This window comes from Eublepharis macularius, chromosome 10, assembly GCF_028583425.1.
Source record: "Eublepharis macularius isolate TG4126 chromosome 10, MPM_Emac_v1.0, whole genome shotgun sequence".
Classification (NCBI taxonomy): domain Eukaryota; kingdom Metazoa; phylum Chordata; class Lepidosauria; order Squamata; family Eublepharidae; genus Eublepharis; species Eublepharis macularius.
Genome location: NC_072799.1, coordinates 64151483 through 64439840, shown reverse-complemented (window position 1 = coordinate 64439840; position 288358 = coordinate 64151483). Strand labels below are relative to the sequence as shown.

The 288358-nt window shown below is 41.5% G+C and overlaps 2 protein-coding genes across 3 annotated transcripts; one reads left to right on the top strand and one right to left on the bottom strand.

Moving 5' to 3' along the window:
- The first annotated feature begins 48265 nt into the window (after positions 1-48265).
- Positions 48266-250221, top strand: MARCHF1 (membrane associated ring-CH-type finger 1). Of its 2 annotated transcripts, XM_054990186.1 has the most exons (8): positions 48266-48346; positions 110351-110490; positions 182360-182410; positions 200318-200397; positions 200669-201421; positions 210642-210822; positions 238190-238337; positions 246809-250221. In XM_054990186.1, exons 2-8 carry the CDS (start codon positions 110389-110391, stop codon positions 247108-247110), a joined length of 1617 nt encoding a protein of 538 aa, XP_054846161.1. In that variant the 5' UTR covers positions 48266-48346; positions 110351-110388; the 3' UTR covers positions 247111-250221. The 2 variants fall into 2 exon arrangements, with proteins under 2 accessions (XP_054846161.1, XP_054846162.1); XM_054990187.1 differs by lacking the exon at positions 200669-201421 and having other exon boundaries at positions 246809-250219.
- A 5414-nt stretch (positions 250222-255635) lies between these two features.
- TMA16 (translation machinery associated 16 homolog) lies at positions 255636-286948 on the bottom strand. Its single transcript, XM_054990654.1, has 7 exons — positions 286862-286948; positions 281940-282052; positions 277352-277389; positions 272720-272804; positions 271798-271946; positions 258726-258768; positions 255636-258164 (listed from the first exon to the last, which is right to left on the bottom strand). Exons 1-7 carry the CDS (start codon positions 286862-286864, stop codon positions 258026-258028), a joined length of 570 nt encoding a protein of 189 aa, XP_054846629.1. The 5' UTR covers positions 286865-286948; the 3' UTR covers positions 255636-258025.
- Between the last annotated feature and the right edge of the window lie 1410 nt (positions 286949-288358).

Below are 288358 nucleotides of genomic sequence, written 5' to 3'. Positions count from 1 at the left end.
GATATTAGAGCAGATTTTAAAGGGATCGATCTGTAAGCGTCTGAAAGACTGCTTAGTGATCCAGGGAAGTCAACATGGTTTTGTCCCCAAGAGATCTTGTCAGACCAACCTAGTTTCCTTCTTTGAGTGATGAGCTTACTGGATCATGGGAACGCTGTTGACGTGATTTACCTGGATTTCAGTAAAGCTTTTCATAAGGTTCCCCATGACATTCTAATGGGTAAACTGGAAGACTGTGGACTGGACTATAGGACCGGTGGACAGGGAACTGGTTAGAGGACCGCACCCAAAGAGTGGTGGTCAATGGCTTTTCATCAGATTGGAAGGAGGTGTACAGTGGGGTGCCGCAGGGCTCTGTTTTGGGCCCAGTACTTTTATCAATGATCTGGATGAAGGGGTAAATGGGCTACTAATTAAATTTGCTGATGATACCAAATTGGGAAGCGTACCAAACACCCAAGAAGGTAGAGTTAAAATTCAACAATACCTGAATACTCTGGAGAAGTGGGCAGTTGTGAACAGGATGCAATTCAACATAGATAAATGCACAGTATTACATCTGGGCCACAAAAATGTGAAGCACAAATACTGGATGGGGGATACACTTCTGGGTAGTACTGTATGCAAAAGAGATCTTGGGGTAAGAGTGGACTGTAAACTAAATATGAGCAGTCAGTGTGATACGGTGGCAAAAAAGGCAAACTCAGTCTTGAGTTGCATCAAAAGGGCCATTGCATCAAAATTGCAGGAGGTCATAGTCCCTCTCTATACAGCCCTAGTTATGCCACACTTGGAGTACTGTGTGCAGTTCTGGAGGACTCACTTCAAAAAAGGATGTGGACAAAATCAAGAGAGTGCAGAAGAGAGTGACAAAGATGATCAGGGGTCTGGAGACTGAGCCCTATGAGGAAAGGTTGAGGGCCTTGGGAATGTTTAGTTTGGAGAAGAGGAGATTGAAGGGGGGACATGATTGCTCTCTTTAAATATTTGAAAGACTGTAATTTGGAGGAGGGCAAGGAGCTGTTTGAGTTGGCAGCAGAGGATAGGACCTGAAACAACGGGCTTAAATTACACACAGAAAGGCACCAGCTGGATATTAGGAAAAACTTTTTCATGGTCAGAGTAGTTCAAAGGTGGAATCAGCTGCCTAGGGAGGTGGTGAGCTCCCCTTCACTGGCAGTTTTCAAGAAGAGGCTGGATGAATATTTGTCAGAGATGCTTTAGGCTGATCCTGCACTGGGCAGGGGGTTGGACTAGAAGGTCTGTATGGCCCCTTCCAGCTCTGTAATTCTGTGATTCTGTGATTTGGGAAGGCAAACACTAGGGCTGATTCCTCTCATACCAATTATTAATCAGGCTCATAATGTGCTTGCCCTGGTTGCAGCAGTGATACTGAGGCTGCACAATGAAGCCTCCATTGTGAAGTAACGGGCATTGCCACAGAGTCAAGAGTGCCTGGAAACATGGGGGATATTGCTTCCTTGTTTTCCTACATCCCTAGAGGCAGGAAAATTATTGGAGCTACACCTACATGGTTCCCAGTGTCCCTGGACATTCATGAGTTTGTACAGGATAAGGAAAAGGGTAAGCTAGATTCAAGGTAGCCTCTAGGCCTTGTCATGGAATTACTAGGAGTGCCATGATGCCAACATTTAATGAATCTTGTGATATGTTGGAGATCTCCATGTTTGCATGGTAGTGTAGCCTAGTACAGATACTAATATATTAACAGTGCAGTCCTAAACAGAGTTACACCCTAATCCTGTTCACAAGTTACAGTGAATGCACATACAATTTGTGTGCAGTGTACACTTGATCATGCACGTTGAGTAATTCTCATGTTACATTCACTGCACGTATAGATGAACCTGTGATTGAAACCACACATTTATCTATGTCCTGGTCCCAGGTTTCATTTGGAAAATGAGATTTTATTGGCTGTTCCTTATAAACGGGTGTATGCATGTACAAGTAGGAGGATGTCCAGGCATTCACTGTAACTCGGAAACAGGGTTCCTGTAACTCTGATTAAGATTGCTCTGTAAGTGTCCATTATTGTAGAGAGCCTCCTGAAATGAAATCCATTTTCTAATGTGGAATTTGAATGCTATATAATTTGGCCACACCCACAGTTTATAAGGTCCTGTGTTTGCGTTTCACTTTTCTATTGCGTTTTTCATTTCAAATAGGTAGCTAGTTCTTTATTTTTCCATGCTCATCATTTTATAAGTGAATCTGAAAATAGCAGCTCTCTCTCTTTCTTCATTTGCAGATCATTGCATCGTAACATTTTCCATGGCCTTTGTTACAAGTGCATAGGTTAGAATGACCAGCTTTATTAAATCCATAATCCTGTTGTTGATTGATTTAATTTGATTTTGATTTTTTACTGTTGTCAAGCTTTCGGTAACACTAAATTGGCTACTGAACCATCTTAATTGCTGTGCTATAATTAGTTATCATACCTTCAAAGATTTTTAGTGGAAACTTGGCAAATATGTTGTAAATGCACTCGAAAACAATATGCATATTGTCGGCACCTGAAAAGGGATAACATGTGAGCTTCTTCTGATAAAATGCCTTGCTCCTGGCAGTACTATTAGAACCATCTCATTGGTGTATAAATGCAAAAGATATCATGAGGGAAGTAGGAAGCTATGAGGATTTTTTTAAAGGCTGATTCCATAAGTTAAAGATGGCAGCAATTTAGGAAGCATACCTGGAAAATACTCATATTTTTGGATTTTTTCCCCCAAACATTGTCTATTGATTTATTTAAAGCATTTATATACCACCTGTTCAGAGACCTGCTCAAGGTGGTTCAGATAATAAAATGAGATAAAATCATAAAAACATAAAATCAAACCATAAAAAACCCAGCCAGTGAAACCCAGAACATAAAACTCAGATAAAACCCTGGGGCATAAACCATCTAGCAAGACTCACCGCAGATTGTAAAAACAAATCATCAAGCCCCTAGTTAAATGCCTGAGTAAAAAGAAATATTTGGCCTGGCACATAAGACAGTAGAGTAGGTGCCAGGTAAACCTCAAGGAGAAGAACATTCTGCAGGCAAAGTCCTGCTGCTGAGAAAAAGGCTCTGCTTCCCACAGCCTCACCTTTACAGACAGGGGCATAGAGACCAGGGTTTATAAGGAGGATCTCAGCTGGTAGACTAGATATTAGTAATCAGTTACTCTGTTGGACTGGAAATAACCTGTCCATGGGTCATTTTGTAGAAAAAGAGCTGCAGGAACTCATTAGCATAACTCATTAGCATGTGTCACACCCCTTGCCATTACCGGAAGTGTGTCATTAGCATAACTGATTTGTGTATGCCACACCCCCTGACATCACCTATCCTGGCTGTTTTGGACCCAATCCTGGCCATTCAGGGCTGAAATTGGGCCCAAAATGGCAAAAAGGGGCTGAAAACGGACAAAAAGGGGCCCAAAATGGTCAGAACTGGGCCGCTGCTGAGCGGGATCCACTACCCATCAGAGGCCTGATCCTGTAGGGTCGCGGCTTCAGCGGAAGAGGAAGTAGGCCATCTTGGATTACAATAACATAGAGAAACCATAGAGAAAAGACGCCCGACATTTTGGATACAAAAAAATTAATTTTGGCAAAGATTGGGATATTTGAAAAAAAGGAAAACGTTTAAATATACGCCACGGAGCTAAGGAAGAGAGCAGATTCGTGGGAGCGAGCTAAAGCAAGCCCCACGATGTCGAAAAAAGAGTGGCAATCGGCGATAGAAAATTTGGACAAAAAACTTATAGACATGATGAAAGAACTTAAGGACACGAAACTGGAGCTTATTAAAGAGGTCAAAGAAGTTACACAGACAGTAAAGTCGGAGCTGTCAGAAGTGAAAAAAGGTGTGGAAACGATTAGTAGTGAATTACAAGGAACGCAGCAGAGAGTTAAAACAGTAGAAGACGCGATGGAGAATTTAATAGACACGCAACAAACAGAGATGAGACTGGTGAAGGGGAGGATGTCAGTTGCAGAAACTAAACACATGGAGAAGCAGCTTCGTTTTCGTGGTCTGCCGGAAGTGGAAGGGAAGTCAGCGCAAGAACAGATGACTGAGGTGTTGGCTGATTACCTGGGGAAGGAGGAGGAGGAAATTGTGGCTATCCTAGATGTGGCGTACCGTGTGAACTCGAGAATTGCAACCCAGAGGAAACTACCAAGGGATGTGATTGTGCAGTTTACAACTAGAAACATGAAAGAGAGGATTGTGACAAAACAATTTCAAGATCCATTGGAGATTGATGGCAAGACGATTATCATAATGAAGGAACTGCCCAGATCAGTGTTACTGGACAGGAAAAAATATAGAGTGCTAATTCAGACTTTGAAGGACATGAATATCAGGTACAGATGGGAGTTACCGGAAGGAGTGTCCTTTGAGTTTGGAGGGGCAAAAAAACGCATCAGATCTGAGCGGGAGATGGAGAGATTTATCAAGGACAATGAAAAAGACTTACCAACAAAACCATGAATATGGAGTGTAAAGTATTATCTTGGAATATAAATGGACTAAACTCACCGAATAAGAGGAAAAATATTTTTCATTGGCTACTAAAACAAAAATGTGATATTGTTTGTTTGCAGGAGACCCATATTAGAAAACAGGATGTAAAATATTTAAAATCTGGAAAATTGGGCAAAGAATTTGTAGCGGCCTCTAACAAGAAAAAAAGAGGAGTGGTGTTGTACATAAAAGAGGAGCTGCAGCCAAAATTTGTTATGAGAGATGTGGAAGCTAGATTTGTAGCAGTGGAATGTAATTGGAATTTAAAGAGAGTGTTGGTAGTCGGACTTTATGCACCTAACGGTGCAAAGGAAAGCTTCTTTGAGGATTTAAGGAAGCATTTAGACGATCTTGTATATGACCAGATAATTCTTGCTGGAGATTTCAATGGAGTGACAGATTTGGAACTAGACAAAAAGACTACAACAGCACAAAAGAAAAGAGGACTATTGCCAAAGCTTTTTTTTGAGTTGATTCAACAAGAGACTCTCGAAGACGTATGGAGGAGAGAATATCCTAAAACCAAACAGTTTACTTTTTATTCTGCAAGGCATCTTACATTATCAAGAATTGATATGATCTGGGCCTCAAAGGACTTAGCGTTATGGACTAAGGAGGTAGAAATAATGCCGATGGTAGGCTCAGATCACAATCCAATTATGTGGAAATTTGGAAAAAGGAGGAAAAGGAAAGCCTGGAGAATAAATGAGGACTTGCTACAGGAAAGTGAGAATATGGAAATATTGAGAAGAGAGACAAAGTTTTTTATACAATACAACGTGAATAAAGAAGTACCAACCAATAAAGTTTGGGATGCTTACAAGGCGGTTGTAAGGGGCATACTAATGGACTTAAATGGCAGAGCAAGGAAAAAGAAAGAGGAGAAAAGACAAGAGATTGAGGAGAAAATAAAGGCCAAAGAAGCACAGTTAAAAAAGAGACCAGGGAAAAAGAAAATATATCAGGAAATCAAAATTCTTCAAGAACAGTTAACAGCAATGAGTAATAAAGAATTGGAGTGGAACCTTAAAAGACTGAATCAAAAAGTTTTTGAGGGTGCTAATAAACCTGGGAAATACTTGGCATGGCAATTGAAGAAGAAAAGGGAAAAGAAAATAATAAATAAAATCTGTGAAGAAAACAAAACGTATCTGGAACAGACTACCATTAGTAGAGCCTTTTATAAATTTTATGCTAAGCTGTATAATAAAAAAGAAGTAACCAAAGAATCAATAGCATCATATTTGGAGAAAACTAAACTTCCAGAGATCTCGGAAGCTTGGAGAAATAAGTTGAATAGTGAAGTAACCGATGAGGAAATAAGTAAGGCAATACAATCTGCAAATCTAGGAAAGGCGCCAGGGCCAGATGGACTTACGGCTAAATTTTATAAGACAATGGCCAATGAACTGGCACCATTCCTAAAAGAGGTGATGAATGGAGTTTTTAGGGATCAAAGAATTCCAGACACTTGGAGCGAAGCGAATATATCATTGATCCCTAAAGAGGGCCAAGATTTGACTAACGTGAAAAATTACAGACCTATATCACTACTTAACAATGATTATAAAATTTTTGCGAAGATATTGGCGGAGAGACTGAAGGGGTGGCTCTCGGAAGTCATAGAGGAGGAACAAGCAGGCTTTTTGCCAGACAGACAAATAAGAGACAATTTAAGGACAGTGATCAATGCTATTGAATACTATGATAAGCGTTGTGATAAAGAGGTTGGTTTCTTCTTTGTAGATGCTGAAAAAGCGTTTGACAATTTAAACTGGGACTTTTTGTTTGCCACTATGGAAAAGCTACAATTGGGAGAAAGATTCATCAGAGCAATTAAAGAAATCTATAGAGACCAGACTGCAGCAATTGTAGTGAATGATGAATTGACCAAGAAATTGACGATTAGTAAAGGAACAAGACAAGGTTGCCCGTTATCTCCATTGTTGTTCATTTTAGTATTGGAGATTCTGATGATACAAATACGACAAGATGAGGAAATACGAGGAATGAAAATAAAGGACTATTCATACAAGGTTAGAGCATTTGCTGATGACATAATGTTAATTGTAGAAGATCCATTGGAGAACATGCCAAAAGTGATAGATAAGATCAAGGAGTTTGGTGACTTGGCAGGTTTCTTCATTAACAAAAAGAAGTCAAAGATATTATGCAAAAACATGACTAAGCAGAAACAACAATTGTTAATGGAAACAACGGACTGTGAAGTAACTAGTAAGGTGAAATATTTGGGAGTTGAGCTGACTGCAAAAATATAGATTTGTTCAAGAATAACTATGAAAAATTATGGACTCAGATAGAGAGAGACTTGATCAAATGGAATAGACTGAATCTGTCATGGTTGGGCAGGATTGCAGCAGTTAAGATGAATGTGTTACCAAGAGTAATGTTTTTGCTACAGACAATACCAATCATCAGAGACTCTAAACAATTTGAAAAATGGCAGAGGAAAATATCAGATTTTGTTTGGGCAGGCAAGAAGCCTCGAGTGAAAGTAAAAGTTCTACAAGATGCAAAGGAAAGAGGCGGAATGCAACTGCCCAACTTGAGACTTTATCATGATGCAATCTGCCTAGTTTGGTTAAAAGAGTGGATGACGTTAAAGAATAAGAAACTATTAGCCCTAGAGGGATATAAAAAAATTTTTGGATGGCACGCATACCTATGGCACGACAAAGTAAAGGTCAACTCGATGTTCCTACATCATTTTGTAAGGAGAAGTTTATATACAATCTGGAAGAAGTACAGAATTTACTTACAAGAAGGAACCCCCTTGTGGGTGGTTCCATATGAGGTGATAGATCCGAGAGCTGTTGATAATGAACAACAATGTTTAACATACAAAGAAATAACTAAAATTGAAGTATCTAAACTTAGAATAAAGACGCAAGAGGAACTATCACCTAACTACGATTGGTTCCAGTACAGACAGATTAGAGATTTATACAATTCGGACTCTGTAAAAGGGGGCATACGAACAGAGAACTCGGAACTAGAGCAGACCCTTCTTAAAGAAGACAAGAAAAGAATATCCAAGGTATACCAAGTACTGTTGAAATGGTATACTGAGGATGAGATAGTTAAAACACAGATGGTGAAATGGGCTATAAATTTCAATAAAGAAATAACAATGGAGGCATGGGAATACTTGTGGAAAACTACAATGAAGACAACGACATGTATCAATATTAAAGAGAACATTTTCAAAATGATCTATCGTTGGTACATGACACCAAAGAAGATTGCGCTAGGGAACTTGAATACTTCTAATAAATGCTGGAAATGTAAGAAACATGAGGGCTCCCTCTATCATATGTGGTGGTCGTGTGAGGTAGCTAGGCAGTTCTGGGGGGAAATAATAAGAGAAATGAGTGAAATTTTACAGTTTCAAATAAATAAGAACCCAGAACTCCTGCTGCTAAACTTAGGTATGGAGGGAATTCCAGCTCATCATAGGACGTTGATTTTTTATATGACTGCAGCAGCTAGACTTTTGTATGCGCAGAAATGGAAAGTACAAGAAGTGCCAACTATTGAAGATTGGATCTACAAATTGCTGTATATGGCTGAAATGGACAAGATGACAAGAAAACTGAGAGATCTGGACTCAGGGCAGTTTAACACAGACTGGGAGAAGCTGAAACAATATCTGGAGAAGAAATGGGAGGTGGGAGGAAAACTGTGGCAGTTTGAGAACTACTGAAGTATAATAAAAGTATAAAAGAGAGGGGTGACTTTACCGGGGGAGGAAGAGAAATGTGAATTTATAAGCAGTTAGATTAATTGATTGAGATATATATAGATATGTATAGGTTAACTGATAGAGAATAATTAATGATAAGGTTTAAACATGAGGATTGACTAACTAACAATATTTTCTTTCTTTGACAAGACTTATATGCACCAAACTGTATAGAAGAGTTAAATTGATTGAGTATCTGAGGAGTTATATAGAATTACCATAAAAAGATGAAATGAGTAATATATAGAGAACAAATCAAATTGTTTGATTTAAATGTGGGAAATTTTTATGGTTTATGATATATAGGTTTATATAGAAATATTCAAAACTGGAAAATGGGATAAATTGTTTATCTAAAGACGTATAGTTTGGGTGTATAATAAGTAAGGGAGTTAAAGATGTACTGCTTAATATAATGGAGAATGTATATCTGTTTTAGATAGAGGAATTTAATAGAAGTAAGGGAAAAGGGACAGAGGGTGGGAAAGCTGTTGGAAGTCAACAAAAGGGGGGGAAAGGGAGGGGGTTAGAAACGAAAAATTAGGGGAAAATTGATTGTAATGCAAAAATAATAATGTTCTAACCCAATAAAAAACTTTTCAAGAAACCCCCGTTGAAACTGATTGATTGGTGCCATGTTGTCTGCAGTTACAAACAAAAAAAGAAAACAAACGAATCAAAGTTTATGGCAGTTCATCAGAAACGGGCTCTGGCAAACCGCTGGTTCATGAACCACGAACTGGCCCAGCCCAGTTTATGATGAATTTTGGTTTGTATTTCAGTTCATGCCCACCTCTGATAGAGATATATACAACTTCTTTTTTTTACTTTGCTGAGTCTTCTATGCAAATGGTATATTATTTACAACTTCCTGTTTCTCAAGTATATAATGGGGAAATTTTTTGATAGTGTTTTTTTTTCCAAATAGAGACCTTCACAAGATGAGAGAAGAGATTATGGTTTTCAAAACAAATAAACAGTAGTTATAAATGAAAAATGGCCATAAATATCTGACCAATCATTCATACCTCAATATGGCATGAATCTGATGTAAAATCAAGGTTATTATTTATGGTTCTATCTTTTACACTGCAGAATTAGAAGGCAATGTGTATTTTAGATTCCTGACTGGCCCCATTTTCAGACTAAGCTAAGTTAAATCCAGAGAGAAAGTGAGAGACTGTTCAGAAAGAATGTCGCTACATTATGCAGAGTCTCAGTGGAGTCTTAGCGATAAGTACCATTACACACTCCCTATTTCCCTACATAGCAAGAAGATAATTTCAGGATTTTGTTTTCCTTGGATGACAGAGCAGCAGAAACATTCTTTCTTTGTATTACTTGTTTTATTTACAAATAAAATACAGTGTAATAAAAGCAAATGGCGCATCTACTGAAGGCAGCACATTCCAAAGCTCAGAATCTGATTACCAAAGCAAGCACTCTCACCTGAAAGTGCTTCACCAACGCACAGCTCCAAACACCCTCTCTGTCTCTTTTCTTGCTTGGTTCAGACATAACATGACTCTGTGGTTTGTTTTAACTGTGATTGTGAAACCAAGATCCTACTTGCAAATGATCATTCAAATCCTGATTTAATTTGACAACTGCTGGCAAACGCTCTCTTCCCCTGCCTTCCCCAAAGAAAACCAATTAGTATCCTCTCTTACATTGCCAAGTATGTCACTGAGGGACAAGTCAGGATTGAAGCAGGATGCCAGGGAAAGACCTTGGCCTGTATGTCCTGTTCCTCCAGGGCAACTGGTTGGTTGTTGTGAGGAAAAGGATACTGAACAAGATGGGCCAGTGGTCTTACCCAGCAGAGCTTTTCTTGCGTTCTTGTGCTGTGACTCAAAACCATAGTTAAAAATACCTGTGCTTAATAAACTAACTTTAAACTGTGGTTTCATTTTGTGGTTATAGCCCCAATGAAGATGTGTGAATGTGTTTGCATGTGAGAGAGCAAGACCCCGTGCTTTCACGCCTCTTGCCTATATATCCCTTGGATCTGCCGCCACCAAACTGATTTTCAGGCTTCCCTTTCACCAGCAGTTTGGCATTGGTGGACTTCTGAGCACATACAGATTCTTAGCAAATGGCTAAGAATGTAGGGAAGAGCTTTGACACAGCCTTCTTCTTAAGCAGATAACTGTACTGCATTAATAACGAAAGCCTAAGCAGAGTTGCCGCTTAGGATCTCACTGTTAACATGTTACAGAAAAAAGAAATGCAAGGGAGGTAATTTTATGGCATAAAGGCCAAACAGAACTAAGGACAGAAAAATCACATTTTAACTTAAAAAGTACTCTGAAGTTACCTTGGAGTAACAGAGTAAAAATTACTCTGATTTTACCAATCTAGCCATAAGATGGATATTTGATTTGATTTTCCAAAGCCTATTAGACAGAGGAAAAATCCCCCTCCCAAATCTTTGCTCTGTCCAGAACAAACACAAAGGAGTCACAGATCTTTTTTGATTCTCTGTTCTGAGGAGTGTTATGTTCTGAAGGCCAATTTCCTGATCAGTGGAAAAGATCAGTCATTAAGAACTATTACGGTCCTTTGATTAATTCCTTGACTGTTCACTCACAATACAGAAATACCTACAACCATAAATCTTTTCGCATTGCAGGCCATTGCATCATCCAGACCATACCTCCTAAGACTGTGAAAGAGACACAACATTCTAATCTGTTTTGTGTAATCCTTGTGCAAACAGGAACATTGGCTTTGCACCAACATGAGTGCATCCTCCATTGCATTCCGAAGCCCAGTCCTCTTGTTCAGATTGTGAAACACTTTATTCCCAAATGCAGCTACTTGCCTGAGCTTGACAGAATCACTTCCAATACTGTGGCGCTTCTGAGAGCCAAGCTACAAGTGATGTCTGATACAGGTTGGACACTTGTCAGCTTCCCTCAAGTTTTGATGGGAAATGTAGGCAACCTGGTTTTGCAGCTGTAATGGAGAGCCAAGCTGTAGAACCAGGATGCCTACATTTCCCATCAAAACTTGAGGTAAGCTGACAAGTGTCCAAACTGTATAAGGCTGTATAAGGCTGTATGTAGCTTGGCTCTTAGTTCAGTCAGCTGCCAGGATTGCCTGGCTGTGAGTAGCTGTTCTTCATTATTTTCTGTCTTCTGGCCAAGGTTCTTTTTGGTACCATTATACAGATAAAGCAGGAACTCATGTGCTGGATCAAGTATGTGCATAATTCCCCATCTAGTGCTAGGGCACCTTTGCAACTACCTTCTTCATTCATACTGTCTGCAGCTGATCTGCCCATGATTGCGGTTGCGGATTTAAACAAATGGACTTGATTAACATGACTGCTTCAACCATTTTATTATTGATGATGGATCTGTTTCACAGAACACTTACAGATTTACAGCTCTTCTTAGGTTTCAAAATGTTCTCTTTTGTGTCACTGGCACATGTCTTTTAACAAAGATTAAGCTGCAAAGCACAATCCACTGCAGAAGACTCACACAATGCCCATTCATTTCAGTAGGATGTGTGCAGAAGTTCTCAGATAATTGTGTCCATAAGCTACTTTACACATTTGAAACAGAGACCATTTTCACATGCCTGTAACCCTCTGGAAAATCACACAAAACTCATGGCACGATGGTGTCTTCATAGCACGATTTCCCATCATGATCCCGTTTAATGGCGTGATTTCTGATGTCATCACTAGAGATGAGCACGAACAGAAAAAAAACCCGAACATGATGTTCATTGCCATCCACGAACAGGGACTTATGAACAATCACGAACATGGCCCTGTTCATGAACATGTTCGTGGTTGGCTGTTCGTGGGGGCCAGCAGGTTCTCCTTCAGCCATCATCCAAGTCAAGATCCCTACTGCACCACTCCCAGAAACCTGACCTGAGCAGACACCAGGAAAGAAACCAATAATAAATAATAGCTTGGCCCCAGAGCCTGGCAGCAGCCCTGGAACTTGAAGGGGTAGATCCCTATCCCACCACACACAAAGAAAATTCAAGCTCCAGTGCACGCTATCAAAATGCCAACAGCAGCTGTCTTTCCCTCTCCAAAGCCAAAGCTGGGAGACCCCCTCCCCCTGGTCTTTGTTACCTTGTAACAAATTTGGAGCGCCATACTTGAAAGGAAGACCTGCCTATCAAGCTAAATTGGCCTTAGATTGGGGTTTCCAGGGCAACAGCAGGAGTTCAGACAGAGTTCAGACAATCCCTACCTATGTTGCCAAGGGAATTGATTGCAGGTGCCAGACTGTCTGGCTTGATGAACAGCAATGAACAGCAATGAATGAGGCTTGCAATGACCACCTGTTTTTTTACAATGGGGCCTCATGAACAGCTTGTTCACAAACAGCAGATTGGGCTGTTTGTAGCTTTTTTTGGTTTGTATTGCTGTTTGTGCCCATCTCTAGTCATCACACTATTACATGGGATCATGATGGGAAATAGCACTATGAAGATGCTGTTGTGCCATGAGTTTTGCATGATTTTCCGGAGGGTTACAGGCATGTAAAAATGGCCAGATTCTTATGAGGCTATCAATATAATTTCTACATTAAACTAAATATGCTGAAACTTATTCCATTCCCCTTTGTTTAACAAATGGCATTTTTGTCTTTAGTATGCACTTTTCATTGAGGCAATCTACAATTAGATCTCAGGAAATATTTAGTGTAACAAAGAAGCAATATATTGTTTACTTGCTTCACTCAGGATAATCATAGATGAGCTACTTGATCCTTAGTTTATGATGAAGTGATGTAGTGTATCATGAAATGTTTGTACACTGCATTAATAGGTAAACTAACACACACTTATTTATTCATTTAAAATATATATACCCTGAGTTTTGGATAATACATCCCCAAGACAGCTAGCAAAGGAGAAAACGTTAAACCAACAATTAAACCAACAAAGTCAAAACAAACAGATGAGCTTAATAAATGATCTTTAAAATAGCAGCAAGCAATTTAACAGACAATTAATTCAATAGCAGGATAGACCACCAATCAAACATTATAGTAAGTGCCATTTACTTGAAGGACCCAAATTCTCTCCTAAAGGGAACCATTTTTACCTGATGACAAATGCCCATCGGGAAGGTGAAAGATAGATTTTCTGGGGAAGTGTAAATAAATTATATATAGACACACACACACACAAGTGACACTCTTGCAAAAATTACATGGGGGGGTTGCATTTCAGAGCGCTGTGCTGGGTTTCTGGTCCCTTCCCTCGCAGAGAGCCTTCCTCTTTGCCACTGCCCTTCCAAATACTGTTTTCTTTTGCGCGCGCACACACACACACACACACACACAAAGGAGAAGGGTCTGGGGGGCAGAGGGGAAGGGGATTGGGGAGAAGGAGGGCAAAGAGGAAAGGTGTTTGGAAGGGAGGAGGAAAGAGGGGAAGATGTTTAGAAGAAGGTGGAAAACCTCACCCACCACCTTTTGTTATTAATCTTTTCATTCCCACATTTCTCTGTTAAAACTTCTACCATCTTCCCAGCCACCTTTCCTTGTTTATCTTTCCATGCCCCACCCCCCCAACCACCTGTCCTGGTGCTTGAGGTGCTGCCTCCTAGCACACTGTGGCATTGGAAGGGTAGTTGACAAGCGAGGCCAGCTCCCAGCTTCTTGTAGCTGCTTGGCCTGTGGAAACTTCTTAGCCAATCATTTTTAGTCTGGCCAGGTTGTTTGGAGTACCCATACCTCTTCCCTCCATCCGTTCTCCCCCACTCCCTCAGAGCTCACCTGTTGGTGGCTGCCACTGCTCTTCTGTAAACTGCCAGTTTACAGGAATTTTTAACCACTTAAAAATTACCACAAGGTCCTGATCTGGACCAGATAGGATGGACAGTGATCTGGATTGGGTCCTAGCAGCAATTATTAAAACAACAAAAATGTTGGATGGTCCAGGAGAATCATGGAAGGGGGGATTCCAGGGAGCCTCCCCTTCCCCTCTCCTCACTATTAACTGCTTCTGATGCCCCGCTGCTGACAATGATGGAGGAAGAGAGAAGTGTGCTTTCTGCAAATGAGCAAAAAATGCTTGTGTTTGGGGAGGTTTAACTCCCCCCACCATGTCCTCTTTCCCTTCTCTGCCCTCCATAGTCTCTCCCCCTTTTCCTGTTTCCTTCTCTCCTTCCCACCCACCTTTGTCTGCCCCCCCATCTTCACCTTTCCCCTTTCCCTCCCAGCAGCCTCTCCCCTATGACCCAGGTGTGCAGTGCCAGCTGAGCCAGGCCCAGTTGCATGGTGGGGAACCTGCAAGGACTTGGTAGAGGAACTTCAATTTTCCCTGTATCTCCTTCATGTAACATAGCAGTTAAGTAGTTAGGAAGCAAATCAGAATTCTGCTGGGTTGACTCCGACTACTGCCATGAGCGCTGTAGGTAGCCTTGGGTAAGCTACTCCTCTCAGCTGTATTGTGGAGATAATAATAACACTGACTTTGTTCACTGCTCTGACTGGGCACTAATCTGTCCAGAAGAGCACATATGAGCATATGTTTATTATTATTTCCTTTTTGCTCTTCCTGGGAACCTCCATATGTTCACTTTTCTGTACATCCTTCTCTTCTTCACACCCACTACACAACTTACTCCCATCTTCACAACTGCCCCCCATCTTCACTTATATTTCTTAATTTACTTCATTTATATACTGCCTTTTTCTACAACTGGGGCCCAAGCATCTTACATCATTATCCTTGCCTCCGTATTATCTGCACAACAACCTAGAGAGGCAGGTTAGGCTGAGAGTGTGTGACTGGATCAAAATCACCAAGTGAGCTTCCACAGCAGAGTGGTGATTGAAACCTGGGTCCCCTGGATCCTACTCTGAAACTCTAACCACTACACTACACTGGTGTGTGTGTGTGTGTGTGTGTGTGTGTGTGTGTGTGTGTGTGATGTTGAACAGTAGCAATCAGCCAGGTCTGGGTGAGTCATGCAAGTCAGGTGGTATCAAGTCATCCAGTGGTTGCTTCTGGACCTAGCCCCACTGAGTCTTCTCTCAAAGTCTGAAACAGCCAAGAAAGAGCCCTACCTACTTTTTACTGACAGCAATCAAGGCTGGAATACTGGCTAAACTGTTATGGTTGCCTAGCAACAGCCACTGAGGGCATCTGGTCAAAGCTACAGGCATTCCTTTTATCTCATTGGAGTTTTTTGTTTTTGTTTTTTTAGATTTTAGATTTTTCAGCAAACCTGGGACATTTTTGAGGTGTGTAGGAAGATCTGTCTTGTTCGTTCATGGCTCCAATCTCTGGATTTAAATATCTTCAGATCAAGGCCACTTGGCTATTAATATATAAGATGAGACAGACAGACAAATTTAAAATTATTTGCATCTATTTCTAATAGCCAAGATCTAGTCCTTCTGCTGATAGGTAAATCCACAGAAGGCCAACTATAATTTAGTATTCTATAAACTCAGGGGAACTGGGTTTGGTAGATGTAGCAAAAAAGAAAAGGTTGGTGAACATGCCCAGAAGTCCAGACAGTGTGCAAGTGCCACCATCCATCAATTGTTCCTACAACTCTAACTTTGGTGCCAGATGGGAAGGTTTAGACTGGATCGTAAGTGGACTTAGTGTTTTGTTGTTAATGGGTTAGGTTTGTTTATAGCCTATGATGGAGGAAGGTGCTGTTAAGTTGTAGCTGACTTGAAACTGTTAGTCTCTTGCTGGGTTTTCAAGGCAAGAGACTAACAGAGGTGGTTTGCCATTGCCTGCCTCTGCATAGTGACCCTGCTTACCGTCTGAGATCTGATGAGATTGGACTTGCCCCTGAGAAATTTCATTTGCATGGGCTCTCGAAAGCTTAATTCTGCCACATTTTTCAGTATCAGAACTTGTCAATGGGACATATTAATAGATTACATCACTTGGAGCTCACAAACAGGGATGGGGACCAGGAAGACACTCTTAGCTCAGATGGCGTAATTTATCAGTTTTTGAGATTATACTTATATTCCTACTGCATGACCATCTTCATTGAATAATTGTATAAAATAGATTGGGAAGTAGCAAAACTATGAACTGAAGAAATGCAGGCTGTGGCTGAAATCCCTTACTTGTTTAGGCATAAGTGGTGTGAATGAATCTGCCTGTTTAAGCATAAATAATAATGTACAAGAAAGCAAACAACATTTTCACAAGTGGAAAATAATGAAGTGATCAGGGCTTTTTTCTGGGGAAAGAGGTGGTGGAACTCAGTGGTGGAACTCAGGACTGCACAATGACATCAGTTTGGGACAGCTGGAACAAGGGGGGAGTTTTTTAAAGTTTAAATTGCCCTTGGTGAAAATGGTCACATGGCCGGTGGCCCTGCCCCCTGATCTCCAGACAAAGGGGAGTTTAGATTGCCTGAGGGTGATCTAAACTCCCCTCTGTCTGGAGATCCGGGGGCAGGGCCACCGGCAATGTGACTATTTTTAAGAGGTGCTGAAACACTGTTCCACCACATTCCCACTGAAAAAAAGCCCTGAAAATGATTAAGAACATAAACCAATGAGATGCCTTGGAAGATCTACAATGCAGGCCATGGAGGCCAATGCCTCCTTCTATCATTGTTCCCCTGCACTAATTTTTCAGAGAGGTATACTACCTTTGAAAATGGGGATTACATTTATTACATTCTATGAGATCCTTATCATTGATAATATATATATACACACACACAAATGGGAATCTGCAAGAACTTTTGGGGTGTATCTCATTTCCCTCTCCCACATTATTTCTTCTTTCCCTTCACTGAACTGCTTTTTGCCGTCTTTGTAACATTGCAGCTGATGCATATAGGCTCTCCTAAAGTCACGATGACCCAAGAAACAATTTTCTTGGATCTGGAAAGTCCCTGGCTGGTTTAGTCTGGTTAGAGTAGTAAAGAAGTCAATTGGAACCAGAAACATAGAAGGCAGAACTATCTCCCAAATAAGCAGATTATAATGATTACACTGGGGGTTTCCAACCAATGGAAGTGATAATAGAAGTGGTGTGAACTGGATTTTGAGAGCAGGATTTTCATCTAGTGGCTCCTTAGAGACCAAAAAGATTTTCAGAGTGTAAACTTTTGAGAACCAGAGCTCCCTGATTCTTGGGAGGGAAGAGTTTCAGACCATACAGGAGATTCTACAGGAAAGAACAAGCCAGAGAAGATCTACTCTGCCAACTCCTTCCACAAGGTGTTGCAGTTGGATCCAACCCTCGCTCAAGCTATTAGAAGCCACAAAAAGAATGGATTGCATTGGAACAATGACATTTGGAAGTTCTGTGTTGGTATACAGCTACAGATGCTGTCTTCTTGGCACTCAAATGGTTATCATACAGGTCCTTTCTCCTGTTAATCAGCCTGTGAAAATTATAAAAGCAATGATTATATCACAGCATAATAATAACAACAATAACTGTTGTAATGATAAATAAATAATATTTTGCATTTAAGAATGTTCAAACACTTTACATAATATTATTTCAGCAGTTTTTACAAGAACTTGGTAGCAAAGGTTAACATATTGGGGAGGCCTGCAAGAAATTATACAGGATAAACCACTGGGAGTTTCCCTAGCCCTATCAGCATTCTTCCCTCCCCCATGAACTGATGGTCAGCTGTAATCAACATTCCATTTACAAAGTCTTATTTTCCACATGCTTGGAGAGTTGATCAAGTCTATTAACCCCGTAGCTTGTAGGTGGGGGCTGTTTCTATGATTTGTACCAGCCACACAATTTACTATTAGATGTAGCACTAATAACAATGATGCTATGTCTGATGGAAGACAGAGAAAGGCTTGCCCAAAGCCCCTTAGAGATTTCATGAGAAAGATGAGATTTGAAATGTCTTTGAACGTGACCATAACTAATCAAGCATTTTCACAGAAAGCCTTGATAAACAAGTTTATTAACACTACAGCTGCATCCACGTGATTGTTTTAGAGTTATTCATCTACCTATTGCCCTGAAAATTCTGTCACAACGTCTTTTGTAATAACTTGCAAACATTTATATGTTAAGAAACCCGTGACTGAGGACAAATTCCAAAATGCATTCGAGAACTATTGAGCAGTGCCAACTAGCTTGTGGAATTTTCATATTATGATAATCTCTGCCATGAATTCTTTATTTGACAAAGTCAAAGGTTCCAGAAAATTATAGAGTTGCATTTGCGTCTGTGATCATAATTACCATCATTTTGTAAAAATGTTTAAAATTTCCCTTTGGCATCTGAACTAGCAATTTTGTAAACTTTCAAGATAAAAGCGCTTGACTTCTGGTGGCACGTTATCATTCTCATGTAGCCAAGGTATACGTTTAATTTAGATTTTCAATAATGTAGGTGTAATTTTGTATCTCTGCCACACTCTTTATATGAAAGATGTTCCTAATTATGAAAAGATTTCAATAGATATGTTAATAGTAGCTTCATTTTCTGAGGATCTGTATAAACATAGTGCTAGACTCTGCAATTCACATTTACTTCAGCGTGTCTCTGTATTCAAGTATGTTGGTCAACATGCTGATAATAAAATTCAGATCTTAAACATAGAGAATCTTTTTGCCAAATTGGGGGGATAAGCAGGGCTTTTTTTCTGGTCATATGTGCCAGTACATAGTACTGACTCCTCTTTCCGCAGTACTCATACCTCATTTTGCAGTACCAGCACCTTTTTTAAAAAAAGAAAAAAAGGTACTGGAAATAAGAAATAATGTGGGAGCACAAGAAAATGTCAGTGTTTGGATATGTTTAAGCTTTATTATTTTGGGACACAATTCTTGTGCTGAATGTGCAAGAAAATAATAGTGCTCTTGTTTTGGGGAGCTGAAACAAAGTTGATTGTCACCTATGTGCTATGCTCAGTCTGGGTTCTGGTAAATGATACACAGACACATCTCTTTGGTTGGAATGGCCACAACTTTATTGATTACAGCCAGATTGGAGCATTGGCCAGGCATATGGGCACGGATCCCCATTGGCATCAGAAGGCCTTTTGTTATCCAATGCATCACTCTCCAGCCCCACGCTGGCCACATGGATGGCAAGTGTCATTCCACCCCCAGCCATGCTGGCCAGCCCTTGCCTCTCAGTCCTCAGGATGAGCCGCCCAAATGCGTTACTCACCCCCCCCTCTGGATCTGGCCCAATGCCTCAAAAATGCCGCAGGAGGAAGGCCAGAGGCCCAACTCCCACCAATGCTCCAACTGTTATGATAAAGTTGGAGCCACCCTCTCCAAGTGGTTCCAACTTTGATGCTCAGAGGAAAGTGGGGGGGAAACTCAAGAGGCCCAGGCCAATCTGACCCTTGTGGGAAAAAATTCCTTCTTGGCCCCTATAGACAACCAGCCCGAGGCCCTGGGGATCTCTGCCATGACCACCTAGGGGCCCAGCAGCATCCTCTTTCTCTTCCTCCATACATCTCCATGCCACAGCCTCATGCCAGCTCGGCCGTCTCCCATGGGGGGACCATTGCACCTGTAACTAGAGCAGAGAAACAATTTAAGCCACAGAGGCCCATTGCCATGGAGGCCCATCGCCCACTGGCTCGTACATGGTGTGGAGGCAGCCCTGCCTCTGCTGCTGTGGCAGCTGATCCGGTCCTTAGTAACCGGGATCCATCCTCCCCAGCCAGCTGGAGGCCCTGGAGATTGTATAACATTAAAAAAAACCACTTTATTTAACAGTCAGGGATTGAGTAAATGTAGTTGACTAGATGATAAAAATCAAAGTGTTTGGGTATAAGAAGGCCAAACAAGTAAGTTATAAAGAAATTAAATCTTTATTACATTGCCTGATAACTACTGCACTCTGCAACTAGACTTATCATTCTTATAAAATGTATGAAAGTGTGCTGGTTGATGGATTCAGCTGAGAACTGGGCAGTCATCATTATAATCCCAGCTCAGTACTGGATTTATGAGGTGGTGGAATTCTAAGGTGGTAAAGAGAATGTTCCATTTCAGGCTGTAGGTGGAGGATGCTACTTTTGACAGCCCCCCCCCACTTAAAATCTTCCCTTCTCTGCAGTCAGAGAATGGAAATATGGATGTAAAATTTTGTTGGTGTTACAGAATACACCTCATGTAACAGGCAACGTTTCTTCAGGAAGTTACCTATGACAGTTCAGGTTTTCTGGAGTTCATCACTTTCTTTGTGCACCTAACTCACTCCTTTCTTGAAACTAGAGGGTATTTCTATCTCCTGAGTAGGCTAAAATAGTTTCCTTTCACAACAGACCGGGGTCTTCCCCAGAGCCAAACCTCCTTCAAAAACTGGGCTGGAATTAATCTTCTCCTAAGAAGATATAACCCCTCTTCTTTTTGGCTTGAAAGGGCATCTCAACCCACTACCCAATCACTCTAGACAAAATACACCCTCCATTCTCTGGTGTCTGTGTAAAGCGTACTTCAGCTTATGCTGACACTTAGACTTTGAATTCTTAGAATTCTTCCTCAAGACAGTAATACTATAGTTAAGGCAAAGGCGTCTTTTCCCTTCGCTCTAAAGGTGAACCTGACTTTTCTTGTCAGACTCCCTGACTCCAAATCCTGTCAGAAAACCAACTGATTGCCTTCTAACTGAACAATCAGAGAAGAAGGAGCAGCCTCTCCATTCTAGGGAATAGTTAACCCTTCCCTTCCCAGATCTCTGATTTTGCTGCACTTCAGAAACCTGCTGTTAAGAGCATTCTGACACAGCTGTGACCAGAGCCCTCTGGAAGCATAGGTTTAAGGTAATGTAAGGAGGAGCTGAAATTAAAACCCAAAGCCAAAGGTTTTTAAAGGTTTTAGAAACAAACAGCAAATCATTACAGGGTGGTATCAAAAATAAGCAAATAATGGACGTTTCTACATGCTCCATTTTTTTCAGGTTTTCCCTGTCCCAAAGCCACATCTTCACAATCTACTTTGAGAACTCACCTTCATGCATAAACAAACACCTTGCGGGTGTTTGTGGTGAAAAAAGGTCCCAAAACAGAAAACACGTTCTTTATCTGCGCCTCAACACACAAGTGACATTGGCGCATTCCCACCCAACTTTCCTTTTTTTTTCTGAGCGCATGCAGGATTGTGCTATACCATTGTCCCATCTTTCAGCTTCTGTAGAAACTGGGCATGCGTAGTACAGCATTCTCTACCGTTGATTTCCCACTCAAAGTTTTAAATGCAAAAGTGTTTCATAAATATGCAAACAGAGTAGTGCGATCGCATGATTCCGTATCCTACTATATAAAAGGAAAACTGTGTAATTGACCACTCACTCCTTATCCCCATGCAGGCATAGTACACAGGGATAAGAAGCGACTTGGGGGCAAAACGGTTTGCCTCCCTGCTGCCTCCTCAGGCTTCCAGAGACACAGAAAGGGACAGTGTGGCAGTAAGGCCCTCCCAAAGCCCTGCAGCAGCCAGGGGCAGGGCTCCCTGCTGCCTCTGTGGGGCATTGAGAGGGCCATGCACAAACCGAACAGCGGCCAAGGGGCCAGAGGAAGAGGAGCCCCTGATCTCTTCCCCGATCCTCCCTTCGACTGATGCTGCCAAGGGAGGCACAGGGGGCGGGGAGTGCTGCTAGGGCCCGTTGTAATTGACAGTCCGATTTCTAAGTGATCCAATGTAGCAAGCACTGCAGTATGATTCTCTTTATTGTAATAGTGCAAGAACTGTTTTAAAAAATTTAAAAGGGGGGAGGGGTAATACAATTGCACATAGGAGCCAGATGCTCACATGCATCTGGGAGTAGGAGGGGTAATGGCGATAGGAGGGGTTGGAGATTTGTGGGAGGGCTCTTCTGAAGTGAAAAAAGCCTCCAGATGCATTGATACGGTAGATAATGTATGAAAAAGCGGCATCAAAAATGAAAACAGAACAAAACAAGTTTCACAAAAAACGCTTAAAAACCAGGATCATCATGACCTGCTCGCACATGGGAAATGATGACGTATGTAATGAGTGAAATAACCCACCAAAGTTCCATTAGCAGGCCGTCCTATTAAGGTCGTCTCCATTCATTTTTGCTTTAGGCAGCATGGCATTACCCATTTCTGAGTTATAGCCACAAAACTGGAACTCCAGTGCAGTTCCAATAACATGTAAATAAGTCTGAAAGAATAATACATTTAAAACATATCTGGAACATATTTGTCACTGGAAATTACTTTAATTGTGCGTGCCTCCTTTTGTTTTCTCAACCAGATATTGTCTTTTGTGAGTTATTAACATTTAGAATGTTGATATGATTGTGCATCTTTTTTAGGGTAGTCTCTCAACCGTGTGACTCAGCTGTTTCAAAAGATAAGGGCTCTCTCACTGTTACTCATAAACAAATAATTTCCTTGAAATTATTATACTTTAGAACAAGCTAATAGTTGTATTGTTATTATAGTGTGTTATCTTTTTCATCCAGGAAAGAATAATTCCTATTATCTTAATGGAAATAAATGAATGAGAAACAAAATGACTCCGTTCTGTCTTTCCCCACAGTTTAAATCAGGGCTGAATTGCAGAACAATGTGTTAAATGTGTGTTTTCTGACATTTTCCTTCTATTACTAACAAACAAAAGCATGTCCCGTGACATTAGGCAACAAGAAGCAGTGCAAGGAAAGGTAAGAAGAACATCTTAATAAGAAATTCGCCAAATGATAGCATTGTTACCAAGTGGTATTTAAACATATTGACCTGCTATTGTAGGGGTGGGTAATTCAAGAATGTGAAGAAAAAATCTCCAAGATTAGGGATGGAGTAGAGAAAGGTTCATTAGAAGTAGAGAGAATATTACTTATTGTCACTGCTACTTAAGAATGGAACAGAAAACTACAGTCAGTTTGACCTTGTATCTTCGGGGGCCACTCAGCTAATATAAAGTTACATATTCACCTTCTATCTAATTATCAGCAGACACACTCACACCCTTCTATAAGCCAATTGACTTAACTTGACTTAGAAGGATGTAACTCTTCTTAAAATGGCACCATAACTGGCCAAAGATCAGCCAGTGCATTCAGGGCTGACTGGGGACTGAGCCCAGGTCTCCCCAGTGAGCACTTGATACTCTAATCACTACCCAACCCTGGCGCTCAATTAATGCGCAACACTATTTTATGTGCCACTCTATGGTCTCACCTAGTTTTGCTGCTATTTTTAATCTTGCTGTTGCTAGTCTTATTAATGTTAATTGTTTCATTGCTGTGTTACATTTTCTTGTATTTTTATGTTTTGTCCTGTGAACTACCTTGAGGATTTTATGCCAAGAGGTATGATATAAATATCTGAAAGAAACAACTAAAGAATAGATGTGAATAACCTGCATTTTAGTGTGAACTGATAAGAGAGAATTCTACTCGTACATAGACAGTTTATGCTTTATTGTCTTTTCTGTATTTTAATCATTGTAATGTGCAGGGCCAGCGCCACCATTGAGGTGGTGAGGCGGGTGCCACAGGCGCTGCGGGGCCAGAGGGGGCGCCGAAGGGGGTGCTGGGTGTGGAGACATGCACCACAGAGCTGGTGTGCCTGGCCCGCAGCAGCTGCTGCATCCGGCCAGCCCCATGCCGCCACTGCTGCTAACCCCCCCCCAGCTGGGCGCAGTAGCCATGGGCCAGGCACGGCAGGTGGCCGGGGCGGTGTGCAGAGCACGGGCAGCCTCCTTGCGCCGCCCCAGCCACCCGCCGGCCAATGGGCCCGGCTTTGCTGCGTGATGACATCATCACGCAGTCTGGGGGGGGCATGCAAGTGGGGAAGGGTGGCCACCGGTGCCAGAAACCCTGGCGCTGGTGGTGGTAATGTGCCTTATGTTCTATTTGAAACAGATATGGGACATATAAGTTTTAAAAGTAAAATGTAATAAATCAACAAAAAAACTCATGTGAAACAGGGCTAGTTTGAATAAAATTCCACCTAATAATTTTAAGTAGCCAGGGCCTCAGAGGACAGATCAACTCTGAAATACTTTATTCGAGATAAAAAAATGTAAGATTATGAGAATCCATCTTTATACTTCGGCCCCAGTTTGTAGCCATGTCTAAATCGCATTGACAACTACAGATCTTGTTTCCTATGACAAATGTTCCATTAGTTTTAATGTGACAGGCAGTGCAATCCTAACCTCTGCTGAGGTGTGGGCGAGTGGCTGCTTGTCCAATTTCAGTGCTGCTAATCAGATCCCTAAGGACTTTAAGGAGGGAGATGAGCTTGCAGGACAGCAGAAGTTTATAAAGTTAAATCTAAGCATATTGCTTCACCTAATTGCTGAATGTTTATTAATTTTATTATTAACTGTTACTAATTGCTTGTTTATGCTTATGCTTCTGCCTTATTATTTATTAGACTTTGGTCTTTATCTCCAATTGTAGACTATTGTTATTTCTAATGCCAATAAAGGTGACTGACTGACTGACTGACTGACTGACTGACTGACTGACTGACTGACTGATTGATCGATCGATCGATCCTTGCAACCTGCAGCCAGCAGAGCATGCTTCCTGGTTTCCCTGGAAACTCTGGCACCATCTGCCAGTTGCATGAGAGCTGCTGTGGAGCTAATCCATGGCAATTGCCACTCCCCTCCCTTGGGATCAAAGATCCCATGATTATGTTGCACCCAACAGAATCAGGTGCCTTGCAAGGTGCCCTCTCCTGCTCAGGGGACACACATTCAAGGTATAGACAGGGTGCCCGCCCAGCCCCCATTCTGGCAATGGCCAGGCTAACAGCCAAGGCACCATTCACTTACCAATGCACCTTGCCTCCCACAACTCCCAGGCACAGACCTGTCCTGGAAAAGTAACATAAAAAAGGCAAGATATCCAAGAAGTCCTTGGCCAGGGTGTAAGAGGAAGGCAAATACCCCAGATTGGATCCCTGCCCCTCCCCACATCTCTAAACAGCAAAAGGGGGAGCAGGTTGGCCTAGACGATGAGGCTCCCCAGAGATCCATCAGTTTGACCGGCACATTGCTCCACAATCCCCCTACCACATCCTTGCATCAACCTCATACCACCAACACCCCCATGTGCAAACCATCTGCTTGGCTTATCTCATCTACAGGCAAGCAAACAGACAGGGAGTGAGTTGTGGTACAATACATACTGCCAAATGTGAAATGGGTATCTGGACACAACAACTCCCATCACCCAGGAACATGGTGTACGTGAGCATGGTGCTCCCTGGAGACTTTTGGCAGTGGATCAAGCCAGCCCTTGAGCTACTTCCAAATGACCAAGGCAGAGTTGCAGGTCAGGGAGAGCCATGCTGGGAACTGCAGTCTGGGAGGTTTGCCAGGGTCTGTGATAGCCACATACCCCTTAGGAGACAGCTGAGTGTTACAACTAACTTTAACTAGATCAGGGCCTTAATGTCTGGACAAATATTTTTAATGCTGCCAGATTTTCACTGGTAGATCGTCCTTTCTGAATAAAAGCAGAGCAGAGCAAAAGTGGAGAGGAAAAGGACTTACCAGATAAAATCGTTATCAAGAAAACATCCCATCTCGGAAATTCCTGTGCTCATGCGATTTTAAATTGAATATGGATTTAAACAATACTTGACTCTGATCTTCCATGTGGGCTTCTAAAAATCTATTCAAGGAGAATCAAGTTTTAATTTTGCCCTTTTTAGCAGTCAATAAGCATCTTCCAGATCATAAGCTACTATAAAACTGTCTAGCATGTCAAGAAAAAAATGAATTATTGTAAAGGTCTTCCATCTATTGCTTCATTATGTATTATGTAGATTTTTATATAGGATATAATGGAAAATATAAATTAATATATCTAAGCCAATGACAGTAGGAAATGCAACATCTGTCCCTGGTGTTCCTTAGGATAATTTACTTCACTCAGGCATAATTTCATGCTTTGTTAAAAGAAGAGGGAACTGTGGCTTGCTGAAGGTGAAAGTGGACAGGCTCCAATGAAGAAAGCTAAATTTTTATGTACTCAGGCTTTTCATTTTAGTTTTGAACAATGAATGGTAAAAAGGACAGAAAGCTTTCTCATTTTTAAGCTCTTAATATATATTTTTTGTCTTATGTTTCAGCTGCAAAATTGTCCTGATTGAATTTTGGACACGTGTGTGTGTGTGTGTGTGTGTGTTTAAAAAAACTCACAGTGCCTTAAAAAGTGGCACAGTTTGAAAGGGACATAAATGTTTCTAATACAGTTCATAAATGGGTGTTAACGCTGTTTTAAACCTCCATCCCCACATCACTTAATAGAGAGTCGGGGCAGCATGGATAAAAACCAGGTAAAAATGAACATTTGAAAGGGCCTTTAATGTCTACAAAGGTAAGATTCAGTGAGGCTCAATAGCCCGGGTTTTGCAAACATTTAAGGTTAAAATGTGGGGAAACGTATTCCAAAAGCATTTTTGTCATTAATGTCTATCTTCTTTATATCTCAATAATCATAACAATGCTAACACCAAAGAACAAAAAGGATAGTATTTTAAAATAAAGGGACATTTGCCTTTGTTGTGACTACTATATAGGTCCTGTTCAGTAATGTAGGGGCTCCTGTGTATGGTCTGAAATACATAGGGAAGTGATTCCCTGCTATTCCCTGCAAAGCAAACTATGCAAAACTGAATTATTCAGGAGGGCTTTCTATCCAGGCTGTGTCATAAGAAGTAGTTCAGAGAGATGCCTTGGTAGGGGCAGGGACGATACACTACTCTGGTGGGTACTGTTGCTGATGTAGACATGCACCTACTAGGGAGTTTCATCTCTGTGCTTTGGCCTTATGCTTGTTTTCAAATTTTCTGCTACCATCTCCTGTTGTATCTCTTTCACTCAATGTCCTAACTGATGTTCATTATTGTACTTTGTTTGCTGATTATTCTAACTGTTGATTATATGGTATTTTCACTTGCACTGTGTAATCCACCTTGGATCTCAGTGAGAAAGGAGGAGGAGGAGGAGGAGGAGGAGGAGTATACCAAGAGTCTAACTGGGCTGAGCACATAGATTGTTGACTGAGAACTAAGCAAAACAATGTCTTTCTAAGTAGGACTTCTGGCCTAGCTGGCCTACCTAGGTAGGACTGCTGGCCATTTGTAAAATGGTGAAAGAGGGGGAAGAGTACCAAGTCAGGGTCACAGTATGATGAAGCACTCCCTTACTAGTAACTGCCACATATTCTTGTTAAAGAACTACTATGCTTCTTTGAGTCTCTCTACATGAGACGCCTCAGTGCATGTTTGTCAAGGGTAGTTTAAAAAGACAGAGCCAGCAGAGATCACTCCTCAGAGGGTTCGTTAATTTCATCTTCACCTCTTCAAAGGCTCTGTCAATTTTACCTCTCCAGTCTAAAACTTTGTGAGATCGCAAGCAGAAGACAGCAAGGAATGGAAATGGGCTTCCAGAGCCAGGCTTGGACCTGGAGAAGTTATAATGGGCTGAAGTTTCCCTTCTGGCATTTCACAGCCCCTTCACACAGCTCCAGTGTATAGCAAAGTGCTTGCCCTGCCACCGGCTCTGTCTTTTTAAACTACCCTTCCCAGCTAATATTGCATCTTCTTCTGACACGTGTTCTTCATGTGTCAGATGTCTTGTGTAGAGAGACTCTCTGATACATTGTGAGAACACTTAGGATTGGATCCAACAAACTTTTCCACAGTTCAAGAGGGGAGGATGGGGTCCCCTTTGACCACCAAAGAAGACTATGGTGGAGGTCATGGGATCAGCATGGACAAAAGCAATACAGGACAGAGGCTGTAGTAAAGTGTACAATTGAGTAAGTGAGTGAAAAAGCTGGCAGGATCCAACTCTTAGTTTCTAAAGACTGGTGTTTTGGTTTTTTTAAGTCAACAGAACAAACTTCACAGATTTAACAATATGAACAGGAAGGGCCTTCTGTTAATATGATGGCTGACATTTTATAGGAGATGCTTATTGGTACTCTGGTTTTAAATTGTTTATTGTTTTGATTTGTTGTTATCTGTTTTATTGCTGATTTTATGGGGCCTTGGGCCCCTTTGTGGAGGAGGAAAAGAGAATTATAAATGGCCTAATAAACAAACTAGCTAGCTAGCTAGCTAGCTGGGGGACAGATTGCACATTACCAGCAACATTATATTGTATTTTGAATGTTGATAAAATCCTTGCAATAGCGAACTTTCTAGAAAGAATAGGATATTTTCTAAAGATGTATAGATTCCTGACAGCAACTAACTGCATTAGGACAAAGTATGCATGGAATAGCAAGAACTAATGAGTAATGGGGAAAAAATCACAGAGGAGAAAGGGTGCTAAAATGTATAAGATATATGCACATTTATTGTAGGGAAAATACATTGAATAAGTATATCTGTCTACAATACACCGAATTGATCTTCAGGGTTCCCCCCCCCCTCCTGTAATCCCCCACTGCTGGTTCAGAAAATAGGGAGAGAATTTGTGAAAATGCATTTTAGTCCTATCCTCTAAAGGTCAAACGTAGCTTATTGAGTGCATCCTTTTGTATCTCCTCCCTATCAATAAATACCACAAAGCAATTAATCAGGGTGTCAGATGAAGCCAATTAACAGCCATAAGAGGTGCCATCTTTGGACATGACTGGCTGAATCTGCATACTATTAATTTAAAAGTATGACCAAGAGAAATCAGGGAATGGAAAGCAAATCTTACTCTTATGCTATTCTTAGAGCACATTGCACAATGACAAATAAGATCCTGCAGTGACTTCAGTGATGCACACAATGGGTCTAAATCAGTGTATTTGTTAGATAAGAAAGATGTCTGCAGAATATGAATTTGGTTGCTCCTCTGATATTTTAATAGTGCATATGATTTCCAACCTCTGGGTTTTAACTTAGTACATTCCAAGGCTAAATAACTACCAAGGCAAGGCGCATAAAAGAAGTCAAAGATGCAGCTCAGTTATGATTTAAAACATTTCTGTGCCTCATTTCTATTTACAAAGTAGCATAAACAGTCAAAATACAAAGGAATATAAAAACATCAGACAAGCTACAAGCGCAAGAACTAACCAAAGCGCTGACTCTTGTAGATCTCAGCTGTGCACCACATTAACAGAGTGCTCACTTGAGAATAGGCCCAGAGTCCCTTACAATTGGCATGGCATGAAGGCCAGTCAGTGTGGAAAGTGTTACTAAAGGGAGAAACTTTGGAAACCACTTGGTACACTCAAACACTAAATCCAGTATCAAATATTGTGAAATGTCAGAGATCAAATACTATAAATGAAGGATCACAAGTAGAAAATAGTTTAATGATGTCCAGCCATTCCACAGAATACCTGAAGATTATTCTGTATCAAAATTTGCAAAGGAGCATTTTGAAGACCCAGCCAACCAGCCAGCCCATGATGCCAGGAGACTTTTAAAGGTTTTTTTTTTTAAAAAAAAATCAGTGATCAGTATTTCGATGCATTGTTATATTGCCATTGCATTACTCTTTTTTAAAAAGGAAAAAGCCGCCGCCACGCCACTCATAGCATGGAGTGAGGAGGACAGCTGCCATTGGGCTCAGAGCAGGGAAAATGTGGAGGCCCTGTTGCTACAGTGCTACATTGGCAGCTGCACTGACACCAGAATTTCCATTCCCTTGGGGACACTTACTCCATTAGTGGTTCTTTAGGATTCAGACCATGGTGCTCTACAGCACAGAGACGACTTCCTTGCCCCTGGCACCACAATTTTGAAACTCCCTACTGGAAGAGGCATGGCAAAGCCTCATTTCCGTATTTAGACAAGCAGTTGTGAAAATGTCATCTGTGAATAATGACATTGCAATTGTTTGCTATTTGTTTGTCTATCTCTGTTATCAACTTTCTGATGATCTTGGGGAATTAAGACATAAAACGAAAACAGAGCTCATACAATGGAAGTATCTGGCTATAGAGTTCGATCCTGGCTAGGGTGAAAGTTTCTTTTTAAGCACTTCCAGAGTGGTCTCATTGCTCTTAACATCTTATAGATTCCATCCTAATCCTGATTTGTGCAGAAAACATGGCATGAGCAAGGACTTCTCTATTTACTCCAGTGTCAGGAGCAGTCTTTACGTATGCAGTGCCCTCCCCCACCAAGACCATTACATTTCGAGTTCCCAGAATTTTAGCCCCATCACTCGAATACGCACTCTGATCTACACATGGAACACAATTAACACACATGAGTCTGCCTTATAGTGAATTAGACCATTGGTCCTTAAAGGTCAGTATTGTCTATTAACATTGGCAGCAGCTTTCCAGAGTGTTAGACTGAGGTCTTTCACATCAGAGCCAGTTTTGTGTAGTGGTTAAAATCTGGAGAGCCGAGTTTGATTCCCCACTCCTTCGCTTGAAGCCTGCTGGGTGACCTTGGGTCAGTCACAGCTCTTCCAGAGTTCTCTCAACCCCATCCACCTCACAGGGTGAGGATAATAATAACACACTTTGTAAACCACTCTGAGTGGATGTTAAGTTGTCCTGAAGGGTGGTATAGAAATCGAATATTATTATACTGCCTGGCAGGGCTTTTTTTCTGGGAAAAGAGGTGGTGGAACTCAGTGGGTTGCCCTTGGAGAAAATGGCCACATGGCCGGTGGCCCCGCCCCCTGATCTCCAGACAGAGGGGAGTTTAGATTGCCCTCTGCACCGCTCGGCAGCGTGGAGGGCAATCTAAACTCCCCTCTGTCTGGAGATCAGAGGGCGGGACCACCAGCCATGTGACCATTTTCAAGAGGTTCCGGAACTCCGTTCCACTGCGTTCCAGCTGAAAAAAAGCCCTGGTGCCTGGTCTTTTTAACTGGAGAAGGTTGAGATTGAACCTGGGATCTTTCTGCATACAAAGCATAGGCTCTTCGACTGAGCCATAGTCCCTCTCGAAAAAGAGACTCTTTACATGGACTCCAGGGAATCCATGAAATTTCATAAGTGAGGTTACCATCCCCCATCAAGGCTAGGGAATGCTTAGCACACACCATATTGATTGCATAGGTAGATCCTCTCCTGATATTGAAGTGATGAAACAGGCTTATGTGGAATTGGCCTTTAGAACTCTGAGAATTTCTTTCACATTGAAGTTAGGAAATTGTGAATAAAATATAGTATAAAAGTAAAAGACACTGCAGACTTGGACAACCTGAAAAATCAGCAATGGCTGAACATAGCCTAACTCAAACAGGGCACAGTATCTTATTCCAGGACACCAAAAGACTGGACAACACTTCCAACTACTTTGTCAGACTGCACAGGGAAGCCATTGAAATTCACAAGCATAAGCAAAACTTCAACAGGAAAGAAGAAACCTTAAGAATGAACAGAGCATGTTTTCCAGTTCTGAAAAACACCAGGCTAACAAAACACTCTATACTCGACAATAGCCCTGCAGAGAAGATTAGCACATCAAGCACCAATCCATATGCAAAAGAACCTCCTCAGGATACAGTGAGGCCTCCTGCCATTAGCATTCCACACCCTGGGAAACTCTTACAGGATGACTCAGCTCAACCCCACCTCTCCTGAGTAGATATAAATGACCTGCCAACATCTTTTCCACACTGTGACACTGAGAGATCTCTGTCTTTTGGTGCTACACCTCTGAAGATGCCAGCCACAGCTGCTGGCGAAACGTCAGGAACTACAATGCCAAGACCACGGCAATATAGCCCGGAAAACCCACAACAACCATCATTCTCCGGCCGTGAAAGCCTTCGACAATACATTGATAATCTTTATTGTTGAAGAAGGTATACATACCAAGGATTTTTTAAAGATTCTTTCGTAGTTTAGCTCTTATCTGTTTGGGGGGGGGGTGGAGAAAATGTGTAGAAAGAACAGATTTCATGATTAAGTGGCAATGTGTTGTGATTTAAAATCTGTACAATTCTGCATGCAACTCACAGGCACCCATACTGCTGATTGAATCAGACCAGTTAGAGATTTTAGTGTAAAGGACGACAATTCTCAACAGTACTAATTTAGCTCAGCAGTATTGTCCCAGGAAAGGAGTCTCTTGCCAGATAAAGAAGGAATGAAAATTTCTCCTCTGAACCAAACAGGATCAGCAAATGCATCATTGGAACAAGGGACATACTTGGCAGCTGCAAGACATTTACCAAACAACCAACTACTTGCACCTCAGCCATTAATTGGATTCACAGCAAAGAAGTATCAAAATACTTCTTCCTTGCAACCATAATGAAACATTTTGGTCTGGCGTCTAAAATAGCGTTGTGTTTGTCGTGACTTTTGGCAGTGTTTTCTAACCCAGTAACTTTTCTTTTTAAAAGCTACTGCTTTTTTGTGGACACAGAAGATTTATAACAGAAACCAAAGTTACACTACTTATTTCTCTGTGAGGTTGTGCTATGTGAAACTTGGACTCAACAGAATAGTTTGGGATTTTAGTGTCTAAGTTTGTATTTCTCATTTGCAATTTAGTAATACTTAGTGATTTGCCCAAAGGCATAGATGAATCAACAAAACCAATAGATATTGGATTTTTAATCTTCTTCATCAGCATATATGTAGGTCTGGTTGTCATTACTCTAATTTTCTTCTGTATCATTTCTAATCTTTCTTATGTAGGTGTTTTAAAAATAACAGCCTTGAGACATTATCTGCTAGATGAGAGAATTCCAGCATGATAAGAAAAAGGGCCTATTTTCCTTTCTGTTGCTTTGTGTCTATGGATCAGTCTGGAAAAGAGTAAGAATTTCCAGTTGCAAAATTTATCACTGCAAACTGAGAACTACAAGGAATGCAGTGAACCAAAAATTACATCAAAAACAGGATCAGTTTTGCTGAAAGATGTATCTAGTCTTCTAAGGAAATTGCATGTCGACTGGAAATATACAAAATTAATTTCATAAGGTGTTTATTGTAGAGTTCAAGGGATTATGCAGTCTAATTAGTTATGTTTGACAGATCTGATATATTGAAAAAAAGCCATCAAAATAAAGTTATTTGACTGTCTTCTACTAGGCATTTATTTTAGCTACAATTTTCTTTAGAAGTTCTGTTCTTTAATTGCTTATGTCATGTTTTGGTTGTTTATCAGTAATTAACCACCAAACATTTGAATTGTTTTATTTAACCATGTATTTTTTCTCATGTGTGATGAATATTTATCTGTCGAGAGACCTTCTATGTTGAGTCAGGATTTACTGGCAATTATTCTCTTTCCTGCTGTTATATTTTCTACTGCCATCTTGCTTGTGACTCAAAATGTCCCCAAACTCCATTAGCACATCTTCTACCTCATATAGCATCCAGGTGATTCCCCATTTTTCTCCTCAGACAAATGCTCTTAATGAGTGCCTCTTCTAGTCCAGTGGCCTTCAACCATTCCAGGCCTGAGACCTCTGAGCTGTGAGCACATGATAAGAAGTCATGTGATATCAAAGTCTGATTGGAAGAGGGGACACAAAGTTGTGACATGATTGTAATCAAGGCCATCAGACCAAGCATCAGACCAAGTGAGATCAGGGCAGAATACACAAGCCAAGCAGCAAGAGGCATACCTGAGAGCTAAACGACAAGAGACGAATTACACAAGGATGCGCCTGTGAAGGGAGTCACAATGTTAGCCGGGAAGTGGAGTTTTAAAAGACAGATCGGCTCTGTCAATTTCCCCTCTCCACAGAGCCAGCAAAGATGGCTCCTCAGAGGGTTGTTAATTTCCTCTTCGCCTCCCAAAGGCTCTGTCAGTTTCACCTCCCCTTTTAGGACGTGAAGAAGAAATAAACAAACCCTCTGAAGAGCAATCTTTGCAGCTCTGTAGAAAGGGGAAATTGACAGAGCCGATCTGTCTTTTAAAACTCAGATTCCTGGCTAACATTGCAACTCCCTTCACATGAGTGTTCTCATATCATTCGTCTCTTGTAGATTAGCTCATAGTGAGGAACAAGACAAGGGCCAAAGACATAGAGGAATATTCTCCATCGCTACAAGATCGTACCTCACTATGCTGCTGTTCCTCTGAGCATGCTTGAAAAGGGAGGCAGGAGACACAGGTGAAGTGGCAGCATGGACCGGCCAAAAAGCATCAACAGAAATGGAAGATCTAAGGGACTCGCCAGTGACTTAATGGTCCCAACCACTGAGTTAAAGATTTCTGCTCTCTTGACAATGGGATAATTAATTAATTGACTTCCTGAACCAGATGCAGCTGGTTTAGGCCAACACCTTGGCACATCTTCCCAATCATTGCTGAATACCCCAAGGGCTGTATCCTGGAGGAAAATGTTGCCTTTGTTTGTTCTCATTGGCTAGTCAAAACTATTTTCCTACCTTTCCCTGAAATACCTGTAAAATGTCAGAAAAATAATATAATTTGTCAGCAAACAAAAACCAAAACCTTCTGGTCCATCTACTAGAAAATAAGAATACATAGCAATAATGATAATACATTGATTAGAATTCTTGCTAAGTATTAAGCTAGAAAGTCAATTTCATATACTTTTTGAAGGCAGATTATCCATCTTTCTCTTTTTTTCTATAATTGCTCTGTATTTAAACACACACTAAAATTTGACTGAACACCCTGTGATAAATCACTGCTGACCCCCATGAGCCTAGGCAGTTCTAATCTTATGCTACTAGAAATCAAGCTGACAAGCAGTGGGCAGTGGTGACAAAAAGCGTGGTGTTCTCCTCCCTGGGAAAGCATCACTACATATATTTTCCTCTTCTTGATGCAAGCTGCTCTCTAGAAGTCCAGGGAAATTGAACTGTATGCTAGAATAGTGGGAATCCCTAGCACAGCTATAATCCTGCAATACCTAATTACCAACCATTAGAAAAGGCTTGACTCTAATTCTAAACATATTTTCTCCGCAGGCAAGGGGGGCAGCAGCGGAGCCCGCCTGCCCCTCAGCTGGGCACGGAGAAGGTGGGCCAACCTGTTCTCCCTGCCCAACTGATCCTTGGGCAAGGGAGGGCCACTACTAGAGCCCATTGTATTAAATCACAATAGGCTCTACCCTGATATCCCCAGAACAAGCGTACTTGATCTTGATAGGGTTCCCAGGTGCCTGCCAGTGGCAGGGAAACTCCTATCCATTTGCCCTATTGCCTGCCAATTGCCGACAGTTGGCTGGAGGGTACAGGAAGCAATGACATCACTTCCTGAAATGACATCCCATGCTTCACAGGGGCTTATTTTGGCCCCAATTGGGTTGATTATTTAGAGTAATGATATCATTTCCAAAGTGATGTCATTGTGCTTCTCTGGGAGTGGGCGTGTACTTTGTGCATATGCAAAGATCATGCCACCTATAAGTACCAGGTGCCTCCCCTATGGCTATCTGGCAACCCTACGGTATCAGACTTGTTTAAGGGAAAGGGCCTTGTTTCATCTCTATATTCCAACTTGTGCTTTTTTCCAAATTTCTGTAATCCATACCCTATTGCATTGTATTGATTGTCCCAGTGGTTGGTTGTATTAACTCACACTGTGTAATTGGCCTTGAGTCTCAGTGGAGAAGTGGCCTTATAAATAACATAAAAAAATAAATAACTCAAGTATTTAATCTGCATAATGATTTGCTTGTTTGTTTGTTTTTGTAACTGTTTTACATCTTAAACATTTGCCTTTGGACCTTTAGTTCAGCTCCTCCTAACATTACCTTAAATTATTACCTCAGGAGGTCCCATTCAACACTCCTAACATATGCAAATGCAATGTGGGTGTTTTCTACTCAGGCCTTAACCTCCAGAACAAATTCCCTTTTTTGTTTGTGTCACCCATATATTTAGGGTTCCCAGGTGCCCTATGATGGCGGGCAAACTCCCAGAGCTTTGCCTCCTTGCCTTGCCCAGTGATTGGCAAGAGATGGCAAGCCCCCCGGCGGTTGCCTGCCACCGGCAGGCACTGCAGAAACACAAGCAGTCTGCATGGGCTGAATTGGCCCCGCACAAAGTGAGGGAGCACTCAGGCATTCGGAGTGATTAAATCACCCCTGGAAGTGCCATTATCACACATGCACTAGGAGCACACATGCACTTTGTGTGTACGCAACAGCATGAGTGTGTACACGACTGGCATGAGGTAAGTGCCAGGTCCCCTCACCCCTCCCCACTGGGAGGATAGAGAGACTTGGCAACTCTACACATATTGCTTCCTCCTCAAAAAGTTTTCACTGCCATCAAAGGCTTTCATCTTAGATCTCTTCTGCTTAACTGGTACTATAGGAAGGCTTTCTTATAAATGGTAGTCTGATAGAACTGTCAGCACAAGAGGGCGGTTGCAAGGGCAGAAAAGGATCTTTCTTGCTTAAACAAAAGTAGAATTTATTTATAAGAACATAAGTGTGATGGTTACAGAGTTTTGATAAGCACATTGGTTTCAAAATAGTTCTTAAGCTTGGTGGTTTCAAAAGTAATTACATCTTCAGGGCTTTTTTTCTGGGAAAAGAGGTGGTGGAACTCAGGACCGCACAATGATGTCACTTTGGGTCAGCTGGAATGGGGGGGGGAGTTTTTTAAAGTTTAAATCACCCTTGGCGAAAATGGTCACGTGGCCGGTGGGCCCGCCTCCTGATCTCCAGACAGAGGGGAGTTTAGATTGCCCTCTGAGGTGCACGGTGTGGAGGGCAAGCTAAACTCCTCTCTGTCTGGAGATCGGGGGGGGGGGGCACCGGCCATGTGACCATTTTCAAGAGGTGCCGGAACTCTGTTCTACCGTGTTCCTGCTGAAAAAAAGCCCTGATCTTCTTAAAGGTATAATCACAGACTCAGTCACACCGTCTAATTTTACACATAGATCTTCACAAGCAGACTAAACTCTCTTCTCATCCATACAGACATAGATTCATTCAGGCTTTTCCACACAGCCTGCCTGACCTAGGTATAATAATCTCTCACTCAGGTATACACAGGCTGACCCAGGCACACACAGGTTGCCTGATTTAGACAAAATTAGGCTCTCAAGTCTTCCACACAGTTTCCCTGATTTAGCCAGCATAAAACCCCTTTCGACCTTTTTAAAACCCCACATTAGCAAGCAGAAATAAAATTCAAAACATTACACCCTGCCTTATTTAGATTTTTTTTAAATGGTAATTTATGTCACTTTAATTAGTAACTTCACCCATTAAAACAGAGGAATTGGGGGGGGAGTGCAAGAAGAGAGAATTAAACTTTTGTTCTTGAAAATTAGTTGAAAACAAGGAGGGCTTTCATTGCTGTTTCTGTCTGGAGCCACTGACAGCATTGCTAGCAGTTCATTATTTGGTGGTGGACAGTGCCCTCAAGTCATAGCTGATGTGTGGCAACTCCTGGTACCATCTACTAATTCTGATGCTGTGATGCAGAAATCAAGGCAATTAGCTCCACGAGGAGGGTGGGCTTTTATCATAGTTTTTTATTATTCCCAAAGCTGAGTTGAAAGTTTCATGCAAAAGTCTCAGAACCTCAGCTCATTAATATGAGAAGGCTTCACCGTATAAATAAATAATCATCTACATCATATATAAAACAACACTAAGATCAGCCCTCTGTGGAAGGTCAGCAAGGGGTGTATATATCCATGACACTCTATTTTAAAACCTTAAAGTGTTACTAAGTAGCTTTCTATCTAGTTCTAAAAGGACCTAATAAGCAATCCACGAAAAGTTCTTAAACAGACCTCTTCCAGCAATTCCTTCCAGTTACCTGCGTCTGTGTGAATTTGCTTTAGTTTGTAATCTTATAGGATGCAGCTTGTGATTTAACATATTTTAAAATACTGTAATAAAAACATATGCAAATGCAATAAATGGGAGAGCTTTTCAAAACCCCTTACCTTATAGAATTTGGACAGTGATGTTGCGATCCCCCAGCCTGATCCAGAATGAGCCTGATTAAAATGCTTATTTTGAAGATCAGTTGAACTTGTAAAAAGAATCCCAGGCTATTTAGAGCTTTACACATCAGAACCAGCACTTTAAACTGTTAAGATTAAAAGCCAATAAAGAATATAATAAATAACAGCTTTGTATTGAACTAAACCACTGGTCCACCTAGCTCAGAATTGTATACTATAACTAGGGTTACCACCAGGTCCCTATACCCTCCTGGCAGGGGAAGGGAGGAACCTGTTACTTACTTCATACTTTGTTGATTGTTGTTTCTGCATGCATGTGCTCCTGGCACTTGAGTGATGACATCACTTCCAGGAAGTGACATCATCACGCCAGCCACAAGCGTACTTCCATGCTTTGCACAGGGCAAATTCACCCCATTTGGGGCCCAAATTGGTCCCAGCAAAGCACAAGAGCATGCCTGTGGCTGGCATGACATCACTTTAGGAAGTGACATCATAACACCCTAGCAGGAGTGCGCCCAGTGTGTGTTTTCCCAGGTTGCCTGCCACTGGCAGGCAATCTCCAGGAGAGCTTTCCATCTCCCACTGATCAGCAGTGATCGATAGGCAACAGGGCAAGCCCCTAGGAGATTGCCTGACTGCAGTAGCATTCCAGGGTCAGGCAGCAGTGAACGTTTTTTTCCCTTATCATCTGCTTCAAGTTCTTTTAATGGGAAATGTCAGGGAGTGAACCAGGAACCAGTGTGATGACAACACTGAGAGCATAACTGGTCCAAGAGGTTCACAGCCACCACCAACAAAAGCCTGCAACTTCTGGTTGAGAATATTATTCAAACTTTTTTTGTGTGTTGTTAAGGAAAAAACAAACATAAGCCTTTATTGCTGGACTTTCCATCATTACGTTTTTAGGTTTCGAGGAAAGAAATCTCCTTTTTAAATGCAGCCACTGGCTTTTATATGTTATGTTTAGTTAAATGGATGATTCTCAATATGTTTGTACTCTGTTGGTGTAAATGAGCCACCAGAGGGCTTTGTGGATGTAGAGGTCAGTTTATCTTTGCTGTTTTCATACATCTGTGTGCCTAGTTGAATATGCTACTTAGTGGATATGGTATTTAGTTTATTTCTGTAAAGAACGGTAGAATTAAATACTGATGAACTTTTATTTTCATTGGCACATTTCTTCATGATCTTTATTGCAAGATTTCTAATGTGGTGGCACCATATAGAACAAGATCACACAATTAAAATAGTGAATATATAAAGCAGCCTTATTGTTCCATCAAGTTCAGAAATGTCTACTGTGACTGGCAGTAGGTCTCCAGGATCACAAAGGCATATGGTTATTTCCAGGGCTTTTTTTCTTGGAAAAGAGGTGGTGGAACTCAGTGGATTGCCCTCGGAGAAAATGGTCACATGGCTGGTGGCCCTGCCCCTTGATCTCCAGACAGAGGGGAGTTTAGATTGCCCTCCACTCCCCTCTGTCTGGAGATCAGGGGGCGGGGCCACCAGCCATGTGACCATTTTCAAGAGGTTCCGGAACTCCGTTCCACTGCGTTCCAGCTGAAAAAAAGCCCTGGTTATTTCCTATGGCTGTTCACAGTGGTCCTTTAACTAGAGATGCTAGTGAGAGAACCGGGCGCTTCTGCCTACAACAAAACATATGTATATATGCACATTCTGACTACTGTAAAATCTCACAAAATTAAACGCCATTGTAATTCCCTTGGAACAGTTTGAATAATACTATATATTAATTCTTCCACAATTCAGAAATAGCTTTCAATAAAAATAAGCATAAACATTTTGATAGGGTGCGATCTCATGCAGAAGGGGTAATTGGCTGGAGTGAATTGACTTAAATTTTCATTTGAATTTTTCAAAAGAATTTCCATAGGTTAAATACCAGCTATAAATGCATTTAGTGTTCTCACTTTTGATTCTTATTATTCAGAGAAACAATTAGACTCCAATTTTGGATGATACTTAGAAGCAGTAGCTTGAAAATATAACATGGTTACCTTTATTCTGGTCTACGGAAATCAACCCTCCTTTTCAGACCACATAAATATGCCTTCTGATTTTGAACATGTAATGAGCTGTCCTTGAACAGTTTTTGTCTATTTTTGTCTGGGGACAGAAATAGTTCTCTGATGAATAATCAAACTGTAATGAATGCTGTCCACAATAGGTGAGTCAGTGAAAACTGTCTTCCTACTATTCAGGGTTTTATAGCCGTATCCATCACTTCAGCAATGAGAATTTTAACACTCCAGTTTTCTAATTTGTTAGAGTCAGCCTTTAATTCCCTCTATAGTAATTGATTATTTAGCACATCTCTTTGATATAGCCTGTATATGCCTCCTCTCACTTTCTTTGTTGATTTTATTGTTCACTGAGGCTAAACTAACGTGGAATTAAAGTAAAACATGTTGTGGTTGTCATTTGAAAATATATGTGCCATTTCCTATTTGTTCTAATCTCATTGAGAAAATACCTAGTGCAGTGCAGTACAGTCCGAATAACATTTAGACAGAAGTAAACCTCACTCGGTTCATTGGAGTTTACTCTTTAATAAATATGTTCAGCATTTCTGGCTAAGAAATCTAATCCTTCATTTTAATTATTTTGAGATCTAACATTTGGGACACATTTTTCTTGCTTTGGCAGCAACTCTGAGATTCCTTAACCACAGTAGACTGATTTCCTTTACAATGTAGGTTCCTTTTCAACAGACTTTCAGCATCAGTATCAAAATGTTCACCAGTGGATGGTCTGATAACTGCATGAAAGAAAAATAATGTTGAGATCTAGTTGACTCCATTGTAACAAATCAGATGAACTGTAGCTTTAACTAACTTTTGCTTGCTTTTATAGTTTGTGTGTTATGAGCCATCAAGCCACTTCTGACTTATGGCAACTTGATGAATTAACGGCTTCCAAAATGTCCTACAGTTAACTGCCTTGCTCAGTTCTTGCAAATTGGAGGTTATGGCTTCCTTTATTGAGTCAAGCCAAGTTTTGGTCTTCCTCTTTTCCTACTACCTTCCACTTTTCCTAACACTATTGTCTTTTCCGGTGAGTCTTGTCTTCTCATAATGTGACCAAAGTACAGCAGCCTCAGTTTTGTCATTTTAGCTTTTAGAAGGAATCCAGGCTTTAATTTGATCTAGAACTCACTTTTTTGTCTTTTTGGCCATTATTGGTATCCATAAAATTCTCCCCCAGCACCACATTTCAAATGAATCAACTTTTCTCCATTGTCCAACTTTCCCATCCATACATAGTAATGGGGAATACCATAGTATGAATGATCATGCTCTTTGTCCCCTGCAATACATCCTTATCTTTAAGAATCTTTTCTAGTTCCTTCATGGCTTCCCTTCCAAGTTTCACTCTCCTTCTGATTACTTGGTTGCAGACACCCTTCAGTCGATGATTGAGCTGAACAGAAAATTTTTATTAGCATGCTTCTGTTTTTCAACTTGAAATGTTAGTCACATATAAGGTTCAAGGCCTGTGTTGACGAATAGCCAAAAATATAAACTCAACTGCTTAAATTTCCCCCCCATCCCTAATCATGGAGCATGCCTCACTTACACAAATATAAATACATATTTTGCTATTTATTTATAGGTATACACAGTGCATGTCATATTCCCTATTCATATATGGGAGTTTCCTTTCTAAAGCTATTTGTAGGTGAAGTTGTTTATTACAGAGGTGAAGATTTACGAAGTTTAGTTTGTACAACATCCCCCCCCCAAGTTAGTAAAATAAATAAGGAACTTTAATATGAGTTATTAACTTCTTATAGCTATGCTTTCTGGATACTTCAACTGGAGGAGAAGGTAGTTTTTCATGTCTTTCTAAAGAATTCTAAGTCAATTGAAGATGATTGGCACTGTTTGTATCTTAAAGTATTTCTGGTTATTAGGATATTTGTATCTATGTACACACTCAAATGCTATACATTTAAATGAAAATGTCATAAGTAAATCACCACATAAAACATGTATGCTTTTTATTTTTGTAGCTGGCAACTAGCATAACTTCATAATGTGATAAACAGCATTAAAATTCAAACCTTTATTTAATGATTTCTTGAGCAAAATGGTACATTGAAGAGATAAATACATCCTTGATATTTAGATGGTATTTACAACAGTGCATTCTACATCAGGTAAGCCAAAGAGGGAATTCAGTCTAGAGACCAAATTTAGTACTTTTACCAAATTGCATGTGTCCATCATCATTTGGAAGAGTGAACATTCGTGAGTGAATATGAAAGGTGTTGTTAACTTTTTTGCTAAATGTTTTGATCTTATTGCTTTAAAAACCTGGCAGGCAGGCAGGCAGCCAATTTAAACACCTACTGCTTATGTACTATGCAGTTCTAGCTCTGTTTTGTCATTTGCATAACTACCCCATAGAATCACAGCTCACTGAAGGAAAATGTTGATGAGACTTTTTCAATTTGATATTTTTATTGAATAATGATATGGTTATGCTTTCTTAAATCACCTGTTAGAAGATAGCACAAGACATAGAATATATTGCAAAATACATATTTAATTATATGTTCATTTAAAAATACAGTTAGCTATTTTTGGAATAACTTTCATTCTGCCCCCCACCCCCACCCCCAAATCCCATGAGCATAGTTTTTAAAAGATGCGTCTAACTTTATTTTAAAAACAATCATCCTATTTTTGTGCCTCTATCTGCTGGACAAACCAAGGGAAAATATAACTTAACCAGTGTGGAGAAGGGAACAGAAACTATCTGTTCTTAATGTAACCTGTTAAGTAGATTGTTTTTAAGTAAAGTATTCTCTCAAAAAACATAACCAGAGCCACCATCTCACGGTATATTCTTTATTCCATAAAGACAGACAGATGTTCCACATATTTATTTTAACACCTGAAGACAGATGTATCAGGATGCAATCAATATGTGTTCAAACTCTTTCCACCACACTTCAGATCTGTTGAACTCCATCCAGATGGCTGAAGGGGGTAAAATGAATCAGCACTGGGGAGCAGTATTATGCTGTTGTTCCTCCAGCAGCCTATGCACATTTATCTGAATATATGCTAAGTCCTGACTCCTGACTCCTTATTATGTATACACGAATGTATTTATGGTCCTCTCCTCTCTATGCTACCCAAACCCTTGAAAAAGCAGGATTCCGAATAGCACAGGGAAAGAGTCGAAAATCCATTCATCTGTAAAGTGTTTTTTGCATATGTGCAAATGAACGTGTGTAGGTTGGGTGTGCAGCTTACCTCCATGATTCTGCTGCTCATGCCAGTGCATTCATTCTGTCTCCTCCAGCATTCTGATGCTCCCCAAAGTTCTGCCAATTGGAAGTCATCAGAAAGAAAAATTGCAAGGTTGATGCCGCCAATGTGTGGCAATGGGGAACCATTTTCACCTCCAGAACTTTATATAGTGTAAAATGCAACCTCAGATAGGCACCTCCTTCATTTTTAATAGCATTTTATATCTTTGTTATTTCCTTGTTTCTCAGGACCCCCCATTTCCCTTAGTTGGATTGAAAGAAATACATACATTGCCTGCTGACCAACAATGGCAATGTTCCCAGGTGTGGCTCTGTCCTCTGTCACATATCTGGGCCATGTATGCAGTCAAACTCAGCCATCAGAAGTGGGGGAGGATTCTGAGGATATGCAGTACTGCCCCATCCTATGGACATACCTTGACTTCTTGCTACTGTCTCATATACTAGAAGGCATTACTTGCTACCACAGCAAATTCTTCTGCTGATATCCAGCTTCAGCAAAAGATACTATTGATGTTCCACAACGCTGTCTAACCTGAACCATGTTAGAGATGTATAGGTTATGCTTGTCTTTGGAATGATACATGTTAGCAGTGCAGGTTTAATGCTCAGTTGCTGGTATCTCTAAGCGCATAAACTTACTTCTAGGCATGGTATGTACGTTATATATATATTTGACATTTGGTTATCTGCTTTCTGCATGGGTTACCTAAATATTTATAAGCAGCCTTAGTTGTGGCTATGACACAGATTTTGAGGGCGTGGAAAATATATTATGGACATGTGGGTAGTAAATTCAGCATTCAAAGTAACCCAATCTACAACTGATCCATTCAGTCCTGTATGTCCCTTCCTGGACTATTTTAATTATGCTGTCCATCCCTTCTCATCTATAACAACAACAACTGATTTATATACTGCCCTTCAAGATGACTTAACACCCATTCAGAGCAGTTTACAAACTGTGTTATTATTATCAGCCCCACAACAACAAACACCCTGTGAGGTGGGTGGGGCTGAGAAAGCTCTGAGAAGCTATGACTGGCCCAAGGTCACCCAGTTGGCTTCAAGTGGAGGACTGGGGAATCAAACCCGGTTCTCCAGATTAGAGTCCAGTGCTCTTAACCACTACCACTACACCAAACTGGCTCTCAAATATTTTTCTAATCTAACCAAATCTAAAATCTAATATCTTTCTCTTTTTCTTCTTCTGCTTTTCATTCACTCCAGGACACTGAGGAGCTGGAAGACTGTAGGTGGGTAATCTCTGTAACGTCTATAATAATATGAGTAATTATACTTTAAAATACTTGTATTAAATAAGGCAAGAGCAGCAGCAAATCATTTTTTTCATTAAATATTTAATATTTCAGAGAAGTACAGCTTTAAAACTATACAATGTTCATTAGTCTAGGAATTTTTTTATTGTGACACTGAAAAAGAGAATTTAGAATAAAAAGCCAGGAGGATAGAAATATATTGGGAAGCATTATGCTGCTCTATAGTTCTGTTTAGTGAATGAATGTAGATGCACTAATTTGGCTTCTATTGTTTTTCTTCTAGGAGAAATCCAACAGATACTATTATTGTGCATAATAATAATAAAATGTATTATTTATAAAGTGCCTCAAGAACTAGGTATTATTCAGTAACTCAGTTAAAATGGAACAAACTCTGCCTGCAGGCGCATGATACAAGAAGACGAGACTATAAGGCAACAGAACAGCAAGGAAAGGAGAGAAAGAAACCATACTTTGCATTGTCATGTTAGTCTGTAGTTGCAAAGTAGAAAAAAGTCCAGTAGCACCTTTAAGACTAACCAACTTTAAGACTTTTTAATACTTTGTATTGGTTTAAAGAGAACAAATATTTGTTAACTGTTCTGAGAATTTTCCAGAAAAAGACCACAAAGAACAAAACTGTGTTATTTCATGCAAAAGGGCAGGGAGCAGGAGAACCCTGATCCAATTGATGAAATTAGATTCGATACCTTTCTATAAACTGCTACTTAAGGCTAAAGGGGAATGAATAGCTTTACTTTTCTTGTTTAATACATAAAATAGTTTTGTTTCATTAAAAATCAACGTCTTATTTGCAGCCTGGCACTATTTTTGTTTTACTCAGGCAAACATCACACTGCACTAAGTGGAACTTTTTTCCAAACCTGTACGCATTGCCTTAGACACTAACACAGGAAACGGGAATTCTATTAATCTGAATCGGATGCTGTCCTAGTGCTGAGCAGAAGAAAGCAGGTCAGGCATAGAGTAGGATCTTGTCTTACCTTTTAAGCTCCTTCTCTTCCACTATGAGAGACATAGATGGATTAAATTGATTAGTGCTTAAGCCTGTTGGGAACTCTAACTGGTATGGAGGGTTATAACTATTGGCATTGTTCTGAGAGTGAAGGCAATACATTTATCTTTAAAATCAGATAAAAGGATGATGCTATATGTGATAACATTCAAGTTCCAGCTGCATAAAGAATGAACTTCTTTAATTACATTAAAGAAATAAGAATGAACAGTGATGGAATATTTCTGGTGGGTTGGATCCAGCCAGTTTTCACCCAGTTCTCCATCTCGCTATAGCTTCCATGCCACATGACTTTTTGTGCATGCAGGCCTTATGATCCCCACCACAGCCATTTTTGGTAGTCAAAGAGGATTCCTTTCATCTCTTTTTCACCAGTGGAAAAGCTGGTTGTAGCCAATCCATTATTTAAAGGTTCCACAGTCAAGCAAATATTGTCCAGGCAATGCTCTTGAATCAGCCCATCTACCCCGATTCCCTAATTCAAGCTCAGAACATTTATAACAAAGAATACTTCTGTTTTAAAAATGTATATGCTGCCTTTCTGTCCAAGGGGCATTCAAGGGAGCCTAAAAGTCTCAAGCAAAATAAGTTGTTCAAGAAAAGTGACTCAGGTAAACTTTGCCAAATAATACATGCGCTTCCTTCCATGTGCACTGTTTACATTTTAAAAGAAATGGTATCGGAGTTCATTATGGCTGTTTAACACATTATGCTGAGGTATATCCAACCTTCTCAGAACCAGCTTGCCCTGTTCTTCCTCCTGGCCTTGCAACCCGGTTTTTGTGTCCCAACCCACTGTTGAGAGCCTTGGTAATAGGCAATATAAACAGCAGTTTGGAGATGTAGTTTCAGGGGCTTCAGGCTAGAAAATCCTTTAAGGGGAGAGGTAATTTCCTCCATTGCAGACCTAATATAATCTGAGCTATGGGTGGGGGGCAGCTGTACTCTCCCCTCCCAATTTCCTATTAACAACAGCCCATTTTCGTGTCCCATATAAAGGACCAAAGTGGAAGGCTTTCTCCTTGCAAAGAACAAGGGGCAACAGTTGTAGAAAATTCTTGAGGAAGAAACACACACCCTGCATATTAACAAGCAGTGCAATCATGGATTTTAAAAGATGAGTCTTTGTTTAGGATTGCTTTTCCCACATACGGTTGGAAAGTGGAGATCAAGTCAGAGTACACAGGATTTTCAAGAATCCCATCTCCTCTCCAGCATCAACTTGACTTCAGCAAGTATGCTGCACCACGTGTCTTCCAAGCATCCCTTGGACACCAGATGTGCCTGAAGACGGTCCGACCAGGATGTCCCTTTCTAGGTCCGGAGGGGGAGGGATAAAGGGGGCTAAATTTAATACCGGGCCATGTTCGCTACTCTCAGCTTTGTAGGGACTGGTTGCAAAGATTCACCGGTAAGGGCCTCATCTTTGGCATATGCTCCCATACACTCCTCTTTCGTAGCGTTTCAAACGATCCGTGCTGAAGTCCGCCAGGGCAGTCTTATTTACAATTCGTTCATCTATCCCGCCCGGGGAGGGCCAGACAGATAAGAGAGCAGCTTGCCCCGCGCAGAGCCGGCCCGAATCCGTATGCTTTGCTCCCTCTTGCCGAGATTTCCAGAAGACGCAGCAGCGACGGGTTAAAGTTTCTATGAGGCCCGCTTGCTCCCTCCTCGGGCAATCCTGTGCAGAGTTATGCCACTCTCTAAGCCCGTTGATTTTAATGGTCTTAGCCCGGCGTAACTCGACACAGGACTGCACCGGTCGCCTCCCCCCCCCCCCCCCGGGTGTTATTTTTAAACGGCCGCTCTTCCCTTGGAAGCAACTCCTTTCCACCTAAGCCGATTAGGGGAAGCGCGTGAAGGACACCGCCAGCTCGCCGCGCTTTTCGAGGGAGGAGATTTGGGCTCCCAAAGAGGACGCTAAACCGCCTTTCAGCCTCACGCGCTGACTTATTCGCCTCGCCAGCGCCGGGCAGGGTGGCCGCAGCCGCCTCCCGCTTGGCGCTCCCGCGGGAAGGAAGCGGCAGCGGCTGGGAGACAAAAAGAGGAGGCGGAGGAGCCGCGGCGGCGATGGGAGCGCCTGAGGAGCCGTGAAAGGAGGCGCCTTTTTGTTTGGCTTCTTCGCACCAGGCCCCGCTTTCCTTCGGTTTCCATGACAGTTATTAGGTAACCGAGAAATGGAATTGTCTCCCACAATGCTCTGGAGGAAGGGGGAGCGGCTCCGGTGACAAAGCGGCGGAGTTGTGACTTGCAGGAACTCGCCTCGGAGAGCCTTTCCAACTCCCCGTTTTAGTGTCTCGCTCGGCCGCCGCGCTCAGTTGAGGCTCGCCGGCGGGAGGTGGGATTTTACATCGGGGGTGGGTGGGGGAGAGAGAGCTCGGGCCTTTCCCTCTCTTGCCTCAACTGCTTCCTCAAGCCACGCAGTCGTACACGCGCGCGCCCGCCCGCCCGCCGGCGCGCACTTTTCGAGCCATGTAGCGGCCCGCGGATATGCGCGGCAGTTCTCCAGGTGGGCTACTCGGAGGGGGCGCCGCTCGAAGGCGTCCAATCAGGCGGTGGCAACCTGCAGCCCTGTCAAAATGCCTCTCCAACAGATCTCGGTAGTCCCGGCGCGGGAGACGGCCAGCAATGGGAGAAGTTCGATGGGCAGAAACAAAGAGAAGAGCAAGGGAGTCGAGGTAAGAGGAGGGAGGCTCGGCTGGGCTGGGCGGAACAGCGGGGGGAGCGAGGTTGGGGGTAGCACGCTCCCTCCCCCGGAAAAAGGGGTGGCAGTCCCGATTTGCTCAGCGGGAGGAATTCGGGGGGAGAACAGCTGCACGCGTGGTTGCCGCATGCAGAAATGCAGTCTTTGGCGAATGCCTTAAATGCCAAGACGAGTCCCTGTATTACGAGGAGAATCAAACCCGTGCAAATCTCCGGGGACGGCGCTCAAAGGGGATATGCACATCTTCTGTGCTGTTTGTGGCTCACCTACTGTAGCCTGGGTGGGTGTTTATGGAGGGAGGTATACCGGCCACTGACTTTGACAGACAATGGGCATTGCTGCTTCTGTACTTGGAGATAGCGTGTTAGAAGAGGACAGCTAATTTTGTTCAGGGGTGATTGCAAAGAAGGGGACTAGCTTAAATTTAAAAAAATAGAATAATAGTAGTGCTCCATTAAATGTGGATACGTAATCTGCCTGAAACGTGGCCACACTCTGTATTGCTTAGTTTCTATTTCCATGTGAAATTCATTTACTTGTTTTGTTCTCATCCCATTGTCTTTCAGAGGAAGGAACAATGTTATTCAAAAGAAACTATTCTGTTACTATTGAATAGGAATTTGTAGGCTCCTCTGTGTGTATGCCTATGTAATTCACACAAATAATATAAATGTCGACATCATTGTTCTTAAGCCCTCAAAAGTGTTTTGTAGCAGAAAACCTGGCTTGCCTCAGAAAGGTAAAATTTATGCAGATGACTTTTTGTTTAAAGGCTTTTTGGGTGGTGTGTAGGAAATTAACCCTTTGAGCGCTGAAGCCACTTGGCTTCTTTAAAAAGATTGCTTAGTTAATGTGCCTAATTAACATTTAACACACAAATTTTGAGTTGTGGATAATTTGTGTCTTGGGAGAAAACAAACAGAAATTTTTAAAGGTATACATACCTAAGGAAAATTTACTGTGTTTTCCCAAAGCACAATACTGTTTTCCAATAACTCCTCCTCCATAGTTTTTACATGACCTCCTTTTTCAGTTATCAACTGTTCATGTGCCTGCAATTTGTTTATAGTAGTGTGCAATATCAGTAGATTTGTTAGCACTTGGCAAAGTCCCTCCTTCAGCCTTGCAATAGGAATTTAGTGATTATTGCCTCCTTATTTTCAGCTTATGAACATGCTCAGATGTTATCCTCAAATGTATTTTCCTCATGTGGTTTACCAGTGTCAAACACAGTACTGAAGACTGTAAAGTATCAGTTTAAAGTAAAGCCTCAACAAAGAAAAGTCTGAAGTGAATTCAAGTGAAACAAAAGAATTAATTAATTTATTTTATTTATATCATATTTGTATTCTGCCCTCTCTGCAAGTGGACTCAGGGCGGGTAACAACCTTAAAATCATTTAAAAACGTTCCATATTAAAACATCATATAAAAATAGCAGCACTTTTCAAAGAAGGAAGTTGTGCATATGAAAATGGATATTATGTTTGAAGAGTGGTAAGACTCTATAATTCTCACTTTATGAAAGCTATACTTTACACAGGTATCTATAAAAATGCATTAGGATGAGGGAGCCATTTATCAACAGCTCATTACGTAAAATAGGAAACCTTTTATGTATTTTTATTTTTGCATCTACTCTGTCTTGGGAGGTTTTGTCACATGGAGTGCTGAGACAGATTTAATTTGAGAAGCCTGAATTGCATGTTCATTGTGTTATATTTCAGGACTTTGTGACAGGCTAAAGGTAGCAGCACCCAAGATGGTTCAGAAACAGTATTTCAATGTAAACCTTTTTTTAAAAAAAGAAAGGTTAATTAGTTTTCCCTACAGAAATGAGCTATTTTAATCAAAAAATTAATTTAAAAATGTATGGCAAGCTTGCCCTTTGGTGCATAGAATTTTGCTTATTCATTTGTGTACTTGGTTTTCTTCACTTGCAAGCTGCATCCCAGTGCAACACTATTAACAGATAATTTTGATCATCTAGTAGGACCATGCATGCTTTGTCTAGCTCTTCATGAATAGGTCTATAGTTCTGAGAAGATACTAGTCTATGAATGTGTGGCGTAGACTGGCACATACCCTAGTGAGTTGCTTCTGAAGGGTAAGTTGGGTAGGCCATACAGTTTTTTGTAACATCCAGTTATTTTATGCACTTAATAAATAGTTCTATATTTTGAGAGGGATCAAAGTTGTTTCTCTTTCTCCACTATCTCTTCACCTTGTAAAAATGGGGTTTTGTAAGTATCTCCGAGAAAAGTGTGGATTTAGGTTATTAACCGTACCATTCCCGAGCAGAGTTATAGCCTTCAAAGTCCATTGAAGACTACTGTAAGGATGGCACTGTTAGGGGTTATTTCCACTTTTATGTTTTCTAAACTGAGGGTCATTTTAACAGACATGAAGAGTAACACCATCTTTTGTCCTTTAGCTGTTTCTTCTGTGTACACTTATGGGTTGGTTACATCTTTAAGGTTAATTTTGTTTTCTGGAATGCTCAGAAATACTTGCTATTAGTATATCATCAGCGTGCCATACTTCTCTACTCTTTTTAATATGGGTTGGTGGTGATGGTGAGGTTGGGACATCAAGCCTCCTAAATTCATTGCAAAACTAGGAATGAGGGTAATTTCTTCTTGCTCCATGTCCTCCATTCTTTTATTTTGGACTACATCCAATTTAGACCTGAGCTTGTCCAACAGCATAGTTAAGGATAGACAGATCACAAGAATTTTATTTCCGCTTTGAGAGTGATGTCATAGTCACTGATACTGTTCATATTTTTAGTTTGCTCTGTGTTAAAGGGAAGAGAATTACAGTGTTCCTGTTCTGACTAGTGAAAGTAAGATACTTCATTGGGTAAATTATTCTACAAGCTCACTGTTTTTTAGACTGTCTACCTCCAGGGAATTCATTCCAATATCAACTTATCTTTTGAGGAATCTGTGTGCATTGTAGACCATTCTGGGTAGTGCTGCACACATAAAATAAGACGCTGACCAGACCTATTAAGTCTCTGTCTTGCCCTGTGTGACCTAGATCTTCCTGAAGGCTGCATAATACTGGGAAATATTGGGAAGGGCAGACAGGCTGTCTTTCAGGAAAGCTTGTTTGCCCTATCTGGTTTGGACACTAAGGAACACAATACAGTGATTCTGAAACTCTGGGAGAGGCCCAATTTTGGGTCATATCCCTCTTGTAGGTTGAATGCAAGACCAGGAGGGAGGAGTGTGGCACAGGATGAGCTAAGTGCAGAAGGGCTGGGGAGGCTTTATGACACATTTGGGTTCACCAGTGCATAATGGCTACGTAATATGCCTTACTGCTTAGTAATGCTGCATACTTATATATGCTAAAATGAAAAAAAATTGTTTGAGTCAACCAATGTAGATACTTGTGTTTTATGTTGTGGAGTGGGAAAGTAGGGAGGACTTACTTTAAATGAGGGTCCTGAAAAGTGAAATAAGCTTAGAAGTGGGTCCCACTTCAAAAGGTTTGAGAACTGTCTTAATTTTTATTTTATTTATTTTATTATATCTTGCTTTTCTCCCCAATGGGGAACCAAAGCCGCTTACATCATTCTCCTCTCCTCCATTTTTTCCTCACACCAACCTTGTGAGAAGAGTTGGGCTGAGAGTATATGACTGGCCCAAGGTCACCTGGCAAACTTCCATGGCACAGTGGAGAATCAAATTTAGGTTGCCCAGATCCTAGTCCACCATTCTAGCTATTACACCACACTGGCTTTCTCTTTAATAAGCTTTCAGGGTACTCAAGAACACAGTCTGAAAGCTTCTGGTTTAACTTCCATATAAACAAGATTTGCATCGTTTGAAGCTGCCTTAGACTGAGTCAGACTGCCTATCAAGATTGGTCTTATCTACGTTGTCCGTAGAAATTTCACATCACCTTCTATTTGATCTTTTAAACTGGAGACGTGGGGGACTGAATCTGGGATGTTTCACGCGCAAATCGGGTGCCCTGCCACTGAGCCATGGTGCCTCCTAACATTTCACTTGTTAAGATAGATAATTATATAGTTCAGCTTTTTAGGATGTCCACAAGATACTAGCCCATGGAATAATTATTAGTTTTGTGACTTAAAAACCCCATCAAACTTTGAGTAGATTATTTTTACCACTGCCATTATAGCTTAGAAAATTATAGTCTTTGCATGTCTGAACAGAAGTTGAGGATGAAAGAAAACATCTGTAACAAATATGTGGAAGCATTTGGCAATGTGAATAAGCCCTTGTCTTGTTCAGTTCTTGTACATGAGGAATAATTAGGTAGCTGTAATGTTTCATACTAGCAACGGCTTTAATGATAGCTAGCTGAACATAATATTTTGTCGTAAAGTTTATGTCTAGTAGATAAAAGTCTGAACTGTGAGAAGTATATAGTTTGAATCTGGTCTCTACCATGAGCTAGCTACATCGTTACTAAACAAGCTATTCCCTATCAGCCTCCCAGCTATATTGTCAAGGGTTTCAGCAAGGTAATACGTAGTGCTCTGTAATGCTAAGTATTATTATTTGTAATGGGCACATTTCACTAGGGTATGCTTACATTGTTAAAATACTTTATGCCAGATTTACCACCCGAGTCCAGACTCACTGTTGAATTTGGACTGTTTTCATTATATGTTATTTTTCCGTGTCTAGTAGAAGTGGATTTGGAGGTGTGTGTCAATTATACCCCTAGTGGAAAACTTTGGTTACTGGTCGATTTAGATGCATGTTGTTTACAGGGCAATTAAGCCTGTCATAGTGTTAGGCTTCAGTGTTATTTGAAGAATAAAACCTATTTAGTATTTCAATCCCCCCAGTTTGCTAGTTACTGACATGTAGCTAGTGAACACTTGGGACTATGAGTTAAGTTTCAAGTCTTTCAAACTGAATTGGCCATGAGAGGTGTTAACAGACCGCCAGTGTTTTGGAGTATGCCCCATCTCATACAATGACATGTGCAGATAGAACTATATGCATTTTGCAAGCTCTGTGGAAAATGCCTACTTTAGTTGCTTTCTGTTGCTTTGCCCTTGCATTCCAGCCCAGGGCCAGCTCCTTCCTAAGCTGAGTCCACTGGTGTGTTCCTAAGAGTTAAATGCTCTTTTGCAATCTTGTGGGATGGGCTTGTTTGCAGTCACCTGCTCTTCCCCTGGGTGCAGGGAAAGCATCTTTCTTCTGGCTTATTGAGTGAAAGGGAGAGGCCAGTTTTCTCAAAAGGTTTAGAATATAGAGTATAATGACCACAATAGCCTTCATATTTTTTTCTGTAAAAGGAGCATTGATGCTTAATTTATGTTAAACTGAAGTAATAATCATTGCTATCAAATTAATTTTCCTCCAAATGTGACTTAATTGGAGTATGTTACGCCCCAGTAGCCAATTAATTCCATAATTTTTAAAAAATCAGACGAGTGTTAGAGTACAGAAATAAACAGCTTTGTTCTAAACATTTTTATGAGTGAACCACGAAACATTTGCACAAAAGCAGTTATCCTATGCCTTGTTGTTGCGTCCTACAATTCCTTTAAATGTAGCATATTGCTTCCATGGAGTTTTATGAACTATTGTTTCAATTTAATGTTAGGCTGCAGCGCTTTCTTGCCGATTTGCTTGCTTGAAATGGCAGAAGTTGTAGAGTACCCACAGATTTCTTCCTGGCCAACGTGGTGATGATCACTTGAACAAGAATACTGGGTTGGATCCAACCAGCTTTTCTGCTGACAAAAAATAAGGGATCCCCTGTGATCTGGATATCATGGGACCTGCTTGGACAAAAGTAATGTGAGATGGAGGAATTGGGGAACTGGGCAAGATTGAAAGAAAAAGCTGTCCGAATCCAACCCATTGATTGTAAATTTGCTACTGTTACTTGGTAAAAGTTCAAATGTCTTACCAGTTTCTAGTTAGCCTTCCCCCTCAAAATTGAAGTTTTCTTCTCTCGAATCTGGGGAGTCATTTTTAAATGTATGTGGGAAGTTTTACAACAACCCCACTTTTGAACTCAGTAACATGAAATGGGGTTTAGCAACGCTACTGCATTTGGAAACCAGAACTTGGAATCAAGACAAAGCCTAACATAAGGTTGTACTTCATACCGAAGCAGAAGGTAAAGGGAATATTAAACAAAGTATAAATAAGAGCACTAAGGGAGCCCAGCTGGTATTCAAAACAAAATGGCTTGGGTGCCTACTTAGCTATACTCATGTCTGCATTATTTTATATGCATGGGGGTTCTCACTGTGCGTGCCATGAAGTCACAAACCTACAATAACGAAAAATGATAGTCTGCAATCTTATGCATGTATACCTAAGAACATGGCTTATTAAACTCAGTGGGAAGTTAATATTGAATTATTACATAACTTAAACCCAACAAAATGCTCAATGTATTGCAAAATAAAGTTGTCAGATGGACAAATGGAAGCTGTGTACAGGTTTGTTGAAAACAAGCTATGTATTTCACTGGGTGGGCAGCATCAGGCAAGTCACTGCCTGTCAGCCTAATCAAACTGATTGTACTGTCGTGTATAACTGGTATACACAGCATGAGTTCCTTGGAGAAGGTGTGACGCACAAAAATGTAAATGGTGTTTTATTGGAGAAGCAGTTGGAAGTGTCTGGTCCCCAACTAAATATACTAAACACATGTTTCTGTATTGAGAACCTTGGTTTTTCAAGTTAGAAGTATGAAAACACTGGTGCTTGCTATCTCTACATTTTTATTGTAGCCTAACACTTTTCTCATTCTTTGTGATATCATTGATTTTTTTGGAGTTGCCAGCTTTATGCACACAAATATTTGTTGCAACATTAATAACTTCAGCACATTGGACAGCAATCAAGTTTTACTGTAAATGTTTATTGACATTTGTCTTTAATATTTAAAATTTCTGAATGGAATTCACATTTTCTTCTCCTTTTATGAAAACAAGGGAACCTGAATGAAAAGCTGTTTTGATGGAGATAATTTGCTACTTCATAATGTTAATAACAATAATTTGCATAGAGTAATTCATGGAAATGGCTTTATAACAAGTAGAATTTGAAGAGAGGTTTGGGGACAAGGAAGGGCAGGAAGCAGTTAGCTGCCTTGTTCCATGTCAAGTGGAACTCACCCAGCCCTGTCTAATAATTTTGACAAGGGTTGTCAATGCTATGTAGCTTCTTAGATTTCTGAAGGATTCTCCCTTTCATGTTTGTTTGTTTATTTATTTACCCTGCCTTTCTCCCCAATGGGACCTAGAGCAGCTTACGTCATTTTCTTCTTCTCCATTTTATCCTCACAACATCCTGTGAGGTAGATTAGGCTGAGTGTGTGTACCTGACCCAAGGTCACCTAGCAAGCGTCCATGTGTGTATCCCTGGCCCAAAGTTACCCAGGAAAATTCCATGGCAGAATTGGTATTTGGATCTGGACTCCGATCCTAGTCTATACCACATTGGCTGTCTCATGGAGGGGTCGCAAAGGCTTTGGATAATTTAAATGGAGTTGGTGGTCAGGCTGTCCACTGATCAGGTTATATTGTTTCTCTAAGGTGCTAGGGCTGCCAGCGCCTTTCTCTTCCTCCAAGCTTCTTTGTTCTAGATAACCTAGAATCACCAGCTCCATGCTTCTGCTTTCTGACGTGTCAGATGTCATGCCTTCACAGTGCATCGATGAATTTGATCTCAGGCTTCCAGTAATAGTATAAGAATGATCTTTATCCATTTTCCCCTGAAAAAACAGAGCCAAAGTCTGTGGTACAGCAGCCATTGGTTGGATGCATGGCCACAATGCTGTTTTAGCGACTGCAGCCATTCAAAAATTCCCATGCGGGTCATAGAATCATAGAGTTGGAAGGAGCCTCACAGACCATCTAGTGCAGCCTGCTGCCCAATGCAGGAACAGCCTAAAGCATCCCTGACAAGAATATGTCCAGCCACTCCTTGAAGACTGCCAGTGAGGGGGAACCCATCGCATCCTTTGGCAGCTAATTCCACTGTTGAATTACTCTTAATGTAAAGAATTTTTTCCTAGAATCCAGCTTTTACCTTCTCTCCTGTAGTTTAACCCATTGATTAGAGTCTTATCCTCTGTTGCCAACAGGAACAGCTCCCTTCCCTTTTCTAAGTGACAGCTCTTTAAATACTTAAAGAGAGCAATCATGGCTCCCATCGACCTCATCTTTTCCAAGATGAACATTCCCAGGTCCCTCAGTCTGTCCTCATGGGTCTTGATCTCCAGGCTCTTGATCATCCTGGTTACTTTCCTCTGCACCTGTTCTGATTTGTCCACATTCTTTTTGAAGCGAGGCTTCCAGAACTGCACACAATACTCCAGGTGGGACCTGACCAACATGGTATATAGTGGGACAATGACATCCTGTGATTTGGATGTTATGCCTTTGTTGATTCATCTTTTTTGCTGCTGCATCACACTGACTGCTCATATTTAGCTTCCCATCTACCTGTATGCCAAGAAGTATATCCCTCATCCAGTATGCATGCTTTGCATTTTTGTTACCCAGTTGGAGAACCTGGTGCTTACCCATGTTAATTTGCACCTTATTCAAATCTGCTCTCTTTCCCAGGGTGTTCAGATGTCATCTGATGTTTATTAGGCCAGCAGCACAATGACACCATGCAATCTTTTTCCCCACCCCATGCCTTTTAAAGTGCTGGAACAGTCCCCATGCATGTTTTAGCACTTGAAAAGGTATGGGAGGTGGGAACACGCACAAGATCACATGGTGTGCTGCAGGCCCAGTCAGGATCATGCCCTTGTGACAACTTTTAAATGGCTAAACTCTTCTCTAAAATGGCATTGGTGGCCATGGGTTTGATCCATGGCCACCATAATTTGTTGTTTGGCCCAAAGATGTGAAATGGCTGAGAGCTGTTTCAAAGTGCTATAGTGGCAACTTAGAAAGTTTACTCAGTCTGGGACTTGGCTGGGTGAAGACCTTTTTATTTCCCCAGACCTTTAGATGATTGACTTCTACTTCTGTGCTGTTTTCTGTTTCTCATTATTATCTTATTTCTTCTAGATTTGTGTTGCTACTAGTTGTTTATGTTTGTATTTTAAGGTTTTATGAACTATAATATGCTTTTGGCATATTAAAATGGAGAGGCAAAGTATAACTAAATACTTTATTTGTTAAAGTCTTTATAATTACAATTTAAAACATACAAAAGAAAGTCCCCAATAAACCTCCTTTTACCCCTATTTATGTCCCTCATTATCTTGTTAGACTTAATGCTGTAGTCCTCGTCTTCTTCATCCCTCTCTCCCAGCATTTTTCAGTCTCTAATACCCCATGCCTAAACAATAAAATTGCTTGAGAACTAATACGAAAGGGCCTGATGCATTTACAGGTCCAGGTAAAGCTGTAACTGAAGTACAGCCTTTTTGTGGCTCCCTGAGTATCCTGCAGTACCATAGTAGTTTCAGGGAATGCCAGTGGGCCAAAGTTTCTGCACTTCAAATACTGGTTTCAGGACATAATGTTTGTGATATTAACTTTTTTTAAAAAAATGTGCATACATGCGAGATGCTTCTGTTCTTATTTTCTGTCGGAGGAGAAGCCTTGCAGCACAGCAGTGTTGCAGCTTCAGTGGTAGCATGTACTAGATCAGTATTCCTTTATTAGGAATACACACAATATTAGGAATGCACACACAAGAATACATCAGTATTTCTTTATTAGGAACACACACAAGATCTCACAATAAGTAGCAAGTACACACAAGAGCATCCTGACCAATTGTTTTAATGTCCTTGCATCAATCTGCCCATGGCTTGTGCTTGGATTCTTGGCAGATGTTCACCTTTATCACTTCTCTTTCTGTTAAGTGTTGAAAAATATTTGACTGCTGTTCTTATTTGTTAGTCGAGCTCTCCAAAATACATTAACTTAAAGATTTCACTTTCTTTAGACTCCTGTTTGGTTCCATACTGAGCCAGATTTGCCTCTGAAGGCTTAAGTTGCACCTTGAATTAGGAACTATTGACATGTTATATTCCCATTGTTTAAATTTGTTTACCCCTAATGTGTTAACTGTGACCTGAATCACTTAATATGTTTGGATATGAAAGAAAAACAGGTGTAAGACTGTAATGAGCCATGGTTTTTAAGAAACCTGGTTCTCAAGCAAAAATGTACTGGGAAATCCATTGTTTCTGTGGCATTCCCATCATTTTTATAAATGTGCAATCAGCAATTGGTACCAGCAGGTTCTGCATATCACATCCAAATGTTCTGTGTGGGAAGTGCCTGTTTCTGTCTCAAGATAAAACAGTTATACACCCACCTAAAATAACAAAACAATAAATCATAAAACCATCAAAGAATGACAATCCAAATAGCCATCAATAACAAATATAAAATATGAAGGTGAGGAGTTTGAGAAACTTTATTTTACTTGGCAACACTGAAGAAAAATGTAATATTTTGCCCAGGAAAATCAGAAGGAAAACCCCATGAGGATAGATTCAAAAAAGTAAGAATTCTCCTGGCAGAATCTTGATGGGGGAAAAAAACTTACTCTATTATGTGACAGGGATTTTGTGACTGATAACATCACAATGCCATTTCCCCCAGATCTCTAAGTGGAACTGATTTTATAATAGCTTTATATAGGTATTGATAATAGGAAAAATTGATGTAAATATAATTTTTGGAATGATTTTAAGTAGAGATTAGAACTTGTGTTTGTTTTATGTGCAAACCAATGATTGGAAGAAAGTTGAACGATTCTTGATTAGTACAGTATTGATAGTTTATTGTTTACTTTTGGCTATATTCGTTGTGTTAATTTGTATTTTTTGTTTTTATTGGGTTTGAACATCAAATTAGTGCAATTTAATGGAAAGGTAGGGTAGAAATTTTAAAAATAAAGAGCTTAAAGTATATACTATTTTTCACTTGACTGCATGGAATAGATGAATAGCATCTCTAAATGTCACATCATTATATTTTCCTCCTTCTGATTATGTATTTTAATAGCTTCACAATTACCACATACAAGAGCCTTTACCACATACAAGAAGAGGAGCTTAAAAATAACCTTTGCCATTTCAGATTTAGAATGGAGGATCATGGGGAAAATGAACTAATTTACAATTATTTAAAAACTAGGTACTAATAAAATAGTTGGCTGCATGTTGCTGGTTTTAGTGTGGCAAATATTTCAATCATAATGGATCATTTACACTGAATTAAGAGCTCAGTGGAGGTGACCGTATACTCATAAATGGCATCAAAGAATAAGGGAAGAATCACTACAGACTCAGAGTAATATAGGTTACTTGTATGTGAGAGCTGGAACAGGTAGCTTAACATTTATTTATTTGAGCTTCTTGAACTCAGTGGGGACTGCAAAATGTATCTCTCCCTGAGGGTCCATTTAAAGAAAAAGTCACAGGTGTTTGTAAAGACTTTGAAGTTCTCAAATAGAAGTGCAAAACGTTGTTATAAGGTGAAATATCTTTGTTAGTTTAAGGTGAGAATGAGTCTGTACAGAAAAGGCAAGGTCCCTGTAAAAAGAGGAAAGTTCTCTCTCAGAAAAGCTTGATACTGCACAGAGGAAGACAATGGTCCTTGTTTGAATAGACATTTGTTATATAGGTTCATTTTTAGCAAGTAGTTTTATTTAGCTTCACCCTGAGAAGGATCATAAAAGGAAAGTTAAAGTAGGTTTCAAAAAAGTATTTTATCATAACCTCTAGAATATATAGCAAGATAAGAACTTAAGTAATCAAAATATTATTTCCAGTTCATTGCTAAATACATAAGCAACTTTCGGTATGGCCTTAAGGCTTCATCATACATTGTTTTGTATTCAAGGACACTGCAGAAATGCACCTAAATAGCCACATGTGCAAACTCTGGCATGTATAGCCACAATTTTAACATAGTTGTGCTTCCTACTGTGTATGAACACTTACTGTCTTCTCTAAAGTATCCCTTAGCATACATCCCTGGAGATTCTTGCACCTTGGAAAGTTCATTACTTTTACAGTGTTTCAGTCTCATGAAGAGAGATATATAAATGAGATATATGCTATGTGGAATACTGTTTACCTGTAGCAATGGGGTGGACTGTAAAAGCAATTTAGACTGCATCCACAATGCATATTTATACATACTCTGCAAAAAATAAATCCTTTTCATTTTATGTTTCCATTGGCTTAAAGTTAAAAACAAGACAGATAATTATGCTAAAGATGTTCGTTAGCCGCAGTGGCATAACATTATGCGCAGCACACAAGCTGAGACCTTCCAAATTATAGCTCCCTCATAAAATGTAAGAGTCACAGTGTGTATTTATATATTAAGAGTTCTGTCACTGCTGTATGATTTGCTATTAACGACTTAAATATATCATTAATCATAATGCTTTGGATGTTGTCACTGTTTATAGTTTAAGCATATAGATGTCGTCTTGTGAAATGCTGTAAACAGTCCCTTCAACATGTATTCTAAACGATGTGTTTTATACTAAATCCTACAACATAATCCCTTCCACAGATGGTCTTAGCAGTGAATATTCTCAGTGATATCACAGTGGTAACTAGGAATCAGTCTGTCAATCAATCAATCAATCAATTTAATACAGTCAAAGACCAAACAAGTAATGACATACAATCTAATTATTAGTCAAGGTAAATCATATTGTTTACAAATCAATCCATCTGGTAAGCACTGAATTTTCAGAATCCAAATATTTAAAACTTTAAAATTAATAAAATATTTAAATATTTTCCCCTATAAAATACTTCCAGAGCCGTATGGCCTGCACAGCAAATTTTGCCGCCTTTAAGGTGGTTTCTTGATCCCTGTTGGCTAAAAACTTACCTAGATAAAATCTATTATTTCTTCCTGGGAACTGATTGCAAATCGGAGTTATATAGGTCGCTCTAATATTTGGTAAAGTTTACACTCAAGAAGAACATGTCTCCTCGTTTCTGTCTTCCCAGCCTCACATACGTGCACTCTTTCCTAGTATGTTTGCTTTGTATATTTACCCTCTGTGACTGCTGATGGCAACATAACCATTCTAAGAATGGTAACTGCTCTCCTGTAGTCAGCTTTGTCCACATTTTGTAAATATGGCATCATTGTCACTTTAAGTTTTCTATTCCCAGAAGATAACCTTTAACCTGACTCAGGTCATGCTGTCTTTCAATGTCCAGGATTCTTTGTTTAAGAAAGGGTGTGATAGAGCCATGTTCCATATTCAGCAAAAACTGTTTAGAGAGACCATAATAACCCAATTTAAGCTCAGATTTTTAACTAGGAGTCACTAGAAGTAACAGGACCATCTGTTAGTCTCCTAGTAGTGATGTAGGGTAAGTTCAGATGGAATGCAACACCATAATTTGTAGTTTCATGAATAAGTTCAGGATTGTCATTAAGCAGACCATAGTCTGCAATTCTGGTTTGGAGGTCCACCGCAAACCACAATTTGGAGGACTAACCATGATTTTCTCTCAAGCAGAAAGGGAGGGTGGATGAGGGACAAGGCACTAACTTGAACCTGAGGTTTGCTCACATACCATGAAATTGTGATTTGTTGTTACAGCTCAACCCGTTCCCTAGAGATAATGGGTTTGCTGTAAAGCACAGTTAGTGGATGGAATGCAACACTCAGAGATGCTCTGCAAATGGATGATACTAGTGAAAGTTTACAAGGGAACTGTAGCAGGACTTGAAATAATGAGAAGTTAGTGCCTCTAGCAGAGTGTCCCATTGAGACAGGTATGTATGTAAGTGGCCAGGAGAAACCCTTGATTCTTACTGGCAAGATTGGCGTACGTATTGGCTAAGTACTCCCCTCCCACTGCATTTTTGTGGTTTCCTCGTATTTTCTGAGGCTGATAAGAAGGGGTGACTTGGCTTTGAACTGTGGCTTGTGTGGAGGGGATCTTGAAGGAAGGGTTTGGTTTGCCAAGACTCGGGCAGGTTTGGGACTCTGGCAGCTACATTTTTGTCTGCCAACATGATAATTGGGGCCTGGCTCAGAACAATTTCCTGTGTATTGTGTGTTGCATATGATGAAGCTTCCTTAGTGCAGCTCTTTTCCAGTAGTGGAAATATATTGTTGCACTAGCAGAAGATTAACTTTGGATGAAACTGCGTAGTTTTAAGATGGGGAAAGGAATATGGTAAAATTCATTAGAAGTTCATAAGCAGTCCAACTAAGAACACTCTGCTTATTGTCTCTTATGACTCTGATCTCTGTTAATTATGAAGGTGAATGTAACACCTTGAGGCTCTAAATCAGAGCTGTTCCACTTGTTTTTGTCTTGAATTGATTGAAATTTTTGCACACCTCATGCAAAGTTAAAGTTTTCATTTTTATTTACAAGAAAGTGATCAAATACTAATCTCGTGGCTCACTTAAGTTGCAGAGCTGACTGACAAGTCTTTATTATGTGAAAACATGCAAGACACTTTAATCTGTACAGTAAGTTTCTTATCGTTAATTAACAATTCAGCAACTGATTGGCAGATGCTGTTTTCACAGTCTTGATTGTGTTAATATGCTAAAGATGTAACAGTGTGCAAGAAAATGTAATGGTTTTTTTTCAGTAGAAAAAGAAATCCCTGCACTTATTTGTTAGTGTTGTGTTCTGGAAAGCGTAAATGTGTACTGTTACCATATAATGTTTAGGCTTACTTAAACAAGCTGGAATTTCATCAAGTCATGCACTTTCCGGCTTCTGCTCCAAATTATAGACTGCTGATGTAAGGGGGGCAAAAAGGCATGTGTAACTAAGCTAAAAAATTATCGGAAGAACAGGAGAGCTCAATGGTCTGAAAATATTGCCAAAACTTTTAGCTATGTCCTCTGTAGCCAGTTCCCCATGTAAAATTCCTGAACTTCTACTTCATGGGGTGTTGTAAAGATGAATGAAAAGGACTGTAAATTACTCTGCACATCATAAGTCATAAAAAGGTTTTATATCAACTATCTCCAGAATGGGAACTATCTTGTGGGATTCCGCAGGGTGCAATCTTATCTCCCTTGTTATTCAACCTCTACATAGGAGAACTCATTCACAGCTATGATGTCACCAATATGCAGATGACACCCAACTCTATATCTCAGTATCCAGGTCCCCACAGGATTCAGTAGAAATCTTAGAACGCTGCCTGACAGCCGTGGTGAGATGGCTGAAAAATAAAATGAAATTGAACCCAGACAAGACTGAAGTGATGCTTGTTGGGAAGGGAGAGATCTTGAAGGACATTGTACTCCCTACTTTTGATGGACTTGTATTTACTTACCCTATGGCATTGTTTATGGAAATGTCTTTAATACTAGATGGAAATATCTTTGATACTGATTGTACTAATCTTACTGTGTATGTAATCTTCCTTGAGTCTCAGTGAGAAAGGCGTACTATAAATGACATAAATTAATAAAAAATAAATAGTAATGTAAATAATTTAAGAAAAATATAGAATAATTTCTAAAAATGTGTGTGGAGAGTACCCTCAAGTCATAGCTGACTTATGGTGACCCTTGCTGGGGTTTTCATGGCAAGAGACTAACAAAGGTGATTTGCCTTTGCCTGTCTTTGCAGCCCTGGTCTTCACTGAAAGTCTCCCATCCAATGAGAGACCTCCAGCGTCTGTTCTGAGATATGATGAGATCAGGCTCACCTGAGCCATCCAGGTCAGGGTCTAAAAACATAGAATAAATTTAAAAATGGAATATAAAGATGTGCAAACCGAATCTCCAACACTGAAACAAGACTTCCTTTCAAAGGCTCAGTACAAAATATAATGTCCAAGATGTGACCTCTTTCATGCATAGGGCCTGTCACTATTTGAGAGAGACCCAGGGTTGCTAAGGAAGCTACTAATTCCTGGGCCAGACTTGACTTGAAACACTCAGCACGGATGGTGAAATCCTCCAGAACAATAAATCTAGGTTGTCTCCAATACTGTTTCTGCTAGCAGTTCTGCCAACTCAGAAAGGGTGCTTACTGGGGAGCTGGGCCATCTGTAAACAAGCAGAATACCCAATACCAGGGCTCATTTGGGTAGATCTGAAAAGAGGTCATGTGGGTTTTGGCCCCGCCCATATGATTCCTTTTCCTCCTGGCTGTCCTTGTCTTTAGCAGCAGGCAGCAGAGTGAGTGCAAACCAAGTGGGGCTGGGCTCCAAAGGAACGTAAGCTGCTTTGAATTCATTCTGCTCTGCTGCTTTATTTTCATTTGTGACTCGTGAGAGAGAGGGGGGAGAGAGAGAGAGAGAGAGAGAGAGAGAGAAAATGAGTGAATGAGTGCAAGCCAAGTCAGGCTGGGCTCCAAAGGAACATAAGCTGCTTTGAATTCATTCTGCTCTGCTGTTTTATTTTCATTTGTGACTTGTGAGAGAGAGGGGGGGAGAGAGAGAGAAAATGAGTGAGTGAGTGCAAGCCAAGTGGGGCTGGGCTCCAAAGGAGCATAAGCTGCTTGGAATTCATTCTGCTCTGCTGCTTTATTTTCATTTGTGACTTGTGAATTAGAGAGAGAGAGAAAATGAGTGAGTGAGTGCAAGCCAAGTGGGGCTGGACTCCAAAGGAGGGCAAGCTGCTTTGAATTCGATCTGCTGCTTTATTTTCATTTGTGACTTGTGAGAGAAAGTGCGTGCGTGCGTGAGTGCAAGCAAGGCTGGCTCTCCAGAGGAGGGTAAGCTGCTTTGAGTTCATTCTGCTTTAAGGAAATACCTGGAAATGGGCCTGAGGGGTGGATGTTGCCTTCTGACACACTTCCGGTGATGTCAGGGTGTGTGGCATATGCTAGTGAGATATGCTAATGAGTTATGCTAATGAGTTCCTGCAGTTCTTTTTCTAGGAAATGACCCCTGCCCAATACCCTCCTTCCTAGGCATCCAGGCATTGTGAGGGAAGCAGAGTGAGATGCCTTATAAGGCAGATCTGCCCCTTGGCAGTCTCATGAGAGTGTGCTGGTGAGCACCCTTGGCATCTCTCCATTGGTGAGGAATTGAAGTCTGTTGGGAGCAGCTGTGACTTCATGGCTGCCAGCTGTGAGGGCAATCTGCCTGATGGAATCTCTGGACAAGTCCTTCCCTCAGGCTCCATGGCATGGAGTGTTTGAAGCTTTAAGGGGGGAACCATGTGCCTGGCTGGCTGGGCCCAAGCCATGCCTCATGGATAGCTCATGCCCAGCACAGTGGGGCTCGCCCAGACAGGTTCAAGGAGGAGGTCCCAGAGTGACCACTGGCTTGACCTGTACCGCTAGTTAGGCACCCTTTGCCATGTTAACTGTTTGTTGTTGCTTTAATAAAGTGGCTCTTTAGAACCCAAGCCTTACGTCTGCCTCTTAATTCTGACTAGAGTGGCAAATGATGCTTGTTGGGAAGGGAGAGATCTTGAATGACATTGTACTTCTGACTTTCAATTGAGTTCATCTGACCCTTGCAGGCTCAGTTAAGAGCCTAGGGGTTATACTGGATCCAGCACTACTACTAGAAAAGAAAGTTAAGGCATCCACAAACAATACTGTGAGGCAGCCTGCTTTCCGGGCCGGGTCGGCGCAAGTCTGTCGTGGCCTGATGGTGGGACTGGCCAGCCGGCAGGTCCTGGAGAGGGCTGGCCCTGCAGGGCTGTGCCTGCGGCCCGTCAGCTGGTCAGGGCCCTGGCCCCCTTTGTGGTCTCAGAAGGGAGAGAGCCCTGATAGGGTTGCCTCACCGCTGTATTTAGCTCCTCCCTCCTCCTGGTGCTACTATCCTTACAGCTGGACTAACCACCTGGTGCTACTTCCTCCTTGTCTGGGGGCCTGTGAGGCCTTTTATCCCTCCCTCTAAAGGAAGGCCCTCCCCGCTCCCCATTGTCCCACCCCCATGGCTAGCCCAATCACCTGTGCCAGTGATGGCACTGGTACCCGGCCCCACCTACGCCCAGGTGTGGGCTTTGGAGCGGTCTCCTGGCCCCACCTCCCTTCCCGTGCCAGCCCGTGTCCCGTCTGCGGGCGTCTGCTGGCATCGGCTGGAGGGGCCACCTCTCGAGCCTATCCCTGTCGAGTGCTAGCCGTGGGTCCCGCCGCTGGCGATCTTCCCTTGGCATCTGCCACCCGGGGCCCGCCCTTCCTCTCTGTTCCGGTGGGCTGTAACTGCCCCGGAGGCCTTGCTCCTGCCCAGGCAGCCTCCCTGTGTGCTGGGCCCACTGGCGCCGGCGCCGGGATGTTCGTGGCCTTTCTTCTATCCTTCTGTGCTGCCTCCTGCCCCGCAGGTCTTCTCCCTTGGTGGCCGTGGGCATTCAGTCGATGGCTTCGTTGCCCCTGCTGCAGGGCCTGGAGCGACGGGCGTCCTGGCCTCCCGGCCCACAGGCAGCCCGCGGGCGCCCCGCCTCCCAGGTGAGCAGGAGCGCCGTGGCCTTCTTCTCGGGGTGCTGGGGATGGCTCGCAGGGCGAGGCGGGGACGTCTCGGATGGTGGGGTAGCCGGCCCCCAGACAAATACTGTATGCAACGTCACTCTGACCTGGAAGATGACTTCCTACCTTGACCTCCTACCTTGACATAACCAATCTAGCCACCTAGATCTGTGCTATGGTAACATCAAAACTTGACTATTGTAATGCACTGTACATAGGTCTCTAATCTAAGTTAACTAGGGGACTCCAGTTGGTGCAAAACGCTGTGGCTCAGCTGTTATCAGGAGTGAGCAGGAACATGAATATCACTCCCATCTTGGAGTCACTCCATTGGCTATCATGCTCAGTTCAAGGTATTGGCTGTCACATACAAACCTCTTCATGACCAGCATACCTACGAGACCGACTCCCTCTCTATGTTCCTCCATAGCAGCTTTGCTCATCCGAACAGGGTCTCCTGCAGGTACCAATCTGCACATGAGTGAAATAAACAGCAGTTTGTACGCGTCGTTCACTGTTGTGGCCCTGCCCTTTGGAACAGCCTGCCTGAGGAGGTCAGGAGAACCCCCACTCTCCTGGCGTTTTGCAAATGATGTAAAACTGAATTATTCAAAAGGACTTTTTACTCAGATAGAAGGGCTGTATAGCAGGGAAGGGGTCCTAAAGAAATGCTTCACTAATGAATTAGGGACCATAGACTTCACAACTATGTTGCCTTATGTACTACCTGTTGCCTTAAGTATGACTCTACTTGGAAGTTCTTTATTGTCCAATGTCCTGGAATTGTTTATACACTGTTTCAATATTTCTTCAATTCTATATTGGATTTTTGCTAATGTTATGTCTTTGTAAACTTGCATTTATTTACCCTATGGCATTGAAATATCCTTGAAATGGACTGTACTAATCTCACACTATATAATCAAACTTGAGTCTCAGTGAGAAAGGCGGACTATAAATGACAAATATATAAATAAGTTACTTTGCATACTGCATTTCTTTGCATCATCTGTGTAACTCTTTCAAGCCTCCCCCTTATTTGGCAGCCTGTGGGTTGAATCCTAGGGCAGGGTTGCCAGGTCCCCTTATCCTCCTAGAGGGATTTAACTTTTTGATATCTTTGCACATGCATAAAGCATGCGGGTGCTCGTGGCACAATGATATCACTTCCAGGAGTGATGTTATCATGCAGGGCTCAGGATTTGGAGTGTTTCTGGGCTTTGTGCCAGGTTGATTGGGCTCCCAATCGGGCCGAATTGGCTGGCATGAAGCCCAGGAGCACTCCTGGGGCCTGTGCACTGACATCACTTATGGGAGTGATGTCGTCACACTGTGTCGAGAACTTGCCCCAGGAGGCCTGTTCCCCCCCTTTTTTTCTTCATGGGTCAGGCAATTGGTACAAGGGGGAACAGGCTGGGAGTGGGGTTTTCCCTGCCCCCACTGGTGGAACTGCAATCCTGTCCTATGGATTTTTCCACTAACTTTTTTTTTCTTGTGCAAACTTTCTTGTGCCACAGGAGAACAGTACCATTGTATAAATGTTCCACTGGATCTAATCTGTAGTCAGGGATTGCACCTTAGGCTTCCAGTATGCTAAACCTGTGCTATGTGCCCGGATGGGGCCACTTTCACACTGAGCAATATGACTGGGAGCCCTCCAGTGCAGGTGATTTGGCTCTGAGTGATTGCAAAGGCTTCAATATAGATCTTTCTAGTGTCTGGTCTTATGGTGATGCGGCTGCTTTATGGAGTGAAAAATCAGATTCTGAATGGTCCTGCTGCCTCCGTTTGTATCTGAAGTTACTTTTTGTTAAGGTAGATGAGGGCCACATTTATGTTGGTGCAACCCAGTGTCCAGATTTCCTCTACATTGAAATATCATACAAAGTTATCAAGACAATTCACGTTGCCACTTGCTAGTCTAACTACTCTGTGGAGGTGCCATGCTCTCTCTGGCTGCCTAGGGATGGGTAGTGGAATGGATGTTGTTGTTGTTCATTGGTATGAATCCATAGTTGGATATTTATAGGAAGCCAAAACATAACAAGATTCATGATTCAAGTTTTGCTGCTTGAAAGCATTTCAATTTTAAGTAGACTACAGAGAATATAAATCCCCATGAATTAATGGCAGAAGCATTTATGATCACTCAAAGGAAGGCCACACTTGTTTTACGTAAGCATTTGGCTTCCTATAAACATCCAGCTATGGAAGAGTGCTCTGCAAAAGCTAGAGCATGTTTTTATACCTGTAAAACAAGAATTTGATACTACATGGAAAATGGATGGCCCCAATACACCAGGCAGCTATTATACTAGAACTAACACTACCATATTCTACAGCATAATAGCTCATAGCAACACAACAGATACTCCCACAGTAACCCTGGAAATTCTGACACTATCTAAAAGGCTGTACACCAGTAATCTCAAAATTGAAAATCTAAAACTGCTGCCTCTTGAAGTAGAAATCAACTGACTAATTTATAAGAATAGTGATGCCATAAAGTTCAAATGGTGCTTTTAAATAAAAGAATTCAGTGATGAATGAACCCTCATGGGTCAACTTGTAACTGGGTCACTAGTAGTGATGGGCACGAACAGGAAAAAAAACCCGAACACAATGTTGTTCATTGCCATCCACAAACAGGGATTCATGAACATCGACGGACATGACATGTTCACGAACATGTTTGTAGTTGGAGGTTCGTAGGAGCCAGAACAGCCCCCTTGGGACTTAGCTGAACTTGAGCCAGGGAAAGGAGAGTCCATGGTTCTTCCCCTTTCATGTCATTTTCTCTTCACAGTGGCAAAAACTGGACTGTCGGCTGGAAGCTAATTGAGGAGTTACAAACTGACCTTCCCAATGTCCACTACCCACCAAATTTGCTGGGGAAATAGTCCTCACTGTCCTCTGAAGACCCCCCAAGTTTCAGAGAGATTGCACCCCGGGAAAGGCATGATCCATGGTTCTTCCCCTTTCATGTCATTTTCTCTTCACAGTGGCAAAAACTGGACTGTCGGCTGGAAGCTAATTGAGGAGTTACAAACTGACCTTCCCAATGTCCACTGCCCACCAAATTTGCTGGGCAAATAGTCCTCACTGTCCTCTGAAGACCCCCCAAGTTTCAGAGAGATTGCACCCTGGGAAAGGCATGATCCATGGGCCTCCCCCTTTCATGTCATTTTCTTTTCACAGTGGCAAAAACTGGACTGTCTGCTGGAAGCTACTTTGAGGGGTTACAAGCCAGAAGGAAAGCCAGAAGGAGTTCAGACAGAGTTCAGACAGTCCATGCCTATGTTGCCAGGGGAATTGATTGAAAGGTGCCTCACGAACAGCTTGCTCACTAACAGTGGATTGGGCTGTTCGTGGCTTTTTTTTGTTCGTATTGCTGTTCGTGCCCACCTCTAGTCACTAGCGAAGAGTGTTGTTGAGTGTTCTAAATATGCTTGTGTGTCTTTTTAAATTTTGGGCAGATACATGTTCTAACACTGCCCCTTGAGATTGCAGGGGGGTTCAGTGGAAGTCAGCATCTTGCCTAGGCAAATGTTTGATACTCTCTTTTTCTGAATGTGTGTGTCATGATGGTGTACTCTATGATAGGTATGTGCTTCATAGTAGCATGGCTTTCAACTGTGAAAGAGGCAGCAGCAATATTTATAATTACATACAAAAAGTTCAAATCAATTATAGCAATTGGAATACTTTCTTTACCACTTAATGGGTTATTTTTTTTAAAATAATTATTTTTTATTCATTTTTTTACAAAGTTTTTCTACTAACAACAGTACTTAAATATATAATATATTAAACAGATATATTCATTAACACAGAAATAACGTTCAACATTAACCATAAACTTAAAACATAATAATGATAGGATTTTTTTTAACTTGTAAACAACACATCACAAATCCTGTAAAGTGGTAGCCTATTTATCTTATGAAGATAAAACATGAATTTCTTATAAGCAGAATAGAATATTAATAATTATGGATAAGCCATGGAATAGTAGAGGTCTTGTTTTGTTGTATTTTTATATCCATTATCTTCTTTAGTCAGGTAGTCTAAGACTGGAAGCCATTTTTCAAGAAAATTTGATTTATAGTTCGGGTTTTCTCTCTGAGCCATCTGGTCTGTGATTTTTTGCTTAATAAAGTGGTCCCAAATGCGTTTTTTCCAACTATTCAAGGAGGGAGCAGTTCTTTGGCTCCAGCTTGAAGCTATTGTTAGTTTAGCTATAGCTGGAAGTGAGTTAAATGAGGTCTATTCTGGCAGTAGTAATCTCAAGATTTTCCCAATAGTTTAATAAAATTACTTCTGAGGATTTTGGGACCTGATAGGCTATGTGTTTAGTTTCCTTAATTATTGCATCCAAAAAAGAACTAATAAATTTGCAACCCCACCAGCAGTGAATATAAGTACCCTGTTCCCCACATTGCTTGCAACAATTTGCAGATAAAGAAGGGTTTATATAATGCAATTTAACTGGGGTCAAGTACCAATGAGAAATTAATTTTAAGAATTGCATCTTTATGTTGTCTGTTTTTGACCTGAAGATTTGAGATTGCCAAATAATACTCCATTTGTCATTGGAAGGATCAAGATTACATTCTTTATGCCACATTTTTTGGTAGGACAAAATTTTAGTCTTCTGTTTTTCTTCTAAAAGAATAGAGTAAATTCTGGAAAATAGGCCCTTTTGCATTTTTGGTCTTTCTTTTAGAATTTTTTCAAAATTTGTAAGAGGCTTTTTTAGTAAAACTTTGATATTGAGAGACTCAATAAGATGCTTAATTTGTAAATATTCAAACCAGGAGATTTGAAAGGCTGTGTTTCTTTCGAGTCTTGCTTTTTCTGGCAGTGAGCCTTTATCTAATACATCCGTTAGTCTTGTTTTATTTTTAAGTCTCCACCATTTGAATGAGTTCATGTTATAGGCTAGGGGAAACCAATACTGTCCTACAAAAGGAGAGACCAGTGAGTATGACTGTATTAGCTTATTTCTGAGATTGTCCCAAATCTTTAAGTCACTTCTTATAAAGTGATTATTTTTTAATTTGGTAGGGCGCTCAGAATTTTTATTCCATATACATTCATTTATAATTTTTCCTTGCATATAACTTTGTTCAATGCTTTTCCAGCCGAGTGATATGGATTCATTTATTATCACTGCTATGTTTTTAAGGTGGGCAGCCTCATAGTAAGTTTTTAAATCTGGGAAGTCAAGACCACCTCTGCTAGTGGTTCTTTTCATTGTTTCTAACGATATTCTTGGTTTTTTCCCATTCCAAATGAACTTGCTAATTCTTGATTGCCAGATGTTGAAGGTTTTGTCAGCTATGGTAATGGAAATTGCCCGAAACATAAAAAGAACTTTGGGGAAAATGATTTAATAAGATTTATTCTTTCAATTAATGACAGTTGATTTCCCTCCCCATTCATCTAATAATGAATTAACAGAATGATTGATTTTAGAGAAATTTATATTTAACAGGTCACCTAGGTTAATTGGTATTTTGATTCCTAAATATTGCCAGCTCTTTTTAACCCACTTGTACTTATAACTACCTTTAATATCGGTAATTAGATCTGTTGATAGATATATAGGGTATATTTCACTTTTATTAATATTGATAGACAGGCCTGAAGCTTTTGAGAATTCAGTTGAAATGTCATCTAATTTTTCCAATGATGGCATAGGATCTGAGAGATATAAAGCTGTATCGTCTGCAAATAGGGAGAGTTTGTATTCTTTTTTGCCTATGTTAATGCCTCTTATTGTAGGACAGTTTCTGATATGGTTTGCAAATGGCTCTATTGCAAGCGCAAAAAGAAGTGGGGAGAGCGGGCGTCCCTGTCTGGTGCCTTGAGAGAGGTTAATTTTTCCTGATTTGTAACCATTGATTTTGATTTGAGTAGTAGGGCTGGCATAAATTGTATAAATAGCCCTTAGAAAGTTGTCTTCGAAATTCATTTTTCTTAGCAGTTCTTTAAGGTAAGGAATTTCCACATGGTCAAAAGCTTTTTCAATATCTAAGTCCTAGAATGAGTGAGTATAGCTTGGCCTGCTTCCTATAGTTAATAATATTTAATGCTTTTCTAATATTATCTGTAAGTTGTCGATTTGGTATGAATCCAGACTGATCTTTATTGATACAGTTTGGAATAATTTTATTGTGCCTAGCCGTTAAGATAGCTGTAAAGATTTTTGTATCCTGATTCAATGGGCATATTGGGCGGTATGATGTTGGATTGGTGGCATCTTTTCCAGGTTTTAAAAGAACTACCATACTTGAATCAGCCCAGGAGGGGGGCATTTCCCCCTGATCTAAGGTTAAGTTACAGACGTTAGTAAGGTGGGGGGGCCAACAAATGCGATGATTTTTTGTAATACTCTGCCGGAAAGCCATCGTTTCCAGGGGATTTATTGTTTTTCAAATTTTTGATTATTTCTTGGGTCTCTTTAATTGTTATTGGTTGGTCAATAAGTTTTTTATGAGCTTCTGTTAGTTTGTTTTTGTCATCTAGATTGCTCAGATAGTTATGAATTGTTGTTAAATTTGGATTATCTGAACTATATAATTTTTGATAGAATTTTTGGAAGATTTTAATAATTGTTTCTGATTTAGTTTGAAGTTGACCTTCCTCGTCTCTTATATGGTTTATTAGTCTCACAGCTCTTTTTTTCCTACTTTCCAAGCAAGAATCTTCAGATTTTTAGTTTTTTTGCCAAAACTTACATTTTAAAAATAAGTTTTTCTGAATAGATAAAAGTTTTGAGAGTTTCTAGTTTTTTTCTTTCAACTAATAGTTTTTTAAAAATATTTTCTTGCTACAGGTTTTCTTATGAGTTTGGGAAATTTTATTTAATAGTTCCAATTTAACCTTTTCCTTTTTTCTCTTATAGGTCGAGGCAATAGCAATATATCTGCCTCTGACAACAGCTTTCATTGCATCCCAGATTAATTCTAATGAGACACCACAGTTGGAATTATATTTAAAATAATTTTGTATTTCTTGTGTTATGTCTTTTTGGGCTGCAGAGTCAAATAAAAGGAATTTATTTAAACTCCAGTTTAGTGGTTTGATTTTTTGTTCTGACAGTTGTAGCGAGCTTTCTACCCATGAATGGTCAGACCATAGTTTTGGGCCTATTTTTGAATTAGAAACATGTCATAGAAGGTTTGGTGATGCCAAAATATAATCAATTCTAGTATAAGAATCAAATCTAGGAGAATAGTAAGTATCTCTTTCAATAGGAAATTGTGTCCTCCACGTAACCATTAGATCAAATTGTTTTAGGATGCTTGCTAGCTGGCCTATCTTAGAAGGGTTTAGATTAATAGAGTTGTGATTTTTTTGTTTTGAGTGGTCTAATTTGGGATTGACAATTAGATTTAATTCTCCCCCTAATAAAATGTCTCCCTCCTGGAATAGTTTTAGTTTAGCAAAGGTTTTTTTTTTAAAATTCACTTTGGTTGCTATTTGGAGCATAGATGGATGCTAATGTCAATTTTTTTTAATCGAATGTGCCTTTTATAAATACGTATCTTCCTTTCTGATCTATTTCTGTAATAATTTCCTCAATTCTAATATTTTTTTATATTAATATCGCCACTCCACTAGATTTTGAGTTGCCATGTGCTAAGTTTTGGAGTTCCCACCACTTGGACAAATACCTGCTTCACTTTTTCAGACAGACGTGTTTCCTGTAATAGTAGAATATCATTAATGAGTTAAATTAATTGATTTTGGAGCCTGCACCACCACCACCAGCTGCTGGTTTTAATAACAATAACAACAACATTTGATTTATATACCACCCATCAGGACAACTTAGCATCCATTCAGAGTGGTTTACAAAGTATGTTTTTATTATCCCCACAATAATCACCCTGTGAGGTGGCTGAGAGAGCTCCAGAGACCTGTGAGTGACCCAAGGTCACCCAGCTGCCTTCAAGTGGAGGAGTGGGAAATCAAACCCAGCTCTCCATATTAGAGTGCCATCACTCTTAACCAGTACACCAAACTGGTTGCATGTACATCTTCTGTTTAGATGTAAATAGAATAATAATTTCAGGGTGAAGAGGTTTGACTAGTAATAAAAACTAATACTGAGACCAACCAACATTCATATTATGAGTGTTGTTTTTGAACTTTGCGGCATCACTAAAATAATTAAACCTGATTTTTAGAAGCAGTGTGCCCAGTAAATCCCAGTGCTGGACAACAGTGACTATAAATATATCTAGGCTTATATGCAGTTTCCAGTTTAGTTGTAGGAGCCAAAAAGTCATCCAGTTGCAATTCCATATAATATCAAATCCTTGTTTCGATAGGTATAACGTGCTGTAACTATTGCAAATGTAAAGTGCTTTTCTACTTGCAGAAAAAAACTCAAAACCCTTTGCATTTGTACAATTTTTGGAATATGTGCATGCTGTTGCCTCCTGGGGATCATGGCCTATGTTCTAGAAAAGTTGAGATTTGTTTTACTTTATTTTAGGGGGAAAGCCTTCTATTAATTTAAGAGATTAATAGAAGTTGATACAGACAGTATGACTCCATGAAGATGGTTAACATTTCAGAAACTACAAGTTAAAATGTAACTGAAATAAACTGTTTGCATATTAACTTAATCATGAAGAGCACTGAATGTTTCAATTTCAGTTAGTATCCTTTACACATCTGTAGAACCTAATCTCTTTAATCTGTTATTAATTTACATTTGCCAATTTGGGTCTCACTTTATTTACCCCACTGTCAGCCAAAAAAGGTTGAGGGAAAAGTGTAAATGCAAGAAAAACAAATCTGCTATTGGAAAATCAATGCAATAGAAACAATATAAACATCCTTTAATAAATGAACAAAATGCATCACCAAATAGTTATACTATGTACAGTACTCAAGTTTTCAAGCACAAAAAAGACCAAACACATTTTTACGTGGTGTCTTCTTCAGTTATTAATAGGGCTGTAGGCAGGAGGTTGAGGACAAAGAAAGAGGGGGGTGAGTATGTCTGCTGTGTTGCAATGTCACTAGTTCTAGGCATTGATGAAAACTCTGTGGTTAAAACCTAGAGCTTCCCTATGTCACTTACAGGTTTTATCCAGAAGTGAAGTTGGACGTCATTGAGATCACTTGTTTTTTTTCCCTTGCCGCCACTCCAAGTAACACTGGGCAAGCAGGGCTTCCATAGTGGGAGGCCTGATAGCGCTAGGGTCAGATATGCAATTTTTTCCCATAACATAACTTCTAAATTGCATGGTATTCCTTCTGTACAGGAGACCATTCAGGAAAGCTAGATTGTGCACCTCTAGATATTTTGCCAGTTTTGTTGCTTCACATGGAGAATATGTGCAAAATTTGCAAAATAAACCTGCCCCCCAATGGTTTTCAGCAAGAAAAATGCATGGGGGAACAGGAGCCTTACCTCCCCCTTGGTGCAGCTCACAATCTGCTTGGGTTCTCCTTTTATTTTAAATTAAGCAGTTCCCTTCAGCTTTTGCATGTTGAAACAAATTCATACCCATGCCAAAAAGTATTGTCTAGAGAGGGAGGGAAGGCTTGAAATTGAATAAAATAATAATAATAAAAAGATGCCCTAATGACAAAGAATGAGCATGTTTTGAATCCCAATCCAATGCATATATCTATTTGGAAGAAAATCCCACTGAATGTGCTGGGATTTATTTGCAGGTAAGTATGCATACAATTGCAGTTTTCATGTAGTCTGAGCAAGCAGCTCTTCAAAATATATAAGGATATTGTTTTTGCATCAGTAGGTCTCACAAGCATTAAAAGAATGCTGTACTAAAAACCATTCTAACACAATATTCTAACCCTCTCTTCTACAGCAATAACTATCTGAACCTCTTGCATTTCGTTGCCTTTTGGTTCCATTGTGTGTGTTTTGTCCTTTATGCCTCTGTATGTTGTTGGATATATAGTCTGTCAGTTGAGAGAACATTTAATGTCTGAAGAGGATTTGACAGTTTAGAAACATAAAGCTGGAAGAGATCCCAAGGGTCATCTAGTCCAATCCGTGTATAATGCAGGAAATTCACAGCTACCTCCCACCCTCACTCCTCCAATGGCTTCTGCTGTATGCCCAGAGGAAGGCAAAAACTCTCCAGGATCCCTGGCCAATCTGGCCTGGAGGAAAATTCCTTCTTGACCCCAGAGTGGTGATTGACATTATCCTGGTCATGTAAAAAAGGACCACGAGAGCCTAGCACCAGCTAAGCCCTGCAGGCCCTCCCTCTCCCCGTCTGCCTAAATTCATACTGAGTCACAGAATCATCATTGCTGTCGGGTGGCCAATCTAGCCTCCTCTTAAAAACCTCCAAAGAAGGAGAGTTTGTGCCAATAAGGTGTCACAGGATTTTTTTTTACTGTCTTTTTTGTTACACTCTTTCATTGGGAAAATTAGGTTAAAATACCTTTAATGAAAAGACTGACCACAAAACAACAACATAGTGCATGAGCTTTTACAGAAAATGATTGGCTAAGACTTGTAGGTTGCCAATGAGATGTTGCTGTCAAATGTGGGATGTTGCTTACAGCAAGAGGCACTTGAGATGTGTGTTACTTTTAAAGAAGCTAGTCCTAAAATAGGAATGCAATAATAAAAAAAATTCTGGGGATGAGTGAGGGCAGAACTTTAATCAACAAACAGTGGAAAGCAAAGACTACAAAACTAATTAGCTCATTACAATGTAAGAAAAAAATTATACATTTTTCTGGGTTCCCCACTGATCACATATGTTGCTTTGGTAACAGTAAGTTAACATTTAATTTTCAGCATTTCATCGGTTATGAAAGAAGTCATTGGAGTAGCACACACAAGGTTGCCTTTATTTTATTATTGTACTTGCCTGTGTAATTTTATTCCCTGCTTAAGACATACATTAAAGCAGCTTCTACTTAAAGTAATAGCATGCACATTCCAGAATGCACATTTTCCCCCCTGCCGCGTGCACGCACGCGCGCACACACACACACACTATCTTCTTTCATTTTTTAAAAAATACTCAGAAATAAGTTTGCTTGGACATCTTTTTAAAAATAACTCTCTCTATAAAATGTAAACTATGATAGAGCACATGCTTTGACTCCTAGGCTCAATGCTCAATCCCTAGACTCTTCAGTCAAAGAATTTTAAATGATAGTCTAAAAACTAGCATTTGGAATTCCAATAAGATGCTTCCTTGCAGCAGTGGATAGGTCATTGATCTGAGGAGGAGTTGATACTCAGTGCTAGAGCATCTCCATGGCACACAAAAGGTCCCAAGTTCAATCCCTGGCATCTTCTGCTAAAAGGAACAGGTGGTAGGTTCTGGGAAAGACCTCCACCTGAGACCCTGGAAGACTGCTGCCAGAGTGACCTTGATGGGCCAGGTACTTAATGTATGGACATGTCTGTAGCAGGCCAGATTTTACAGCAGTCTCTATGAGAATCAAAAGTGATAACAAATACCCCCAAACCCATGCAAATCAAATTCACACAAAAATAAACGTACGGGGTGCACTGCATCTCAAGGCACGGGCAATACTTTGCAATCAGGGAGCATTTTTTAAAAATTGAAGACATGCCTATGCAAGGGAATAAAAGCCCCTTCTTGGTGGAGTGGGGCATATCAAGAGAACAAAGCACCAAGGCAAAGAGTGAAAGCTGAGTGGAGGAAAGAGCAACGAGTGCTCCTCTGCCTTTTAAACATCCAAACAAGCAAATGGCCAATTTTGTTTTGCAGGCCATAGGAGAAAAAGATAGCAATTGCTGCAAGCACGCCAGAAAAGCAATGATCGTTCCCATGCCTTCTGATACTAGTATAAAGAGGATATCACTGTCAGGTGACTGATTTTTAAAAAAAATAGTACATGAAAATGTGCAGACTCAAGGGATAAAAATTCCTCTTTACCAAGGTGGAGGAAAGAGAGCACAGGGCCCAGCTGTCCGTCAGCAAGTCAGCAGAAAGTGGATGGAAAGTGGGAGAAACCAACAGAAGCAAAGGAAACATTACACGTGTGGACAAACACAACTCAAATCTGACTGCTAGAAAAAGATAAGGGTAAAGGTGGTCCCAAAAGAACCAGAAAAAAACCCAGAAAAAATGTTGAGGCAAAAATTAATGGCTCAAGAGAAGACAGGATAAACTGGAACAGTGTGAGGCCTAAACTGTTACAATAACAGTATATGGAAAACCTCCTTGAAGCTAGTGGTGGGGGGTGGGGGGAGGGAGGATTGTTCCTCAATGAAAAGATCAGTAATTTCAGATAAGCTTCCTTGAAAGACAGTTTGGTATCTGCCATTGATGGCTATGCTTTAGTTTGTGGTCCTGGGGGAATTCTTACTATATTCTGGATTGTTGTATGTGCTCACGTTATGTAAGAGGACAGTGAGAATCACTGGCCTGGCCCCTACTTGATTCTCCCTAGGGGTTTCATGGGAGATGAATCACTGTGGAAGGGGTTCTTCATGGTTTGGGATCAATATAACTGAAGGACTGTCTACACTTTTATGAATCTACCCAACCACTATGATAATATTTGGAGGTAGGGTTGCCAGGTCTGTGCTCACCAACAGGAGGGAGGAGGTACTTTTACTCCCCTTACCTTCCTCCCTCGTGTTCCTGACCTCTGCACAATGACATCACTTCCAGAAGTGATGTCATTGCAGTGCCCACAGGAGTAAAGCAGGTAATGGGAGCAAAGTATGGGAGCCCTCCCACAGCTGGCATGATGACATCACTTCTGGAAGTGATGTGTCCAGGGTGCCTGCCATTGACAGGCAATTGCTGGGTGGCTTGCAACCTCCTGTTGATTGTTGGTGGGCAAACGGGCAAACCGCTGGGATGTTGCCTGTCCTGGGCAAGCACCTGGGAACCCTAATTGGAGGCCCTGCTTTGAGTGTCCCTATCTTTAGAGTGGCAATTTGGGAGAGGGCACTAAAACTCTGGAACTCTCTCCTCAGTGAACTTAGAGCCAGGCTACAAGTGATGCCTGACACAGGTTGGACACTTGTCAGCTTCCCTCAAGTTTTGATGGGAAATGTAGGCGTCCTGGTCTTGCAGCTTGGCTCTCCATTTAATTGAAGTTTACAGAGAGGCAGTCTATGGGAGAGAGAACATGTGGTCGGGAGGGGAGTGGAGGTGTCGGGCTCTCGCCAGGTGCCCCCCTTCCTCTCCACTGGGTGTGTGTGTGGGGAGGGGGGGTCTGTAAACTTCAATTAAATGGAGAGCCAAGCTGCAAGACCAGGACGCCTACATTTCTCATCAAAACTTGAGGGAAGCTGACAAGTGTCCTACTTGTGTCAGGCGTCACTTGTAGCTTGGCTCTTAGTCTGTTTTAGAGTTACCAGGTTCCCTGGGGCCTAATCCGGGGGGCAGGGAGTCTTGGGAGTCACACATGGGGAACTAGCATCATTCCCAGCATGGCAAGGAAGTCCCCTGGAGCATGCAAGAGTGTGTTCCGGATTTCCGAGGCCCGTTCCCCACCCTTTTTTTCCTCTTACCAGTTAGGTAAGCAGCGGTTGGGAGGCAGGGAGCAGAGGATCCCCTGCCCACACTGGGGAAATGGGATCCCTAGTCTGTCCCCCTTCTGTTACCATCTTTTCATATTTTAGTTGTATTTTACCTCCAGTATTAATCTCTTAATGGCAGTTTTGGCTGGTTTTAGTGGTTTGCAAATATCATTTTGTTGTGTATGTTTTAATTAGTTAGCTACCTTGGTGGCCCTCATAAGGGTAGAAAGATAAGAGAGAAATTTTGATAGATAAATAAATAACATTAAATTAAAATAGGAAATCTAAAAAACTGCTGTGGGGACCATCAAATATCTTTTAGCATCTGTTGTTACTATTAATGAAATTATGGCTTCTTTCATTATCTTCCTACTTGCAACCAATTCTCATTGCTTTGTGCAGTGCTTAACAGTTCAGTACTTATTGGTATAGCTATAGGTGTTCCATGATAAAATGCAGATTAGATTTCCGTTCTGCTTTAATAACAGAGAAGGCAAAATGTTGTAATGAACAACAATTCTGCAAAATTAAATGGAAATGGAACACTGTATAACACACCAATGTGCTAATTTCAGACCACTATTTTTAATGTTGCCATGTTTATCCCAACAAAAATTATAAGGGGGTACATTGCTCAGGGTTGTTTTTTTCCAAGCAAACTGATGTGTAAATATGTTCTGCAAGGTGTTTGAGGAAGAATTTATTCTTTAAAAGGAAATTATAATTGGTTTGCACTAACCTATTTCCAGGAAATTAGATTACATATAATTATCTTGGGAGGTGAAGCATCTATTTATCCCCATTAGTATACTTATATAATACACATTTTAATATCATTGCACAGTAGGACTAGTTTTGTACCCTTTGAGACATCCAGACACCTGGTATTGCTTATGCCTATTAAAATACCCTGAGGAGATGCAGCTTGCTGTGGTGACAGGGAATGGAATTGATGTTGCTTCTGTGCTGTTGAGCTTTTTATGAGCAATTATAATTACCTATTGGTTTGTGACATTGATGTGCATTTGAGGAATAGCATATTATGACGCTCTTGGGGTTTTATGAAAAATAATAGAAGGTAGCAAAATTACTAGTGAAACTTGAGCTTCTCTTTGTTCTTTGAATGCGGGGGCAAGGGGACTGTGGACAGGCCAATTGGAGTGGGTGGGGTATTCCAATGTCACAAACCTGGTCACCAGAGATGGTGTGTCCATTCCCTTTTTAACTTGATTCTTTTTTTATCCTTGAGATTTACTATTAAAGTTCTCTTGCCAATGGATTTCTGTAAACAATTTTAAGGTTGTATTTTAGGCTCCTGACTGCAAACTGTGAATCAACCATCTCCCTTTTAGAAGCAGTCATTAGGAAGGTCTGTGACACGTACGAACTTTGTGTTTCTGGCCATAATGGATCCTTTGGTGTTTATGTGCAGTACACATTATTTGTTGTAGTCCTATGGGCTGCTAGGAAACTTGCATTCCAGACTTTTTTTGGAGGAGGAGGAGGAGGAGGAGGAGGAGGAGGAATGTGAATTCAATGGAAATTTGTTGTTGTGTTCTATCATTGGAGATGGTGGGAGGAGACGAATAGTTACAAAATAAATTTTACTGACTAAACAACCGCCCTGCTGCAGTTCAAGTCACCAAAAAACTCCTCAGGAAACTAATATGTAACAATATATATATTTTAAATGTTATGTAAACAGTAGTTTTTCTAAACTTTATGTAAATCACAGAAACAAGTAGTGTATAAAATGTGTTGAAAACTATATACTGTAACTAATTGGTTATATTTTATTGATTCTGTAATTGCTTTACATCTGCATACTATTTTCAGTTTGTCAATTAGGCATATAATTTGAGCTTCAATTAATCATGTATTACTGTGGTTTTCCTTTTCATTGTGCTATCTGCTCTTGTCATATTTCTTTCCACTGTTTTGTGATGGGTATTTAGTTGGATTTATCATCCGTTTCCCATGTTTTCAGTGTCCATTCATCTTAAGAACAATTAACAATTAAGAACAATACATATTGTATCATATTCAGAGTTCAGCAGATTCTGAGAATGGAGCAAATACTCTGCAGGGGTGAAGGATCTATTAAAATGATATGCCCCAGGAGCCAGATGGATCCGAATGGCCTTCTGATGGCTCTAGGGGATTTTCCTGTTGATGTGGTTAGTGCTCCTGTTGATGTTCTGGTTGACTTTTGGGATGATGGCATGTCCTGGATGGTTCACATGATCACTGCCAAGCACCTTTTCTCAAGCAGCAGAGCCCAGGTAGCCCTTTGGTTTATTGAGGGGCTGTGGACGGTAAAAAGACAAGGGAGACAGCTAGAGCGACAGTGTAGGAAGGCTCAAGATGAATCTGATAAGACAGGCAAAAGTTCAAGTGTATTCCATGATGGCAACACCCCCCCCCCCAACTTTCCTGCCACCACTGCAAATGCACAGTGTAGGCCAGCAGAGTTGTTCCAAGTGCTCAGAAGCCTGCTGGCATCTGGCCTGAAGGAGGAATTGGAGTGCTTGGCGGCCCACAGTTTTGCTCAGCACTTTGGAGATAACATCTCTTGCATCTGTTCTGACTCGGATGCTACATTAGCAGTGACAGGGTCGGATAGTGCTAGGGTGCCAACTTGTCCAATTGTTTGAGATACTTTTTAGTTTATTCAGTCTGAAGATGTGGACAGGATCCTCGGAGGTTGGAGGCTTACCACCACCTCCTTGTATGACCTTTGCCCTTCCTGGCTAATTACATCTGCTAGAGGGTAGTTTACTGGGTCTGAGAGGTAGTTAATACTTCCTTGAAAGAGGGGGTGGTTAGCCCAGCCTTGAAACAGACTGTGGTGCGTCCACTTTTAAAGAAGCTTACTCTGGACCAAGGAGATCTTAATTATTGAGATTGGGAGGCACCATTCTGTAGTGGTTCTGGTTCTACCTCAAGGGTTTCAGAAGGTGGTGTTTGGGACTGCTGCTCAGCCCTTTGGCCTGTGGGGTCTGACATGGCTCCATCTTGTCCCCTGTGCTTTTTAACATCTACATGAAACTGCAGGGTGAGGTCATCTGGAGTATTGGACTGGGTTGTCACCAATATGCAGATGACATTCAGCTCTATTTTGTGCTCCCAGACTGATCCCAGGGAGGCTGTAGAAACCTGGAATCAGAAGGCTGTTTGGGGGTAGATGTGGGCCAATAAGCTGAAGCTTAATCCCAACAAGATGGAAGTGCTAATGGTAAGCGGAAGATCTGACCCAGAGTTTAAGGTGTCTCCATTCTGGATGTGGTTGCACTCCTCTTGAGGGACAGCTCTGTAATTTGGGGGTGCTCTTGGACTTGGATGAGCTGTTGTGACCAGGGGTGCCTTTCAACAGTTTTCACTGGTTAGCTAGCTGCAACTTCTGTTGGGCCAGAAAGATCTAGCCACTGTGGTACATGCCCTAGTTACATCTAGATGAGATCACTGCAATGCACTGTATATGGGGCTGCCCTTGAGAAATATTGGGAAACTTTAATTGATGCAGAATGCTAACTGAAGTGGATCATAGGAAACATATCACTCCCATCCTGACTCATCTACACTTGATTTCCAATTTGTTTCCAGGCACAATTCAAGGTGCTGGTGCTAAAATTTAAAGCCCTATATAGGTTGGGACCAGCATATGTGAAGGACCCCCTACTCCCTTATGAACCTATCTGACAACTGTGACATGTTTGGAGACCCTGCTTTGGGTGTCTCCACCTTCTGAGATTAGATAGGTATCATCCTGAGAGAGGGTCTTCTCATTTGAGGACAGGAGGACATCCTGATGGTTGGGTACTCTGGCTCAGTCACATGGATCAAGGGAAGTGGTCCCTGTCCCAGTCTCTGTTTGAACAAATGACTCATCAGTTTGGCCAGGCCTATGTAAAATCTCTTCGTCTCTTCTCTCAATGTGAAGACAAAGCACTTCCATTGCAACTGTTGACAAGCAGAGAAGACAGATGTGCTTCTCTCCAGGTGGCCGCCCAGACTGATCTATGCCTTTCCTCTGATCCCACTCATCTCCAGATTGCTGCACAAATTCAAGCAGGAGATGATGAAAGTGATCTTACTGGCTCCACATTGACCAGGGAGATGATGATTTTTGGACCTGATCAAGCTGTCAATCCATCCTCCCTGGACCCTTCCAATCCTGCCAGACACTTGGTGATTGAATGGCAAGGCCTTCCGGATCTAGGGTTCTCTGAACAGGTTGTGAAAACTATGATGGCAAGCAGGCAACTGTCAGCAAAAAGCATATATTGCTGCACCTGGAAGGCATTCGTCAGATGGTGCCGAAGGAAACACAAGACTCTGATGGAGGCAGATGTCATTAACATCCTGTCCTTCATACGAGATGGACTCAAGCAGGGGCATAGAGCTAACACACCCTGTCAAACAGGGGCATAGAGCTAACACACCCTGTCAACAGGCACTGGCTGCTGTTCTATGTTTGGTTGAAGGCGGTCCTCTTTCATGCCACCTAGCTGTCAAGTGTTTCCTCAGAGGAGCAGTGCTTTCCAACCCATCAATGGTTCACAAATTGTTGCGCCCGGAAGGAGCATGCGCACCACACATTTGCACATGTTGCCTACCGGGGATAGGCAATCGGCAGGGGGGTGGGGCAAACCACCGGAAGTTTGCCTGCCATTGGCAGGCACCTGGGAACCCTATCTATATATGCTTGTCAACTTTTGCTGAATGACAATATTTACAACAAAAACATTTGTTGGTATTCAAATACAGCCCTGTAGCATTGAGTGCATACCATTCTCCCCTGCTTCTGGATATTCTCATTAAATCAATGCCGAAAACAAAACTACAATACTTGTTTATAAATATTTGATGTTGGTTAATAAATAAGATATGCAGAGCCTAAGGAATGAATGGAATAAGATCATTCATTCTTGCCAAAACAATAAAGTCCTCAATGCTGTATCTGTTGCTTCTATGGATCTTAAGCTGCAACTTACTCAGCAAAAATTATGTTTAGGACATTTTAGATACCACAGCACCTTTTTAGTAAGACTAAATACTGTGTCTAATTGCAGGTGTTGTAACTTATAGGACACATCTCTTAAGCATATGCTTTGGGCATGTCCAGTTATTTGATCTTTTGGGGAGAAAGTTATTACTCATATTTATTTTGTATTAAAATACCCATTGATGTTTGAGGATGCTTATGTACTTTTAAATTTTCTGCGTGTATCCTGGAACCTAACTGGTGGTCAACAAAAATGGACCCTCTGTGTCCTTACTGTAGCTAAAAGACTTAGAGTACATCATTAAAGAGACAAATACCTACTTCCCATAATTTTTATTTGTATGAGATTTGTTTTCATTTTCCTCCTTTTTTCAAATAATTTTTTAAAAATTAATTTTAAAAAAGAAGAAGAAACATGACCCTTCCTTACCAAGGAATCTGAAACTAACTTTTAGTTCATCAACTGTAGAAAAATTGAAAGTGGGAAGATCTACTGACAGAATAAATTCCTTTCTTATAAAATCATATAAGACCTAAATACTGAAGTTCAATTTTGCATAAAACAGTATGTTCAGAGAGATGGTTTTTAAATTACACATAGCATTTAATGATAATGTTTTGGGGTGGGGGTTACTTATATTTTACAACTGGTATGCAAAATGTAAGAGCTTCACAGGTTTTTTAAAATCACCTGGAGGCTCATCAAAACAGCTTCTGTGTGCTACTTCAGCTCTATAAAATGTAATAATGTTCTCCAAGCATTTCTTCTACTTGGCATGGAGAGTTCCTTCGCCAGTTTGCCCTGTTCTTGATGGCACCATACACTGGTCTCTTATGGCCATTCCTCTGTACAAGAGGACCCCATACAATGCCTGCAGGGATAATCTATATATATAAATACAAGTGTCCTGACTGACTCATCAACGCCCATCCCAAACCCCTGGGCCTAGAAACATGAAATTTAGGGAGAACATTTCTTTCATGATGTAAACACTCATTAAGAAGAGATTTTAAGAAAAGTGCCCCCTAAGGGGGTAAAAGGGTAAAATGTGTTTTCCCAAAAGGATACAGCTTCCCTGTGTGGCAGGCAGGCTGCTGCCTGCTTGTGCCCCCCACTCACTGCCAGCTCAGCTCCTCTTCCTTGATTGGGCCAGCCTTTCAAGGTCATTTGCATATGTGGGCCGATTGGGGCTCACAACATTCCACACCTCATCCCCCTCTCCAGAAACAGTAGGAACACAGAGGTCATTTGCGTATGCAGCCTGATTGGTCCTCACCCCTCACATTCTAAACAGAACACAGTTGCTATTAGGAGTCACTGAATGTGTCCTGAGGTCAAATGCACCTCCCAGTCTTCCTTTCAAAATTCACTTGGGTTGCCAATCTCCCTGTGGGGCCTGGCTTTCCTGTGTGGCTGGCAGGCTCCTGCCTGCTTGCACTCCCCTCTCTCTGATTGGTCAGCTGTGGAACTCTGTATTCTGAGGTAAAAATCAAGTAAAGGAAACTGCAGACAGTTGAAGAAAGACGGTACAAGACTCCTGAATAGGGATAACGCTTTATCAGACACCTTTGTGAAGCTTGGGTACCATGCTATTATACTACAAAACAACCCCCCCCCCCCGCAAAACACACACCAAAAATGTTACATACCCATAAGTATTATAACTAGATTGAAGTAGTTAAATACTATAGCGAAGCACAGATATCAAGCTAGTATAGTATATGAAGGAAACTTATTGAGTAAATAATTTAGTTAAATACACAGTCTCAACTTTTCTCATATTCTTATCTAAAACCACATCCTCCTTTCTCCTTCCATATTCTTCAAGGATGAGCAAAGAGTACCATCTTGATTACCATCATACTCAAGATACTGAAGTAGTGTCAGATGGGTAGCCATGTTGAACTGTAGTAGAAGAGCAAGATTCGGGTCCAGTAGTACCTCATAGCACTCCAGTATACAATACCCTTCCCCGCTCTGCCTGGATTATAAAGACCCCTTCGTTTTCCCATTCCTCTGATGAAGGGAGCTCTGACTTTTGACAGTTCATATGCTAAGGTAGTTTAGGATGCAAATTCGATATAAAACAAGAGCTCATGGCTCTGTAAATTAGCTACCAGTCCCATTTATATCCCTGCTATTCCAGGGTATTACTCTCCAATATGCCAGACTGTTCCTTTGCTTCTCACATGCCTGACCCATCACTATTGCTGTCACCTTTTCCTCTTTCTCCTCTTCCTGCTGACAAACAAAGCATTCTGTGGCTGGTGTCTGAGACAGGAAGAAGTTGCACCTCTGCCATTTCCAGCACCTTGGAAATATTGGCCCTAGAAGAGTTTGCAGCTGTACCATCTGAGCAGGCAAGTAAAGGCAAGAATGATATGCGAGCATAATTTATCACTGGTAGACTTGAGACATATGTTAATGTAGAAATGCATTGACACAGATGCATTTGTAAGTGACTTCATCCCTAGAGAAGCTTTCTTTGTGTCTTTTTCACCTTTCTTAATTTGTAAACCCAGTCCAATTTTCTTCTTGGACTGACTTTTTTCTCCCAAGGAGAAAATAGCCACACAGAGTAATATTTATTTTATTTATTTATTTATAGTTACTTAAGCATATTTTTAAAAGATTTATGTTCTGTTTTCTCTTTTTATTGCTGTCTAATCTATTGACTGGTCTACACATGAAGCAGAATGTGTGTGTTGAATCTTGAGGTTTCAGAATTGGTTGTATCAATTCAGTCAGTCAGTATACAATCAGATTTAAAAAAATGCTTCTCCATGTAAAAACTCCCTGCAAAAAAGAAAGAAAAAGCACACCTAATGCAATCATAAAGGTGTATCTGTTGTAGTGTAAAGAATAAGAGAATGAGCTGTGATTCTAGGTGGCCCTGATTAAAACCTCACTCCTGCCTGGGACCCATTTCCTGAGAATACTTCCCTGGGAATGCTTCCCCACTGAATAGATCTGAGTAGGATTTTGAGTAGACCAGTTTAGACACTTAGCTATCAGAGAAGTGTCTACTAAGTGAGACGCTTAGCTCTCCTAAGTGTTTTTAGGCAAGCCGCAAGCCACTCTCTCACCCCTCGGTCCAGTCTAGGAGAATAATTCCAGTTTGTGTAATAGGGATATTCTAAGGATTACTACAAAATACTGTGGATTAAGCATTTTGAATGCCCACGACACTTGATAAATTACTATAACTTTAAAAACATTATTTTAAAACTCTTAGTATTTTATAAATACACTTTTAAATTTAGACACAAATCATAAAGACTAGGGTTGCCAGCCTCCAGGTGGTGGCTGGAGATCTGGAATGACAACTGATCTCCTGGCCATAGAGATCAGTTCCCCTGAAGAAAATAGTGGGTTTGGAGGGTGGCATTATTCCCTAATAAGGCCCCTCCCCTTCCCAAACCCCACCCTCTCCAGGCTCCACCTCCAAAATCTCCAGGAACTTTCCAACCTGGAGCTGGCAACCCTAAACACTGTAGTTGTTTTCAATTAAATCATATTAGGAGTTTCAGGTGGATGTTTTCTCAGAATCTGTAGCATAAATTAGATGAATCCTAAACAGAAAGTTGTATGAAGCTTAAAAACAAAACAAACAAGAAATAGGTAGTGAATTTGTTGACCATATCTCCTAAACTCAAAGTTCTTGTTAAACACATTTCTTATTTCTAGAAGCAGATGTCTCCAGTTGTCTATGGGGAAATGTTGGCATTAACATGTAGGATATACCAGAAGAGGTGAAATCTACAGCTTGTAAAAATGGACCTAAAATTACCAGCTGAATTTTTGTAGGTGTGCTAGTCAAATACCTCATTCTGCTGTATATGGCTGTCAGAATTCTTGAGTGGAAGATTTTATTTTTGAGTAGCTACTCATGTTGTACTACAGATTCTTCTAATCATACAAAAAATGAGATACTTTTTTTACTTCTTTCAGATACCCATTTAAACAGTCCATTATATCCCTGCTAGTGGGGAAGTAAATCCCACTTAAATGAAAATAGCTTATTACTAAGTCAGGACTAATACCACCATAGGAGTTCCTAAATTATCAAGTCTAATAGTTGGTTAGAAGTTGTAACCATGTATGATGTCCACATTGATCAGTTTTCATCTCACGATGTTAAAATATGAAAATATCATAAATTTCTTTGGTGATCAAAGTGGATATGTTTAAAAACTAGGGGATTTAAAAATGATCTGTTTCAGATGTTTGTCCAGTTTGTGCAAGCAGCAGAAGCAATGCTAACTTGTTTCTTAATTGAAACTCCTCATTTTGCTATAGACTCCTTAATCGAGATAGGCACAAAACAAACCACAGAACAAAATTCTGTACGGAATGGCTGGTTTGTTTGCACTAAAACAGAACAAATGAATTTTTCCAGCCATTCCATGGCCGGATTCAGAGTTTCACAGACCCCACACCAGTTTCAGCCCATCAGCTGAACCCAGCACAGGGTCTGTGAAACTGACAGCCCCTGTGCAGGAGAAAGGGGCTGTCAGTTTCACAGACCCTGCGTGGGGTTCAGTCGATGGGCTGAAACTAGCACGGGGTCTGTGAAACGGACAGCCCTGGCAGCAGGAGAAAGAAGCTGTCATTTCACAGACCCCCCCCCCGCCCGCCCGCCCGCCGGTTCCAGTGCGGGGTCTATAAAACTGACAGCCCCGGCAGCAGGAGAAAGAAGCTGTCATTTCACAGACCCCCCCACCCCACCCACCGGTTCCAGTGAAGCTGCCAGGCAGCAGAAGAAAGGGGCTGTCTGTTTCAAACGCCCCATGCTGGCTTCAGCAGCCGGTGCAGGGCGATTAAAATGCCACGGAACAACGAACCACGAACTGGGAAAAGGTCAGAAGTTTGTGGTTCGATGTTCCGTGGAATGCTACGAACCACGACTTACGTGGTTTGTTTGTTTTTTGTTCTGTTCCCATCTCTACTCCTTAAGTTCTACAATACCCTAAAATTGTTTCAGTAACTTTGCTTTAAAGTACATTGTTTAGCGTGGGCCATTAACCATGCCATTCTAAGCATAACTGTCTTTAGGATTTCATTGTACGTTGCTGAATTTGGCTCAGTTTGTGTTGGCTACCTTGAAGCAACAGTTAACATGGCAAAAAGTTTAATCAGCAGTTGCTGAAAAAGGTAAATAAGCTATGTACTGAGGAAAGTTTGTAGTTAAATTTGCACTAAAAATTGTCTATCCCATTTCCAATATTTGTAACATCATTTGATAAAGTATCTAGATAATTCTGGTTTGTCACAAAAAGAATAAGGCCTGAGATTTTGTATTTAAAAATGAAGCCAAAAAAGGAAATGGCTGGTTAGTTCTACATTCTACTAAATTAGAGCAATTGTTTGATAAAGTGGCCTAGTTTGACTGTATTTAAGATATCTTCTATTTTTATGTATGTTGAATATTGGAAGGCCAAAGAAAATCCCTAGTGATACAGGTTGCCCTTCAATAATATTGGCTTTTCTCACTTTTGAGATTTAACAAAGGAATTCAAATAAGAAAGGAATTACAAATAAAATTACATGATAATCAGCCCATAGGCCGAGCAGGGGGTACATGAGAATAGCCTGAAGATGGGTCACCTAGGATTAGTTTATCTCCTGAGGCAAGTTCTTGTAATTAAAGGGCTGCTTTTTAAATACATTCAAAATTGCTTTATGATGGAAATGATTTCAAAAATGTTCTCATTAAGTACAAGGCCAGTAATTAGCAGGCATTTTAAGCCCTTGCCAAAACATTTAAACTCTTGTGTTACATTCGTGTACTGTTTGTGCATCCCTAACCCCATGTCTCCACTCTTATTATACTGGCCTCTTAAATCAGCCAGGATCTTGAATCCTGACTCCACCCCAGAAAAAAAACCCTCAATATCTGATTTATTGGTTGTTATAGCAGTTTTGTACCCTGAATCTAATTTCATTAATTGTGGGACCTAAGGCTGCAGTGGACTTCGGATATCCAGCAGCATATGAAGATGGCAAATAGATAATTTGGAAGGTTCTTTGCAGTGAGATTTGAGGTACTTATATGGTCAAAGGCAGATAGTTATGATACAAAACAATCCATATATGTTTGTACAATATAGATCTTGGGTTTAATCTGAAATTCTAGAAGAAATTCTCACTGTTTCAGGATCCCTATCCCCCAAACTTTCCCATCCTTAATCTGCCAATTCCAGCAGTTAATCCACCCCACTCCGTTCTGTGATGGTGCAATGCCAGTACCTATTATGTGTTAGGTTGTCTGTAGAAAGTTGTTTGTGTGTATATGAGTGCACAGAAAGGTGATTGGAGTGATATTTGTGTGTAAAATGATGTGAACGATGTATTTAAAGTTGTACAGAATATCTGCAATGATGCAGTGATGAACGGTATTGTAGCAGTTACAGCATTGGACTAGGATCCGGGACACCTATGTTGGAATCCCCACTCTGCCACAGAAGCTTGCTTGGTGACCCTGGAGCAGGTTCGCTGAGAGACAGGGACAAGGGGGACAACATTCTCCCAGCCCAAGGTCAGTTGAGGGCCCTGAGTTGGGGCTCAGCTGACCTGCAGCCTCACACTGGATTAGTGGATGTCGCTGCATAAGGGATGACCTTATAAATCAAGTGTCTGGTTTTTTAGTGTCAGCAGCAAATCTGCTGGGGCCTGAAGGCTCTGCCTGCAGAAGCAGAGGAGAGCGGGCCTTCCCTCTCCCTCCCATGCTTGTAACTAAGCTAACAGCCTGGTAACCTCAGACTACTCTTGCTCCTGTGTGCCAGGTGGGATTGGAAAGCACATGCATGGGGAACTAAAGCATCTTACTATATAAAAGGCTAAGCGTATTCAAAACAACTTACTTCCTACCCTGGTGCACCACCAAAGGGCGCTGCTGTGGAGGGAAGACCAGATGAGGCAGCGCAACCTCCAGAGAGCATGCCATGGTGGGAAACCCCGGCTGGGAGCAGGCGTGGAGCAGGCAGCAATGCCTGCCCCCTCCGCCTTCACCCACCCAGCCAGGAGCAGGAGAGGAGCAGGTGGCAATGCCTGTCTCTTGCCTTTACATGATTGGGATCAGAAGTGGAGCAGGTGGCAATGCCTGCCCACTGCCCTCAACCAGTTGGGATCTGGTGCAGAGCAGGTGGCTATGCCCGTGTGGCAATGGCCGCCCGCCCTTTACTCAGCTGAGATCAGGCGTGGAGTAAGGGTAATACCCACCCTCCTCCTTCACCCAGCTGGGATCAGGAGTGGAGTAGGTAGAAATGCCAGTTGGGATCTGGTGCAGAGCAGGTGGCAATGCCCACGTGGCAATGCCCACCCGCCCTTTACTCAGCTGAGATCAGGCGTGGAGTAAGGGGTAATATCCCCCCTCCTCCTTCACCCAGCTGGGATCAGGAGTGGAGTAGGTGGAAATGCCCATCCCATCTTCACCCAGCTCGGATCAGGAGCAAAGCAGGTGGCAATGCCCGCTCCCGCCTTCACCCAGCCGAGATCAGGTGGAGCAGGTGGCAAAGCCCGCATCTGGCCATCACTCAGGTGGGATCAGGAGTGGAGCAGGTGGCAATGCCCACCCCCCCTCACCTGGCCGGTATCAGGTGAGGAGAAGGTGACAATGCCCACCTTCTTCACCCTGCCTGGATCAGGCCCAGAGTATTAGGTAATACCTGTCCCATCTTCACTAGGCAGGGATCAGGAGTGGACCAGGTGGCAATGACCACCCCCCTTCGCCTGGCCAAGATCATGCGAGGAGAAGGTGACAATGCCCATCTCCTTCACCCATCTGGGATCAGGAGTGGAGCAGGAGGCAATGCCCATCCCCCATTCAACCTGCCAGAATCAGGTGCAGAGCAGGTGGCAATGCCTGCCCCCCCTTCACCCAGTAGGGATCAGGTGCAGAGCAGGAGGCAATGCCCGCCCCTTTCACCTAGCTGGGATCAGGCACAGAGGAGGTGGCCCTGCCCGCTCCCCTGCTTTCCTCTGGCCGGGATCAGTGATGGAGGAGGAGGGAATGCGTGCCTGCCTACCCTCCCCTTTCTAGAGCCTGTTGTATTTTTCCCCACAACGGGCTTTGTTGCTAGTAAGTGAATTACATTTTCTCAAGCATATTTATATATACATTTTACATTTTCTCAAGCATATTTATGCAGATTCAGATCTCTGGTATCCAAGTCCAAGATTCTCTAACACTGGAACCATACTAATTAATATAACATTCTTATGCATTCATTTAAATCTTGAAGCGTCATGTGATTTGTTTTTCAAGAAGATGCAGTGGGTAAATGGGCAGATACACAAAGAAAAACATTAGACTTCATTATGAATAAATGCTGGATGATACTACAATTATCAGAACAAGAGATTCAGGTAGGCACGTTCTCTTGCCTCATCTAGTGAAGGTCAATATAATTACCTGACTTTAATATGGTAATAGTCATAGTCTCAGCTGCCACAGTATGAATCTGAAGGCCTTCATAATCATAGACACAACCATGAACTTGTTAAACAATTCGCAGACTTACTCCCCTTTTTGGAGCCTTTTACCCTCTCTTTCTTTGAATACTTTTAAAAATGTCTGCATGTTTCTCTGCAGTTATAGAGAGTATCCTTATTTTCTGAAATGCTCTTTCTCTTAGTTATAAACGATAAATCTAACACTCTTAAAAAATAAACATTATGTTTGGAAAGTTTGATCTGCATTTTCAAAGGCATCTGAACTTTGCAGGGAAAAGGTATCATGTTGGTTAGTTTCTTGGTTTTAATGTTTTAAAGAGAGTGAGAAAATGTAGCTGTTTTATAAAACTGTTATGGAATCCAGCTCTGGGTGGAAATACTTGTTGGGTAATTCTATTTTAGTCACATATTCATATGTGCTCTCTTCCTTCAGTCTCTAAGGCAGTCCCCAATCAGGGTATGGATGTATCACTTCATCGTAATTAAAATAAGTAGATTTTCCCCCCATTCTTCTAGAATATTTTAATATAAGAATTCAGATAACAATATATTGACCTTTAGGAGTTTGTATACTCTGTATTAATTAACAGTGAACGTCCTCACAATCATATTTCAGTAGAATAGGATTATCACTCTTCTGAATGTTCTAATCATCTTCTGTGAGAGCAAATAAGTGATGCATTATGTACCACTTACAGTAAAATGGTAAAAGGTACTCAGGCCGTTATTGTAGATTACATTTTTTTCATTTTTCTTAGATTGCCCTTTATGCATATATCGTGCCACACACAGTCTAAAGATCACCACTCAAAATCCTTTCACTGATTACAGAATATTGTGGCAGATGGAGGCTTCTAAAATTTTCAGGATAAATGGATTTTAGTTATTTACCTCTTACAGGTGCTTACTGTGTCAGGCAGGTAAGGCAGTAATTACCGCTGACAGCCTAAATAACTGAGAATCACTACGTAAGTAAACTATATATTTACTTGCATAAAATATTTTCTGTATTATAAATAACAATACTATGACTATTCTCAACATACCATTGTCAAGAATATATTCTAACAACATCTTTGAGGAAAGGGGATTATTAGGGGAGAAAACAGGCCCTTTAATAAAATAGTGTGGAGAAGGGTCTTAATGAAATTATAATGGTTGAGGTTTTCCAATAGTTATTTTAAATTGAACTTTAATTGAGGGGAAAAAACAAAACAGCATGGACAATTTGAATGTAATTAAAGTCTTGTGACTTTGGTTCTTTCAGAGCACGTGTATATGGCAAGGTTTATGCAATGAAGAAATATTTCTTGGGTATGCTAGTAGTTGAAGGTGCTTGTAATGGTTCTGTGCATCGTTTTTTAACAGCTGTACAAAGAAGTGGAGAGCTAGAAAAAACAAGTGTGATACAGCTGTGGTCTTTACAGTTATTGAAATGTATTAAAATTTGAATAGTAACATTTTAAATACATGTGCGCTCAAAAACTGGAATGGGCTCTATTTTTGAATTTTTAAAAATTTAGACTATGGTGATCACTTGGACTGCTTGCAGTCTTAGTGAGATGGGAAATACAACTAGCATCCATGAGGAATTGGTCTTGCCAGTTAACCAGATATACTGGTTAATAAAGTTTTTACCAGCCTGCACCCAAGAGATTCAGCCCTGAGGTAAGTGACTTGGATGGCTCCTGCCTGAGTCACTTAGCTGGAATACCACTTAACCAAGCTTTTTACCGTAACTCTCTAATTTATGCCTCTTAGGACAAAGAAATATTATTATTATTATTATTTTCTGTAATTGTTGTATTATTCAGTATGAAAAGGATATTACAATAAAGTGTTTCTTTAAGTTCCTTTCAAACAGGCTCTTCAATCTGCTTTGTCTTCTGAAGGCAAAGAGATTTTTTTAAAGGTTTCACACTCCTTACGAGTAAAGTGCAGAACCAAAAACAACAAGAATCAGATGAAAACAGGTTAACCTCAGTTGAAGCTTCATTAATTCTGGAATGATGTAACCCTATAGGTTTCATATTGTGGATTTGTTCTGGATGACTCTGGTCAGGCCTGATTCAGATACAGGTATGCACTTAAGAAACCCTCAACATCTAGTTAGTTTTCCTATGTCAAATCATTTAACTCCTGGCAAGAGGGTACACCACAGATAACACCTTAGGTTAATTACTGGGTATAGTACATAAGTAATACTATTACAGAATCTCTGCTTCCATTCTAAGCCCTTATTAATAAAGAATGAGACAGTTTGGTGTAGTGGTTAAGAGCAGCGGGACTCTAATTGGAGAACCGGATTTGATTCCCCATTCTTCCGCTTGAAGCCAGCTGGGTGACCTTGGGTCAGTCACAGCTCTCTGGAACTCTCTCAGGCCCACCCACCTCACAGGGTGAATGTTGTGGGGATAATAATAACATTGTAAACTGCTCTGAGTGTGTGTTAAGTTGTCCTGAAGGGCAGTATATAAATTGAATGTGGTTATGATTACTCAGCATTCTGAGTCCAATTGTGGGGAGGGCAGAGTATAAATCAAATAAATAAATTATTAATATCAGCTCAATCATCATAAAATCATACCATTCATTATAATTACATAAATCATTAAAGGAGACCAATTATATAAGTCCATGATTTTCTAAGGAACATGATTTTCTCAGTTTCTGAGTATGTGGCTGTGGTAGGCAAAATTCCAGCTAGAAATTGAATTCTAGGTGCATTATATAGCAGGCAGTAGATAATGAGGAAGGTTCTCCACTGCAGAGAGTCCACAAATACAAACACAATTTTCCTTGGGCGTCTGAGAGTAACGGCTGTCCAAGTAGGCTATTTGCATGGACTGAAAGCGCAGGGCAGTGAAAGAGGCTCTAAGATGGTAGTTAGCTCAAGCCTCTAGTAGCCAATAACAGACCTCTGAAACCATTAATACGCATACAAAGTGGCTGGTTTGATCATGAATGCAAGGTGTTTAAAAAAGATCTGCTGTATGCTATGAAACACGCCAGGCATAGCAGAGACGGTACTCAGATGGTCATTTTAACTAACCTTAGGTCCAGGTACAAATCCCTAATCAAACACAAGAAGTCTGAACATGCCAAATCTCTCTGAAGTAAGCTAGAGTGTGCAGTTATTGAAAGAAATGATTTGTGTTTCTGGGAATTGGCTGCATTTAAAAGAAGCACCTTCCATTCCCAGATTGAGCCATTTATCTCAGGTCACAACTGGTCCTCTTATTTCTGTAATGTCTTCGGGTCACAATCCCCTTCATCTGAGGAGCCTATGATCTGCCAGCAGGATGCATATCTTTACCTCTCAGAACACCCAGAATGGGACTCAATTTCTGAAGCTGAAATCAGGGAACTAATTGCTTCACTACCCACCGGAAAGTCCTCGGGTGAGGATATGATGCCACCGGAGCTGTACAAAGCATTCCCGGAGTGGTGGGCCCCAGTATTGGCTAGAGTGTTCACACACAGGCTCGATCCCCCTATGATGGAAGTTGAGTATCGTGGTTCCCATCTACAAAAAGGGGGATGAATCTGACCCGCAAAATTATAGACCAATAAACTTACTTGACATAGCAGCAAAACTATATAGCAAATATTTGCTGACAGAATTAGCAGATTGGGTGGCCGAAGAACAAATTATTTACCCCTCACAAGCAGGATTTCAGAAGGGTCTTAGCGCTGTAGATCATTGCCAAATGCTCCATCAATTGGCTTATTCCAGCATTAACTGGCCAACAATGGCACTTTATGTAGCATTTGTAGACCTGGCTGCTGCTTTCAATTCAATAGATAGATCTCGTTTATGGGCAAAACTGGCCAAATTGAATATAGATAAGAGGCTGCTATTTCTACTGTGTGAGCTCCATAAAGACACCTCTGCTCTAATTAGGGTGGGAACTTCTGGATCCCTAACCGTCAGTATCCCCATTAGTAAGGGTGTGAAGCAGGGTTGTATTTTTGCCCTTCTGTTCTTCTTCTTCTTCTTTTTTTGGGGGGGGGGGGGAAAGAGACCTAAAAGCAATGGAAACATTGACAGATAGCCATGAGATATGGGTTATCTTGCCTTCTTTGTTTGTCCAATTATTGATCTACTAGCAACAAAGACCGTTGTGGGAAAATATACAATGGGCTCTAGAAAGGGGAGGGCGGGCAGGCAGGCATCCACTCCTCCATCACTGATTCCAGCTGGTGAAGAAGAGGGTGGGTGGGCATTGTCATCTGCTCCACGCCTGATGTGCCTGATCTCAGCCATGTGAAGGGGTGCTGGGCTTTGCTACCTGCTCCATGCCTGATACATGCCAGGTAAAGGGGGGCATTGCCTCCTGTTCTGTGCCTGACTACACTTGGATGAAGGGGGGCAGGCATTGCTGCCTGCTCTGAGCCTGATCCCAGCTGGGTGAAGGGGGGTGGGCATTGCCACCTACTCCCTGCTGGGTGAAGGGAGGAACAGGCATTGCCTCCTGCTCTGTGCCTGATCCTGACAGGTGAAGGTGGGTGCTGGGCTTTACCACCTGCTCTGCTCCTGATCCCAGATGTGTGAAGAGGGTGTGGGCATTACCACATGTTCTGCTCCTGATTCTGGCAGGTTGAAGTGGGGGCAAACATTGCTGCATGCTTGGCGCCTGACTCTGGCAGAGTGAAGACAGGGTGGGCATTGCTACCTGCTCAGTGGCTTATTCCAGTAGGTTGAAGGGGGTGGGCATTACCACCTGCTTCGCTCCTTATCCTGGCTGGGTGAAGGGAAGAAGAGCATTGCCTCCTGCTCTGTGCCTAATTCCAGCCAGGTGAAGGTGTGAGGTGGGCATTGCCACCTTCTTCACTCCTGATCCCAAATGCATGATGGAGGGGGGTGGGCATTGCCACCTGCTCCACCACTAATACCAACTTGGTTAAGGCAGGGGAGGGCATTGCCACCTGCTCCACTCCTAATACCAGCTGGGTTAAGGTGGGGGATGGGCATTGCCATTTGCTCCGCTCCTAATACCAGCTGGGTTAAGGCAGGGGACAGGCATTGCCACCTGCTCCACTCCTGATCCCAGCTGGCTGAAGGGGTGGGTGGGCATTGCCACCTTCTCCGCTCCTAATACCAGTTGGGTTAAGGCGAGGGGCAGGCATTGCCAACTGCTCCGATCCTGATCCCAACTGGTTCAAAGGGGGGGGGGAGGCATTGCCACCTGCTCCGCTACTGATTCCAGCTGGGTTAAGGAGGGGGTTAGGTATTGCCACCTGCTCCGCTCCTAATACCAGCTGGGTTAAGGTGGGGGTGGGCATTGCCAAGTGCTCTGATCCTGATCCCAACTGGTTTAAAGGGGGAGGCCATTGCCACCTGATCTGCTGCTGATACCAGCTGGGTTAAGGCAAGTGTTAGGCATTGCCACCTGCTCCGCTCCTAATACCAACTTGGTGAAAGCAGGGAGTGGACATTGCCATCTGCCTCACTCCTAATACCAGCTGGGTGAAAGCAGGAGGCGGGCATTGCCACCTGCTCCCATCCCGCTCCCGGCCTGGGCTTCCCACCATGACACATTTTCTGGAGTGACATAGTGCCTTGCCTAGGCTTCCCTCCATGGCAGCACCCTCTGGTGGTGCACCAGGGTATAAAGTGAGTTGTCTGAAATACTCTTACTCAATTATATAGTAAGATGCCCGTGTGCTGGGTAGGAGATCCAGCCCAGATCTCCTTAAATTGTTCTCGAATCCAGCAAATTAATTGGGGAACTGTTCTCAAAGGTATTCCTTTTCTTGGGTTTCCTGCTCTGTTGAAACAAATTATGCAACCAACATCAAAGCAGACTGAACCTTTGAAGGATCTAACTGATTTAATTTGCCAAAGGATACTTCTTTGATGAACATTCTAACCTTTCAGCATTGCAGTAATGTCTAAGATATCCAACAGCCTGAGATTTCCAACTCTCTGGTCAATCCATCTACAATCTTGGACTTTTCCCAGTCATCTGAGGCTATACAAGCAAGCGCATGATATTCGGTCACCTCAGAAGTCCTGCAAGATTCTAGAAGGAGGGCACATTGTTGATCCAATCCCTACCAATCAGGAAGATATGATTCTGGACCCAATAGAGCAACAGAGCCCTTCTATTATTCACTCTATACATAAATGACATAAGTGAGCATCTCTCTGGCCCTCAATTCATGTCGCCATTGCCGGGACAACAGAAAATCTCAATCCTGCTTTATGTGGACTATGTGGCTTTAATTTTCTTGAGGGGAACAAAATTTTCTTGACCAAGATTGATTGAGGGGATTATTGCATCAACTAGGCCACTACTGTAGTGAAGAAGCTTTAAAAGTCAACAATACAAAGATAAAAGTAGTGGTCTTTAGGAGAAAGCCAAAAAATTTCCCGCTGGAGCATCCTTGGTAACCCAGTCATCCAATGCAGCTCTTTTAAATACCTGGGGGTAACTTTCAACGAGACTCTGAGCTGGAAGGTCCATCTAGTAACGGTTAGATCCTCAGCACTGAAGATCATAGGAACAATCCTACATTTTTTCTACACAAAAGGGGGCCATCTGATATATCCAGTATTGAAACTATTTAGGTACAAGGTTGTCCTGCATCTCCTATATGGAGTGAAAGTATGGGGCTGGAAGGAAGATCTATTACATAGCATTGAAGTAATCCAAAGCCAGTTTCTAAGACGGATTTTGGTCCTTCCCAAATCTTCTCCTGCTGCCCTGATGAGAGCTGAAGTAGGCCTTTCATCAATAAGGGCGCGGGTACATCCGGCAGTTTTAAAGTATTGGAGAAGGTTTGAATGAATGAATTTATTTGCGGTCAGAGACCATAACAATGGCAATGGAGAAGGTTTAAATCATCCAGTTTTGATTCTCTAAGCCATCAATCTGTAAATGACCTTTTAGCCAAAGATCTTACGCACTCAGGCTTTTTTTACTCCATTCGCATAAGGTATACTATGGACAACTCACAACTTAGGGAATGGATCTACAATTCGGATGCAGTGATTGACTGAGTAGCAATATCCAAATCTAGGGCAGCCCCCTGGTATAAATTAATAAAGCTAATCTTATATACTAATAGCCAGTTGGGCTTGATCTGAGGACACATACATTAGTAGATTGGCGCTATGAACAGACAAGACAGATCTCTCTACATACCTGAAAAATGCCCCAGGTTTGCAGAAAAATCTGAAATTAAAAAAAAAAACGGGAGGGGGTTAAAAAGCACCCCAAAATGATAAAAGAAGCACCTGTAGCTTTGACCAGATGTTCTCGGTGGTTGTTCCTAGGCAACCATAACAGTTTACCCACTATTCCAGGTTTGGTTTCTGTCAGGAAAAGATAGGGAGGGGCAGAGCCCTTTTTATGGCCGTTTTGGTCTTTGAGAAAGGAGTAATTGGGGTTAGGGCTAGAAAAACCATTGGGTGGCTTGATACTACATGACTTGCATGACTCACTCAGGCCCAGCTGCTTGCTATGGTATGACAGCAGACCTCACTCCAAAGTCAGTGTAGAGTCGTGGTTAAGAGTTTCAGAGTAGGATCCACTTTGCTGTGGAAGCTCACTGGGTGACTGATCCAGTCACGCATTCTCAGTCTAACCTACCTCTTAAGAGTTGTGAGGATAATAGGGAGGCAATGAGAAGGATGTAAGCTGCTTTTGAGTCCTCAGTGTGGAGAAAGGCAGTATATAAACAATAATATAGATGAAAGTGGGCGACAGATAAAAGATAAGTTGTTTAGTGGGTTTGAAGGAGAGAAGGCTGTAGAGAAGAGTGAGCATATCGAGGCTTCCAAGAGGTGGGAAAGGGGAAATAGTGTGGGGAAGGGGATACAGGGAAAAGTGAAGTACCTCCTGAAAGTCCTTGTAGATTCCCTACCATGCTCAGCCGGCACCACACAATTGAGTCATAGGGGAGAGGCTGCTGGAGGGTGGAAAGGTGAAGACATGGGGCAGAAAAAGGTGGGTGGAAAGGAGAGAAGGGAGCAGGAAAGGGGGGAAATGTTGGGGGCAGGGAAGGAGGATATAGTGGGACGGGAAAATGGGATGCCCTCTGCAAGTCCTTGCAATTCCCCACTTGTTATCTTATAAATTCAAACACCAAACAAGGTTATTTATATTTGGAACATCTTAAAGTATGTAAAAATTGTTAGGTCATTCTTGTAAGTTTCGTATAGGGATTAAGAGCAGTGGGACTCTAATCTGGAGAACCAGGTTTGATTCTCCAGTTCTCCACTTGTAGCCAGCTGGGTGACCTTGGGTCAGTCACAGCTCTTCCAGAGCTCTCTAGTCCCACCCTCCTCACAGGGTGATTGTTATGGGGATAATAACAACATACTTTGTAAACTGCTCTGAGTGGGTGTTAAGTTATCTTGAAGGGTGGTCTATAAATCGAATGTTGTTCTTGTTATTATTATTATTGCGACATTTTATCTCAACAAAGTATGGAAAATAAGTGATTACATCTCATACATATTAATATCTTTTGGCATCCACCAATACTTGAATAATATTTCCACTTTTATGAAGTTAGCCATTCCTGTCATTCTCAGACACTCTCTACACCTGGGTCTCAACATACTGTATCTATTGATAAGGGTTAGACAGCTCTTCTAATCTACACAAGGATGTGTTATTCCTCTATTTCATACCCCTCTCCAAAGTTGTTCTGTTCTAGGTCTCTAGACTCCCTTTGTATCATGTCTAGCTATGTGGCTGGCCCGGTTTCAATGTACAAAGACATCTTCTGTGGTTTTCTTTGTCGAATCCAGCAACACTTCTCCTATAGTTCCAAATTCCAACTATATCCGTTACAAGTTGTGCCCCCAAAGTGGATCACAACTTTTTTGCAGTTTCTGCAAAAGGGGGAGAGGGGAGGAGTAGAAAACAGGTGAGCTGTGAGAGAATGTATGGGCCCACTTCTTCCTGGCAGTGGGAAAAGGAGAAGGGGCAGAGCTGCTGCATCCCCTCCTTTGTCTTTCTGTGTGCTGCCACCCTGTCCATTCCCTCAGAGGAAGCAAGAGAGCCTAAGCCTATCAGCTACCTCTTGCAAGGTGAGTGTTCTACACAAGTTCTCTGATTATGGCAAGCCCCGGCAAGGTAAGGAGTAATAGCCTCCCAGGCCAATGTTGTAAATTGTTCATGTTTAAGTATTCACTGTATTCAAAAGTGGGATAACTTTCTATCATCCCTTGCTTGCTGGCAGCAGCAGTGTAATTTCTCTGCTTGCTCATCAATGACTTCCTGGTGTGGGGGTGGGACTTGCCTGGTGTAAGGATAAAACTATCTGTCAAATTGGACAAGCGATCAAAATGTCTGCTTTGTTAAATCACATTCAAGGCCTAGTTCTTCTTTATACCCTGAACAACTGAAATTAAAGGATCTTTTGTCGTCTTTTAGAACAGGAAATTTAACAAGACATGTCCTTTTCTGTCACTGTAGCGTTATGATGTGAAAAGCTGTTGAAATTTCTGTTATCAGTGTAGCTCTTGAAGGCACAGTAGCTGAGCTGATTCATATGCAAGAACTAGCAATCCTAGATTTTGGGTTACAAGAACTATTTCCTGCTGTTAGACATAGGGTCTTTTTTCACTGTTTGCTCTTCATCAAGTAGTTTAATTCTGCGCGCAGGTTTCATACGTTTGTAGTTTCAACAAACAGAGCATCATAATGGAAATATGATGTTCTTTGTTGTTTCAGTTCAGTCCTGCATATCACTGTGTACCAGTGCAGAAGGTAACTCTGAAAAGTTCCGGCTACTCAGGGGAGGATACTGTTCCTCTTTGCATACGTCAAGCGGAGGTACTTACTCAGTTGTCTTCTGACCTCTAAATAGTAAGCAGTTCTGTGACAGTTCTGAGAATTTTTCCATTTAGTGCTAGGGTTTTTTTCTTTTCTTGTAAAATAGCTGGCTGCCAATCAACATCCCAGCTAGAGGGATTGAACCGACCCCAGCAGCAGCTAATCTGCATAAGAGAAGCAGAAGCATAATGAATGTGGAAAATCACCACACATTGTGGAGGTTTCTGTACATTCTGGTCGTTCTTGTGGCTAGCACAAGGACTTGGATCATATCCTGTGCTTTCTAGTCACATGGAGGTCCAGTTTGGATTGAGATCATGGTGCGCATGGAGAAGGGGCTTCAGCTTTCCCACCCACATAATTTTCCCAAATGGAAATGGCCCCAGGGAGCAGTTATTTGTTCTATTTCAGAAACTTGCATGTAGCCATCATTACATGTAAGTTTCCCAACTAAGCAAATAGTGCATTCTTGGGGTTGTGTACCCTAGAATTTTCATTGTTAAATCTTTGGCCCTCTTCTGCTGTCACTAAACAGCAAATAGTGCATTCTTGGGGTTGTGTACCCTAGAATTTTCATTGTTAAATCTTTGGCCCTCTTCTGCTGTCTCTAAACAGCAGAAAAATCTGATCACTGCTGTAGCACAGTGGTTACGTGGTTCATCTGTGAATCAGCACTCTACTGGTTCGAATCCCACTACTGCCATGAGCTCAGTAGGTGGCCTTGGGTAAGCCACTCCTCTCAGCCCCAGCTCCCCAGCAGTATTGTGGGGATAATAATAACACTGACTTTGTTCACTGTTCTTGGTGAGGCTCTAATCTGACTAGAAGAGTGGTATGTAAGCGCAGTTATTACTATTATTACTTATTGGTAGCTACTGACAGATTCACTATAGCTGCTAGATGGAAATCACCTTTTCCCCTCTCCATCTCTCTGTGGCAAGTGAAACTTTGGTACAACTATATTATGGGTAGAATTACAAATAATTCTTTTTTTGAGACTAAGATAAATTTCTCCCCTCAAGAGTATGAAGATATATGGGCTCCTGTGGGATGGTATTTAAATGACCAAAAAGTTATATCTTCAAGTTGAGAATGACTTCTGATAATATAATGGGGGATTTGGTTATTAGGATGTTAGGATGTTATATTAAAAAAATTAAAAACTTTTACCGCATGTGCCTGTTTCTGTACTCATTATACTGTATGTGATAAAATATTTTAATAATAAAAAAATGAAGAAACTGCACAAGGAAGCTCCTTTTCTACATGCACTAGGGTCCCAATCTGAATTGTGTTCCCATGCTCCTAGGCAGCACACAATTCCCAACGTGTGACCCAAAGTCAATGAGGATTTTCTATGGGTGAATCAGCCTTCAGTGTGTCAAAACTCATTATTTCAGATCAGTCAGTGTGATCAGCTTTTCTCGGAGGTGTTCTTCTGTATGATGTCTGCAATGTTGCATTTATTGACATCCTCAGTATTTCTTGTTATATCACTGATGTTGGCACCCAACAAGATGCTTCATTTGGCCAGACTGCTATCTGTATCTTATAACTAGATACCTTTCACCATTTCTCATGAAGCATTTACAGATAGATAGTATCTTGCTTTGGGTAGAGGATTTGAGAGACAGTTGTTTGGCTTGAGCTCTAGAACTTTCTGAAGGCGCTTTCTGCACCTGCACACAATTTGTTTTGTTCTCCACTGACTGTATCAGTGACAAGTCAGCAATTTTTATTGTTTGTTTTGATGATATTCATGAGACATTGAAGTATAGTAATTAAATTCGAGAATGTTTAATGTTAGTTTGGCCTCAGGTTAATAGCATGTTCCAGCATTTATTTAAATTTGATTTCACCATCTAAAATTTATATAACAATAAACAAAATAATATTCACGATCTTGTCTTTCATTCCTTTCTTTTGAAGAAGTATCACTAAATAGTCTTCTTTGTTACTGCAGTTTTAAATTCCTTAATGACAAGTTTTAATAACAAATATTTAGCCTGTAGTGGATAGCCCAAGTGAGCCTGAGAAGCTAAGCAGGAACATCCTTAGTTAGTAATTGGATGGGAGACCTCCAATGAAGACCAGGGCTGTAGAGGCAAGCAATGGCAAACCACTTCTGTTAGTCTCTTGCCAGGGGTCATCATAAGTCAGCTATTACTTGAGGGCACTCTCCACCATCAATGATGAAATACAATTATTTTAGGGTCCTGCAAATCAGAGAATTGTATGAATTCTCTTCTATGAAACTGAAATAAATTCATTTGTTAGTAATTCTGTAAAATTAGAAGTTGTTTAATAAAGAAATAGTGTTACCAAAACTGCTACAGAGAATAAATATCAAAAGAATAATCTTCTCTTGCAGTAAATACAGCAAGAATTAATAACAAACAAGACCCAAAAACAGTGTTTTAGAGGTTAAGTTATATATTGAGCTCATACTGAGTATTATAAGAGTCTACATTCACTTCCCTCTTCTATCAAACCATTTATTGGGAAACATACAGAGCACCCAGGGTTGCTGAAAAGAAGAGGTGAAAGCCTTCAAAAACTGCTTTATTTTTTTCTGTCTTCTGTCTTTGTTTTCTCCAAAGGGAAAGATGGAAATTGTAGGAGGGAACAAGAAAATGCTCATGATTTTTTTTCCTTTTTAGAATGGTGAGTAGGCAAAGTAAGTGAAGTACTTACTTTTGTGTGTCCTGAATCTGCTCATTAACATTATTGGGTGACCTCCCAGTTCTAATGTTATAAGAAAGAGAAAATGTTCTTTATATCCACTGTCTCTACCATATGATGGGTATGATGAGTCCTAGACTTTTCCCCGTGGGAAAAGTACCCCAACTCTTAATTATTTTAGTTGCCTTCTTCTGCACTTCGTCCTTACATTTGGCTACTACATTGCTTGCTTCCAATTCAGGATTATTTATGAAAAATTAAATAGCACCAGTCCCAGTACTAACCCCTATAGGACGCCACTGTTTTCTTTTTGACATTTAATGGCTCACTTACTACACAGTATGTGAGAACTAGAAAATGCTTTTACTATGTTGCTGATAGCAGTCTCACTAGGAAAAACGACAAAGCTGTTTAATTCATGTATAGAACAGTGCTTTATGCTTCATTTCTGTTTTATGCCATTCATAGTTTCTCAGTAAGGAATAAGATTGCTTTAACATCTAACTTAATTTGTCTTGAATCAGGTTTCCGTTATAGATGTTACATGCAATTTTTCTAAATGAGAAAAACAGTAATTTGATTAATTACACTTTAATTCATTTTAATTTGGTTTAAATGCCACCTTTATATTGAGTTGTTTAAAATATTACTAAGAACACCGTTGTGCTTTCCAGGGGCAAAAGACTCATGTGGCAGACCTCAAAACATTCCAGTAGAGCTCAAGCCAAGATTTGCCCTCTAGAAGCTTGGAAAATAATAAGAATATCATGATGTTGCTTGATAATAATATAGTTTTTCTGGATGATATATTCATAGATAAATGACGATGGATACCGAGATAGTACCATTATTAATATTATTGATACACTAACATCAATATGCATGGTGCTTAGCACAGAATGATTTAATTGAGAAATTGTTCACTGTTAAGAGTTGCTGAATTGCAACTGTTTATGTGTATGTGGAGCAATTATTGCTATATAAAAGTCAGTCCCATTGTATTTGAGGTAACTGAGTACAGTTGATCCTGTTTCATTTAGATATAAAATAAAAATGCAGCCTGTTGTTTTATTCTTGTTTTGTATTCTATCAATCCTGACAGTCCAAATATAATAATAATATTTGATTTGTATACTGCCCTTCAGGACAACTTAATGCCCACTCAGAGCAGTTTGCAAAGTGTGTTGTTATTATTCTCATGACAATCACCCTGTGAAGTAGCTTGAGCTGAGAGAGCTCTGAGAAGCTGTGACTGACCCAAAGTTACCCAACTGGCTTCAAGTGGAGGAGTGAGGAATCAAACCAGGTTCTCCAGATTAGAGTCCTGCCACTCTTAATCACTATACCATGTGCTATTAGTTTAATAAATGTTGCCCAATGTGGCTGTCTTTGAGCATCATCTGTGTCCAGACTCTAAATCAGCAGTATAACAACTGGTGTGTGTAAATGATGTGAAATTTGTATTCTTAGTTTGAATTGGCACCATATTATCTAGCAAGATGATGAGTCTTGAGTTTCTATAAGAGTCTGATTTTTGGATGGATTTGTTACATTAAAAAGTAAAAGAAATCAGCAAAGCTTTTCAGCTGTTGAACAGCATTTCCACTCTAAAAAAATTCACAAAGGATAAAAAGTTCTTCATCTGAAGTGAATGTCAGAATAATGTCTTATGTAAAATATGATACTTGTACTATGTAAAAACTGATGCGAATATATTTAGAGAAACCAGTCCATAGCCCCATGCGGTGAACTTCCAGATCTTTATTTTAACAGAAATATCTGGAATTGCCTAATAAACCATTCATTAAATTTTGGGCCACAGTATAGTGTTCAGCCTTCACATCTGAAAAAAGGGGTTGTTTAAATTGCAGCCATTAACTTTTCATTTTCTGAAAATCAGAAAATGAAATCAGATTTACTCAAAATCTGTAGTAACTTTATTGTGTTCTTATTTTGTGATGGTTACTAACAAATGATTTCTATCAAATATTTTAGGTCTATGATAACTAATTTAAATGTGCCACAATGTGAATTGAACTTGGTGAGAGAATAACATAAGTCTCTATACATTTTTATACATTCTGAGACTATGCATTACATACAAGTGTGCATTGACCTCCTGTCCTCCTGAGGGCCCACTGCGACTGAAAGATAGGAGATACAGAATCCATGCTCTAAAATGGCTCTACATCCCTGTAGTTGACTGAGGGATGCAATATCATGTAGATATTCTAGATGATAAGCACAGAATGCTTTCAGCTGTAACACTGCCGTGACAGAGGCTCAGACAGGAACAAAAGCTTCGTTTTAGTGATAATCATTGTTATTTTTATAATCCATTATAAATCATAATTATGTATGTAATCTTCATACTTTACAAAATTTGCATAAGTTTGCAAATTTTGGTGATATCACCCTCAGAAAACTACAACGAACACATGATATAACCGAAGCCTATTTATCATCTTAGTAGAAGATACTACTTAGGGTTGCCTGGCAACAGCAGGAGAATTGGGGACATGGACATGAGATGTGCATGTGAACATGGTCAACATCGCTACATCATTACCAAGTACAATCTTGAAATGACAATGGGTGCAGTTTACCATGTAGTTTCAGGCAATTGCTAGCGCTGCCCATTGTCACTTCCAGGTACAACCTGGAAGTGACATATAAAGGCACCAGAGGCTAGCAAATTTTTTTCTTAATTTTTCTCCCGCCACTGCTTTGAGTTGCAGTGAGCAATGGAGAAAACTGCAGGGAGATTACCCACCATAAGTGGCCACATGGTAAGCCTAAAGCTACTTCTTTCAGTATCATTGTTGTAAACTAGCGTAACTGACACTGATTCCAAATTGTAGAAGTGAACCTCTAACAGTGTATTTTAACTGTACTCAGAGCAGGGAAATGGTGAACTGAAAGTAGACTTCTGCAGTTGCCCTTGCTCACTGTAACACTTTTTGAATATATTGTTACATCTCCAAATACAAAACAAATTATATAAGTTATTGTGGTGATGGAAAGTGCCCTGAAGTCATAGCTGACTTATAGTGACCCCTAGTGGGGTTTTCATGGCAAGAGATTAACAGAGGTGGTTTGCCATTGCCTGCTTGTGAAACCCTGGTCATCGTTGGAGGTCTGCCGTCCAATTACTAACCAAGGCTGACCCAGACTTAGCTTCTGAGATCTAATGAGATCAGGCTCACCCAGGCTATCCAGGTCAGGTCATATAAAGTACTAGGAAATGTACTAGTATTAGTATTACATAAATATATATAGCCAATTATAACATTTTGAAATGGAACTTGTTTTCAGTTCATGATTTACTAATGAAGTATTTTAAATTCTTTTCACTTATGTTCCCCAATATTAAGCAGGAAATAAGAATGAGCATGCAATCCTACGGAGAGTTACTCTACTCGGAAACCATTGATTTCAGTGGGTTTTGGTTGGATTAACTCTCCATTGTATTGTACTATTATTGTTTCAAAGGAGCAGTATTTCATAAGGGTAGGCTTAGGTTTGCAACAGATGTCTTTAATTTTTTAGCACATTTTTGAAAAACATATGTTTAGAGATATTCTTGTAGAGTAGTACCATTGTCAGTGGAACTAGAGTATACCATGGAAATTTAATGTTTTATGTGTGGATTTTAAAGACATTTGGAATTTAGGAAAAAAAGTTTCTTGAACAATGTTTTCCTAACAAACTTCTATTACTAGACCGTAGTAATCTTGCATGAAGCCTATCATCCATTGATGCTATACTTTAAAAAGGCATACTTTGAATTTGGGAAATCTTGCATTAAAATGCTAGTGCATTTTAAATGTTTTGTAATGGTCCTTTATTGACACTTGAATCCTAAATGTGTGGGGTTTATTTGTCAAAATAAAGTAGCATTCATTTCAACTTTGTAAATATGCTGGAAGCTGTTATCAGTATCACAAACACATTTACTGTTGAGACTTATTCTAGGAAGTCATGTGATTAGGATCGAGGTCCGAATTATTGATGTTTCCTCCCACTGAACACAGTTTGATTATTTGTGCAGAGGTCAAACATAAAGGTGCATGCACAGAAACATACATGCAAGAAAATAAAAATATAATTGTTTCAGGGAATGTAAATTATTTTCAGAATTTCAGAAATTGAAAAGGGATAAGTGGAAGGAGAAAATGTTGGGCTGGTGCCAAGCGATAGCTCGTAATCCTCACAGACTCCCAAACAGCACAAGAACCCCCGAGGTCTCAGGTGATGCTTCACATATCTCTGCCTTGGTGAGTGAAAGTTCTATTTCATGATGATGGCATGCAACCCTCCAAAATCTGTGAAAGCTGCTAAAATAAACATGCATAAAACAATCGCGCTTGTACCTTTCTGTATCTTAATTTGAATCCACTTTGGCTTTCTGTGCTTCTTTTGCATTTATTTTTAATTTACTATTTAAGTTTTCCAGTTCCTATTGCCCCTTCTTTTGGTTTTGCATGCTGCAGCTGTTCAAATTACTTTTGCTGTTCTGTAAATGGAAAAATATATGACTGCACTCCTAACCTCTAAACAGAATATTTCCTTTCTAACAGCCTCAACAATACAGTCAAGGTAAAAATGTCTTCTCCTATGAACATATATAACCTTCTGGTTAATGTTGCTGATTCTTCATGCATGACATTAACAGTGGGGTCCTATTTAAGAGTGCAGTTCTGTTTTGTAAAGTTGACTATAGTAAGAACAAAAAACTAAAAGGCATTATAGAGAGATGATTTTTTTAAAAAATCTTCAATATGGTGGATGGATAGTTGGATTTGAAAGCCTAATCATACACATGGTAAGTTGCATTAAATTCTCCATTTTTTAAAAACAAGAATTTAGAATCATTTTCCACAGCAAATTTTTGTTCTTAAAAGAATTAAACTAAGGTTGCCAGGTCCCTTTACCCTACTGGTGGGGATCTAGCACTCACCTTATTTTCCCTCTTTGCACATGCGCTCTGGGGAGAGGGGGAGCAGCGGCGCTGCACGATGACATCATTTCCTGAAGTGATGTCATCATGCAGGCCTGGGAGTGCATACGCTTTGCTCTGGGCAGATTTGGGCCCCAAATAGGCATGATTTGGCCCGTTTGTGATCCAAATCACCCCCGTAGAAAGCTCACAAACATTTCCAATGCAGCGTGATGGTGTCATTCCTGGGAGTGATATCATTGTGCCACCTTGGGAGCATGCTCTGAAGGTCTATTCCCCTGTCTTTCCCCCTTTCCTCCAGGTGAGTTGTGGCAGTGGGTGGGAGCGCAAGATCCCCCACCCCCACCAGGTGAACAGCAACCCTAAATTAAACAGATATAATCAAGAAACTGAATAAATATTCCCTGCATTTTATTGTTCTAAATGGTTTCGCTAAATAAAAAAAATAAGTACAGTTAAGTGTCAGCTCTCTACTATGAAGTTCTCAATAACTTGTTTACTTGACGGATTCTGATATCACCAGACTCTTTAACAGCTGTGCATATGCGTATGTGGGTTGGGGTAGGGTAGGAGTGGTCCTTTCATTTAAATGCGATTTCCATGTGACCTTGCATTAAAATATTCATTTTATTCTTATCAAAGATAGTCTTTAAATGTCCTAGTACAATTATCAGAATCCTACACTAATCTTGCAGCCGTTTCAGCAAATCACCCCTAATTTTTGATAACAGAAACTGGGTTGGATCCAGCCAGCTTTTCCTACTCAGTCTTGTCCAATTCTCCTCCTTACTATAGGCCCCATGCCTCGTGGCTTTTGTGTATTTGGATCTCATGAGAGCTCCAGTATAATTTTTTCTTTTGTGGTCAGATGAGACCCTTCCTTCCTTTTTCACAAGATGGTTTTATCTATCCCACTGATTGCGAATTTATATTGCTGTAATTCTGAATCCCACAGAAGTCCATGATGATTGATTATTTTGCATATGATTTCATGAGTTTATTCCAAAGAGGCAATTTCAGCTTTCTTCTGCCTCCTTGATATAGGAGGTGTTTCTGAAGAGCGCAGGAGGCTTTGCCTGCAAATTAACAGGGAGCATTCATTTGGAAGTAGCTGCCTCCACTGTAGGAGGACGCTTGGCTGATGCTGAAAGGTTCCAAGCCAAGCCTTCCAAGATTTCGAGGACCCTTACTACATTTTATGATAGGGCCCTCCCCCGCGGCTGGCATTCTTGTGGGGTTTTCAGAAAAATATGAATCAGAAAACTTTCCAGTTCCTTAAATAAATCAGATCATGCTCTATTTGATTGAAACCTAAGAATTTAAGCCAGCTGATGGCCCAAACAAGTAAGCTGTTGCACCATCATGAGGCCTTACTCTGGTGTGTTTATACCCCAAAAAGAATTACGTAACTCTCGAAACTAGGCAATACTTTCATAAGTCAGAGGACCTATTGGTAAATGAATATTCTAGAAATCTCTGATATTTCCTCCCAGTTTAGTAGAAATCTTTCAATGTACATATTCCCATATACTGGACAGTAAAGCCCATACATTTGGCTTTGTCACATTTAACTCTCCTTAGAGTGATCTTACATTCTCAGTAAAATATCCAGTGAAGATATCATACTTTACAATGTTTTGGCCTGGATTAGTATGTAGCACAACTTAAATTAAGCAATACTGAAGTTTCAGCCTGTAGTAATAGCCGCAGAAGTAGCTCGATGCCCTGACCTGGATAGCCCAGGTAAGCCTGATTTTGTCAGATCTCAGAAACTAAGCATGGTCAGCCTTGGTCAGTAATTGGATGGGAGACCTCCAAAGAAGACCAAGGTTGCAGAGGCAAGCAATGGCCAACCACCTCTGTCAGTCTCTTGCAAGGAAAATCCCACTAGGAGTTGCTATAAGTCAACTCTGACTTGAGGGCACTCTCTACCACCATATATATCGATGCCACTCAAATCATAGCTGACTTATGGCAACCCCTACTTAGCTTCTGAGATCTGGCAAGATCAGGCTCACTAGGACAGGGCATATCTGAGTATATGACCATATTATCCAATTTCTGGAAGGGAAGAGGGGCTGAATTGTATGCAAAATGTCCTAGGATTGTTTAACAAGAGATAATGGAAGTTTAATTTTAAAAAAACAAACACACGATGTAACCCTGTTGCTACTCTTACATCTCAGCCATTGTAAGTAGTAACTTCAAGAAAAAGCAGTGTAAGGCACTGGGTCAGCTAATGTCCCAAACAAATGCTTTCATACCTTCCTAATCCATTAAACTCTTTCAAACTAGGGGGGAAAGTCTTTCTGCAGCTGGGGCTGCTTCTGTATGTTCCAGTGGTCATTTTCTTGATGACTATTTTCCTTAGAGAAGGCTTACCTCAGCTGCTACTCAGCCATTCATTACTTCCCATGATTTAGACACAAAATAAAATGTGGGCATTAACACCTCACAACTTTATTACTGTACAACAGATTTAACAAGATCACAAGGGCATGACCTTCTTTAAATTACAGAACTAATTAAAACTAGAAGAGGGAGAGGTGTTAGGCATGTGCAAAAGCAAAATGTTGGAAGCCGCAAAGAGCCCTTATTTAGAAGACTGGTTTTTAACATGTTGCAATTTTACTATTTTCAACACCAGGTAGACACTCTGTGCAAACTTTCAACCTAATTGGAGATCTTTCCTAGATTTTATGAGGAATAGTAATAGCATGGGGCTGAGATAACGGAGTAACTCCCACTGCTTTATTTTCTAAAAGGTTGTTTATATTTCTATCATTCTTGTTATTTCTTGTTGTTTCAAATGGCGTGTAATGGATGTTTTAAGAAATGTAACAGGCAGTATTGTAGTACATGGTATGCCAGAGATGTATTACAATATATATTTGAGTATATTAAGACATATTTATTTCATTGCCTTCTCAGTATTTTTGTCTAGGGCATTTTATTTATCTGTGAAGAGAGCCATTTTTTATCTGTGAAGAGAGCCATTTTTTTCTAAGTGAAATTCTTAGCTGAACTCCTATGTTAAAGTGATAGAGAATTGCTGTTTCAGTCAAAACAAATGAGATGTCAGTTTTCACACGTTGCTTTCCTTTACCTTCAGAAATATTTAACATTTTCAGTGTTTTACATGAGGCAGGCATATCAAGTCAAGCATTACTAAAGAGCTGTCAAGAAGAAACATTGGAACCTGAAATGGGGGCGGGGGAGGAACAGGCCTTCCATTGTTGAAACATGAATCTGACAAAGTTTGCTGTTTTGCTAAAATCATAGTGGAGTTGTGTTGAACATCAAGGAACAGTAGTCTAGTTTGGAACTATGGCAGCTACCACAATGATGGATACATAGCTCCTAGTGAGATTAAGACGCTTTTTAACATATTGCAGTTAGTGTTCCATTCTGTGGCTTCCTAGTACACATCACACTCAAAACACAGTGCTCGTTTTTAACTTAGAAATCCTTATTTTAAAAGCAGTTTCCTACATCTCTCTTTGTAGCTTAGGTTAGATCAGTTGCATTCTAAAAGCTTTCCCCTCAGATATGAACTTTAGGGGTTTATCAAAAGAAGTGGCTTTTCCCCTGCTTTAGCATTTTCTATTCCAGAATATGTCACCAGTAGAGCAAGGGAGCGGCAGATTGTCAAATCCACCCACTAGACTTCTTCAAATCCAGATTATTTTACCCTGTTTTGATAGTAAAACTCCAGGAGCAAGAGCAAGGTATATGCAGAGTTTGTGTTCCCTCTCACGCACCAACCCATAGAATCACTAGCAAATAGGAAAACAGTTTTCCTGATGGCAAAGGTAGTAAACAGCTGAAGCCTGAAACATAGCATTCTCACATCTCACCAAAAGAAAGTTTTATTTTAGTTCACTTTACTTACCATCTTGTGTGACTGGCCTTCATTCTTCAGAAAGAGGCTGAATTCCCAGAGCTCAGGGGAAAATATAGGGTAAAATAAGTTAGCTTAGTGACTAATTGAATGTACTTAATGAGTTGTACATCCAGTATTTGTTAATTTATTTATAAAGGGCTGGATTCAGTATTTCAGTTCCATTAATGGTGGAGACTTCATCTTGCCCAAGGTGCCTTGTGTCAGCAGAATTTTTTTCTTTTCTGCTGGAGCAAGGTTCCTTGCACTGGTGGAAGGTTCCTGGCATTGGAGAAAAAGCTCCATCATTAAAAGATGGATTGGATTCAATCCATTATTTAGAAACTGTTTTCCTGTTCAGTAACATCCAGGCATACCTAACATACAATTATAAATCAACCTTAGATTGTTCATTGGTAAGGGACATTCTTAATGAAATATGAAAGCCACCATTCCACGATACGTTCATCCATTGTTAATAATAGGGTATTAGTTCTAAGGGTGTACGAAAAAGTGCACTCTTGATTAAACTCAACTTGTCAGTTAACCATTTGTAATATGAAGCATGGCCTTGAGAATGAGAGGCAGACTTCCTTCCATAACCTGAATTTTCTCATAAGTGTACACACAGGTTAGTTTTGGGAAGTATACTAGTGTCATGCAGGTGTCATGAAAAACCATAGTTAGATCCAACCCCAGTTAGTGACATGATTTATTTATTTATTTTATATCCCGCCATCCCTGTGAACGGGCTCAGAGCATCTTACAACAGTAAAATACAAATTTTAAACATGATAAAAATTCAAAAATAAATCACAAACATGGTTGTTGTGGGTTTTCCGGGCAAGCCGGGCAAGCCAAGACCGGGCAAGCCAAGACCACGGCAATACAGCCCGGAAAACCCACAACAACCATCGTTCTCCGGCCGTGAAAGCCTTCGACAATACAAATCACAAACAATCCGAAATTCAGGTTTTGTCAACAGATATAAAGACTACTATAAAAGATACAGGCACAGCCATGATACAGTGCTCAAGGCACTGTAGGGAATGGGGCGTAGCAGTCAGAAAGAGGACAGATTGCTGACATTCACCCAAAGGCCTGGTGGAACATCTCCCATCTTGCAAGCCCTGTGGAACTGTAACAATCCCACAGGGCCCGGATTTCCATCAGGAGTGTGTTCCACCAAGCTGGAGCCAGAGCCAAAAAGGCCCTGGCCCTGGCCGAGGCCAAACAAACATCCCTCAGGCTGGGGATCACCTATAGCTGCTTGTCTGCAGAGCTCAAGGCCCTGCAGGGGACATAATAGGAGAGGCGGTTCTTGTGTTCAGCTGTCTATGAAGATAGCAGAAGAGTGAGAATGTTCTCCATGCTGACAAGACAAAAGCTTATGACGCTTTCAGAAATATTTGTTTACTACTAGCAACAAAGCCCGCTGTGGGGAAAAAATACAATGGGCTCTAGAAAGGGGAGGGTGGGAAAACAGGCATTCCCTCCTACTTTGTCACCGATTCCAGCCAGATGAAGGCGGGGGGGGGTATTGTCACCTTCTCTGCACCTGATCCCGACTGGGTGAATGGGGGGGGCGGTCATTGCTTCCTGCTCTGCACCTGAACCCAGCTGGGTGAAGGGGGGCGGGCAGCCACCTGCTCCATGCCCGATCCCAACCGGGTGAAGGGGTGGACCTTGCCGCCTGCTCTGCGTCTGATCCTGGCTGGATGAAGGGAAGGATGGGCATCGCCATCTGCTCAACTCCTGATCTCGGCTGGTGAAGTGGGATTGGCATTGCCGCTTGCTCTGCTCCTGATCCCAGCTGGGTGAAGAAGGGATGGGCATTGCCTCCTACTTTGCAGCTGATTCCGGCTAGGTGAAGTGTGGCGGGGGACAATGCCGCTTGCACCACACCTGATTCCAGCTGGTTGAATGGGGAGTGGGAATTACCTCTTGCTCTGCACCTGATCCAGGACAGGTGAAGGGGGCAGGCATTATCACCTTCTCCCTGCCTGATATTGGCTGGTGAAGGGGAGTGGGCATACCTGCTCCACTGCTGATCCTGGCTAGGTGAAGGGGAGGTGGGCATTGCCACCTGCTCTGCTCCTGATACCAGCTAGGTGAAGGCAAGAAACGGGCATTGCCATCTGATCTGTCTGATCCCAGCTGGGTACAGGCGGGGATGGGCATTGCCACCTTCTCCGCTCCTGATCCCACCTGGGTGATGGCAGGGTGCGGGCATTGCTACCTTCTCCACTCCTGATCTTGGCCAGGTGAAGAGGGGAGCGGGCATTGCCACCTGCTTTGCTCCTGATCCTAGCTGAGTGAAGGTGGAGGGCGAGTATTTGCACCCTGCTGCATGCCTGATCCTAGCTGAGTAAAGGGTGGGCGGACATTGCCGCCTGATCGCAGCTTGGTGAGGGCAGTCAGCAGGCATTGTCACCCACTCCACTCCTGATCCCAAGTGTGTGAAAGCGGAGGCCAGGCATTGCCACCTGCTCAGCTCCTGATCCCGGATGGGTGAAGGTGGTGGATTGATATTGCCACCTGCTCCACTCCAGATCCCAGCTGTGTGAAGGTGGGAGCGGGCCTTGCCACCTGCTCCGCTCCTGATCCCAATTAGGTGAAGGCGGAGGATGGGCATTGTCACCTACTCCACTCCTGATCCCAGCTTGATGAAGGTGGTGGGTGGGCATTGCCATCTGCTCTGCTCCTGATGCCAGCTGGGTGAAGGCAGGGGGCAGGCATTGCCACCTGTTTCGCTCCTGATCCCAGCTGGGTGAAGGCTGGGGGCGAGCATTGCTGCCTGCTCCACACCTGATCCGAGCCTGGGCTTCCTTCCATGGCCTGCTCTCTGGAGGTCTGGCTGCCTCATCTGGGCTTCCCTCCACAGCAGCGCTCTCTGGATGTGCACCAGGGTAGGAAGTGAGTTGTCTTGAATATGCTTAGCCTTTTATATGGCAAGATTTAATATCAGGGTAAAGTATGGGCCATTAACATTAAACCCTGCTTTAAGGCAGGGTTTAGTTCTTTAAAATATTTATAGCATAACTCTTTATTATTTATTTAGAAAATAATAGTACTGCCTCTTCAATGACCTTCTTGAGGTCATGACAGTATAAGGTAATGACAGTACAATAAAAACAAACAAAAATCACAAGCTTAAAAATTATCAATATTAACAGTCCTTAGGCTAGAGGCAGGTCATAAAAACCACAACTAAAATAGGAAACCCCTCAGTTAAAGACCTGGGTAAAACATGGTAATGCTGGGGCTTAAAAGATGCTAGAGCAGGATCCAGATGAACCTTAATAGGAGAGAGCAGTTCCAGTGTGAAAAAAGTCTGGTTGCCTCCCACCTCATTTTTGCAAGCAAGGGTACAGAGAACAGCCCTTGAAAAGAGGATCTTAATGGGCATGCTGGGCAGTATATGAGGAGGTGGCCTTTCAAGTACCCCAGCTCCAAGCCATTTAGGGCTTTGAAGACATGAACCAGCCCTCTGAATTGTGGCCAGAAGCAAACAGGCAGCCTGTTCTCTCTGTTCAGCGCAGGGGTGATATGATCCCCATAACCAGTCCCTGCAAATACATTGGCTGCTGCATATCGGACCAGTAGAAGTTTCCAGCCATTTTCCAAAAGCAACCCAGGTAAAATGATTTACTATTATCTGTCTTGTATGTGATCAAGGCATGGGTCACCATGTCCCGATCATGCTTTTTGATGAACAGCTGCAGCTGGCATATCAGCCAAAACTGACAAAAGATGCTACGTGCTATGAAGGAGACTTGAGTCCCGACAGGCCAACTTCTCATTGACCAACAGCACCTCAGTGTCATCTGGACTGAGCTTCATTTGACTCTTGAACAAGTGTTTAAGCGCAGCATCTGCCCTCTGTAATGAAGGCCATGTCATTACATGTAAAAATAAATATTTTTGGTGCTGCACTAATTATTCTCTCATTTACTTAAATGACTGTGAAGAGTAATTATGTTAAGTGGGTTAGAGAACAAGCTTGTGACTTTTTCTTGGTAAGAGATCCACGAAATGCCATGAAGGGGAAAAGAGAAAACCCTTTGGAAAGCTAATGCCTTCCAGTTTTGTGCAAGTATTTAGGTATATGTGTAACACTTTTGAATTTAACAATTCATTAGTTCTATAACAGAACAAATGCTTTTTGAACCCATTTCATCAACTTCCCATGTGCCTTGCTATTCATTCTGAACCAAATTTTCACAGTTTCAGCAGGTAAGAAAATAAGAATCTGTGACTATTCTGGAAATCAAACTAAACAGTCATTTTAATGTCAGTACACAGTTTACCAGTTTAGTTCTTTTTCTTCTTTTCTAATGTGTGTGTCTGTGCAGTCAGGCATACTATGTATGCATAAATACATTTTGCTGCCTTGAGAACCACATTATTCAAGACAGCTACATGGTGGCCTTACATTTTTAAACACTATTGTTTACTGAACCTATCGAGACCAATTTACATCTCGCCTTGCTGGCTTATTCTCTGTAGAAGTGGCTACATTTCAAGTTGGCGTCCAGGTATGACCTGGATTTTTCCTGTAATTACAGCTGGTCTCCAGACTACAGAGATCAGTTCTTCTGGAGGAAATCGCAGCTTTGGATCTGACATCATATCCTTATTGGGTTCCCTGACTTTCCCAAACTCCGCCAACCCCAGACACTGCTCCATATCTCCAGGAGTTTTTTAAACCAAGGCTGACAATCTTATTTCAAGTGTTATTGGAATACTTGTATAGATGAGGAAGCTCTGTTCTTCCTTGTTTATACTTTGTCCATGTCTGTGTGCAGGATATTCTTGTACTATTTTACATGTACTTTTGTTCTAGTAGCTAAATGAACTGCTTAATCTACTTCTAGTAGATTGAAGCATTCTCTAATTGAACTCTGCCAACCATTATGAGCAATGAGATAATATTGAGGCCACTGTCTTCCATTTCTGGCCCAAGACATCATTCTCTCTATCTCTAACATGTCTGTTTTCAGTAAGCCAGATCAGGAACAAAGAGAAATGTCCTCTTGGCTTTTCTGTTTCATCCCCAGAATAGAACATCAGCACCTCAGGGAACAAAAATGATGGAGCAGGGTTTTGTCTCCATTTTTAACTATGGAACTCTGTGAAGGCCTCTCATTTTTACAATGCCTGATCTCAGATATTTTTACACAGAAAAATGTGTTGATAGATGCAATCTATAGAGCTCAAGTATGTAGAAGCTTACATATTTGTATGAAATGTATGTTTCATTTTAAACCAAGGAAATTTGGTTTTAAAAGTAACTTCATTAAAAATTAATTAATTAAAAAGTCATCTCCCTCCCCACCCCATGTTTCTTGTTGTTTGTAGACAACTACAGTTAGCTATCTTATTTCTAGAAAATACTAGTGCTAGGATTAGGGGCGGCGCCAGGGTTTTCGATGCTTGCAGCTGGCTGGCCAGGCGCCCCCCACGCACACGCACACACTGGCCTGTGTGATGACATCACGTGTGACATCATCACAGGAGTGCACGTGCCGCCGCCGGCCTGATTGCTGCGGCGGGCGGCTGTGGCGGTATGCGGGTGGCCTCCGAGCTTTCCCGCTAGGTTGCCTGCGCCGCCACAGATGCCTGCCTGCAGCTACTGCGCCTGGCCGGGGGCGTGTGCTGGTGGCAGCGGCGGCACAGGGCGGGAGGGATAGGAGGCTGCAGCTCTGTGGCACACGCTCCCGCCCCCCACGCCTCCTCCGGCGCTCCCTCCGGCACCCCGCACCTGAGACCACTGCCTACCTGGCCTCGATGGGCGCGCCGGCCCTGGCTAGGATCAAAAGCATTTAAGATGAACCGGAAAAGAATACCTGGGAATTGCAGTTCTTTATGACCAGTCATCTTTGAAATGGGACCCTTGGCTTAATGATTTCTTGTAGATATGGGGCATACCCTCTTTCCTTTGAGGACTCCTTTAGTCAGACTGGTCTTAGCATGTACACTGGAGACTATTTTAATGGAACAATTATGCACACTTTCAAAGCCACAGGTTCAAAAAAACTTCCCAGAGCCATCAGCACAAATTTATTTCAATAAGAAAATAATAAAGAAGGGATACAGTATTCAAAGGCATATTAGAGATGTTACCCCTCCCGTTATCTTAGTGCCATACTGTTCTGATGATGAGAGAATCCAGGCATAGTGATATAAAGGGTACTGCTTGAATTTTAGTTCATCTGTTATTCCATCAGAGACTTTAGTCTTTGTAAAGAAGCATTCAAATCCGAAACTATGTAGGAGGTAAATTCTGCTTTAGATAGGAAGCCTTGACGGTGGGGGAGGACCCAGTACAGTAGATATCTACATGTAAGAATGCTTAATATGTGTCAAACTGTCCCAGAATTATGTTGTTTATATAGACATCAGTTTATCAAGCTATTTCATAGTGTGTTTGGTAAAATAATTTCTATTGAGACATACCTAGTCATTGGTGTAGGTTTCTCTCTACTATTACAGATGGATAACAGATCACAATCTTTCTTTTATTTGTGAAAATCAGTTCTAGAAAATTAGTAGGACAGGCAGGGTCAAGCAATTAACCTGCCTGTTGGAAAAGGTGAAAAGAGTTATTTTCATCATAGCTCACTGGAACCTTTCTCTCTCATTGTACATGCATTTAATTTGAACAAATGCGTAGTCATCTAGTGTTCCTACACCAAAGTATAGTTTTGCTTTTACAATACTCTTAGCATGTTAATCTAGCATGTTAATCTATGCATCAGTCTAGCAGTGAGGGAATTTTTGTGTGTGTACATAATCTTAAAAAATATTGTAACATAATAATCCAGGATATTAGTTATTGGCTTGGATCCTTCAGAACATTTGTGGAAATGTTCTGGTGGATCCAAGCTGATAATATGACTTTCTCACATCCCCCTTTCTTGATATGGCACAAAAGGGCATTTTCAGTGGATCCAAACCAGTGACCAGTCATCTAGTTAAATGTGTTCTTGAGAAGTAGGCTAAGAAAATGGCCCCTTCCCATTATAATTTAGCAGGATGCATATGTGTTATTTAGTTATGCAGTATATAATAGTATTTTGGGTGCTGTACGATAATAATGATTAAATTTGACATATAACAAAAAAGCTACAAAGATTTGTATAAAGGAAAATGGAAATCGAAGCTCTCCAGTGGCCATTAACAACCGTTCTCTTACTTTTGAGATTACCAAAGAAATTCAGGTAGTTTAAAACTCTTTTAATGTCACAGACATAAACAAAACACTGAAAAAATAAATTGTAAACCTGATCTCATTTAGCAACCCATTTTTGACAGTTTGAATTGGTTGCTGTCAGTTACATATGAGAGCTTGGAAGCCTGCATGTGGCTTAGGGAGTAATTTTTGCCTGTACCTATCACAGAATAAGTAAAAGAATGAAATTTAGGTAGGTGAAAGATGTTTAAATGTTATTTGATATACCCCTGCTGTTTCTCTTTACCAAGGAAACGTAAGTTGATTTGTTTCTTAAAGTTATGCCATGAACAAAATGTGGTTCTTCCATGAAGACCAATGTAATTTAGAAAAATGGTCCCAAAGAACTTTTTCTGGTACCACAGGGGGGTAGTTTCAAACCTATTGATTGTCCTTCGCTTTTATTCTCAATTGTATTGTGAGGGGCTTCTCTCCACCTTGTTTTTGTTCCCTGCCTTTCTAATAGCTTAGATGTAATTACTAACATCTGGTCCCACTGATTTTTACATTTCTACTTCTTGGTTTTTACATTGTTATCTATCAAGTTCCAGACATTCTGTTTTGAACATGACTTTTATTACTCATTTAGCAGAGATGAGACAAACCTGAATGCAATTTGCTACCTGAGAACAAAGGGTACCTGCCAACTGCCTGCAGGCAAAATGAGCATGGCAAGGATTTTGTCACAACTTTATAATTATTTTTGGGATTTGGGGAAAACTTAGATTAAAACTTTTTAGGATAAAGGAGAAGGCTTGTAAAGAGGCGACTGAATTTATGGCTCTTTAAAATAATACTGTAAAAGATTGATTTTCTTTTAAAAGTTCTTTCATCTATGCTTCAGAGTCCATTCCTCAGCAATACATAGTAATAAGATGATTTGCGGAAAAACCATTCCCAGTCTGTTTCAAACTTTATACATGGTTTCTGTACAGAATATACTTCCACTCAAGGAACAGTGGTGCCAAAAATTTGCAATTGATGCTCCACTCATGGAATAGATCTTCTGCAGCCTCCCATCCATCCTGCCACCAAAAAAGCTGTTTCTGTTGTTTGGGGAACTTTGGGGAACAGTGTAAAATGCAACATGGCTGTAGCTCAGCAGAAGAGCCTCTGCTTTGCATGCAGAAGGTCCCAGGTTCAATCCCCAGTATCTCCCACTTAGAAAGGACTGAGCACTAGATAATGTGAAAAGACCTCCTACTTGAGAAGCTGGAGAGCTGCTGCCAGTCTAAATAGAGAATGCTGACCTTGATGGAATGATGGTCTGAGTCAGTAGAAAGCAGCTTCATGTGTGATCGTGTGTGTGTTTCAGCTTAATCTGTGAATCTGTGAAAACTGTGGAACCCCCACCCTCCTTTATATGTGCAAAGTGCCCAGGCTTTACTTTGGGGGCATTGCAGTGTGTCAGTGAAGACTGGACTTACTGAGGCAGGGTGCTTTAGATAGGCGATATGGGAGTACCATTAAAGAGTCACAAACTTGATTATTTGGATTATTACCATTATATTTTTATTACCATTTTTTCTATGTCAAAACAGTAGAATATTAGGTCATCTCTAGAGTAGATCATCATAGAAGGATTTGTTTCATACTGTGAACATACAGTATACGGGTGCTAGGAAGCTGCAGCTTCTTAGAGTGAACACAAGAAATACTTTACATGTAGGAAAAGCAAAACATTTTGATGCAGACTCAACAGTTTATTAGTAAAACTGTTAGTAAAAAAGAGGTGATTTCTGGGATGTGGATAGTTCCCCTGTGGTTCTCTGTTAATGGTATGTGTTACAATCACAGAGAGCATCATCTAGCTCTTCTCATGAGCCTTCCAAGCTGCCAGAAAATTCTGGGAAACAGCAATAAGAAAAATCAATCAATCAATCAATCAATCAGTCAATCAATACTTTATTGCTTCAGCACAGCCATAGTAAATAACAAAAAAAGTACAATATTATTAATACAAATTACTACATCATAAAATTTAAACCGAAATTAACAAAACTCCATCAAGATCTTTAAATCCATAAAATCCATAACAGCATGTAGTATAATATAATACTACTAAAGGGAACTTATTAATACCCTCAAGTAAATTAAAACTTACTTCCATAGTCTTAACTGTATTTTGTTTACCGATGTTACAAACTTTGCCACTTGCATTGTAATCCGTTTATCCTTATCTGCCAGCAGCACCACCAATTTATCTTGCTCTGATCTCCCTGGCACCCGTTGCAGAATATTTCTAAGATATTTCTCCTGAATAGTTACAAATCTCAGTCATCGAAACATAACATGGGACATATCTTCAATGGATTTATGATCACAGGAGCACACACAATCAGCAAGTGGGATCTTGTTATAACAGCCTTTCAGAACGACCAAATGAAGTACATTCATCCGAGCCCTAGTAAACGACGTCCTATATTCTGTGACCATTAGGTCATCAAAATAAGCTGGCCAAGTTATAGGATGGGATATAAGATGATTATATAGAGTTGCTGAACTCATAATATCTAGCACCCCTGATCTTGTTGTGCACTTATGTCCAATAATCTTTGTTTAATTAGACATCTAGCAGCTATATAATCATAACTCCTTAAATATTCTTCAGATAATCCTAATTTAGCCAATAGGGACAGTACCTATTTCCATGATGTATCTTTCATCTCTTCGTATGCCATTGTTACCAAAAGTGATGCTTGGGAGAAAAAAAATAGTGAATGAAGCATTCTCAGAAATAAAATATAAATAGCAGCTAAAACAGTTAAATACTGCTTCAAACAGTAATTTTGGATGCATTTTTGAAAAAATGTAGTTATTAGGGGCCTGCATCTAGAAAATTTTCATTGTAGTTTTGTGTCCATGGCTATTGAGCAAAATGTTTAATGTGATTGGGTAGTTTTCCAGTGGGGCATTGCCAGATTGGGGTCAAAATTTGTTAGCTTTTTTCGATTCTCATGATCTTTGCAGCTGTTCTTTTCAATGTAGAAGAGGAGGGGAGACCAATTGGATCTTTTGGGACAGCTGTTTTTGCACTTAATGGCGCCAAAATTGCATGGAACATAGTCCTTCCTCTAATCTAAAGAACCTGTAAGTTTCAAGCACATGGAGGAGGTGTAATTTATCAGACCATCAAATTAGGTCCCTCCCTGCAACTGCACTGTCTACTGATTTTCAAAATGACCATCAAGCAGCAGCCAGCAGGAGCACTTAAACCAGCCACTAGCATTTAAAAAAACAAAGCCTGTCTGCGTTCATTTCATTTCCCTCCTCTTACAGTGAACTGCAATTTAAACAATTTACTTGTCCACTGAAAACTCTGCACTTGCCTTCCTTCCTTGTTGTGGTTTGTGATTTATTTCCATTCAGAAAGTGAGAAGGGCTTCTGTTGCAGCCCTCTGCTGCAGCCATTATTGCACTTTCATTATTTCCTATGGGAGGACTTTTGGGGTATGGGTTAAAGTTGTTTTTCAACCAGTTGTAACCAAAATTGCAGCAGTGTGTGTTCTGCCTGTTTTTCAAAGAATCCCCAAGCAAAGTTTCAAGCAAATTGCACAAAGCATTTGAATTCTATTGGCCCCTGAGCAAGCCAAGGCTTTTTTTAAACTTTCACAAGAAAAAAGCCTCTCCAGCCCATAAGGAGAGGTGAAGGGGGGAAAAGGATGGCTGCTGCCAGTAATTTGGGATCGACTGGGAGTGTTCCTTCTCCCTTGCAATGATCTAATTGGAAGGGAGAAAGCTCTAGGAAATCAGTAAAGATTCAGAAAGAAATACGAGCTAATACTACATGGCTGGTAAATGCAGGAATATATATATATATTTTCAGGGAAGAGTTTTGTGACTACCAAGCAGCCAGGACTAGCTTTTTTGGAAACAGTTATTTTCATGATTTTTATGTCATATGATTTTCATTACTTCTTTGCTTCTTAAGTTTGACATTAGATTTTTGACTATTACAATTAAATTTAGAATGATGTGAACTTTCTGAGATGCCCTATTGTGGCAAGACTATTTAGATTGAAAGCAATTTAGCAATTGAAAGCAAACTTTCAATTAGGTCACAAGGTCTACAGGAGACCAACTCACACGGATCAGTACTTACACAAAAACTCCAATCACCACCCATGACAGAAAAGAGGCATAATAATAACATTAGTAGACAGTGCAGGACCGATATGTGAACTGCACTTTCTCAACGAGGAAATTAATAATCTAAACAATGCACTTCAAGCAAGTGGCTACTCCAGAAATGAAATCAGAAGAGCAATTAAACCAAGGATAAATCAAATAACTAAGGAAAAACAGTCCCCCACAGGAAAAGTGTTTTTGCCATATATCAAAGGAATCACTGATCAGATGTGAAAACTTATAAAAAAGCACAACCTGCATACAGTATTCAGACCCACCAGAAAAATACAACAAAAGCTACGATCAGCAAAAGGCAGTAGAGACCCCCTCACCTCTGCAGGAGTATACCGCATACCCTGCAGCTGTGGACAAGTTTACATCGGGACCACACAGCATAGCAAGAATAAAGGAACATGAAAGACACTGCAGATTTGGTCAACCTGAAAAATCAGCAGTGGCTGAATCTAGCCTAACTCAATCAGGACACAGTATCTTATTCCATGACACTAAAATACTGGACACCACATCCAACTACTTTGTCAGATTGCACAGGGAAGCCATGCAATAGCCCTGCAGATAAGATTAGCATATCAACCACCAATCCATATGCAAAAGAACCTCCTCAGGATACCCCCATTAGCATTCCACACCCTAGGAAACTCTTACAGGATGACTCAGCACAAACCCACCTTCCTGAATAGATATAAATTACCTGCTAACATCTTCTCCACACATTGACACTGAGAGATCGCTGTCTTTCAGTGCTACACCTCTGAAGATGCCAGTCACAGCTGCTGGCAAAACGTCAGGAACGACAATGCCACGACCACGGCCATACAGCCCGGAAAATCTACAACAACTAACTATTTAGATTGATTCATAATGAGTTTGTGGATCAGTTGTATTCCAAAACTCTCTGAGAGTAATTTTTTCTTTGGGTTTTGATGGTTTTTCCTTCTGCAGCGTTGTCAATTTGTAGAGAAGACAATGGACTTTGGCTTGGGCCTTAGCTGTTTATTTGGCAGTAATTTAATTTCCTCTTTGAAGAAGAGAAAGAGCGTCCATATGTAGGGATACCCACAAATCTTTAAGACCTAACCTGTTTTGTTTTACCTGTGCTCAGAAGCAACAAGTATTCCAATTTCTCATTTTATTTTTATTGCCAATAAACATAATGGGTAACCATTATGGTTTCAGGCAACAAAAAAACAAAATGGGAAAATATCTATATTCTTTGCCTTAACCGTTATAATTATAAACAAAGTATCAAGAATAGATAATTTTCAGGGTCAGCACACAAATTCCTGTTTGGTTTGCATAGCAAGCGGAGATGGAAGTGACAGTGGCATTTAAATGGTGTGAATTCTTAAATGCTGAGCCAGTGTAAACCTGTTGTGCAGAAATACAGTACTGTTCTTAAATGATGCCACAGTTAACATTACCTATGCTTTCTTAGAAATGCGTTGCTTATTAACTCCTGAAATATGTCAAGTTTGCAAATAGTTCAGTCATTTTCTAGAGGTGGTTTTCAATCTGAAGTGTTCAATAGAGTAATGAGATTCTTGTAGATTAAAACATTAAGTAGATTAAAAGCAATTTAACCTTTCATACATGAGAAAATTCAATACAGTTTTCCATTCTATTTGTTTATTGCTGGAATATAATTAAATATAGAAGATGCAGGAAGTGGCATTGCATGTATTGGTTCATCCACATTCTGGCTAATGAATGTGTGTACCTGGCAAACCTGTGAAACTTAGTCTCTTAAAAGTGGACTGTAGTTTTGGATTAGTTCTTCAGGTCAATGTTCAGTCATCATGAGTCAGAGATACTTTCTTTTTCTCTTATCATTAAACCATACTCTCTGATTTTTTTCATTTTTATTTTAAGGAAATAACACTCTGAAAAACAACTTCCTGGTTAGGTACATCTTAATAGATACTTCTGAGTGGTTTCTTTCTTCCAAGGATTTGCATGCTAGATGTCTATTGTAAAAGCTGAACAGTAGCAGACTTGTGTATTTATGTTTCAGATTTCTTGAAGCCAGCTGGGTGACCCTGGGTCAATCTCTCTCACCCCCACCAACCTCACAGGGCGATTGTTGTGAGGATAACAATAACACACTTTGTAAACCGCTCTGAGCATGGCATTTTGTCATGAAGGGCAGTATATAAATCAAATGTTGTTATATATTTTTATACATCGTTTTAATAATCAGCATTTGCTTTCTCTTCTCTGTAATGTCATATTGAGCTTGTTTTGGTTTTGCTATAGGTCTGCAACAAAATAAACACTGGTTTCTTTTACTTTCTGAAAGCAGAGATTCTTTGCAAATTGAGTGAGATGCTGCTTGAGAAGCCAAAGCAGAAATTGGCAGTAATACCCGCAATGTAGATATAATGAGAAGGAGAAAAGCAACAAACATCCATTTTGTCAACATGGTGCATTCATTGTTGATTAGATGCATTAGCATTGTCAGTAATTGTATAAAGTACAACTGGGAAACCCGTGAGACTTGCAGGGTGGAATTCCATCCTTTCCTACCCCCTGCTTTCTTGCCCACTGAGCCAGCAACTCACTGGCCTGTCTGCCTGCAGTGCTGCTTCCTCCATCTTCCTGGCTCATGCACGGGGGGCGGAGGGGCAGCGGTTGCTCAACTGCCTGCCTACTTGCAATGCTGCTGCCTTCGGTGGTGGGAGAAGCATCAGTGGAGCACTCTCTCTCTTGCTTGCCCACCTGCAGCACTGGCAGTGGTGGGGTGGCAGCAGTGTTAGCTCCTAGCCCACTTGCCTGGCTTTCAGCAGTGTCAGACAGGGAGAAATGGTGGTATTGACTCCAACTCTTCCTCCATGCTCACGTTTTCTCCTCCCCCACCTGTCTGACCCATGTGGTGTCAGGTAGTTGCTCTTCCCTTTTCTTTGAGATTTTTTTGGAAACCTGGGGTTTCCCAAGCTCTGTACAAAAAATGTCTAATGTGTGTATCTGGCCCTGTTTTCTGCCCTCCCATCTGTACAGGGATCAGGCTCAAAATTAGATATATGGTGAGCAGGTGACCTGCAAGGACTAGCAAGGGCATCTCATGTTCCCCTCCTCCACTATTTCCTCTTTTCCCTGAAAGCCCCCATAGCCTCTACCCTTGTCCTGCTTCCATTTCTCCTTTCAACCCACCAGCCATCTTTAGCTTCCCCTCCCTTCCTCTACCTGATAGTTTCTACCTGGAAAACTCTGGGCAAGTTGTGCAGTGCCAGCTACCAAGCTGCGTCCAGTTGTGTAGTGCGGACCCTCAAGGACTTGTGGAGGGGGCTTATTTTTCCCTTGTATCCCCTTCCTCACAGTATTTCCTTTTCCCCTTCTCCTGGCAACTCCCCTAGCCTCTTCTTTCCCTGCTTCCTTTTCTCCTTCACACCCACCAACCAATCTCACCTTTTATTGCCACCCCAACTATTTATTATTTCATGTCTATTCGGCTGTTCTTCATAAAGGGGACCCAAAGTAGCTGCTCTCCTGAATCTTATTCTTACAACAACTTCATCAGGTAAATTAGGCTGAGAATATGTGACAGGCCCAAGGTCACCCACTGAGCTTTCATGGCAGAGTAGGGATTCCAATGTAGGTCTGCCAGATCCTAGTCAGATACTATAACTAATATTACACTGGAACTATAACCATTACACAACACTGACTATCATGGGATGATTGCTGTTGAATAGTAGCAAGCAGCTGGATCTGGGAGAGTCATACATGGTATGAAGTTGTCAGGTGATTGCTGGTGGGATAGCTCCAACAAGTCCTCCCTCAAAGGCCAAAGCAGCCTTGGAAAGGGTCCTTCCTCTTCCCCCTTATCTGTTATTAACAGAAACCAAAGCTTGAAGGCTGGCAATACTGTGTTGTTGCCTAGCAACGGCCACTGCCATTCATTTCTTAAAGATACAGGTGCTGCTTATGTTATTTATGAGTTTTTAATCCTTTTATTTATTTAGGTATCAGATATTTTCTGGGATATTTTTCAGGTCTGCCTTGTCGGTTCTTGGCTCTAATCTCTTGATTTAAATATCCACAGATTTGGTTATGTTGAGGATTAGATATATTGATGCTGTTTTATGTTTCCCATATAGCATTGTTTTGCAAATTGAATCAACTTAATTAATCACTTGAGAAAAAATAATTGGCTGAGAGACCTAACAAAGCAGAGCACTTTTGTGAGCTAATAGATTTCTAAACCCATTAGCATCACATGCAGAAATTGGCAGTTGTACCTGAGCTACTTTACCATTAGCCAACTCATGACACATTCTAGCTCTCTCAGTTAACCAGCAATAAGACATTTTTGTCCGCATGGCAGAATAAAGAGGTTTTTCAGCTATGAAAAATCATTTATCCTTTTTTTTAAAAAGTCCCATAAGACAATGCTTTAGACAAAACCATAGTGATGGATCCAGTCACTGAGGCAGACTATCACATAACATTTGTAACAAGTTTACAAATCTGAATTGTGTAATGCTGCAACTCCTTCACTTCCAGAAATATTCTCAAACTTTTCTGCGTGAAGCATAGATGAAAAGATAATGCTTGTTTTTTTATGCACCTTACCTGTTGAATATATTGAAGATATTCCAGCAATATAGAGTTTAATAACATCTTTCTGGGCTATTGAAAGTTAATAGATAAATCAGGAAAATGCAGTACCTTTGTTCCAATCAGTTTTTGATTCTTGATTTACAACCACTTTCTGTTCCTAAGCATATTTGAAGCCCTGGTGAAGTTATTACGGTTTGTCTGGATTAAAGATTACATATTTAATTGCCATTTGACTACAGAATCATATATGAGTGCAGCAACAGTAACAACAGTAAAAATAAATATTCCTGTATCTCTCTGAAACACAAAGTTATTCATTGTTTTCTCTAGCTGAAAGGTCTTGTGATGCTGCTTTTTGCTACTCTTCATAGTCAATGAAAGGAGGAGAGTGCCTGCACAGAATTTGTTTCAGGGCTTTGATGCACTGATTTAATATAGCTGATGCCTATGATACCAGACCATGCAATACCTGTTCAAAGACCGGTGATGTAGTGGTAGTCAGCATAGCAAATCAGGGAAATCACATGGTCAGTACAAATAGTGATAGGGGGAAGCAAGAGCAAAACCCTGTACAACAACACCTACTTTTTTGTGATGCAGCTTCCTTTACTTTTAGTTATTTATTAAACAGAGGCATGGAGATCGCTGTATCCATGTTATGCTTAGCTACATGAAAGATTCCCATACAAGTGATGTAAATATCCGTTTTCTTTGGGCAGAGGGATTCGCACCAGCAGAACTCAACTCTCTTGCCTTACCTCTTTTGTAGCCATCTAAAATGCCTCCTGGAACTATGTTCCTGGGGGTCCCTTGTCCTTCAGGCAGGGCTTTTTTTCTAGAAAAAGAGGTGGTGGGACTCAGTGGGTCGCCCTAGAAGAAAATGGTCACATGGGTGGTGGCCCCTCCCCCTGATCTCTAGACAGAGGAGAGTTTAGATTGCCCTTCGCGCCGCTCAGCGGTGCGGAGAACAATCTCAACTCCTCTGTCTGGAGATCAGGGGGCGGGGCCACCACCCATGTGACCATTTTCAAGAGGTTCCGGAACTCTGTTCCACCGCATTCCTGCTGAAAAAAAGCCCTGCCTTCAGGAACAACATTTCTGACGCCATTTCAGGCTGCTACAAGAGGAGGAAGGTGAGAAAGTTGCAGTCCACAAATGCAAGTTCCTCTGCCCATGAAAAACCTCCAGGAATCTAAACTAGCAGTCCCTCCACCCCACCCACCCCCAGTAGCTTTTATTTTCACACACACACACACACAAACCAGAATGGAAGTAATAGAAACCAGAATGAAACTAATCTTGACCAACAATGTTTAGAGTTGTTGAGCTGTATTCTGCTAATAAACAGAGAGAAGCATCTTATATTTTAAACATACTTATTCTTACGTAAACTTTGTTATGCATTGTAGTTGAGACCACAGCTAGAAATGAGTCTTTCCCATTAGTAATGTATTCTATCTGGATTCTACTGACAGCCATTTAACTTACATACTGTCCTAGAAGAGCAACCTGGAATGAAATAAATTCTAGAATTTGATGAGTGAACACAAGAAATCCATATAATAAAGCAACAAGCTAATTTTATTTTGTCATAAGACATCCATGCTGTAAATACTGTATAGTCTACTTCAGAACTAGACTCGTTCTCACTGAAATGGTATATACCAAATCAGACTGCTAGTAAATGGCTCACGTGGTTAAATCTAATGCCATACTTGTCAAAGTCCCCCATACATAGATAATGTGTTAGGTTCTAATCTAGCCTTCTGCTTCCCCTCACCTCATTAGGACCAACTAAAACGTTACAATGTAGTGACCAAGTTTTCCAGTTGTCCTTCAGACTAAATGTTTAGTGCAAATAAAAAATGGGTGGAGGGAGTGGTGGTTCTGGGCATGATAGAAAAGCTTCAAGGTCTGTAAGGCTTCCCTAAGCCTTCAAATGGAATACAGGAGATATTGCAGACCTAATAAGATTAGTTGGTTTGGGGTGCAAAGAAGATTTCAAGGTATACAAAGAGCTATGAGGAAAGAGAAACAAATAGCTGTACTTCCTTTGAAAACTTAAAATTCTTTACTTGTCTCCTGCACTAAATTAGTGTCTCTCTTTCCTTCCAGTCTCTTAATTAATTATTAAAATCTTTACTGAAACCACCTTGAAGACACTATGGAGGGTAGCAAAGCTATTGAATAAATATTTCAATAAATAAACAGAAGTGCCTCGTACTGTTATTCCTGTATGACATCTTCAGTATTGCTTATAGCTGCCTGAATCTGGGTTGCTCCTCACTTGGCAGTGTGGCAGTACATATTGCTGCCCCCAAATAATGGATTCACGTAGTTGTCTGAAAGCAGCCCTGAGTACAATAATACACTCTTTTCAAAGTGAAAAATGGTCTCCAATTTCAGAGTTGAGTATACTAGTTTGTCATGGAGGACAGTAAAATGCACTGAAAAATAGTCGTTTTTCTCACTGTACCTTCCTTGATCTTATAACAATGCAAATGACTGTGCTTCTTTCAGTATACTGGAATAATAAAAATGTCATTGCAGTCGTTTGCCCCAAGATCAATATCTCCTTCTTCTGAATAATCATGAGTGAATCACCAGTTCGCTTTGGTTTTTAACCAGCAGCAGGAGACCATTATGCAGCAAAAATGACCTATTCTACTTATATTATCACTTTTAGTTCTTCCTCAGCTCATGTAAGCGTCATAAATGATGACTGGGCATCTTACGATGGGTTCCATGACATTCCTTCTAACAATGACATTAAATATCCACTTGAAAAGTCTCTGCAGAGAGAGTTTAGAATTCTGTTTTCTGGTATTTGTTAGATGTGTCTTAGCATTTGGATAAAACCACAACTTTACCAACTGTGCCTTTCCTGGAATACTGCCACAATTTACAAAATATTTCTCCTTTGCCCGCCCCCTTGCTTTGCAGTATGCAGAGATCTGTAAAAACTGAGAATGTTGATGAGTTCACTTATAGTGGAATTCCATGCATAGCTGATATCAGTAGGTTTCTCAGCACAGGACTGTTAGTGTGTGCTTGATTATCTTTGCTCTTCATGGCAACTGAGAAAAGTATTGATTAGGGGCAATAAATATTTAATAGTGCAGACTGCAACCTCTTATCTGCAACCTGAGATTTTTGGTAATAGGATTTGCATTGTGAGAACTTCTGATATAAGGGTGGTATGAAGGATTTTAATACAAATGTTAATAGGTCAGGTGGGAAAGGCGGATCACCAGTTGCATACATAGGATGGTCTCACTCTCAACTGGGGGAGGGGGAAGATAAGAGGTCACTTGTTGCAGAATTTGTCTAGTGATGAGACAACACAGCACTTGACATCAGAGAGTATACCAGTGTTAATTATTTTATTCCATTAAGTGTACAGTCATAAGACCACTTTCCAGAGAGCAAGCCCCATTGTGCGGACCTGAATAGGAGACTCAGTAGACCTGCTTAGGATTGGCTTTTATTTTCTTACCTAAGAATACTAGAGTTTAGGGGTGTGCACTAGAAAAACATCTGGTATTATTCGTATCTGAACATTCAGAATAACTTCTGTTTGGTATTTCTGATATTTGGGTCCAAAAATGCCTGTATAGTATTCAGATCTGAATTTTATTCAGGAATCTGAATATATTTGACTCCATTATCCTCTATTTATTTCTGTCCACTACAGAACTAGTCTCTCACAGAAGCCAGACAGAATCCATGGCCGATGTGATAACTCGACAGAACAGAACCAAGTACCAGATACGTCAACCACACAGCAGCAGAACCACCAATCTAGCATAAGTAAACAACTGCAGTGCAGAACAACAGCTCCTAATAACTCCTTAGTACAAGCAAAAAGCAGTCCCCCTCAACAACATCAACTCTTTAAATATCAAACCATAGCAAAAAGCAGAAAAACAATGTCTCCCCACAACAGCAAAAGTAATTAAAGTTTTTAAAATGTTTAAAAGGAAAGAAAAATCTTTCCCCTTACCTTACCCCTCCCAAATCCAATACCAAGCCAACATCCCCTCAAAACAGGAAAAAAATAAGTCTATTAGTCTCAAACCAGGCAGAAGTTCCTTAGCTGGTCCTCAACTCACATTGCTCTCCAGGCGGGCAGCAGCATTAATCCCAAAAGCAGACGGACTTCCAGAGCAGCCAGTGGCTAAGAGCACTCATAGCTAGGGGTGTGCAGGAGGAGGTTGATTTTGGAAAAAGTGTCGGAAATACCTTAATTCCGAAGCAGTAAGCCACTTTGGAATTAAGGCACTTTACTCACTTCGGTATGCTCTGTAAATATTCGGAGCATACTGAAGCGAGGCGGGCAGGGCCCTTTAAACTCAGCCCTGAAGCTTTCTGTAAGGGAAAGCTTCGGAAAGCTTTGATTCTGGATTTCCGAATCAGAGCCAGCATTACCCGAAGCGAATACCGAAGTGAATACCCGAAGCGAATACTGAAGCGCACAGCCCTACTCATAGCATGGTCTCCAGAAATTTCACTCAAAATGGAGGTTACTCTGAGTCAGGCCTTTTTTTTTTTTGCCCTTGCAATAATTTGAAAAAGGTTCTCCCATCAAAGAATCCCTGTGAGAGTTCCTCCACCGATGGGTCACTCACTCCCCCTCACTCCTGCTTCAAACCTCCCCCCTCCACCCAGTTTCTGAGGTGGAAAGTGTGGGAAAGAACAGAAGGGAGAAATCAGCCAGTTTTAAAATAGCTGGTATGGTGATTCGCAGATGAACCTGAATCCAGTATTTGCTATACCCAAATATATCCAAAATTGTATGGGTATGCCGAATATACCCAAATAATACCAATAAGATGTTATATGGGTATATTTTCTTTTCGGGAATTTTGAATTGCACACCCCTACTGGGATTGCAATTGCATAGAATGTGCTCACAGGCTTCCGTATAAACTAAAGTCCCTGAAAACAGTGAGGAAAGAAAGGCTCTAGAAGGTGATAATAATAAGTAATAAGCAGAGCTACAGTTTTCTAATCCAATGAATCTAAAAGCTTATGGTCTTAAAATACTCCTTAGCATTGTATCTTTTCTTTCCCCTTTTCCCCTTGTAATGTCTGGTTTTATTATAGTCATTAATCTCTACCTCGCTGATTATATATAGCACCCAATTCCCATTTCCTTCAACCCTTATCCCATATAGTTCTTTTACATGAAGGTCTCATGATCCCAAGCATAGCCCTTTTTTGTGCTTAGATGAGGCCCCGTGTTCCTTTTTCATTAGTGCAATAGTTGGTTGAAACTAGCCCTGTATGTTTCAAGATATTTCTGTATGTTTATAATGTTAATAGTTCACACTGTAAATATTAAAAATATCCTATTGGGTCTAGAGATATTTTGCTTGGGAAAAACCACCATTTTTTCCTGTTTTTTTTCTAATGGAAGATTTGAGGGGATACTGGGAGGGGGTGAGGGAGAGGTCAATATTGATGTATTGACCTACCAATGTAAAATAGGTTTAGCAGGATCTCTGAATTTCCAGCTTTCATTATTTTAAAAAAAGTAAGCCTGTAGCTGTTCTATTGGAGATATACCTCTACAAGGGAAGGAGCTAGAAACTTACTTTTTTAAAAAATGCAAGCTGGGAATTAAGAGAATCTGCTGTACTTGTTATTAAAATGGTAGGTTGATTCAGCAATATAAAATTGATGTTTTTTTTTAAAAAAAATGAAAAAGCCCTAGTGGCCCAGGGGTGGCAAGATGGCTGCTTCTGGTATCAGAAAAAGCAGCACTGTTTGAAAAGCACATCGCTGCTGCTGCTGCTGCTGCTGCTGATCTGGGCTCCATCCCAACATTGGTTAGTTTTCCCTGCCAGTGCCAGCCTCTGCCTCCTGGCTCTGAGTCAACCCATGCAGGGCTCTCCAGTTTGGACTATGTGGGGGGATTTGGGTATAGATGGTGGAGCTGCTCCCCTTTTAGGTTTCTCCATGCAAAGGCTGGCCAATGTATTCATTTTCTATCTTAAAAAAAAATTCAATCCTTATATTGAAACAGCTGTATAAGCATGTGCAAAAAAAATGTTTTGAGAGGGGGTGGCATGCTGTGACCATTGATACCACCAATGACAACAGCACCCTAGTTTGAAAATCCTGATTATTTAAGGCCAAGAGGAAGAAAATGAACCACCTCCACAATGGTAAAAATGGAGAGGGAGATTTTCTTACCAGTTGTTTATTCAACTTTTAGCCCGTCCTCCCCACAACCACACCCAAGGTAGGTTACAACAGTATTAAAATGTAAAGCTAAAGAATAATAAATAGCATAAATAATAAGAAGTTGATTTCAGTGCTTATTATTTCCCACCTCTCAGATGACCAGTATTAAAGATACATGTGCTGTGCTGGCCTAGGGTGCAACAGTTTGCAACTGTTTCTCAAGTATTGAGTATTTTTCTAAACTAAAAAGCCCCTAATGCTTTTGCTGTTCTTCAGGGGGAAGATGCTGAAGCTCCATGGTCCTTTCTGCTCCTTAGCTCTTTGTATTTTGGAGGTGAGGCTGTTAGAACAATACACATTATTCGAAATGTAGCAGCACCACACACTGGTATAGTTATTAAAATAATCCTTAACACACAACTTGCCTTTTCGCTGCTGTTGGCCAGAGTGTTGATATATTTCATCATCTCTAAGGTCTCTTGCACTTTGGGTGGTGGAAATTGCCAACAAGTCATAGCTGTCTTATAGTGATCCCTGCTGGGATTTTCAAGTCAAGAGCCTAACAGAGGTGGTTTGCCATTGCCTGTTTCTGCAACCCTGGGGTCTCCCATCCAATTACTAATGAAAGCCAGCCCTGCTTAATTTCTGAGATCTGACAAGGTCAGGACCCCTCTTATAATTTTCAATTACTTATATTGAATCTGATTTGCGATCTATTGAGTATTTTCTTATGCCTCTCACTTTCTTATGTGCCTCAACCTGTATATGACAACTGGTATTTCTGCAGTTCAATAAACAATATGGAAAATGAAGACAAACTAAGGAAACAATCCTAAGCAGATCTACTAAGAAGTAAGTTTCATGTTAATCAGTAGTGCTCACTCCCAGGAAAGTGCCCTTCGGATTGCATCCTAAGCTATTTAGTCGTTCAGATGTACAGACCTACGGACTATTTATGTTTATAGTGGCAATCTAAGCAGTGATGTAACTTCATAGATTAAATTCTGTGCCCTGGTTCTTTCTTTCTGTTTTCCTGTATTCATCATAAAGTTGGAAGGGGCCTTACAGACCATCTAGTCCAACCCCCTGTCCAATGCATGAACATCCTAAAGCATCCCCAACAAGTATTCGCCTAGCCGCTCCTTGAAGACTACCAATGAGGGGAAACCCATCACATCCCTGGAGAGCCAATTCCACTGCTGAATTACTCTTAACATGAAGAAGGTTTTCCGAATGTCCAGCCAGTACCTTCCCTCCTGCAGTTTAAACCCATTGTTTCAAGTCCTATTCTCTGTTGCCAACAGGAAGAGCTCCCTTCCCTCCTCTACGTGACAGCCTTTCAAATATTTAAAGAGAGTAAATGAATGAATTTTTATTCACAGTCAATGACCAACACTTAAAAACACCAATGAGAAGGTACCGGAGAAATAAATAGAAACATCAGTAAAATAATTCAGAATACAATAGGTTAAAATTTAAAATGCTTGATAGTACCGTAAAATTTTAATACTCATTTACCTGAGCAGTTAAGATTTTCCTAATGCTTGAAGCAAGTCAACCAAATCTGGCTACTGTTGAGTGACCTCAGGATGCCTATCTGAGAGAAAACTTCTCAAAAGGCATAATCTTTGTCTACAGGTAAGGGGTAAAGTAGCAGAGAAAGGGAGAGGTTTGCAAAGATTATTATACTCCTTGGAACCAAATATAATGTTCTACAGATTCCGTCCCTTCCTCACAGCAGGGGCAGATCCTTTCCTCATAAGAGATTTTTAAAAACTTCCCTTCAAGAACAGCTGAGGGAAGTACATCCCATTGCATTAGTGTAAACATTCTCCTATGCTCTTGATTTGATAAATTGAAGAAGTAAGGCATAGGAGTTACCTTATTAATGGGATCTAAAGGCACTCGCCATTTCTCTGTACTGTTTAGATCATATTTTCGCGCAATATCTAGTATCCTCTGTTTTACTATGTCCTTAGCTTTCTCATAGCCCATAGAGCACAGATATTGTTTTGAAAGACCATATAAAGGTAATTCCTTATCCAATACCCTAAGCCATGGAGGGACAAAGGAATCCAGAATTATTAAACTTATCAGCCCTTTGGGTAGGAATACTAGTTTTAGCCAATACAAAATCACTGAGATCCACAGCCTTGCCTCTACCGTGATCATACCGGTTTCAATTTGGATGAGTGTGTTTGGGACGACATGGGGCACTTGTAAGATCGTTCTCAAAAATTTAAATTGAACTGGTTCCAGTTTCCTTAGATTTGAGGTAATATTTATAGGGGCTCCATAAATAAGCTGAGTGAGGGATTTGGCCTTGAATAATATGAGGATAATATGGCCTTGAATACGCTATCAGGCATTTACCCCCTTTATGCCAATAGAATTTTTAAATTGCCTCTGTCGGTTGAGTGTTTTTGTTAACATGGATGTAATGCCAATAAAGGTTGCTGAATTGAATTGCCCCTGAACTCCTTTTGGCATCTGAAGCAACAGAGTTTATATTAACACCTCTTGAGCCATTTGCCAGGAAATAGACACCCAGATACTTAAAACATGAAACTTGTTCAATAGGAATGGAATTTAAAGACCAATAATAAGTTTGGGGTTTTTTGCGAAGGCCATCACTTTCATTTTAGAGTAACTGACCTCTAGATTGTTTCCTTGGCAGTACTGGGCAAAAGAACTCATAGCTTTCCTAAGTCCAATTGGAGCCCTTGAGAATAAATAGCATCATCTGCATATAAAAGTACCCTTATATATTTATCACCTAGCCTTGGGGGTAGAACTCAGGCTTATTTATGTGTGTTACAAAACCATTAATATAAAAGTTAAAAAGAAGAAGCACAAGAAGACATCCTTGTTTGACACCCCCCCGTAAGTTCTGATAGGGTCTGTGAAATGATCTTGGGAGGTACACCTGACCCATATAGATGTATGGTTATATAGTGCCTGAATTAAGAAAAGTAAACGTCTATTAATACTTGTAGCCCTTAGTTTATCCTGTAACATAACTCTGGAGACTGAGTCAAAGGCTGATTTCAGATCCAGAAAGACAGCAAAAAGTGACACACTTGAATTGGAGGAATATTTTGCGATCAAATGATCTAACAACATAATACTGATCTAGAGTGGAACAACCCTCCCTAAAGCACGCCTGTTCTTCTGCTAAGTAAGATTAGTTTTCTAACCAATCCCTAAATTTCCGTAAGAGGTGTTTAGCATAGAGAGTAATCATATCTCACCTCAACTTTCTCTTCTCCAGACTGAACGTTCCCAGGCCCCTCAATCTTTCCTCATAGAGCTTGGTCTCCAGGCTCCTGATCATCCTGGTTGCTTTCCTCTGCACCCGTTCCAATTTGTCCGCATCCCTTTTGAAGTTTGAGGCCTCCAAAACTGCACACAGTACTCCAGGTGGGGCTTGACCAACGTAGTATATAGTGAGATAATGATATCCTGTGATTTAGATGTTACGCCTTTGTTGATAAGCCCCAAGATTGTGTTTGCCTTTTTTTTGCTGCTGTGTCACACTGACTGCTCATATTTAGCTTCCTATCCACCCATATCCCAAGACCTTGTTCACACATACAGCTATCCAGAAGTGTATCCTTTATCCAGGGTGCATGCTTTGCATTTTTGTTACCCAGGTGGAGAACCTGGCACTTACCCATGTTAAACCGCATCTTATTCAAATCTGCCCACTTTTCCAGTGTGTTCAGATCTCGTTGAATTCTATCCCTGTCTTCAAGGGTATTTGCTACTCCTGCCAGTTTGGTGTCATGTGCAAATTTAATGAGTAATCCCTTCACACCCTTGTCCAAATCATTTATAAAAATATTGAAAAGCACGAGACCCTGGACTGAGCCCTGTAGCACTCCACTAGACACCTCCCTCCAATCAGGCATTAACAACAACTCTTTGAGTGCAGTGATCCAGCCAGTTCCCTATCCATCTCACCATCCTAGAGTCCAGTCCACAGTCCACCAGTTTACCACTCAGAACATCATGAGGAAACTTCTCAAAAGCTTTACTGAAATCCAGTTAAACTACATCAACAGCATGCCCATGATCCAGTAAGCCAGTCACTCAGTCACAGAAGGAGATGAGGTTGGTCTGGCAGGACCTGTTGGGGACAAATCCATGTTGACTTCCCCGTATCCCCATGTTGTCAGATTCATGCCTTTAATATCTGTTCCAGTATCGTCTTTAGGATAGAAGTCAGGCTGACTGGACTGTAGTTCCCAGGATCATCCTTTTCCCCTTTCTTGAATGTCCATGTGTAGCTCATACAAGATACAGCCATGATGCAATTCATAGTTTATTAAAGTATATGATAATTTTTCATTGATTGCGGATTGTGCATTGTTGAACCAGAGTAGTCTTTAGACAGCCTATCCGTTCAAAGCAATGTGGTGAAATGTGCTCGGTTTATTAAAGGGATAATAATAGTTTAGAGGAAGTATGTTCTTCCTTTGAATGAGCAAAAAACACCTAATATTGTTTTGTTTAGATTCTTTGTGTTGCATGTTTTCATACTGAAAATTAAGTTTGAAAAATACTGAAGATATTCCAAATGCAAATAATTCATGTTAAATTTGAACAGCAGAGAAAGCTACTGCAGTTAAATGGGTTCTACAGAGCGCTAAAAGTAATAACCTCAAAGCGTTTAGGAAATAAATTACTCAGATGTTTGGGAAATGCACTATAGATGACAAAAAAACCCAAACCCTAACAGAAAAGCAAACCATAACTAGCTGAGATAAAATCAGAAATATTTCAGCTGTTGATCAGTCTTGTTTTGCTGAAATTTGTACAGTTTGTACAATAAATTATACTTATTGTGCTGCTTTCGTTATAGAAAGGAAAGCTGCCAAGCAATGCACATCTTTGCATATGGACATAGAAAATAGACATCATAAAGAGGTCGTAAGAAAGACCCAGATTGAAAATAAGTCTTGTGGATTCTTAGAACTTGCATGTTTGTTTCTCAGATGTTAGTGATTACTTAGAAGAAATCAGTATACTGTAGTACTGTCTATGAAAATGGTCAATTGTACACGCTCATCCTGGCTCATCAGTGAATGGCCAGTTAAGTGCTCCTTGGTTGCTACCTGGAACTAATAGTGGAAACAGTAAAGTTTTAGATGCTGAGAAGTAAAGTATTCCATTTCTGACAGCTGTCTATTAGCGGTGATCTGTTGGCTGAAACCTAGACATACAGTAATATCAAAAAAGGAGTTCCAAACCCTTATGCTTTGATGACAACCCCCTTTGGAACTCAAAGGAAAAGTTAGAGTTACATAAACATGCTGCTGCTAATGTTGTTATAAGTACAATAAAACAACACACTGTATTCTAACTCACTTTGCAGGTTATTGGATATATTACTGGTTCTTCATTCAAGGTACCAGCTCACAAGATTCTATGTTGTTCAGTGACCTTTTTAGAACAGTAGTTTGCCCTTTGGAGCATAGAGAATAATTATCCTCAAGAGTCATAGTGCACATAGTCTGCACTGATGCTGCATAAATCACATCTTTAATTTGCTCCTCTGATGGCAGTCTGCAAAATTATATTCCTACACCACCATTCAGCATCTGGTCTCATTTCCCAAAGAGCATATAGTTATGCCCCAATCTTTCCTATCCATGTTCTCTTATATTTCAGCAAAATTCTCCATTAAATTGAAATAGTTGGCTATAGAAAACCATGCAAAAAAGAAGCAAGCAAGAATGCCTACAGGTTGGAGAAGTGGCCGAAGTTCTCTTGTTCAGATTACAAACCTCAGATATTCCTAATGCTTGCCTGCAGTACAAGCAAGTACTATACCTAACTTTTTCTCTTGGTTGGGTTTCATGGCCAAGTTTGAGAAGAATATCCTCCCAGCCTCTCTTAACTGGTTCTTGTTACTGCTGAGGTTGGCATCAGATGGATGACCAGCATCCTTCGTTTCTCCCCTGGACTTGGAATGCTATTTGACAGTATCTGAGGTGTTGGGTGACAGCCTCCCCATTAATGCCATACACCATGAGGAGCTATGTTTCGTAATGTGTATCTGGTGCCTTGGATTCTGCTAAAAGTGAAGGACCAAGGGTGAAGGTAGGAGAGGGAGAAAGAGAGAAAACTCTCCTTCTGCCAGCTGACTGTGGCCACTTACTGCATCTAGTTAAGTGGAGCTGGGTAGAAGATGGAGGACTTGTGAGGAATATATTCGGAAAATCCATGACATTACATATGGTGTCATCAGGAATACCACAGGATTTCTGAAACTAGGAATTAAGCTGGGGGGGGGGGAGACAAGATACTTGGCAAAGAGGTCAGTTGATTGAGCCCAGTTCTGCATCAATCCCAGTGGGGTCAATCCCAGTAGAGGCCATCACCATGCTTCCTTACCATCAGGCTTCGTCCTCGCTGCATATTTAAGAGCACATCCATACCTATAATTAATGTGTAAGAGGTAAAAAAAACTACTGTAATTCCAAAGTGCGGTTCATAAATGTGTTGAATTTTCCAGATTGCATATGTTTTTACTCAGAACTCTTTCCTGCCAATCCAGTAATTGAAACTAATTTTGTAATTGAGTCCTTAGTAAATTATTTGGAATTGTCTGAGTTATGAGATGCATTGGAGACTCCTAAATAAAAGCCCTGAGATTAGATATCTGCCCATGTATGTATTGCCACTCAACTTGCTTTTAGTGGCATGTTCATGATTTCTGTAGTTGACAATTGCATGGTTTTGTTGTCTATTACTGCTCAGATGAACTCAGTACTCCTGAACTTGAGGTCTTGTTTGAACCAAAGTTTCCAGACCTGTATATTCATTTCCTTAATCCCAGGATGCCTTAAGCCTACTTTTAAAATTTTACTTATTAAAATATCACCAGAAAACTAATAGAGGCCATCACCATGCGTCCTTACCATCAGGCTTCGTCCTTGCTGCATATTTCAGAGCACATCCATACCTATAATTAGAGCATGTGTAAGAGGTAAAAAAAAAAAACTACTTTAACTCCAAAATGCTATTCATAAATGTGTTGAATTTTCCAGATTACATATGCTTTACTCGGAACACTCTCCTGCCAATCCAATAATTGAAACTAATTTTGTAATTGAGTACTTAGTAAAGTATTTGGAATTGTATGGCAAAACATCTAAATCTCTGCAGATCCATGTAATCCATGGTTAATGGAAAAGAAAAAAAAATAAGATGATAGCTTTCTAAAAGCTTTTATCGGTAAAACTTGAATAAATGGAAGAATCTGTCATTTAAATGACAGCAGATTACTGATTTCATCTTCAACTTGATGTCTTATTGCATTAGCAGGAATTACTTGGTTTCAAGTACCTTAAAATGCAGTGCAGCGAAGGCAAATTTGTGAATGATGCTCAGATTTTTTTTTTGCATACATCTTTTTTCTCCTAACAATGCCACTTAATAATTATCAGATTTAATTTCAGATAGAAATGCTTTCTTTGAAAAACAAACAAAATAAAGCCTTATCTGTATATCTCTCAACACGGATCATTTGTGGATATTTGGGGCCATGAATATGGGTGTGCACGCCGAAAATATTCGGATTTCCTGCTTCGGGTTTACCCAAATCAGTAAAAACATTCTGAAATACCCAAAACTCGAAGTGGCAAGCCGCTTCGGATTTGGGTATTTGAATCGCTTCGGAATGCTCCATAAAGATTCGGAGCATTCCAAAGTGATTCGGGGGGCTGGGTTTTCTCCCAGCACCCCCACCCACTCCCACCTCAAATCCTGCACTTACCCCTCCCCTCCCCTCCACTTACCTGGCCCTTTAAAGGTCCCTTTAAACTATCAGCTGGCAGATGGCAGGGGGGATTCCCCCTGCCGCCTGCCAGCTGATAGTTTAAAGGGCGGGCTCTGCAGGGCTGCTCCCTCTGACACCCAGCAGAAGAAGCCTGGTGGTGACTTGGCCTTCCTGGTGCGAAAGGGAGGGGAAATTTCCTCTCTCTTTCTCACCGGGAGGGCCAGCGCGCTGGGCTGTTTCTCACTGGTGTCAAAGAGACAGGGAAAAACTCCCTGTCTCTTTGACATGGAGGAGAAGCAGCCTGGCGGTGCAGACCTTCCCAGTGAGAGAGAGAGGGGAGATTTCCTTTCTCTCACGGGGAGGGCCAGTGCGCTGGGCTGTTTCTTCCCGGTGTCAAAGAGGCAGGGAAAAACTCCCTGTCAATTTGACATCCAGGGGAAGCAGCCTGGAGGTGCAGACCTTCTCAGTGAGAGAGAGAGAGGGGAGATTTCCTCTCTCACACCGGGAGGGCCAGCGCACTGGGCTGTTTCTCCCCGGTATCAAAGAGACAGGAAAAAACTCCCTGTCTCTTTGACATCGGGGAGAAGCAGCCTGGCAGCACAGACCTTCCCAGTGAGAGAGAGGGAGGGGAAATTTCCTCTCTCTCTCACTGAAAGGGACAGCGCTCTGGGTTGGTTCTCCTGAATCCGGCGGGGAGGTGCAGGCTTATGCTTTCTTCCTCACCACCCCTTTCACCCGCCGCTGATGGGACCAGGGATTTCCCTGGCCCCATCAGCAGCAGGTGAACTGAGCGCCCAGCGGGGGCTTGCAGGCATTTGCCTGCATTCCCACTGCCACTGTCATCCGCCACACACTGGGCTGAGGAAGTCTCCAGCTCCATCCACTGCTGCTGACAGCGAGCACCCGGCATGGGCTCGCAGGCCTGCATTCCCCCCCACCACTGTCATCCCCCGCAGATGGGGCCGGGGAAGTTTCTGCTCTCTGGCCCCATCTGCGGTGGCTGACAGTGAGCTCTGGCCCTGTCTGCGGCTGCTGTCAGCAAGCGCCTGGAGGCAGTGGCTCGCAGGCATTTGTCTGGGGCACCCGGCAGACAGCAGGCAACGGAGGGCGAACGGAGCACACGGTGGGGGGTTGCAGGCTTATGCCTGCATCCCTGCTGCCTCCTTCGCCCACCAGTGTTGGGGCCGAGGAGTTTACTGGCCTCAAAAGCAGCGCTGGCACTCAGCCACTCCTTGGGGAAGCCCCCAACGAGCAGCTGATTCCGGGATTTAAATGCCCCTTTCCCTGCTGCTCGCAGTCGCAGGGAAACAGGCATTTAAACCCGAAGCTTCCCAAAGCATTATGAATGCTTTGGGAAGCTTTGCTTCAGGATTTCCAAATCCCTCAGCTTTCTGGATCGGGTCCAATTTGGGTATTTTACCTGAATCAGATTCCCAAAGCCCACACCCCTAGCCATGAACAGAGAAGACAGATCTTTCTACAAACTTGAAAAACACCCAGGTTTCCAAAAAAATTGAAATCTTAAGAAACAAGCACTGATGTGTTAAAATGCCCCTTAATAGTAGAAGCAGAATCTGTATCATTAAAAAGGAGATCTCAGCAGCTATTGTGAGTGTTGCTACGTAACCACAAAAGTATCCCAGCCTTCACACCTAGGTTTCATTTAGTGCAATGCAGGGGGAGGGGGACAGGATCATTTGTTTTGGCCTTTGAATGACAAATCATCCAGACTAGCAACCACAGGGTGACTTGGTACCATGTGACTTGCATGACTCGCCCAGACTCAGTCATTTGCTACCGTTCAACAGCAGCCACCCCACGAAAGCCAGAGTGGTGTAGTGGCTAGTATTTCAGACTAGGATTTGGGAGTTGGATCCCTGCAATTCTGTGGCAGCTCACTGATTGACTTGAGCCAGTCGCACACACTTAGCTTAACCTGCCTCATGGGGTAGGTTAAAATGGAGACAAGGAGAATGATGCAAGCTGCTTTGGGCCTGCACTGTGGGGAAAGGCAGAGTATAAATGAAATACATAAATAATAAATTCAGTAAAGATGGGGGCGACAGATAAACGGTTAGTTGGTGGGAAGGACAGAAGGAAGCAGAGAAGCATGAGCATGGGAGGGGGGGTTGCTAGGAGGAGGAAAAGAGGAATAGTATGGGAAGGGGGATACAGAGGAAAACGAGGTGCTCTCTGCAAGACCTTGTGGGCTCCTCACCTCGCAACTGGCCCCAGCCCAGCCAGCACCACACAGCTTGGCCTGGTCAAAGACTGGCCAGCACTGCAAAACTGGGACCAGCCCGCCACGTCTGCACAACTCAGCCAGTGTTACTAGGGAGAGGCTGCCAAGGAGGGATAGAAAGCTGAAGAAAAGAGGGTAGGTTGGGTAGGAGGGTGGAAAAGGGGTCAGGAAATAGTAAAAGGGGAAAGACTACACCGGCTTTTAGAGAAAAGGAAGAGGAGATAATGGGGAAAGTACACAGCCTTTGCATATGAAGGCTACATTCCAGCCTTTGACCACCCTCTCCTCCACTGCTGCATCTACTGTTTAAAGTGTTGGACAAGAATCTCAAATCCCCATTCTGCCGTGGAAACTCACTGGGTGACCCTGGGGTAGTCACACTCTCTCAATCTAACCTATCTCCCAGGGTTATTATGAGGATAAAATGGAGGAGAGGACAATGAAGTGTGCTACTTTGGGTCTACATTTGGGAGAAAGGCAATGAATGAATGAATGAATGAATGAATGAATGAATGAATGAATGAATGAATGAATGAATGAATGAATGAATGAAAGTCTGAGCCACTCACTCTAGTAACCAGAAGGACACATTTTATTTTACTTATTCTTTATTCTCAACACGCATATGCAGTGAATAAAAAATAACACATTACTGGCCATGATCTAAATGGCCCAAGCTAGCCCAAACTCGTCAGATCTCAGAAGCTGATTAGTTCTTAGATGGGAGACCACCAAGGAAGTCCTTGGTTGCTATGCAGAGGCAGGCAATAACAAACCACCTCTAAAGTCTCTTGCCTGGAAAACTCCAGCAGAGGTCACCATAAGTCAGCTATGACTTGACGGCACTTGTGGTTAAGAGCGCGCGACTGTAATCTGGAGAGCCGGGTTTGATTCCCCACTCCTCCACTTGAAGCCAGCTGGGTGACCTTGGGCTAGTCACAGTTCTCTGGAGCTCTCTCAGCCCCACCCACCTCACAGGGGCCAATTCCACACGGCTTACCTGAAGCCAGGACGTTGCGGGACATTACGGTTCATGCCGGAAAAAACGCGAAAGATCGCATTTTCTCGCGTGACTTTTGCGCGAGAAAACACGATCTTATGCGTTTTTTCCGGCATGATCCGCAATGTTCCGCAATGTCCTGGCTTCAGGTAAGCCGTGTGGAATCGGCCTGGGTGTTTTGTTGTGGGGATAATAATGACATACTTTGTAAACCGCTCTGAGTGGGCATTAAGTTGTCCTAAAGGGCGGCATATAAATTGAATGTTGTTGTTGTTATTACTACTACTACTTTCCATTTAAACTTAGAAGATAGACATGGTTCTTTTACAGCTGGTAAGAACCACTGTGTAAGGAAGAGTAAATGCTACTCCACAGCTTTTTGTTCAAAACTGTTTAGCACTGAGCAGTATACCAACTTTAAGCACCTTCAGAGTGGTTAAAGTGTAGACTTTTATCAGTGCCTGCTTTATGGTTAGAGGAAAGGTTTAACCCACACATTACTGATGGGATATTAAGAGGTCTCAATTACAGTGACCAAGTCCACTCATAAAGCACGCCACACATTGGCAAGATGGGATTATTACAAAGAGTATTCTCTTCTTCCAAGTGGAGAGTTCACAGAGCTCCACCTGAGGTCAAGTACCTGAGACTGGGGGCTTCCCTCTGTTGTCTCCTCCTCTGCCAGTCAGGCTGAAGCTGGAGTTTGAACAGGCATGCTCAGGGGGGCATCAGATTGAGGCGATATGTGAAGATGGCAGATAGCAGCAGGGAGCTTGCTGTGGTATGTCTCCCACATTTTGTAGAGCAGTGAAATGCTGTCGTGGGCTGGGAAAGAGGTTAGGCTGCTGAAGGAGCAGCACCAATGTTATGCCTGAAAAAAGCTGTCTCCTCCAGTGCCCACCCAATAAGACACTGGAGTCCAGGAGTAAGAAGAGTGTTAGATTTATTTCATTGTTGCAACAGCGGGAGGGAAACCAGGGCCGTTTCCAGATGGCTCACCTTCTGCCGCTCCATGCTGCAATGTCGCGGCTCGTGCCGGGGAAAACGCGAAATATCGCGTTTTCTCGCACGAGTTTTGCACAATGTCGCACAAAACTCACACAATATTTTGCGTTCGCCCCAGGACGAGCCGCAACGTTGCAGCATGGAGCGGCAGAAGGTGAGCCATCTGGAAACGGCCCTGGCCTTACAAGCCCCCCAAATTGTTTCTCTCTGGCTCCTCCCTTGAACAGCAGAGTTTTTATAGCATTTTTGACATCACAATATCTGTACTTAATTACAATATGATTGGTTCATACATGTCACCTTTTTAGCGCAGTCAGCTCATACCACATTTGTACATGTGTCACACTACAGAATAAGCCATTGTCTTGAGTATGTTACCTTTTAAGAATTCCTTTCTGACTGAATGTATTTGGCAAAAAAACAATGCTATTATACCGTTATCTTCTGAGACAAAGCTCTGAATTCTTGCTTTCAGTACTCAATGTAACTAAACATAGTTTCTCAAAGTTACTAAGCAATTGTGAACTGCTTATTACAAACACATAAGAAATCACTGCTTGTATTACATCAGCATACAATTAATTGTTATTATAGGTGAGCTTGGCTGTAGTATCACCAAGACAGAGCCCACAAATGCACACACCTCTTTCTCGCCTCCTCTGTTTTTGTATGCCCTGAACAGCTTCCCACCCTCTATTCAGCCCTTCTTCTAGTTACTACCATAAAGATACTAGTTGCTGGACGGCCCCCCTCCCCCATTATTGTCACAAAGGAAGGGGAAGGCAAGAACGTGAGAAGTTGATGAGAAGGAAGAGGAGAGAAAGAAATCAAGGCAAAGGGCAGGGGCAGCCATTGGGAAGGGAGGGAGGGCTTGCTTGTGGCCCACTTTCAGAGTCTTCATGATGCATTTTTGAGTCCCAGTCCACAGGATGGGAAACACTGTCCCATGCTGTACAAACTTAGAGCCAAAACACACGTTAAGAAATACCTAGGTTCAGCACGTGTTCTCTTACCTCAAGGTTTGCCGGGATCTGTAGGCGTCCTGGAAGCTTAAAGTTTAGCATTTACAGAGCACCTGTATTTTAAGCTTTAAGCTTCCAGGACACCTTTAAGCTTCCAGGATGCCTACAGATCCTTTAAGCTTCCAGGACTTTAAGCTTCCAGGACGCCTACAGATCTTTAAGCTTCCAGGACGCCTACAGATCCCGGCAAACCTTGAGGTAAGAGAACACGTGCTGAACCTAGGTATTTCTTAACGTGTGTTTTGGCTCTGAAAGAGTGAAATACTTTGTAAGATAATGTTTTTCTTACTAAAAAAAAATAAAATATTTCATAGGAGGGTTTTCCCCCCAGCACTCCCTGAATTTCCCTATTTTTCCATAGGAAAAACTAAGAAAATTCTCAAGTTTTTTTTTCATGCTACACAATTTGTGTGGGAAAAACTTTGCCTTATGAAACATTTTACTCATTCTAAAAAGGAAAGTATTTTGTAGGAGTCTCTTCTCAGTTCATCCTCCCAATTTTTCCAGTTTTCCTGATGGAAAAATTGAAAACGAGGCCTTGAAAAGAAATGAGTAAAAAACCGTTTTTCCCTCCTGAATTTTCCAGGCCTTCACTTCTCTAGGCTTAGTCACGGAGGATCTGCAGCAAGCTCGGAAGGGTGGAGTATCCCCACTCAGGCAGTGTGTGAGAGCAGAGTTTATGGAGAGGAGGAGGAATCGAGTGGTTCCATCTGAAGCCTTGTGGGTCCACTTCTGCAGGGGAGGTCATGGCAGAACAAGGGCAATGAGATCTCATTGAGGGGGAGCATCATAAACAGAGTCTTCTTGCTGTCTTGTCTTGACTATCCTTTTTTTATTTAAACAAGTCTCTGAAAATCTGCTGATATATATAGATACCACACATCTTTAAATCAGTCAGAGAAGTCAAAAGAAAGCATGGCTTCACCTAATCCATGTGATTTGGCCTGCCAAGCTATAGAGTTGAGTCTTCCTTTTTCTCTGAACTTAATGGAATGCTAACTGGGTTTCTCCTTGTCCTGACTGATCTATTGTCAGTGCTGTACAGGCAGAAGAGTTCTCTCCTGTCTCCTCCCAGATTACTTCTGCTCCTACTGAAGGAAGACGGTGTGAGACAAGATAAATCGCATGCTTAAGAATATGAAGTAGAAACTTGCTTTTATTCCTTCAGTCATTGATGTGTCTAATCTGGCATTCTAGCTCTGAATAAACATGGAAAAAGCAGCAAATGTTTTTACTAAGTTGCCCTTATTAGAAGGCTGCGAAATAGGTCTATGAAATTCACACTGTGTGTGTTATCCTGAGCCTGGGATATTGACTCTAGGATAGTATGACTGCCATTGCAGTTGAAGTACTCTAGTCTGTGCACTGCCTTGAGGGTGTCTTCATATATGCCATACATGATTTGCTTTTAGTATGACGTTACTTCTAGACCAGCCCACCTGCTTCTTATGGTATCATAGCAAAAAGCTGCAAGATGGCCTTAAAGAATATATGTGAGAATTCACTGACAGACATAAAATAGACTAGTCCTGTTTCTTATTTCCAGTGATGGTTGGGCCAAGGGCCATTCCATAGCTTTAAATGGCAGCAGATGATAATTCATCATGATAACCAGAGAATATTGCTATGGAACAGTGAGACAAAATTAGAGGGTGCTTGTGCCACTGTCTGACTGCTGATGAAAAATTTACTCACAGCCACCCAGACTATCTGGATGCTACACAATGAAGTATTTTAGATGGATTCCACAGTATTCTTCAGATACTGCAGAGAATGGCTTCTGTCTGTGGAATAATGATATCTCCTAAAATATCTATCTATCTCTCTGTTTGTCAGTCTGTCAGTCTGTCTGTCTCTGTGTGTTTATACATACATACATATGTATCTATAAATGCATTTATGCACATACCTGTCTGTCTGTACATACACACACACACACATACTCACTCACTCCACAATGGGGACACAAAGCAGCTCATGTAATTCTCCTCTCCTCCATTTACCCTCACAACAGCCCTGAGAGGTAGGTTAGGCTGAGAGAGTGTGACTTTCTCAAGGTAGCAAAGAGTCTGGACTCTTTACTACTTTGCAACTACCAACTAACATGGCTAACTCTTCTGGATCTACTCTCTCAAGGATCACTCAGCAAGTGTCCATGGCCAAATGGGGATTTGAACCTGGGTCTCCCAGATCCTATTCCTACTCTCTAACTTGGCTTTTCAATGAAAATTTGCCCTAGCTGTAAGTCATAGATCCATAGGAGTTAGCCATGTTAGTCTGTAGTTGCAAAATAGTAAAAAGTCCAGTAGCACCTTTAAGACTAACCAACTTTATTGAGGCATAAGCTTTCGAGAACCACAGCTCTCTTTGTCAGATCTGATGAAGAGAGCTGTGGTTCTCGAAAGCTTATGCCTCAATAAAGTTGGTTAATCTTAAAGGTGCTACTGGGCTTTTTACTAGCCCTAAGTGTAGTCAATCAAGGGGACCATCTGATAGTAATACCATTTTAAATCTGCATATTTGCTGAGCATTTCACACAGGATATTTACAAGACAAGACCTTCAGACATCTACCATCCCCCCACCCCCCTTTCCCCATGTTTTTTAATAGCCATCCTGATGAAGCATTATGGAGAACTTGAAAGCTTGCACATCATTTTGTGTTATTTTGAGTGGTCCTAATAAAGCTATTACATGGCTTTTTAATCCATATTTCATTTTTACCTAATGCAGGCGGCTACATGGAGCCTCTTTTTGTTGAAAAAGATAAGAATTCATGAGCTGTAATGGCTTTATGACAAAAGGATCCCAGTAGCGGTATAGGCTGCATCTAGTTGACCAGCAAGATGAAAACCACCATAATGAACACAACTAAAATACCAGAATTAATAGAAATGAAGTGTTCTAATATTTAATTTGCACCCATGTTTTTTCGGTTGCAGCTGTCTTGTTCTTAATGCTAGCACACAATAAATAACTAATCATTTCAGTTTTAAATCTCTCTTTATGTTGTGCCAATTGCACAGGGGGAGAATTAACCTTGGACTTGGGTAGTTTTTATTTTGTAGAGTGTATAACCTCGTTGCCATGGAAATCAGCATGCAGGCTGTCGTAGCTTGGTAAAAGCAGCACCTTAATGGAGAGTCAGGTCAATGTTTGATTATAATAAATAGTTTTTGTAGGCCATGGAGGGGGAGGAGGGAATCCTTTTCTTTGCATAATCAAAAAGAGTCCAGTAGCACCTTTAAGACTAACCAATTTTATTGTAGCATAAGCTTTCGAGAATCAAGTTCTCTTTGCATTTATCCTTCATACATATACTGCAGAAAAGAGAGAGGGAAATATTTTAAAACAACTTTTCAAATTTCACAGGAAAACAAAAAAAAGATGTGTTGTATAACTTCATTGGGTTGTGTTTTTTTTTTTTTGCTTTCTTGTTCTTTCCATTTTTAAGGAGTTTTTATAAGAGTGCATATAATGTTAATAATAACCTAAGCTCTGGATAGGCCAGACATACAACAGGTCCGCCATTGAGGAAGTATTACAGAATATAAACTATAAAGATAGATTTATTGTTACGGTCCAAGACCAGCAAACAGTACAATAAAAATCAATATAAGGCCTTGATATAAACTATAAAGCATTTTATAATGGGATGTAAATGACAAGGTACTGGCTAAAAAGTTATTCCATAAAATATCACTCATTGAGGACATGGATCAGTAATGTTTAAACATGCATGGTTGTTTGGTAGCTAGAAGGACTGGGAGCCAGAATCATTGTGAAGGTAAACTTGCAGCTTGAATGCTCATCTGTTCTGATGTAAGGCCTTGATTAAACACCCAGAAAAATACACCTTTAGTAGTTGTTTGAAACTCACCATATGTTCATGTGCAGTTTGACTGAAGTTGTTTTTTTTAATATATATATATATATATATTTATTCTTTTTAACATCTAAAAACAATAGACTACAAAAAACTACAATAATACAAGGAAAGGAAAAGAAGGGAGAATAAGAAAGGGGGGAAGGAGGGGGTGGAAAAAAGGGGAAGGCAACTTACAAACACTAAACACTACACTTCAATGCTTTCCCTTCATACTGCCATAATTAAAAAAATAGCTTAATAAAGTAATGATGGAATGGTTGATCTTACAAAATACAAATTACAATTCAAATTAAATCTTTTTCCCCCCTCTGGGCCTTGGACGCAGTTCTCTCTGAGCAGCTAGAGCCGCAGCGCTCGTTTCCTCCCCCCTCCCTTCAGGCTTCGAATCTTCTTCTTTTTGCTTGATGTCTGGCCCAAATTCTGGATTTTTGTCCACAAAATCCCTTAGCTGATCTTCTGAATTAATCTTGTAAGCTTGATCTTTGTAACTAAACCCGATTCCTTCCGGAAGTAGCCATTTGTACTTTATGTCACGTTCCCTCAAAAGAGCGGCCAGCTTTTTATATTTAAATCTTCTCTTCCGAACTAAAAATGGAACGTCCTTCAGTATCTTGACTTTATTTCCCAGAAAGTCCAACTCCGCATTATATGAGTTATATAGGATATTGTCCCGGACCCTCCTGGATGAGAACTCAATAACGATTTCGCGAGGCAGCTGCCGCTTCATTGCATATTTTGAAGATGCCCGACGGACTCCCAAAATGGTGCTTCTTACTTCTTCTTTAGTTGCCCTCGCGGGTGACGCTAAAAGTTCCGAGGCAAGATCCCACAAATCCTCGTTTTCCTCCTCTTTAACATTCTGGAGACGCAAAATGGTCTCTGTTCGTTCCACTTGCACCCCAATCAGCTGATTTTCCACCAACTTTAGCTCCTTGTTCGTTGCTCTCGTAAGTGACGCATTTTCCTGAGCAGACTTCTCTGCCCCCCCACTACTTCCTTAATGGCTTTCACATCGCTTTCAATTAAGCCCACCCTTTGATCTGTTTCATTCAGCTTGTCAACAAAGGGTTTTATGGCCTCAGTAACCAATCTTTTCACCAGTTCCTCGAGCGACTCGGCTCTTCCCTGCAGGGCAGCCGAAACTGACTTGCCCAAAGCAGGACTCTGTTTTTTTGCTGCCATTTTAGGGGGGGGGGCGCAAATCTTCCAAGACTCTGCGAGGGGGGAAAAATCCAAATCTTCTAAGCTTCAGATCCCACCACTCCTTCACATGCGCTTGTAGTAACAGAAGGGATTCGCTTACTTACAGGCTTCCGCCTAATCCTGTTCTTTGCCATTTTCCATAGCCCGGCAGCACACAAGGTGCTGCGCACGTCTGCCGGCCTCCATAGGGACAAACGGGCAATTTACCCTCTGCCTCGATCTGCCAGAGGGCTCTTCCCGTCGCGTCCCGGACCCAAACTCCCTCCCTGGGAGCCCTGGGGGCTAACCTTTGCAGATCAGCCGCCCAGTCAGGGTGCTCGGCCGCTTCTTCTCAGACCTGCCGAGAGGAGCGTCCGACATGGCTGCGAAAACGAAACCGAATCCAGTTTGACTGAAGTTGTGAGCTTCCTCTTTTGATTTTAAATATATAATTGACCTACTTGCCTGCTAATCTGTAATTATGAATAGAAGAAAAATTGCATCCTTAGAAAATACTTTCCTGGAAAATTATGATTTATTCAAATGTGAGACATTCTGACATCAGACATATCATGTCTGTGCTGCTTTTGATATAAAACATGACATCAGAATTGGATTTAAGAGTTTTAAATTTTTAAAGTTGCTGCTTATATTGAGCTACTTGTTTGCAAAAACAAATTACAGCAAGATGAAAATAATTCTCACTTTGTTTGAAAGTACCCATGTTTGTTTGTTTACTTACAGCTTACATCATTCTCTTCTCCTCCATTTTATGCTCACAACCAGGGCCGGATAGACGGGGGGCAGGGGGGGTAGTCTGCCCCCAGCGCCGCCAAAGAGGGGACGCCGGGCACAGCTGCCACCCCGGGAGTGCGCGAGCTGCAAGACAGGGGAGTGCTTGTCGTGCCCCCCCCGTCCTGAGGAGCTGGTGGCAGCAGTGTGGGTGGCTGGGAGGCTGCCCGCGCTATTCGCTTGCCCTGCATGACGAGGGCGGCCAGCTTGCCGCGTGCCCCTTGTCCTGCTGGGCAGGCAAAAGGCAGCACAGGTGGCTGGGAGGCTGCCCGCGCTATTTGCCTGCCCCGCAGGACAAGGGGCGGCCGGCTTGCCACGCACCCCTTGTCCTGCGGGGCAGGTGAATGGCGCGGGCGGCATCCCAGCCACTCGCACTGCTGCCACCAGCTCCATGGCACACCGGGACAGCCGGCTTGCCGCGGGGCAGCACATGCTGCCTGCGTGATGACATCATGGAACGACGTCATCACGCAGCACCAGGAGGGGCTGGACTTCGGTTGCCCTGCATGCCAGCAACCGTAGATCCGGCCCTGCTCACAACAACCCTGTTCAGTAGATTAGGCTGAAAGAGTGTAACTGGCCCAAGATCATCCAGAAGCTTCCATGGCACACTGGGGATTCAAGCATAGGTTTCTAGATCTTAATCCAGCTAGAGATAAGAACTTGAAATGCCTTCAAATACCTCTAAAGGTCTGCTGTAATACACAGCAGACAGGCAGCTGCAGATTAAGGAATCTAGCAAGTTTTATAAAACACATCAGGCAAACAGGACATGGATCTCAGCTACCATCTTGGTCTCCATTGAGCTTAATCCAAGAAAAACCACTATACTATTGGGTTTTAGTTAAGGCACGTTAACTAAACAATGCATGCAGAAAGCTCTCATCCAAGTTAGAGAACCAATAATTGTTTATTTGTCTAAAGAAATATATTTACATAAGTTTAGTGGAGAGAAAGCACTAGTAACTGATCTAACTAGCTAGGATGGCTTTAGATTGAAAGTAAGCCATGTCTCTCAGGAGGAAACACCACACTGCCTCTCCTGGTGCATGCAGGGAAGAAGAGAGAGGAGGGGGAGAGAAGGGAAGGAAGAAGTTCCCCTGGAAGGAAGGAGACTGATCGCAGCCTAGCTATCTAACTGTCTCTATGGTTGATGCCTTCCTTCTTGTCTGGTGGCTGACCTAAAGGCCTGAGCAAGAGACATCGTCAGTCCCTTCTTCTAACATATACCACACGGGCTCTCCATATGTTAAAAATAGGGAAACAATACTGAGGATTCACTTAGGGTTATTGGGACAATACCATTTTAAGTAGCATGATTCTGAGTAGCATCCTTTCTAAAACAAATACCTCCCTCAAGATCAAAACCCCTGCCCCTAAAGGCGTATTGGGGTCCACTCAAGAGTCAAGTCCTTGTTTTTGCCAGCAGGATAAACATCTGAGCTAGGAGAAGACCTAAGCAGGTCTGCTCAGAAGTAAGTACTGTTTTGTTCAGTGGGAGATACTTCCAGGAAAGTGTTCTTCTGATTATAGCCCAAGGGTGTGATTCATCTGCCCAAGGGATGTGATGCATTTACAATCAAAACACCAGGGCAAGATTCTGTCGAAGGCAGAATAGGGCAGGACATACTGGACAGACAAGTGGGTGGGGATGAGGAACAGGATGGTTGCAGGCTGCCAAGGAGATGTTTCATTGCATAGATGAAATCAGATGGCTGGAAGGTGAAGTTACAGAGGACTAAAGAAAGGCAGCAACTTTGGGTGTGTGAATGTGAACAGAAGCAAGAAAAATGGGTGAGGAAGCTGTTTAAGGTCCATGGAGCCAGGATTGTAAGGGGTATTGCGGTAGTTCAGACAGTAAGACTGTGTGAACTCATTCCAGCAGAAGTCCTGACAGTATCTGAGCAGCCCTGTGCTCAAAATGGGAAGCCAGCCACAAAGACTACTCAGCCTTCCCCAGTGCTTCAACAAGTGAACCAAAGGGTAAAAGAAGGAAGATGGACTGGAAACCTTGGCCTATGTATGCTACAGGACCTACTTGCACTGCAACAGGTAGTTTCCACAAAAGGATGCTGCACAGCTTCTGCACATTGCTGGTTATGGCACTATAACAATAATTTTCCTGTATGGACAAGACGATTTTGTTGTGAACTATTGCTATAGTGCAATGACAGGACAATAACCAGGAATATGTAGCTGCAGCCCTGGATAATAATCCCTGCCATGATAAATTTCCTGTTAGGTTTAGTTGGTAATGTGGTTCTATAAACCATATCAGAACTGTCTTCTTCTCCCAAGCAAATTTTGTATCTGTTAGTTTAGTAGGGAAAAGATGGACTTTTTATGGACTATAAATAAAATAATCAAGTGAAGTTGTTTTCCAGCTCTACATTAATTGAAGCACTTTTTGTTCTACGTATTTAATTAATGCTCCTACCTTTTTGAAATGTTTTTGGCTGTTAGTCAAGTACTTGGCTGGTCTTTCATCCTGTATGTTAATTGATTGTTGTCTGCCAATTAGTATGACCTGATGGATTTCATTGTGAGTTATTCTAGTTCCCCAAATAATTAAATTTGTCATCCAAATCAAGGAATCTAAACATTGATAATTCCAAGAGAATAGATAAATGTGCAATCCTACTGAGAATAGAGAGCTGGGTGTCGCCCTGAATGAGAAAAAATGCATAAAGGGAATAAACTTTGTTCTCTGTCATGCCATATTTTGCAGTGCAGTTCACTGTAAATAATTCAGAATGGAAAGGGGGAAATCTACCAATTTTACCTTATTTGAACATGAGCCTTTTTTAATTTAAAGAAAGCGTGATCGTCAAAGCTGATGGCTGCAGAAGTTCTGTATGACTTCCTGTAATTACTATTGCACAAATAGTATTTATTTTATTTATGTCAATTGTAGTCCACCTTTCTCACTGAGACTCAAGGTAGATTACATAGTATGAGATTAGTATTGTCAATAGCAAGGACATTTCCATAAAATAATACCATAGGTGGAAGTAAGTGCAAGTTTACAAAGATATAACATTAGCAAAAAATTCAATACACAGTTGAAATTTAAAATATTTATGCCCACCTTATCTCCTTAAAGGCAGCTAACAAAAAACGAGTTGCAAGCATAATATAACAGTCAATTAACAGGATAAAAATAAACATTTCTGCATCTCTTTTGTTCTGTGTTTCACAGAAAATATTTTTAAGCCAGTAGGACAGGTGATGTTGAATAGGGCTTTGTTTTAATATGCACTGGTAGAAGCCTGAACTGCATGACACTTTAGCAGCTTTTATAAACCAGCTTTTTGTCTCAACTGTTCATTTCTCTGGTAGCAATGAAGCAGTTTTATGTTACCTTTCACCATATAAGGGGTTTTTGGAGTGGAACCATGTGCTATGTAGTATACTACAGTATTGTTAAATGGAGACAGAGGACATATATTGGCTTTTGTCACCAATAATGGGTGAAAATATCCCATATCCAGAGGTGCAATATTTCTATCCAAGTAAGGACAGAATCCAGCAATCCTCCATAATGGGGAGGGGGGGAGGAAAACCAGAAGTGATGGTGTGTTGCTCTAGTATTTACCCAAAACTCTGTGGTTAGGTGTGATGATGTAACTTCTGGTTTTACACTCAAAGCAGAAGATGATTGTGGCAAGCAAAAATATGTAATAAATTAGATTGCTACTTATTGTAACAAAGATGCAATGATTAATTGGATAGGATGCCATAGAGAAATTGAAGTATGGAATAAGATACATATTTAATGATAAAAAGAATTGTATCTATAATTTCAATTTTTCCTAAAGATGTACACATACTCATATTGCATGTGCTTCCTTTCATCTTTTCTTCTGATATTTGAGAGCAATAGCTCTTACAATATTAGGAATAACTGCTATGCAGGACTACTTTGTAGAGTTTTATAAGAAGAGAATAAATGGTTGAGTAATTTAAAAAAGAGATGTGTACTGGTGTTTTATGATTTGCTACCTGTTTTGTTAGGTTAGGTTCCAAAAGATTAATATTTTAATGTGGAGGTTGTGAGGGTTGGCACATCCTGCCCCTTTTTATCAGTCACTGATCCCTTATATGCCTCCATAGTGTGTGTGCAGAACAGCTAGTAACCAGTCAGAGCCCATGGATGGTTGAGGAAGCCAGCTGGGAAGGGGGAGGTGAGAGGGAAAAAGCTGTTACACTAGCCCTGTTCACATGTTATAGTGAATGCACTATACAGTGCACACACTTTATTTTTTTTTATATATGTGTTGAGTAATTCTCACATTTATCAGGGTACCGGTCCCTGATTTCATTTGTAAAATGGAAATTCATCGGCTGTTTCTTATAAATGGGTGTACAGACATGCATGCAGGCTGTACATGTGTTTACCAAGGCTGCTGTCAGTTTAGTCCAGATAGGGTCTGAGAACCATCAAAGAGAGAGAAGTGGGAAGGATCTTGGTTCAGAGGCTGCCTCATGTATAAGCAGGCTAAACTAGTGAATGCTTGAGGAAGAGACATAGTATAGTCTCAAAGTAACTGTATCAAAGCCCAATTGCTGTGGGAAACTAATGAAAGATTTCTGGTTCCTGAGAAGAGTTCACGTTTGCACAGTGAGAATCCTGAAAGTGAGAAAAGTCCTATCTTCATTCCAAGAATAAAAACTTGTCTGTTAACTGTTCTGTGCACCCAAGTGTTAAAATCAGAAATGTACTTGTCAGGGCTTGCCGCGACTGCCGCTGGGCGTGGCACTGGGCGGTCTGCACCTGACGTCACAGGGGGGCCAGGGATTCTGCAGGACCCTGCTCTGTGGAAGGAGGGGCGGTATACCTCACCCAGACTCCCTCTCAGTCCACTCGCTGGCCTGCTCAACCTGGCCTGCTTACCCCCTGCATCCTCCTTCATCTCCTCCTTCCAGCACTCTCCTCCAAGCCTCCACCCTTGCATCCTACTGCTCTCACTCCACATCATCACTCCTCACTCACACCCACCACCCCAGAGCTCTTCCCAGCCACCCTTTATAGGGTTTCCTTTCTCCACCCCGCCCTCCTTCCAGGCTTGTTCCCTCTCCTGACTGGGCCCAGCTGGGCATTCCTCCAGGTGTTTCCCTCCAACCACTAATCCCTCCTGGGCCCTTTTGCCATGCTGGCAGGGTGGGGTTGAGTGCGAGCCATCCCCAGCTGAGGGCTCCTTGGCCTTGCTCACGAGGAGCTGCCCCAGCCAGCCCTTGTGCTATTGAGCTTGCCTGGCCTTGCTCACGAGGAGCTGCCCCGGCCAGCCTCTGTGCTATTGGGCTTGCCTGGCCTTGCTCCCGAGGAGCTGCCCCAGCCAGCCTCTGAGCTACTGAGCTTGCCTGGCCTTGCTCACGAGGAGCTGCCCCAGCCAGCCTCTGTGCTATTGGGCTTGCCTGGCCCTGCTCACGAGGAGCTGCCTTAGCCAGCTTCTGCGCTGCCTGCTCAGCAATGCTGGGCGGGGTTACCCATCTCCTCCCCCAGAATGCCTGTGGCAGCCCCCCCTGGAGAGGCTTGGCTTCTAGCAACTCCTGAGCCAGGCTGCTGTCTTCTAGCCATGGTGTGGCTCTGGGCTGCAGCGGCGGCGTCCTCTCCCTGCCAGGTAAGGGCTCTGCTTGGGTTGCTGCTGCTGCTGCTGGACCCACCTTCTCCCTGCTGTGTCCCTTTCCCTCCAGCCTGCTTAGCCCCCTCTCTTCCCCCTGGAGGGTGGGGCTGGCTGGTTTCTCCTTGCCCCCTCCACCCCTCTGAGGTACTGGCCTTTTGCCCCTTCCCCATGGAGTAGGTAGGTTCTGGCCCTGGTTGCCGGCTTGGGGGGTGGAGTTGCTGCCACCCTTTTGTCCCCTGCTGTTCCCTCTTGTCAAGTCTGGGGGCTGGGGCTCAGACCCCGGACACACACCCCCGCTTGGCTTTGAGTTGTGGGGGTCTGGCTCAGTCTCAAACATGCGGGACATATAGTCCGCGTCCACATGCCGTGCCCCCCGGCGGTATTTGATGGTAAATTGGAAGGGCAGAAGGGAGAGGTACCAGCGTAGCACCCTGGGGTTGTGCGCCTTCATGCGATGGAGCCACTGCAGGGGTGCATGGTCCGTCAGCAGTATAAAGGGGTTGTTGGCCAGGTAGTACTGCAGGGCCCCCACCGCCCACTTGACCGCTAGGGCCTCCCGCTCCACCGTGGCATAGCGCTTCTCGGCGGGCTGTAGCTTCCGACTCAGGAAGAGAATCGGGACGTCTGCTCCGTCACGTTCCTGGGTCAGCACAGCCCCGAGGCCGGTGTCCGAAGCGTCTGTGGCCAGTGTGAAGGGCCGGTCAAAGTCCGGGTTCCACAGGGCAGTGGCGTTAGAGAGGGCGGAACGCAGGTCTTTGAAAGCTGCCTCTAGTTCTGGGGTCCACCGGACTTGGTTGGGCAGCCCCTTCCTTAAGCTGTCCGTCAGGGGCGCCGCTCGGGAGGCAAAGTGGGGGATGAACCGCCCATAATACCCCAGCAGTCCTAGGAATCTCCGAACCTGCTTCTTGGTCTTGGGCTGTGGGGCGTCGGCTATTGAGGCCACCTTGTCCGGTGGTGGCCTGACTTGTCCTCCCCCGACCACGAAGCCCAGGTATTGGAGTTCCTGGAACCCCAGGTGGCTCTTTTTTGGGTTCGCCCTTAGCCCAGCTCGTTGGAGGGCCCTTAAGACGGCTTCCAGGTGTTGGAGGTGGGTGGGCCAGTCGGGGCTGAAGATAATAATATCATCAATGTATGCCATGGCGTACGCCCGGCACTCTCCCAGCACCTGGTCCACCAGCCGCTGAAAGGTGGCCGCCGCCCCATGCAGGCCAAACGGCATCTTCTTGAATTGGAAGAGGCCTTGGGGGGTGGCAAAGGCCGTCTTCTCCCGGTCCTCTAGCCGTACGGGCACCTGCCAGTAGCCCTTTGTTAAGTCCAGGGCCGACAGGTAGCGGGCGGACCCCAGGTGGTCCACCAGCACGTCTGCTCGGAGCATGGGGTAGGCGTCGAACTGGGCCACCTTATTCAGTTCGCGATAGTCAATGCAAAACCGGGTGGTCCCGTCTGGCTTGGGAACCAGGACTATCGGGCTCCTCCAGGCACTCCGTGAGGGTTCGATTACACCCAGCCGGAGCATCTCATTTGTCTCCTTCTCCACTGCCTCCCACCGCTTCCTGGGGATGGGGCGCCAGGTAGCCCGAGCTGTCTGCCCCGGGCTGGTTGGGATGGCATGTTGAATCAGGCTGGTGCTGCCTGGCCTGCGGGAGAAGACCCCGGGAACCCGTGCGCAGAGGTCTCGTAGCTGGGCCCGTTGAGCTGGATCAAGCTGGGGGTCCACCTTGGGCGCCTCAAACTCCGGGGCTTCAGAGGTCCACGGCAGCTCACTGTCAGGAAGCTCCAATGGGTCCTCAGCCATGCCACACTCCTCTTCGGGGCGCTCGTGCCACTGCTTCAGGAGGTTCACATGCAGGGTCTTCCGCCGACGTCGGCCGACCCCGCACTGGACTTCATAGGTAGTGGGGCCCAGCACCCTTCGAATCGGGTAGGGGCCCCTCCAAGCGTCCCCTCCCTCTCTGGGAAATACCGAGTGGTGCACCAGGACCTTCTCTCCAGCCTGGAAAGTCCTCATCCGTGCACCCCGGTCGTAGGCGGCTTTCTGCTTCGCCTGGGTGCGAGTCAGTCTGCGGTTCGCCTCGGCTTGGGACTGTTGCACCCGATCACGGAGCTGGCTCACGTACTCCTGTGGGGTGGGCGCAGGGTTGCTGGCCTGGGGCCCCCAGCGTTCTGTCAGCCGGGAGAGCATCCCTCGTGGCTTGCGCCCATATAGCAGCTCGAATGGGCTGAAGCCAGTGGAGGCCTGCGGGGTCTCCCTGAGGGCGAACATGAGCGGGTCGATGTACAGGTCCCACTGGTGAGGCTTGTCCCGTGTCATCTTCTTCAGGGCCTCCTTGACAGTCTGGTTCAGCCGCTCTGCCAAACCATCTGTTTGAGGGTGGTAAGCCGAGGTGAACACCTGCCGGATCCCCAAATTCCGGCAGAGTTGGCGCATGGCTGTGGCACGGAACGGGCCCCCTCGATCCGTCAGGATTTCATCTGGCAGCCCCACCATCGCAAAAAACTTGGACAGGGCCCGGACCACCCCCGGGGTCTGCATGGTTTTCAGCGGGATGACCTCGGGGAACCGCGTGGCATAGTCCACAATCACCAGGGCAAAGCGATGGCCCCGGGGTGTGCGTGGCAGCGGTCCAATGAAGTCCATCGCGATCCGTTGGAAGGGTGTCTCCATGACGGGTAGCGGGGAGAGGGGGGCCTTCGGTGGGCGGCGGGCTGCCACCCGCTGGCAGGTGGGACATGAGCGGCAGTGGGCCTTCACATCTGCATTCACGGAGGGCCAGAAGAACTGTTCAAGGATCTTCTTCAGGGTCTTGTGGTGCCCCAGATGCCCGGCCCACGCATGCTCATGGGCCGTGCGGAGGACTTCGGCCCGGTAGGCCGCCGGCACCAATAGCTGGCGGACCTCCCCCTGGCCACTTGGGGCACGAGCTAGGCGAACCCAAACCCCTCCTTGCTTCTCGATGCGAGGGAGCCGCTGGGACCTCCGTTCATCCCGCACCTGCTCCTCCTCACGAGCGGCTGTCTCTCGCAAGCGCTGCAAGGACTCATCTGCCCCTTGGGCATCGCGGAATGGGCGGTCTGCCGGGGGTCCCGCTGGGTCTTCAACCTGTGGTTCTGCCCCTGGTCTGACAGAGGGACCCTCGCCCGGGTCGTTGGCCTCCTCCACTTGCAGAGCAGTGGCAACTTGAGGGCCTGCCAATTCCCCTGCCGCCTCCAGCAGCAGCCCGGCATTCCCGGGGGCGTCTCTTCCCAATTTCTCCGTTGCCTGCTTGAGGAGCCTGAAGAACCCTGGGGCGTCTCTTCCCAGCAGCACTGGCACGGGTAGGTGGGCTACCCGGGCCACTTCCATTTGGTGGCAGACCCCTAGGTACTCTATTGTGATTAGGGCCGTAGGGTACGGCTGGGTGCGGCCCATCACGTCTGTCACCGGGATCCAGCGGTGCACTGGGGTGGCAGCTGGGAGAAGCTGGGGTTGAATTGCTGAGACTGCACTCCCGGAGTCCAATAGGGCTTGTAGGATCAGCCGGCCTATCCTCACGGTGGCGCATAGACTCTGCACCTGCTTGCCAGGCGGTGGGTTATTTTCCCAAACGAAGGCGCAAACCCTTGGCAAGGCCTCTGTGAGCGCGCCGGCTTGCATCTGCGGCTCTGCCGTCAGTGTTAGTTCCGCTGGAGCAGCTGGGTAGGCTGCCTCCAGCCTTCCCCACATCCTATCCTGGCGTTCCTCCAGCCACAGTCCGAGCTCCACTGGGGTGGCGGCCTTGGGAGGCCGCCCCTTGACTGGCGCCTGCGTCGGAACGTCTCTCCCCGTACGGGCCACCAACTTGTCAGGGCTTGCCGCGACTGCCGCTGGGCGTGGCACTGGGCGGTCTGCACCTGACGTCACAGGGGGGCCAGGGATTCTGCAGGACCCTGCTCTGTGGAAGGAGGGGCGGTATACCTCACCCAGACTCCCTCTCAGTCCACTCGCTGGCCTGCTCAACCTGGCCTGCTTACCCCCTGCATCCTCCTTCATCTCCTCCTTCCAGCACTCTCCTCCAAGCCTCCACCCTTGCATCCTACTGCTCTCACTCCACATCATCACTCCTCACTCACACCCACCACCCCAGAGCTCTTCCCAGCCACCCTTTATAGGGTTTCCTTTCTCCACCCCGCCCTCCTTCCAGGCTTGTTCCCTCTCCTGACTAGGCCCAGCTGGGCATTCCTCCAGGTGTTTCCCTCCAACCACTAATCCCTCCTGGGCCCTTTTGCCATGCTGGCAGGGTGGGGTTGAGTGCGAGCCATCCCCAGCTGAGGGCTCCTTGGCCTTGCTCACGAGGAGCTGCCCCAGCCAGCCCTTGTGCTATTGAGCTTGCCTGGCCTTGCTCACGAGGAGCTGCCCCGGCCAGCCTCTGTGCTATTGGGCTTGCCTGGCCTTGCTCCCGAGGAGCTGCCCCAGCCAGCCTCTGAGCTACTGAGCTTGCCTGGCCTTGCTCACGAGGAGCTGCCCCAGCCAGCCTCTGTGCTATTGGGCTTGCCTGGCCCTGCTCACGAGGAGCTGCCTTAGCCAGCTTCTGCGCTGCCTGCTCAGCAATGCTGGGCGGGGTTACCCATCTCCTCCCCCAGAATGCCTGTGGCAGCCCCCCCTGGAGAGGCTTGGCTTCTAGCAACTCCTGAGCCAGGCTGCTGTCTTCTAGCCATGGTGTGGCTCTGGGCTGCAGCGGCGGCGTCCTCTCCCTGCCAGGTAAGGGCTCTGCTTGGGTTGCTGCTGCTGCTGCTGGACCCACCTTCTCCCTGCTGTGTCCCTTTCCCTCCAGCCTGCTTAGCCCCCTCTCTTCCCCCTGGAGGGTGGGGCTGGCTGGTTTCTCCTTGCCCCCTCCACCCCTCTGAGGTACTGGCCTTTTGCCCCTTCCCCATGGAGTAGGTAGGTTCTGGCCCTGGTTGCCGGCTTGGGGGGTGGAGTTGCTGCCACCCTTTTGTCCCCTGCTGTTCCCTCTTGTCAAGTCTGGGGGCTGGGGCTCAGACCCCGGACAGTACTAACTTAATGTGCTCAGCAAAAGTTGTGCATTATCTTTAAATAGTTTTAAGTCTCATTACTGGACCTCTTTCTACCTATCTCGGGTAGAGAAAAATTATTGAAAATCTCTTAGGATTAGAGCTGATCACCAGATTACAGAAAAAATGGCCACTTTGGAAGGTGGGCTCTGTCATCACATCCCTGTTGAGGTCCTTTCCCAAACCCCACCCTCCTCAGGTGCCACCCCTAAATCTCCAAGAATTTCCAAACACAAGAAGCTGAGAAGCATTCAACAAGTTCTGAACAATAGAAAGTATTACAACTCCCCCTACAGTTAGAATGGATGAGATACATCTGTTTCAGTGTATACGCTGATCAAATGTTGGAGTGCTGTTGTCTTTTAAACAATAGGTGCCCTGTACATCTTTGTGTAAAAAAAATTTCTTGGGCATCCAGCCAATTACAAGACACACAGAGATATCAGATGAGTAAGTCTCAACACAAAATGTCAAATGGTACTTCTTTCTTTCTTTCAACAATGAGCCTTTTAAGTTGGAGGCAGCACCAGTGCCAGACACAGGAGTGAGAGAACAGCCACTGTGAAAAAGCAGCACGCAGTCATACATACAGAGTCGTCTTTTTCCTGCGATCAGACACGTTCAAGCTGTTCAAATGGGGATGAATGTTCGGCTCCCACGATCACTTCCAGGGAATAGGATGGTAGCCAAACCAGCAGGTAATTGTGCATCCCTGCTTAGCACATGGTTTGCTCATTGGGTCTTCTCAATAAAAACATTATATCCTGCTGTCAGGTGTTACAATGTGAAAGACTGCTGCTGCTGTGTATATCAGAGAATATTGTTCCATTAAATGCTCTGACAAACTTTTATCTTTTGATTAATTAATTTTTTCTCACATGACATAATTAATATAGTTTACATGTGTCAAATAATACTGTGAGCAAGCTTTGTTCTTGGTTTCATTTTATACTTGCAAATTACTATCCAATTTGTAGTTTCAAGAAGTACAGACTCAGAATTCATAGGCAACCCCATATGTAGTAAAAAAGAAAGAGAAGTTTAACTAGCTGAAGTTTTCTCTTTAGCTGTTGAAAATAAATACACAGCCTTTTCAGAGGGATGCTTTCCCTAAAAACACTCCAGTTTTCAGTGTGATCATCTTGAGTTGGCCAGAGCAGATTTCTGTTCACTGATCTTGACTAGGGGATTTGCAAGGGATGAACACATTGGATTCTTCTGACTTTTTAAAAAGCAATAGCCCAGAGGTAGTCTGGAAGTTACTGTGGGCCATTGATCTAAGAAGTTCCTCAAGTATCATTCACTTTCCAATTTCTTTCTAAAGAAATTAGGCAGTGTTCTCCTCTTTTCCTCACTCTCCTCTATACTTCCCATCACTATCTAGTTCAAGCTCCACTGCAGTTACTTAATTTTAAGCAGAGGCTAGATGGCCATCTGACAGCAATGCTGATTCTGTGAATCTAGGCAGATCATGAGAGGGAGGGCAGGAAGGGTTACGTCAGCGCTTAGTTCTTGTGGCCCCTTCTTACATGCCCAGGGCTATGCCAATCACGATTTTGGAGTCAAGAAGTGATTTCCCCCAAGCCAGTTTGGCTAGGGATCCTGACGGTGCTTTGCATTCTTCTGGGCATGGAGTAAGGATCACTGTGTGTATGCGGGGCAGGGGGGGGGAGGTAGTTGTGAATTTCCTGCATTGTACAGGAGATTGGACTAGATGTCCCTTCCAACCCTGTGATTCTATAATTCTAATTAATGTAGCAGAGCCATGGATCACAACAATTATTGCTGGGCAAAACCCACAAATATTTGAAGATTCCAAGGGTCCGTGGTGAAAGATGGCAAGAATTGTAGAATCATTATACCTGCACTGATCTCTGAGCTTTGAATGGTTTTTTTTGTGTGTGATCTCTGTGTAGTATCATATTTGAGTTGTGTATCTGGCTTGCTCAGAGCCAACTCTGGGAATTCTAAACCTTTTGCCTGAGAGTACTGCTTATAACCCTTCACCTCAAGAGCAAATCCCACCTATATCTTCCCATTTGCCATAATAGCATCCTCAGCTCAGGGAAATTCCTTGGGAGAGCTTTTCCTCAATGAGTGTTTATTGTCTTTCTCCCTATTTTTATGCAGGGTCCCTGTCCCCATTTTCCACAAATAGTTAGTTTTGTTGTATAGTCTTTTGTTTACCTCTATGTGGGTATCCTTTCAAGCTGCTTGCATTGTAGTGGCTATCTTAAGAATTGCCAGAGTTACCGCAGTAAGGTGTCTACCATTGATGGGTGGGACTGTTGTTTTAGTTTAATTTAGAGGAGAATGTAGGGCAGACTTATAAGTACATTACTTAAAATTCATAAAACATGTCATAGTAGCTCACCCAGACTGGCCAAAATATATCCTTACGGGCAGGAGTCATTTCGAAGAAAAAGAGCTGGAGGAACTCATTAGCATAACTCATTAGAATATGTCACACCCCTTGATATCACTGGAAATGTGTCATTAGCATAACTGATTTGCATGTGCCACACCCCCTGGCATCACCTATCCTGGCTGTTTTGGACCCAATCCTGGCCATTCAGGACCGAAATTGGGCCCAAAAAGGGGCTGAAAATGGCCGAAAAGGGCCCCAAAATGGTCAGGATCAGGATGCAGCTGAACAGGAGAGTGATCCACCACCTGTCTAAAGGCCCAATCTGGGCCATTTCAGCCCCAATCCAGGACGAAACGGGCCTAAAATGGCCGAGAGTCAGGTGGGCAGGGCCACCTGCCATGTGACTTCTTTGGGGAACTGCCGGAACTGTGTTCCGGCGCGTTCCCCCTCAAAATGAGCCCTGCTTATGGGAAATGTGCAAGTGGGTCCAGAGCTTAGAGCTCCATTCTGTAAATACCAACAGCTACACTAGTTCAGTTTGGTTTTTTAAAATTTATTTATTTATTTGTGTTACTTATAGTCTGCCTTTCTCACTGAGACTCAAGGCAGATTACACAGCATGAAAACAGTACAGTCAATTTCAAAGACATTTCAATAAATATATAATAAGGTATATAAATGCAAATTTGCAAAGATTTAAAACCAGTAGAAATCCAATACAGAGCTGAAGAAAAGCTGAAACAGAGCATAGGCAATTCTAAAACTGACATATTAAACAACATAGGAACTACCCAGTAGGATCATACTTCTAGCAATAGTAGGAGAGTCAATGGTCTGTCGTACTTACAGCAATAGTAGTAGAATCTGTGGTCCTGTCCTACCCTTTACTGATGGATCGCTTTGAGACTACTTCCTTCCAGTACGGCCGTCCTATCTAAGTAAAAAGCCCTCTTGAATAATTCAGTTTTGCATCATGTGTGGAAAGCCAGGAGAGTGGGAGCTTTTCTGACCTTTTCAGGTAGGCCATTCGATAGGGCAGGCGGCACCACAGAGAATGCACATGTAAAGGCAGCTGTTGACTTTGCCCATGTGCAAGGTGGCACCTGCAGAAGGCCCTGTTCAGATGAGCGAAGCTGCCATGGTGGAACATAAAGGAGAGGCATGCCTAGCAACATTACAGAAACTGTGTGTGTACGTGTGGACATTGACAACTTTAAACCAAAAAGCCACAGCAGCTTAAAATGTAACAAGCTCTAAATTTCATTCTCTTGTCTCTCTCCCCTTACAAACCTCTTTCTTCCACCTCACTCCTCCTCCAACTTCTAGTACAAAATCCCCCAGTGGATTTGGTGTTTGGAAGGTGCAAGAAAAAAATAGGCAAAAAGTCAATGGTTCAATGAAAGAGAGCAGATATTTCTTAGATTAATAATTCCCTGGAGTAAATGTGCTCTTTCGTTTGTACTTTGATACATGTATGAGTGATTGATTGGCTTTAGCAAATTAAATATATTTTGAAGTATGTTTATAGACCTAATACAATGCCTAACATGTATCCCCTGATGAACCTAACATGAAACACTTCGAGATTAATTTAATAATTACCTGCTCTCTTTTATTGCACCATTGGCTTTTGCCTGCCTTTTTCTTGGCAACTGATGTAACCCTCTTTTTTTTTTCAGCAACGTTGGTTATGGAAAGTGCAGCCAAAGAGGATGAAAGATCAGGACAGCAAACTGGCTTCTATCCTAACAGGCTCTGCAAACACTCTTAAAAAATCTAAGGGGAAAAAAGCACCTCTGCATTTCCCATGACTAATAAGAACATAAGAGCCCTGCGGGATCAGATCAGTGCTCCATTTCTGTTTTAATAGTAGTTTGTTTCACTGTTGATGTTTACAGGTTTGTCCAATTAAAGACCGTAGTCGCTGGGAAGACTAGACCCCTCTATACTGAAAGAGAAAAGCAGGAAAAAAGGAGAAAAAAGAAATACGGAGGCAAAAATAGAACAGGGCTTGTAAGAATGAAAGAAAAATAAAGCCTTGTGTTGTTGTGCCTTGGCTCTCCGCAATGATGTATAGCTCTCCTTTTCTGATGGCTGTCCTCTGCTCATCTAGATTCACCTTCTACAGCAGCACTGTTTACAGTTCTACTAAAGCTGTTGGCAGTGGTTCTTAATATCTGCAGTGGTTGCTGGAGTATCAGCAGCTGCAAACACCTTAGGGCCTCTTCCCTTACATTTTACTGCAATACCATTTTCTTCTCAATAGTGATGGAGCTTCCTGCAGCTGCTTTGTTAGTATTGAACTGTAACGCTGACAATTCCCTACTTAGCCAACTTAGTTTTCTGTACTCCTATTAACAAGACTAGCCATCATACAATTGCCACCACAGTTGGAATGAAGAGGCAGACACCTAAGTTGGGAACTAAAGGACCACTTTATTAACATAACAGCAAACATATTATCAAACACAGCAAGTGCCTAAACTAGCAGTACAGGTCGGGCCCAGGGGTCACTCCTGGACATCCGCCCTGACCTGTCTGGGCAAGTCACCCGCTGCCCCGGGTGTAAGCCATCCATCGTATGGCTGGGACCCGGCCTGGCCAGGCTAAGTGGTTCACCCCTTTAAAGCTCCCCCACTCAACCATAAAGCTGCAGGGGGTGACTGGCTTGTCCAGGGATTCCCCACCAGGGTATCTGTCCTCGCAACTGGGCTGTAAAGCAGCCAGCCGCTCCTGACAGACTCCGGTTTCCTCACCAATGGGTATATGGCAAGGGTGCTCACCGGCCTGCTCCTTTTCCCCTAGCTTCTCACCTGCCACTGCCGAGGCCAAGCCTCAGCTTAGGCTGAAGCACCCCACAAATGGCTTAAGGCCAACCTGAGCCCTTGGCGCAAGTTGTCTAGAAATATGCTGCTACCCTTATGAGAAAGGTGCACACCATCCCCTCGGCAGAGGTCTGCAAAGTTGGCCCTAATTTGCAGATGGGGCAAATAAATTCCCAACCCAGCTAACATAACCTTGAACAGGGCTCTGTTGGCCTTACACCTAGCCCATTCTAACACCTTGGGGTCCAGTGCCTCCCGCCACACCCGGCGTGGAAGCATTGCCTACCAGAAAATCAGGCTGTCAGGCCAGCGCTTGCTGATCTCCTGGAAGTTTGCCTGCATCTGCAAGGAAAGGGCCTTACCCTTCATCAATCCGAGGTCGTTCCCTCCCAAGTGAACAACCAATATATGTGGCAGAGGACCACTCAATATATTATCCCTTGAGAATTTTCTCCCTCGTTGCAGGTGGTCACCAAAGTGGGCATTGCCATATCTCCGAACGGTAGAGCCCTAAAAGGCACAGCCCCTTAGTTAGCCCAAGGGGACCCATAATAAGAACACCATGGCGCCATGGCTGGTGGCCAAACCCCCGAAACCGACACCTGACTAGGAATGGCCGACTGGCCCCACTGTGACCACCCACCCACAGCCACATCAGGTGGAATAACAGTCAACTGAGCGTAGGTAGATTGCGGTGCGCCTGGGGGCACAGAGGCAGCAGGCTGACCCCGGGGCCCCCAAGGCCATGTACATCCCTGTTGGGACCAGGCCTACTTACCTTCCATCTTGGGTGGTTGGACTGCCAGGGCCAGCTGGCCAGACTCAGATGACCACCCCCCATCACTGAAAAACGTGCCAGCCCCTTCTGAAGGTCCTCCAACTTGAGAAGTGTTTGCTCCTTCACTCTCAGGCATGGTGGTTGCCTCAGGCGCAATGGTTGCTTCTCCTACACCTGCTGAACCCTCGAGGGCAGATAAAACAAGATAAAATATCATTCAGAGCTGCAGCCTTTGAAGCCGCCCTCACCGGTCTCGCTATTTTAGCCCCACCACCCGCCCCAGAAAGGCCTGCCACCTTCTCCAAGGCCGCAATCCTTTCAAAAATGTGTTCCCGCACCGGGCCCACATCCTTATCATCAGAGGATGACAGAGCCACGGTAGGCCTCCTCAGGACAGGGCGTTTAGCTGGTTGTTTCCCCTTTGATACACCTGTACCCTTCTTGAGCGGCATTTTAGAAGATGTGGCACACTACTAAAACTTCTCAGAGCTGTCAGTACAGCAAGATAGCACTCAACTGGCGGCCCAGACGAGCCAAACTAGGTGGCTTCTTAAGCTGGCCTATTCTGTTTATTTATATTTAATTATTTCTTTTTTAAAAAATAGAAATTTTATTGAATGGGTTAACATATTACATAATACACAATACATACTCATTTACCCTTATAATTACAGTATATGCCCCCCATCCCTTCCCCCTCCCCCTTTTCCCTTTTTGACTTTCAACAGCACTAAAACCCCTTAATTTCTTATTGTTATCTCTAATTACTACGTAGTCCCTATTATCTAAGGTAAAGTTCATGTTCATTCTCATGGCTCATATTACTTAATAACTATCTAAAGTCCACAGTTGTCCTCTCACATCCCATTTATTTTCCACATAGTCCTTAAACTTCTTCCAGTCAGTTAAAACTTCATTCGGATTCTGCTCTCTCAATTTCCTTGTCAATTTGTCCATTTCCGCCATGTGCAACAGCTTTTGGATCCATTCCTCAACTTCTGGTATGTCTTCTTGTTTCCAGTATTGTGCATACAAGATTCTTGCTGCCACAGTCATATAATATAACAAAGTTCTGTCCCTCATGTTAACTTCTTGCATATTCAATCCTAGCAACAGCATTTCCAAGCTCTTCAACAAATTACATTTCATAATTAACAGCATTTCTCCATAAATCTTAGACCAAAACGTTTTGGCCTTTTCACAGGTCCACCACGTATGGTAAAAGGAGCCCTCATGTATTTTACATTTCCAACATTTATTTGACATTGCACTATTTGCATTTGCTAATTTTTTCGGTGTTAAATACCATCTATAAATCATCTTATATCCATTCTCTTTCAAATTGTTACATATGGATATCTTCAAAGTATTCTTCCATAGAAATTCCCAGCTTTCCATTGTCACTTCTTTGTTAAAATTTATTGCTCATTTCACCATCTGTATTTTAACAGCCTCATCCTGTGTATACCATGTCAGCAAAATTTTATATATTTTAGAAATCATTTTCACTTCTTCACCAAACAAAATCTCTTCTAGTTCTGTATTTTTTATTCTAAAACCTACATTTCTTTTGACAGTTTCAAATATATCCTTAATTTGCCTATATTGTAACCAACCATACTCAAATGGTAATTCATCTTTACCTTTTATCTTGAGGGTGTCTTTCTCTCCACTCAATAATTCCTTATAGGTTAACCAATCTTCCCCTCTATAATACATATTTGGGTTCACCACTTCCGCTGGTACAATCCACATAGGTCTTTTTTCACCCAGAAACTTCTTATATTTTTGCCAAATCATGAAGATATTCCTTCTCACAAAATGATGCTGAAACATACCATCCATTTTATATTTCTCATACCATAAATACGCATGCCAACCAAACAAGTTATCGAACCCTTCCAAAGCTAATAATTTTAGATTAGATAATTTCACCCATTCTTTCAGCCAGACCAAGCAAATTGCTTCATAATACAATCTCAAATTTGGCAATTGCAAGCCTCCTCTTTCTTTTGCGTCACATAGTACCTTCATCCTAATTCTCAGTTTTCTCCCAGCCCAAATAAAATCTAAGATTCCTTTTCGCCATTTATCAAAACGCTTCATTTCTTTAACAATTGGAATCGTTTGGAGCAGAAACATCATTCTCGGTAATACATTCATTTTAACAACTGAGATACGTCCTAACAATGACAGATTCAATTTGTTCCATTTCAACAGATCTCTATCTGCAACCACAATTTTTCATAATTATTTTTAAATAGATCTGTATTCTTAGCTGATACTTCTATCCCCAGGTATTTTGTTTTCTGAACCACTTCACACTTTGAAACATTCATTAATTGTTCTTTTTTCTTTTTTGTCATATTTTTACAGAGCAATTTCGACTTTGATCTATTAATAAAAAATCCTGCCAGATCTCCAAACTCTTTAATTTTATCTAACAATATTGGTAATGTCTGGATTGGATTTTCTACTATAAACATTACATTGTCTGCCTGAACTTATAAGAAAACCCTTTGAGTTTTATACCTTTGATATTGTCATTATCTCTTATTTGCCTCAAAAGTATTTCCAACACCATAACAAATAGTAACGGTGAAAGTGGACATCCTTGTCTTGTACCTTTTCTTACCTCAAATTTTTCTGTCAAATCACCGTTTACCACTAATGACGCATTTTGTTCAAAATATATAGCTTTCACTGCATTAATGAAATCTTGCCCCATATCCATCTTTTCCATCGTCAAAAACATAAAATCCCAGTTCAAATTGTCAAAGGCTTTCTCAGCATCCGCAAAAACAGGCCTACTTCCTTTTCTGGATGCTTATCATAATATTCAATGGTGTCCAACACCACTCTCAAATTATCCCTAATTTGTCTATACGGTAAAAATCCGGCCTGCTCTTCCCCTACAAATTCTATCAAAAATTTCTTAAGCCTTTCCACTATAAGTCTTGCAAAAATTTTGTAATCATTGTTTAATAAAGAAATCGGCCTATAACTTTTAACATTTAGTAAATCTTGTGACTCTTTTGGGATCAGTGAAATATTTGCTTCATTCCAAGTCTTTGGGAGATTTTTCTTCTTAATAATTTCATTCATCAACTTTTGTAGAGGCTGCACCAAGTCGGTAAAAATCCGGCCTGCTCTTCCCCTACAAATTCTATCAAAAATTTCTTAAGCCTTTCCACTATAAGTCTTGCAAAAATTTTGTAATCATTGTTTAATAAAGAAATCGGCCTATAACTTTTAACATTTAGTAAATCTTGTGACTCTTTTGGGATCAGTGAAATATTTGCTTCATTCCAAGTCTTTGGGAGATTTTTCTTCTTAATAATTTCATTCATCAACTTTTGTAGAGGCTGCACCAAGTCTTTTTTCATTACTTTATAAAATTTTGCTGTAATTCCATCTGGACCCGGTGCTTTCCCTATTTTAGTTGATTCTATAGCATCTAAAATTTCTCCTTCTGTTACTGGAACATTCAAAATCTCTTTCATTGTCATTGAAATCTTTGGTATTTTTGCTGTTTCCAAATATGCTTCTATTTTGTCTAAATTATCATTTTCTTTTGGAATAATTTTGCATAATATTTGTAAAAAGCTCTTTTTATCCCTTGATGGTCCATTATTTCTGTTCCTTCTATTATCTTCCCTATAACTTTCTTTTCCCTTTTCTTTTTCAATTGCCAGGCTAAATATTTCCCTGTCTTGTTGGCCCCCTCAAAGGATTTTTGCTGCAGAGATTTTAAATGCCATTTTAACTCTTTATTTGCAGAAGCTCTTAGTTGTTCTTGTAATATCTTAATTTCCTGGATTATTGATTTCTTCCCCGGTCTTTTCTGTAAGTCTTTCTCTTTTTTGAAAATTTTCTCTTGTATCTCCTGAAGTTGCTTTTCTTTTCTTTTCCCTACTGTTCAGTGTGATCAAGATCCCTCTGATCACAGTTTTATAGGTGTCCCACACCATATGTGTTGGGACTTCTTGATCAGCATTCAGCTGAAAAAAGTCCTTTGTCTCTTTTTGAATTATTTCAACATTCTCTTGGGTCTGTAGAAGATCTTCATTTAATCTCCATCTAAACTTCCTGACTCCTGTCGTAATTGTCCACATCATTGGATTATGATCTGAACTCACCCTTGGCATAATTTCTATTTTCTTTGTAATCAAATTTAGATCCTTTGTTGCCCAGATCATGTCAATTCTTGAGAACAACTGGTGTCTTGTCGAATAAAAAGTAAAATCTTTTATTTTAGGATTCCAGCTCCTCCAAATATCTTCCAAATTTTCCTGTCCAACCAATTCAAAAAATGATTTTGGTAACTTCCCAGCCTTTTTGTTCTATATTTTGGATTTCCTATCTAATTGCAAATTAGCCACCCCATTAAAATCCCCAGTCATTATAATTTGCTCATATGCATACTTATCCATTTTCTGAATTAGTTCCTTGTAGAAATCATCTTTAGCTCCATTTGGTGCATATATACCTAAAACCAGGGTCTTCTTAAAATTCACAATAATCTCTACTGCCAAATACCTTCCCTCTTTGTCTTTAAAAATTAATTTAGGGTCCAATTCTTGTTTTATATAAATCACAATCCCTCTTTTCTTCTGTTTAGCAGATGTCCAAAACTCTTGTCCTAATTGTCCATTTTTTAAATACTTATAATCTTGTTCTTTAATGTGGGTTTCTTGTAAACCTATTATATTATAATTTTGCCACTTGACCCAATGAAAAATCATTTTACGTTTTTGGGGTGAATTCAAACCATTAACATTCCAAGATATTAGTTTGTACTCCATATTTCTACTCTTTTATTACTCCTGGAAAGTCTTTTTCGTTATCCACCAAAAACACAATCATCTCATGCTTAGACTTAATGGTCACTCTTGCTGAGTTAAACGTAAAGCTCAAGCCTTCAGGTATTTCCCACCTATACCTGATCTTTTTTTCTCTCAATTTCCCAGTTAATTCTCGGTATTTTTTGCGCTCTTGTAAAATTTTCTTTGGCAACTCCTTCATAATTCTGACTCTGCTTCCTTCCAATATCAGAGGGTTTTGAAAGTGCCTACTTAAAATCTCTTCCTTCATTCTTTTGGTTGTGAGGTGTAAAATTCTATTCCTAGGTAAATTTTTATGCTGTGCAAAGTTGGAATTTATTCTGTAGGCCAAATCCATATTGCCTTGAATTTCTTCTGGCTGTTTTTCCAAATAATCTGACAATATTTCAGTCATTTGTTACCGTGTATTTTGAGTCAAGGACTCCAAGACTCCTTGAAAACGTAATTGACCCATCCGCTCCTTTAACACTTGGTTTTCTGTTTTTAAACCAGAGGTCGTCTGCTCCACCTCCTTTACTGTTTGATTCGTTGTTTGAAGCTCCGTTTTAACATCTTCTATACTCTTTGCCAATTCAGATACCTCTGCTTTTATTAGGTCTTTTAAATTTTTTACCAAGCTCTCCTCCATTCATTGTATTGATTGAGACTGTCTCTCCTCCATTCATTATATTGTTTGAAACAACTCCTTGTTGCCATCAATCACGTTTTTCTCCAGCGCCTCCATCGCGGCTTGCACTTCTTTCTCAGCTTTCTTTGTCATGCCTGGGCTAGTTTTCACACCACCCCAAGTGTCTGCTCTCTTTCTGAGCTCCGTTTTTAATATTCACATCTGCTTCCTTTAATTTCCAGATCTTTACTTTAAAAATTAACTTTTTTTTCTCAGCTTAATATTTTGACCTCAGCAAGATGTCAGGCGGAATTTCTCTATGGTGTTTTGTCCAATTTGTTCCTCTTTACCTTCTTAAAATGGCCGACTTCCGCTTCCTGCTGACCTTCTAGTCTCAACTCCTCTCAATGGTGCCTTTGTTTTGCTTCCGGAGTCCTTTTCCACTCTCCTCCTCCATTTCCTCTTCCACTTGTTCCCTCTCTAGGAAGGAAGGTCGTCTATTCTCAATGTCCCTTTTGTTCTCACACCATTCTCGCAATGCTCCAACTGATTCTTGCTCCTTCCTCCCTTTCCCAGCATCGTTATCTCTTGCAAAACCACAGGTATGTATAAACAAAACTTATTTTCTCTCTTTTAACGCTATTTTTTTCTTTTAAATTCGCCAAATTTCTCAAAATTGCCTTAATCCTTTACTCATCTAGCAGTCTTGTATTTTTATTTTGTTGCTCTTATCCTTTTTCTTTCACTTTTAATTCCGGAAAGTGAGATAGCAATCTTTACTTTTTCTTGATAAATTTGGGCTGATCGTGCTGTTTCTTCCGTCTAAAGATGTTCAATTTTGGTACGGATGCTTGGGTTCAGGCGATCTTATGTCAGCATTCGACTCCAAAGAGCTCTGTAGAGATCTTAGCTCATCCTTCTCCGCCCCCGACAGACACCCGAATGCCTGGGAAAGCGCCTGTCTGCCTCCCTCCTTCCGTGGAGGCAAATCATGGCATCTGGCTGAAGGGCAGCTATTGCCACCTGCCGAGAGTGCCATATAATCAAAGTATTGATAGCAACAGTTCACCATTCTTTTGTTGATTCCACCAACACGCCTGCTGTTGAGGACACATGGCATATGACAGCTAGATGGTGATAGAGTGGCTAGAGTGTTGGACTAGAACTGGAGCCACCCAGGTCGAAATCACCACTTAGTCATGATTTTCACAGGGTGACAATGGGCCAGTCACAATGTAGCTCACAGGGTGGTTGTGAGATTAAAATGAAAATGAAAACCATTTACCTAGCTGTGAGCTCCTTGGAGAAAGGACAGGAGAAAAATATTACACAAAGAGAAATGATAGTGTCATTTCACCCATCTTAGCTTAGTGAGTAAGGGAATTGCTTCTCCTATGATGTTTCCAACTCTGATTCAGGGTCTAAACCTGACACTTTGTCATCTGTAATCTCAAACAGGGCCTCTTGAACCCATACCTGACCAAGAGAAGAATCTTGCATACCTGTAACTGGCATTCATTGAGTGGTCATCCCTGCAGTTACACAACTTGCTCTCCTTTCCCACTGCAGGTGGTTTGCTCAGCTTAAATTTAAAAAAAAGTGAAGGAACAAAGTGGGAAGATGAGGCATGCACAGATAACATTATAATCCTTTCAAGGCAAGATATTTCCTTTAGTATGCTAGCCTCTTGGCTAGAGCTTGAGAAAATTAGTAGAGTAACCTCTAACGCAGGCCCAGAACAGTGCGTACAGAGACCTGACTGTCTCTTCTATTAGGAAAACAATTGGGGGGGGGGCTGTTTGGCATAGGACACTTGTCTGTTGCAACTCCTCCCATCCATGGTGCTTCTCCCCCCACAAGGTTGCTGCTATGTGTTTGTAAAGATAATTATGCTTATGGAAATAGCGGGGGGGGGACATCTTAAAGGTCAGTTACTGAGGAAGAGGGGAGGTGTTAAACACTTCTTTCCTGCTCTAAATTTTCCCCTTTCCGATGTTTCTTTTCCATAATGGAACCTGCCACTGGAATTTTGTTACCTGTTTGTTTATATGTGTTTAGTTTCACCCTTGTAGTACTAGCAAGCCTTATCAGATTTCTGGAAGAGTAATACTTTTTCACCACTGATTGTATTTATGTGGGCGTGTGCACACATCAGTGACCTCCCCTTTGCTGACACACACACACACATACCTGCTTAGGGCCAGGCTATAGTTGTGTGAGGAAAATCTGGCATATGGGGTACTGTAGCTTGATTGTATTGTGCAAAGAACTTGACTGATGTTCTAAGGATCATTTTAATTATATTGAATAATCTGTTCAGAATAAAGTATGTAACCTTGTATGCCAGTTTACTGAAGAAATTGCAGCTACGTTTCTTTAACATGGGAATAGTGCTTGTAGTAGGTGAAGATTGCCCTGGCCTGATGGCCCAGGCTAGCCCTATCTCATCAGATCTCAGGAGCAAGCAGGGTCAGCCCAGGCTAGTACGTGGGTGGAAGACCACCAAGGAAGTCCAGAGTTGCTACGCAGAGGCAGGCAATGGCAAACCATCTCTACGGGGCCACCATAAGTTGACTGGAACTTCAGCACTTTGCACCACCAGTTTTCCAACACAGTGGGAAGGGTTCTTTTGATTTACCTTTGCCAGGAATGTAAATTTTTCTAAACCTCCTTTAATTAATAATTAAAAATCAAGAAGATACTTGATCAGAATTTGCTGATATAATTGTGGTAGATTAATGTTCAATTCTGCAGGTAAATTGAAATAACTACTGTTTGAGGAGTATATATTATTCAGTCTTGGTACTCAGGGTATTCTGTTCTTTGGTGCTCACAGTATTATATTGTCATTTGCTATACGAGCAAATATGTGATAAAGTTATGTAAAACAACTAGCGGGATAAATCAGAATCATCAGTTGTGCTGGAATTAAAGCCCACATAGGAATTTCCACCATTGCAGCATGATAAGTGGGTTCCACAGCTCAGTGGCAGCACATACATCATCATAGTTTCCTAGGTTCAATTCATGGCATCTCTGGACAGGATCTTTGTTATCAGATAGGAGGAAGATCCTTGTCCAAAATGGGACAATGGAAAATGGGTTGTTTGCAGAAGGGTAGGTAGTAGGGGGCTAGGTGGACTGGTGGTCTAACACAATGCAGAATTTTAAGTCTTCTGTCACTCTGTTTAACATACTGTCAGTAGATGTATTCAAACTTTTATTACTTAGAGACCTCTTTCAGAAGTAATAATAATTTCAAAAAAGACAATTAAGTAGAATTCAGAGGTCAGACTCATGTATTTCTCTGGTTCCAGTAATGTCAATCAAGAATTAATTTTTATCTATGTCTGGAATTTAGAAAAAAATTATCTTCCTCTAAGCACTTCAACATAAAGGTTTTTTGAGAGTGCAGTTTTAGCCCCTGTGTGCACTAAATTAATTCCTATTATTTTATTTATATATGTACCTTTATGTAAAATATTTTTTTTTAAAGAATTTTATTGGATGGGTTTACAAACATAAACATAATAATCATTATCATTTTCCATCCCATTGCATTCCCCCCTCCCTTTTCTAGTGACTCCCCACAGTTTTCCATACCCAACTTAACCTAAAGAGTATATACTATAAATTCTTAAAGTCTATAATAGTATATATAATATATAACTATATAATATATACTAATCTAATCTATATAGTTGTATTAACTATCTTAATATAATACTTATCTAAATTAAGAGTATAAAAATATATAAGTGTAAAATATGTAAAATAATTTTGAACAATGACAATATAATTCAAAGAACAATAATCCAAGGAATTTAAAGAACAAGAAATTCAGAGAACATTCCAAAGACCTGCATGTTTAATTCTGTGTACCCAAAAAGGCTCCCGGCTTGCATTTCTTGAACAGCTTTGCTCCATGACTTACAGCAAGCTGCTTTTGAAACTCTTAATAAGTTCCAAAACCAGTTTATGATTTTGCATGACTATCTGTTGTTCAGAGGAAAGAAACTATGCACTGAAGCCCTTCAGTGTGGCTTTCACACAAGACAATAATTCTTCACTACCATTAACTTTGTAAGCTTTAGGCAACTGAAAGAACAAGCAAGAAGCAATGTATGTAAATTCCATTACGTCCTAGCTAAACGAAACTGAGCAACCCTTGCAATTCTCTTTGCAGAATGATAAATCTCCAGGTCGCTCAACAAGTCGGTCAAGTAACATTTCAAAGGTAAGTTATAAGTAATTCATAAAAGACCAATTGTGATATCTCTGTTTATATTGTATTCTGATGCACACTTACTGAAGATATTTGGATATATATCTGGATAAAACTTGGATAAGAATGGTGCAATTGCATTAATTATATTTTGAAATTCAGTATTATTTTTTTCTTTTAAAAAGAATAGTGTATGTGATCTCATTAGACTTTATATCAACAAGGAGGTAGTTCTAAATGCATATACCCCCCAGTGGCTGCAAGGTGGCTATCAACAATGGAACCAAAGACTTAAAAACACAATGGAATAAAAGTTCCCCTTCTCCCAAGAAATCAAAATTTATTTATTTCATTGCATTTGATGGCCCTGATTCAGATGGCCCTGAGTCGTTTTGTATGATGGCCCTGATTTGGAAATACTGAATCAAAGCTTCCTGAAGCAATTCGGATTGCTTCGGGAAGCTTCTGGGCTTTTTTAAAGGGTGCCCTCCCTCCCACCACCACCTCACTTACCTGGGGCATCCTTTTGGTGGCGCAGGCGCTGGCATTCGCTGCCACCATGCCAGCCACCACAGAGACCGAAGCGGCGGCGCTGGCAGCATTTGCTGCCGTATGCCAGCCGCTGCAGAGGCGGTGCAGGCGCTGGTGTTCACTGCCGCCCTGCCGGCCACTGTAGATGCCAAAGTGGCGGCACGGGCGGAGGAGGCACCAGCTGCTGCCTTCCTCGCCACCCTGCCGGCAGCGGCAGCAGAAGGCCTACTCCGGCCTTCAGAAGGTAAGTGGGGTTGGGGAAAGGGGGGCTCAAGGGGGAGGTGGGAATCTCACTTCGGTATGCTCCAAATCATTACGAAGCATACCAAAGTGGTTTCTGACAACCCGAATCCAAAGCGGCTTGCTGCTTCAGGTTTTGGGTTATTTCGGGTCATTTTCCCACTTCAGGTAAAACCGAAGTGGGAAACCCGAATATTTCCCCGCTGCACACCCCTAGTCACTTCCCGGAACCCAGCACAATGCATTACGGCAAGATAAATGTTAGTAAGCTTGGAAGATTACACTATTATGAGAAAGGGTCTTTTCCTTCCTGTATCCTCTACAAAAAGTGAAATTTTCCATTCCGTTTCCCAAACATTTCATTTCTTTTGAATCATATTTTAAAATATGCAAGAAAGAGGGGGCCTCTAAAAATCCAAAACCCATCTCGCAAATCTAAATTCTAACAGATTCCCTCTGCCAGCATAGAAAAAAAATTCTAAAACTCTTTCTCAAAATTCCACAGTCTGAAATTCCTAATCTAATGAATATTAAATTTTCAAATTTTCAAAACTAACGTTGGTTAGTCTTAAAGGTGCTATTGGACTTTTTACTATTAACTGAAAGGATAGTGAAATGATACATCAGAAGATGGTAGATTACAATGTATTACTCACATTTCAATTACATAATTTACAAGGGATCCTATTATCTACTTCAGATTGGTAATGCCAATTTTTTAATGCCATGACTGAGAACCAGGTTTTCTTCTAAATATTTTAACAATCAGGTTTTAACCAACCCATGCATGAGCAATTTTGTAATTTCTCTGAATGGCTTGAAGTCTATGCAAATCATCCAGATAATTCAAATGTAAAATAAATGAGAATTTTGATTTTAAAATGTTACGCTAACATGGGAACACATAACTTTGTGAACCAGAGTAAATGGGGTTTTGATAAATGATATGTCTAATGTTGAAAGGGGGAGACAATGTATCTTGCATTGCATACATTAATTTTATGACATGATTTAGTAATATTTCCCTGATAAAGAATGCGAAGCTTCTAGCATGTTTGCCATCTAGCAGCAGTGTCAGCAACTCAACAGAGTCCCACAGTGTCTTAAAGACTGAAAGGTTTATTGTGACATTATTTTTCCTAGACTGGACTCTATTTTGTTAGGTGTATGAAGTGATATTTGAGGGGTACGGCTGAATGGGGAGAGGTCAGTCTATCAGCATTGGCAGATGGTAGTATATCTTTAACCTTGACATCCTCCAGTGTAATCCGCACCTTCGCCTGCCAATAATGCCCTTCAACTGTTCACATAAGACAAACAGGTAAGTGGAAACATATCTGACAGAAAAAGATGAGCCTCTCAAAAGAAAGGAGCATGAAATTAACCAGAATTCATCAGAAAATACTATCCCGTGGAATTTAGAGACTGAGGTTGTTTTACCTACAAAATATAAAGTTTTTAAATTAGCACAGTAGGAAGAATGGTATTTCCAGGACGTGTATTTGTATATATTGGCTCAACAGAAAAGTGACAGACCTACTGCTGCACTTGGCATTTTATGGCCGTATGATCGTGCTGCTTCCACTTTTTCTCCTTGTCTATGTGTATGCTGGCACATGTATATACCATGTATTTGATGATGCATAAAAGTCTATGCCACCATAATATCTTAAGTTGTACGGTGTCACAGAACTCTTTTTTTTGCTTCTACAGACCAATGCTGGAATTTGTAAAATAGTATTTTCATGACTTGTACTGATAATAGTAGTTGCTGCATATTATCTTAAACACTTGCTGTTACAGCAACTCTCTGGATTTAGTCATTATATTATAATAAACGAAAAACAGCCAGCGATGCAAAACTGAAGTTTGAGCCCAATTCCAATTTATCTAACTAAGCTTTAATTCTTTGCACCATAGTGCAAGATAAAAAGTAGTTTCAGAGTTATGGTAGTGGTTTTGTGAGGCTTAATTAAAGCTTGTAAAACACCCTGAGATGCTGAGATGAAAGAGTGCATTGAAGGGCAAAGTATCATTTTTAATAGAAGCAAAAAAAAAACCCTCTTGGAAACTGGATTGAATTAAAACAGATCCCCCCAAGTTCCATCGTATTCTAATACTTATATCATGTGTTGGTTTTAGTCTCTGTTGGGCTTATTAGCCTTTACATTTTATGTGCTTAGTCACAGGCCTTATTTTCATAAAACTGGAGCTAAATTCTTGAATCTGCCTGTGATGTTAAATATAAAATGCCTCTTTTATTTACAAAAATGTTGAAAATATTTGACATCATAAACCATGCAAGAAATTAAGAGGGGGGGGGGGGAGAATGGGAAGGACCAGAAGAAGTATCGAATAGAGGAGCTATAGGCCAGCATTCTTCCCTCGGGTTGTTTTTTCCTCTGTTAAGAGATTTTGAGTGAGATTCGAAGATCTTCTTCAGGTGTGCTCAGGGCGTTTGGGAACGTCCAGGAACATGTTTGACTTCCCCCTTCTTTGAATAACAGACTTATCATAGTTTGCTTGGGGGGGGGGCTCTCATTCTTCAGTGGTTTGCTTAATTTTTATGGGGACCGCTGTTCAAGAAAGATGAGTCCAAGACCCCCCTCCCACCAAATTAGTTGCATGGTTCTTTGAATCCTGGCTGTCTGTGCTTCAGTCTTAGGAGTTTTTTTGTCTAAAACTCTTTTTAAAACTAGTTTCATGAAATTAAGGTGGAAAGGGGAAGAATGACTCAAATGGTTGTACTACTACCATATTCTTCCTGTTTGTGATATCAAAACTATACATCATGCAGCTTCTGAAAACTAGGACTGTAGATGCAAACAGCTTGATGCCCATATTCTTTTAAAGACACATACATCATGAGATCCAGTTTGGTGTAGTGGTTAAGAATGCGGGACTCTAATCTGGAGAACCAGGTTTGATTCCCCACTCTTCCACTTGAATCCAGCTGGGAGGCCTTGGCTCAGTCACAGCTTCTAGGAGCTCTCTCAGCCCCACCCACCTCACAGGGTGTTTTGTTATGGGGATAATAATAACATACTTTGTAAACCGCTCTGAGTGGGCATTAAGTTGTTCTGAAGGGCAGTATATAAATCGAATGTTATTATTATTATATTATTCTGATCATCTTGTCTCTAATTGTGACGCCCAATTATCATCACTGAGCATATCACTCATACTTGTCTTTTTTTCTAGAAAGTGTCTTAAGAATATAATATTACAAGAAGTATCCACTTATAAGAACTATTATTACCCAAATAGGCAGTCTCCTAATTAGTGGGAGGAATTAGCTTTAAGGACACAAGTGAAAGAGTGTAACTGGGATTATCCACCTATGTTTATGGGGATTATTCCCTTAGAGAACTCTCAAATAAACCAGGCAGATGTTCAACTGGAAAGGGTTTTTTATTACAAGAGAAATAAAAGGGCAAAAGTACAGAAATCACACAGCACACATACAAGGCTCACTAAGAAAATCAGGGAGGAAACGGGGGGGAAAGCAGTTTGAGAGGGCAATGGTTACCAGTCTTGAAGGTAGAGGTTCATGGAAGTGGCAGCAAAACGGCCAGCATTTCATGAGGAGAAGAAGGCCCAAATGGATTTGGAGGTGCATGGATGGATCCAGAACACACACTCACTGGTAGCTAGGGAGCCCAGTTATAGGGCAAAATGCTCCCTGGATCAAGCTGACATCTTTGCCCCCAAACAATAACTTAATGGATTGTCCAGAGGTTGGACAATAAGTTGGGAGAGGTTTGATGGGTCCTATTTGAGGTGGACTATAGGTGAAAATGGTGCTTGGTGAACCTTTGAGTACCAGATGGGAAAAGCTACCAGGTTTTCTGAATAGTTTTTATTAGGGTAAGTGGGTTCAGGGAAGTGAGATCAGGTGTTGGCAAGGTAAGATAGGAACTTCCTGGGAGCCTCATTGTCCTAAGTCATGCATCTCTTTTCGGGGCATGGAGGGTCATCAGTCAGTCAGCCGCTCTGACTCACACTATGGTAATTTTTCAGGCTCCTGCCTGGCTGGCATCCGCTCTGGGCCAGCAGTGCCTTGAACTTACGATACATGAGGAAGGGGTATTTATGATATTCCATCCTATATGCTGACTCAAATTCTGATCCTAGATCATAATAACAATAAAACAAACGATATTCCATCCATAAACTGTCCACTTAGCTGTGAAGAGTCTCACTGCTAACACCATAGTCAAACTATAGAAGAATATTTTGAGTCTAGTTGATCCAGAAACCTGCAATTAGATGTGTGCAAGCACCAGGACTCTTGACATTTTTCTTTCCCTCTTCCAGCCCAGGTAGCCTTCCATGATTTTTATCGTTCATTATAGTTCTAAAAAAATGTGATGTGATCTGGAATAGGTAGAGGCCTTCAGGAAGATTTTGATAAAGAGAATGGTGCCTTCAAGTACACAATTTTCTGCCAACAGCAGTGTAAGGTATGGTGCTACTTCTTATGTGGTAGACACCCTCCCTCAGCTTGCAGACACCATCTATCATTGTGCAATGAATTCACAGCCAGGAGGGACCTAATACCTGAGAATAGTTTGTCCAGAGGGCAAGAGATTCTTGATTTATAATATACAATAATATCAATTTTTAAAAAATATACTTTTACTTATTTTAAAACTTGTACAATCTCTTGCGTCCATTGGGGACAGCTGGGTAGCTGACAACAAATTAGTACATATATAAAGTAGAAGTGTAAAATAATATAGCAATGCTTGCCACTCTGGGAGAATTCTGAGTAAACATCAAAATGTACCTGAAAGTTGTGCAGATGTGCCCAAGAATCCCAGTCACACAAGGCCCAACCTTCCCTCACAGAGACATAGTGGCTTGCTGTATCTCCTTTGTTCAGTTTGTAAATTCTTGATAAAATGCTTCCATATATGTTGAAATATTAAAAGCAGGTTGAATATAGAGATAATCAACCTCTGGTAATATATGTGGTGTCGAGGACACAGGAGATTAGGGAAGGAGATTAATATGGTTTGTAATAATAGTCATTGGGAGCCTGGAGATCAGAAATTGGAGAAAAAACAACTCTATTTATTCAGAGAGAGAAACTAATTTCCTGAGTCTGAATGAAAAGGAAGAAGTGAGTAAGCAGCGAAGAAATTACTGCATTTTGGTGCCACAAACATCCCTGACCAAGCTGCTGAACAAGATAGGAAGTTGAGAACACTACATCAAAGAGTTACATTACAGTAACTTCTTATACCTGGAGGCATGGCAGACAGTATCTGTCTGTGAAAGCAGCAGCATTCTGGAGTAAACTTATCAGCCTAGGCAAGCTATTGTAAATCTGTTCCCACACACACCGAATTTACTGCTTCTGTAGATATTCATTTATACAAGGGAAGCACACTTCAAAGGAGGGCACAAACAATGTGGTGTTTTTTGAATTATCTTTCAACGACAAGTTCACAAAGAAGAGCTTGCTCTGGCACTGTGTGAATCTGCAGCACCAGTGACAGAAAAGTGGGAAGGTGTCAACCCTTTTCCTGATTATAGAGTACTTGGCATTTGATCATGTGGGTGGCTGATGTTACTAAAATACCATTTTTGTGCTTATCACTTCCCAACTGCTTACAAGTTCCACGGACAAAACTGAGTTCAGCTCCTTTTGGATGAAAGAACACTGGAGACTTAGGACATGTTTGTAATATTGTTGCCAAGTAGGCCCCCTCTCCTGCTTTAAAGCCTGCCATGAACTGTGTTAAAGTTTCCTGCGTTGCTGTTTTTACTACTACACAAAGATCTGCCCTGCACGTGTGTGTTCTGTTACACGTGTCAGTTTCCTACCTGCGTGTTAAGTACCTTGCTGCTGCCATAGACTGTGTAGTTCCCTGACCCCATGTTTGGATAACTGCACAAAGGACTCTCTTCCTGGGCAACCCTGCCCAGACTTATATCTGGACTTCCCAGTGAGTGTGTGTTTGGACTTTATTACAAGTGTGCTCCGTGCCTGCATTGCCATCTGCCACGGACCGTGCCTGTTCCCTGCCTTGGACTGTGTTTTAAGTGCTGTTCCCCCTGCCTCCATGGAAGCCTGCCTCATATGGGCCCAAGCTGCTGCTAGCAGCCGGGCGCCTGCCGGGGAAACCTCCAGCGAGCCTGGCTAGGCGCTTCCTGGTCAGTTCCCACCTGGAGCCTCCCGCGAGCCGGTCGCCGAGCTTGCCCTCGCTACCGGGCAGCCTGCTATACAGCCCCAGCCGGCATCCATGTTCTCAGGCAGCCAGAAGACCCAGGGAAGAAGACTGCTTTGGGAAGCCATTTCGGCAAAGCGGGCACACCACGTCCGCAGCGAGAGTACCTCGCCCCGCTCTGCATATCTTAGGAGCCGCCCCGAAGAAGGAACTAAGTGCCGACCATCCCAAGCACTTAGAGAATGCATCTCAAAGAAACCTCCGCATTCCAGAAGCTGATGACATCAGGGCAAGCCCTGTCCGCTGGAACATCCTTTCAGCCCACTCAGATTTCCCCCTCCCTCTTTTGTCCCCTCTTCCTGAGGTGTCACTTATCACAATCTGATTACCAAAGTGGCCCATCTAAGCCATTCAGTAACCCATTAGAACCTTTGTTTTAAACTGTGAGAACCAACAAGTACAGCACCAGCACCAGGGTACGTTTTGGGGTATTTAAGCTGGTCTCTCAGACCACACGGTGCTTAGGCCATTCCCTATCCAGAACCCCTTGCTGTCTGTGGCGCGTGCCATCCTATCCAGAACCCCTTGCTGTCCGTCTGTGGTCCCAGTGCTGGCATTGGGCCACCTCGCTGTTGTGTCTCTGCTTCGCTTCAGGATTGTGAGTATTCTCCACCATCGTTGGGAACCTGCTAATGCGAAAGTCTCTATATTTCCTACCCTGTATTTCTTAGGTCTTGTATGTTTTCTTGTGTGTGTATGAGCAAGTTCAGGCTGACGCCACATTACTAGTAAAATACACGTGTTTGGAACCTATTTGTAGTCTGCCTCTTTGTCACTAGAGTGTCTGGAATCAGGACCTCCGTAAACATAGGTTAGATCCGCGCTAATAATTTATGGTTACAGACTGCTAAAGCTAATTTCCCCCTTATAATAAAAAGCAGTTCTGGTAACAATATTTGCATATATAAAAGCAAAGTCTTACGCTCATGCAAGACAGCTGATCCACCATCCTACATCTTCTCCCCAGGGACAGACCCCATACCCCAAGGTGCTTCATCTTTAGTCAACAGACAACTCTGTTTCACACAGCCGTATCAGCCCCTCCTTTCCGCTGGAGGGGTGTCACATTCTTCAAATTCTGATTCTCATCTTGTTCAGAAGCACAGAGACATTCCCCACTATCAAAAGACCACTGAGTATTAGCTCCATCCCAACCTTGAAGAAACACAGCACATCATTATGGGTTATTAAAAAGTAATTGTGGGCGGGTGGGGGATGCCCACTCTAAACACAGTTATTTTGGCAGAATGTATAGGCTCAGCTATTTCAACCGTTTAGGGCATTGTCATCTGCAAACTAGAAAAAAAATGGTTGCAATCCTAAGGACGCTTTCCTGGGAGTCTTACTTCTAAGCAGATAGTTTTAAGCTTGCTCCCAATGTCCCCAAAGAACGACTACTTAGTTTTCTTTCTGTAAGCAAAAAAAATCTGGGACATAAATAACAAACTGGGTTAAAAAAGTTCCTTCCATTTTTGCAGAGGAAAATTGGTCCATGGAAGAACTGAAGTAGTGTTTACTAGGTTAGTGCAAACAAAGAGCTTTCTTGTGCGAACATTTTCTCACCTCACCTCATGCTGATACATATTTGGGACAGAAAAATAATTCTCAGTTTGTTTTCTAAAATTTTAATTTTAAAGTTTGAGTATTGTGAAACTTGGGCTCTGTTACCACAAAGTTGGATTTGCTGATTTGGGCTTGGAGTAGTGAATATATCTCAGATATACATTTTTCATAGATTTTTTAAACCAAGTGATCAGCTCAATAAGGAATAATTAACCTGTATCCATGCCAATTCCTTGATTTCCTGTTTCCTACTACCACCCCCTTTATTGACATAGATTCTTGGATTCCCTTTTTCTACAATAATTGGAAGGAATGTGCCACTTTGTAAGAAATATGTTTTCTTTGTGGAATTTCAAATTTCTGTTTATACAGTTTCTGATTAAATTTTCACAGGGTTTTTTTGATACTCCGTGCTTGTGCTTACTTTCTAATGAACAGTTAACATGGATCAGAAATACATGGTCTGATACTTGCTTTTAAATTTTTAGTAGATGAATATTTTTTGTTTTATGGTGGTTCTGAAAAGGAGTCGGTGTGTTAGCTTCGTTAAGGTGTGTAAAAGTAATGATTCTTTCAGATGGCTGTGATGATCATCATTGCACGTATTTAAAATTTAGCACACCATAAAAAGAACAAGTTGTTTTATTTTAATTTGCCAATTGGCCAAGTCTATCAGCTTGACACTTTGTAACCTGTTCTTCTTCTAAAAATATAATAGAGATGATGGTGTGCCAATCAAATTCTAATTGAAAACTTCAGTTTATAGCTAACAATGGCCGAATCCACACTACCGTCATTCTCGCGGCAGTTTTTCACTTCCGCAGCGCCATTCCTTCATCTGTTCACACGCATCGTCTCTGAAGCCGTCATTAATTCGGCATGGCGTCGCCACAGCCCATTGCACTTTCGCCGCAGGTTATCTTTTGACGAATAACTGCCCTCCGTTGAATTCCGAGCCTCTCTTGACCTGCCTCCCAATTAAGGAGTAATTCTCCGCCTTTGTCCCCACCCCTTTTTTTAAAAAATAAAAGAGTACCGTGTCGATATGGTGACATCTCATCATATTAATCTCATTTTAAAAAAGCGGGCAGACTTGAAATATCCGAGGAACAATTTCATATGTTAATTCAATTTATATTTTGGGGGGGGCATCCACATGATACTGAAATCATGGCTCATGTTATGCCCGACACGGACTGTGCCGACGAGTTAGGCACAGATGTCAATTTTCCAAAGACAAAATGAAGCTCTGCTGTGGGATGCTGCTGTAGGTGATCATGACCGCTCACCCATTCCCGGATTATTTCAACCAGCATGCAGGCTGTGATGTTCCAAGCGCTCATCGTAAGTGTCTCAGGTGATTTTTTAATATATATTATATTAATGGTGTCGTTGTACCATTGAACCAGGATGCTTACTCGTCGATATAGCGTCAATTTGTCCTTTAAAAAAAAAAAAAACCGTGGGGCCGTTCGGGTTTTTCCCGCCCCTTTACCCGTCTTTTTGAAAGGGGATGTGATCAACGGATTGCGCAGGAGAAGCGCTATTCAAAGGGTGATGTGGACAAACAAGCGAAGATTGTGCAATAACAGATGGAGCAATCATTGCACAAGAAAAGCCGAAGCTAAGGTAGTGTGGAATCGGCCAATAAAAGGTAGATGAAACTCATTCCCAAATACTTGTACACTTAAGAAAAGAAAATATTGAAGCTGTTTCCAGGGTCTTAGCCTTTCAAAAACATACTGTTCTTAGGTCAGCAACATTAGCAGAGTTGAATAGCATGCAGAGAATGTGTATGAGAGAACCTGTGTGGCAGAGTGCATGTGTGCAGATAAACCACCTTACACACAGAGCCTTGGGCCTCTTCCATATGGTGAACTTTATATTAAGCTTTCTGCTTATTCAGTCCATGAGGATCGGATCCACTTTATTAATCGTTTCTGGCTCTGTACTGCTTCAATTCTTTAATTCTACACTTTGAGGAAATCAAACCTGAGTAGTGTCTGTTTTTTATTTCGGCACCCGTTTCTGCTGCCAGCTTTGAGTCTCTCTACACATTATTAAGTACCTAGGGATGCTCAAGTGCAGGACTGTATGTGTAGTCTTCAATTCATGTGCAGGCTGTTCTTGCTCTGCACACGTGAATGCCACTTTCACGGGAGTGCCCTTTGTGTGACTGCATCTGCAAATGATCCTGGAGGGCAAAGCGCCAATTCAGCTCTATTTTCGCTGCAAGAATAAGTAGGGTAGACTCCTTTGAATTGCCAATTTTCATTTCTTTAAGGTGTGAGAAAGTGTCAGTATCTGCATTTCAATGAATGGATGTGGGAGAAACTGTGATACCTTTAGCAGTTAATATCAAACACTAGAATGAATTCACACGGAGCAAATTGAAGTGTGACTGTGCAAGCGAGTGCATGGAAAGTTGGAGGCGGGACATGTGAAATGAGGTTCACTTGAGCATAGTAATATGTAGAGAGATTCTTTTAGGACAGGTTAGATCAGCTGAGATCACGTCAGTTTGATTAGCTGATTAGCTGAGGACTGGTCAGCTTCCTCAGCGTATCGACTGAGGATGCCTCAGTTTCCTTAGTTGATGGGCAGAGGACAGATTAGTTTCCTCAGCTGATTGCTGAGGAAACTTAGAAGGTGGTGAGGGGGTTGTCTTTTTTAATGGCACCAACATTGCAACATTACCAACATTGCTGTTTAAATGCCAGAAAAGAATGGACTAAAAAGTACAGTAAGCAGAGGTGAAAACTTTAAAATATCAAGTGGGATTCAGGTCTCTCTGTAGAGTTTTTGAGTTAGCTGTATTGCAGCATTTTCTCCCCTGGCAGTCACAAAATTTCTTCTTTTCCTTTAAGGCACCAACATTGCAATGTTTCAATTTAATTTTAAAAAATTCAAGGAAGAGTATTCATTTCATGCTAATTAGATTAGACCTAATATAATTATCAGTCCTCATAAATGTGTGTGCTGAAGCCCCTAGAAAGGCTTTGGTGTGTGGGAAGCTTCTACGTTATTTTGGCTTCTGATGTTTCCCAAATACAATGAATTTATCTGAACAACAAGAATTCCAAATAGCGTATCATTTTGGTGTGTGATGCTGACTGGAGCAGAGCTTGTTACTATGGCAGCCTAGAAGCAAAAGCTGTTCTGGTACACATCACACTTGCTCAGGTTACAAGGGAAAATATCACATTTAGGAGAGAGTACTAAAGTCAGCTTGATTGAGAAGACGTAAGAAATTGTAATCTAAATTATCTGCTATGTAATGAGCAAATGTATGCACCACCTACTGCTTGGAGTTTGATTGGTCTTGATTTTAGATATCATATCTTTGGCTCAAACTGGACTATGTGTTAATTCATACACAGTGGTGTTTGCTAGGATCATAGTTCCTGCAGAACATTTTATTGTAAAGTACTTCACATCTGCTGTGTGGAGTTCCTTTGCTATCCAGCTGGGGGCATGGAGAGTTAACCTGCGCTGAAGACTCCAATATGGGACCCCACTCAGTTCCAGTTTTTGAGTATGTGAATACTCTTTTGCACATATGCTTTCCCAGTATTATATTTTTCTCTCTTTTTCTTTTTTTTTCTTCCTGTGACTGTGTCCTGGAATAATTCTGTCCAGTCACACGTGCTTTTTCTATTCCTTAGATTTTGGTCAGTTTTTTCACACAGACATGCTACATTTTTTCTGTATTGTCAACATCCATCCCTACCTTTTTGTTCCTGTTGTAATGGGGCATCTGGAAAATTTAAACCTTGTTTATTGCTTTAAAAAATTAAATCAATTTTTTAAAAAAAACTTGAAATATTGCTGCTGACAAGAAGGTTGCAGGAAAGTGGATTTGTGATTGCCTTACAATCCCCATACTTTGCAACCAGCTTCTGTTTTAAAAAGAGCTGGTGGCTCTGGAACACAATTCTGTACCCCTTGCAAAAGACTGAATATATGACTCCAGATTGAATTCTTATGTCCATATGCACCATAAGATGCCCAGCATTAACATTCCCCCTTTGACACACCAAGATACGTTTTCTGAGCCATGTTATCATATTCTGTTCATACAAGTTTGCTCTGTACTAAATTTGTCTACCTTCTTGGCATCACAATTAACATTTTACACGTAGTTACTTCTTCCCCTGTGCTATAATTCTGTGTCTTTTTAACATAAAAACTCCCTCTGCGTGTCTTTCTTTTAAGATTTGCACTCTCCGTCATGCACAGATCTTGTCTGTGCTATATTTTGTTAAGTGTCTCAGCGTCATCTCTTCATATAAATTAGGTCACATCTGGCACCTGTTTAAAATAATGAAACGTTGCTCAGAACCATGTAAATTGAAAACATGAAGAGAGCATTTCTGGCCATGTTTGGAAGTCATAGTTCTCTCCTACAAGTAGCTGCAGCCAACCCAATAGGGAGAATATTTTCCTGGACACATTGATACAAATGCCAGTTACTTTGCTTCCCAAACACTTGCATCTCCTAACCTACCCCCACCCAAGTGGATTTGTTATTCAGGAGAATTAACCCTCCAATCCTGCTTGCTCAACATTCCCCATAAACTGGGCAGTAGAAGATAATAACCAAGGACAGGAAGACCTGTGATAGTAAAAAATTATCTGCAGCAGAAATACCCCCACCTACACACACACTGATGCAACAGCAAAAAGGAGAGAGGTGGAGAGGGAAACCTTACCCTCCTGTGAGCTGCTCATGAAATTCTATAGCACCCCTGATTAGATCTGAGCAATGAACGGCGCAACCTGTCAAGTGAAAGAGAAGCTGACAGGAGACAGAGTTGATAAGCTATATTAGGTGCACCCAGTCTCTATGGTTCAGTGATGTAAAGATTTATATGCATATTAAGGTATGACTAACCACTTCTAAAATTTCAGAATCAGTTGGGGTTGATCCCAAGCCCAACCTTGCTCTCGTAAAGAAATAAGCTGCCTTATTTAAAAGTGGGTTGTTATAAAATATAATTTTGAATTTGTATCTTTAATTATACTACTGAAACAATTTACTATGGTGCAGTGAACCTCTAGTGTAATTTTTTTTTTCATTCGAATGGCTCTTAAAAATAGAGCCTTTTTGAGCAAATATCTTTTAAAGGAACATGCCATTTAAAATTCATTATGCCACATCCCAAATGAAAGAGAAGCCCTTTGTGTTGCCATTCAAGGAACAGCCTATAGTGATGATACGCTAAACGGCCACCGCTTATGACAACAATCAGTTCTGCCTCTTGGTCTTACGTAGCAATGCTGCACTGGCTACAGCTCCATTCATTTTTCTTTCTTGACGATTTCATTGGAATACTGTTTCAAACTTGACCACCTTTCAGTTTGGTGTCATACATACAAATGGACCTTTATCTCATTTTGCTTAGCTAGAGCTTTGTTACTTCAGCTGTTTATAATCGTACATTAAGTATCCTGGCTGGGATAAAATCTATGGGAGTCTTAACGTTCTCACTTCAAATTGTATTTTTCTCCATAAGTATTTTTAATTGATAGTAGAGTTTTCTTGCATTTTCTCCTAGCAGCCTCGTGTGTTTTTTTAAGCTTTATTTGTTCATATGGCTTTTATTTGTTCATATGGTTTAATATATTACTTCCTGATTGATTTAATTGATATTAAGACTACTGTGACATCTGGAGTGCCCCACCCCCAGCCAGAAAAAGTTTTGGCATGACTCAGTGATGTTTCTGTGTGGTGACCCTAATGAAATAGCATTGAATAATTCTCCATTTTTGTCTGCCCAAAGCAATGGAATTACATCACATCTGGACAAAGTGTGGACTTCTTGACCTTAGGCTTATTGCTGACACTTCAAAAAAAAAAACCTATTTTGATAAATCATTGATAATTTTTTTTTGGTGCAGAATATCACATTTCAGATACAAAACTACTATGTCTTAAATGTTGTAACATTTTTACTTGAAGCAGGAAGTATTATCATGGCAAGATGATAGTTTTAGAATTATGAACTTTAGAGGTACACCTTTTTCCTGTGAAGCAAATCAGATGTAATCTCTGTGTTAGTATGTGGATTGTGTGTGCTATGTGTATTGGAGTTCAGGTGCACATAGTAGAGTACTGTGGTCAGAGGATTTGCTAACTTTAATGACATATCTTTGGAACTCCTAGTGGATTAGTTGTGAAAACCAAAGAGACTCCAGAATTTACAGTGCTGAAATGTTTTCTCTTTGGCAGTCTTGTGGCTTTTCTTTTTTGAGTGTTTGCCCAGTACACATTTTGGCTGCTTGGAATGAGATTCCTTCCTTAATAATGAAGCAATAAGAAGTCCAAAAAGCTGCTGGAGGCAACATAGGTATTCTGTCTTCATATGGTCATGTTTTTGAGGATAAAAAAAGTAAGTAATAAAATGCAGCAATATGAAAAATGAATTCAAAACAGAAAGGTCTCTGGATACATGTGTCCAACTCCCACATGATTTACCACAACGGATAAAAGAATGAATGTACTCTTTGTCATATACTCTGTATCTTTTCTTAGCATCTATAAGTCTTCCTTCCCCCTGAAATTCTACAGTTTTTTCCAGAAATGACTTAAGTGAAAGGTTTGTATATAGAATGAAATGGTTCACCATCCCCAAATTCACATCTCACTTCTCCATCTCCCTGCACACCCAATGTCACATTTGCTTGACAAGTGTAGAACTTATTTGATGTACATGTTTGCAGAATGGCAGTGATAAAAATCTCACTCCTTCCAGTTTCACAAATTTAAAGAATACTTGAGCATTCTTTGATACACAACATTTGTGAGAGGGTGCTGTCAGATGTTCAGTTCGGTATGGTAAACTCACAGTTGCTTCAAGATGGGTAGCCATGTTAGTCTGTCTAGCAATAGAAAAGCCCAAGAGTCCAGTAGCACCTATAAGACTAACAAAATTTGTGGTAGGGTCTGAGCTTTCATGAGTCATAGCTCACTTCTTCAGATACAGATATAATGTGAGTCCATTTGTCTCCATACCCACTACCCCTCAGCATACCCCACCTTACCCAGTCACACCTGCTATTATCATTCACCGGCTTTTGTCATTCGGCATCTGAAATCAGTCCACTCTCCAAGAAATAAGGATAGATGGACTCACTTCACAGTTACTTGAATGGGCTCCTTTTAAAATTATTTGAAATGCACCCTTTGTGAGGTTTATGACCAGTTACATTTGTATGTGTTCTTCTGACAAGTATCCCAAATCCCATAATCTCCAAGCTGGTTACATTTATAGTTGAACTTGACTATTATTTTCTACTCAATGGATATTAAAATCTGTAATGTATGGAAGGTTTGAAAGTCTATGGTCTTACAGCTATAGTCATGGACAACTAGTCACTCATTATACCTGGTGACTCCTTATGCAGATGTGTACCCCCATTCCCATCCAAAGATGTATCCAGGGTGTTCTGGATGGCCATTGTGGATATGAATGTTCATCCACATGTGTGTATCTCTACCGACAATGTATGGAGAAGGGTTCTTGTGCACAGATGCCATTCTTCACAAGCAGAGCTCTGGAAAGTGTTGTGAAATGTGCCCATAATCTTTCTAGCTGCTATTGCTGAATAGACAATATTTTAAATAATGTGACAAAAATAACCATTTACATTTTCCAGTACATTTACTTTTCAGCCAATACATTGCTTCCCAAAGCAACTCACAAAAGTCAATATTCAGTATGAATTGTTCCTCACAGAAAGGAATATGAATGGAGCACTTTCAGGAGCTGTAGAGGGGTGCCTCACTGCGTCCTTCCCTCTGTCTTATGATGACCCATTCAGTAGCAGTTGGAAGCTGGATCTAAAATGGATTGGTTCAGAACTTTGGGTAGAGTGGACTTTCCACAAAATAATTTGATTATTTAAAAACAAGATGAACAAAGTGAACATTGAGAGAAAGGAAGCAAGAGAAGTTGAATATTTACCACTCCTATTTCATACCATTTTTCCTTTTTTGTACATTTTGTAATTTTAGATCCAGAGGAGTTAGCCATGTTAATCTGTAGTTGCAAAATAGTAAAGAGTCCAGTAGCACCTTTAAGACTAACCACCTTTATTGTAGCATAAGCTTTCGAGAACCACAGCTCTCTTTGTCAGATGAAATATTTTTCTTTATTTTAAAATAAAATGTTGGAAATAAATAAAATGTTTAACCAGAACTTTAAATTTGACATACACTTATATATTCTTATAAGATTGTACTAAAATAGCTGCAATGTTGGATATCATCTTCTATGCCTTGATATATAGCCCCATCTGTTTTTTTTATTTTCCTGAGCCACTTCAGCATAACAAAATTACTAATTTGAGGTCCTGTATGCAATCAGGATGTTCACTTTGTCACCACTCTTAACCCATAAGATATAAATGTTGTCCAGTAGAACAAAGTATACTAAACAGTCTCCAAAACTTTCTCCAAAATCATCATACTGATGAATCAAAAGATATGTACCAAGAACTGAGGTTAATTTCAAAGTTGTGTGAGTTACGTGCTTAATGTGTAAAAATAAGCACCCAGGTTGTTTAACAAATCAGATAATTAGGAACCTTAGCTAGACTTTTGTGCAATATAAGACTGCCAATAAGTTTCTAGCCAAAATAAAACAGTCTTCTTGTTTTCCAATCAAAATATGATTTGCACTCAGTAAGTTAGTCTGCAAATTGCCGTGACAGCCTTGTGATGGGACTCGCTTACACAGTGAAAGCGTTTTGCTTCAGGTGTCTGAGGCAATAATAGACATTGCTGAGTTTCAGTATGAACTCTGGACCTTCTCAGACTCATCAATTTCACATTCATTCAGTTTCTGGAAGTGAACTTGATTGCTTCAGTGATACATTTTAAAAATAGGCTTTTAATATTCACAGTGCTCCTGTCTTCCCACACTGTAAAGGTCTGACAACTCTGCCTCAGACCTTACGCACTCATCACAATGTCAGTGCAGTTCACTTTGTTCTGACAAAAGGCCTTGTCATTGTCAAATTCTGCTTAAAACAGAAAGCAACTGCTGTTTCCTTCACATTCTTAACAAGCAGGCTCAGCTGCAGAATGAAACCCTAGATTGTGCAAGTTTGTTCCTTTAAAAAAAAAGTATGTGACATGACAACTTTAGTTGCTGGGACATATTTACTTCCTCAAAAAGGTTTTGTTTTTGCAGAAGCTTCCTTTATTTTGTGAACCTCTGTGTATTTGAAAGCATCATGAACAGCTGCACAACTTATCTTTGTTTCAATCATGTGGAAAAGCAGTAAAATATCTACGCTTTATTTTCTGGATAAAGATTCCAAATTATCTAACTTCTTTCAACAGGCAAGCAGTCCTACCACAGGGACAGCTCCCAGGAGTCAGTCACGGTTGTCCGTCTGCCCTTCTACTCAGGACATCTGTAGGTATGTGCTAAATAAGCATTTCTCATCCGATTGATAAAGTCTTTCTTAATCTAGTGATCTGGAGCTTTTGCTTTCTTCTAAACTCCTTCTTGTTTTAGGCTCAGACCTAGTTTTTCATTTGTCATTGTAGTGTTGTGTCTTTTCTACCACCACCACCACCTTGCATTTAAATCACATTTTTATTTCATATCAATATCTCTTATTTTATTGCTTTCTCTTTCTCTCTTTTATCATTTTCCCATCCATCTCCTTTGCTTGCTGATTTGTTTAGATCTCCAACCTTGCATGACATTTCAGAAGATAAGTTTGAAATATCAACCTCGGTCACAGTTCTGACTTCTGCTCATAAAGAGCCTGGTAAGAAACAGTTGAAACGAAGGGTTAGGCGGCGAAAGGATGCTGAGGAAACCAGTGAACATGCAGAAAAGCAAAGGGAAGAGAAGGACAGCTATGTGTGCACCAAACTTACAAATGCTAGGTGGAACCATTTGCGTAAGACATCATCCGATTCATCAACTTCAGATGAGAATGCCTGGGCCCTGGTTAGAAAAAGACAGAGAGCTAAAATGCCCAAAAGATTCAGAAAAAGGAGTAGCTCAAACATTCAACAAGATGGATCTTCTAAAACAAACACCATTGAACGTGTCACAGTGCAGACAAATGGGGAAGAGAAGCAAAAAGCATCTGAGCCGGAAGGCCACATTTTGAATCTCCAGCAGGATAAGATTTCAAAGTGGAAAGAAACCTGCCCCTCCCTGTCGTCAGTGTCCTCTGTGGAGGCAAGGAAGTCCTTGAGGCAGTGTGAAAAAAGCAAGTGCAAAAACAACCACAAGGAGACTTCGGTTTACATTAGGCAAGACAGAACAAGCAAAGAGGAAAGTGTTTCAGAGAGACTCTCAGGCAGCGATACTTTGTCAGTTCCAAGAAATGGAGCACCTGCTGGCACAAGACCTGCTGTGACCAACGCAGTGCAGAAACCTCCTGTGTTGTGTGATGACTGGTCTGATGATTTCGAAGTGTGCAGGTTTGTTTCCTGATACGAAAGGAATTGCTAACTGCCATGAATCACGTAGCGGAGCTTTTCTTCCTCCCTGATTCATGCTGCTACTAGGAGTTCAAATATATGTAATCATGTGTGGCAATGTAAAAACAGCACATAGTTTTAGGGCGATGCAGACTTCGAATCTTGTTCTGATTTCATAATTAAAGATGTGATATTGGGTCATTTTAAAACAGTAGCAGACCAACAACGGGATATGCATTCCTTCCTAGGAACACTCATTCTTTTTGCCAGAACTGTAGGATGTACTGTGCACTACAACAACAATGTTACATTTAAAGGTTACCAGACTTCTAATGACTGCAAATTATAAATGAGATATGATACCTAGTTTCTCAGGCTTAAATCATCTATCCACATTCAGTTCTAATTAGTATGGTCTACAAATTATTCCTTTAACAATTTAGGAAATTACTTCCTTTGCAACCTTTGAGTTGTTGCTTAAAAACTCTCAGGGTATATTTTTTCCTCTGTCAACATATACCACAGTTCCTTTTGCTTTCTTGTGTCCCAGAAACCTCTGGAAGTTCACTGCAGACTCTCCTCTCATCATTGCTCAGGGTCACCTTTCCTTTAAGTGCAGCATTTCGTGGGCTGCAGTGGAAAGGGAGACGCAGAAAAGTTCCATTCTGATACTGGAAATGTACAGTGCAATCCTAAGCAGGGTTAAGCCAGTCTAAGCCCATTGCTTTTAATGGTCTTAGACTGGAGTAACTCTGTTTAGGACTGCGCTGCCAGTGGATCCAACCCAGTGAGTTAGTAGTTAGTGAGTTAGGGATATGGTGTTACAAACCTTCCCCAATTCATTAAAGTGGAATGTTCTTGGGGAAACAGTAAAAAAGAGGATTTCAGACTAATATCAGAACATTAAATTAATATACAGCACACTGGTGCCTATATCTTTTATCTCTGAATGCTATCACAATGTCAGTATATACCTTTGAGGTAAAAATTAAGATCATTAGTATGCTGCTATAGAAATTAATAACATACAAAAAGAGGCCTGCTAAGAATAAAACACTGGACTTTGCAGTTGCTCGCATTTTAGCAGAAAATCTTTTCTTCATTATAGCACTTCAAAGCAGTGTTAAAACATTTTAGAGTTCATTGATTCTATCAGATTTGAGTAAGCAGCCCATAGAGTTAATGTGAAACTATACTTAATATTTTTGCAGTTGAAACATTTGCTAGCTTTGTGTTGCTGGGAATGGGATAAAAATCCACATGAATATTCATAAGAAGAAAAAAGAGGGAATGCTCATATCCTGTGAAAGTGCATAAGGAGACAACTTCATGCTTTACAGCAACCTCTGACATAGCATGACTTATATAAAAATTAGCTTGGGAAGTTTCATTTTGACAGAATGTGAAATGGATGCTTAGAGCTCCTTTATCTGCAGAACATTAATGAAGGAAAAGTACTCATTTTTCATCTTCTTTGTCCTGGTGACATGGTGCAACTGGGAAAACTATTTTGAACCCAACACCATCTAGACTAATCCATGGCCATCTGTAGTGCATCCCGTTTTCCACTTCAATATTGCAGCTGCAAAATTTGAACTTTGCCACCATTATTTTTCTCTCCTGATTTTTTTTTCTCTCCTGATTTTTTTTTGTACTGAACATATATTCTAGAGAGCTTGAAAGGCTTGCACACTGGTTAGTGGCACATGCTGTTTTGTGAAATTTGTTTTGTCCTAATAAATTTATACAACTTGATTTTTGAATTTGCAGGCCAACCAACACAGCTACTTGCAACTTTTGCTTACTTAAAGACAAAGCATTTACTTAAGCTAGCACATTTCTATATCACTATAAATGCTATATCATGCTGGGACTGGCCTTCCCCTCTCCCTAAACTGCAAGCATTTTCTGACTTCAGGCTGAGTACACCATACCAGTAGTCCAGTTGTGTGATCATACTCTGCCATGAGGAACATTACTTTCTTAAGAAGTTGCCATATGTGTAAACTGATACTTGTAATTGTTATAGCAATGTTACTTGGAAACGTGACTTGGAAAGTTGGAAACGTCACTTAAAACAATCCACCCATTAAGAATCACAGACGTATGATAAGCCAAGGTGTCTAGGTTTTCTAGGATAGGAACATGCATCTTTCCTTCAAAATATATAGTGAAGATGTAGGCAACACATAAGGCACCACTGCAAGCTTGTACAGGCAGCTCCCCTGACGGGGAGGAGCTGAGAGCTCAGAATGTTGAAGGGACAGGAACTGAAGAAAAAAAATGTCTTGATTGTTCCTTATCAGATATTTAAACAATAAAGTTATTTACTATATTGTTGCTAATTTCCTATGTGATCATTAAGTATATTGTGGAACCATGGAGTCCTGTCTTATCTGACTAGGTCATAGATGGTTCAAATGTAGACATGGGCTGTTTCCACACTACTCACCTTCATCCAGAACTCACCTCGTGCGAGAAGATGCTGTCGTCAACGTTTTTTTCCACAACGTTCCGAAGTGTTCCAGATGAAGGTGAGTAGTGTGGAAACGGCCATAGTTTGGCTCTTTTGTTTAGTATGCAGAACCCTGTGCCTGTTCACCTCCATAACAGCAACCCCTGTGGGGTGGGTAGAATTGCATAATTTAGGGAATGATCCTAAGCAGGTCTATCCAGAGGCAAATCCCGTTTTATTTAGCGAGACCTATTCCCAGGAAAGCGTTCTTAGGATTGTAGCCTTAGATTCCTTCCCCGCCCCCATATTGGTGCAGAAACTGAGCTACCCAGAACAATGATATATTATTGCATTTATTCCTATAGGTATCATCCCAGGAGCTTGTAAGTATCTAAGAGTGGAAGTGCTGAAAAATCTGCTGCATGCTAATTTTTTTTATCACCAGTAAATTATCTTACATTAAACTATCAGGGAACAAATAACAGAAAAAAAGATTTATGGCCCAATAATACTGATTCAGCTAAAACAGACATACCTGTTTCACCATAAAACTACAGTCCTGCACTGAGTCAAAAGGCAATTTGTAGTCTGTTTTCCGATAGTCATCATTTCCTTTGAAAAGAAGAAGAATTGCAATAAAATATTCATTAAGAAAAGAGAAGAGAACTTATACAACATAGCCTCATTTGAATGCTATATGATTTAACTTGCATACCAAGTCAGAAAGAGTGCATACTTAAAACAACAACAACAATGAAGTGTCAAGAGACCAAGCAAGAAGATTAAAAATACAGGCTTCGTAATGGTGCCACTGCTTCTATTTGCTCCTGATTCTGCTGTGTTTGAATAGAGCTGGCCAATTAAGTAATCGACACACATGTGAAAATGCTGGCTGCACTGTTACCCTATTTGAATACTTCATCGCTTAACTATTGTGCCTCGTCAACAGTTACATATTATACTGGTAAGTGGTGATTGGGGAATTGCCTCCAGATCATTTACCACTTACTTTTTAGCAGTGCTGCTACTACAACAAAAGATGAAATAGAAATGCCAGGATCAGGCCATTGCAGGTGGCTTACTTGGACATTATACTTGAACTCCCAGAGGCCATGCAGTGGTTCTCAAACTGTGGATTTGGACACATAATTGAATCACGACTCTCTCCCAGGTGAGTTGTGGGGCCAGGAGGTCCTGGAAACTAAAGTAAATTTTGAAGTGGATCCCACTTCAAAAAGTCTGAGAACCACTGCTGAGGCTACAGAGCTGAATTAAACAGAATCTGTGTCACTGCCTAGATAGTTCAAGCTGGGTACTTGGAGTTCATCTGGCCAGATGCTGGCAGTCAGAGCAAAGACTGGCTTTGACTTATAGAGCCTGTTTGACTTTTAGCAGCTGAGTGTTCATGGGATGTATAATCCTAGTGCTAGAGGACTAGAGCAGTTTCAGGATTCTGTTAGTATCTTTGCCACCTCAGTTTGCCATTTTGGCCTGGTATTGTGCAGACTTACTGTTCTAGAGTAAGTCCAGAGGAGGAATGTCAGAGGAATGTCACTTTCAGCCAGGCCTTCATATATTACAATAGCAAGATGGTAGACTTTTGAATATAGCCATGCTTCTTATGAAAATTGATTGATTGTGTAAGGCTAAAATGCTACATCAAGGATGGTGGTGTTAGAAACTAGGCAGGAAGTTGTTTGGGGCTGTGCTGTTTAGAGCCAGGGTGATATAGTGGTTAGAATGCTTGAACCCTCGCACTCTGCTGGATGGCTTTGGGCCATTTGGGACCCCATAAATGAATAAATAAAATACATTTGGAAGGAAACAAACTATTCTCTGCCTTTTGGAACGAACTATTCTCTATCTTTTCCATATCACTGCTTGAATCTGTTGTTTTATTCTTGAAACTTACATACCCCAGATTTTTGGCCTTCCTGTGTTCATTAGTCAAATAACAGGAATTAGAGCACTGAAATTTGTAAATCTTGTGCATTTACAATTTGTGAAGTTCCAGTGTAGCAATGTTCATGAACCAAAAATACTGTGGTTATTGCTGTGTAGAAATTTGGCCATCCTTCGTTCGTTCGTTCCTTCCTCTTGATGATAAGTCCAGAAATTTCCTTTTAAAAATACATTGCCATGTTTTTAATTTATACCATAGGTTAGTGTTAGATTGGGACTGCTGTGAAAATAAAATGGAGAAGGGGAGTACTACTTGAGGAAAGGGGTGGGATAAAAATGTGTGAGAGAAAGGGCAAGAGCAGATGATTTTCAGTTTAGTCACTATAGTCTTAGACCAGAGGTCTGCTTGAGATACTGCCTTCTGGATCAAAGGCTCTGCTCCTTAGCTAAGCTGGACAGAACTTCTTATTTTCTGAGAACAAACCACACTGTTGCACATACTCAGAAGCATTCCCTCTACCCAGCCTGCAGAGAAGAACTAGTGTAATTTAGGAAGCTTAGGTTATAGGGTTTGATACCTCCATCTGAAAACTATTTTGAAGTATGAGCCAGTGAAACCAAGTTTAAAATTAAGCATTCAGGCAGTTTCCTGTTTTTGTAGCTATAAAAGTAACTTTCACTAGAGGATGTGTTTCCTTTCCTTCATTGTGCCATACACTGCTTGATAACTTTTTTGCAGCTCATGGGAATTCAGTTAGCCCCTATTATGGTCCCACTACTTCTTTTCCAGCTTACAATTCTGTGTTGGAAAGTGAGGGGTGTTACTAAACCTGAGTGTAGTTCATTGTTCCTGTCACTTAGAAGGACATACCAGTACAATGCTTCTTTTGACACAAGATAGATGTTGGTACAGTGCATTCCTCTTTGCTCACTCTTCTTTTTCCTGCCCTTAAAGTAGTGTCTGTACTTATAGCACTTCTCATAACACAGGAGGTGATATGAAGTGATAAACTTACATGTCTGATTTTTACCTGTGTGAGAGGGCATTTCTGTGTCTATTTTTCCAAGGCTTAAGTTACAGATCTTTGGTAATGGTGGGACCTAGTCATGAAGGCACAAATCATCAGTTATAAATCCACCCTTCCTCTCAATTTTCCCTATTGAGCCATGCTTACACTTTAATTATCTGTCCTTCAGAAAATCCCATCATACTCAACCAATCTTTTCTGAGTAAACAAATTACAACACAGCCAAAATAAATAGAATACAAGAACACTTAACATGTTTAAAGTGGTTTCCATAAACATTTCCTCTGGACATTAATTTTACTGCCACAGTATTCTGTATTCTCATTACATGTTTGTAATTTATAATTCAGTCAGTATTTTGTGCTAAGTGTTTCTAGTGAAGAATCGTTGTGTTCTGCTCAAAGTGGTTGCACCGTTTTATTTGTCCGTCCCAGTGGAGTATTAGGGTGATATTTAGCTTTTAAAATAGTTTAAAACATTTCTGACAGTGGTTGAAAAGGACTCCTGGGTCCCCAGTTTATTTGACTAAATTCTAAATGGCTTAAATAGTGCAGTCTGTAAAATAAATAATATATAGCCAGAATTAGAATGAACAAAGCACTGTATTTTCCCTTTGGGAAATGGCTTTAATTTAAAAAGAAAATGATGTTGCTCTCTTCATGTAATGTTTTACACTGATATAAAAGTTTTATCTAAACTGGCAAGGGGTACGAGCTTAGAAATTACCATTGACACACTGGCAAAATCATAATGACACTCACAAAAGTTAATTAGCTGCTAGGAATGTTTGTATTTTGCTAATGGCTACTGTTTTACTTTTTTACTCGGGGCTCGTTGTCACACATTTCCTACACAGAAAGCACTTTTATGTAGGAAATAGAATGAATCTCGCATATAGATTGATGTGATAATCTATTAATGTGTTTCACACTGTTTCCCACATAGAAGCATAAAGTTGACCTTAAAGAATTGGATCTTTGGAAGAAGGCATGATTATGTCAGCCAAACTTTCAGGGTTTTTTTAAAGATATTTATAAAGGATAGGATTTGATTTATTGTTCTTTGGTAATGCCAAAGCTGGGGAATAGTTGAGTTTGCTCAGGTCATGTGAGAACTCATTTATTTTTAATCTTTATTGCCCCCCCTCATATGTCCTACCATGAAACTGGGCCTGACTTGGTAACTGGCACCACACAATGGGCCATAACAGAGGCTGCCAGGGCAGAGGAGGAGGGAAAGTTGAAGACAGAGGGGAGCAGATAAATGTAGTAGGTGAGAAGGAAGAAGAAAAAGAAGAAAGTCTATGGGAGCTTTCGGTGAAAGGAAAGATGAAATCATAGGGAAGGGGGAAACAAGATACCTCCTGCAAGATCTTGTGATTCCCCCACTTGCATATTCTAATAGTAAACCCAACCAAATATGATGATAATTAAATCCAGAGACTGGAGTAGTGAACAGACAAGATGGGTCTTTCAACAACCTAAAGAACATCTCAGATTTGTAGAAAAATCTGAAATTTTAAAAAAATGCATTGGGAGGCTAAAAAACTCTAAAATGATAAAAGGAGCGCATGTAACTTTCAGAAACAGATGCCCTCAGTGGCTGTTGCTAGGCAACCATAACAGTTTATAGCCAGTGTCCAGGGTTGAGTTCTGTCAGTAAAAGGGAGGGGGCAGGGCTATTTTGGCCTTTGAGGAACGACTTGTTGGGGCCAGGGTCAACAGCAACCATTGGGCAACTTACTACTACTACCTGACTTACATGACTCACCCAGGCCTGACTGCTTGCTACTGTTTAACAGCAGCCATACCACAAAAGCCAGTGTGGTTGTTGTGTTTATAGTTTCAAACTAGATCTGGGAGATCCACATACCAATCACCACTCTGCTTAACCTGCCTCACTCAGCCTAACCTGCCTCACAGAGTTGCTTTGATGATAAAAAATAGGAGAGGAAAATGATGTAAGCTGCTTGGGGTCCCTATTGTGGAGAAAGGCAGGATATAAATGAAGTAAATAAATATTAAATATAGCTTTAAGTTAGTAACTTAAATAAAAGTTGGTGGGTGTAAAGGAGACAAGGAAATAGGGGACGTTGAGGATAACGGTACTTGTTAAGAGGAGGAAAAAACAGTGTGGGGAGGAGTTATAGGAGAAAGTGGCCCCCACAAGTAGCCCCTTGCAGGTGTCCCTCCCCAGTGCAAATGGGGTCAGCTCTGGTGGCATTGTGCAGCTTGGGAGAGAGGCTGCTGGGGGAAGGAAGGAAGGGAAGCTGAAGATAGAGATAAGTTGGCTGGTGTGTGGAAAGGAGAGAAGGAAGCAAGGAAAAGGGAGAGGCTATTTGGACTTTCAGGAAGGGGGAAAGGATATAAAGGGGGAGGAGAAAATGAGATGCCCTCTCCTAAGTCTCTGGGGGTCCCTCACTTGTCACTTATTAATGTATAGAACTTTAAATGCTTGTTTTTACTGTTTGTTTATTTGATGAGGGGAGATTTTTAAAAAGCAGGCAAAAGATCATAAAAATCATCTTAAAAGATGATTAAGAGTAGAAAAAGAAGTTCACATGCACAGGAACACTATTTCCCATTAACTGCTAAGAACAAGTTTGTACTCAGCCTTTTAGGGCATATATACTGATCTAGTACTAGTCATAAGGAGCCAAGTGTTTAAAATGACAAATGCTTACTTCTCCAGACGTTTACTTCTCAGAAAAGTTGGCACACAGGCTAGGCTTAACAAGTTTATCCTCCCACCCTCGCTGTCTTTTCAAATGGGAGGGTGGCATTGCAGATGTGATGATATCACTTAGTTGCCATATCCATGACACTCTAGAAATTCCCCCAATCTCTGTAGTCTTTACCACAGAGTCTTGGGAAATTCTTAGACTGTCAAACAGTGGCATCATTTCTGGGTCTTCATGTGGAAGTGACATCACTGAATTGTGTGATGTTCCCTTTCTTCATCCCCATGTCTCCCCAAATCCCTGGCATTGCCAAGTGCAGGTCTGGCAACCCTAAGGAGAAGTGCCAGAGTTATATCCTAAGCCAATTGTGTGTAGGTTACAAGTTTACTCGTTTATAGTATTAGGAGTGTGCAGTTTAATTAGGAATGGTGGACATGATCCAGTTCTTTACAAACCTTTAAATGCAATTTATTTCAGCAGGTTGCTGAGAAATTCACAGCATCCCTATCTCACCTGCATTTGACCACCAAATCAGCCATTCTGGATACCTTGACCCACAGTCCCCAGCTCTCTAACTTCCTTTGACTGTCCACTTATTCTGCCAACAATCTCTCTTACCGCTAGATATATGAGATTTCTTCGGATCCACTTTCTCCTTGGACCCTTCATGATTCTACACTTCTGCGATCATTCCATTAGGTGCCTTCTTTTCAGTCTACTGCCTCTGTGCTACTTCCTTTAGTTTCTCCTAAGTCTTAGATCTCTTTTGTGGAATTGCAGCATAGAATATACTATTGGCACTTAAAAGAGTTTAACAGTTGAAAGTACTTGTCATGAATATATACTTACATACTATTAATAACTTTGCTATACAGAATAGTACTAAGGTATGAAAAAAGTGGAACTCAGTACCTTTACCATGGATGGTTGTGGAGAATACTCATATTGTGCCTACTGTTCCATCTCTGATCAGTTCTAAAAATGGACACACTGCAAGTTAAATGACATACCGGAAAAAAGAAGTATGCTTCTAGAATCTAATCCAAAAGGTCATATGCTTCCAGCTTATTGATATTGAATGTCAGTTCTTAGTATGAAAGACAGTGCAAATAAGCTTTAAATTTGCTCACTTGCTATTGCTATCCTTCCTGTCAGGATCTGTCACTGTGAGGGAGATGACGAAAGCCCCCTCATCACACCGTGTCGCTGCACAGGGACCCTACGTTTTGTTCATCAGGCCTGTCTGCATCAGTGGATTAAGAGCTCAGACACACGCTGCTGTGAACTCTGCAAGTATGACTTTATAATGGAGACCAAGCTCAAACCTCTTCGAAAGGTATGGCACAAGGCATTAAATATATCCAGTTGTGGACTGCCATAGCTGAAGATGCTTTTACATTTCCATCTTAGTTTACACTATTTACTATTGCATTCGATACTTACAGTTTGGTTTGCCTGGGCGGGTTGACATCTGCTGACCAGTTTAGCAACATTATACCCACTTTTTATTTTACTTTTCTTTCCTCAGCTGAAATCTGTATTTGGCATGCGTATGCTTTTGCAGTTTTTAAACTGCAGGGCTTCCTAACATGATACTTGCAATTACACAGTTCTTATCAACATGATGACTGATAATCTGTATTGGTTAAGAAAATGAGTTTATTGCTTATCCAGAGACCAATTTGAGGCAACTCACAAAGAAACAATACAATAAAACCTTAAAAACAACAGTATTCAAACCAGCCTGCCAGAGTCATTAAAGCATTTTTTAAAAGTGGTATCCATAAGACAGGTCTCAGGCTTGAAGCAAGCTGTAAGGACTAATTAAAAAGATGGAATTTTTCAATTAAAAGGCTGGGTCAAGAGGAAAGACCTAAGGTACTTAGCAAGCTACAAGCAGGCGGGCATCCCAAAGGTGAAGCCATCATCCTTGTAAGATATATGTAAGATATATGTAGATATATGTATGAAAAAAGTCTTTCTCTGGTTGCTGTTCTCAGTATGTATCTAATCAAGATATTTGACAGATCCACTGCTGTTGAATCTACAGTGTGTAGAAATAAGCTCGAACACCTGCCAGTTCAGCTCTCCTCCCATTTGCCAGTGGTGATCTGGCAGACAATAAATCAACAGGCTGTTTGCAACCTGTTCATGTGTATTGACAGGAACAGACTACTTGTAGCCATTAGAAGCCGATTCCCAGCTGATGAGGAATCAACTAGGAGGCAGCTTTTGATCTGCTGAAGAAATTTTGCTCTGTATCTAGCAACTTTGCAGGGGGGAAGGGATTGAGCCAACTCCTAGCTAATCTGCTAGAAATTGGGTTTTTCTAATCTGCCATTCTGGAAATGTTGCTTCCTCTCAGACTTGCTGAGATGGACAAATTGGGGGGGTGGGTCATAAGCCCAGCTAATTTCCCTTTTCTGTAGCTTGGGCCACAGAGAAAGGGAGGGAGACCAGTTCTTTCTCCTCTCTCTTTTGCAGTAAAGAAATTAAAAGCATTGCATCTGTCCCTGCCCAATTTGTGGCAGGGGGAGAGAGCCCTTTTGCAACTTCACTGTTTTGCTGAGCAGGCTGGGTGAATAAGAACACAACTCCCAGCTGATCCTCCAGTTAGTTGTTAGTTTTTGACCAACAGGCAGCTGCAAACTTAGTGTTCACTACCTGTTTGAGTTCTTCAGTGCAATCCAAACATATCCCTGATCAGTTCACCATCTAATTTAATCAAACTAGGTACTTTTTTTGCTGAACAGGTTGCTGAGAAAATCACAGCATCCTGCCTCACCTACATTTGACCACCATCAACCATTCTGGGTATGTTGGCCCACAATCCCCATCTCTCTAACTTCCTTTGACTGTGCACTTATTCTGCCAACAATCCCTCTTACCATTAGATATGTGAGCATTCTTCAGATCTGATTTCTCTTTGGATCCTTCCCGATTCTTCACTCCTGGCATCATTCCATTAGGTCCCTTCTTTTCAGTCTACTATTTCTATGTCACTTCTTTTAGCTTCTCTTAACTCCCAGTCACCTGTGGAATTGCAGAAGAGCTACAGAATGCGATTTTGGCCACACAACCTCAGAGTTTGTTAATTTCATCTTTGCCTCCAGAAGGCTGTCAATTTCTCCTGGGAAATTAACAAACCCTCTGAGGAGGGATTCTCCACGGGCTGTGTCTTTTAAACTACCCTCACTTAGATAGGTGAAGTTGATAGAGCCTTCAACTCTGTCTTTTAAAAGTACATTTCCTGGCTAATATTGCGTCTCCCTACACTTGTTTTTTTATATCCTACCTCTGCCACCACTTGTTACGACCCCTTTCTTTCTCTTGGGTAGATTTGGTCTTTAAGCCTTTTATTCTTGCCCTCTCTTGGTAGATTGCTACCACCAGGAACTAAATTCCAGAATAACTTAAATTTCTCTTTTTAGTAACGTGCCCAAGGGTCATGCTTTTTTGTGGTACTATGGCTCTGAGGAAAGGGATGGGATATAGGAATGACAGATTCTCTGAGATATTAAAAAAAACAAAGTAAACTTTTATTTTTATAAGAAGCGTATCGGTTTTGTATTATTTCTAAAACTTGATGGTTTCAAAAGAGTAGTTATCAATTCTTAAAGTTACTTTACTTAAACCCAGTCACACAAATCTTCTGTCAGGCTTCACACACAGTTTGCCTGCTTTTGATATTAATTTCTCTCTCAATTGCAAGTAGGACCTTTTTTCAGGTGCACACACAGTTTGCCCGCTTTTCCCTGACTGAATGTTCTTTCACAAACACACAGTTCAGGTTTCCATATAGGTCATATTTCTCTCAGAACTGCTTAAAAATACTCAGGCAGCACACAGCTTTCCTCTCTTGCCCTGACTGAATCTTTTCTCTCCACTCTGTCTAAAACTTCATTCACTCCGCCCACAATCTCAGTCATCAACCAATCATATCACTCACTCATCCCTCTCTTTCACACCCACTCTTCATCTATACCACACCAAGCATTTAAAGACACATACGAGCATTTACTTAAAATCATTGCAGTCTCCATGTAAGATGTCTCATGTAGAGAGACTCTAAGTAACTTTATCTTTGTTGATGCATGCTCAACCCATTGAATATTGTTCAGACTGGATGTACATTTTACTGTTTATCAGCACATATGGACAAGATATACATTGAAATAGCCACAGTTATTTGAAAACAACACTTCGTTCTGTAGGATTGCATAACTGCGGATATCACCTAGTCTACAATACTCAGAGACCAGTGCAGAACACAAAAGTCCAATCTCTTGTCTTCTGAAAAATGCATCTGAAGCTGAACCCCACATGAAAGTTTGTTGCCAATTCAGAACAGTTATACTCAAATCCTGATCCAATGAATAAGGCTTAAATCATTAGCAACCAACTTAAATCTTGTTAAAACAAAGAGAACAAACATTTCCACACCTGGGCAATGTCAACAGTCTTGATCCAAGAGCATGGAATACAGTTGTCTAAGCATTATATTCATTCAATTCCTGCTCAGAACTTCTGCAAGTTTAGTCTTGTTGATTATTTGCACTTTAAAATTTATTTTCCACTTAATAGTGTTAAAGTCTATAAAGAGTTTTAAAAAGGAAAAAAATCTGTATCCCTGCAAACATATTATTACTGTGCTGTTTTGTGATACAAAGAGCAAATTCTAGGTACTTGCAGGTAAAACTGAAAAAATATATCTTTGTGCCTTCTGATAGCACCTCTTGTCTCCAAATGATTGAAGTTGTCTCTGCTATAATTTACTTTATCAAAACATTCTTGTAACATTTCCAGCACTACTTCCTTACAGCTGGTAATTACATTGAACCTAAGCTCAGCTTGTTACCAACCTGTCTACCTTTGTTATCCCAGAACAGTATTGCTTTAAAAGGAAAATATTTTAACATGATTGATAGAAAATAAAAAAGAAATGTGAATTTTTAGCTTGTATGCTGCAGCCAACGACATGTACCTGTCTCTGTTAGTTTCAACACAGTTCAAAGCATCAATCCATTATAAGGTAAATCTGAATTTAATAATTATGTAACAGCTGTGTCTGAGTCGAACAGTGGGACAGTCAAGCCAGCTGATGTAAATGAGCATTGTACTGTGGTATTTAAGGCCTGTGCCAGCCAAAATATAGCTGGCACACAGTATTGAATGAACATTTATCACCTGATCATCATTTGGTTGCTGTGATGTATATATATGGATTAAGAGGCTTGTAATGCGATCCTGTGCACCGGTATGGATGAGTGCAATCAGTTGGTTTAGACTGGTTTAACTGTATACACAATTGCACTGCTAATGTATATAAATACATGCAACCAAAAGCCCTGGTTCAGTTTTTTATCATTTTCTCTTAAATGCCTTTATTAATGCCTTGATCATAGTTGCATTTTCATTTCCATCATATACCTTGCAATGCTGTGCAGAGAATCAAAATTTCACACTCATCCTTTTTATTGACCTATATCCATCTGGGTATTTCTCAGCACCCATAAGACAAATCGATTTGCCCTTTTAAAAGAACTGGATTTTTGATACTGTGAAAGCTGTCGTTCGTGGATATTTAATCCACTATCTGAAGCGTGAACACTGTAAAAACATGAAGAGGAATAACATGCCATTCCATCCATATGTAATGGAGGAGCGCATCAATTTAAACTGGGCTGTGTTTATACACATATCTTCAAGTGGAAATTTCCCCAATGTCGCTTATCTTGACTAAATTGCATATTTAATTGTTTTTCAGCACAATCCTAAATGGAATTGCAGCTGTAGTGATTTTGTTTTAAAGCTTGTCTTGGACCCTTATTACAACTCCTCCTTGCATTACCTACAACTTTTCCCTGAGGAGGACCCTGGTCATAACCAATACTGCTTTTTTCTCCCCACACACAGGGCTTCAGATGCTCTCTACTTTACCTGGGCTTATATCTCAAGGACACCTTCCCTTTGGGGTTTGAATCCCACTGCTAACCCTACCTGTGGCATTTTTCCCCTGTGTGTGACTATTATATTGCTGCTTCCGTGGCTCCCTCACTGTTCCCAAAAGGTTTTTCTGCGACTAAAGACTTTCACCTTAAATCTCTTCAGTTAAGCTGGTATTATAGGAAGGCTTATTTATAGATGGTAGTATGAAAGAACGATCAGCATGTAAGTGTGACTGTAAAGTAAGAAAGGATCCTGTATTTCAGATGAATGAGGCGTTTTGCTTAATAAGAAGTAGAATTTATAAGTATATAAGCATGATGGTTGCGCAGTATTGATAAGCATATTGGTTCCAGAATGGGTTCATAAGCTTGGTGGTTTCAAAATAGTTTTATCTTCTTAAGATCTTCACTAACAGAATAAACACTCCTCTCATCCACATGGGCATAGGTTCCCTCACAGGCTAACTAGGGTTAGCCTGAGGGTTACACACAGGTTGCCTAACTAGGGTTGCCGGGGCCCCAGAGGGCAAAGCCTGTGGGAGGGTACTTACCTCCCACATTCCCCTAGCCTGCTAAACTGGCTTCAGTGCGCCTGACATTTCCTCCCTTGTGCTGGAAAATGATGTCATTTTGTGGCATGCCGTGGGGTGCGCTGAAGCCAAAAATTGCCCATTTGGAGGCTTCAACTGAAATGTCAGGTGCACTGAAGCCTACGTATAAACAGGCGGGTTTTGGCTTCAGTGCACCCTACGGCTTTTCCTTCATGTCAGAAAATGACATCATTTTCCAGCACAAGGGTGGAAATGCCACATGCATGAAAGCCAGTTCAGTGGGACAGGGGAGCACGTGCACGCCCTTCTTCCCCCCTGCATGCCTTCCCCCCTGCCAGCCAGGTGAGAGGAGCTGGGGGTGGCTTATGAGAGCGGAGATTCTCCTGCCCTCAACAGAGGGATGGCAAGCCTGTGCCTGGCCTAAATAGAATAACCTATCTCTGTGATACAAACAGGCTGACCCAGGAGTGCACACAGTTTGCCTGAATTTCTCAGAAGACACAGATTCACTAAACTTGACAGAATGGATACTCTTTCTCAGCACTCCGATTAAAAACTGCAGTTCAGTCTGCCCCCTAAGGTACAGCTACCATCCAGTCACAGCATTCTCTATTCACCCATCCCCCCATTCATACTTCAGAAGCCTGCATTTAAACCCAACAGTAACCAATAGTTAAAAACCCCACATTAGTACACACAAACACTACAATACCCTTCAAAGCCCATTGACTTCAGTGAATTTAGGACTGCACTGGGTTTTTTTTTAATTTAAAGATACTTGGATTCTAATATTTGTAATCTCTTAAATACATTTTTCCGCATTGATTCATCTTTTACTATTTCTTTGAAGTGGTTATGTTTTGAAATGGAGAAGAGATTTTAGGCGAGGTCTTTCCATTGTAGTAACTATGTGTATTCTTCTTAAATTACTGAATTAAGAAACATAGGTTGCCTGAAGGATGTTTATCACTTTTGGATGTACAATTACTCTACATACTTTGTGATGGCTAGGCCATTAGAATTGAAAACTGCCTCCTTGATATTTCTGCAGCATCTAGCAGTCTGGGGAATATCTGTACACTTTCTGTTCAGCACTCTTGCCTGTCTCATGGCTACTCTTCTGACACTTCCATTTCCAGCTTCTCAGAAATAAGTTAATTCCTATTTTAAAAGTTACATCCCTTCATAAGGAAGAATGAAATGTTACCCAAGGCGTCTCAGTGCTTGTGAACAGGATGCATGATTTGTTATGTTTATCAATCATCACACAAATTCCCTGTCTTGACCATTGCAAATTTGGTATTTCCAATTTCTTAACTAAGATTAGGCAACTGGAAGTGGTTTTGGTGTTGCACATTTATACCTTCTGCCCGCTCTTTTGGATCATAAATTGCTCGAGTTGCTGAGAAAAATGTCTTTCCCCTTTAATAGAGGTTTAATGTGTGAAAATGGGCAGCTGAAGCTTTTCATGGCATGGAGGTAAATAACATCTCATTAAGCCTATATTAAAGGGACAGGGCATTTTTTTTCTCCATGCAGTTAGATACTAGATTCTAGATTGCTTTCAGCCAGTAGAAAAGCATGCTCTGTAGTGTCCCTGGCTGTAGAATGCCCTTCCCTGAGATGTCCAATTGTCTACTTTCATTGAGTTTGGTTCTTGTACTTTTTGTGCTGCTAGTTGTTTGCTTTAGTATGTATTCCACTAGTATGTTTTTGTGCTACTTTTATGCTTTATAATTAAGTTTTTCCGTATATCTGGAATGGCTAAGTCCAGCAAAACATTCAACAGTATTGACTGTATCATAAGTGAGATTTTAACACTACTATTAGTAGCATTGAAAGGCAACTCAGTTACCAGTAGGAGTGTGTGCTTCACGTTTTCAATTCGGGTAAAATACCCGAATCGGACCCGATCTGTAAAGATTTGGCATTTCCAAATCAGGGCCAGCATGCCCCGGAAATCCTGAATCAAAGCTTCCCCGAAGCATTCAGGTTGCTTCAGGAAGCTTCGGGGGGATTCCCCCGCCTGACAGCTGAAGTTTAAAGGGCTCCTTTCCTGCCGCTTGCAAGTGGCAGGGCCCATTAAAAATCCCACCTCAACCCCCAGCCCCAGCCCCCACCTTCACCCCCCCCACTTAACTTGGCCCTGCCGCTTGCAAACAGCAGGGCCCTTTAAACATTCCACCCCAGCCCCCAACCCTCACCCCCCCCACTTACCATGGCCCTGATGCTTGCAAGGCAGCCGGCTGCCCAACAGGCCACTGCAGCCACGGAGGCAGCAGGGCGGCATGGCAGCGGTGGCTCCGGCCTTCCTTGTTGCCAGATCTGGTCTTCCCGGCTGCCCTGTGAGGCTGCATGGTGGCAGAGGAGCCAGAAAAGGCCCTTCCTGCCCCTCAAATGGCTGCCGTGATGACCATTTGAGGGGCAAGAAGAGCCGGAGGAGGCAGCTCCGGCCTTCTCCACCGCCCTGCGGGCCTGCGTGACAATGGAGGAGGCCGAAAAGGTCTTCCCCACTGCCCTGTAGTGCCACGCGCTGCCAGATCTCACCTTCCTGGCCACCCTGTGGCTGCTGCGGGCCCAGAGGAGGTGGCGCAGTGGTGGTGGCTCTAGCCCTCCCTGCAGCCCTGTGGGCCCAGAGGAGGCAGCAGTGGCAGAGGAGGCGGTGGTTCTGGCCTTCCCCGACTGGCCAGGTAAGTGGGTTGGAGGGAATAGGGGGAGCTAAGTGGGTGGGGGTGGGTGGGGGTGCTGGGAGAAAGCCCAACCCCGTGAATCACTTTGGAATGCTCTGAATCTTTATGGAGCATTCTGAAGTGATTCAAATATCTGAACCTGCTTCGTGTAAATCCGAAGCGGGAAACCCGAATATTTTTGGAGTGCACACCCCTAGTTACCAGAGATAAAGGAGTGGTATATGTGCCTGTGGGATTATATAGTCTTTGACAAAGTAGCAGATGTTAAGTGGTCATATGAGTATCCTATGTCAGAGTCCAATTTTCTGAATAAGTGGCTTCTGGTATTGGAAAAACTTTTAAAGAATGAAGGCTCTCCTTATTCATTTCATAATCATCGTTACTTTAATTATATTTTGCCAATTTAACAAGTAAGATCTGTATAAGGTAGTATGGTAATCTACTCTGTAAGACTGTCATTGTGTTTTTATGGAATAATTTTTTTAAAATTTTAAAAAACTTTTTATGCTTTATAATTATTTTGTGCAAGCCCTTTAGAGTACTCTTCCATGTAGAAAAGCACTATATAAAAGTCATGGAGGATTAAGCAAGGGTTGCCAGGTTCCCTTATCCTCCCTATGGGTCTGCATGATGACGTCACTCCTGGCAATGATGCTGTTGCGCCTCACTAGGAATGTGCCCCAGGAGGCCTGTTCCCATGCCTTTTCCCACAGGCAGGGTGAGTGGTGGCAGGAGGAGGAGGAGGAGGCTGAAAGCAGGGGAGACTGGCAACCCTAATCATACTTCAGTGCTCTTGAAATGAATTGGATTTTTCATATTTTTCTCTGGGAAAGCTTGCCCAATTTTGAGCATTGTATAGTTTGCTTTATATTTTGCTGCATTGGCTGTGTTTTAGGTGATAATCCCCTGAGGTTACAAATACTGAGGCAGTAGATAAATAAGAAAAGCATTTTATTTGGGGTAAATGCTTTAGAATTCAGTATTACCAGAGGAAATTTGGTCTTGGTAATTGGGAGCTACAGGGGAACTGGCTTGTTGAATGGTATTGATGTCTTGTTTTAAAACATAGCTTCACTTTGATCATTCTTATTTACTCTCATTATTTAAAACCATGTTGTGCAGTGTTGGCTCTTGAAAGCATTATTCCCTGCAGGGAGAACTATGGGAGATTCTGTAGAGAAATCAAACTAGAATCCTATTAGAAGCCACTCCTCTTCTACCTAGCACTTCAGGCTCCCCTCAGAACCTCAAGTGACCTGCACGGCTTCCTAAGAGGAAGAGAACATTTTTGAGCAATTGGTACCATGTTGTATTATTGCTGTTGCTTTCTTCCTATTAGTTCGAGCTACTATAAATCACTCAGCTTTCTTATCAGTTTTGTACCCAGTATCATAACAAGTGATGCCTAATATTGTTTAGGATAGCTAACTCTAATTTGCTCTAGGATTATTTTTCTTTTAACCTAATTTGGTGAATGGTTTGTAGTCCTGACCATAACTGAGAGACCTATGTTTCCTTTAATTTTCAGGACAGCGATGGTGTGTTGTCAAGGCAACTAGCTGCAGTGTTTTCTTTCCAGTAGTAAACTGTGCCTCTGATATGGTATACTTTAAATCACTGTCATTCCAAGTAATATATTAGGTCAAATACTTCACCAGTATGCACAAAGGCACCGAGCTATTATTTTTTCTTTATTGGCTATCATGTCATTATAGAGAACAAATTTGTGCCCTAGAGGAAATGTGTATATTAAAGCTTTTAAAACTAATTCTATAGCATTTATGTCCAGTTGTAATGCTGTGCAGAAACAAGGGCTTTTCATACTGAGCAGTCAATTATATTTTTAAATGATAAACTGATGATTAAAGTAGACCCTCACCATTTGTGGATTCTTGACTCACACTACCATTCATTTGCTGTCTGCTTTTGCTCCCTCCATGCCATCATAATAATCACTATATTGTTTGGTTTTTTTGGTACTGAGAGACAGGAAACCTCTGCCTTCCAGTAGTCATACATTTTGCCCTTAGTGATCTAGGAACAGATTCCTTACAAATGGTGAGAGTCTACTGTATTGCCATCTAATGCAGAATCCAGATACAATAGCTTAGCGCTGGTTTGTACTTCTCCCTAATGGAGAGGCCCTGTCTGCCATTCCGTGAGTACAGTGTACAACCCAGTCCTAAGCACATACATGTGTATGTGTGATCTATCTGCCACCAAAAGGGATGAATCAGTCTTAGGGAAATGAAACTGCATTTAGGATGTAGGTCTAACAGTAGATCTACAGGACAGCTGATGTGGCATAGTGGTAGTATTGGATTAGGAGTAGCATGGCTTCTTTCCATGTAGCTTGGAGCTTCCCATTTTACTCAGACTACACAAAGAAACACTGCAGCACTTCCCACACAGCAAACATAACTTCTTAAGACGGAGCCTACATGGCTATTAACACAAATGCTAAATCTAAAAATTGTTTAACTATAGCCAGGAAACATGGTCAGCAACTGATTTCTACATGCAAATTGCACCACCAAATTCTGATCTGTATCATTGTGAATAACTATTGTAGAAGGAAACGTCTTGTTTTTATTTCAGGATTCAAAGTGATTTATGACTGTGCAACAGAAATCCAGATCACAAGAGGAAAAGGGTGCAACCCAATTTCATTTAGCTACACAGAACAATTCCCCTTTGGAGTGGGCCAAGATTTATTCTCTTTCTGATTTCATAGCTACAAACCACAGTTACCAATAGTGGGTGAGCCTGGTACAAAGACCGCCCCCCTCCCCACCAAGTTAGGATATTCAGTGTTACCACAGAATGATGGGCATCCATCATTCATTATTATAACTCAGAAAGGGGAGATTAATTGCCCTGATGGCTCCAGTTTTTTTTCTAAGTGCTTAAGAATGGGTTTCAGTAGTTCATAAGCAGTGGTCATCTTGACCTTTTGTTTTGTGGGTGATCTTAAAGTCACAAGACAAGCCTTCTGGTAAGGAGTTACACAACTTTGTATCTGGATACCATGAATCAATGATGAGGTTCTGCAATTACATTAAAGTTTTAACTTAATTTTCTTGTCTTGCCAAGACAGAGTTATGCAATGCTGGTATAACTCAAGAATGCCTTCTGAAGTAAAACCACTCCTCAAAGGCAGAAGCAAGACTTTGACCTTTTACAGTAGGTCCAATGCAAGGCCCGTCATATGGAATAGAAAGACTTGCGGAGGCTAACATACAGTTGTTACTAAAGCCTGAATGAGAACCCCGTCCTTTTCAGTACACATTTATCACATTGCACTGATATTTGCTTTACTGCTTAGGCCTGACATTATGAGAGTCAGACATCAGGATGGGCTAGACATATAGCTTGACAGAGGAGCAAAATCCCCAGGAGTCAGGAAAATGGCACAAAGGGAGACTGAATTGCCTTCTCCCCCCTATGGTATGGTCCCAATCCAGCCTACTTTCACTTATTTAGCAGAGTTTGTATACCCATAGCCTCAATAAATCAGCTACAGAAGGGCAGACACACAGAGATTTCTAGATTGTGAGGTCCTAAATCACACCAGTCTTCAGCTGTAAATATAATAATAACAACAACGTTCGATTTATATACCGCCCTTCAGGGCAACTTAACACCCACGCAGAGCGGTTTACAAAGTATGTTATTATTATCCCTCCCAATAAAACACCCTGTGAGGTGGGTGGGGCTGAGAGAGCTCTGGGAAGCTGTGACTGACCCAAGGTCACTCAGCTGGCTTCAAGTGGAGGAGTGGGGAATCAAACCCTGTTCTCCAGATTAGAGTCCCGGCACTCTTAACCGCTACACCAAACTGGCTCCAATCTACAGCTAGGTCTTCACTGTCAATTTGAGCATATGATGGGGAGACTAGCCCAGTTTCCACAACTGGTGACCTGGACCACTGGAGGGCTAGAGCTGAGCTAGAGAAATTGATTTAAAAGCCACTGTTTTAATATCCAAAGAGCAATTATTTTATATCTCAGCAGCCTTCAAAGTTCCATAAGAAGAAAGATGCGAAAAGGCTTTTGGAATTAATGCAGCCTGTATCTGGCATTTCATATAAAGATTTTTTGCCCTTTTTCTGTGCAGTTAGACACTTCATTCTTGGAATGTGAAGCCAGATTCTCAGAGAGGCTTCAGTGACTAACATTCAGAACACAAACTAACCTGGACTCTGAACTGTCCTTTTCTAGCAGATAACAGCAGTTGCGTTCTAAGAAGCTTTCTTTATTGTCTTCATTCTTTTTGAAGTTCACTACAAAGGTTAGTTTTTTCCTTCTGCAGGCATTTCTGGAGTGCTATACACACAAATCTGTATTTTACTTTCAGTTCTGGACTCCCTCATCATTCATGTACACACACTGATTGCATCTATAAATGACAAAATTGTCTATGTAAATAGCATACAGCTTGGAAGCTTATAATTGGATTCAAAATTATAGGAGTTTAGTAATGCGAGCCAAACCTTGAAGTTTAGCTTCAGGTTATAGGAAGCCTTGATAAAGACAATATGTGAGCAAGGTAGAGTTTTAATACGAGAAGCTAATGAAGATGACCATGTATAATACCACCCTTTGCAACAAAGCATATTTGAGGAGTGAAGATTGTGTCTGTGGTCCTGGGAAATCTTGCTTGACAAATCCAGTTGCTTACATCTCACAGGCAGAGCACATGATTTGAATGCAGAAGATGTAGTCCCTGGCAACTTCTGTTAAAATTTCAGGTAGCAGGGCTGGAAAAGAACTCTGTCTGAGTCCTTGGAGAGGCCTGCTAGTTGAATTACACAGTAGTAGGCTTGATGGCTCAGTGGTCTGAGTCAGTATAAAGCAGTTGCATATATTTTCATGGTTACGTAATTCGTGAGTTAAAATTTTAAATCTATAGAAATTGTTTCTTGATTAAGCAAGGGTGACAGAAATAAATCTTTTGGCAGTAGGAGTTTTAGTATATTTCCCCTCCCCAATGGGATTGGTTTTAGTTATGCCTAGCTTAAAATATTTTATACCCAAGGTTGTATTTGAATTATAAGTATACCGTGCAATCTTAAGCAGAGTTACTCCAGTCTAAACCCATTGAAATCTGTAGGCTTAGCCTGGTGTAACTCTGCTCAAGACTGCACTGATGGAGAGGACGAAGTACACTCCTAAACTAAGCCCTACAGAAAACTTGAACAAGAGCAATCTCATAAATTAAGTCCTTAAACTACCTAGGATTGAAAAGACAAGTCCATCTTTCAAGAGGATCCTGAATAACACTATATTTCATCACCATGTAGTGACTAGCCAATTTCATAAAAATGCATAAAGGGAAACTTACGTGAAATTATGTTTTTTGACAGTCGCTCTGTTTGGAAATCCATATAAATCCTATTTTTTCAGATGTTTAGCACCCAACTCAACTGTCCCAACAACATGTACCTAGCAAGACTGATTTCAATTAATAATAACGTTTAGTATTTACAGTGTGTTCTTAATTGCTTCAAGTAGATTATCTCAGTAATCCTGAAAATGTGTTAGTATTTTTATACCAGTATTACAAATTTATGGCTGAAACTAAGAAACAGTAGCTTGGCCGTTATGTTAGGGATATGCATTCCAAAATTCCTGAACCAAATTTATACACAAAAAAATGCTGTTTGGGGACATTACTATGATTTCGGGAAGAGTAAACACAGCTCAGAATTCACTTTTTTCTGCTTCCTTCCTTCTTTTATTTATTTAATGAAACATTTATATATCCCACCTTTCGACCCTTATCTGGGCCCAAACGGGCCCAAAATGTCTATTTTTGGCCATTTGGGGCCCATTTCTGCTGTGATCGGGGCCAGAATGGCTGGGATCAGGTCAGTGCTGGGCGGTGGAACTCTCCCTGGCCCGGCACTGATCTGGTCCATGCTGTTCCGGCCCTGATCTGGACCCAAATGGGCCCCAAATGGCCATTTGGGGCCTGTTTCGGCCTGGATTGTGGCCAAAATGGCCCTGATCGGGCCACTGCCAGATGGGGGAACACTCCCCCGTCTGGTAGCAGCCAAATCCTGGCCATTTTGGGCCCAATCAAATCAATTATGCTAATGACACACTTCCAGTGATGTCAAAGGGTGTGGCATATGCTAATGAGTTATGCTAATGAGCTCCTGCAGCTCTTTTTCTATGAAATGACCCCGGTTCTTAATGGCTGAATGCAGGACTCAGTCCTGAACCATGATGGCATGTACTCTCTGTAAATTTCTTTGGGGTTGATCCAACCACTTTTTCTGGTGAAAAAGGAAAGCAAGACCCAGCTGACTATCTAAAAAGGCTACGCTGGAGATCATGGGACCTGCATGTATAAAAGCCATGTGTGAGGGGGGCTTAAGTAGAAAGCAGGGGGACTGGACAAAACTGAATGAAGAAGCTGGAGGAATCCCTTTATCTAAATCTTGTGCAGCTATGTGGGTTCAGGTTTATATGATTATGTAGCTAATAGGGATCCCATTCCCCCAGTGGGGGGCAGGGGATCCCCCACTCCCACCTTACATTCTCTGCCACTACTTACCTGGCTTCCGGAAAGTCAGGGAATGGGCTTCTTGGGTGCACTCCTGGGGCCAATGTCTTTGTGCTGACCTGAGAGCATTCCCATGCTTCTCAGTGGGCTGATTTGGGCCACAAATGGGCCGAATTGGGCTGGTTTGGGGCCCAAATCAGTCACTGAGAAGCACATGCGTGCTTCCCCGTTTTGCACGGTGACGTCATTTCCCGGAAGTGACATCACACTGGCATAGCACCTATGCTGGGCAGCAGGAAGCACCAGGTCCCCCTCCTCCTGCTGGGAGGGTAAGGGGACCTGGCAACCCTAAGCTACAAACTGACAAGAATTTGAATATTACCTATAAATATTACCTACAGGGTTGAAAATGAAAATAATACAACTGAATTACTGCATTTTTTATCCTTGGAAGATCTCTGCAGATCTGGTATTATATGACCAATTGCAATTCCAGAAGGAGGACCCTTTATGAACATAAATTTGGAGAGTATACAATTTAAAATCACTGCATAAATGTTTCCTTTGGATAATGTCATTTGGTACTGTTTTCAAGACGTTTTAGTAAGTGGCTGTAGTTTGAGCTGTATAAATGTTATTAGATATTATGTTTCATGTTTCTGTCTTTTGTCATCTTGCCATATCATTGGTTTGTATGTTGCATTCAGGAATAAAATGGGGGAAGAAAAACTGGAATGGTTAAGCCTTTAACATGGTCTGTTAGGAATACAGTTAATTGAACATGGAAGGTTGTTGTGTATAGTCCTCTGCTACCATCTAGTGTCTAACATCTCTTACTTCTAATATTCAACATTTTTCAGTTAGGAAAACATGGATAATTTACATTTTGTGCTGTTGTACTGGAAAAATGTAGATTAATTATGTTTAAAGGTTCTGGGCAGTAAGTAAGTACTGGAAAGGGTGATTTTTTTTAAGCAATGTAATCATTGATCATCCTTGGCACTGTGGTGTTTGACATTTCCTTATACATTGAAAGCAACAGACCTGATCTCTGAATGGCTTTCTCCAAACTCTTCCTTCATTCTGTAGCTCCTAACAGGTTGAACAGCACTTATGCTGCATCGTAACAGTGGTACTTTTAGTCCAGCTGCCCATTTCACACTGTGGCCAACCAGAAACTTCTGAAAAGCCTTAAAAGAAAGACAGAGGCTATGACTTCTCCTGTTACGCTCTCTCTCTCTCTCTCTCTCTCTCTCACACACACACACACACACACACACACACACACACACACACACACAGAGAGAGAGAGAGAGAGAGAGAGAGAGAGAGAGAGAAGTCATGTTTACTGTCTTTGATCATGGAGGCTTTCTTTAGACATCACAGTTAATAGGCATTGAGGGATCTATGCACCATGAATTTCTCTAATCCCCTTTAAGCCATTTTAAGTTTTATTAGCTATTACTGTATCCTGTGGCAATGAATTCTACCATTTATGTGTTTGAGTGAAGAAGTTTTTTCCTTTTCTCTGTCCTGAATTGCCTGTACATCAACTGCTTTGGATGCCCCTAAATTTTAGTATTATGGGAAAAGGAAAAATGCTCTCTCTAGTTTGTCACTCCATCCCATGCATGATTTTATAAACTTCTGTCATATCACACCTAGTTGTCTTTTTGTCTAAACTGAAAAACTGTAACAGCCTTAGCCTTTCTTGAAAGGGAAAGTACTCCAACTCTTTAATCATTTTGGTCACCCTTTCTGCATCTTTTAAACTGCCACAGTATGTGAGTTACAATGGCTAGAACTGTACACAACATTCCAGATGTGCCCACACCATGGCAAGAGTATGATTCCAGCAAACACAACCGCTGGCTAATAGCGAAAAAAGAAATACAGCAGGTAAAATCTTTCCGCTACTTAGGAGTGCTATTCCATTACAATCTGAGTTGGTGCCCACATAGAGAGCACTCTCTAAGTTTAGCCAAGAACAAGTCTGCAGCCTTGATTCGGTTCTTTTTTCAAAAGGGCAATCAATTTGTCCCAGCAGTGCTTAAGATTTTCCAAGCAACAGTTATTTCCCGACTGCTGTACGGAATCCCTATTTGGATACAGTCCTTTACTAAAAGAATTGAGCGTATCTACTCTGTCTTCCTGCGTAGGATCCTTGGTTTATCCAATTCAGTGTCGTTGCTTACCCTCTGTAAGGAATTGGATCTGCACCTGATAGAATCTCGGGCCTGAATCACTACGATTGAATTCTGGCTCCGTCTTCATTTTCGATCCTCCCCTACTAGCCTAATGGCTCAACTTCTAACTGATCCCTTTATCTCAGATTGGTCACAGGCTGTAGTGGAAAAGATTGGTTCCTTAGGAATCGACTTGGAGCCTTTATATAATTGCGGTGAGGTGGCAATTCTGCAGGTGGTTAAGAGGAGAATTTGGGATATTGAAGCGCAGACTATTAATGCCGGCAGCTCCGGAGTCTGCTCCCCTCATTCACTGTCCCTCTATTCCTCGCACACCACCATGGCGGCGTATATTGCTGATCTGATAAACCCTGTGTTTAGGAGGGCTTTTATGTTAGCGAGGTTCAATCTCTTTCCCTCAGCAGTGGTCACAGGCAGATACGGGGGTATTCCGTATAGGGATAGGCTGTGTGACTGTACTCTGAGGGAACCCGATTCAATCTCACATATTCTTCCTTGGCCCCAAGATGTTTTTTCTGGTCACTCATTGACAGTTCAGACTTATCAGTTAGGATTTTTTAAATCTAAGATGGAATTTGTCAGGTCTAGCTAGGGGATTCTCTCAGACTCTCTACTTCATCCAATGCGGTTGTATGAATTAAAGATTTTTAACTCATACAACCGCAGAAAAACTCCCTAGAAGTGCACTGAAACATAGAGATTGCCTGGAATGCTGAAGCAAAGTCTTCCCCGAGAAGTTATAACCCCAGTCCCCTCCCCCCAGTCCAAACAAGTCAGTTGAAGTCAGCGAAAGTCCTGAAAAAGATGCAAAGCTGAATTTCTCAAGGTTGGTTCCCACATGTTTCCAGCTGTACTGATAAGACCTCTTAGCAAAGTATAGCCGAGTACAGTGAAGGAAAAAAGCTACACTATAGGAAGAAAGGCCATCCTTCCCAGTAGATACGCATTCATAGTTAGGGCAGGCAGGCTAGCTTGCCTGCCTGACAGAATTACTTTATGTGTACTTACGCTGAACTACTCTTGCCGTGTTATTGCTTATTCACACAGTTTGGAAAAATCTTTGAGCTCTTCAGTATGCTTTCCATCATTTTGAATAACTAAATGTTGCCTATAAACCTGGCTATACTCATTTTTTCATTCTAAATTTTTATTTGAAAGTAAAGAAAAACAATAAACAACAAAGACAATAAACAATGATAAAATAATGTAAGCAAGATATATAACAATACACAAAAACAATAAAAACAATAATATATAACAGCCTATTATACTACAAAACTATTTCTCCACTCCATCCCCTTACTTACATACACTCAACATTTATAATCAAAGTTTTAAAATGCTAATTTTACACTTGGTCTACTTTAATAATAGCTATTCTTAGTTTTTCTTAATTTTCAGCTATGTAGTCAAAAAAGTCTATTTTTTCTGAAATTCTAAGATTGGTCTATTCATTAGTTAATTAATATTAAATTTATTAAAGTTAATTTGGCCATAGCCAGATATTCATACAATTTGTTTATCTACTCTGTCACATCTGGGCAAGATGCTGTCTTCCATTTTACTGCCTAGACTACTCTCAATGCCGTAACCATATATATTCAGATCATTTATTAACAAATTAATTAGCACTAGTCCTGATTCCAGTTTTTTGGGGGTCCCTACTATTTACTTCCCTCCATTGTGTGAAATGTTCATGTTCCTACTCTTTTCTTCCTTTAGTTTTAACCAGTTTCTAATCCACAAGACAAGTCATTTTATCCCATGATTGTTAAATTTACTCAGGAGTCTTTGATGAGGGACATTATCAAAAACATTTTGGAAGTCCAAGTATGCAATGTCTAGTTGATCTATATACTTGTTAACACTCTCAAAGAGTGCCAAGACTAGCAAGGCAGAACCTCACTAGTGCCAGTTCTTCATGCCAATTCTTCTTCAACAAGGTCTCCATGTACTTAATAGTTGTGTCTTTAATTACATCAGCTATCAGTTTAGCCATATTCAATGTTGGGCTAACTATGCTATAATTTCCTGGATCGCATCAATCTCCCTTAAAAAAAAAAAAAAGCTTTATATTCATTACCTTCCAATTGTTTGGAAGAGAGGCTGCTTTTAGTTACAGTTTACACATTTTTGTCAGGTAATCAACTATTTTTCATTTGAGTTCTTTAAGAATCCTCCAGTGTAAGCTGGTGGACATGGAGACTTGTTATGTATTAGTTCTAGCTTTCATTTCATTTAGTTAATTGTTCTTCAGATAGCCTTCCTGAAAACAGTATTTCTGTTGCAAGTACCTGCCCTACATTTTTCACGGTGAAAACTAACAGAAATTCATTTAGTTTCTCTGCAGCCTCCCTGTCTTCCTTTATCAATCCTTTCATTTCTTAGTTTTCAAAGGCCTAGTTGCCGACTTCTACTATAAATAAATTCCTTAATAGAAACATTAGGGTTGCCAGCTCCAAGTTGGGAAATTCCTGGAGATCTGGGGGGTGAAACCTGGAGAAAGTGGGGTTTGGGGAGGGAAAGGACCTTGGCATGGCATAATTCCATAGAGTCCACCCCCCAAAGTAGCCATTTTCTCCAGGTGAACTGATCTCTGTGGCCTGGAGACCAGTTGTAATTCCGGGAGATCTCCAGCTACTACCTGGAGGTTGGCAACCCAAACAACATGCTCATATTCTCTTTTTACCCACTTTCAGCGAAATCCTAAGCAGAGTTACTCCTAACTAAGCCCACTGATTTCCTCTTCCTCTTTGCTTGTTAATCACTGAAAAACTAGAATTTCAACACTTTGATACAGAAAAATATATAGCTCGTTTTAGCCATAGCCATGATAGCCATCTTGAGTAGGTCTACTCAAAATCCTATTCATGTCTCTTCAATGGGGCTTGCTCCCAGGAATGTGTTTTTAGAATTGCACTGTAAGTCAGTTTACTACACTTAAAACAAAAAGGAGTCTTGTGGCATCTGAAAAACTAATACTTTTGTTGTGGCAGTTTCCATGGACTAGAGCCTGTGTCATCAGTACAAAGGAATCTTGCTGATACACAGGGCTGTAATTCATGAAAGAATATACTCCAATAAGCCGTTGTTGTTGTTTTAGCTAATTTTTGTTAAGCACATAGTTTTCTTACAGCTTAGGTTAAGAGACTGTTCAAAAAGAAACAAAAATAGCTGTTGTTTAAGTCTCCAGAGCAGGGCTGAAAATAATGGACCTGAGTGGAGAATGAGTGAACCTTTCAGTAGTTACTAGAAGCTTTGCAAAATATTGGCATCAAATTTTCATCTAACTTTCAGTCATTACAGCAATGTACACCTTTGGCTTCTCAGTTTGCTATGAGTAAGAAAATGTAATGGCAGAAACCATCCTCTGTTTTTATCAGTTATTTGTATTAACTAAAAGGCCCTGAGAGTTTCAACAAATGAACAAATATCTGCAGCTCTTACATGTGTAGCTAACAGTGGTGGAAGCTAAATAACTGTCAGCAAAACTTGGAAGAGTCATAGAATGCAAAGTATAAATCACTTTTCTGTAGCAGTAGGACTCACGTTGGTGGATAGTTTCCCAAAGCAGCCCTTGATTCAGGTGGATCCTCCTGACTTCCAGAGAATCAAGTCCAGGGAGGGTAGCTCCATGACTAAAAAACCCCACCAGCAAACGAGTGCTTCATATGGTGAGATACCATTTCCTGTTGTAAGTAGAGATGCGCACGAACAGAAAAAAACCGAACATGATGTTCCATGTTCGTTGCCATCCATGAACAGGGACTCATGAACAACCACAAAGATGACCCTGTTCACGAACATGTTCGTGGTTGGCTATTTGTGGGGGCCAGCAGGCTCTCCTCCAGCCATTATCCAGGTCAAGATCCCTACTGCACCACTCCCAGAAACCTTACCTGAGCAGGCAGCAGGAAAGGTACCAATAATAAATAATAGCTTGGCCCAAAGCCTGGCAGCAGCCCTGGAACTTGAAGGGATAGATCCCTATCTCACCACACACAAAGAAAATTCAAGCTCCAAATGCACTCTCTCTATCAAACTGCCAACAGCAGCTGTCTCTCCCTCTCCAGAGCTGGGAGCCCCCCTCCCCCTGGTCTTTGTTCCCTTGTAACAAATTTGGAGCTCCACACTTGAAAGGAAGACCTGCCTATCAAGCTAAATTGGGCTTAGATTGGGGTTTCCAGGGCAACAGCAGGAGTTCAGACAGAGTTCAGACAATCCCTGCCTAAGTTGCCAAGGGAATTGATTGCAGGTGCCAGACTGTCTGGCTTGACGAACAGCAACAAACGAGGCTTGCAACGACCACCTGTTCATTTAGAATGGGGCCTCACGAACAGCTTGTTCGCGAACAGCAGATTGGGCTGTTCATGGCTTTTTTTTGTTCGTATTGCTGTTCGTGCCCACCCCTAGTTGTAAGGAATGCTCAATTTTACAAGCACTTCAGTTATCCCAGTGGGATGGATCCTGCCAAGCATTTCACCTGATGGAAGGGGGGCATTTCTTCCCTATTTTCCCTCCCACTACAGACTTTTAATTCATCCTGTTCCTGGACCCCATGTCCCTCAGGAGCAACATGGGGGCTATTTTGTGCTTTAGCAGGAGGGGGAGATGAGAAAATCTGCAGCAGTGTTCATCAACTCTTTCTAGGCATTTACAATTTTACCACTCTTTCCTTACCTGCATCCTTACTGGACTATCTTATCCTCCCTCATCCATAGTCTCGTTTTCCTTTGCTGTAGTGTGGTTTGCCTAAATACTATTTTCCTCACAAAGCTTTAATGACTTAAATTTTCTCTTGGCTTGTATTTTCCTTTCAAGGGAATGAGAAGGTTACAGATTATATGCAACACTGCTCATAATGGTGGTCTGACAAAAGGAAATACGATACAGTTATCTAAATGGTTTTCAAGAATCTTAGTTAACTGAATATTTTTTCCCTGCTGCCTTCATAAATTATTATGAATATCATTACAGATTTTTCTTCTCTGGTGTGTATGTAAGAGCAATTTGTATGATTATGAAAGATTGAAGAATTATAGAAAAACCTATGGGGAGATTGTTAAGACTGTTAGATTTCCAAAGAGGTTAAGAGATCTCATCATTGTCTAAAGACCATAAATACCTTTCTGAAGAAATATTAAGTATTTAAAAGTGCCTTGAAAGACACAAACTGAAAATAAAGTTGCAAGAGCAAAGACATGGAAAAACAAAAAAAAGACTTTTCATGCTTTAAAGATTAATGTTTTATTTATCAGATGCTGCAATAATGTAACACTACTACACTGCTGGAATTATTAAGATACGGAATAAAATGGATGTGGCTACCACTATCCAGAAATAACAATTGTTGGGGCTTGTCGCTGCCGCCGCTGGGCAGGGCGCCGGCTGGGCCGGCCCTGACATCAGAGGGGTGCCAGGGATGCTGCAGGACCCTGCTCTGTGGAAGGAGGGGTGGTATACATCACCCAGACTCCCTCTCATCCACTCGCTGGCCTGCTCAACCTGGCCTGCTCACCCCCTGCGTCTTCCATCATCTCCTCCTCCCAGAACTCTCCTCCAAGCCTCCGCTCTCGCACTCCTCTACTCTCACTCCACGCCATCACTCCTTACTCACACCCACCACCTCAGAGCTCTTCCTAGCCACCCTTTATAGGGTTTCCTTTCTCCACCCCTTCCTCCTTCCAGGCTTGTTCCCTCTCCTGACTTGGCCCAGCTGTGCCTTCCCTCAGGTGTTTCCCTCCTATCACTAACCCCTTCTAGGCTTCCTTGCCTTGCTGGCAGGGTGGGGTTGAATGCAAGCCATCCCCAGCTGAGGGCTCCTTGGCCTTGCTCACGAGGAGCTGCCCCAGTAGGCCTTTGAGCTGCTGAGCTTGCCTGGCCTTGCTCACGAGGAGCTGCCCCAGCCGGCTTCTGCGCTGCTGTGCTTCCCTGGCCTTGCTCGCGAGGAATTGCCCTGGCCAGCTTCTGGGCTGCCTGCTCCTTGATGCTGGGCAGGGCTACCCATCTCCTCCCCCAGAATGCCTGTGACAGCTCCACCTGGAGGGGCTTGGCTCCTAGTAACTCCTGAGCCAGGCTACTGTTCTCTAGCCAGGGTAGGGCTCTGGGCTGTAGTGGCTGCTTCTCCTCTTTGGCTGGTAAGGGCTCTGTTTGGTCTGCTGCTGGGTCCCTGTTCCCCCTGCCTTGGCCCTTTTCCTCCGGCCTGCTTAGCCCCCTCTCCTCCCCCTGGAGGGTGGGACTAGCTGGTCTCTCCCTGCTCCCTCCAGCCCTCTGAGGCTTTGGCTTTTCACCCCTTCCCCCTGGAGTAGGCAGGTTCTGGACCTGGTTGCTGGCTGGGGTGGCAGGGCCGCTGCCTCCTGGTTGCCTCCCACTGTTCCTTCCTGGCAAGTCTGGAGGCTGGGACTCAGACCCCGGACAACAATCAGAATCTATTCTTAGGTCAGTTTACTAAGAGAAATAGTATAGTCTTTTAAGGTAAACAAGGTATGAAAAGCAACTCCCCTCATTTAACAATGTGCAAGGAGCAAAATGTTTTTTTTAGTGGTAGTAACAATGATCAAGAAAAACTTTGAGGCTATGTTCTCTATAATTTATTGCCCTCTTGTTTGTCATAGTTTTTAGTGATTTTGTAACAGAGCTGTAAATTTATCTAGCCAGTTATAGGATACAAGAAGTGTGGCCGGAAGTAGGAATACACTTCCGCTGTTTGAGAAAGCTACAGCTGACCCAGGCTATGGCAACAGCAAATATTCTTCCCTCATAGCCCCTCCTGTTCAGTGCAATGTGTTCTTTAACTTATAAAATTCCTCCTGAACTCCCCCAAAGCACTCAAAATCTCTCATTCCCCCCCCATAAAGTGCCCTTTTCATTCTGTTTCCTCAGCATATCATTCCCTTTGTTCATCTACCCTCATCAAACTCAAAATTTCCACCTCATGTCCCTCTCAGTGTGTTTTGGTGCCACCTCCCTTGCTCCTCTGTTCATCTTTCCTGTCCTGTCTCTCTCTTGGAAAACTCAAAAATTCCTCCTGAAATGTCTTTTTCATTATATTTTCCATTCCTCTCCCACCCCTCCAGAAGCATTGCTCAGAGTATCAGTCAGACCTGTGATGGGAAGTAGCCCAGAGATAAAGATGATATATTCTTGCCTCCTCCCCCTTTTTCCTTATCCCAGGGACATAGGTTCCTCTGCCCAATTTGAGTGTGAATGTGATGTAAATTTGACAAAGTATTAAGTGACCACTTCACAGTTTAAGAACAAAACATCAGAACAGATAGCCATGTTGATTTGTTGTAGGAAAAGTCAAAAGGAATCTTCTGATACCTGAAGTAAATTTATTATAGAATGAAACTTTATGGACTAGAGCCCACTTCAATAGATGTGCCTAGCCCATGAAAACTTAGCTTACAATAAACAATTCATAGTGTAAAAACATTGGTATCAAGTTGCACTGTTAGCATGCCAGGAACAAAAAGTGGAAAGTGGAAGCCATCTTAGTGTTTTACCATGTCATCATTAAAAAGCCAGTGTGAATAAGACTAGGATCTGGGAGACCCAGGTCTAAATCCCCACTCTGCCACTGGAGCTCCCTGGGTGATCTTGGGTCAGTAACACACTGTTGACATAACCTACCTCAAAGGATTGTTGTGAGAATAAAGTGGAGGAGAGGAGTATGCTCTAAGCTGCTTTGGGTCCCCATTGGGGAGAAAGGCAGGGTATAAATGAAGTAAAATAAATAGGACACTGGTGGGCCCTTAAAGACTAACAGTTTATTCCAGCATAGTAGTAAAGAGTCCACTATTTTGCAACTACAGACTGACACAACTAACTCCTCCGGATCTATTCCAGCATAATTAGAGTTGCCAAGATCTACTGGAGCGTATGGCAACATGGCACACATGCACTCCACAGGCCCCCAGTGATACACTTCTGGTTGAAAACTGGAAGCTACAAGGGCCGTTTTCAAACTGTCTATAAATCGTGCGAGACTCACGGAAGGCTGCCGGCTTCCTCGTGCGATTTTTAACACCATCCGACTACAAAACACTGTAAATCACTGTTTGTGGCATTTTGTAAACAGATGGCATCAAAAATCGCACGAGAAAGCCGGCAGCAGCCTTCTGTGAGTCTCAGCGCCATTTATAGATAGTGTGAAAAGGGCCAAGGACTCTGTGGGGTCAAGTCAGCACCAGTTTTGGCCCCTCTGATCCCTATAGCTTCTGGTTTTCAATTGGAAGCAATGTCAATCAGGGCCTCCCGAATGCACATGTGAGGTGGATAAGTCATGCCCCCCCCCCATCTTCCACTGTAGCATAAATTCATGTCACAAGAGTTTTTCCCTGTCAGTATCTTAGAATAGGACGAGTAACCAAAGTGGTTCAACATACATCTTATCTGTATGTATTGATTGCCCTTATTGCATTTTATTCTGTTCTGTGCGAGGATTTCAATGAATTTACTCCACGCTGTTTTATATCACATTTTAGTATGAATAATTTTATTTATCATAAACATAATAATTTTACATTTTTAATTAGTCTTGTTTCCCACAAAATATCCATATATTAAACATTACATATTTTTTCCCATTCTAGGTCTATTTTGTGAGTCTTTTTTTTTGTTTTGCTGAGTCATGTATTTTTGATTTATTAATTATATTGATGGAGTGCTTTGTATGAGATATCTATCTATCTATATATATATCACTGAGGAAGGCCCATGGGCTGAAATTTGTCTGGTTTGGGGGTCTGTACATATGGAGATTAAATGTACTAGTATACCTGGTTTTAGTGCTTATATGTTGAACCATATTGTGGATTTCTTTAGCAAACTTAATGGACTTTTAATTGATGAACTAAACTATATATCAGATTTTTAATCAATTCTATTACATTTTAATTATACTTAATTTTTTATTTTGTCCCAATCTCTTTGATTACCTTTCTTCTGCAGGGTTGTTTTTTTTTCCCTTTCTTGTTCCCTTGGACAACCTAGACTACAAAAATGCCTTCATATTTGCAGTTCTGACCCTCCTTTTACAGAAAACACAGTGTTCTGGCAATGAAATAAAATGGGCATGAATTCACAAATAGGGAAAACTTCCCACTGTTCCCTCTTGGGGTTGGACTAGATGACCCTGGAGGTCCCTTCCAACCCTATGATTCTATAATTTCAGTGGGGAAAAGATGTGACTAAAAGGCGAGACAAACCCAATCTTTCTTGTTGTCCTTTCTATCTTAGAATAGGACCCCAAATTATAAATGCATTAAGCAACTGGTCAGCAGGATATATATATATTTTTTAAAGGCAATTACATGGAAATCCTTTGGGACTACAGGCAAGAGTTAAGAAACCGGAGGGGCACAATTATGTATAATAGTGGGAACATTGGGTAGGATCCTTCAGATCTGTTCCAGTAATGGTGGCACCTTCCTCCCGTATGTGGCATTTTCCCATGTAAGGCACCATCAGTAGACCGTGGAATGCAACTCTCTGTATATCAGATTATTGTGAAAATTATATTTAAATTACTTGAGGAAGTGAGAAATAACTTTAATGATTCTTGTAATTTATTTGAAATCTTTTGCACGACCCATATGGCAGCTGTTATAGTGTGTGTGTGTGTGTGTGTTTTTTTTACAATATTTTGGGCTATTTCGTAAGAAATATGACACGTAGTTGAAACTTCCTTTCATATCTTTGGTTTGGAAAGTATGTTTTATTGGTTTTTGGTTTATAGATTTTGATTTCTGTAATTTAAACTGATTGATTGGGTTGGGTTGTTTTTACTGCATGCTGCTTTAAGCCATTTTGGGGAAAGGTAGTTTGTATAAATGCTTCTAATAAAGAAGTATAAACAGATAGACTTCAGCACTGTAGTGATTACAAGTAGCAGGAAGGTGGCACTGTAGAACTGAATTTCTGAACCATAAACCATCTTTAAAAAAATAGCAAAACTAATCTTAAAAGGCAAGGATTTTTCAACAGCTCAGCTTCTTGTTTGTTTAAACAGTGCTGCATTTAGGGTAAGTACAAGAAGAATACATTATTGCACTGAGTAAAAACAAGCATTTTATAGAGAGAACACTTAAATACTTCTGGTTATCTGTTATGTGAAAGTGAAGTACATGGACATTTATGATAGGGGTACACATTTCTACATGGTTTCATCTCCTCCTGGGTGGTAGGTTGTTACTTTTTGTCCCTGTCTATTTGACAGACATGCAATGCACAATGAAGCTGTGGGGATCTGATTCAACCATAATGAAAATGATCACTTTGGAAAGGAATAAATGGCCATTTCACAAGTCTCTGAGAACAGACATCTCATGAATGTAAATATCACACTGATCTCTGCTTTGCCATAAGAGAAGCACTGCTTTTTCTCCCTCTTCCCTCCTGGCTATATTTTGTACAACTACGCTCAGCAGAAAATAACTGTTTTATCTTACTGGTAGCCAAAGATGGTTGAGCAGCATTTGAATGTGCATTTTGCAGGAGTGTGCTGTGGGAAGAACACACAACTAACCAATTTAAGGAGCCAGCACAAATCACACCAAGTAGCAGCAAGAACCCAGGAAATCAATGATTGCCTTAGACAACCTAGACTACAGAAAATGCTTTCATATTTGCAGTGCTGACCCTTTTACAGCAAATGCTAGTATTCCTGCAGTGAGATCAAATGGGCATAAATTCACAAATGGGGAAAGCTTGCTACTCTTCCCTCTAATTTCAATGGGGGAAATGACGTGACTGATAGGCCATGCCTGCCCAACCATTTCTGTTTCCTTATTGCAGTGGGAAAAACTACAAATGACAACAAGTGAGAGAAGGAAGATAGTCTGCTCTGTCACATTCCACATTATTGCAATTACCTGTGTAGTTTGGTCGCTGTATGTTTTAATAGATCGGACTGCTGAGGAAATTAAGCAAGGCAACGACAACGGTGAGTGAATTTATCATTTTCTTTTTTGCCACATTCGGAAGGTTATACTTCAGTAATAGACAAAGTAAGACGTCATAGAATCTCAGTTTTTATTCACCCCCGCCTGCATTTCTAGATTTTAAAGGCTCAAAAAACATTGGTTTGATGGACATTGTCTGGTGATGTTCTATAAGCTTTATAGGTGAAAAATTTCCCTCTCTCCATGACTGATGGAAAAACAAAATACATGTGTACCATTGCTTCAGTTGCACAACATGTAAAGTAAAAAAACTCAAGCAAAAAACCTGACTTTTTAAGCCTTGGCTGTAGGGAAAATAAGAAAGATAATGAAAGAGGTATTGTATCCCTTGCCCTGACCTGGATAGTCCAAGTGAGCCTGATCTCGTCAGATCTCAGAAACTAAGCCTTGGTTAGTAATTGGATGGGAGACCTCCAATGAAGACAAGGTTTGGAGAGGCAGGCAATGGCAAACAACCTCTGTTAGTCTCTTGCCATGAAAACTCTGCCAGGGGTTGCCATAAAGTCAGCTATAACTTGAGGGCACTCCACACATACATTGTATCCCTTAGTATATATTTAGGCTTGGATTCTTTCAAAAAGATCTGCACTCACAAGGGGTGTGGGAGGTGTGATTTTTGCCAGTCCCCCCTCCCCAGACAGCTTTCCAATTGCCCCTTTGTAGGAGCAGCATTTGAGGTGGGAGGGAAGAGATGGAGACGTGTGGTGGGATCCAGCCATTAGAATGGAGCATGGTTCTCTTAAGGTTCTCCCTTTTGGGACTGCTCCCCCCATGTACCCCTTTCAAACATCTAACTAGTTTCCCAGCATCCCCTGGCACTTGAACTGAAGGGCAGAGTCAGCTCAATGTGATTAGCACTTGGGCAACCAGTTAAGGTAACTACCCAAGGATAGTGCCAATTAGAACCATTGATCACGAACCTGCACTTTTTAGTAGCTGCACCATATGCTCACCCATATTCCTCTTATCCTCTTTGGTATATCTCCACTTTTGCTAAACCTGTTGTTTGTTCCCAACATTATGACATCACTCCTGTAATGCCATCCCATTGCCTTTTCATTCCCTGCTTCCTATTTCCTGTTTCCTCTAGACTTGCTGCTCTCTCACCGAGAAACCTCCATGATCCTTTGAGCTACTTGCCTTCACCAAAAATATGGCTTTTGACACTGCAACCACTGCTCCACTCTCTTCAGGAAGGCTCTTCTCCTTCTATCCAAATCCCACCAGTTTAAGTCCTTGTTCCCTCTGCCATTCTACTGTTTGTCAACCTTCAAAGTTAATTCTGAACAAACTGTACTCTCCTCTGACTCTTCATGTTTGATTACTATCTCAAAGCTCCATCTCAACCTTTATTTCAGGCCTCAGTCCCTGGCTGTCTCCAATAACATCTCCCACCATATGCCTTAAGAATTAACTTTCATGTTGACAATCCCTTTGTCTTTACAGCATAATGAAATCACTACTCTCCTCCTTTGACTCCACCCCCATTGTTAATCTTGTCTGCTGTGTTTCAGACCTCTCTATCGAAGAATACTGTCTATCCATCCACCATCTTGTCTCCTCCAGCAGTGCACAGTCTGCCTTCCACACACACTGCCTCTCGCTCCTTCTGTGAACTGCAATCCATTGATTAGCTGCCTTTCTTGAGTTATCTTTTGTTGACTCCTTAAAGACTCTGCACTTTCCACTTTCAGCTCATCCTTACCCTTATGATATGATTCCTTTCCTCAGTATCCCAGCAAAGTATTCACCCCGGCATCTGCAACCCTGGCTCACACAGTCCACCAAGAATTTCCGTACTTGCTGTCATGCAGCTGAACATGGTTGATTTTATCCTCTATGAATTTATCTCCTGTTCCTTATCATCTGCCTGCCTAAGCATCTACACCAGTTCTAGGAATCTTTTGTGCTTCTCTTCCATCTTAGATGCTTATCACACAGTACCCCCTTTGCTCTGTGTGCAAGATATAGCCTCCTTATTCTTTGAACCTTTTGGCCCTTCCACTGACCAGTGTTTTCCAGTTCCTTTCCTATAATTCCTTCAATCCTCTCCTCTTTCCCTTTGTCTCACTTGATGAATTGACTACGCTGCCAATTTCAACCAACCCTTCCCTATTCCTCTTTGATCCCATCTCCTCCCAATTTGTTTGCTATCTACACCAAATAATCTGTACACAAATTCATCAATGTATCATACTCTTCCAGGTCTCTGCTACATTCAACCAATACTGTTGTCCCCTTTTTCAACATACCATCCCTGAATTAACACACACACACCCCAACACACACACACGATTTCTGTTCTTTGCTGCCACAATTTTCTGGTGCATAGTCTTTGGCTAGACTCTACAACTTCTCTCTTTACCCCTGATCATCTTGGTTGCATCTTTTCTACTTCCCTGAAATTGCCATCAGTGAGTTACTTGACAATATCTTTTTATATAAATAAAGAGCTCTATTTTGCTCATCCTTCTTGGTTATTCTGTTGCTTTTGATACAGTTGATCACACTCTCTTGCTTGACTGTCTTCACATTCATAGGTTTTCATTACTCTGCTTTCAACTGATTCTGTTCCTACATGTTTAATTGCTCATTTAATGTTTTTACGAGAGGATGCTGTTCTGATACTCCATTGGCTTCCTGACACTTATCCTGCCCTCTGTTGTCAAAAATCACTCATCATTCTGACCATCTGATAACATTCATTAAATCTATATGCTTCTTGCCTGTTCTTGGATCTGGCATGGCCCTTACCTTCAATCTTTCCATGGCCTCCTTCCCCCCATCATTTCCCACTGTAACAGAAGGCTCCTTCCCTCTGGCACTCAGAGATGCTTATCCGGCTACTACCTAGACAAAAATGATGTGGCCAGTTATTGCCCAGGCTCAAATCTGCCCTTTTCAGTCTGCTTTTTGGCTTGGCTATGGAACAGAGACGGCTCTGGTAGATTCAGTTGATGACCTCTGTCTGAATGTAAACAAAAACTATGCTTGGTTGTTGTGGGTTTTCCGGGCTGTATTGCCGTGGTCTTGGCATTCTTGGCAAACTATGCTTCTTTGTTGCTCCTCTCGGACCTATCTGCAGCATTTTATACAGTAGATTGTGTCATCCTGTTGAGGCACTTGGAACCAGAAGTAGGTATCAGGGATGTGCCTTGGACTGGCTCAAGTCATTCCTCATGAAACTTTCTCAAAGGGTTGCTATGGAAGACCAATTATATTTAGAGTGGGAACTGTCTTGCAGGGTTCCACAGGGTGCAAGCTTATCCCCCATGTTATTCAATCTCTATATAAAGCCTTTAGAAGAAATCATTGTAATTTTGGCATTGAATGTTATCAATATGCAGATGACACCAGCTCTAGATCTCGCCATCCAAATCCCCTGATGATGCAGTAGAGGCCTTAAACCACTGACTGACAGCTGTGGTCAAATAGCTCATAAAAGAACCAATTGAAACTAAACCCAGATGAGATAGAAGTGATGTTGATTGGGAAGGTGGAGATATTGAAGTACATTGCTTTCCCCACATTCAGTGGGGTTCAATTGACCCTTGCCAATGCAGTTTAAGGGCCTAGGGTTTATACTGGATCTAGCATTGCTGCTAGAGAAGCAAGTTAATGTAGCTGCAAAAGATGCCTGTTTTAAACTCAGTTTAGCCCGGGTCCCCTACGTTGACACAGCCAGTCAGGCTATCTGGATCCACACCATGGTACCATAGAGACTAAACTGCTATAATGCACTCTACCTAAGTCTTCCCTCAGTCAGCCTGGAGACTCCAGTTGGTGCAGTACACTGCAGCTCGGTTATTATCAGGAGCTTAGCAAAGCATGTGTATTACTCTCATTCTTCAGTCACTTCATTCTACAGTCACTTTGTTCTCCTTGTGCTCAGCCATGTCAGCTTTCCTGATCTGAACAGGGCCTTCTGCAGCTGCCACCCTGCAGATGGGGGAAATCAACAGCTGCCCATACACGTGCATTCTCTGTAATGGCTCCCACTGTATGGAACAAGCTGCTTGAAGACATCTGGGAAGCTCCCACTCTCCTGGCTTTCTGTAAACTATGCAAAACTGATTTATTCAGAAGGCTTTTTTTTAACACTGTAAAGAAATGGTTCAGAGAAATGCGTTGAAAAGGAATAGGGGCTGTTGACTTCAGTACTGTCTGTTGCTGTAACTATGATCCTACTTGATAATTCTGTGTCATGTAATGCATTGTGTCAATTTGCTTGTGTTTTGTTTCAGCATTGTTTTCAGCTCTGCATTAGATTTCTGCTTCTGTTGAAATTTCTGCAGTCCAGTTGTATTTATTGAATGTCCCAGCTGTTGATCATATTGACTTACACTGTGTAATCCGACCTGAGTTGGACTATAACTAACATAAATATCTAATGCATTACTCTCCACAACTTTCATTTCTCAAATTCCACCAGCCTTGGCCACCCAGGAGTCTCCTGCCTCCTCAAATGACTGTGCTATTTCTCCCTTAATGCCTCCTTTGCTTTGATCTGCCTAACAAAACATTTATTTGATTTTCTGCACTCTCCTTCTAATCATTCCTCCAAACTCACCTTTTCCATGAAGCTTTGACCACACCCTTCTCTGCTGGAATAAGCGTAATCAGGTGTAACTGAAAGGAATACATATTGTGCCACCACCTGTCCTCTCCTCCCACTGTTGTCTTTTCTCAGATTTATATGGGAAGCTCCTCAGAGACCCATCAACTTATATGCTGTAGAACACCACGTACATTGTCGATACTACACAAACAATAAATGACAAGATTGTTTAGAAACAGTCTCACAGCTCCCCATTTCCTTCCATGCAGAGAATTTGAAAGTTCCATGACCATCCCTAGTCAACCACATGGTGAGGTCCTTTGCTCCCTTGCTCCCCTGCATAACTAACTACACTCTGGGTGACTGTCTGCCACCTGCAATTCTAATAGGCATCTGCCTCTGGAGAACTTGCACCCCATTTCCTTCTGTCTCTGTACCACTTACAGCCTCCAGATGTGAGCTGAGTTCACCTCCTTTCTCTGGCTGGCTGCCAAGGGACTGAGTGGTCACACTTTCACAGTCTCAGGGATAATGGGATCCACCAAACCCCTGCCCCCTACTTCTCCTTTTGAGTAAATGTGACTTAAGAATTTTGTGTCCCCAGAATTTACAGCTTCTGGGGTGGGGAATGCCTTTGTGCAGATCCTCCATCTTTTCTTGTTCTCCAGGAAAAAGTGACATTTCAGCATTTGGTTCTCAAAACTCTGCTGCTTCAGCTGTTATTTTCTCTGTCCCTTTTTGTTTGTTCCTCTGGTACTAAGTTGTCTGCCTAACTAAAGGCTTTTAAATGGAGGGATGCTGTATGCCCCTCTTCCCTCATCTTTGAAAGATCTCTTAACTTGTAAAAGGCACTATTTCACCTCAAAGCCTAGCATAGACCACATTATAGCAAACTATGATGGGAATTTTGTGGTGCAGGGTAATTCTTCATAGTATTAATATAATGGAAGTGTCTTAGTGCTTCCAAAATACACATATATCTATGTTACTTTGGCTCCTTTAAAAAAATTATATACCTCTTTTTTATATTTTAAGATTCCTCTCAGGCAAAAAAATACTTTACTGATGTGTTTAAAAATTCTCTCATACCTGACAAAGCTGTCCCTAGGCTATCTTAAGTTGTGCACAGCAAACGATTATGTGGCTTTCCACTAGGCAAGTTTCTCAATCTCAACCACACAGTAGCATTTTAACTCATATTCTGGACAAAATGAGTTCTCTTCTGGCAAGTCTTAACATGCTCAAATGAAATCTGTCCTGATTAAAAGAACTCTTCATTAATAAAATGTTTAAAAGAAAGCTTTTACAAGGTTGAATGACTTTAGTTCCAATGACATCAGTTGGACGAAAAGCCATTTCTAATCAAGATATCAAATACAGAATGACCCTTACAAGCAGGGCTGCATTATCCATAAGGCTGACTAGGCTGAAGCCGAGGGGCCTGTCAATTTTTTTTGCTGAGGCATACCCCACATAAATTACAATTAATTTATTCTCTTATATTACCTCTATTAATAAGATAATTAACTGCTTCCTTATTGAAGTGAAACAAATTGTCTCTTATATTAAAACAATTATCCATAAATTATGTATTTTAATAAATAATAAAAAATATTCACTTCAAAATATTACAATATTTAACAATTATACCCCCAACATGTGCTTTCCTGAAGAGTTCTACTTACACAATAAAAATATTTTTAAAATTGTGAATAGAATTCTTCAGGAGACCCTCAAAATGGATATAGGGCTATGTACTGGGGTCTAGTACCTACCATACCAGGATCAGGCTGTCACCTGTAGTGGGGTGAAGTGCCAGAGGGGGGCCGAAATACCTGAAAGCCTAGGGGCCCAGCCATGGGTTAATATGGCCCTGCTTACAAGTGATCTACATGATTAGATTTCCTCAACAGTTTCATGGAACTGAATTCTATCACAGGAAAGAAAAACAATCAAGAAGCAATCTTTTTGAATGTGCTAGTAACAAAACATAGTTCCATGTGTATTCAAGATGGAAAATCACTTACTAAATCATTCTATGTTAGGAAGGTAATGAAAACTAACAAGCCCATTTGACAAAGTATCACAGTGGTGAAGCTGTAATAGTGATACGAATAGGAAGCAGAACATAATACATTGATTTGTATGTTTCATAACTCTCTTGTAATTATGAAGAAAAATAAAGAAGCTCAGATGGACTTTTCCATTTATATGGCTTTGACAAAACTATTTTTAATGCACATTATCAAACTTACAAACAACAGTCAGGAAAATACTAATTAGACAGTTCTGTTTTTCATCAGTTTCCAGAAGACTCAAGAACAGATGCCTCTTAATCAGTTTTATTTTTTTCCCGTCATAGCTTCAGATTGAGTAAAAAGTTGTATATTTTCTTTAAAGGTGTCAGCAGCAAAGTGTGGGCAGCTCACAACAGCATGCTTGGAACGCTTGTTGCCAGAGGCTTCGCCATTCATTTCAGCATGCCATAAAATCGGTTAAGCAGCCTGTCACCCATTGGTTTACATCTGAACCTTATATGGACCATCTGGCTCCCCCAGCAGCTGACCAATAATTTCTCTCGCCTATGTTTTTTTTACATCAGAGGTAGTAGGAAGACAACATACTTCTGTCTGATGAAGGGAGTTTGCTTCTAATCTCCTTCACTGCAACACCATGCTAACATTTGACATCTAGTTTGGAAAGCCATGGGCTTTTCTAACTTGAGAAATGAGAAAAAGAATTATTAGTTTTCTTCCCACCACAAAAAGGATTAAGGGTGATATGACATCTAACAAAATGTATGTGGAATAATTCAGAAGCTTGTCTGAATACAGAGAAAGGGACTTTTCTTTTTAATCCTGCAAAATTCCAGAAGAAAAATGATGCAAGAGGCAAGCAAAAGAACACATACATCATTAGGTTGATTTTTCCAAATAAGAAAACTTAAACAAGCTAGCACTTGCCAGTAGCACTGAGCAAGGAGAATGTGAGTTGGGATTCTTTTTACTGGATGGTCACTTTCTCTTTAAAAAGACATTTACAAGACATTTACACTCATTTCCTAAAGCAGATTATTATACACATAAAATGATCTGTTTTACTGATTAGTTCTAATCTAATAGTACCTTTGACATATTACAGGCACTTCCATCTTCTCAGATAGCTCAACTTTACTGCCTCTTATTTTTCATCCAACATACATCTTCATTATTTCTGCCTGAAGCAACACATTTTCCCCTCCTTTGTCAAGAACAAAGATTTGATTTTACACATGGTTACTATACTAACAGGTACCTGCTGTTCTTACTTCTCTCAAGGTAGTGGTAAGCCTAATTCTTCATAGTGGCAAGAGGTAGGTAGACAGAAGTAAGTGAAAATGTAGTTAATGTCACAGTTCTAAGTGTTACGGATTGGATTCTATGGAAGAGTTCTGTGGATGAAAAGGATTTCTGTCTGTGGAGCGTATTTCTATCTAATCCCCTCCCTTAGCAGCCTGACACACCCTGAAATGTTCTCAGGGATGCCCAGAAACATCATCTGTTGGAGGTTCTGCAGTGGGCGGGGGGTGGTAGTGGTGGGGATCTGGTGAAAATCAACCCACTTTCTACCTGTGCAAATCCTCTGTGGGGCCCAAGCCAGTGAGCAGAGTTCAGCTCTCAGGATGGGGATTTTAAATCTCCTACCTTCAGCAGTAGCGCCTTGCGTCGCTCATGAGTCAAGAATTCAGAAAGTGCTTGGTCTATACAAAGGGGCTACTGCTTGAAGGTGAAATCGGCAAAAATCAGGACTCTTTTTTGTGCAAGCAAAAGTAATAGTTTGGCTCGAACCAACTGCATACTGATAGCAACTATCCGTCATCAGTGATACTAACTGTACTTTCTTTAACCTTTAAAGGTGTCCTGGAGTGGCCATTTTGGACAAAATTGGTTGTGGTGGCCATTGGATTCACTGGAGGACTCGTCTTCATGTATGTACAATGTAAAGTCTATATTCAGCTGTGGCGAAGGCTGAAGGCTTATAATCGAGTGATATTTGTTCAAAACTGTCCAGACACTGCCAAAAAAATAGAGGAGAAAAATCCTTCCTCTGTTCAGAACACTGAAATCAAAGATGCTGTCGTGGTGCCAGTATCACAGACAGCTACAAACTCTCAGCAGTCAGGAGAAGAAACTGCCTCTGATGTGATGCCTGTTTGATGGAAGTGGCATTTCCCCTCCCTTCATTGAAGAACAAAGCAACATGCTTTCTCCTATCCAGCCACAATAAAGGGCAAAACCGCTAAGTATTTTTTAATGAAGAGCAAACAGAAAAATAACCAGGAAAATTGATCAGAAGAAATTACACGTTACCTCTGGAATGCTTTTGTGAGGTAATTTTGCACCTTTCTGGCTAGGCACAGTGAAAGTGGGCATGAAGAAATTCTAGAAGAGACATAGTCTGACAGGCAAACACAGCAGCACCCTTTTCATTGGCTGAAAAGAACTGTACATGGACATATTACAGGTGTTCTGTTTACAAAGGAAGAAAATCCTTATGTATTTGCTACTATGGTCTTTTGCTAATTATTGTAATCTTGAACACACACTTTAAAGCAATTTTTTAAAAATGATTATTAACTGTTAAAAATCATGTAAGAGACAACATGCATCATAGCACAAATTATCTAACGTCATAACATAATAATTTAATTCTGAAGTGACTTACCCATAGCATCTATGGAAGAGGTTTAGAAGAGGTGTCAAATAAGACCATTCCCAAATAATCATTTAAAGCATATATTTAAAAATGGAGTATTGCAATTTAATGTCAAGCATTTTTCTTGGTCCCCAGTAAGCAGATGTTTCACCTCAAGGCTTCTTTGCAGCTTGGCTTTAGCTTAAAGAACTAAAGTGGTTAAAAAAAAGAATATTCTAGTCACCTCTAAAATTATTCTGCAAAAAGGTAATGTGTTCTATAATCAGTGGCGGTTGTAGACCAGATGAATACGATAGTTCACTGCAAAAGATTGTGAATCGATTTCAGTACTTATTTAATAGTGTGTGAAATATGCAAAGGCTGAGAGATTAAAGCCTGTTCTTTTGTTTTGAGAGATCAGGAATAGAACAGAAACTAAGAAGTCTTGGAAGAGTCAGTGTAGACAGCATGACGGTATCTCTCTTGTCAGTTAAGAGGACACTGGATATATGTGATGTCTTCTATATGGGGATGACTGAGCCATTAAGGGTTCAGTAGTTCGGTTGATACTATTGTGTTTTCAGTATTTTTATGTAAAACTGAAGTATGTCGAATTTAAAAAAATGCACCCAGCAGGAATAAGTTTTGCGAAAAAAATAAGTTTTGGCATCCCCTTTCAGAAATATGTACTTGAAGAAGTCTAAATAATCAGATCCTAAAAGGAAAAAAAGTCAGTCTTATATACACTGTTATGCTTGTTGAATGTATTGTGAATTGTGCCTAAGTAATGTGAGTAATACAAGGACAGTGTTACTAGTAATGGGAAGAGATTTATGTTGGCAGTGGATTAGGCTAAATTGTTTTCAAGGGCCATGTTTCATGATGAAAATTCTAAACCCACAGTAAGGACTTGATCCTGAAAAGATACTGATGATCTCTCGACAGCTAACAAAAGGTAGAAAAGTCAATCAGCATTTCCCTGCATATTTGTATGGATAGTAATATCCATTGTTTTCTTAAGAGTCATGCCTCAGGTAAAAATGTATTAATTATATGCTTAATATTAAGGCAGATTTAACAGGATTTTAAAATGGTTGAGATCATCCTTGACCAGAAGCTATATAACTGACCAGTCGGTGAAATCTTTCATCCTAAAAACATAATTTTATTTTAAAAAAATAAAATGGTTAACTGAATTGCCATCACAAGCACAAACTGTCTGTTGGGTTCAGAACAAAAAGAATTTAACAAAGTCATAGGACAGACCAAGCAAAAGTAGGATCACAGAGTTCAGATCTCTATTAAATTGGATGGTTTGTCTGTCTCACTAAGGAATATAGTTGCAGCAATAACTGGCCTCCTGGGGGGATATTTCTGCCTATGTAAGCACTTCGAGTAAAACACTGCTTTACTTGGACAGTGCGTGATTGTGGCACAATAGTAAGAATTTAAAGTAACGATTGGACTTAAAAATGCAATGCAATTAACACACAGTGTAAGTGTATTGAGACAACCAGTTTTCTAGGTAATAACTTTAGCAATCTCTACAAAATAAAGAGTTTAGATAGGATTGTATGAAGGACTCCAAAATGTTTTTAACTTGAGGAGCCTTTTGAAACATTCAAAGGCTGATTTGTTATGTGTCCCAATGCCAATTACATATTGGATTCGTTCAAAATAACCTTGTACTATGGGGACTCTGTCATGTGTTCACTATAAACCACTAAGGACTTCAAAAAATATCTTACAGTCCTAAAAGAGTCAGCAGGGGCTAACAGAATTAAAATGACAATTTCCAAGAGAAAGAAGTTTGTTTGTTGCTTTAGTGTTTAAAAAGGGGAAAGTATTCAGTATGCTATTTCTGAAACTCAACAGAAGTAGCTAAAACAGCTATGGAGGAATTGCAAGCAGTTTAAAAAAATAAAGGTACAAGTTGTTACACCAGTTGCAGTACTATGCCTTTGGTAGCCCCAGTTATGTAGATCAACCATTAGAAATGTTAGAAGTTTCATCAATTAAGATATGAAAAGTATGAAGATGATACCCCATAGATGATTATGATGAGAATTAGTTAAACAAAAAAGGTAGTGTTAAGACAAAATTTTCAAGAAATTCCTTATAGGACTTCAGGGGCTTTCCCCTCAGGAAGGATTAGTCTGTTAGTGTTACAAGCAGATCTAAAGTAGCCAAATTGGTGCTATTGCTTACATCTGGAAAGCAGCTGATATTGTGGCTCTGAGAAGTATTCGATACACATCCCCATCACCAAATTGGCTGTCAAATTCTGAATCTTGCACTGCAATGCAATCTATGATGCAAATATTTTATTGTGTTTGATTGTTGGACCTACGAGTTTATTACTTGTTTTACCTGGTTCTCTTGCAAAAGAGCGTAAATGCTTTTGTGGGTGACGTTATGTATTAAAAGATATTGGGGTGGGAAAGAAACATAATATAAAATACTAATTGTTGTGGAAAAATGTATTTGTATTAAACAGATGCCTCAAAGGTTGCGGTGATTTATTTGCTTTAAAATGCAACAGATGCTGACTAAATTGCAAACTGTCAGTAGATGGTGAGCATTGACTTACGTTGCCTTGCAAGTTAAATGTAGTCCTGTAGTGTCCTTTTGTTGCTTGTTTACTTACTTCGATCTTGCCTTTTCTTCCCAATAGTGACCCCAAGCGGCTCATATCACTCTGCTCTTGTCCATTTTGTCCTCACAAGAGTAGGTCACCAGCCCACGGTCCTCCAGCCAGGCAGCCATGGCACAGTGAGGATTTGAACCTGGACTTCCCAGACCCCAGTCCAACCCCCTAGCAGCCACCACAACACACGGTTTAGAGCTCAGTTCAGCTCTATATACTAAGCAGTTTTGCATTCACACAAGTTTGCACATAGCCAAGAACATGCTAACAGTTTCTACCAAGATAAGGAGTTAAATGAGAACTGGAGTGAACTCCCTTCGCTGAACAATGATCTGACATACTTATCATGTTTCCTATCACTCTGCAATCCAATAATTCTCAACACTTTTTGATCACTATGAAGTGCAGTCTAAGAGACAGTCAAATATAAAAGTTGTGTAACAATATACCATGCTCTCTAGGTAAACAAGACTCCAACATAACAAAGAGTTAAGCACATTTAACCCAATACTTAAACATGGCCTACTTTTATCCCATCTACCACCCATACCCTGCTGGTTTTATTTATTTACAAAATTATTGTTGTTATTTAAAACATTACTATACCACCTTTTCACCCATATATGATCCCCAAACATTAAAACAGCATTTAAAATAAAGTATACATAAAATAAACAATTCAATAAAAACATACGAACACAGTAAGGGAGGGTAGCCAATAGCGGTTACTGGGGATATGCCAAACAAATTCTTCATCCAGTGATGGAAGACAATGACAGAGGGAAACTGACAAATCTCCCTGGGGAGGGAGTTTCAAATTTTGGCAGCTGTCTAGCCTCAGGTGGCTGGGACACCTGAAGCAGGGCCTCTGAAGATGATCAGAGTAGATGGGTAGGTACATATGGAAGAAGGAGGTCCTTCAGTTATTCTGGCCCCAAGCCATACCAGCACTTTAAATTGGGCTCAAAAGCAAATTGGGAGCCAGTGAAAATGGAACAAAACTGGAGTAATATGGTCCCTACAACCCACTCCAGTCAACATTCAGCCACAGCATTCTGTATCAACAGTAGCTTCCAGACAGTCTTCAAGGGCAGCCAAACAGTCTTCAAGGGCAGCAAGAGAGCACTAAATAAAAATCTGTTAATTTCGTATAAAGCTGATGTGTCCTGATGTTCATGATACCACATATGGCAACAAGGATAAACTGAAGCCCATCTTGACAAACGACTAATCTCAGAAGGGTGTTTCTCTTTTTTGGTTGACACAATTCCTCAAGATAGGAAAAAATGGCTGCCACTTTGGGGGCTTTCACAATTTGATCAGCAGCAACAAACTCAGGAAGAATACTATGAAATTGTCACGCATTTTTCATTTCAAATGATGTAACAGATGAGGATAAAAAAAGTAATTCTGCTCAGCAGTGTGAGGCCTTCCATTTTCAGTTTAATGAGTAAACTGTCACTACCTGAAAAACCCAGTGGTTAAACCTTTGGAGAGTTTGTAAATTTGTTGAAGAACCACCTTAATTCCACTTCTAGTGAGATAGTGGAACGTTTTAAATTTTATTCATGATCCAAAAAGTCTGGGGAGTCCATAGGGGAGTTTGTGGCTGAACTGAGGAAGCTGTCTCAAAACTGCAATTATGGTGCCACATTGACACAGATGTTAAGGAATTGGTTAGTATGTGGAGTAAATGATGAGAAAATCCAGAGCTGTCTACTGTCTGAATCCGCCTTGACCTTTGAGTCAGCATTGATGATGGCTCCAGCTATGGAATCTGACTAAAACTGTTAAAGATTTTGCAGGCACCACCCCTAGACCAGGAGGAGAAGGATCCCATGCAGGGGATGACTGAACATGTTTTGAAAGTTGTCAAAGAACCAGGAAAGAAAAAGAACATTCGGGACTGCTGTTATCATTGTGCTGAATTCCATGTCTTCATGTCTCCGCAATCTGAAGATCTAATGCAAAATGTTACACGTGTGGTCTCAGTACCTACATTAGAAGAGTCTGTTTGTAACACAAAGTAATGGGAAACATCAATCCTTAACTGATAGAATGTATGCAGTAGAAGATGAAAGTCCTGTAAGTGGCTGAAGATGTAGCCTGTAGCAGTTACAAGCTGATTGGAACAAAAATTCCTAAGGTGGACCTACTCACATTACATTGATGTAAACAGGGTCTCTTTTGGAACTAGACACAGGTTGCAATATGACTCTGATGAGTTAAACCTCATTTGAGGAATTATGGCAGGATGGGGAGGCATCGTTATTGTAGCCTAGTACAATTAAATGGAGAACATTTACAGAAGAAACATGTGACTAGGTGGTTAAAACAGTGTCAACTGATGTTGAACCCTGTGAAGACGAAGGTCCTGCATCTGGACCGTGGGTTATCAGGTTTGGGGATCCGGCTCCCAGCCCTCATCGGGGCACCTCTTGAGCTGGCACTGATGGTAAGGAGTCTGGGCATAATTCTGGATGCCTCTTTGTCAATGGAGACCCAGGTTACGGCAGTTGTCAGGTCTACATTCTTTTATCTTCACCAGGCCAGGCAACTTGCCCTCTACCTGTCAAACTGCAATCTAGCTACAGTGATCCATGCAATGGTCACCTCCAGTCTGGCTCACTGTAACTTGCTTTACGCTGGGATGCCCTTGTGTCTGCTCTAGAAGTTACAACTGGTCCAGAATGCAGCGGCACGGATCATGATCAGAACTTCTTTCCGGTCACATATTACACCTGTTCTGCATCAGCTGTACTGGGTCCCAGTGGAGATCTAGATCATGTTCAGAGTTTTAGTCTTTACTTTTAAGGCCCTTAGCGGACAGGGACTAACATACCTGCAGGACTGCCTCTCGCCCTATATTCCCCAGAGGCTGCTTCGATCAGCAAACAACCACTGGTGATCCCTGGCCCCAAGGAGACTTGCCTTGCCTCAACCAGGGCCAAGGCTTTTTCAGTCCTGGCACCTACTTGGTGGAACTCTTTGTCTGTGGAGGCCTGGTCTCAACAAGATCTGTTATCATTTCACCAAGCCTGCAAGGTGATGTTCCACCAGGCTTATGGAGGTTGAGGCAGACGAACCATCCAAATGGCCTTTCCTTAGTGCGGGGGGAGAGAATATGTGCCCAATCCTACACCAATTGCATTTTTAACCACCCAGCCCTGTGGGCTTGAAGTACTGAGACGTAGGATGCAATATGAGCCACCTTTTATGTTTAATGCTGTGCCACATGATTGCTACTAATGTTTTTCATTGTTCTTAATTGTTTTTTATGTATTTATGATGTAAATCCACTCTGAGCCCACTTGCAGGGAGAGTGGACTATAAATTAAATAAATAAAATAAATAAAATAAAGTGATATTGAGGTAACTGTGTCCTACAAAGATGAATGGCTACCACTGGTAAGTTGGGACAGTGGCCCCAACTTACTGAGGAGGGGATGGTTAGCTGATTTGGGTTTAAGCTTTGATGAACAATTTCAGGTTTTCTTCTGGGAGAAAGGATTTTTCTCGGAAGATATTTTATCTATGCACCAAGAGGTTTTCCAGGAAGAATTAGGTGCTATGAAAGGTACGGGGGCAAGAATTTATATAAAACCAAACAGTTCGCCTTATTTTAAACCTAGATCTGTTTCTTTTGCTATGAGACAAATAAGAGAAATGGAATTGGAAACCAGGCATTATAGAGCCTGTAAAGTTTTCAGAATGGGCCACTCCAGTTGTACCCATGTTAAAACCATATGGCTCAGTGTGTGTATATGGAGATTGCAAATCTGGACTCTAATCTGGAGAGCCGAGTTTGATTCCCCACTCCTCCACTTGAAGCCAGTTGAGTGACCTTGGGCTAGTCACAGTTCTCTGGAGCTCTCTCAGCCCCACCCACCTCACAGGATGTTTTGTTGTGGGGATAATAATGACATACTTTGTAAACCGCTCTGAGTGGGCATTAAGTTGTCCTGAAAGGCAGTATATAAACTGAATGTTATATTATTATTGTTGTTGTTGTTATTAAACATGAGTCATGCCTATCAACAACCTGTTCTGGATGAAAACTCAAAGGAATATGTTACAATCAATATGCACAAACGTCCTGTCAAATATCATTGCTTACCTTTTGGAATCCCTTCTGCCCTGGCAATCTTTCAAAGAACCATAGAAGGATTACTTGGAGGATATATGAATCATGGGAACCACAACACAAACATTTATAAAATTTGGCAGAAGTTTTAAACAGCTTTAAGAGGAGTGTTTGTCCCTTTTTGAAGCCAGAGGTGAGCTATTTACTGTCACTTTGGATGTGTAGTGGGGGGTCCTATGATGGATATGTATTTGTAGGGTGCCCATATACACAGGGACAGGAGACCATATTATGAGATCTGCACCAGGCTCACCTTGATTTAGCTAGAAGGTACCTATGGTGGCTAGGAAAGAACCAAGAAATTGAGCATATGGTACCGGTGTGTGAATGTAAGCATCACAAACAATGGAAAAGACGACATGACAGGCAAATGAAGGGTTTTTTTCCCCCCTGACAGGAGATGCAGTATATGTTAAAAACTTTGGCTCAGGTCCATTGTGGATACCTGCTATCGTATGAACAGTGTCAGGCTCAGTGACCTATTCTTGTTGCCTTACAGGATGGAAGGATCATGAAACACATGTGGATCAATTGAGGAGGTGAGTTGTCTTGCCCTCAACATTCCCTAACATTGTATCCAAGCAGCATAAGTATCCAAGTATCTAAGTCTATTGTGACTTAGAACGTTAGCACTTTGCATGATATTGATTTACAACTCAATAAATTTACTTGCTGAATTGTTGACTGGTTCATGTTTTGAGAAGAGGGACCTTTGTATTTAGTTATTAAGATTTGCCTGACAAAAGTTATACTGGAAGGGAACCCAGTTTACTGTTCTGTTTTAAAACGCCAATTTGTTTTACTTTCATGAGTCACTGAGAAAGACAAGGCCAACTGAGATGTGGCCCTTATACGGTCATTTTTCTTCCCAAATCCAGTTATAGTCACTTTCCCCCTCATTAAGAGGAAGAACTGGATTTTTCTTTTTTTACAGTATAACCTTTTATCCACACAATGACCTGCAGAAGAAGCTGAGCTAAAATGTTAAAACATTAAAAATCAAAGCTACAGTCCTGTACACAGTTTGTTTAAATCCTTTAGAAGTCAAATAGAATTTAAGGACCCTGTCTACAGAACTGGAGCTGAAGACACCGAGACGTTTCACCAATAAGTAAATTAGCGTTTGAATCACAACCTCAGCATTGAAAGAGAAATGTATTGGTTGATTACATATGAGAATTAACAAAACAATAATAGTTAACGTCTCGAAAGCAACTGAGCCTGTCAAGGTTTAATTTGCAACATACAAACAAATATATATTCTAATTTCTTTTATTTTAGTGGATTTGTTTTAAGGAACAGTCATCACAACGCTTTTCTGAGATTGTCTCCATGACTATGTCATTCATCTTATACAGCAACAGACTAAGCAAGCTAAAGACATGCTGTGCTATTTCTTTTCACCGTAGGGAATAATCCAACATTAATTCCCACTCCTGCCAATATGCTTTCACTCTTTCCCTATGTCAGCCCTGTTTGCCACCGGCACAACAAACTGTGCAACTGTAACAGTCATTTGTTGCAGAATCTGACGTCACCACAAACAATTCCCAAGTTGATAATGCTGAAAGAGTCCAGTTTTGTAACAAACAAGTGGAGACACTTGACATGTTTTCAAACCTAAAGAACGCTTATGGGCTACCATAGCTTTCAAGCCACAGACTGGGAGTCAGCAGTGCTTAAAAATACTATTTTTGAATTTAAAAATATAACATTGAACTATATACAATATCTGTAATTCGCACCTTGTATTAGCACGCTGTCTGAGAAAACTTAAACTAAATCCAACAGTGTCCTTCTCTTTGTATAGGTGGAAGCATGAGAACTGCTGCAAAATTTGTTACAACACTGTACAAACTCTTGTGCAGGCTTCTGCAAAACAGCACTAGTGCCTGTAGTCATTCTGCTTATGGTTATTTTAGATCGTACCAGTTGTGCCCTCGTCAGTCATACTAGATTTAGCCTGGACTTCTTGCATCTTGCACAATCCTGGATAAGATTTTTTTTTCAACATGTACTACCAACAGGATTTTCCTTTCCCTTAGAGATAAGTTTAAAAGTGTGACTGTGATGGACAGGACTGGCCCCAGCTCCGCCTGTCCTCTGAAGCAGACAATGAGAGCGGCAGAATGCCGGGTCATTGATAGTAGTGTCAGTTGGAAGGGAGAAGAGGAGGGGTTTGTAGCCCGAGAGAGAAAGCAGCAGAAAAGATAGCTGGCTGCTGATCTGTTCTGTTATATATTAAGCATTAAATATATTTATGTATTCCCACTTGTTCCACTCCTCCTTTATATTTTTTCACTGAGAAAAAATATCACACACACACACACAAACAAACAAACCTCAAACACTCTGGTCACGATCAATGGGCCAATGTATCTAAAGTAAATGGTGGCAGACTATATAAGGGAAAGTGAACTCTTTAAGTTCCCTTTCCCCAAAAGCCCTGGGCAGGAACTGGCTGCCTGTCTGGTGGAGCCTCTGGAAGAGGAGAGAAGGGACCCTGCATGGAGTTGGATTAGGGCTGTCTGCCTGAAAACAGAGGTTAGACAGGAGGCAATGTTGTGACTGTCCTTAACTGCCTGCCAAGTCCAAAACCTGTGAAGGGAGGTTTATGGCGGGTGGCAGTGTGGAAGGGATCACAGGGACTTTCCCTAAATTCCTGTAAAGGATCTGCCTTAGCTAACGTCACCAATTTGGTTGTATTACTCAGACTGCAGTAGCATTTAGACAATAGTTCATCTTACATTTTTTTAAAAAAAACTTTTACTTGCTGTTGAAATTCATTCTCAAAATCAGAAAACAATTTATAGAGACATTCTGAATTCTAGAAGAACTGAGAAGCGTCAGAACTACTTTAGGCTCCTTCCAGACTTGCTCCCACACATTCTTGATCCAGTTGCTCAGGGTTAATTTCTCACATTATCGTCTTTTTCATTCAGGAGGGGGGAAAGCTAGGTATATGAAGCATGGCAAACGCAGCTGACACAATTATTACAAAAGAGGGTTATTTGAGGATTTATCAAATGCAACAAAAATGGATGTGAGTGAATGAGACAGCGAGTGAGTGAAAAAGACACTAGGGTTAAACTGGGCATTACAGAGGTAAAATTATATGCAAGTCGTCAGGCCAGAATAAAAATATCAGCATGGGCATGAATAGGAGCTAACATACTCTTCAGCCGTATGTGCCCCCTCAAACTGCTTTTCCACAACTGTCACCCTCAGTGAAACTCTAAGACTAGAAGCAACACCCCGCCTCTTGAGGGAAGAGGGAGGAGAAGAGAGTTTTAGCAAAAAAGCGTTCAGTTTCTTTTTTTGTCCCATGCCTTATCCCCTCCTAAGGATGTATAAATTTGGTAAAATCCAAGTCGGATTATGTCACTGTAACATCTACCTTTCCCTTAACAGCATTCTCCATTACCTTTACAAACTTCAAAATATTAAAAACTGAAAGGCAGTGATGGGAGATGCCAGTGTTTCACACCACAACTGAAGGCCAAGGCAGAATGCTATTTGCATAGGCAGCGAACTGGGTCTTCTGGCATTTCTCTACAAACAAGGCTTAGTCTGGCTCCCGCTGATAACTAAAATGGTAGCTCAGCAATCTGCTTCAGCGTTCATCTTCCACGTCAGCAGGTGTTCATTAGTGTACCTCTGTTGGTATACAGAGCTCCTTTTCGGTTTCAACAGATTCTTTCTCCAACCTAGTACTAAGGGCATCTTTACTTGACAGCTTTCTCATTTTAATGTTCGGCAGCTTCTTAAGATCACCATTCCAATCTCTTAAATAAAGAAAAGACAACAGTTTAAACTACAGAAAGTGTAAAAATTTTAAATGGCTAATAAAAAGGTTGAAGCTGTATCAGAGGAGGACTCCCAGGGGCAAATGTTGACCTTGAAATGAGCCAGGATGACTCAAAACTTCAGATAATCAAATAGATGCTTCCTAAAAAAACCTGTAGAGACAATTTGTGACAATTTGCTAAGCCACAACTTCATTAGGTTTTCAATCATTTGATTGGGGGGGGGGGGGGAATGGAGCAAGATCCTCATTGCTTGGATAAGCATTTAACCACATAACTTTAATTCTCATCAACTTTCCTAGAAGGGAAGAAATCTCAGTTTAAGATCATAACAACAGATATATGGTACAAGCAAAAGGTTCCTGGCGGCTTTAGAGCAGCTATTATGAGTCAGACATGTCACAGCTAACTACAGGTTGTGTCTGGGTTCTACAACCCAACTTTTATTACATGTAATAGGCACGTGTTTATTTAAAAAGTGATACACAACCTACTGGAGAGACACAATGTACCAGCAATTAAGAATGAACAGTAACTCACCTGAAAGTTTTAAGATGCTTGCAGTTCACAATGTCAGGGATATCTATTGGAAATACAATGAAATCCAACTTGATTAGCCAGATACAAGTTATTAATTTGATATTAGATATTTCTAAATGACTATGACGTTAGGGATCCATGACTGCATCCAAGACACAATGTAAAACAGTGTTTCACTCACCTGTAACTGTTATTCGTCTAGTTCATTCTGTGCAGACACACATTGGGACTGCGCTTGCGCAGGCCTGCCTCGGAGAGAGATTTATAGCTTTAAAAACTCCGAAAAGTGGGCGTCCCCGCCCATGGCGCATGCGCCGCTTTTGGCACTCAAACACGCATATTAGGGCGGGGCGCCCATCTTGTCCCTCAGTTCTCCCATGCCGCCTGAAGCAGCTCATAGCATACCTCCTCACAGCGGGGTAGGAGGGAGGGAATGTGTGTCTGCACAGAATGAACTAGACGAACAACAGTTACAGGTGAGTGAAACACTGTTTTCGTCGTCGTTCTTCTGTGCAGCCCCACATTGGGAGTATAACAAGCTACTCTCCAATGGGGGCGGGTGTGAGGAGCTCCATCTCCCTCGGGTACCAAATAGCGGTACAAAGCACTACACATCTTGAACCTTCTCACCGTGCATCAGGTCCTCTCCTTATACAAATAAAGAATGAAGCACTGCACTCCCCACAGCAGCATCCAACCTGGAACCCGCATCCACAGCATAGTGTCTGACAAACGTGTCTGATGAGGACCAGGTCGCCGCTTGACAGATATCTTGTAATGGTGTTCCCCGCAGGAAAGCAGCCGAGGAGGATTGTGAGCGAGTCGAATGAGCTTTGACCGTGCCAGGACATGGCGTGTTGGCTGTAGCGTAGCACCTTCTGATTGTCGCTACAATCCACCGAGACACGGATTGATTAGATGCTGGTGAACCCCTACGAGGGCCAGCATAGCAAATAAAAAGGGATTTGGACCTTCGAAATGATTGTGTTCTATCTAAATAATACAATAAAGCCCTCTTAACATCTAAACTGTGTAAAGCTTTCTCTGCCTCTGAGGTAGGACTGGGGAAGAATACCGGTAGTGAGAGCTTCTGATTCAAATGGAAAGCAGACACCACCTTAGGCGTAAACCCCAGGCTAGGGTGAAGCACCACTTTCAGGGGAAAAAACTGTAAAAAGGGGGAATCCATCCGTAGGGACGCTAATTCACCTACCCTCTTTAGCGATGTAATCGCAACCAGGAAGGCTACTTTCCAGGATAGCAGGGCCATCGGACAACATGCTAGAGGCTCAAAAGGGAGAAGCATCAACTGAGCCAGTACCAGAGACAAGCTCCATTGAGGTGTCGGAGCCCTCCTAGGGGGAAAAATATGAAACACCCCCTTAAGGAATTGTTTTGACGCATGATGTGAAAAAAGGGTCCTGTCATCTACCCTTTCGTGGAACGCCGATATGGCAGCCAAATGAACCTTAACTGACGTGGCTGCTAAGCCTCTATGTAGAAGGGAAAGTAAGTAATCAAATACCCTAGGCAAGGGGCAGGAGAAAGGTGAAAATCCCTGCTGTATCACCCATCCTGCAAAAGCATCCCACTTGTAAGCATACGACTTTCTGGTGGAAGGTTTTCTAGCGTTTAGCAAGATCTCTGTAACCTCCGCAGAGAACCCCCTCGCTACGGGGATAGCAGCCAAGCTGCTAGACTGAGCAAGCTGACATCGTGGTGTCGAAGCCGCCCCCAGTGGAGTAGATCCGGGTTGTTTGGAAAGGGATAGCACCTGCCCTTTGCCAGCCGCCATAGGAGGGGAAACCACTCCCTGCGAGGCCAAAAAGGAGCTACAAGAATGCAATGGGTCTTGTAGTGCCTGGCCCTGCAAAGAACCTGGGGCAACATGGGTATTGGTGGGAACGCATAAAACAATGCGTCGACCCAGGGAATTTGGAACGCATCTCCTAGTGAGTGGCTGTCCCACCCCGCCCTGGAACAGAACAGTTCCGCCTTGGCATTCTGGGAAGTTGCGAAGAGGTCCACCTCTGGGTGTCCCCAAAGCTCGAAAACCGGGCGAAGAAACATGTCGTTGATTGCCCATTCGTGATGCGGTCTGAAGAACCTGCTCAACTCGTCCGCCCTGGAGTTCGAGAGGCCAGCTATGTGGAGGGCCTGCGGGCAGGTGTTGTTGCAAATAGCCCAGAGCCACAGGCGTCTCGCCTCTCTGCAGAGTGTAAGGGAAGACGTTCCACCTTGTTTGCTGAGGTAATAGAGAGCGGTGGTATTGTCTGTCTGCACCTGCGCTACCTTGTCCCGTACCAGGTCTGCAAAGGAAACAAGTGAATAACGTATGGCTCTCAATTCCAGGACATTAATATGCATGTGTGATTCAGACGGGGACCAAATATCCTGCACTGAACAGGATCCCAAATGTCCCCCCCACCCTTGGAGGGAGGCATCAGTGGTCAAAATGACCTCGGGCGTGGGAGTTCCGAAGGGAACCCCGAGAAGTAAATTGGAAGGGTCTCCCCACCATCGTAAGGATCTAACGATTGAACGTGGAATAGATAGATTTCGTAGTTGAGAATCCGTGACCGGGTTAAAGGCCCGGATGAACCAATTCTGCAACGGCCTCATAAAGAGGCGTGCAAAGGGAACAACCCCTGTCGAAGAAGCCATAAGGCCCAGCAATCTTTGAACGAGCCTTGCCGACTGGAACCGTTTGGACTCCACTCGCCTCACTAAGGATTGGATTACCCGTAGTCTTTCCAAGGGGAGGAAAGCTCTCGCTACAACCGCATCCAGGGAAGCCCCTATAAACTGAATGGATTGCGAGGGTTCTAGGGTAGACTTTTTCCAGTTAACTAAAAGGCCCAATTTGGAAATAGTAGTGATCGTGAGGTGTACATGTTGCAGCAGGACTTCCCTAGAATGGTCTACCAGGAGCCAATCATCTAGGTATGGGTAGATCGTGCAACCCTGAGCTCTCAGGAAGGCCACCACCACTGCCATGCATTTAGTGAACACTCTGGGGGCTGATGATAACCCAAAAGGTAACACCGCATATTGGAACACCTCGTCCCCATAACAGAACCGCAGATATTTTCTATGTGTATGATGGATCGATATGTGAAAGTAAGCGTCCTTGAGATCCAGGACCGCGAACCAGGAATTTTTCTCTAGATAATGAATGACACTAGAGAGTGTTAACATGCGAAACTTTTCAACTTTAATAAACAAATTCAGTTGTCGTAGGTCAAGAATCGGTCTGACTCCACTGTCCTTCTTCTCTACCAAGAAGTATCGAGAATAGAACCCAAACCGGGAGTCACTGGTAGGGACCCTTTGTATTGCACCCTTCTGTAGGAGTTCCGTGATAGCGAGTTGCAGTTCTTGTGAGGGCAATGGTGAACTCCCAGAAACAGACAACTGAGGCATATGCTCGAAACGTAAACGGTAGCCATATTGAACGATGGCCAGAACCCAGGAATCAGAGGTAATTTTTTCCCATTCATGAAGAAAGGGAGACAACCTGTCCAGAAACAAGGACGGTCGTTCCGAGGCTAGGTCGGTCAGTCAAAACCCAGGCTTTTGCGGCTGGGAGAATTTTGGTGACTGCGGTTGATTCTGCTTGGTTCTGAGGTGGGTAGAACGCCGAGAAGAACCCCTTTGATAAGCAGGATACGACTTATACTGATGGTAATGATGGTAAGGTTGGTAATTGTACCTTGTATTGCGTTGATATTGTTGACGGCCCTTATATCTGTATTGCTGCTGGTAGTGGGGCTGCTGTTGAGTAGAGATGACCCCTAACGAACGGGCTGTCTGCCGGTTGGCTTTCATTTGGTTCAGGGACTCGTCAGTTTTTCAGAAAATAATGAGGTGCCCTCGAATGGGAAGTCCTCGATCTTACTTCTCTTGTCGGGGGTCAATGCCGTTGATCTCAACCAGGAATGATGGCGAAGCACTACTGCAGAGGCCATAGCACGAGCCGAGCAATCAGCCTCGTGCTTAGCTGCAGTCATCTGCTGCTTGGCCAGTCTGGAGGCTTTCCCCTGGAGGATCCGGAATACAGCCTTCTTGTCTTCCGGGAGGTCTGCAATGTACGAGGAGAGTCTACTCCAAAGAAACAGGTTGTATGACCCCATAGTTGCTTGATAGTTTGAGATGCGGAAGTTTAGGGCTGCAGAAGAGTATATCTTCCGTCCCAGCTGATCGAGTTTGCGCCCTTCCTTATCGTTGGGTGAAGAGTATGAACCGTACTTGTTCTTTGACTGGGTTTCTTCCGTTACAAGAGAGGAAGGTTTGGGATGGGTAAAAAGGAAGGCACAGTCAGATTGTTTCAGCTTGTAGTAGCCTTCCACCCTGCGAGAAGTCACCGGAATCGAGGCCGGTTTCTCCCATACTCCATGCGCAATGTCCAGCAGATCCTCGACCGCCGGGAAGGCGACTGTTGAAGAATCCGAGTGTAGTGCTTGAAGCACCTTGCTCTTAGGTTTGGACGAAGAGCTGGAGACGTCTAATTCGAGGGCTCTAGCCATCCTCAACATTTGCTCAGTGAACAGTCTGTAATCCTCCGAAGGCGAGGATGAAGGAGGCTCGCCCACGGTTTCTTCCGGGGGTGGGTCCGAAGCAATGTCGGATACCTTTCCATAATGAGACACAGATCCGATGTCCTCCTCCGAACCCGAGCCAGGTTCCATAATCACGGACAGCTGGTTCCTGGATGCGCTCGGTTCCGCAGACCGGTGGCTCTGATGTGAGACGGATCCGGGAGGAGGTTGGAACGCCGGTGTGGATTGGAGCCAGGTCAAAAAATCCTGCCAGTTTGGTTGTTGCCCCTGGTACGGAGGCTGGTGTGTCCAGAAGGATCCAGGAGCCTGATGTGCTGGGGGGGCCGGTGTCTGGGCCGGCCAAGCATAAGGATACTGCACAGTCTGAAACTGCTGCATTTGCGGTGGGGCCAGCATGCCTGTGGTCAATGACGTCTGAGCCATAGACCTGCGATCTCCGTAACCTGGACTTGGATCCGTAGCGGAAAAAGCCGGTTCCGGTTCCCCCAAACACGCCTCCCCTTCGGTATCCTGATGGAAAACAGGAGTAGGAGGAGGAGAAGGCGTCGAAGGCTGTTGTAGTACTTCCTCCTCGATTATAAGAGAAGGGGTAGAGGCCGTAGACCGGTGTCTCTTTTTATGAGGGGATGAATGGGAAGACTTCTTAAGGTGCTTAGTCTTCGCCTTAGCCTTCTTCGGTATCTGTTCCGCAGAGGTACGGTTGTCAGCGGCCGGTTCCGGGGAGTGGTGCTTGATAGGCCCCGCTTTATCCTTCGGTTTCGACTCGGAACCGACAGGGTCTGGAACGGCAGGCGCCGGTTCCGACTGCGTAACGGTTCGCTCGATCGAAGTGCTTTCTTGGCCCATCTTATCAGGTAAGGCTATCACTCTGGGCAGAGAGTTCGAGCCAGCCCCTGGCGTTTGTATAGATGGTTTATTGGATCCCGAAAGGACCATCTCCCACAGGGCCGCCTTGAGCCTGGCTGCTCTATCACTACGTGCCTTCGGGGTGAACCGTTGGCAATGGCGGCAAGTTGAAACAATATGGGACTCACCCAGACAGAGTAGACACAGAGAATGCTCATCCGTATGGGGCATCTTAGTGTCGCACTGAGAGCACTTTTTAAACAATGCGTTGTGCGACATTTGGAAAAAACAGGTTGAAGAACTATATACAACTAACTATCTACGACTACAACAACTAACTATATACAACTAACGTTCTGAGGAAAAAAACCAGTTCGCAATCAAGGAGCGATAAAGCTATCGATCTCTCCCACCGGCGGCGAAAAGAGAACTGAGGGACAAGATGGGCGCCCCGCCCTAATATGCGTGTTTGAGCGACAAAAGCGGCGCATGCGCCATGGGCGGGGACGCCCACTTCTCGGAGTTTTTAAAGCTATAAATCTCTCTCCGAGGCAGGCCTGCGCAAGCGCAGTCCCAATGTGGGGCTGCACAGAAGAACGACGACGAACTGTAAAAACTGCCACAATGAATCTCCACGGGGAGGGGGGGAGATAGGTGCCCATATTCTAAGCACAGAAGAGCTTCTCCTCCTTCTGGGATGACAATCAGAACAAAGGAGCCAAGAAAGCCAACTATGGCATCATGGTAGAAATATTAACTTCAGATTATCTGCTTCTGTTACCATTAGCACCATGGAGTGAAACCCACTCAGTCTGGCAGTGGGTAATTGGGAGGAGCACAAATTCAAAGCTTTCTACACACTGAACAAAGATGTTGAACTCTAACCCACTTTTGAAAGAACCGTAACTATTAAGGAAAAAATAAACGTTCTTTGTGCCCCCCACTCCGAAATATGGAGTCTGCAAACTACCAAGCAGTATTATACTGCTTCAGAACAAAACATTTTCTGAGAACTTCCTAAAAGCATTGGAGAGCTTCCAAGTGTATACATGTGAATAAGCCTTTATGCTCTTTGTGCATATATCAGTCTTGAATTGGATGCATATAGTAATCTTTTAAACCATTATGATTAAGTTTGATTGCCCAATATAGCAACAATTTATAGCCATGTTTGTATTGTTGGTCACTTATGAAATCTTACAGGCTCCTCAAATGGCATATCATCACTGATTACAGTAATTTTCAGTTGTTCTGTTGGTTTGCATTTTAGCAATAGCATTTTAAAAGGTTTTCATTATTACTGAACTGAAACAATAATGGTAGAACAAAAATTTTAACATGTAAAAATGTCACATCAAATTAAATCTAGTCTGCAGTCTCATGACTAATGGTTCACGTATTATTCTAAATTCAACTGTATATACCTTATAACCACCAAGCAATGCTTGAGACAGGAGTCCTCTCTTTACCCATTCATTCATTTTTAAGAGCATCATTAGTAAATTGTCCCATCCATAGAGAATCTGTGTACTTGTTTGTAAGTGATACAGGCATAACAGAGTCCTCATGCTGAGAACTGTAGCCGGCTTAAATGTGACTGGTTTTATTTAAACCTTTTTCTGATAAACCAAAGCTCATTCCACCCAAAAAGTTCCCCCTCCAAAATTAACCTTGTAAGTAACTAAACAGAAAGTAAACAAAAAGTATTGATCTGTTTCATATCCATAAATGTCAAAAAAGGGGGAAAATCGACTCATGTATAAACTCTGAAACAAACTAAAAAACTATTCATATTTTGAGTTCTTTCTATTATACCAATGATAATCACTATCTAAAACTTGCTGGCCCCTGAGCAGATACTGGAAGCTAGACAATGGGGCCTCTCACAGACAGTATAGGGATTTCTATCTACTTTGGGGACTCCCCAGGTATACAGAAAAATATAACTTTGAAAATCAGCCAAAAGAAAGGAAAAAAGCTACAGAAACAGCTTGATGGGAACTTTAAAAGATCCAAAGGAAATCAAATGTTAACCGCAACCAAGCATCAAGGGAAAAAAGGGAGAAGGGAGGACACGATCAGCCTGCGGAGAGTTTAGAGAATCCTGGAATGAGAGAGTTCCAAATGGCCATCACTTCCCCACACGATTCCTTAAGCTTCTACCTGTTTCAAGAAGGCAATGGTCACCATTACTGCTATACACTCTAGTATATTGCTTTCATTTCTGATATGTAAATTTTCCCACTCAAAGCATTCAGTTTCAGAGAAGGTTGAAATTATTTATAAAGCTAGAATAGTTTTCTCTGTGAAAACTGCCCATTACAATCTAATAGGGATCAGGGTTCACAAGCATATTATAATTTAGATAATTAGACATAAATGACTCGTGGATTACTGCACCATTGTTTAACAATAAAACTGATAATATTACCAAATGTAATGGAGACAAAAGGAGACAAATTTGTACCATATAGTCTTCATATGGAAACGTTCACGGAAAAAAACACGAGTGCAAGAGAAATCCTTGTTCCAACTGTCACCAATCCAGACCTACTAGCAGGAGCAGCATGGACAACAAAACTACTGCTGTGTTTCAGAGGATTAATCCTAAAATACCCAGAGTTTTCCTTGATGTGCTGGTTATTTCCAATGGAATGAAATGAAGAAATTCTTTAAGTACAAGACAATTTTGTATTATTTACTACATCTGATTTTAGGAGCCCTGTGGCATAGAGTGGTAAGCTGCAGTACTGCAGCCCAAGCTCTGCTCACGACCTGAGTTCGATCCTGGCGGAAGCCCAGTTCAAGTAGCCAGCTTAAGGTTGACTCAGCCTTCCATTCTTCCAAGGTCAGTAAAATGAGTACCCAGTTTCCTGGGGGTGAAGTGTAGATGACTGGGGAAGGCAATGGCAAACCACCCCATAACAAGAGTCTGCCAAGAAACTGTCATAATGCGACGTCCCCCCATGGATCAGTACTAACTCAGTGCTTGCACAGGGGACTACCTTTACCTACATCAGATTTAAGAACAACCTGGATATTTTTTTTAAAAAAAAATCTGTTATAATCCAGTATGTGTGATTCTTAAGAACACTCGAAATCACTGCTGTCTACTACCATTACATCAGGTATTAGCACCAGAATCAAGACTAATTCAGTATTGTTTCTTTTCCTGAAAGCAGCTACTTAGTGACCAGAGCAATGAATTAGAATGCACTGCTTCCATCTCAGCTGCCAAGCTCAGGCCCTTGATCCATTGTCTCCTTTTCCTCCAAACTAATTTCCAGCATGCTCTTTGACACACTTCTAGTGCAACAGTTCAGACACTGGCATGGAAATATTAGCCATTACATTACAAGAACAACACAGGGCTTTGAGAACTACATAATAGATTACATTATAATTACTTACTGTGGCCGAAAAAAACGTTAGTTCAGGTCAGAACATTATATTATCAGACTGTTTATACTGTTGCCATAAGTTGGAAGTGATTAGACAGCACATAACACACACACGAGAACTTTTGCAAGTACTTTTGAAAAGCAGAAGCTGTGAGTTCAGCAGAGGAAGTTCAGAGGCTGTCTGGAAAGAAGCTGCATAATGCCGTGGTAATGAGATATGGGGCGGGGGGGGGGCGGAGAACACTGTGCCAACTGAGTTAAAGATATGACTAAGACAAGCATCTGCAGGGAGCTGCTGAGTCCACCAAGAGGTCTGTAGTAGGACTGTAAAACACTCAACAATTAAACAATAAGGATTTGTTTACTGTTCATATATCGCTGTAAATGTTTTCCAAGGCCTGGAAACCTGGTAAAGGGTTACTTGCGCATTCTAGGATCCTCTGTGCCTGCCAAACATGTGTTTTCTAATGCCAGCTTAATGGTTAATCGTCTGCACACCAGACTGACACTAGAGCACATTAATATGCAGTCTTTCTTAACAAAAATCAGTAGCATGTCTGTGAGACAGATAGACTGTAATCTTGTTAATGTTTCAATGACAAAAATTATAGGGCTGCTTTATTAAACAACATTTACATCCCTGGGTTTTGTAAACCAGATGTCTCAAGAAACCTAAGATAACCAGGACAAAGTTTCATACCCATAGTGGCACCTCAGAACTGAACATGAATAATCAGGGTACAGAGTACCCCCCTAAAACTCCTGCACGGAAGCAAGTACCTCAAAGTCCTAGAATCTACTAGTGTATGCAGAGCATGGGGGGGGGGACCCGAAGGCGAAGCACAGCTGTCAGAGTGACAAAACTATCCTGACAAACCAAGACAAGAGAGAGAAGGGAAGACAAAAGGCTTGTATCTCACACAACACACACTTCAGGAACAATCCTAAGGAGGTCTAGTCAGAAATGTCCCATTTTATTCAAAGAGGCTTGCTCCCAGAATGTTCTTAAGACTGCAGCCTGTCTCCCCTCAGAAACAAGACTGGACATTAGAGAAAACTATATCCACCTCTCCAGCCCCATCCCTGAACTGGGGCGCCAATCTAATGCCACTCTATAATCAAGGAAAGGGCTGAAAATGTCCAGGGCAGGCTGGAACTAGGTTGCTGGAGGGGTGAATTATCTGAATTTATTTTTACTTATGTAATGGGAAATAGTAGTTCTTGAATCCTGAGACATAATTACGAAAGCTGCTTCACATTTAGAATGCGTGACCTGTTCTTTAACTAGAACAGGCGGTTGGGTATAGGCGTAATAGCATATTACCATATAACCACCTACCACTATCACCCAAGTTTATTTTAAAATATTTCTAATTGCATTGTTTGCAGGGCATCCAATTCCTTTTGCCCCTGTAATTTTAATGCCTTATGCACTGCCTCTTGTGAAGGAAGTGTTGGACATTCATCTGTTTCTCTCTTTAGTCTTTTATTCCCTTGCAGTCTCTTCTATCACTGTGCTTTAATAAACCATTTGATTTGTTCCAGTCAAGCTGCTGAGTCTGTGTGTTCTTTAGTGGTTCAAGCTTCACATCTCGTCAACTGTCCCCTAATCTGAAGTGGTTACCAAAACTACTGTTAACAGATTATTTTTTAAAAGTTCTCAAACAGAACCAAAGTAGATAGTTAAAATATACTGAGTCCAAATTTGACTGAATCAAAATGTCAATGAGTAGAAACTCTGGCTGACTGCTCTTCCAGGAATATCAATTTTCTCTATGTAGAGAATTTTTAACACGAGGAAGCAGGCAATCATGCAATCGCTGCACTTCTAACAGCACTGTTGGACCACTTATTTGGAAGATGTATATCAGCCTTCAAAACTAAAAGCCCGTTTCACTGCTAAACTATCTAATGGGCAATTCACACAAATATTTAGCATACCACAGGCAAGGACGGAGAACCTATTGCTTAAGGAGGCCTTGTAATTACTTTACTGCAGTCCATCAAAGTTCAACCCACAGTTACCCTATCAGCTGCCTGCTTCTGGAAACCCTGCGGCGGGCAAGTTTTATTTTATTTATATCCACCTTTCTTCATGGCAGTTTACAAATATCATCAAAATCATAATTTAAAGCCAACAAAACAAAGCCCCAACTCACAAGGCAAAGTCTGTTGTAACTTATTTCAGTTGCTGATGATTGTTTAAACTGACCAAATCAAAAGAGATCTGCAAGAGCTTTTCCTCCAAGCCAGAATCCTCTCCGAATCTACCAATGAATCAGAGATAAAGCTTTCAATGGGAATCGGTCTGCAGTAACCATGAACACAACCGGATAGCCCAAAGCTCACTTACCCCATATTGACTGGAACAAAAGGAGTGTGTTGTGTTCTCCTAAGGACCAAACTAAATGTAACAACATCCTCATGTCTGACACGGGGCCACCGCTGCCATTTTAAAGCCTAAAATGAGCAACTGGAAGATACCATGAGTCTGCAGCACAGCAGGTAAAGGCGGTTTAGAGTCCCCTCCCCCACATACCTTTTCAAGAGCCAAAATAGCTGGGGGGGAGACTGTTTCAGCATCTGAAAAAGCACAAGGAGGGGGGGACAAGCGCACCTTGTCGTGCTGCACTGCAGACTTGATAAGGATCAGGCCCCTCACAGCATTTTAAAATTGGCCCTTTTAGGCAATGAAATGGTGGTGGTGACACCCATGACAGACACGTGGCTGCTACCATATTTAGTCTGACCCTAAAATAACAGTTTGCAGCGATTCAGTTCTGTCTTTGGCTATCCACACATTGAGGCCAAAGAGCTGAAACAAATGCTCTCTGGTACTCAACCTCTGGCCATTGTGGCCATACATTTAAAGGGTTTGGAGTTTATATACAGCTGTATAGACCAAAAGATATAGAAAAGCAGGAAAATTTGCTGAAGACATTACACTCTCTTGTCTGCCTCCTTCTGGCACGTAAAGTAGGTGCATCCCATGCGCTGTTTCAGCTCTCAAGCTGCTGTGGGAAACATTTGCTGTTTTATTTGAATACCTCATTTGCAAATGAACTATTTTTAAGAACACGCTCAAGAATAAAGTCAGAGCTCATGGAGTAAAAGACTAGAGACCTCAAAAGGGGATAAAAACGTAGCTATTTCCCCCACCAGGTAGATCTGCAGTCTATTTTTTCCCCTTCAAAACAATAGAGAAATGTTATCGTCTGCAACAAAAGAATTAAATCATGCCTGCAGTCATTTTCATTAAAGGGGAGAAAAAGGAGGGGAGAGGGAGAGACTTCTAGTGACTAACAATTTTAAGCCCTTGTAATGCTACAACAGAGCAGACGTCTGTGTTTTAAATTGCCATCTCTAATTATACCATCCAGAAGCAACAATTTTCCTTAATCTGAAACTCAGTCTAGAGATAATGCTACTGGATGTTTGCATGAACAAGAACAAATGATTGGAGGTTGCCTTTAACAAGGAAAGGGCCACCTATATGAATCACAGTGCCTGAATTTCTGAGACATTTTGAAAAGCCTGCACACAACCTGCAGACTCAAAAGCTGTAACGTGATTGTTGCTTTGTCGTAGTTTTTGAATAAGGAGAAGACCTCCTCCCTGGCACATTTGGAACCATAAAACTGAGAGGTGGTAGAAAGTTTAAATAAGATCCCCCACCCCACCCCCAACACTGAAAACCAGAGAACCCTTAAACTCAGAAGGGACAGCTGGAAAAAACACATGTAAAAAAAAAAAAAGCAGAGAACAGCAGGAATTTCAACACTGAAGACAATTTAGGGATGATCTCTCACACAGTACATTTTCTAAACAGGGAGCAACAATGTGCCAAGATAGCCAGTAGCAGGCTGGAGGCAAGGAAAAATGGAGCTTAGATGTTTAAGAACAGAACTTCTGTTTCCCACATACAACGGCTGCAACATACAGGCTGCAATTAAGGAGGGCAGACGTGCCAGAATTTTCCCCAGTTACCTATTCAGCACACATATGACCCCCCAAATAACCACTTTATCGAAGAGCTGGGATCACAATGTTCAAGTGAAGGACAACTGCTTTTAAAGTACATTGGAAGAGAAAGCTGAGTTTTTAAAAAGGATCTGTTTACTTTTGCATGCATCTTTTAAAAGGCTACAAGCCAGGAGTTTCACTTCCATAATCAAAAACTGAGTGTAAGAAAAATTCTCTTTTTGGCAAGAGATTACTGTGAACTGATGCGTTTTCTCATGCAGACAGATGGTAGCCCAGACATACCTAGACCATATCCATTATACAGCTGCCTTTCACAGTCCATGGTATGGTTGATGGTAGTTTCTCGGGAACTGTGTTGCCTTGCCTGTCTGCCCTTAATACTGTTATGCAGTTCGATCTGCTCCAACTCATCGCTGAATCGATGCAAATACCTAAACACATAGCAAAATGCCATTGCAGGAGAGGTCGTTTGTCAAGGTTAACAGCTTCACATTTGCTTTATAGCCCCTTCACAATTTCAGAGAGTGTCAATGACACAGTGACATACCATGAAACTTAAAAAAAAAACCACCTTCAAAGCTGAAATTGTATTCAGCTAAGATGGCTTACAGCACTGCAGCTATGTTAAAATGCCTGTCTGTACATAGCGTACTGTAACAAACTCATAAATCGGTTCTTCCTGAAAGAACATGAGAAAAGTGTGAAGGAAATAAAAGGAAGTCAAGAACATCTCATATATCACATTTCCCGCAGCCAGACTAATTAAATGATTAATGCACTTAAAATATTAAATTGCTTATGTTGTTTCTGCACCACCTTGTTAAATATACCTCAAACAAAATAAGCCTGGACATATTTGCAAAAGTCTAAAAGGATAACTGGAAACAAAGTATCTAGGTAAAGTCTTGCACAATTCTCTGTGACAGGCAGTAAGTAATTCTGCGCAAGAGACAAAAATTGCTCTGGAACGTTAGTTTAGGATTACTGGTCAGGATAACAAAATACTATGAATGTTAAAGTAACCAACTTTCTAAATTTAAACCAGCAACACTGAGGATAGAACCTACACACTCTGCCCCAGTGCAGGCAGCACAATGTTAGCACTGTCAGGACATTACATAACAGCTCAAGGGCACTGGGTAGTACATCTAACTCACCACTCTTCTTCCCAACATATTCAGCCTTTCATCTGTCACAAACTTACTTTTCTACTAGTTCACAGGCCTCTTTTTTTGTGTATTCTGCTTTGTTGGGATCCAGGTGACTCTGAAACCAAAGGAGTTTTTCACCTAGAAAAGCAAAAAGAAAAAGGAAAAAAAGCACAAGGACTTCTTTACTAAAACTGTTGGACACATGAAGCTACTTTCTATCAAATCAGGCCATTAGTCTACCAAGGTCAGTACTGTCCACTCTGACTGGAAATAACTCTCCAGAATCACAGGTACAGATTTTTCACATCATCTACTACCCCCCAGTCCTTTAAACTGGAGATGCTAAGGATTCAATATAGGGCACTTGATATGCAAAGCAGATTCCCTACCAATGGGCTGTAACTGTTCCACAAGGACATAGCCAACTTAAAAGGCTGCCAGCTTTGTGCTGCTTTGCTGATAAGATTCGTTTCTGGGGGTCATCCTAGTCCATGTTCTCTTTCTAGGACAGAACAAAATTTGGCGGCATGGTAGCTGGGGGAACAGCTTGGGATATTTTTCATTACTCAGAAGATGCTCTCATTCAAGAAACAGTTGGTGAACCCTTTGTTACAGTATTCAATGATCACATGGTTCAATCCACAAGTCCCTTTCCTACAGAAATAATTTATGCTATGGAGTAAGATTTAGCTGTGTTCCAAATGGAAGTGTAAAAATTATAAAATTTATCAATACAGTATACATAATAAACATAGTAATAAAATTGGATTACAAGTTGGAACACAATGCAACAGCAACAGTTTTAAGATAGAACGCAAGAAATGCAAGAACTGGATTACTGAAATTAGAAAATTGCAATAAAAATAAGAGATGCATACAACAAACACTGCTATAAACTGTAGTCTTCATCCCTTTATTAAAGCATCCGCCTAAACAACTGATCTGTTCTGAAAAATCTACAACTGCATATTTTCCAGGCCTATCTGAAGATTATCAGTAGGAGAAGAAACTATAATCAAAAGCAATAAAATTCCCAGCGGCAAACGAGGAGAAGCAACGGGACCCTAAACTGGACGATGAAGGCAAAGGAAAGGCAGAGGAGACCGGAAGGAATCTGAAGCACTCCGAGCAAAGCCCATCCAGATCCCCTGAGAGTGTGTTGCGAGGGAATCCAGCAGCCCAAGAGCAAGACTGTACGCACAACAATTGTTTAGAGTGCTTGTATTGTGCTGCTTGCCCCCTTTCCATACACATCAGCAATGCAAAATGAAATGGGAGTCTAGTGGCCTCTTAAACAACATTTATTCCAGTGTAAGTTTTTGTGAGTCACATTGCATCCAATGCACCTGACGAGGTGACCTCTGACTCAAGAAAGCTTAAACTGGAATAAATGATATTAGTCTTTAACTCCTCCTTCAATGTGCCACCTCAGACTACCACAGCTCCCCACCAGGAATTACTACCTATGCAACTGTTTGCATACAGGAAAAGATCAGCAGCAACTAACACCAGTATTACGGCCAGATTATCTGAAGAGATGCAAACATATTCAGATTTCTTTAATATAGCACCTGGTCATGACAGGTGAGGTACTTAACTGAATTTTCCTATTTGCCTTTGCTTGGAAGGGGGAAAGATGTGGAGACAGTTGAAATCCCCTCTAAAGGGTGAGGAGCCTGTCACACACAGAGCAGAACCTACGGGGCCACTGTGCAGTGGCAGCATTTCTGAACTGGGCCTGATTTAATCAGACACCTCTACATTACAAAAGTAGGTAAAAAAATACGAACTGAAAAATGAGACTGCGGGAAGACAAGAGAGAATGAGAAAGGAGACTTTCTTTCACGACTTCAAGCCTTCGCTGATGGTGCCATAATTTGGAGGTGACAGCTGTCTAGCAGATCAAGCTATTACTACTGCTCAGAACTGTCATTTTACAGCAAGACTTTGGATGAAATTTTGTCCCTCCTCCCTGACTTATCTCTGCAGCAAAACCAGCCGCGTCTGCAAAATGTCTTGCTAAGTGAACTGGCTACCTTGGAGCTGAATTTCACTACAGAGAGGGAAGGAAGGAGAAGAATGATGGTGAGAGAGAGAGGAGGAATGAGAATGGAAGGATGCTGGGGGGAAAGTCAAAGAGAAGAAATGGTGGGGGGGGGGGAGCAAATGCATGCTGTTCCTTCCCTGAAATGATCTGCTTAAACTACTAAAAAGTAGCTTCCCTTCTGTCAAAATTTAATTTAAGATTTGGGCATGAATGTTGAGATGCAGACTGCTGTTAGACAAAGATAACAGTAAATTACAAAACTACTTTAGGCAATCAGGAATAAAGAGTTTCCTCGACATCTAAGACAATTTCCATATTGAAAAGCAGAGTAGGATGACTGTAACCTTTTCTGAACTGTTTCATCATCTGCCAAGAACAGCCTTTCACCAAGGACAAGGTATGTTGTACAAAACCTCAAAACTGAACAAATCCCATAATATTATTGGAAAAGGCAAATCTGAATTTCACTTGATACTTGAAGACACTTCATACACCAATCCTGCTGGCCTCTTTTCTCCATGCCACTCTCCCAAATGTCCCTGGATAGGCCAGTTGCATAAGGATGATGTGGCAGAAGATGGACATGGAAGATGAAAATAGCCGCAATCATGGTAACCAGCTGTGACATGGTTCAAACCATGAGTCAAACCACAGTCTGGTATCACAGCTAAACCAAGATTTGTGAATGTCCAAACCAGAATGTGAAACAGCAGCTTGAAGCTAATTCGCACAGTACAATTTAGCCAACATGGTTTGGCAACACAAGTAAACCAACGAAGTACAGTTTGCAACACTGCTACCCACCTTTGAAGGCTGCCTGACCACTGAGCAGCTTTCCAGTAGTTTTCACTGGAAGTTCTCCAAAGCACAACGTCCTTCTACTTTAATTCCAGCCACTGCCTTTTCTCTACCCACAGACTACTTTTATGTTAAAGAAAATCACTTCCTGGAGATTCAGTCAGTAATCCACTACAGTACATACATTTCATCCATCATCTTTCAAAAAACAACCTCGAAAACCACTTGTTATGAGAGAGTTCTATAGGAGGCCGTGACTAGTGTGGAAGAGGAAGGGAAATGCTGCAGATTAAAACTCAAAGCTGGGGCATACCAGGTGTACAGTCTACTGAGAGAAACTCAAACATCTCTGAAGAAACTGTGTCCTCTCTGGCTCCTGCCTGTTGTTGCATACAGCCAATAGTAATGGTCCAGCACATGCTAGCACTCAGGTAAGGCTGAACAGACAGGGATTGCACCCAGGGACTGTAGGGAAAAATGGCTGAGCAGCAAGCAATAAAGACCATGATTGCCTGTATATCTAGAAGTCAAGCTGCAGGTAATGGAAATCATTGGTTGTTGTGGATTTTCCGGGCTGTATAGCCGTGGTCTTGGCATTGTAGTTCCTGACATTTCGCCAGCAGCTGTGGCTGGCATCTTCAGAGGTGTAGCACCAAAAGACAGAGATCTCTGTGTCACAGTGTGGAGAAGATATTGGCAGGTAATTTATATCTACTCAGGAAGGTGGGTTTGGGCTGAGTCATGCGGTAAGAGTTTCTCAGGGTGTGGAATGCTAATGGAGGGAGGCTTCACTGTATCCTGAGGAGGTTCTTTTGCATATGGATTGGTGCTTGATGTGCTAATCTTCTCTGCAGGGCTATTGTAGAATGTATAGTATTTTGTTAGCCTGGTGTTTTTCAGGACTGGAAACCATGCTCTATTCATTCTTAAAGGCTCTTCTTGGAAATCATTGTTTGACACTGTGTCGGCATGGAGCCTGAGTCCATTCTTCACAAAATGAAAAGTTACTCTGCTTGATCAGTTTCATGAAGACCGTTACAAGCCATAACCTCGGAAAAAGCAGCTGGCAAATGCCTGCGCTAACCAGACCTAGTTTGCCTCTCTACTGAAATAAAAGCATAACTTTATCTATTTACTCATTCAGAGTTAAAAAACTAAATTTCCAATGTCAACAAATGTTCTAGCATTCAGACTATGAGCAATCCCACAATACAAGAAGAAGCTTAGTAAGAGTTATGCTTGCTTGCCCCACAAACCAGGACTGCAAACCAGAAAAAAAATCTTGACATGCCTTCCTGACTGTCAAGGACGGCACAAACCACATCTGTTCAGATGTAACAGCAAATCATGTCTTGTCAAAAACCACAAACTAATAATCTGTGGTACACGAGGAGAGGAAGTGGGTGAATGAGGTACAAGTGAGCTGGAGGCTTCTTTCTATGTAGCACCAAGACAGGATTTGGCTTTATGCCTCAACTATGCCCTTTTCCCTCCTGTACACATCCATAAAGTCCTTCCAGGGCACAGTATTTTAAAAGCTTAAAAGGTAGTATCTTTGAGCTATCTACATGCAAGCAAATTTTCTCTTTAAGTGCAGCTTTAAAGGGACATTAACATGTATTTTCCTAAAAGGAAGCAATAATACATAAGTCTGTGAGTGTTTCAAAAAAGAGGAGACATCAAAGTGACACCATTGGTATTGAATTCCCTGGTTGAGAAAGTTGTTCTATTGTTATAAAGCTTGCTGCATTAGAAAGACAGCCTATTTCCTCAACCGCTTATGATAGTGCAATGAAATTTAATTCAGCAGAACTTGGGATGGTTAAAGAGTTACACTTACCTACAACACTGAGACGAAAAGCTTTTTCATTTTTCAACCTGTAAAGGAAGAATAGCAATTTAATTATTCTTGAGATTTTTTTAAACAAATGAAATAGAAAGGAAAACATGAAGGAGCAAACTGATGACAATGAAGACTTAAATTCCCACTTCATTGTGCTTATTAAAAACTTCAGCTACTTGGGCAATTTCCAACATTAAACCAAGCTGTTTCAGACATCATCTATAGAAAGAGGCAGTTCAGAAATTAACATTTTCTTACAACAGATAACCCGTGTCAAAAAAGTAGTTATTTTAGATTTACTTCATAGTCAGCAGAGGCCTTTCAATTAAGATTTTTAAAAAACTGTTCAAATTTAGACCCCAGCATTAATCACATGATGTGGAATTAAACTAAACTAAAATCAGAAGGAAGCACTTCAAATGAAAGACACTAGCCATCATATTAGGATTGCTCACACAACTGCCATCACCAACTGAGACTCAACTCCTCAAAAGTCAAGGTGAGCTACAGGGTCTTTTTGTTGCTGTGGATTTCATAAATGAAGACAAGCTAAAAGTTCCTTGTTTGAAAGTGTAAACATGTATATATACAATCAGAAACCATTTCTCTCTGATCCCAAACTCTTCTTCACAGATTTCTTCTTAAGAACAGGAGACAATATAGTAAAATGGAACCAAAAAGGTGTGGCTGTATAGCAACCTTGGACCAGGAAACATCAGAAAGGAGAGAGAGAACAATGGGAACAGACAACACCATAAAATACGATCCAATTTGAAAATGTGACACATTTCAAACATTTACAGTGTTATCTTCAGAGTGAAATAATTGTTTTAAATATTTATTGTGTGGGAAGCAATTTATTCATCCTCTACTAAAAGTTGCTATTATTCACCTTGAATGTTTTATGACAGCACAGACAAAGCAGAGTATAGCTGCAAAGTACTGCTGCGGAAAATACTGAACTGTCACATTAAACACAGCCTCAGTTAGACTGCAGTTCTCCTTCTCCTACTCTTTCATACCAGTTTTAGTCCGTACTACAATTAAATTCAAAAATAGTTCTAAGAGTTGAACTTGTGTAGAATTCAAACTGGTATCTCATTCTGAACAAACTCGGGGCAGGGGATTTTTCCGAGTGCGCAAATTAATTAAACACAGGTTTTTAACACATCTTAAAAACCAAATACCGCAGTCTGAAAGTGCAGAGTAAGTTATAATCTGCTGTATTAACAAACCTATTAATTAGAAAAATGTTAATAGAACTGTTGGGCAGTCTTTTACCAAATCAGTCACATCACTGGCTCAATAGATGACCTAGGAACATTAGGTCAAGTCAAGAAGACCAAGCTAATTCCAGAAATCAACCAATAATCTCAGGAAATTAAAAACCCTCTTACCTAAAGATTGTAAAAGATAAGAAAACAACAAAAATGGCTACTAATATACAAGTTCAATAGAGGGTATATTTCCAAAGGCTCGAGACATTAAGTACCACTAGAGCCCTTAGCTCCTCACTTATGCCCCTGAATATGTGACAGGTAAATGTTATACATAAAATAATTTGCTTCTTAATATCCAGAACATACTCCCAGCAAGACTAGGGTACCTTGAAATGCATGCGGGGAGGGCGGTATACAAATTTGAAATAAATAAATAAATGCCCAAAGTCAAGCAAATAGGTATTCCATGTTTTATCAAGAAACTATGTTCTAACATTCAACCAGAAAAATTCTACTTCTAGTGAGGCGTTAGCCTCTCTAGCCTATTAGAAAAGTTAATGACAAGGAGTAAGAAAAAAAATTAAATCATTTTGAAATCAATCAAGTTGCTGAAATTCAATTACAGCCAGCTCTGTGCTACATTCAAGTCCATGTCAAAAGTACACATGAGAAATTCTGTTAAATTGTACAGATTTTGTATTAGGTATAAAAGAGTCTCCACACAATGTGAATAATGCAACCAATATGTTGGAAGTCTGTATTTTTATATAGTTTTAGATAATTTATAGTTATATAGTTTTAGATAATTTAACTGACATGACAGTGATAAAAGTACATTTTATAGAAAATGTAGATGTCATCTGAAGAATATCTGGAAGGACACAATTGATAACCATGGCTTAAAAATTAAATGAAATCATGAAGATGCAGTATTTTGACAACTAACTTACTCAGACCGCCAAGGAATATATATTATATAAATGAAATTTACTAATGATGTTGTGAACTGGTATATGGAAGAAAAAGCATTTGATTAAATCCCTATTCCGGTTCTCTCCCTTGCATCATAGTGTGCAACTGAGCAGTTATGAAGAAATCTGGAATCCTGTCTTTGATTATTTGGAACTCAGAGGGATCCTAGCACGGAGAAAAGGCTATAGACTTTGATTTTCTCTTTGACTGTCCTTATGTCTGAAGTTTGTATATTCTTTTACATTCTGCGGGGGGGGGGGGGTCTAATTGTGTTTATATTTGTTTACTTTTTTATGCAAATAAATTATAAAATTTTTAAAAACATTATTTCCTTACTACCTACAAGATTAAGATAATAAAATTCATTTTTAGCAAGTATCTTGCCTTTAATCTAAACTCAGAATTACCTATAAACCTAGGGGATGAGGGAATCATAATCCTATATACTAAGAGCCAAGTGTCCCTGATCTGAGGATACTTACATCTGAAGATTAGAGACATGACTAGACAAGACAGTTCTTGCTATATACCTGAAAAATGCCCTAGTTTACAGAAAAATCCAAAATCTAAAAAAAAAACATTTAAAAATACAAAACAATAAACAACCTGTGGCTTTAATCAGATGCCCTCAGTGGCTGCTGCTAAGAAACCATAACAGTTCAGCCAGTATGCCAGGCTTGGTTTCTGTCAGTAAAAGGCAGGGGGTGGGGGCAAGGCCCTTTCCAGGGCTGTTTTGGCCCTTGAGGGAGGACTCACTGGGGCCAGATCCAGAAGCAACCACTGTACAACTTGATACCACATGACTTGCATGACTCACACAGGCCTGTTTGCTACTGTTCAACAGCAGCCTCCCCTCCCCCCAAGCCAGTGTAGTGTAGTGGTTAGAGTTTCAGAGTAGAATTCAGGAGACCAAGGTTTCAATCATAAGTCTGCTGTGGAAGCTCACTGGATGGCTTAGATTCAGACACACATACTCAAGCTAACCTACCTCTCAGGAGGCAGATAAAAGGTAAGTTGTTAAGTGGGATTGAAGGAAAGAAGGATACAAGGAAAGGTGAGCATATAGAGGTTGCCAGGAGGGGGTGGGAGGAGGAAATACTGTAGGGAAGAGGATACAAGAGAAAGTGAAGTACCTATCCCCCAGAAAGTCATTGCAGGTTCCCCACCATTCTCAGCTCAGCCAGCAGCACACAACTGCAGGGGGAGAATAGGAAAGGTGACGATGAGGGGTAGACAAAGGTGGGTGGGAAGGTGAGAAGAAACTAGGAAAAGTAGGACTTGTGGGGAGCAGGGAAGAGGACATGGTGGGCGAGGGGGAATGAGATGCCCCTACAAATCCCCACTTGTAACCATACTATTCTGCTATAGAAATTACTTAAGAATTAAAATGTTCAGCACTGAAAACCAGGTTATCTGTGTTAGAATAGTTGACTGATGCACAAAAAAATTGGGGAAAGGAGTGGAGATGATAAAGAGAGTAAGAGGAGACAAAAGCTTTGAGGGTTACATGGCTATAAATGTGTCACCATATTTATGTGCTTTATTTCGTTAAAGAACAGAAACTGGTTTTTGTCTAACTATGAGCAAACTCTGAATAGTTTTCCAATTCCTATCTTATCCTCTGGCCCTTAAGAAAGCAGATGCCTCCAATAAGACTTAGTCTTTGCAGTTCCAACTGGATCAGTTATTTCTCGACAATCTAGTCTGAAATGGTATGCAGTGGCTCCATTCTTTACCAGGAGAAAGTCACATCCTTGTACAGTATAAAAATAAGAGCAAGAATTACAGGAACACACCTACAATACATATTTTCCATTATTTATACTAACTGAACAAAGGGTAACTAAAGACCAATTTCTGTTGTACTAATTTTCAGATGGCACAGATACATGCTGCTGGAGAATGATATACCCCACTGCAGGCAGGCAATTGCTAAAAAGTCACTGTCATTTTATCGCAAAACAATTATTTGAATTTAAGTGCATGTATTAATATAATTAATGAAGAGGCTCTGGTATAATTGTGGATTATATTTGTCTTCAAAAATAGCATTACAATATGGGGAAATCTACTATACTGATGAACATTTGTGCTGTAAGTAACCACTTAAAATTTTAACAGGTTTGACAAGAATACCTTTCATCGATTTGAGATTTCCTTACAAGGCCTCTTTATGTGAGGAACTATATGAGATCACAAAAGGGTGTTCAGAATTGTAATGGCAATTGCTTGTCAGCAAGATACACACCTGTAAATCTAACCCACTTATGAAAAAAGCTTGGCAAAGTCAGCATTTCCTGACATTTCTAGGTCAAGAAGATTCTCTTAAAAACACAGCAGGTAAGTATTTCTTCTTCCCTGCTACTGAAAAATAGAATGATAAAGGAACTCACTTTTCCTTTTTTTCTTGTTTGTGCGCTTCTTTTGTAAGCTGAGCAGCTTTTCTGCTGTAAGGATGGATGACTTTTTTCTCCTGCCCTCCTCCTTTGCTCTTTGCTGCTTTTGGCTGAAACAATGGAACAGAAGACAGACACAGATATTTTCAAGTCTTTTTCAAAGGATTCTTGTAAATTTCTGCGTCCAAGCTGCAAGATTCACACAACGCAGGAGAGATTAAGGAGGCCTTGATGAAGGAAACTGCAGTGAAGACAAAGCTTGTTAATTCTTCATAAGGCCCTAGTTCATGACAAAACATGAAATGCAACATGAAATGCTTGGTGCACGGTATTACGGCATATGAAAACTGTACCAGTAGACTGAAAATGACATCTTGTGGAATTTACTACATTCTAGTATGACAATATTCTTTTTGTGTATCTGCTGGTGTTGATTTTAAACACAGTAGAATGTTACAAATGGAGGCCCCTTTGAGAATTACGGGGAGGGGATTTCCCCCCAGCTCAGTTGAAACCAGCCTCGCCATTTCAACGGCAGTGGTGTTTCCTCCACCCCAGCCCACCCGTAACTTCCCTCCTTTGTGACTCTAGGTTTAAAATCACACCTAGCTACTATAATTCTGTCAATGATACTACAGCAACTCAAGCCTGGCAAGAAGTCAGAAATGCTTGACCTCAGTCCTCCAGCATCTACATGGGCATAGTTTCCAAAGGACATTTCAATTACTTATCATCTCTCAGATGTTTTGACTTTCATATCTCTAACTCAACTGAGCACAACTGCCCTAAAATTTCCCTGTCTAAGCAGCAAGTCGGGACAAGCTCAGTGCAGCTGTCAGTAAGGAAAACAGTTTTCTCTCCCTGAAGGCTCAATAACTTTTTCAAAGCAGTGCAAAACTTATTTATCTGAATGTTGGTGGTCAAGAATTATTAAGTTACAGGTGCTGGGCTCTCACCTACTACAGACAAGTTTGCAATTCCAGTAAATAAACATTTCAATGCCCCCAAATTATTCTACCTAAAAAAGACTAGAATATTACAAAACCTGCCACACATGAAGAGAAAAATAATATTAAACAGTACAATCAAGGAATATGAAAACAGTAAAAAGTATATTGTTCCTGGAATTATGGTAAAATAATCCTTTTTCGCCTACTGGCTCTCAAAAAAGTATGCAAGTTTTAACTGGAAAAGGTGGGGGAGAAGAGTTTGAGAGGGCAACTCAGCAGTTTCATTAACAAAGTATTTTTAATCATTAAATTTAAAAACAATTCTGTGAAATACACTGGCCAAAATTTTTTGTTTTAAACAGTATGACTTCCAATACATCAAGTTATTACAGTGCTGGCCTCTTCAAAATATACCATGCTGGGGACTCTGTGCTGGGTATGAGACAGCCAGTCTCACACCACCTTTGTATAGACCTGGTCCCTGTATCTCAAAAAGACCACTGCGGAGCTGGAAAAAATATAAAAGAGGGTAACCAGGATGATTAGGGGTTGGAGCACCTTCTCTAGGAAGAAAGGCTGAAAAAGATGAATAAGAGGGGACATGAGAGATGTTTATAAAATTATGCATGGATTAGAGAGAACTCCCAACATACTAGAACTTGGGGGCATCCAATGAAGCTGATGGGCAGCAAACTCGGGACAGGCAAAAAGTATTTCTTTACTTAACGAGTGATTAAATGTGGAATTTACTACCAGAGGATGTAGCGATAGCCACAGGCACACACAGCTTTAAAAGGGGATTAGACAGATCCAAGGGAGGATAGGTCTATCAGTGGCTGTCGTGACTAAAGAAAACCTGTCCATTCAGAGGCAGTAAACCTCGCAAACCACCTCTGTTAGTCTCTTGCAATGAAAACCCCACCAGGGGTCGCCATAAGTCAACTCTGACTTGGGGGCTCTGTCTACCACCACACCAGTGCCAGAAAGGCACATCAGGAGAAGGCCTCAGCCTCGCCACCCTGTTGTTGGCCCTCCAGAATAACTGTTTTACCACTATGTGAGACAGTATGCTGGACGAGATGGACCACTGGTCTGATCCAGCAGGGCTCTTCTTATCAGGAGTAACTAGTCTCTCTAACTTGTCTTCACTTCTCAGTAGAGTTCACAGCAGTAGCTTTTGTTTCCTTGAGGACAGGGTCTGAAAGACAGTGCTCTAGAGACTCCTGTTCCTCCCTACAGCCTTGCATTGTGGGGTTTATATGAAACTGCTAGGAGAGGTCAGCTAGAACTTGGGGGTGCAGGGACACCAATGCCGAGGAAACCCTGGTTTCTGTCAACAACGCCTGTGAATTAGTTTTTAAGCCAAGCTTCACCCCAAGAGGATAATATGAATTCTTAGAGTCAGTTTTCACTGAGGAAACGCGGAGCTATTACCCACACTGAAACCGCTGTTTGCAGGAAGGGTATTGGAAGAACTGGATCAAATAGCAGAGATGAAAGATGGAAGTCCTAAGGCTAATGGACAAATTAAAGACTAACAGATTGCCTCGAACTCCTCCTGTTCTTTTTCTTTTGCCTAGACCTGATGGAATACACCCAATGGCTTTTAAGGAATTCAACATCAACATCAAAACAGTTGACTTCCAGACCAAAATATGTCAATCAATCGTTTATTACAGTTACACATCAGCAAAATAAAACAGATAATATCAAAAATATTTACATAAAACCATTACATAAAATCTACCAGGGGGGGCGAGTCTGGAGGATAGGAGTAATAAATGCCTGAGATCATCAGAAAAGGGGCAATTCAGCAAAACATGCCTAACTATTTCAATTCCCACACTTGCACAAGGGCATATCCATTCCTGGCACAGCACACCATGAGGTGCAGATGGAAGAACATTGAATCAGGGCAAAGCAAAAGTTTTCCTATATTTGGGAATCAATAAATTATCCAGATAGTTAGATGGCATGAATTTCTTGTTCCTTCCAAATGACTGCAAAGCAGCAGATGTAACACTGATTGCTAACACAGGATCCAGAGGACATCTAGGAAGTTACAGGCCTGATGTCTGTTAATCAAATACAATGGAAACTGGATAAATTGTTGGAAATGGTTAATAAAGACAGAATTATTAAGAACATAGAGGAATTTCTACTGGGGGAAAATCAGTGTAACTTCTGCAGAAAAGGTTCTGTCTCAACAACCTTCTAGAGTTTTTGAGACAGTTAACAAAAAAGGGCAATCTGGTAGATAATATCCTGGAAATGATAGGGCTGAACTTCCTCTGAAGACCTAAATATGAGGTTGGAGAGCCGTTCTGGACATGGCCTCAGTGGCACCCCTACAGAACACCCAGAATCACAACTCATCCCCAGACTAGAAAAATCCGTCTGCTAGGAGAAGCTGCCTTTTGGAGGAGGGACTCTATGGCATTATAGCCTGCTGATGTCCCCCACTCCCCAAATCCCACTGTCCCTAGACTCCACCCTCAAATCTCCAAGAATTTCCCAACTCCAAGCTGCCAATGGCCTTGCCCACTTGCCTAGATCATGAAGCAGGTGCCACATTTTGGAAGAGAGCTCAGAAAATCCATGTGGCATATCAAACAGCCATACGTGGCTCCAAAAACACTGAAGACCACTTGTTGTAATAATATAGATTAAAGCACATCATACTAATCAAAACTAAGCTAATACATAGTAACGGCTTGTATTCTGGGTGAACTTTTAAACTTTTCATGAACTGTCTACGTGTTTTTTTAGAGTGTTAGGTAACTAAAACAAGTGCACTTTAATCTTTTGACAGCTAATTAAAAATAGTGGACCCCATCTAGATTAATGTTTCTTTATCAGAGACTGGACCAATAGTGATCTAGTATCTTAACTCTTCCTGTCATTTCTCACAGATTTATGGCTTTGTTTTGCAAGTTAGATATAACATCATTTTTGGCTAATTAGAAAGTTATACAATAGAAATTATGAATATTCAATGAAGCATTAAACCAATTATAGTTTGCTTATGATATTATGTGAAAAGATCTTAGATATTTGCATATGATAACCTATAAAACTTGCTAATCTAGATAATGAGTTAGAGTTCTGACTGGAAGAGATTTCATGAAGATTAGGTGAGGTTCTTATCTTTGCAATGTAGGCTAAGAAAATCTTAATGCATTTCATAAGAACTTTGATTATTTTTAAACTTAAGAGCTAGTTAGGAAATGTTAGCAAATTTAATTCTGATTGCCTGTCTGTGTTCTATTTTTGTAGGGCTTATATATTTTTATATATTTTTAACTACGTGCTTCATTAAAAATAGTGTATTTTCAATAAAAGAAATAAACTTCAACAGGTGTCTGAGTACTTTGATTAGAAGCAGCAAAGCAATAAAGAACCTTTTTACAAATAAACCTACTGATAAGCAAACGGTTCAAAGAACAATTTTGCTTGACAGGTCTTGAACTAATTGCCGAACGCTATCCAAAAGAAAAGAAAAATCTTTCCTTTGGAGTAGTGGAAGCATAATTAAGACACAGGCAAGAGAGCCTGTTTAACACTGATTTAAATAAATGCCCCTAAAGGAACAGAGCACCATTAAGCCCACCATTTTCCAGCAAGTCCTCACAAAGGCAGGAACTTACCACAGAGTGCAAATAACCACTAACATACATATGAAACGACACGGTAATGAGTCAGATTACTAGCCCATGTAGGTCAGAACTATTTACCTACAACTAGCTGAGGCTCTCCAGGGACCTCGGGCAACGATCCCTCAAGACCTGCTATTTGAGACCCGGAATGAGTAAGAACCCAGAACCTCCTCTACGCAAAGCTGAATGCAGCTACGATTCCAAGCTCAGATGTCCCGTCTCTCCGCACACCGCACTCACTGGCTGTTCCCCGCTCTCCAGAACAGACAGGCTCCCCTCGCACCCTCCCACCGCTCCTCGGCCACAAACGCACCATGTTCCCTGAGGAGAAAACCAGTTCAGCGCTCCACTCAAGTTACTCGGCTCCACGCGCCTCCGAGCCCAACGCTAAGAGGAAAGGGGTCCGTCCCCGTAAACCGCCCGACTGCACAACCCAGCGCGCGAGTGTTCAGTTCCGCCTCCTCCGGCCAAGCCGGAGCGCTTGAAAAGCACCGTCGGCGCCTCAGCTGCTGTGCCTCTTCAGGGCTGTGTCCGGAAGGCGGGCGCTGTGCTTAGAAAGGGCGCCGCCGATAGCTCCCCAGTGGGTGGAGGGCAGAGTCCGCCGCCGTTTCTTTTAATTAGTGAAGTGAAGAGAGAAACTTTTTTTAGAATGGCTAAGTCCAAACCGTGTCCTGTTATATGTGTTCATTGGTACCGGCATATAAATATGGAACCTCGATTGATATACTCAGAATAGTATTCTCACCCAGGCAGGGAGCTGTTATATGGCGGGAAACGTAGTAAAAGTCGAGGGATGTTTCATGGCAGCCTGAACACTTGCCTTTAAGCAATGCAAGCACGTGCGGTACAACGTCGTGTTTCTCCTTGGGTTATGGAAGGAACTTCCAATTAATGATCTTTGCAATATGCTGAAGATACGTTTCAAAGCGCACCTCCAGAAAAACATCTTCCTTATATAGAAACCCCGTTACTTTTTCCCACGGTAAACTCCACACTCCATGGGCCACCGTCTCTGTATAGTCACGATATATTGTTAGAGAGTTGAGTTTGTTTACAGTCTTTTAGTGAATTTCTCCACACAGATTTTTCCAGCAAGTGCCATCTTGATAAATCCTGCTGAGCTGGGTGTTGGGGAGGGGTGGGGGTGTATTATATATTTTGTATGTGTGTGTGTTTTGCTATTAGGTTGTTACTAGTAGTCTTGTAGTGAGGCAAGATGGCATTTAAAAAAATATTTATATTTTACTTCATGTATAGCCTGCCTTTCTTGCTATAAAAATAAAAACATACTTATTAAAACACCTATTTGTTTTTAGATCAATATTATCGTAAAATTCCTAGCAACAATATTTTGGGAGAGCCTCTTTCAAATACTAAAGACTGTGGGTAGCCTCATTGGTTCAAAGCAAATGCCATATCAGGACCAACAAAAATTATACAAAACTGTGTGCAAGTTTTTTCTAGAATTCTTAGGCTAGATTGGGGGGGGCATGAAAAAGGGCTAGAGGAAAAATTGTTCAGGCTGTGAATATAAGGTCTCTGTAAGAACCTGTGTGGAAAGCTGAGTAGGTAAGAAAAGATAAAATAGTGTCAATGTCAAGTTGCACCTTTGGCCTTCTGATTAGAAATACCAAACAATGGAAGCATCTATTTCAAAACAAAACCAGTAGCCGATCAAATGTTTAGCATTAAACACAATACGTAAAAATAGTGAACAGAGGAAAAATATGGTAGCCATTTACCAACAGTAGTGGAAATCAATTTTAGTTGATGCACAAGGCATGGTTGCCAACTTCCAGGCAGAGCCTGG

Excerpts from the sequence above, each read along its gene's own strand:
- TMA16 (XM_054990654.1), bottom strand. Across the intron at positions 277,390-281,939 it reads AAACAAGAAAAAAAGGAAAA|GTTGAAAAATGAAAAAGCTT; the intron begins GTGAGTTCCTTT and ends CTTCCTTTACAG. Across the intron at positions 272,805-277,351 it reads TTTTCGTCTCAGTGTTGTAG|GTGAAAAACTCCTTTGGTTT; the intron begins GTAAGTGTAACT and ends TTGCTTTTCTAG.
- MARCHF1 (XM_054990186.1), top strand. The coding sequence starts at position 110,389 with ATGTTGGGCTGGTGCCAAGCGATAGCTCGTAATCCTCACAGACTCCCA. Across the intron at positions 201,422-210,641 it reads GATGATTTCGAAGTGTGCAG|GATCTGTCACTGTGAGGGAG; the intron begins GTTTGTTTCCTG and ends CCTTCCTGTCAG. Across the intron at positions 238,338-246,808 it reads TAAGCAAGGCAACGACAACG|GTGTCCTGGAGTGGCCATTT; the intron begins GTGAGTGAATTT and ends TAACCTTTAAAG.